This window comes from Scyliorhinus torazame, chromosome 3 (genome assembly GCF_047496885.1).
Source record: "Scyliorhinus torazame isolate Kashiwa2021f chromosome 3, sScyTor2.1, whole genome shotgun sequence".
Classification (NCBI taxonomy): domain Eukaryota; kingdom Metazoa; phylum Chordata; class Chondrichthyes; order Carcharhiniformes; family Scyliorhinidae; genus Scyliorhinus; species Scyliorhinus torazame.
Window position 1 is genome coordinate 237789405 of NC_092709.1, and position 262614 is coordinate 238052018.

At 48.5% G+C, this 262614-nt stretch overlaps 2 protein-coding genes across 2 annotated transcripts; one reads left to right on the forward strand and one right to left on the reverse strand.

The window, feature by feature from the left end:
- The first annotated feature begins 76513 nt into the window (after positions 1 to 76513).
- Positions 76514 to 223889, forward strand: LOC140409414 (cell division cycle protein 20 homolog). Its single transcript, XM_072497853.1, has 13 exons — positions 76514 to 76737; positions 77315 to 77386; positions 126276 to 126765; positions 127769 to 127902; positions 137187 to 137268; positions 144144 to 144266; positions 149110 to 149297; positions 160745 to 160839; positions 169474 to 169705; positions 178220 to 178345; positions 205046 to 205163; positions 218379 to 218545; positions 221956 to 223889. The coding sequence occupies exons 1-12, from the start codon at positions 76675 to 76677 to the stop codon at positions 218513 to 218515; spliced, it is 1860 nt and encodes a 619-aa protein (XP_072353954.1). The 5' UTR covers positions 76514 to 76674; the 3' UTR covers positions 218516 to 218545; positions 221956 to 223889.
- Positions 90330 to 115608, reverse strand: LOC140409011 (probable glutathione peroxidase 8-B). Its single transcript, XM_072497039.1, has 3 exons — positions 115324 to 115608; positions 114719 to 114980; positions 90330 to 98909 (listed from the first exon to the last, which is right to left on the reverse strand). The coding sequence occupies exons 1-3, from the start codon at positions 115525 to 115527 to the stop codon at positions 98746 to 98748; spliced, it is 630 nt and encodes a 209-aa protein (XP_072353140.1). The 5' UTR covers positions 115528 to 115608; the 3' UTR covers positions 90330 to 98745.
- Positions 223890 to 262614: the final 38725 nt, after the last annotated feature.

Genomic DNA, 262614 nt, shown 5'->3' on the forward strand with positions numbered 1-262614 from the left:
AGGCTTCATCATAGGTCGGCACGTACTGGATAAGCAGAAAAACGTTGGAGCTCAGCCGCGAGTAGAGGATCTGGATCTTCTGAGCTTCCAGAATTGGGTCTGGTGCTAGTCAATGTTCAAAGTCCTTTTTGATGTTGCTTGATTATGGATCCAGCTGCAAGCGATCCGGCTTGATGCGGAGGTCCATCTTCTGAAAACTTTAGTGTAATAAATTGATGCACGATCAATTGCACAAAGACGAGAGCTGAATAAAACTGAGGCTTTATTACACTAAGATGTGTGGCCTCCTACAGCAGCTGGCGAAATGGCTGCTGTATGGGGAGCACACATACTTATACTCCGCCTACTGGGCGGAGCCAGCAGGCAGGGACTACCCCTGTACCTGTAGTACAGGGCCTTACCACACATCTCCTAATATATACAACAGTGGTGATTACCACAAACCGGCGAGTATCTCTCCAGAAACACAGCCGGATTTTCAGACCAGATCTTCTGGCATTTCGTGCACAGAAAATCTGTGGGTGCGGTTTATGCCGTCACTCTGTCGGAGCAGGGCCTGATACAGTCAGCATGGCCGGCTCCACAGAAATCTGTGTGCCATCTTTAAAGGGTGTCCCTGTCAGCATTGAAAATTAACTTCTCCCCCCACCCCTTCCCACCACCACAGATATATTTGGGCACTCCTCCTCCCTCTCGTGCATCAGCCCTCTGCCCCCGACACACATAACGGCACTCCCCCCTCCCCATGGGGCTCCCCAGAGGCCCGCAACTGGCCCTTCCCCAGCACAGGTTGGCATTGTCAGACGGATGGCACGGTAGCACAGTGGTTAGCACTTTTGCTTCACAGCGCCAGGGTTCCAGGTTCAATTCCTGGCTTGGGTCACTGTCTATGGGGATTCTGAACATTCTCCCTGTGTCTGTGTGGGCTTCCTCTGGGTGCTCCGGTTTCCTCCCACAAGTCCTGAAAGACGTGCTGTGAGGTAATGTGGACATTCTGAATTCTCCCTCTTGTGTACCTGAACAGGCGCCGGAATGTGGCAACTAGAGGCTTTTCACAGTAACTTCATTGCAGTGTTAATATAAGCCTACTTGTGACAGTAAAGGTTATTATTATTAGACTGATTCCCGTTCTTATATAGCTGTTGTAAACCTCGCCGATGTGACGTCTTGTCAGTGAAGTATGAATATTCAGTGAGGGGGATCATGTGGCTGGGAAGCCTTTTAATTCGATGGAAATTTATTAAAGTGGATGGAAATGATGTTCCCACCTTTTCCGGGCAGGAACCTCATTACATCACCGACGAGAGGTGGGGAAAATCAGGAAGCGAGATCTCGCCGGTGAGGATCTCATTTCCCGACTCTCCTGAGATTTGGTACCGACATCGCTGTTTGCATTGGCGGTAAATGTGGGTGCAGAATCCCCCCATGATTTTTACTTTTGTTGTGGTTCTCTTCCACCTTTTTTCTTTTTTCTTATCTCTGGCATGTCAATAACCAGACAGCACTAACTCTTCACTGAGGAAGATCAGGATTTCCTTCTCAACCCTGAATACATATTCTTCTTTTTAAGATTATAAAAAACGTTATTGCCACAGCTTAGTTTGAATTGAATTTGTTTGCAACCATTTAAATATGTAAATCCAAATATTTGACAATGGTGATGACTCAGTTATCTATTAAATATTTCATGTAAATAAATTCAATGGCACAGAATGCATTACAGTTAAACATTAACCAGAGGTACTGAATACATATTCTGATTGCCGTTTTCACATCTTCATTATGTCTCTCAGCCTTTTCTACCAGTTGCTTTTGGCTGTGTGTATCTTCTCTCCAGGCTTCACTATCCCTACTCTTATCCGCTTGCTGACTCTCGAGGTACTGTTACAAAACACACAATTATTAAAATTGCTTTTTGAACCCTTCTCTATCCCTTTTCCGACATTCCTGTTCCACCTCCAGTTCTTTTAGTTGTCTACTCACTTCCTCTTCTCAGTCACTTGCCTTTGCCTTAAACTTCCCAATTTCGTCTCTTTACTTACTTTTAGGGGCAACCTCATGTCACGTTTCTCCTCATGAAGAGCATCTCTGGAGGCTGGACATCAAGGTAAGTGGGGCGGCTTGACTGGGGCCAGTCAGGCAGGTACTGGTGAGAAGAGGTGGGGGGGGGGGGGGATAGAGAACCAATAGATGTGGTGTACTCGGATTTTCAGAAGGCTTTAGATAAGATCCCACACAGGAGGATAGGCAACAAAAAAATTTTATTGGGGTATTTCGAGTTTATATAATAATAACAATAACAACAACATGAGCATAGTATATAAGATATTTCCATCCCTGACACACTCCTCACACCCCCAACATAGAAACAATAGCCTAAACCCCACTCCCCCCCTAGATTTCTGCCTCTGCTGACATTTAATTTTCCCCGAAAAAGTCGACAAACGGCTGCCACTCCGGGCGAACCCGAATATTGACCCTCTTAGGGCGAACTTTATTTTCTCAAGACTGAGAAACCCAGCCATGTCGCTAACCCAGGTCTCTGATTTTGGGGGTGTTGAGTCCTTCCACATGAACAGTGTCCGTCTCCTGGCTATCAGGGAGGCAAAGGCCAAAACGTCAGCCACTCTCGCCCCCTGGACTCCCAGCTCTTCCGACACTCCAAAGATCGCTACCTCTGGACTCGGCACCACCCTTGTTTTAAGTACTGTGCACATGACATCAGTGAAACCTTGCCAAAATCCTCTAAGCTTTGGGCATGCCCAAAACATGTGGACATGATTTGTTGGCCCTCCCGCGCACCTCGCACACCTGTCCTCTATCCCAAAAAACTTGCTCATCCGGGCCACTGTCATGTGTGCCCAGTGGACTACCTTAAATTGTATCAGGCTGAGCCTGGCACATGATGAGGATGTGTTAACCCTGCCTAAGGCATCCGCCCACAAACCCGCCTCTATCTCTCCCCCTAGCTCATCTTCCCACTTGCCCTTTAGCTCCTTTATCTGAGTTTCCTCCGACTCCATAAGCTCTTTGTAGATATCCAATACCTTCCACTCTCTCACTCCCGTTCTGGAAACTACCCTGTCCTGTATCCCCGGGGGTGGCAGGAGCGGGAAGGGCGGAACCTGCCTTCTCAAAAAACTCTGTACCTGCAGATACCTAAAACCATTTCCTGCTGGCAGTTCAAATTTCTCCTCCAAATCATTCGAACAGGGGAAGCTCCCATCTATAAATAAATCTCCCATCCTCTTGATCCCTGCTCTCTGCCATCTCTGAAACCCTTCATCCAACCTTCCCAGTACGAAGCAATGATTATTGTAAATCGGGGCCCAGATCGATGCTCCCTACACCTCGGCCTCCAACGCAGTTAGATAGTCCCTGTACTCGGACATCTTTTCCTCCACATTCTGGATCGCCTGCCCGTGGGCTTCTAGCCCCTGTTCCACCCGATCAAGCGATGCCTTGATCGGGTCTAGCGTATCCTTCTTTAGCCGGGCAAAGCATTCCTCGAAGAACTTCACCAGCTGTACCGTTGACCGCTGTGCCACCGCATCAGGATCCTGCGCCCCCGCCATGCTTTCCTGTGCTGCCGGATCTGCACCCTTCTTTGCTCGACTATGTCTCCTTGTAAGGCCACTTCAAGTCCATTGCTCCATATACTGGTGGGGAATTTCTCCCCACTATCTCACTCTCCACGGATTATTTCAGTAAAATTCCCACAAAATCGGGAGGAAAGGTCCAAAAGCTCCGTCACAAGCAGGAGCTGCCAAATGTGCGACCTCCTACACCATGGCCGCCACCGGACGTCCTCGTTAGGCAACAAAATTAGAGCACACGGAACTAGGGGGTGCTGATATTGACTGACAATTGGCTGACAGACAGAAAAACGAGACAAGTGTTGACGCCGGCGTCAAAACCGGCGCGAGCGACGGTGGCGTCAATGGGCCTCCAGGCCCAGTCATTCTCCCCTTCCTCAGGGGCTAGAACGGCGCCGGAGTGCTGTGTGCTGCTCCGGCGCCGAAAGCTGGCCCTACACGGACGGTGTGGGTCACGCATGCGCACCACGGCCGTCTCCGCGCCGGCCCCCGGGCAACATGGAGCCCTACAGGGGCTCGGCGCGGAGGAACATAGGCCGCCCCGGAATGAGCGCGCCCGCCAATCGGTAGCCCTCGATTGCGGGCCTGGCCACCGTGGAGGCCGCCCCTGGAGTCGGATCCCCCCGCCTCCCCACCAGGATGGCCTCGTAGCCAGAAAGCTGAGGTCCCACCGGGTGGGACCACATCTAAACCATGTGGCGGGGCTCGGCGGAACTCGGCGGGCACTCAGCCCGTCGAGCGCGGTGAATCGCCATGGGGGCTGCTTTCAACGGCCCCTGACCGGCGCCACTGCGACCGCGTGGGTGCAATTGCCGCCAATCCGACCCGGCACGGGCTCGGAGAATCCCGGCCCAGGATTTTATGGCTCTGTCACGGTATGTCTCCCACTGGCAGATGTGGTGGGCCATTAAAATTAACACCCATACAGGGCTATACGAGTATACCCAGTTGCCGTTCGGATTTCCTCAGCCTGCGCGGTTTTCCGGCGGGCCATGGAACATTTTACTTGGTTTGCCAATGGTGGCCGTATACTACGACGTCCTAATTACAGGCACCTCCGGAAAAGAACATATGGAGAATCTCGCCTAAGTCCTCAAGAGGTTTGAACAGGCCAGCGTCCACCTCCGAAGGGAGAAATGCATTTTTCATGCCCCTGAGGTCAGTTATTTGGGTTACGGGGTGGACAGTCGGGGCCTCCACCTAATGGGCAATCCAACAGGCCCCCATCCCTCGTGACCCGACGGAGCTCTCCTCCTTTCTCGGATTGGTCAACAACTACGGAAAATTTATACTCAGAATGGCCACGTTTCTCAACCCGCTCCACCAGCTCTTAAAGAAAGGGCAGTGATGGGACTGGGGCCCCTCGCACCAGGGGGCCTTCCAGGAAGTCAAGCGGCACCTTTTGTCAAACAAACTATTGACACACTTCAACCCATCAAAGTCGGTGCTCCTCACATGTCTTACGGCGTTGGAGCGGTCCTGGTGAACTGAATGCCCAACAGCTCACAGCAGCAAATAGCCTTTGCTTCCCGCACACTCGTCGATGCCGAGAGAAATTATGCACATGTTGAGAAGGAAGGTTGGCCCGTCGTATTTGGGGTCCAGAAGTTCCATCAGTACATTTATGAAATGAAATGAAAATCGCTTATTGTCACAAGTAGGCTTCAAATGAAGTTCCTGTGAAAAGCCCCTATGGCCATGCCTTCACGATTTATATGGAACACAAGCCCTGCTGGGATTATTTAAAGAGGACAGAGTGATCCCACTGATCGCATCTGCCCTATGGAAGTTCCATCAGTACGTTTATGGCCGCGTCTTCACGATTTATACAGAGCACAAGCCCCTGCTGGGATTATTTAAAGAGGACAGGGTGATCCCGCCAATCTCATCTGACCGGGTCCAACAGTGGGCTTTGCTACCAGCCGCCTACTAATACACCCTGGAGCACCACACGGACACAAAAATATCACGCGCCAATGCGTTGAGCCACCTGCCCCACTCCACGAAACTGCCAGCGCCCGCTTCGGCCACGGAGGTTATCGCCACCCTCCACTTCAAGGACACCTGGAGTGGGCCTAGACAGACCCGCAATTGTTACGGGTCCAGCACATGGTTCAATACGGGGCCCAGCAGAGAGCACTGTTGGATGATCTGAAGGCCTACACTACGAAACTACCATAGCTGAGTGTAGAAGACGGCATCCTTTTGTGGGGGACACTGGTGGTCATTGCCGAGGAGGGTTGCACGTCCTTGGTGAAGGACCTCTACAATAGGCACCCAGGGAGGGTGAAAATGAAGATGCTGGCTTGCAACTGTGTTTGGTGACCCGGGATGAACTCAGAGATTTGCGAGTGGCCCAACACTGCAGCCCTTGCCAAGAGCACCAGAAGGCCCCACCGACAGCCCCAATGTACCCATGGGAATGGCTGGGGAAACCATGGTCCTGCGTCCATGTGGACTTTTCCGGCCCATTCCAGGGGGGTCATGTTTCTTATTCTAGTAGATGCCCATTCCAAATGGCTCGAGGTCCACTGGGTACAAACCACGAGTACATGGACGACTGTAGACAGGCTACAACTTTTTTTAGCATACACGGAATACCCGAAGTCCTGGTGACCGATAATGGGACAGCACGTTGATGCAACAGTCAAGAAAGTCCAACAACATCTCTACTTCCTATGGAAGCTAAAGAAATTCGGCATGTCTGCATCGACTCTCACCAACTTCTACAGATGTGCCATAGAGAGCATCCTATCTAGCTTGGTATGGCAACTGCTCGGCTCATGATTGCAAGAAACTGCAGAGTGTGATGAACTCAGCCCAACCCATCACACAAGCTTGCCATCCTCCCATTGATTCTGTCTACACCTCCCTCTGCCTCAGGAAGGCAGACAGAATTGTCAGAGACCCCACACGCCCAGGCTTTGCCCTCTTCCAGACCCTTCCATCAGGCAAAAGATACAGAAGTCTGAAGACCCGCACATCCAGACACAGGAATAGCTTCTTCCCCACGGCTACTAGACTCCTCAACGACTCTGCCTTGGACTGATCTGTTCCCTGTAAGAACACTATTCATGACGCCCTATGCTGCTCTTGTTTGGCCTTGTTCCACACTGTAACCAATCGCTATTTGTTGACGTACCATTTGTCAATGTACTCCGGCGATTATTCTTTTGTCTACTGTGTACGTTCCCTTGCCCGCAAAAAAATACTTTCCGCTGTACTTCGGTACATGTGACAATAAATATCAATCAATAATTCGAGGGCGGCACGTGGCACAGTGGTTAGCACTGCAGCCTACGGCGCTGAGGACCCAGATTCGAATTCCGGCTCTGGGTCACTGTCCGTGTGGAGTTTGCACATTCTCCCCGTGTTTGCATGGATTTCACCCCCACAACCCAAACAATGTGCAGGTTGGGTGGATTGGCCACACTAAATTGCCCCTTAATTGGCAAAACTAATAACTGCGTACTCTAAATTTAAAAAATAATCAATCAATCAATCAAGCAGTGAAGAAGATGACCACCGCATCTTAAGAGACATGGCTGGCTTGCTTTCACAGAATCAGTCATAGTGCCAAAATCATGGCAGATGCCTGGCGCACGACAGAATCCATGCTCCTGTGCCTCGCCAGTGGTGTCAATGTATTCTCCTCCGCAGGTACAGTAAATGCCGTCTGCATATCATTAGCGGGCCTGACCCGGAATTCTCCGGGCCTGTACAATGCTCCGCCTCCGCCGGGGGGGGGGGGGGGGGAATACTGACGGGGAGTTTCACTTGTGGTTTTAAAAATCTGGATTGATGAATCGCTGTGGTTGATGAAGGAGAGAGAGGAGTTAAGAAATGCAGAGGCGCCACCATGGGCTGCTGACCCGGGGGGTTGAAATCTGCCAGGTCGGGAGGCGGGCAACGGGGACTGATCAGGGAATGGGCCGCGGGGTCGGGGTGACCAGGCACGGACTGCCATTGCTGCGGCCTGCAAGGCAGTCATCTGGCTGCGCATCCCACTGACCGCCCACCATGGCCAGTGCCTATGCAGAATGACATCAGCTATATGGGTGCCCCAGCCCGCGACCCCCGCACCCCAGGCCCCCACAATATATCAAATTCAATGTGGACCAAGCCCACCAAGATGTCCGGTCAGTGAGGTGTGCCGTCATCGCCGAGATAGCCAATGTCCAAGGGGTGATCAATGCAATGCATGTTGCCCTATGAGTATCCAATGAGTTGTGGTTCCCCATGACAGGCCAGTCTTCACAAACTGAAAGGGGTTCCACTCGATGAACATGCAGCTCGTTTGTGACCATGTGATGCACATCATGCATGTCTGCAGCTGATACCTGGGGGCAATGTGCATGACGCCTCCATCCTGGCACACGCGACGGTTACTGACCTCTTCGTGGCGCACCGCCGGGTGAGGGGTTGGCTCTTGGGTGACAGCTGTTATCCACTGTGGACGTGGCTGATGACGCCTAGCCAGAGGGCACAGACTGCCGTGGAGACCTGCTACAATGACGCCCATGCTGCGACCAAGGGCCGTGATCGAGCTGCCAGTATAGCGCGAGGAGAGTCTCCCACATCGTGGTGGCCTGTTGCGTCCTCCACAACATCGCACAGCAGAGGGGGACATGCTGGAGGAGGAGGATGAATGGCAGCCCCCTATCTTTTCATAGAATCATAGAATTTACAGTGCAGAAAGCGGCCATTCAGCCCATCAGGTCTGCAACTGCCCTTGGAAAGAGCACCCTACTTAAGCCCATGCCTCCACCCTTTCCATATAACCAAGTAACCCCACCTACCCTTTTGCACACTAAGGGGCAATTTACCATGGCCAATCCACCTAACCTGCACATCTGGGCTTACTGGTACTGATGTTGCCCTTAACTACAATAAAACTTGATGTGTTCCATACAGTTCACCACAGTATTATTAAAACAAAATCCCTCTCATAAGTTGGCAGAATGGATATTTTATAGAGACTTTATAAAGCAGTTTTGCAAAGAAATATTCAACAAGTACGGTAACTTGATTTCTGTAACTTCTGTAATAAAATGTTGTGACATGTGAAACATGCTGTTGGGCATTGCTTTTCTGAACTCACATGTTAGAATCAAAACCTCAATCATGTGCACACTTACATCTTCCTTTGTTGTTCAATGTTTTGCATGTTTTTGTGGTATTAAGTACAAGCTGATTTGATAACTTGTAAACTGTTATTTTACATGTAGCTTTTCAAGCAAACATTCAGCATTATTACCGGCTTGTAATTGATAAGCACTTATCAGTTATCTTAAGTAGCACATAAAGGTGAATCAAAATGTTATGTTTACAGTTCAAGTTATTAGCCTAGCAGTGGACAAAATTGATCAAATAAAATTTCAGTTGATATAAGACGATTATATCTTTATATTGGGCATAATTTCCCCTAAAATATGCAGTTTTGCAGCAGGCAGGAAAAGGCGGTGTTGAAGCCATCGGCCCAACAGCGACTTTCTCCTCCATATTGTTTGGCATTTTGAACAAAACACAGCAAGGGGCTGGTCCCACCATATCACGCTGGCAGGGGGCTCTGACTGAGCCCATTTATAAAGGCTGCCCTGATACAAAAATCTCAAAATAGAACACCACCCCATGTCTCTAAACACTGCGTCCGGGCAGTGCCAGGGGGCAGTGCAAAGGGGCCAATGCCCAGGCAAGCCCACCACCCCAAGCAATGCACTCACCTGAGCTCCTCTGGCGGGTTCTGCGCGCTAGGTGCACTCGTAAAGGTTTGATAATCAGAGGCTGATTTATTTGATTGGGAATCCTGACATTGAATGCCAGGATATCCGTTATGTCACTCGCAGGAGGGTGGGTGGTGGTGACAATCGCATCCTGCCTTTATGTTGGTGTGAAATGTGATTGTGCCTCTCGTGGATTTTTCATTCCTGTTGCCAATCCCACCTGACGGAAACAGGAATGGAAGGTCCTCCCATTATCTTGGAAGCACCCATGTTTAAGAATTGTTCAGAAATAAACTTTAATAAGAAGTAAGGATATTAACCTTTCATATGCCCTAACTTTTCATTTTTTATTAGTGTTAGTCAAATCTATTTCTGTAAGTTGATTTCTACCTTCTTAATTTTCGCCTAATTCCTCATACTTTGCAGCATACACTTGAAACTTTTGCAATTTCTGTGGGTGGAATTTTCCCCTGCTCGTTCAGAGTGTCAGGTTCTGACTGAAACCCAGTGCCTAGCTGTCCAGCTGCACAGCTGGGTTTTTAGTCCAGATCTTAAGACTCGTTGTGCTGGTCAGAGAGACACAGTCTGAGTGAGTGAGACACAGACAGAGTGAGAATTTGAAACTTGGTAATTTGGTGCAGTGAGGTAACCAGGAAAGGTAAGTGATGAATCTAATTCTGTTGTTTTTCAGTTAAAAGTGCAGTGTAGATTAGTGTCTGATTGGCTGAAGCTGCCCCCACCCTAATTGCTGAGAGGCAGTTATCTGGCAGTCACCTGAGGCCTGTTTAGGGGCACAAAGGTACACATTGTATTCTTCTCTTTGAAGTTTAAGTAGTGTGAGTCATCCTAAACTCTGTATAAAAGACAGACAGAAAGCGCACTAAGTAAGCGTTGCGCTGGTCAAAGAGACACATCCTGAGTGAGTGAGACACAGACAGAGTGAGAATTTGAAACTTGGTAATTTGGTGCAGTGAGGTAACCAGGAAAGGTAAGTGATGAATCTAATTCTGTTGTTTTTCAGTTAAAAGTACAGTGTAGATTAGTGTCTGATTGGCTGAAGCTGCCCCCACCCTAATTGCTGAGAGGCAGTTATCTGGCAGTCACCTGAGGCCTGTTTAGGGGCACAAAGGTACACATTGTATTCTTCTCTTTGAAGTTTAAGTAGTGTGAGTCATCCTAAACTCTGTATAAAAGACAGACAGAAAGCGCACTAAGTAAGCGTTGTGCTGGTCAAAGAGACACAGCCTGAGTGAGTGAGACACAGACAGAGTGAGAATTTGAAACTTGGTAATTTGGTGCAGTGAGGTTATTCGGTGAAGAGTGGGAGAAGGTGCATTTTCCCTACTGTTTTGTTCTCTCTCTTTCTTCTGGCCTGTAACTTTTAATCTGCAGGGAGAGAACCTGAGAACATCTGAGACCCTCAGAAGGTAAGTAAGTGATTTTTACTCATTTTTACTTTTATTACCGTTTCAAATTGTGTGTGTGAGGTGGGGGAAACTGAAGTGACATCACAGAAAAGCTGTGACCTGAGTGGCTGGTTGGGAATCTATACTAAATTTAAAAAATTAAGCATTGGTAACTAATTAAACATAATTACTTAATTATAATTTAGAGGGGTATCTAAGCCAGAGATCGGAGAGTGCTATATTTTCTCTCACATTTATAGTAGAAATCTAGTGCTAGGAAACACATAGTTAACAGTAACATTTTAAAATTTAAAAAAAACCTTAAACTTTAATTTACTAATTAATTGACACAATGTCAGTTAGAGTGGTGCAGTGCTCTGACTGTGAGATGTGGCAGGTCCGGGAGGCTTCCAGCATCCCGGATGGCTTCATCTGCAGAAAGTGCACCCAACTGGAGCGCCTCACAGACCGCATGGTTCGGTTGGAGCAGCAATTGGATGCACTTAGGAGCATGCAGGTGGCGGAAAGCATCATAGGTAGCAGTTATATAAATGTGGTCACACCCAAGGTGCAGGCAGAGAAATGGGTGAACACCAGAAAGGGCAGGCAGTCAGTGCAGGAATCCCCTGTGGATGTCCCTCTCTCAAACAGGTATACTTCTTTAGATACTGTCGGGGGAGATAGCCTATCAGGGGAAAATAGCAGCAGCCAGAGCAGTGGCACCACGGCTGGCTCTGATGTTCAGAAGGGAGGGTCAAAGCACAGAAGAGCAATAGTAATAGGGGACTCTATAGTCAGGGGCACAGATAGGTGCTTCTGTGGATGTGAAAGAGACTCCAGGATGGTATGTTGCCTTCCTGGTGCCAGGGTCCAGGATGTCTCCGAACGGGTAGAGGGCATCCTGAAGGGGGAGGGCAAACAGGCAGAGGTTGTTGTACATATTGGCACTAACGACATAGGCAGGAAGGGGCATGAGGTCCTGCAGCAGGAGTTCAGGGAGCTAGGCAGAAAGTTAAAAGCCAGGACCTCTAGGGTTGTAATCTCGGGATTACTTCCTGTGCCACGTGCCAGTGAGGCTAGAAATAGGAAGATAGAGCAGCTAAACGCGTGGCTAAACAGCTGGTGTAGGAGGGAGGGTTTCCGTTACCTGGACCACTGCGAGCTCTTCCGGGGCAGGTGTGATCTATATAAGAAGGACGGGCTGCATCTAAACTGGAGAGGCATAAATATCCAGGCCGCGAGGTTTGCTAGTGTCACACGGGAGGGTTTAAACTAGTATGGCAGGGGGGTGGGCACGGGATCAATAGGTCAGAAGGTGAGAGCATTGAGGGAGAACTAGGGAATAGGGACAGTGTGGCTCTGTGAGGCAGAGCAGACAGGGAGAAGTTGCTGAACACAGCGGGTCTGGTGGCCTGAAGTGCATATGTTTTAATGCAAGAAGTATTACGGGTAAGGCAGATGAACTTAGAGCTTGGATTAGTACTTGGATCTATGATGTTGTTGCCATTACAGAGACCTGGTTGGGGGAAGGGCAGGATTAGCAGCTAAACGTTCCAGGATTTAGATGTTTCAGGCTGGATAGAGGGGAATGTAAAAGGGGTGGCGGAGTTGCGCTACTGGTTAGGGAGGATATAACTGTACTACGGGAGGACACCTCAGAGGGCAGTGAGGCTATATGGGTAGAGATCAGGAATAAGAAGGGTGCAGTCACAATGTTGGGGGTTTACTACAGGCCTCCCAATAGCCAGCGGGAGATAGAGGAGCAGATAGGTAGACAGATTTTGGAAAAGAGTAAAAACAACAGGGTTGTTGTAGTGGGAGACTTCAACTTCCCCAATATTGACTGGGACTCACTTAGTGCCAGGGGCTTAGACGGGGCAGAGTTTGTAAGGAGCATCCAGGAGGGCTTCTTAAAACAATATGTAGACAGTCCAACTAGGGCAGGAGCGGTACTGGACCTGGTATTGGGGAATGAGCCCGGCCAGGTGGTAGAAGTTTCAGTAGGGGAGCATTTCGGGAACAGTGACCACAATTCAGTAAGTTTTAAAGTGCTGGTGGACAAGGATAAGAGTGGTCCTAGGGTGAATGTGCTAAATTGGGGGAAGGCTAATTATAACAATATTAGGCGGGAATTGAAGAACCTAGATTGGGGGCGGATGTTTGAGGGCAAATCAACATCTGACATGTGGGAGGCTTTCAAGTGTCAGTTGAAAGGAATTCAGGACCAGCATGTTCCTGTGAGGAAGAAGGATAAATACGGCAATTTTCGGGAACCTTGGATAATGAGAGATATTGTCGGCCTCGTCAAAAAGAAAAAGGAGGCATTTGACAGGGCTAAAAGGCTGGGAACAGACGAAGCCTGTGTGGAATATAAGGAAAGTAGGAAGGAACTTAAGCAAGGAGTCAGGAGGGCTAGAAGGGGTCACGAAAAGTCACTGGCAAATAGGGTTAAGGAAAATCCCAAGGCTTTTTACACGTACATAAAAAGCAAGAGGGTAGCCAGGGAAAGGGTTGGCCCACTGAAGGATAGGCAAGGGAATCTATGTGTGGAGCCAGAGGAAATGGGCGAGGTACTAAATGAATACTTTGCATCAGTATTCACCAAAGAGAAGGAATTAGTAGGTGTAGAGTCTGGAGAAGGGTGTGTAGATAGCCTGGGTCACATTGAGATCCAAAAAGACGAGATGTTGGGCATCTTAAAAAATATTAAGGTAGATAAATCCCCAGGGCCTGATGGGATCTACCCCAGAATACTGAATGAGGCTGGAGAGGAAATTGCTGAGGCCTTGACAGAAATCTTTGGATCCTCACTGTCTTCAGGTGATGTCCCGGAGGACTGGAGAATAGCCAATGTTGTTCCTCTGTTTAAGATGGGTAGCAAGGATAATCCAGGGAACTACAGGCCGGTGAGCCTTACTTCAGTGGCAGGGAAATTACTGGAGAGAATTCTTCGAGACAGGATCTACTCCCATTTGGAAGCAAATGGACGTATTAGTGAGAGGCAACATGGTTTTGTGAAGGGGAGGTCGTGTCTCACTAACTTGATAGAGTTTTTCGAGGAGGTCACTAAGATGATTGATGCAGGTAGGGCAGTGGATGTTGTCTATATGGATTTCAGCAAGGCCTTTGACAAGGTCCCTCATGGTAGACTAGTACAAAAGGTGAAGTCACACGGGATCAGGGGTGAGTTGGCAAGGTGGATACAGAACTGGCTAGGTCATAGTAGGCAGAGAGTAGCAATGGAAGGATGCTTTTCTAATTGGAGGGCTGTGACCAGTGGTGTTCCGCAGGGATCAGTGCTGGGACCTTTGCTGTTTGTAGTATATATAAATGATTTGGAGGAAAATGTAACTGGTCTGATTAGTAAGTTTGCAGACGACACAAAGGTTAGTGGAATTGCGGATCGCGATGAGGACTGTCAGAGGATACAGCAGGATTTAGATTGTTTGGAGACTTGGGCGGAGAGATGGCAGATGGAGTTTAATCCGGGCAAATGTGAGGTAATGCATTTTGGAAGGTCTAATGCAGGTAGGGGATCTAGGTGTACAGGTCCACAGGTCACTGAAAGGGGCAACACAGGTGGAGAAGGTAGTCAAGAAGGCATACGGCATGCTTGCCTTCATTGGCCGGGGCATTGAGTATAAGAGGCAGCATGGTAGCATTGTGGATAGCACAATTGCTTCACAGCTCCATGGTCCCAGGTTCGATTCCGGCTTGGGTCACTGTCTGTGCGGAGTCTGCACGTCCTCCCCGTGTGTGCGTGGGTTTCCTCCGGGTGCTCCGGTTTCCTCCCACAGTCCAAAGATGTGCAGGTTAGGTGGATTGGCCATGATCAATTGCCCTTAGTGTTGGGTGGGGTTACTAGGTGTTGGGTGGGGTTACTGGGTTATGGGGATAGGGTGGAGGTGTGGGCTTGGGTAGGGTGCTCTTTCCAAGAGTCGGTGCAGACTTGATGGGCCGAATGGCCTCCTTCTGCACTGTATATTCTATGATGAATCTATGATAAGAATTGGCAAGACATGTTGCAGCTGTATAGAACCTTAGTTAGGCCACACTTGGAGTATAGTGTTCAATTCTGGTCGCCACACTACCAGAAGGATGTGGAGGCTTTAGAGAGGGTGCAGAAGAGATTTACCAGAATGTTGCCTGGTATGGAAGGCATGAGCTATGAGGAGCGGTTGAATAAACTTGGTTTGTTCTCACTGGAACGACGGAGGTTGAGGGGCGACCTGATAGAGGTCTACAAAATTATGAGGGGCATAGACAGAGTGGATAGTCAGAGGCTTTTCCCCGGGGTAGAGGGGTCAATTACTAGGGGGCATAGGTTTAAGGTGAGAGGGGCAAGGTTTAGAGGAGATGTACGAGGCAAGTTTTTTTACACAGAGGGTAGTGGGTGCCTGGAACTCGCTACCGGAGGAGGTGGTGGAAGCAGGGACGAAAGTGATATTTAAGGGGCATCTTGACAAATACATGAATAGGATGGGAATAGAGGGATACGGACCCAGGAAGTGTAGAAGATTGTAGTTTAGTCGGGCAGCATGGTCGGCACGGGCTTGGAGGGCCGAAGGGCCTGTTCCTGTGCTGTACATTTCTTTGTTCTTTGTTCAATAATCCACCACTGTATCAGTACCATGCTTTGTCTTTGTATTTGAATCTATGCTATGCTGTTGCCCTTGTGGGCTCCACCTATGGGCAATTGTATGGCATTATCCATAGGGGAACATGTTGGGGCATGTATGGGCTCCGCCCATGGCTCCTCCCCTTGAGGGGGGTATAAAGAGCAGTCGACCTGTAGGCGGCGCACAGTATTGTTTCAGTCGCAGGCAGGCACTGTTCTAAGTTGATTAAAGCCACGGTTTACTTTTACTCTTGTCTCGAGTGAATTGATGGTCACATCAATTTAATCAACTCAAACGCAACTATAGAATTGGCCCTCAAACCTGAGGCCGTTACGGCCACTCAGCATATGGAACTCGCCATCCGAGACGTCTATGTGGCGGGAGTCCGTTCTAATTATGTGAGACAATCCCTACTTGAAAAGGGACCTGGATGAGACTGTAAAGTTAGCCTCCTCTCTGGAAGTAGCGTTCCAGAGCCTTACCGCGTTCCCGGCTGATCACGCGACCTCCTCGTGGACCCCCGACCACAGACTACCCCAGGCCTGTGCCATGCGGCTGCCCGCCCATCATGGGGGGGCTACCCTGCTATTTCTGCGGCCAGTCCCAACACCCCCGGCAGCACTGCCCGGCCCGCAACACGAACTGCAGCAGCTGCGGGAGAAAAGGACATTTTGTTAAAGTCTGCCTGGCCAGGTCTAAGAACTCTAACTCACAGGCCCTATCCTCAGACACACAGGCCCGCTGACCCCGCAGTGTGGCAGCCTGTCAGCCGACTCCACCACCCTCATCAGCCTCATGCTATCAGTGGGAGCAGCCATCTTCCAGTCCTCACGGCGCGTGCGACTCATGGGGGCCGTCATCTTGAATGCCATCTTCCTCGCCGCCTGCCACTCTCGACCAACGGGGGCGCCATCTTGGCCACCATCTGCTATGCCGCTCGACGCGTACAAACAAGATCGGCAGCCATTGCGGAGCCGCCCCAGCACCTCCGACCACGCCGGCTACACGCAACTCAGCGCGGTCACCCTGGACCAGTCGTGACCCAAGCACCTCCGGAGCTCCATGATGGACGTCCGGGTTAATGGGTACGAGACACCTTGCCTCTTCGACTCTGGGAGCACAGAGAGCTTCATTCACCCGGACATGGTAAGACGCTGCTCGCTCCCAATTTTCCCGGAGCACCAAACCATCTCCTTCGCCTCTGGGTCGCACTCGGTGCAAATCCAAGGGTGCACTACCGCAACCCGAGCAATACAGGGCGCCGAGTACGCAAACTTTAAATTATATGTGCTCCCAGACCTCTGCGCTCCTCTCCTATTGGGACTCGATTTCCAATGCAACCTCAGGAGCCTAACCCTGAGGTTCGGGGGGCCCCTGCCCCCACTCACCATATGCAGCCTCCCGAGCCTAAAAGTCAACCCTCCCTCACTCTTCACAAACCTCACCGCCGACTGCAAACCAGCCGCCACCAGAAGCAGGCGGAATAGCATACAGGACAGGACTTTTATTAGTCCGAGGTCCAACGTATCTTGCGGGAGGGAGTCATCGTGGCCAGCAATAGCTCCTGGAGAGCTCAGGTGGTGGTCGTCAAGACCGGGGAAAAGTTCCGGATGGTGGTTGATTACAGCCAAACCGTAAACCGGTACACGCAACTCGATGCGAACCCCCTTCCCCGGATTGTAGACATGGTAAACCAGATCGCACACTACCGGGTGTTCTCCACGGTGGATCTGAAGTCTGCATACCACCAGCTCCCAATCCGCCTGGAGGACCGCCACTACACGGCTTTTGAGGCAGATGGCCGCCTTTTCCACTTCCTCCGGGTCCCCTTTGGCGTTGCGAACGGGAATTCAGTGTTCCAAAGAACAATGGACCGAATGGTGGACCAGCACGGGCTGCGGGCCAGATTTCCGTACTTGGACAATGTCACCATCTGCGGCCATGATCAGCAGGACCACAACGCCAACCTCCACCGATTTCTCCAAACCGCCCAAACCCTCAATCTCACCTACAACAAGGAGAAATGAGTTTTCTGCACGACCAGACTAGCCATCCTCGGCTACGTCGTGGAGAACGGGGTCCTAAGGCCCGACCCTGACCGTATGCGCCCCCTCCTGCAACTCCCTCTCCCTCGCTGCCCCAAGGCCCTGAAGAGGTGCCTCTGTTTCTTCTCATATTATGCCCAGTGGGACCCCAACTATGCAGACAAAGCCCGCCCACTAATCACGGCACCATCTTTCCACTGGCAGCCAAGGCCCGCCAGGCCTTCAGCTGCATCAAGGCGGACATCGCCAAAGACGCGATGCACGTGGTGGACGAGTCCGTCCCCTTCCAGGTGGAGAGCGATGCATCAGAGGTTGCTCTCGCCGCTACCCTCAATCAAGCAGGCAGACCGGTGGCGTTTTTTTCGTGCACCCTCACCACCTCTGAAATTCGACACTCTTCGGTTGAAAAAGAAGCCCAAGCCATCGTGGAAGCCGTACAGCACTGGAGGCACTACCTCGCTGGTAGGAGGTTTACCCTCGTCACCGACCAACGATCGGTAGCCTTCATGTTCGACAATACGCAGCGGGACAAAATCAAGAACGATATGATCTTGAGGTGGAGGATCGAAGTCTCCACCTATAACTACGATATAGTATATCGTCCTGGGAAGCTCAACGAGCCCCCAGTCCCGCGGCACATGAGCCAGCGCGCAAGATGACCGACTACGGGCTATCCACGATGACCTCTGCCACCCGGGGGTCACCCGGCTTATCCACTATACCAAGGTCCACAACCTGCCCTCCTCCACCGAGGAGGTCAGAGCCATGACCAGGGACTGCCAGATCTGTGCGGAGTGTAAGCTGCACTTCTATCGACCAGATAAGGCCCACCTGGTAAAGGCACCCCGGCCCTTTGAGCGCCCCAATATCGATTTCAAAGGCCCCTCCCCTCCAATAACCGCAATACATATTTCCTCAATATTATTGATGAGTTCTCCCGCTTCCCCTTTGCAATTCTTTGCCCCGATATAACCACGTCCATCGCCATTAAAGCCCTACATAGTTTCTTCACCCTGTTTGGTTTCCCCAATTATGTCCACAGTGACCGGGGCTCGTCGTTCATGAGCGACGAACTGCGTCAGTACCTGCTCAGTAAGGGCATTGCCTCGAGCAGGACCACCAGTTATAACCCCAGGGGAAACGGTGGAGAGGGAGAACGCGACGGTCTGGAAGACCGTCCTACTGACCCTGCGGTCCAGGAATCTCTCACTTTCTCACTGGCAGGTGGTCCTCCCCGATGCACTCCACTCTATTAGGTCCCTACTTTGCATGGCCACAAACGAGACCCCTCATGACCGCCTATTTGTTTTCCCCAGGAGGTCCACCTCAGGGGCCTCGCTTCTGTCCTGGCTGAAAACACCGGGGCCAGTCCTACTCAGAAAACACGTCAGGAGCCATAAGGCCAATCCTCTGGTAGAGAGGGTCCAGCTCCTACACTCAAACCCCCAGTATGCTTATATTGAACACCCCGATGGCCGACAAGATACGGTCTCCCTCCGGGACCTGGCGCCTGCCGGTTCCACCACCACCCCCACTACCACCACCACCGCCCCTCCACCATATCCCGCCCAACCTACCATGATCAGCGCCCCTGCCCCTTTATGGCTCTCGCCCGCCATTCCCCCTTCACCGGTCCACAGGAGTGAAGCTCCAGAAGAGACGCTTCTGAAGTCCACGTCTGTACCCGCATCGGCGCCCCCACTACCGATGCCAGCACGGATGAGCTCCACACCCGGGCCAGCACCGACGCCAGAGCTTCGGCGATCACAGCGCACAATCCGTGCGCTGGACCGGCTGAACTTATGAACCCGTCACCCCCGCCGGACTTCATTTTTTTACCAGGGAGTGAATGTGGTGAATGTATTATACCAAGAATCCACCATTGTATCAGTACCATTCTTTGCCTTTGTATTTGCATCTATGCTATGCTGTTGCCCTTGTAGGCTCCACCTATGGGCCATTGTATGGCATCATCCATAGGGGAACATGTTGGGACACATGGCTCCTCCCCTTTAGGGGGGTATAAAGAGCAGTCGACCTGTAGGCGGCACACAGTATTGTGTCAGTCGCAGGCAGGCACCGTTCTAAGTTGATTAAAGCCACGATTTACTTTTACTCTTATCTCGGGTGAATTGATGGTTGCATCAACTCTCTGAAAAATGAATTCGGGAGCATGGTTTACACCGTCACTGTGGTAGTGGGCGGGGCTTGATAGAGGCAGCGATGCTGGCACCAGTGATCGAGAAGGATAGCTCGACCAGCACTTAAAATAAACTAGCATCCCCTCCCCAGACATGGGTGATCCCCCCCCCCACACACACACAAGCATATAGGTCACAGATATAGGTTGAGCGGCGGTAGATTTAGAACAGAGATGAGGAGGAAGTACTTCTCACAGAGGGTGGTGAATTTGTGGAACTCGCTGCCCCATTGTGCAGCAGAATTGGAGTCATTAAATGGTTTCAAGAAGGAGATTGGCGTATTTCTGACAAAAGATGGGTTGAAGGGATACGAGGAGCAGGTGGTGAGGTGGAGTTGAGACCAGGAAGAGATCAGCCATGATCTGATTGAATGGGGGAGCAGGCTCGAAGGGCTGAATTGTCTGATTCAGCTCATAATTCCTATGTTCCTATGTTCCTAAGCATCGGGCCTCTCCTCCCCACCACCATCTGCATCGGGCCTCTCATCACCCCACCCCCACCACAAACATCAGTGTTGGGGGCTCCTCCCCCCAACAAACAAAACGCAAACCTTGCCCTCAACGGGGCTGTCCAGAGGGTTTGCCTGGCACTGCCAGGTTGGCACTACCAACCTGGAAGTGTCAACCTGTGCCGGGGAAGGCCAGGGTCAATGCCAGGGCTCTGCTGATTCTTGTTTTTCAGACCCTGTTGTAAACCTCACCAACGTGACGTCACGAGGTACGAATATTCAGTGAGGGGGATCATGTTGCATAAAATGTATTTAAATGAGGTTCCCGTCCTTTCTTGGTGTGAACCTCATTACTTCACCAGTGAGGAGTGTGAAAAATTGGGAAATGTGATCTTGCCAGTGAGAATCATGTTTTCTGATTCTCATGGGATTTTCGCCCACATCACTGTTCTCACTGATGGCAAATGTGGGCTGAAAATCGCCCCCTGTCTGTTTTTCAAATTTACTCCACTTTGTAAGGAATTATTTCACCTCTGCTTAGTGCTTCACCGTTTATCTCTTCCTGTGCATTTTTATGATTTGCAGAAAGAGGGCAGGGTCTACCTGGTCGCTCTTTGTGCCCGAAAGGCGACTTGGCTGGTGGATTCCGTGTGATCCCTCTTCCGCGATGTACCCGGCTCGCCACACCTTGCGAGATCTAACACAATCTCGTGAGACATCGCGATCTGAATCCCGCCCATTGACAGCTAGTCTCACTCTAATATGTGCTCCTTGATCTACCCGAGGCATTTGGATCTAACCCCTTTGCCTCGGAGACCTCGGGCGAGTGCTGTTAAATTCTGGTCCCCACAAACGGGGACCTGACGGAATGGTACTTGTGGGGATTGGAGGCCCCCAGGTGGTTGCCTTCTAGGCATTGTGGCACCCAGGCACTGTTGGTGCCATCCAGGCACCTTGGCACTGCCAGCCTGACACCCTGGCAGTGCCACCTGGGTGTGACCTGTGAGCCCAGGGAAATACCCGGCTAAACGTGCTCATCATGGGACTCTGTTCCAATTTGGTTATATCGCTCCTAGTAGCTGCAGTTCCACATTTCCAGTCAGACAGTACTTTGAGTGGAATTTTCCCATCTGGGACTCAGTCCCGTGGCTGGAGCAAGGACAGGGAGTGTTTCCTGCTGTGGAGGCTGATGGTGGCAGGATGGGTTTGATGGCATACCTCCTGCCATCATATCTGTGTGCCATATTTAAAAGGCCTCCTGACCCCTGTTGAAGATGGACCTCCTGAAGAAAGATGATGGAACGTACTGAAGCTGGAAGATCCACTGATGGCGGATTACTCCCGCCAGTGGGGACATGGGAGAATTATGTCCCTTGTTTTTGATACAAGAACAAAATACTGCGGATGTTGGAAATCTGAAGTAACAACAAAAATGCTGGCAATATTGCAGGTCTGGCAGCATCTCTGGAGAAAGAAACTTTTCAGATCAATTACCCTTCAACAGAACTCAAATCGTTCTGAAAGGCAGTGAAGGGGAAAAGTTTCTGAAGTTTAGGAAAATTTTCTTGTTCAGTATGTTTCAAGCTCCCTGAGGAAAGAGGATTGCTGGATCTCATTCTGAAGAATGAAATGGATGGAGTGGATCAAGTGCTAGGAGGGGAAAACATAGGAAACAGTGATCATAGTACCACAAGATTTAGAATTAGCTATGGAAAAGGACATGGAGCAATCCAGAGAAAAATACTTAATTTCAGTGATTGAAAATGGATCTGTCTCAGGTAATTTTAGAATCATAGGTTGGCAGGTGAAATTATGGGCTTCCTCATCTCCCCACCCCTCCGAATTGAAGAATAGAAAATAATTTTAAAAGCTAAGGGACTGCTGTTATCTAGAAGAATAGAAAATACAGAGGTACAAATTATGGCTGGGATTGAAGGCATAGGTGATGGCCCTGCTCTTTGGCTGGAAAGTTGGGAGTGAACCTGCCTCCATTGGCCGGGAAGTTACATCTCTATTTTATTTATGCTATTGTTCTAAAAAACATCTGGTGCACTAATGTCCATTAGGGATGAAAATCAGCCACTCTTACCTGGTGTTCAAGATGGCTGCCAGCCTCTAATTGGCTGGCAGCTCTCGGCATGAAGTCTTGATCTTGTCAAAGGCCCATTGGTGACCTTTCAACTGCCTGATTGGCTTGCAATTCCGGCTTGGCTGGTCATTCCTGGAGGAGGCAATATGGGTCTCTTGATAGTTCTGTAGCGTGGCTGACCCCCTGCTGCCTCCATAAAATTTTCCCCATTTGGTCAGATAACCAAAAGTTTGGTCAGAAAGATGCTTTAAGAATTGTCTTAAAAGATGAAAGAGAGGTAGAGAAGCAGAGGTGTGTAGGGAGGAAATTCCTGGAATTCCCTAGGCAACTGAAGGCTTGGCCACCAATGGTGGAGCAATTATAATTTGAAATGTGCAAGAGGCCTTCCAGGCGTTCAAGGCTAAGTTGGGTTGGACAACACTCTAACAGTTGGCAAAAGCCTGATATTTTTGGATGCATGGGGTAAATGGGCACTTGAGATGTGCTTGTAACGGGGCAGCATGTGGCGCAGTGGTTAGCACTGGGACTGCGGCGCTGAGGACCCGGGTTTGAATCCCGGCCCTGGGTCATTGTCCATATGGAGTTTGCACATTCTCCCCATGTCTGCGTGGGTTTGTAGCGACTAGGGGCTGTTCACAGTAACTTAATTTGAAGCCTACTTGTGACAATAAGCAATTTTCATTTCATGTGCAGGGTAGGTGGATTGGCCATGCTAAAGTGCCCTTTAATTGGAAAAAAAATAATTGGGTGCTCTAAATTTATTTTTAAAAAGAGATGTGGTTGTAACAATGTTTGTGCCTGCCTATCCTATGAAATTTAAGTGTTATATCACTGAGTCTGCAGGGTCAGCTCTGGAAGATGCCAACAGATATGAGACTGGTGTAACAGCCAGAATTGCATCCCAGAAATTTCTGGCATGAAAGGTTCTCAGACCACCATAAACAACAGACCCTCGTCACTGGCGGTCATCTTAACTTTATCAGCCCAGCAGGAAATTAGTAGGATTGGGTCAGTTGCTGGTTTTACACCCTGTCTGATATTACTCTCTATTGAATCTCGTGGAGATGTACAACATGCAGCCTATCTGATTCCTTCAAATTCCCACAGAGCATGTTATTTAGATAGAATTTACAGTGCAGAAGGAGGCCATTCGGCCCATCGAGTCTGCACTGGAAAGATCACCCTACCTAAGCCCACACTTCCACTCTATCCCTGTAACCCCATCTCGCCTTTTTTTTTGGACACTAAGGGCAATTTAGCATGGCCAATCCACCTAACCTGCACATCTTTGGACTGTGGGAGGAAACCGGAGCACCCGGAAGAAACCCACACAGAGACAGAGAGAACGTGCAGACTCCCCACAGACAGTGCGCCAAGCCGGGAATTGAACCTGGGACTCTGGAGCTGTGAAGCAACTGTGCTACCGTACCGCCAACTACGTAAAAATAACATCAGTTGTTTCACCCTCCTTCCATTCTGGATTGACTTTTGAAACTTGGGTTGGGCTCAAAATCCGGAGAGAGTCGAAAAACTTGATTCTCTCCAGTGTGTTTGGTTTTTGGAGTGTTCACCCCCCTTGCCTGTGGGGTAATGCGAAATACGCTCGCGAGCCCGGTAAGCTCATTTTAATACATTAGTGTGTCATTAGTGAGCAATCTCTCCAGGCCTTCACCCCTCACGGAACATTCACTGGGCACCGGTGGGACATCATGCCGACGCCATTTACAACAGGTCTACAAAAATGAAAACCTATTGGCTTCACCTCTGAGGGGAATATTGGAGATAAGCAATCAGGTAGCCAGGATTCCCCAGGCTCTTCATTGCTCAGGGTGCACCAGAAAAGGCACGGGGTACAGAGGTAAGTTCAGCTCAGGGCCATTCTTGGGGGGGGGGGGGTGCATCTGGAGGCTGGCATGCAGCCATTGCTTCCTATGTCCTCCTTACTGGGCTTGTGGCCAAAACACCGCTGAGGAAGTGGCAGTCCTTACTGGGAGCTAGAAAGTGGGTGGCAGGACATAGATGTTGCGAGTCAGCACTGGGGTGACTGTGAGTTAACTGGGCGGGTGGTGTCCCATGAGAAGACAGACGGTAAGGACAGAGTGTGTGCCTCATGAATGGCTTGCATCCCTGCATCATAAGTAATGAAGGCCCTGTCACTTGGCGAGACACAACTGAACTATGTATATAATCCCACTCACAGGTACATCTCTGTGTACCAACGGGTTGAGCTCTATTGAATATCAATGGCACTTGGCTCCCTGGAAAATGTGTGTATAGCTGTGAAATGGAAGAATGAGGGTGTCTGAGAGATGTGTGTTTGCCACGCTCATTGCAGGCTTTACTCTAATCAGCTGTGCCTCATTTGTCACAAGAGGCATTCAATTCATTGGAATGCAATTTAGCCTTCATTGGCAACTTGATATGCAAAGTTAAAGACAACTGTTACTGATTTGGGTCCCAACACCTTCCATACCCTGCTCCAACCTTGGCACAGGAGGGGCAGGAATGAATGTCGGGGGTGGGGTGGCAAGAATAAATGGTGGGGGGGCGGGAATGAATGTCGGGTTGGGCGGGGAAGGGAGAGGCGCAGCCTCCAAGACCTCCATTATCATTGTGTGCTGCGGGGCCAATGCATTGTAGTGCTAGTCAGGGCGCCCTTTAAAGATGGTGCCCTGGTCTGTGCGGAGCTAGTTCCTGGCTCGCTCCACCAGAACCAGACTGGTGGTGTTAGCCATGTCCACTTACTTTGTTTTGGCAAAGGGCTCAAGATTCAGTGAGAGAACTGGGGAGTTTCACACCAATATTCTGTGAGAGCCTTTCACTTTGCCAAATTCTGGTAAGACTCCCATTGGCTTTCTCTTTGCTATGTTCTTTGTTGTAGCCACAAAAAGAAAGAATCAGAGGTGGCACACATCGAGTTTGTATAACATTGTGCAAAAAGTTTATTTACAGGATGCTGCTCAAACAGGGTACAATGGTGATATCCACAAAAGCCCGCAAAATCCGCTCTGCATTATTGCATAACACATGACATTGCACCAGCCAATGGTGTTACTCTGATCTATCTCTTTGATCAAGGATTTTGTCATATGACTTAATATCTCCATGTGACTGGGTGCCATACTTTGTTTTATAATGCTCCTGTGAAGGCCCTTGGGATGTCTCAGGAAGTGCTAAATGAATATAAATTGTTGCTGGAAAAAGATTGGAATTTCCGTTGCACACAATTTTGCAGCAATTTACATGAATGAATTTGAAAATTATGCGCAGTGCCCAAATTTCTAATACAAACTTCCATTGAACAATGTTCCCTCAGGTGTGTTTGCAATCAATAAGTTATCCCTTATAGGATATACAAAACATTTCTTTCCCACTTTTCCCTCCTCTTCCCCATTGGCCGGTCACTTGCTGAGGTAGGTTTCATGGATGCTGATAAAATACTTGGTTCTGAAACCAAGAGTCATCCTTCATGGCTGGGTTTAGTGTGTCACATGTTTGTGAGGGACTTAATCTGAATTATTGAGCTGAATTTTAACTTCCAGACCCACTTGCAGCCGTGGAGGTTCGCAGTGTGTTTGATTGTCAACAAATATATTTGCATCTGGCTTCCGAGTTTCCTGACCAATGAGAATGAGCAGACGTGATGATAGCCCAGTCAGTCAATTTCAACTCCAATATTTGAAAGGACCCCACTGGTCAGAATTGAAGCACTACAGAAGTGTCATGACAAAGCCAAAACCTTCATGGGTGGAGGCTCAATGTGGAAAAGCAGAGTTATGATTCTATGGCACATCTCTGACCATCATTTGGAGAGATGGTAGCATAGTGGTAATGTTATTAGACTAGTAATTAAGAGGCCCAGGCCATTGCTCTGGCGCTGTGGGTTCAAATCCCACCACAACAGCTGGTGGAATTTAAATTCAATTAATAAAATAATGGTGAGCATGAAACTATCATCGGTTGTCATAAAAACCTATCTGATTCACTAGCGCTCTTAGGGAAGGAAATCTGTCATCTTTACGGGGTATGGTCGACATGTGACTCCAGACTCACAGCAATGTGCTTGACTCTTAAGTGCCGTCTGAAATGGCCGAGCAAGCCACTACGTTCACCAGGAATTAGGAATGGGCAACAAATGCTGGCCTTGTCAGTGACGCCTACATCTGATGAAAGAATAAGAAACAAAATGTTATGGGCTGTAATGGCTCTCAGGGATTTTCTGTTCCCTATGGGTGAGAGGAAGTAGGCAGCTACAGAGAGCAATCAGGTATGGTTGGATGTGGTCGAGGAGTTCAGCAGCATGAGTGTTGTGCCTCGCTTCTGGATACAGTGCTGTAAGACGTTCAATGACCTGATCAGGGCAGGTAAGGTGAATGGGGCATGGGGCATTCAAGTACAAATTTCATCACTCTGCCTTCCCCAGCCTTCTCCTGCATATCATTCCTCATACAAATGAACCTTGCAGGCACACCCAGCCCTCTATGTTGAGGTACCTCATCACATCGCTATCTGCTCAACTACCACTGATATTAAGTCCCACTCAGACTTCACGGTGATCCTCCACAAATATTATCCTTTCACCTCCTTAACATATCCCATTTCTTATGCTGAAGGGTCTCATCTTTCTCTCCTTGCAGTACACTAGGGAGTTGCAGAGCACTGGGGAGGGAAGGGGTAGCCCTTCAGTCAGCATCACCTCAACAGCAGTTAAGTAGGAGCTGCTGCAGATAAGCCAGATCTTGACTGGTCAGTGCCAACCTCTGGAGATGTGGAGTCTCCCAGCTACATGATGGCAGAATTAAATATCGCACAGCCACATGGTGCTCAACAATCACTTGGCTGGACGTGAAATCAGCAGCCACTGAAACATGATGATCTGCACAATGATAACTTGGAACCTTCTCATCTTGTCAAATTCATCTCTTTCTAATTCAGGTCCTGCAGCATCTTCCAGGAGGTGCTGCTGGAGAAGGAGAAAGATTTTGCAGAGGATATCACTCAGTCTGAGGTTGAGCATCACAAGTCTGATTCACACCTTCCACCGGCTCAGATACACACCTTGGTTTAGCCTCCAAGACTTGTAGCTGGGCCGGCACATGATGAAGCACACATGAGCAGCAGGTGTTGGAGTCAGGGACTGCAGTATAGGTCCCTGTTGGAGGGTGGAAGACATTGATGTAATGGGATGTCTTTTGGTTGATATATACTCTGGGTAATCTGAGGGTACCCTGATTGCCATATGCGCGCATTTTATGATTTCAGCTAGTGCAGCAAATCTGAGGGCTCTCTCATTTTGAATGTCTTCATCAGTGGTCCATGTAAGTGGCAGCCCTGTCAAACATGGCATCTGTCACCTGGAAGAGGTATTTGTGGACAGCAAGTTGTGAGATTGGACAAATGTCTCTAGGAGATCCCTGGAAGGAGCTAGAGATGGGAAAATTAAAAGCTGTGAGGATCTTGACCGCCACTGACAATTGATGCACTCCTGGCCCACTTGGCAGGAGGTCTTCTTCCAGAAGGCTGAAATGGTCAGCAACCTCCTGCCTCAGGAGTTCAGTCATGAAGCTTGGATAAGTCTGGTATTGGAGGAATCACCTCCTGTGAACTGGAGTCTGTCTCATTCTCTCTGACCTGTGGAATGGCAGGTGGTCAAAGAGAAGAATATTGCAGCCCCTGCTGGTTCTGCTCCTGTTGACATTGTTGCTGCTGAACCGCTTGTTCCTCATAAGAGGTAAAAGGTAGAGTTGCATAAACTGCTCGCGTGCTGCTGTGGAGGCTAACAGCTAAGAAGCATAAATTAAAGGAAAAAACCTTCAAGGTAGCAGAAAGAACCTCCAAAGTATTGGAAATCACTTTTAAATCAGTGAAAGCATAATTTTGAGCAAAAGCCTTTCACTGAAGTAAGGAAGAGGCTGCCAGAACTCGGCATTTGAAGGCTTGCTTGCCCATTGATTCCCTTGTCTTGTTTTACCATATGAAATTCAGGAAGCCCAGGGAACACAGAGTTAAAACCAGAATATGAAATTTGAAATGCAGCTAATGAGCATTTAACATATATAAGGCTCGACCTGCCTGTCCCATGGGCTTTCCTGCGCGCTTAGGTTACACTCAGGTGAAAGGGGGATGGGGGAGAGGGGTGGGATTCAGAGTGTTCCAGCTGGCTTCCTGGCATGCTGAAAATTTCTGTTTTTTATCATGTTGTGACAACCCACCCACCTTGCCAGGTCAGAATTCCCACTATTGTTTTCCCTTTTTTTATATGCAGTTTGCATTCAGCAAGAGTGAGGGACATTAGTGTTGGAAAATTGAAACATTTGAGCACTCAGTGACAGCAATAATCACTCCCATGTCAGATTTAATATAGTTTGCTGACTCCCTAAATCAGCTCTGTAATTTTGTGTTTTTAATGCTGCCCACCATGTGACTCTTCTAAATAAGATTGTCAATTATGTGCTGATTAATGTTAAACAGTTTTCCAGTGGCTAGAACTGCCGACAGAGTGCATAGACTGCACTGGACTATACAGCGCTACCTTTTAACAATATTTCCCAGAACTAGATAAAGATATTTTGCTGGGTCAGGAGTTATGGAAAGGATATCTTTCTTGGGCAGCCCCTCAGGGTCGAGGATGACTTACTGGATTTCATCGTCGATGTCTGCTCGCGCTGAGAGTTGGTTCCCGAGGTATGGAAAATGATCCACATTGTCCAGGGACTCGCCATGGATCTTGATAGTCGGGGGGCAGTTTTCTGTGGCAGGAGTGAATATTTAGTCTGAGGCCCATTCTCTCATATGCCTCAGTGAATGCGTCGGTAGCTCGGCCTCTGAATGTGCGCTCACACAGGCAGCGTCTGCGTACAGCAGCTCGATGACAGAGGTTGGGGTCGTCTTGGTTCTGGTCTGGAGGCTTCTGAGATCAGTTTCCCGCTTGTCTGGTAGGTAGTCCCACTCCAATGGGGAGCTTCAGAGTGGCAGGGTGGAGTGTTGTTGCGAGCAAGATGGAGAAGAGCATTGGTGCGATAACACAGCCATGTTTTACCCCATTTTGCACATGTATTGGGTCTGCTGTGGTCCCATTAGTGAGGATTACAGCTTGCATGCCATCGTGTGTTAAGTAATGAGTTAAGAGACATTTGAATTAGTTGTCTCATTTATGTTAAGTATCCAATAATTGACACAGATATGTAAAGAGGCTTCAGGTGGCCTTTGTGTAAGGTGATGTGATGATAGAGTTTTGTGCAGAGTCTGTTAAAGTGAAATAAAGGTGTTTGTGAAAAGGAGCAGAACCGTTGACTCTTTAAACAACAGCAGCTAAACGATGTAGCCATCTGGGATGGCCATGTCCCGATTACAAAATGGACATTTGCAAAGAATGCAGGGAAAAGTGGACAATACTAAGAAACGAGCAGGTACAAGGTCTGTCTGTTGATTAGAACCTTAAGCTCTCAGACAGGACAGAAACTGCTAAGCAATCTACATACTAATGAGCCATCTTCGGGGACAAAAGGAAAACATTTAGATATGCAATGTTAAGGCGGACACCCCGGCGCCAGAAGAGACTAAAACAAAGCAGACCAACAGTCACCTGGGACACGCCCAGCAATCAGAGAACCACCCCTCTATTGGAGGAAGATCGATACGACTGATTAGGAAAGACCCAATTAATTGAGGCCAAGTTCAAGACCTGCCCAAAAGCGCTCAAAGCCCTTTTTAGTATAAAAGGTATTCTCCAAGGGAGAATCTTTCTTCTTTGGCTTTGGCTCTCAGCGAAGAGAGAGACCAGCCTAGCAGCTGCATCAGACCAAGTAAGTTCCAAGTCAACACACGCTACGAGATTGACGCTCCTAGTTGCTACCCTGTAAACAGCTCAACCCAGTAGCCTCAGAACCGAGCAACGGCCATTATTCCTCTGACTGAGTGGGCACCCGAAGCTAAGTATAGGCCTTAGTAATAGTGGTAGTTTAGCTTGTAGAGTTTATGCATGAGTAGATTTGACTGTGTGTAAATAAATGAGCGTTGCTTTTGAACTTACTAACTGCCGTATCGAGTCATTGATCAGTATTCGGTTCTGAACCTTGTGGCGGTGTCGAAAGATACCTGCCGACTCTTGAGCAAACGTAATTAAACAGAGCTAAATTAAGAAACACAGCCAAAGTCAGCAACAACGATCGTGGAGCAGGTGGACAATGGTGATGAATTTCTGCGGCCAGACAAATTTGAGAAAGATGTTTTTCTTATGTGACAAGAGTTGAAGGCTTTTGTGAGGTTGAAGAAGGCCATGTACAGAGGTTGATGCTGCTCTCTGCACTTTTCTTGGATTTGCCGCGCACTGAAGATCATGTCCATTGAGCCTCCTGATGTGCGGAAGTTGCACTGCGACTCAGGGAGGAGCTCTTCAGCCACTGGGAGGAGGCAGTTGAGGAGCATTTTCATGATGAGGGAAGGGAAATCTCTCTGTAAGTTCCACAGTCTGACCTGTCTCCTTTCTTGAAGATAGTCACGATTAAATAGTCTCTCAGATCAGCCGGCATGCTCGCTTCCTATCTGGCAAGGTTGATGAGGTTGTTGGTTCTTGTCAAGAGTGCCTCTCCACTGCATTTTAATACTTCTGCTGGTTAGCACTGCTGCCTCACGGCGTTGAGGACCCAGCTTCGATCCCGGCTCTGGGTCACTGTCCGTGTGGAGTTTACACATTCTCCCCGTGTTTGCATGGGTTTCACCCCCACAACCCAATGATGTGCAGGCTTGGTGGATTGGCCACGCTAAATTGCCCCTTAATTGGAAGAAAACATAATTGGGCCCACAAGCAATGCTGAACAGGAATGTTTCCTTCTAGTATCCCGAGCTAACCTTCCATCTTTGTGATCAGTTTGCCACCTGCAATCGAACTCACTCTCCAACCACAGTTCCTCATTCTCATAACCACTGTAATCAGACCACTCCCATAATATTACTGAATCCCCTGCGCTCATCCTGTCTCTAACAGCTCACTCTCACCTCACTCCCATCTTATGATCACTTTGCACCCACCCCTCCTTGTGAGCTCTACTCCACCTATTGCTGAACTGCAGCCTCGGCTGGAGCATTCCCCACTGTACAGGGTTCCAAACCTGTCAGTCAGACTGCCTTCTAGAGAGAGTTCCTGATTAAAAATCATTCCAGTGTTCAGTGAAACCTGGACTTCTGGCCAGTGTAAGCATTGGGAAACATTTTATCACATGATCTTTCACTTGCTTTAGTCTGGTGTACTAAACTATAGCATTCTGCTGTAACAGGACCTAATGCAGTTTGGTACTTACAGTCACATGTCATCAACAAATAGGAACAGAAAATTAGAGGCACAGATATTAAATTTACCAGGCACTGTAGATAAGGAAATTATCACTGATGTGGAATAACACCATGACAATCACCAATTCAGGTAGAGTAGCGATGTGATAGATATGTGATCAGAGATAGAAAATTGCCTTATTGTAATTGTTTGAAGCAGATGCTTTATCTGCTCAATTAAGGTATGCCTTTCCTTAATACCAACTGGCCTTCTTGATCCTTTAGATATATGGGGAGCGATTCAGCGGACTTCAGTTAAAGTCCGCTGAAAGGTGCATTTAGTGGGGTTTCGCGGCATCTAAAGCACCGACAAAGACCCTGCTATTTAACGGCACTTTGCTGTGTTTTTGGCCTCAGCGAGGAACTCCCATTGAGTACACTCTTTTATGTCATCAGCTGAGCTCGCCAGTGCAAGAAGTCTACTTGTATTTTTAAAAACAGCCCCGATCTTTTGACCCCCCAAAATGCCCTACTTTGGCCTCAGGACACCCTTCCACTTCACCCATCTTACCTCTTCTGGGGTCCTAGAGCCCTCCCCTCACCCCACCTGTTATGGTCAAGGTGCCCTAGGGCCCCACCCCTGGCATGGACAGGCTGGCACCTGGACATCTTGGCACTGCCAACCTGGCACTCTGGCAATGCCCCTGCCAGTGCCACCCAGGCAGTTCCAGAGTTCTAGGCTGGTAGTACCATGGTGCCCACATGCCAGGAGGAGTACCAGGGTACCACCCTGCTCTGTCCCTGACCCGGGGTCTCCAATGGCCTGAGAGACCCCCTCTGGTGCCATTACAACATGTCTAAATTTGTGTAGACCAGTACTAAATGGTGCCTTGGCGAGGTCTCCCACGAGCGTCCGGTGAATCCTGGGCCCTGGATGATTCCGGTGAATACATATTTAAATGAGCCTAATGGCAAGATTCCGTTGAATCGCGAACGGTTTTGAGTGTCATGAATCTCGCGAGAGGCCGCTCATGAGATTCAATGGCCCATTCCAACACCATGTTGGGAGCGACGAGGCCCCGAGATGGATCATCTACTTGACACTTCTGGCTGAAGATTGTAGCAAATGCTTCAGCCTTACAGAACTATAGAAAAGTTATGATGCACAAAGAGGCCATTCAGACTATAATGTCTGTGCTGGCCAAAAAGTGAGAGAAAAAAACTAGCAGCTCATTTTATTCCCATTTACTAGCACCTGGTCCATAGCTTTGCAGGTTACAACACTTCGGATACAGATCCAGGTACCTTTCAAATAAGTTGAGCATTTCAGCCTCAACCACCAACTTAAGCAATGAATTCCAGATGCCACCAGCCTCTGGGTGAAAGGTTTTCTTCATGTCTCCTCTAATCCTTATACCAATCACCTTAAATCTATGCCCCTTGGTAATTGACCGTTCCGCTAGGGGAAACAAATCTTTCATGTCTACACTGTCCAGGCCCCTCATAATTTTGTACACCTCAATTAGGTCACCCCTTAGCCTGCTTTGTTCTAAGGAAAATAACCCAGGCTATCCAATCTCTCCTCATGGCTGCAATTTTCAAGCCCTGGCAACATTCTTGTAAATCTCCTCTGCACTCTCTACAGAGCAATTATGTCCTTCCTGGTATGTGGTGACCAGAACTGCACACACAACTCCAGCTGTGGCCTAATAAGTGTTTTATATAGTTTCATCATTTGGTTACATTGTCACCGTATATGGGTAGCATGATCCTTGGTCCCAGCTATGCCATGTGCAGGCACCTCAGAGGGCTGGCTGGATGGGTCACAGAAGCTGTTTTCAGGATATCTTCATAAATGTATGTAAACCACTTGTTATGGATCTGAATGTCCACTTTTCAGGGGTAGGCACACCTGTCTGTATTAATTAGGACCTGCAGAGCCCTTACAATGATGTCTGTAAGCTCTTGGAAACTGGCTTGCCGTCACTCTTTCCAAATTATCACTCAAAACCTGAAAGAAAGCTTCCTGTTTGGATCTGCATTGGCAGTTCTTGAGGCCTCTCTGTCTTGGGGGAGGCAGGTATTCATGACGCTTGTCGCAAGTAATTCACCGACTGAATTCCCGAACCTTTTCTGCCATCCATAAGACACAAGTTGGGAGTGTTATGAAATACTCCTCACTTGCCTAAATGGATGCAGTCCACGGAACACCTAAGGAGCTTAACACCATATAGGACAAAGCAGCCCACTTCATTGGCACCACATTCACAACTTTAAACATTCACTCCTTCCACTGCTGGTGCACCACTGCTACAGTGTGAATCATCTACAATACAAGATGCACAACAGCAACTTGCCAAGACTTGTTCATCAGCAACTCCCAAACCTACAACCTCTATCACCAAGGTCAATGGCATGGGATTGCCACCACCCACAGGTTCCCCTCCAAGTAACACATTAACTTGACTTGGAACTTTATCATTATTCCTTCATTGTACCTGAGTAAATATCACTGTTGTAACATGGGAAACATGGTACCAATTTGTGGACATCATGGTTCCACAACCAGCAGTGAGTTAATTACTCGATAATTGATGTTGATCGTGGCACAAACATTGGCCAGGATACTGGAGAGAGCACCCCCGCTCTTCTTTGTGTCGTTCAGTGAGATCTTTCAGTGAGATGCCTGGGATAGGGGTTATCTTATGAGGAAAGGTTGGACAGGTTGGCCCTGTATACATTGGAGTTTAGAAGTTTGAGAGGTGATCCTATGGAAACATATAAGATCCTGAAGGGAATTGACAGGTTGGATGCTGAAAGGATGTTTCCCCTTGTGAGAGAGATTAGAACTAGGGGACAGGGTTTATAAATAAAGGGTGTCCCATTTAAAACAGAGATGAAGGATTTTATTCTTTCAGAGGATCATGAATTTATGCAATTCTCTTTCCCAGAGGATGGTGGAGGTAGGGTAATTGAATATTTTTAAGGTAGAGGTAGATAGATTCTTGACTAACAAAGGAGTCAAAGGTTATTGCGGGGGGTAGGTGTGATGTGGAGTTGAGGCTACAATCAGATCAGCCATGATCTTGTTGAATGGCAGAGCAGTCTTGAGGGGCTGAATAGCCTACTCCTGCTCCTAATTCATATGTTCATATTTTTTATGCCCATCAGAGGGGTAGATGGTGCCTTGGTATAACATCTCAAAGACAGTACTGGCAGTGCTGGGCTTCCTTAGTGCTGTACTGGAGCGTGTGCTCGGCTTATGTGCTCAAGTCTCTGGAATGCACACCTTTCTGACTCAGAGGCATCACTGCTGGTACTGAGGTTGACATTGAGATGCTATACGTTGAGCCCTGGCAGTTTCTGACTCCTGCCAGCATTTGCCAGATAGGTGCAGTGCATCCATTTCCTGATGTAGAAAAAGCATTAACCCCTGAAATGTTGGGAAGATTTATTGAAAACTTGTGTTTTTTCAATTAAACAGATTTATTAAATGAAGGGTGGTTTATTTCACCCAATCTGCCTGGAAGAAACCATGGCCTTTCCACTAGGTGGAAGTAGGCCTGCAGAAAGAAAAGGCCCTTCAGGTATGTCTTAAACTTTCTCCTATTCAGGTTTTAGCTCCACATCCCTCCTGCAAGATCCTCCCCAAACCAAATCCCCACCACTCGCCTCGAAGTAGGCAGGTGGCCCTCTCACTTGCTCTTCACCTACCATCAGCCACTCATCTCTCTTCACATTTGTTTCTGGATGGGAGGTGCACAAGTGCCATTTAAGTAAGGCCCAGTGATTAAAATCCATCTCTCTCTGCTGCTCCCGGCCATACAAGAAATTAACTTGGTGCAATAGGTTTCTCACCAGAAGTCCAACTCAATTGAAATCCAGCATTGTCTTTGTCCACCTATCAAGTAGCATTAAAATATAGATTTCACTGCCCTCTGCTGGGTAAGTTTGTATTTATTTAGAGAGATGCTCAAAGGTGCAACAGAATTTTGGGATCTGTGCAGTTTGTTTGGGTGGAGTCATCCAGCTTGTGCACATTGAAAAATGAAAAAAAATGTTATAAAATCTGTTGATTTTGAAAATGATAACAGCACAACCACTCATGAATCCAGTAGGACAGTCAAAAGGACTTTTTTATACAGAGAGTGGTTAGAATGCCCAACATTACCACAAAGAGTAGTTGAGTGAGGTGATTAGTATAGAACCATTTAAAGGAAAGCTAGATAAACACACGCAGGAGAAAAGAATAGGAGGATTGTAACGAATGTTGGACTTTACAAGATGCACATGTTTTCATATGACTCTTTTAACTTAAGGTGAAATGGAATTTTCTGGATAGGGGCTGGTAGTTATACTAAATTTCTGCCCAGACACAGACCAATGTGATCTGGTTGTCTGGAAAAGAAACCCAAAATAAAAGCCTTTGAAAATCAAGTGACAATTTTACTCAGAAAAGGGCCTGCTCCTAGTCAGAGTCACGGGCCAGGATTTATGGCTCCTTCTGTCTGGCAGGATATTACTGTCCAGCCAAAGTAAACAACAATTTAAATAGTCCGCCACATCCACCGGGGGGGGGGGGGGGGGGGGAGGGAGAGACAAGCCAGGGTGGGACTGTAAAACCCTGGCCATGGAGTCTGAGGGGTAGATGTAGATAGAAAGAGAGAGAGAAAGGCAATGAAGCGGTTGTGAAGAGCAAGGAAAAAAGGTTAGGTGGATTGGCCATGATAAATTGCCCTTAGTGTCCAAGATTGCCCTTGGTGTTGGGTGGGGTTGCTGGGTTATGGGGATGGGGTGGCGGTGTTGACCTTGGGTAGGGTGTTCTTTCCAGGAGCCGGTGCAGACTCGATGGGCCGCGTGGCCTCCTTCTGCACTGTGAAATTTTTTTTTTAATCTACGTTTTGTGTTAGCAGCAAATTCAGTATGCTTATGAGAGCTGATTCTCCAGTTGAAAAGAAGAAGGACTGATGGGAGTTTTGGAGATTTAAACAACAAAGAGTTGCCAAGGTAGGCCTTACTGGTGGAAGTTAGTTCTGGAATATTCAGACTGAATGGAACAATTTACGAAGGACACTGGAGGATTTTATCTGGCATGGAGGGAGAGTGAGCCTGTTGGGAAAGGTTGGAACTGGATCTTGTAATGCAGTACGCAGTATTCCAGATGTTGTCTCACCAATGTGCTGTATAACTGAAGCATAACTCCCTACTTTTGTATTCAATTCCCCTCGCAGAAAACAATAAAAATGTCTATTAGCTTTCCTAATAACTTGCTGCACCTTCTTACTAACCTTTTGTGATTCATGCACAAGGACTCCAAGATCCCTCTGCATTTCAAAGCTCTGAAACATCTCATCCTTGAGAGAATATGCTTATTTTTCATTCTTTCTGCCAAAATGAACAACTTCGTAATTGCCAGATTTATGGCCACTCACTTAGCCTATCTATCCCCCTTTGTAGCCACATTACTCTTCACTTAAGTTCCTACCCTACCTTTGTACCCGCAGCAAATTCAGCAACTTTGGTCCCTTCTTCCAAGTCATGTATATTGTAAAGAGTTGAATCCAGCATTAACCCCATCACATGTGACCCATTACATTTTGCCAACCAGAAAATGATCAATTTATGTCTATTCCCTGTTTCCTGTTAGCTAGCCAATCTTCGATCCATGTCAATATGTTACCCCCTACACCATAAGCTTTAATTTTTCAGAATAACTTTTGATGTGATACCTTATGAAATTTTTTCTGTAACGCTAAGTACAGTATATCCACCAGTTTCCCTTTATCTACAGTGCATGTTACCTCTTCAAAGAATTCCAGTAAATAGATTAAACATGATTTCCCTCTCACAAAACAATATTTACTCTGCCTGATTATCTTCAATTTACTTAAGTGTCCTGCTATGAGATCTTTAATAATAGCTTCTAACATTTTCCCCATGAAAGGTGTTAAGTTAACTGGCCTGTAGCTTCCTGGTTTCTGTCTCCCTCTTTTTTTGAACAAAGAAGTTACACCATTTTCCAATCTAATGGAATGTGAGTTTTGGAAAATTAAAGCCAACTATCTCAGTAGCCACTTCTTTTCAAACTTTAGGATGGAGTCCATTAGGACCAGGAAATTTGTCAGTCCACAGCTTCAACAATTTGCTCGGTACCACTTCCATGGTGATAATAATTTTCTTGAGTTCCTCCCTCTCCTCCATTCCCTAACTTGCAGCTATTTCTGGGAAGTTACTTGATCCTCTATCGTGAAGACCTATGTAAAATAACTGTTCAATTAATTTGCCATCTCCTCAGTTTCCATTATTAATTCCCCAGACTCACTTTCTGTAGGACCAATGCTCACTTTGTTAAGTCTCTTCTTTTAAAAATGTCTGTAAAAACTCTTACTATCTGATTCTTTATTTCCAGCTAACTTTCTTTCATACTCTAAAATTTCTCTTATTTCCTTATTAATCTTTCAGTCACTCTTTCCTCTTTTTTATATTCTGTCCAATCTCTGACCTGCTACCCATCCTTGCACAATATATGCTTTAAATTTAGATCTTCTACTATCTTTAATTCTTTTAGCTAACCACAAATGGTGGGTCCTCCCCTTGCAATTTTTAATTGTCATTGGAAAGTATCTATTTTCTGTATTCTGAATATCCCTTTAAATTTCTGCCATTGCCAGTCGGGGAAGGTGGCAGGGCCGGATGGGTTTCCGGTGGAATATTATAAAAAATTCAAGGATAAGCTGGCATCCCTGATGGTGTGGATGTTTGAAGAGACGATAGGGAAGGGGGTGCTGCTACAAACTTTGGGGCAGGCATCGATTTCCCTGTTGCTAAAAAAAGATAAGGATCCAACGGAGTGTGGGTCGTATAGGCCAATATCACTTCTGAATGTGGACGCAAAAGTATTGGCAAAGGTACTAGCGGGTAGGCTGGAGGGGTGCCTCCCAAAGGTGATAGGTGAAGATCAGACGGGGTTCATGAGAGGGAGGCAGCTCTTTTCAAACGTTAGAAGGGTATTGAACATCATTATGGCACCGGCAGAGGGGAAGGAAACAGAGGTGGTTGTGGCATTGGACGCTGAGAAGGCGTTTGATCGGGTAGAATGGGAATACTTGATGGCAGTTCTGGAGCGGTTTGGGATTGGACCAAGATTTGTGAACTGGGTAAAGCTACTATATAAGGAGCCGAGGGTGAGTGTCCGCACAAACAACATCAGCTCAAGATACTTTTCTCTCCACTGTGGGACTAGGTAGGGATGTCTTATGTCCGCCCTGCTGTTTGCACTTGCGATTGAGCCGTTGGCCATCGCATTAAGAAGCTCAGGGGTATGGAAAAGAATAGTGCAGGGGGGGGCGGGGGGGTTAGAGCATAGGATGTCCTTATATGCCGATGACTTGCTGTTATACGTGTCGGAACCGAGTGTGTCGATAGGGGGAATATTGGAGCTGCTTCGAGTGTTTGAGTCTTTCTTGGGGTACAAACTAAATCTAGACAAGAGTGAGTATTTTGTGGTGTCTCGGCCGGGGGTGGGGGCAGGGGTAGGGGGGCTGCCATTCCATGGGGCAGGGACTCACTTTAGGTACCTGGGGGTGCAGGTTGCCCAGGAGTGGGGGGGGCTTCGCAGGTACAATATTTCTATTTTGGTGGGGAAAATGAAAGTTGATCTGGCAAGGTGGGATGGTCTCCCTCTGTCACTGGCGGGTCGGGTACAGGTGGTTAAAATCAACGTGTTGCTGCGATTTCTGTTTATTTTTCAATGCCTGCCGATTTTCCTGCCAAAGGCTTTTTTCAGAGAGATTGAGGGAAGGATTACGTCGTTCATATGGGGCGGGAAGCTGGCCAGAGTTAGAAAGGTGCTGCTACAAGGGGGAAGGCAGGCAGGGGGTTTGGGTCTTCCGAACCTGATGTATTACGACTGGGCGGCGAATGTGGAGAAGGTGCAGAGCTGGGTCAGAGGGGTTGATTCCCAGTGGGTCAGAATGGAGGAAAGTTTGTGCAGGGGGTCGGGACTGAAAGCACTAGCAACAGCGCCGCACCCGATAGCCCCGGGGAAATACTTAGGGAGTCCGGTAATAATAGCTTCATTGAGAATTTGGAGGCAGTTTCGCCAACACTTCGGGTTGGAGGCAGGATCAAGGGAAATGTCGATTCAGGGGAACCACAGATTTGAGGCAAGGAGGTGGGATGGAAATTTTCGGAAATGGGAGGAGAAGGGGATTAAGACACTAAAAGATTTGCTTCTTAGGGGTCGGTTTGCAGGATTGAAGGAGCTGGAAGCGAAGTATGGGCTGGAGCAGGGGGAAATGTTTAGATACATGCAGGTTCGAGATTTTGCCAGAAAGGCGATACAGAGCTTCCCGGTGGAGCCGGCCTCCACATTGCTGGAGGTGCTGACGACAGGGGTACTAGAGAAGGAAGTAGTGTCAGCGGTTTATGGAGCTATTTTGGGAGAGGAGAAGGCACCACTGGAAAGGATCAAAGCAAAGTGAGAGGAAGAGTTGGGAGAGGATATGGAGGAGGGGTTTTGGTGTGAGGTGCTCCGGAGAGTGAGTGCCTCCACCTCGTGCACGAGGTTGGGGCTGATACAGCTGAAGGTGGTACACAGAGCACACCTCACGAGGGCGAGATGAGCCGATTCTTTGAGGGAGTGGAAGATGTGTGTGAACGTTGCGGGGGGGGAGCCCGCTAATCACATTCATATGTTTTGGTCCTGTCCAAAGCTAGAGGATTACTGGAAGAAGGGGCGGGATTCTCCGATATCAGAGTGATGTCCGCTGACCGGCGCCAAAAACGGCGCGAATCAGTCCGGCATCGCGCCGCCCCAAAGGTGCGGAAGTCTCCGCATCTTGAGGGGCCGAGCCCTCACCTTGAGTGGCTAGGCCGCGCCGGACTGATTTCCGCCCCGCCAGCTGGCGGGAAAGGCCTTTGGTGCCCCGCCAGCTGGCGGGGAAACAACTTTGCCGGGCGGCGCATGCGCGGGTGCGTCAGCGGCCACTCACGGCATCCCCGATCATGCGCAGTGGAGGGGGTCTCTTCCGCCTCCGCCATGGTGGAGACCATGGCGAAGGCGGAAGGAAAAGAGTGCCCCCACGGCACAGGCCCACCCGCGGATCGGTGGGCCCCGATCGTGGGCCAGGCCACCGTGGGGACACCCCCCGGGGCCAGATCGCCCTGCCCCCCCCCCAGGACCCCGGAGCCCGCCCGTGCCACCGTGTCCCACCGTCCCAAAGGTGGTTCAATCTACGCCGGCTGGCGTGGGTTGACAGCGGCGGGACTTCGGCCCATCGCGGACCGGAGAATCACCGGGGGATTCCCGCCGACCGGCGCGACGCGATTCCCGCCCCCGCCGAATCTCCGGTGGTGGAGAATTCCCGACACAGCGGGGGGGTCGGAGAATCACGCCCGAGGTTTTTAAGGTAATTTCTAAAGTGGTGCACATGAAACTGGACCCGGGCCCCCGGGAGGCCATATTCGGGGTGTCGGACCAGCTAGGGTTGGAAACAGGTGTGGAGGCAGATGTTGTAGCCTTCGCCTCGTTGATCGCCTGAAGACGGATCCTGATAGGTTGGAGAGCAACCTCTCCACCCAGTGCCCTGGCGTGGAGGGGGGACCTGTTGGAATTCTTGACTTTTGAGAAGGTTAAGTTTGAACTGAGAGGGAGAATGGAGGGGTTCTACAATTCATGGGCATTATTCATTATGCATTTTCAAGAACTGGATAACATCGAACATTAGTTGGGGTGTGTGGGTGGGAAGGTTGGGGGGACGGGGGCTTTGTGTGTTAATGGCGACTATGGGTGATCCTTAATTCCTTTTTGTCATTTGTTTATGTGAACATGCGGGCTAATGTTTGGGGTTTGGTAGGAGGATGGGATTGTTGTGATTGATATGGGGATTGACATATTTGTTCCTGATTATTGTATATTGTTCGTGGGTGTAAATTTGGGGGAAAATGTGAAAAAGGAGAATAAAAATATTAGAAAAAAAATTAAAATTCTGCCATTACATCTCTATTAATCCATCCCTTAACCTAATTTGTCAGTTCACTTCAGCTAGCTCTACATTCATGTCATCATAATTGCTCTTATTTAATTGGTCTTTAAAATGTGCAGGGGCATGGGGAAAAGGCTGGGGAATGGCACTAAGTCATGAAGCTCATTTGGAGTGCTAGTACAGACACAATGAGCCAAATGGCCTCCTAACAATTCTATGATTCAAATTTAAAATACTAGTCTGGGACCCATTCTTCTCTCCCTCAAACTCAATGTAAAATTCAATCATATTATGATCGCTGCTACCTAGGGGTACCTTCACTATGAGGTCATTAATTAATCCTATCTCATTGCATAATATCACAGTATATCACTAGTATAGCCTGTTCTCTGGCTCCAGAATATGCTCTAATTTGGTCATTTTTGTACTGTAAATATGATAAATATTATGCTATCTTCAAAAAGTGGACATTGTGGTAAAGGCCAACAAGGAAAAGCAAATCTTTGTATGAAATAAGTGCTTCATCAGGTGAGCGATGAAGGAGCTATGCTCCTAAAGCTAGTGATTCCAAATAAACCTGTTGGACTTGAACTTGGTGTTGCAAGACTTCTTATTTTGTGTTCTATGTAAAGGTGACAGATTGGGAATGGTGGACCCCAATGCTGTTTGGTGGCAAAGTATTTCTGAAAATTCTGGGTCCATGATCGGCAAAGAAACAAAATCTAAAGTACTAGTTTAGTTATGTGCCTACATGCCAGCGCATGACTGTTCCTTTATGGCACTGTATTTGTCAACTATAGTGCCGTTTTCTGTTTTAAAAATGCCCTTGGCTAACGTTTTGGTTGCTGTGCAGAACTACAATTATGAAATGAAAATCGCTTATTGTCAGAAGTAGGCTTCAAATGAAGTTACGGTGAAAAGCCCCTGGGTGAAATTCTCCGGAAACGGCGCGATGTCCGCCGACTGGTGCGCAAAACGGCACAAATCAGACGGGCATCGCGCCGCCCCAAAGGTGCGGAATGCTCCACATCTTTGGGGGCCGAGCCCCAACATTGAGGGGATAGGCCCGCGCCGGACGAATTTCCGCCCCGCCAGCTGGCGGAAAAGGCCTTTGGTGCCCCGCCAGCTGGCGCGGAAATGACATCTCCGGGACGGCGCATGCGCGGGAGCGTCAGTGGCCGCTGACAGCTTCCCACGCATGCGCAGTGGAGGGAGTCTCTTCTGCCTCCGCCATGGTGGAGACCGTGGCGGAGGCGGAAGGGAAAGAGTGCCCCCACGGCACAGGCCCGCCCGCGGATCGGTGGGCCCCGATCGCGGGCCAGGACCCCGGAGCCCGCCCGCGCCGCCTTGTCCCGCCGGTAAGGTAGGTGGTTTAATTTACGCCGGCGGGACAGGCATTTTAGCGGCGGGACTTTGGCCCATCCGGGCCGGAGAATCGAGCAGGGGGGGGGGCCCGCCAACCGGCACGGCGCGATTCCCGCTCCTGCCGAATCTCTGGTGCCGGAGACTTCGGCAACCGGCGGGGGCGGGATTCACGCCAGCCCCCGGCGATTCTCCGACCCGGCGGGGGGGTCGGAGAATCTCGCCCCCTAGTCGCCACATTCAGGGAGGCTGGTACGGGAATTGAACCGTACTGCTGGCCTACCTTGGTCTGCTTTCAAAGCCAGCGATTTAGCCCTGTGCTATACCAGCCCCTTATACCCACAACTGTCGAAATACAATGAACAATGCAACTGAAGTATTAAGATTAAAATAGCTCAGTTCCCCGTTTCTGACAAGGAAATTGTCCAGAATTAAATTCCCCTGAAAAAAAATCTTGCTGGAGTAATTCACTGGTAGATTGATCATCACGAACACCTATAAAGTATGTGTTGTGGTTTACCCGTCCATGTTGTTGCGACACCTCTGACCAGTGTAAATCAACTGTTTACCTCAGCTGCCCGCACCCAAGTTAACCGAATTGCAAACACTATGCGATTGTTAGGCAAATTTACAACGGGTGTTTTTCTTTCCACTTTGTTGTGTCTTTTCTCTCTCTCTGGTCGGCATGCCTGTTGCTAGGTGGAGTCCTGACGGTTTGGAGTGGTGCTGTGATAGCGCCAAACAGGCGGGAATGGCGCTCAATTGGCTGCTCGCTTTCCCGGTCCCGGGGGCGCATTGGGCGCGGGGGAGCCCGCCTGTCGCCAGGGGAAACGCCCGCCTCAGCGGCAGCCCGCCCCATCCACAGAGAGGCTGCAGCAAGAGGAGAAAAGGCAAGGAGGCTGAGAGTCTCCGGCCCGGAGAAACACACACACAAAAAAAGGAGGAGGAAACTAAATACTGGATTGACAGAATAAAACCTGATTCAATGGATGGAATTCCTTCCCGAACGTTGTCGTGTCTGGCTTCTCGGTCACTGGTGACACTTTAATATAAAGGTAGACAATCTCAAACAAACAACTGAACAAAATATACAAGGTGGCGATGTTCTTCCAAGTATAACTGCTCGCCTGGATGTACAGGGTCAAATTCAGTGTTTAATACATGTACCCGAAATAATTGCATCACTGTGAACATCTGTTTACATTCATGAGATCCCAGACAGCATTGCAAGTATCCCTTCGAAGTAAAACGCACTCATTTATTGACATAAATTTGTCTTTTTTTAAGAGTGCACATTTGCATTAAAGAATTTTATCCGCAGGGTTGTTTCCTCCCGACTCAACCATCTTGTACTTGAATAGTTACTGGTTAAATTTAGAACGAAAACATGTAAAATATAAAATGTGTAATGCATTCCGTTTTGAAGTTCAATTCAACTTCATATGAAGTTGAGTTTTATTTTTGTTATAGCGGTACAGAATTCAGTATGGAAACGGGTTCCGTGACTTCAGAGACCCGGCTAAATAAATACAGCGGGTGCCAGATAGAAGAGAAAAAAAGTGGAGTTTGCGGTACAGATTGGAAGTTGTCACAAAATTTAGACCAAATAAGAAGAGCGCCTTCTACTTTGTAGCACACTGTTTCACAATGAAGAGCAGAGTGACACATGAGAAGGTTAGGGATTGAGTGGTTTTGTTTTGGGTGTGTAATACAATCCATTGGATGACATTTGAGAACAAATGTCCTATTAGAAATCCGGTATCAATGGGTGCTGCAGAATTCTACAATGTTCATGTAAAATTCTCTCAGAAACAGGGCACAGCCTGAAACGGTTCCTTCGATTGCAGTGTCATTTTATGCTTTGAAAGTTTAATTCATATTGCAAAATTTTATCAAAGCAAATACATTTATAAAATTGCTTTATAAAACAAAAAATAAATCGGACGAGCACCTTCACTGCAGAGCAGACCGGGGTGCCATTTCCATGTACCTTTTAGTGGACTGATACTTGGAAGAAAGTTGGAAATGATGTTCCTGTATGAGCTTGTCACTTGGCAGTAGAGGTCTCAGTGATGGGAAGTGCTTTCAAAGTGAGCATGATGAGCTGCTGTATCCTGAAGCTAGCGCACATTGCAGGCACAGTGCATTGTCGGTGGAGGAGATGTTGAGTCTAAAGGCACGGGAACTATTCTGGAAAATGTCAGAATTCGAGAGTGCTGTGTACAGTTTAGGCTATTAATACTATTACAATTCCCTGAAAGTATGAGCAGGGGTAGAAAAAGCCATAGAAATGTGTTGTATAAATTGAGTTGTTGAATTCAAGACTAAAGAAGTAATGGTTAGATGCCATACAAAAAATGAATTTCTTTGTGCAACACTGCACTTATAGTATAACTGAAGAATTATATGAAAGAACATGTGGCCCATCTTACATGTCCCAGAAGTGACATATATCAATAAACAGGACAGAAAGAACATGTACACACATTGTGCCTGTTCCAGCTGAACAATATCAGTGACAGCCATTTGCTAACTCATAGAATTAGATTATCATAGAATTTACAGTGCAGAAGGAGGCCATTCGGCCCATCGAGTCTGCACCGGCTCTTGGAAAGAGCACCCTACCCAAGGTCAACACTGCCACCCCGTTCCCATAACCCAGTAACCCCACCCAACACTAAGGGCAATTTTGGACACTAAGGGCAATTTATCATGGCCAATCCACCTAACCTGCACATCTTTGGACTGTGGGAGGAAACCGGAGCACCCGGAGGAAACCCACGCACACACGGGGAGGATGTGCAGACTCCGCACAGACAGTGACCCAAGCTGGAATCGAACCTGGGACCCTGGAGCTGGGAAGCAATTGTGCTATCCACAAGGCTACCGTGCTGCCCCAGAAACTCATTCCTCAGGGCAATACATTGACTAATCAGGGTCAAGCTCACTGGTTTAAACTTCGAACAATGCTTGGTACTTAACCGTCAGTCACCTTCAACAGGTGTATTCTACACGGCAAAACTGTTACCAATCAGAGTCCACTTGCCAACCAATCAGCACACTATTCTCATACACTGTAAATTGTTATTTTCCCCCTATAAAATAAATTTAGAGTACCAAATTATTTTTTTCCCATTAAGGGGCAATTTAGTGTGGCCAATCCACCTGTCCTGCATATCTTCGGGTTGGCATGGGGAGAATGTGCAAACTTCACACGGACAGTGACCCAGGGCTGGGATCGAATCCGGGTCCTCGGCGCCGTGAGGCAGGGGTGCTAGCCACTGCACCACCATGCCGCCCTATTACTTTCCCCTTATAATGGTATTCTTGCAAAGTGCCCTGATGAGTGTAAGATGAAAAGTATTGGCATGTCTTTGTTTCAGCAATACTCAAGTTCTATACTACCGAATGACCATTTAAAAGGAGAGACTTGTTGTACTGGAACCATATCTCCTGGAACAGAAGAGGCAATTTGTTAGAGGTTTTGTAAAATTGTGCAGAATTTTGACAGTGTGTAAACAAAGTTGATTTCCTCTGGGGAGTCAATGATGAGGAGTTACAATTTTAAATCATTGCTAAGAGAATGGGGAGAGAGAGGTTAGGAGGTAGTACTTTACACAGAAAGTTGGATTTCTGGGCCAACTAAGTAGTCCGCTCCCACCTGTCACCACCTCTCCATAGAATCCCCACAGTGCAAAAGGAGGCCATTCAGCCTGTTGAGTCATCATCAACTCTCTGAAAGAACACCCTACCTAGGCCACTCCCCCATCCTATCACCGTAACCTCATCTATCCTGGACACTTAAGGGGCAATTTTATCATGGCCAATCCACCTAACCTGCACATCTTTGGAGTCTCCTGTCCTAAGTAGGTCCCATTGCAAGAAAGTGTGGGCTTGGGATCTCCATTTAGTTCTGACCTCAGCATTCTAAAGGTCATGGGAAATTATATCTCCATTTTGTTTTTAAGAGAAAATTTGATTTAAGATGAAGAGTATTAAAAACAATAGGGAGAGAATGGCACAATAGAATCAGTTTGATTTATTTCCAACAGATAAATGGACAAATAACCTACTGTGAAATAAATCTCTATGGTTCCATCCTGTGGCAGGGGTATGGAGGGTGCATATTGCTATGTTGCTGGTCAGGGTCAGCAGTGGCTGTACAAAACGTTTTGGTTTTTTAAGTTTCTACAGATGATTTTGCCTGACTTCCAGCTGATTAGTCATTTCAAGAACTGGTACAAATGGGCAGAGCATGTGTTGTAAATGTTCAGCCCATGTATTCCTGAAAATTGCAATTGGGCTTGTACCTCTGGCTTGGGACCCACAGTTAAGAAGTCTCCTGCCAGAAGCAGGCAGTCGGGCTGCCTACCTGTCCATTTACAAGCCCTCCTGATAATTGTTTGGGGTCCCATACTCCCATCTTGACCATCAACTAACTGTCTGCTTTTCAGGCAAGCGCTCAAGATATCTTAGATCATTCTATTGTACCCAAAAAGCATTTAAATTGTCTGTGGCTATTGGCAGTCAGTGTCCTGAATCTGGCTCCAGCTTGCCATTGCGACAATCACCAGGCAGGAATGTTCCCTTCCAGTCGGGGAACACTTCAGCAGTCAAGGGCATTCAGCCTCTGATCTCCGGGTAAGCGTTCTCCAAGGCGGCCTTCAGGACGCGCGACAACGCAGAATCGCCGAGCAGAAACTTATAGCCAAGTTCTGCACACACGAGTGCGGCCTCAACTGGGACCGTGGATTCATGTCGCATTACATTCATCCCCCACCATCTGGCCTGGGCTTGCAAAATCCTACCAACTGTCCTGGCTTGACACAATTCACACCTCTTTAACCTGGGGTTACCCCTATCTCTGGATCTGTAAACACTTAATTAACTGCAAATGCTCGCATTCTAAGCATTGTCTTGCATCTTTGAATTTGTCTATATATATGTTTCTGGAACATACCTGTTCATTCACCTGAGGAAGGAGCAGTGCTCCGAAAGCTAGTGTTTGAAACAAACCTGTTGGACTTTTACCTGGTGTTGTAAGACTTCTTTTTTTTTTAAACATTTATTGTTAGAGAAAATATTTTAAATCAATGAAGAAGAAAATCAGATGAAATGTAAAACAGATTGCCAGTTCACAATCAACTGTTTTTCAGCAGAAATAAAAGGTAAATTGCTCCTAATGTGTCGGTGAGATGAAAATGAAGGGGCTTCTTCATAAAGAGGATCCCCTTCAGGTGTTGTGTAGCACTGCCACTGTGCTAGATTTTGAACAAATCTGCCAACTCAAGACTGGGCAACCATGTGGGCCATCAATAGCAGCAGAATTAAGCCTCATGCCCTATCATTACCATCAAGTCTGACGATCAACCCTGGTTCAATGAAAAGTGCAGAAGGGCATGCCAGGAGCAACTCCAGTCATATTTAAAAATGAGGTGTCAAACTGGTGATTCTACAACACAGGACTACTTGCATGCTAAACAGCATAAATAGCATGCTACAGACAGAGCTAAATGATTCTACAATCAAAGGAACAGATCTAAGCCCTGCACTCATTACACATTCAATCGTGACAATTAAACAACTCACTGGAGGACAAGGCTTCACAAATATTCACATTTTTAATGATGAGTGAGCCCAGTGCATCAGTGCAAAAGATAAGGCTGAAGCATTTGCAACAATCTTCAGCCAGAAGTGTTGAATGAATGATCCATCACGATCTCCTCAGAGGTTCCCAGCATAACAGATGCCAGCTGTCAGCCAATTCGATTCACTCCATATTATATCAAGAAATGACTGAAGACATTGGATACTGCAATGGTTAGGTGACCTGACAATATTCTGACAACAATACTGAATACCTGTGATCCAGAACTTGCCACACCCTGAGCCAAGTTGCTCCAGTACAGCTACTGACAGTTTTCCGGCAATGTGGAACATTGCCCAGGTATGTCCTACACATAAAAGCAGGACAAAGCCAATGCGGCCAACTAACATCCCATCAGTCTACTCGCAACCATCAGTAACGTGCTGGAAGGAGTCATCAACAGTGCTATCAAGCGGTGCTTGTTTAGGAATAATCTGCGCACTGACTTTCAATTTAGGTCCTGTCAGGGTCACTGATCTCCTGACCACACTACAGCCTTGGTTCAAACGTGGACAAATGACTTGAACTCCAGAGTTACAGAGTCACACAGCACAGCAACAGGCCCTTTGGCCCACCATGTCTATGCTGACCATCAAACCTATACTAATCCAATTTACCAGCACTTGGTCCATAGCCTACTATGCTTTGGCAAATTAAGTGATCGTGTTGCAAGAGTACCAGCCTCCACCACCTTCTCAGGCAGCATGTTCCATATTTCCACTCCCTCTGAGTGAAAAAATGTTTCCACAGGTCCCCACTAAACCACCTATTCCTCACTTATACATATGCCCTCTGGTCTTAGACAACTCTGCCATGGGGAAAAGATTCTAACGATCTACCTTATCTATGCCTCTCATAATTTTGTATACCTATATCAGAACGCTCCTCAGTCTCCACTTCCCCAGGGAAAACAAACCCAGCCTACCCAGTCTCTCCTCATAGCTGAAACTTTCCATCACAGGCAATATCCTGGTGAATCTCCTCTGCACCCGTCCAGTGCAGTTATGTCCTTCTGATGGTGTGGTGACCAGAACTGCACACAATATTCCATCAGTGGCTAAACCAATGTTTTATAAACTTCCTGCTCCTAGTTCCTATGCCCCGGCTAATGAAGGCAAGCATTCCATATGCCTTCTTCACCACCCCGTCTACCTGTGCTGCAACCTTCAGGAATCCATGGACTTGTACAGCAAGATCCCTTTGTACCTCAATAATCCCCAGGACCTGCCATTCATTTTGTATATCCCATCCTATTAGACCTCCCAAAATGCATCACCTCACACTTATCAGGATTAAGTTCCATCTGCCATTGCTCTGCCCAATTTACCAGCTGATGAATATCAGTCTGTAGCCTTCCCCAATATCAACAACGCCACCAATTTTTGTGCCATCTGTAAACTTGCTAATTATATCTTCTACATTCATATCCAGAGGTGAGGTGAGAATGACTGTCCTTGATATCAAGGCAGCATTTGACCAAGTATCACATCAAGGAACCCTAGAAAACTGACGTTATACCTAGCACAAAGGAAGATGATTGTGGTAGTTGCAGGTCAATTATCTCAGCCCCAGTTTAGCACTTCAGTATTTCCTCAGGGTGGTGTCCTAGGCCCAACCATCTTTAGTTGCTTCATCAATGACTTTAGTTCCACCATGAGCTCAGAAATGGGGATGTTCGCTGATGATTGCACAATATGCAGCACTATTACCGACTCCTCATAGACTGAGGTAGTTCACGTCCAATTGCAGCAGGAGCTGGACAATATCAAGGCTTGGGTTGACAAGTTGCAAATAACATTCCCGCCACACAAGGGTCAGGTAATAATCATCTCCAACTAGAGAGAATCTAACCATTGCTCCTTGAAATTCAATGATATTACCATCAGTGGTTAACACTGTTGCTTCACAGCTCCAGGGTCCAAGGTTCGATTGCCGGTTTGGGTCACTGTCTGTACGGAGTCTGCACGGTCTCCCCGTCTCTGTGTAGGTTTCCTCCGGGTGCTCCGGTTTCCTCCCACAAGTCCCGAAAGACGTGCTTGTTCGGTGAATTGGACATCCTGAATTCTCCCTCTGTGTATCCGAGCAGGCGTGGAGTGTGGCGACTCGAGGATTTTCAGAGTAACTTCATTGCAGTATTAATGTAAACCTACTTGTGACAATAATAAAGATGATGATGATGAAACACTGTGACTACAAGAGCAGGGTTAGAGGCTACGAATCCTGTGGCAAGTAATTCACCTCCTGACTCCTCAGAGCCTATCCACGCTCTCCAAGGCACAATTTAGAGGTGTGATGGAATGCTGTCCCCTTGCCTGGATGAGTGCAACTCTAACAACACGCAAAAAGCTTTACAGCACATAGGATAAAGAAGCCAACTTAATTGGTACCCCTTTCACAACCATTCACACCCTCCACACTGACGTACAGAGGCAGCAGTGTGTAGACACATGGGAACACCAGCACGTGGGAGTTCCCCTCCAAGCCATCCACCATCTAGACTTGAAAATATAACGGTATTTGTTTATTGTTGGGTCAAAATCCTGAAGCTCCCTCCATAAAAGCACTGTGGGTATACCTAGATGGACTGCAGTGGTTCAAGAGAGCAACTCACCACCACCTTCTCAATGGCAATTTGTTTTTTAAATTTTTTAATTAATTAATTTTTTTCGTTAGCGTTGCCGCCACCACCGGGCTGGTGGTATACTTTGTCGGCGAGAGCGGCAGCGGTGCCGTCACCAACGCCCCCAGGCTCGTTCCTTTACAGGACGCCATCTCCATCCTCTTCCATGCCGCCCCCTCTCCCTCCATAACCCACTTGCGGATCATCGCCACATTTGCTGCCCAGTAGTAGCTCCCCAGGTTTGGCAGCGCCAACCCTCCTCGGTCCCTACTGCGTTCCAGGAACCCTCTCCTTACTCTCGGGGTCTTATTCGCCCACACAAACCCCAAAGTACTCCTGCCTCCTCTCTTAAAAAAGGCCTTAGTGATCACGATGGGAAGGCACTGAAACACAAACAGAAACCTCGGAAGGACCACCATTTTGACCGACTGCACTCTACCTGCCAACGAGAGCGGTAACATGTCCCATCTTTTGAAATCCTCCTCCATTTGCTCCACCAACCTCGTCAGATTCAGTTTATGTAGGGTCCCCCAACTCCTGGCTATCTGGATCCCCAGATACCGAAAGCTCCCCTCCGCCCTCTTCAGCGGTAGGTCCCCTATCTCTCTTTCTTGGTCCCCCGCCTGTAATACAAAGAGCTCACTCTTTCCTACATTGAGCTTATAGCCCGAAAACTCCCCAAACTCCCTTAGAGTCTGCATGACCTCCACCATCCCCTCCATTGGATCCGCCACATACAGCAACAGGTCATCCGCATATAGCGACACCCGATGCTCTTCTCCCCCTCGGACCACCCCCCTCCATTTATTAGACTCCCTCAATGACATGGCCAATGGTTCGATCGCCAATGCGAACAACAGGGGGGACAGGGGGCACCCCTGCCTCGTCCCTCGGTACAGTTGAAAGTACTCCGACCTCCGCCGGTTCATCACTACACTCGCCATCGGGGCTCTGTAAAGGAGCTTAACCCAATTGATAAACCCTACCCCGAACCCAAACCTACGCAGCACCTCCCAGAGGTACTCCCACTCTACTCGGTCAAAGGCCTTCTCCGCGTCCATAGCTGCCACTATCTCCGCCTCTCCCTCCTCCGATAGCATCATTAACACGTTTAAGAGCCGCCGCACATTGGTGTTTAGTTGCCTGCCCTTTACAAATCCCATCTGGTCCTCGTGGATTACCCCCGGGACACAGTCCTCGATCCTCGTGGCCAGCACTTTTGCCAGCAACTTTGCATCCACATTGAGGAGCGAGATCGGCCTGTACGATCCACATTGCAGTGGGTCCTTGTCCCGCTTTAGGATCAAAGAAATTGTCGCTTCCGACATTGTCGGGGACAGGGTCCCCTCCTCTCTTACCTCATTAAAGGTCCTCACCAGTAGCGGGGCCAACAGGTCTGCGTACTTCCTGTAGAACTCCACCGGGAATCCGTCCGGTCCCGGGGCCTTCCCCGCCTGCATGCTCCCCAAACCCTTGCTCAGCTCCTCCAACCCAATTGGTGCCCCCAAACCAGCCACCTCTTGCTCCTCCACCCTCGGCAATCTCAGCTGATCTAGGAATCGTCTCATCCCCTCTTCCCCCGCTGGGGGCTGGGATCTGTACAGCTCTTCATAAAAGGCCTTGAATACCTCGTTTATTTTCGTCACACTCCGAACCGTGGCTCCCCTTCCATCTTTGACTCCCCCTATTTCCCTCGTTGCCATCCTCTTACGGAGCTGGTGTGCCAGCATCCGACTAGCCTTTTCCCCATACTCGTAGGTCGCCCCCTGTGCTTTCCTCCACTGTGCCTCCGCCTTCCCTGTGGTCAACAGGTCAAACACCGTCTGGAGCCGTCGTCTTTCCCCAAGTAATCTTTCCTCCGGGGCCTCTGCGTATCTCCTGTCCACTCTCAAAATCTCCCCCACTAACCTCTCCCTTTCCATACCCTCTGTCTTCTCCCTATGAGCCCTAATGGAAATTAGCTCTTCCCTGGAAATTAGCTCAACGCCTCCCATACCACCCCCACCCGCACCTCCCCGTTGTCGTTGGCCTCCAAGTACCTTTCGATACACCCCCTCACCTTCCCACACACCACCTCGTCCGCCAGCAGTCCCACATCCAGCTCCAGTTCCACCCAGTGCGGGGCATGGTCCGAAACGGCTATAGCCGAATACTCCGTCCCCTCCACCCTCGGGATGAGCGCCCTACCCAGAGCAAAGAAATCTATCCGGGAGTAGGCTTTGTGTACATGGGAGAATAAAGAAAATTCCCTGGCCTGTGGCCTTGCAAACCGCCATGGGTCCATTCCTCCCATCTGATCCATAAACCCCCTAAGTACCTTGGCTGCCGCCGGCCTCGTTCCAGTCCTTGATTTGGAGCGGTCCAGTGCTGGAGCCAACACTGTATTGAAGTCCCCTCCTATTATCAGGCCTCCTATCTCCAGGTCCGGAATGCGCCTCAACATGCGCTTCATGAATCCTGCATCATCCCAGTTCGGGGCGTATACGTTTACCAACACCACCCACGTCCCTTGCAGCCTACCGCTCACCATTACATATCGCCCTCCATTGTCCGCTACAATAGTCTTGGCCTCAAATGACACCCGCTTTCCCACCAATATTGCCACCCCTCTATTCTTCGCGTCCAGTCCTGAGTGGAATACCTGTCCTACCCATCCCTTTCTTAACCTGACCTGGTCCGCCACCTTCAGATGTGTCTCTTGGAGCATGGCCACGTCTGCCTTCAGTCCCTTTAAATGCGCGAACACTCGAGCCCTCTTCACCGGCCCATTGAGGCCCCTTACATTCCACGTTATCAGCCGGATTGGAGAGGCTCTCACCCCCCCCCACGCCCCGCCGACTAGCCATCTCCTTTTCTGGGCCAGTCCCATGTCCACGCCTCCCTCACCGTCTAGTCCCCCACCTCTTCTGTGTCCCATTCCCTTTCGGCCAGTGCAGCAGCAACCCTTCTCCCCCCCCCCCTTCCCCCCCACCCCTCCCCCCCGCTAGAACCCTGTCTACCTTTTTTGCTCCCCCCATGTCACTCCCGTAAGTCAGCTGACGCCTGCTGACCCCGGCTTCCCCTGCCGTCCCATTGACCTCCCCGTGAGGGAGTCTTCCAATCCATATGCATTCCTTCGTTCCCCTTCCCGCCTTTCTTCCCGCGCGCGGGAAAAAACCCCGCGCCTTCCAAAGCCCGCTCCGCCCCCTCTGGCGCAGCTCCTGTCGCGGCCTTGTCTCTCTCCCCCAGCCCATGTAACATTTCCTGCGCGTGATTGACCACCTATATACAACAACCATCACACATCAAACCCCAAAACATCCCCCCCACCCTCACAAACCCTCAGTTAGAGTCCAACTTTTCGGCTTGTACAAAGGTCCACGCCTCTTCAGGCGTTTCGAAGTAATAGTGTTGGCCCTTGTATGTGACCCACAGTCGCGCTGGCTGCAGCATTCCGAATTTCACTTCTTTCCGGTACAACGCCGCTTTGGCCCGGTTGAAACCCGCTCTCCGCTTTGCAACCTCTGTGCTCCAGTCCGGGTATATTCGGATCTCTGCATTGTCCCACTTACTGCTCCGCTCCTTCTTGGCCCATCTCAGGACCCACTCTCTGTCCGTGAACCGGTGGAACCTCACCACCATCGCCCTTGGCGGCTCATTTGCCTGGGGCTTCTTCGCCAGCACCCGATGTGCCCCGTCCAACTCCAGCGGTCTCGAAGGGGCCTTCGTGCCCATCATCGCCTCGAGCATCATGCTCGCGTATGTCCCGGCATCAGCCCCCTCCACTCCCTCAGGGAGACCCAGGATTCGCAGATTCTTTCTCCTCGACCTGTTCTCCAGGTCTTCGAGTCTTCCCGCCCACCTCTTGTGTAGCGCCTCGTTCTGCTCCACTCTCACCACCAGGCCCACGAGCTCATCCTCGTTCTGACTGACTCTTTTCTGTACCTCCTGGATCTTAGCTTCGTGGGCCTTCTGCGTGATCCCGAGTCCTTCAATTGCCGAAAGCATAGGCACCAACATCTCTTTGCACATCTCCTCGCGCTGCTCCTCGAAGCAGTGCTTGATGAACTCCTGCAGCTCCCCTTTGTCCCTGGCTGCCGCCATTTTGTTTTCTTTCCCTCGCTTCTCCCGTTGCTCCAGTGCCACTCCTTTGGCCGTTACACTTATGGTCCGTTTCATAGAAGTTGGCAGTGTTTGCTTCACCAGTCTGTCCCAAAAAGTCTATGGAAACTCCTGAAAAAGGTCTGAGAGTCAGTTACAGACGGGAGCTGCCGAATGCGCGACCTACTCCTCCATGGCTGCCACCAGAAGCCTCGTCCCTGCTTCTTCAATGGCCTTGGTAGATCTTTTCACAGTTGTTCCCTCTGCTGCTAGAATTCACCTTTGATAGAGTCAAGCCAGATTGCAGCTTTAAGCTTGCCCTTCCCCCGCCTGCATGCTGGAAGAGGCTCGGTTTATCCTGCAGTTAAAGCCAAATCTTTTACTGTTTCTGCCGGGTCTGGTATCCAAAAGACGCAACATTCCTGGGGGACACTGTCAGGGGAATGCTGCAGTCTTCTTCCCACACCGGGAAATGTCAAACAAATGTCGTGGGGGCCCTGTAAAAGAGCCCAAAAGTCCGTTCCAAGCGGGAGCTGCCGAATATGTGACCTAGCTCTGTATAGCCGCACCTGCAAGTCCTCAATGGCAATTTGGAATGGGCAACAAAGGATGGCCTAGCGAGCGACACCCTAATTGCACGAGTGAATGAAAAAAGTGGTGATTTGAAGTTAGAAACCATTGCTACACAATGGTTGAGGAATGGTAGCTATTCACACTTGCTTGTGGTAAGCTGGTTTCTCTGCAGCACTCTTTGTTAAGTATCAAACTCAGGGACATTCAGTCAGGGTATTGAAGGGGGGAATGTGATGGTACAGTAGTTTTGAGTTACTGTTCAAGCCCAGACAATGGGTTTGTAAATTCCACATGTGAGTTTGCATTTTGTATGCCTTTTCAGAGAAATGACCCATGGTTATTTGCAATTTAAGAACTTTCCAGAAGAATGTTCAGGCATGAGTTAATTTGTCTGTGCAGAAAACACAGAAGGTCACCTGACCTTTGGTGGCCATCTTTGATGTACATTGTCCACTTTTTTAAGTCAATTTTTGGACAGTCAACACTAAATAGAGCCTGTATCCTGAAAGTTATGAATATAATTGTGGTAGTCACCACTGTTTGTATAATACTTGTATTATACAAGGTAATACGGTTAGGCTCCTGTACTACAGGTATGGGGGAAGATCTTGCCTGCTGACCCCGGCTTCCCCTGCCGTCCCATTGACCTCCCCGTGAGGGAGTCTCCCAATCCATATGCATTCCTTCGTTCCCCTTCCCGCCTTTCTTCCCGCGCGCGGGAAAAAACCCCGCGCCTTCCAAAGCCCGCTCCGCCCCCTCTGGCGCAGCTCCTGTCGCGGCCTTGTCTCTCTCCCCCAGCCCATGTAACATTTCCTGCGCGTGATTGACCACCTATATACAACAACCATCACACATCAAACCCCAAAACATCCCCCCCACCCTCACAAACCCTCAGTTAGAGTCCAACTTTTCGGCTTGTACAAAGGTCTACGCCTCTTCAGGCGTTTCGAAGTAATAGTGTTGGCCCTTGTATGTGACCCACAGTCGCGCTGGCTGCAGCATTCCGAATTTCACTTCTTTCCGGTACAACGCCGCTTTGGCCCGGTTGAAACCCGCTCTCCGCTTTGCAACCTCTGTGCTCCAGTCCGGGTATATTCGGATCTCTGCATTGTCCCACTTACTGCTCCGCTCCTTCTTGGCCCATCTCAGGACCCACTCTCTGTCCGTGAACCGGTGGAACCTCACCACCATCGCCCTTGGCGGCTCATTTGCCTGGGGCTTCTTCGCCAGCACCCGATGTGCCCCGTCCAACTCCAGCGGTCTCGAAGGGGCCTTCGTGCCCATCATCGCCTCGAGCATCATGCTCGCGTATGTCCCGGCATCAGCCCCCTCCACTCCCTCAGGGAGACCCAGGATTCGCAGATTCTTTCTCCTCGACCTGTTCTCCAGGTCTTCGAGTCTTCCCGCCCACCTCTTGTGTAGCGCCTCGTTCTGCTCCACTCTCACCACCAGGCCCACGAGCTCATCCTCGTTCTGACTGACTCTTTTCTGTACCTCCTGGATCTTAGCTTCGTGGGCCTTCTGCGTGATCCCAAGTCCTTCAATTGCCGAAAGCATAGGCACCAACATCTCTTTGCACATCTCCTCGCGCTGCTCCTCGAAGCAGTGCTTGATGAACTCCTGCAGCTCCCCTTTGTCCCTGGCTGCCGCCATTTTGTTTTCTTTCCCTCGCTTCTCCCGTTGCTCCAGTGCCACTCCTTTGGCCGTTACACTTATGGTCCGTTTCATAGAAGTTGGCAGTGTTTGCTTCACCAGTCTGTCCCAAAAAGTCTATGGAAACTCCTGAAAAAGGTCTGAGAGTCAGTTACAGACGGGAGCTGCCGAATGCGCGACCTACTCCTCCATGGCCGCCACCAGAAGCCTCGTCCCTGCTTCTTCAATGGCCTTGGTAGATCTTTTCACAGTTGTTCCCTCTGCTGCTAGAATTCACCTTTGATAGAGTCAAGCCAGATTGCAGCTTTAAGCTTGCCCTTCCCCCGCCTGCATGCTGGAAGAGGCTCGGTTTATCCTGCAGTTAAAGCCAAATCTTTTACTGTTTCTGCCGGGTCTGGTATCCAAAAGACACAACATTCCTGGGGGACACTGTCAGGGGAATGCTGCAGTCTTCTTCCCACACCGGGAAATGTCAAACAAATGTCGTGGGGGCCCTGTAAAAGAGCCCAAAAGTCCGTTCCAAGCGGGAGCTGCCGAATATGTGACCTAGCTCTGTATAGCCGCACCTGCAAGTCCTCAATGGCAATTTGGAATGGGCAACAAAGGATGGCCTAGCGAGCGACACCCTAATTGCACGAGTGAATGAAAAAAGTGGTGATTTGAAGTTAGAAACCATTGCTACACAATGGTTGAGGAATGGTAGCTATTCACACTTGCTTGTGGTAAGCTGGTTTCTCTGCAGCACTCTTTGTTAAGTATCAAACTCAGGGACATTCAGTCAGGGTATTGAAGGGGGGAATGTGATGGTACAGTAGTTTTGAGTTACTGTTCAAGCCCAGACAATGGGTTTGTAAATTCCACATGTGAGTTTGCATTTTGAATGCCTTTTCAGAGAAATGACCCATGGTTATTTGCAATTTAAGAACTTTCCAGAAGAATGTTCAGGCATGAGTTAATTTGTCTGTGCAGAAAACACAGAAGGTCACCTGACCTTTGGTGGCCATCTTTGATGTACATTGTCCACTTTTTTAAGTCAATTTTTGGACAGTCAACACTAAATAGAGCCTGTATCCTGAAAGTTATGAATATAATTGTGGTAGTCACCACTGTTTGTATAATACTTGTATTATACAAGGTAATACGGTTAGGCTCCTGTACTACAGGTATGGGGGAAGATCTTGCCTGCTGGCTCCGCCCAGTAGGTGGAGTATAAATGTGTGTGCACACCGAGCTGCCCCCATTTCTGGTAGCAGCTGCAGGAGGCAACACATCTCTGCTTAATAAAGCCTTGATTACTCTCTACTCTCAGTCTCGTTGTAATTGATAGTGCATCAATAATATTCTTATTGGGCATGAACTGTCATGAATATAGAGCATGATTTAACCTGAAAAAAAATCTATGTCCTGTTTTGGGCATGTTTATTTAGCACTTTGGGCATGTTTAGCACTTTGCCAGTATTTCTTGGGTCATCAGCTCGCCAGCAGGAAAGGCTCCTCACAGATCAGGATGCCATTTGGTCTGGCTACCTCGATCTTTCCCCCCACCTCCCCCATTTTTTAAAAAAATAAACATTTTATTGAGGTATTTTTGGTATTTCAACAACAACAAAATAAACAATGTACATGAATCTATAAACATAGTGCAAAAGACGTCTCCCTCCCTTACAGGTCCCACCTTTATTAACTCCCTACTCTAAACTATCTAAACCCCCCCCCCTTCTGCTGACGATTAATTTTCCGCAAAGAAGTCAATGAACGGTTGCTACCTCCGGGTGAACCCTAACATTGATCCTCTCAAGGTGAACTTGATTTTCTCCAACAGAGAAAACTAGCCATGTCCGATAGCCATGTCTCCGACTTCGGGGGCTTTGAGTCTCTCCAAGCGAATGGTATCCGTCTCCGGGCTAATAGGGAAGCAAAGGCCAGAACGTCTGCCTCTTTCTGCTCCTGGATTCCTGGATCTTCTGACACCCCGAAAATCGCCACCTTTGGTCTCGGTGCCACCCTTGTTTTTAACATCGTGGACATGACAACTGCAAACCCCTGCCAAAATCCCCTCAGCTTCGGACATGCCCAAAACATGTGGACATGGTTCGCTGGTCCTCCCACACACTTTTCACACTTGTCTTCTACCCCAAAGAATCTGCTCATCCAGGCCACTGTCATGTGAGCCCGATAAATGACCTTGAATTGTATCAGGCTGAGCCTGGCACATGTTGTGGACGTGTTGACTCTATTCAACGTGTCCGCCCATAGACCATCCTCTATCTCTCCTCCCTGGTCCTCCACCCACTTGCGCTTCAGCTCCTCGGTCTGCATCTCCTCTGACCCCATAAGTTCCTTATAAATGTCAGAGACGCTCCCCTCTCTCACCCACCCTCTGGAAACTACCCTGTCCTGAATCCCCCTTGGTGGTAGGAACGGGAAGGTTGACACCTGTCTATGTAGGAAGTCCCGCACCTGCATATACCTGAATTTGTTTCCCCTCGCCAACCCAAACTTCTCCTCAAGCGCCCTCATACTCAGAAAGCTCCCCTCTATAACAATATCCCCCATCCTCTCAATCCCTGCTCTCTGCCAAACCCGGAACCCCCATCCTTATTTCCCGGGGCAAACCGGTGATTATTACAGATTGGGGACCAGACCGATGCTCCATCTGCTCCCACATGTCTCCTCCATTGCCCCCAGACTCTCAGGGCCATGGGGCTGGTGGAGTACTGTGCCAGCGGGAACGGCAGAGGCGCCGTTACCAATGCCCCTAAACTGGTGCCCTTGCATGAAGCCGCCTCCATACACTCCCATGCCGACCTTCCCTCCACCACCCACTTACCTCCCCCATTTTCAATCTCCCCCCCAACCTCAGGGAGGCACTCAGGAACAGCCCCTCATCCCCCCTCCACTGGTAAGGCCCCCGGGACCAATCGCTGGTAGTTCCAACCTGGGCACTGGCACCCTGACAGTGCCCCTGCCAGTGCTACCCAGGCACCCTGACACTGCCGTGCTGCCAGGATGGTAGTGCTAAGGTGTCCAGGTGCTCAAGGGAGTGCCAGGGTGCCACCTCACCCTGTCCCCGACCACCCGGAGGTCTCTGATGGCCTCGGAGACCCTTCCCCCGGTGCCATTACGACTGGTCCATATTTGTGGAAACTTGTGCTAAGCTGTGCCCAAGCACAGCCTCTCAGGTGCGGTTGTTAAGTCCCAGGCACTGGGAGATTCCCGAGAACGGATATTTAAATAAGCCATATGCTGACCTGGATCACGCCCAGTGAGGGTAAGATCCAGGTCACGATGTCTTGCGAGACTCCGTTATCTGGCGAGATGTTTCAAGCATCACAAATCTTGTGGGAGGCCTATCACAAGAATCAACAGCCTCGTCCCGACACCAAGTTGGGTGTGATGAGGCTATTAAATCGTGCCCACAGAATGGGAAGCAGACCATAAATATTTGCAATAACATTTTTAAGTCAATGTGCTGTGGGTGGAGTAAAGGAAGATACAACAGAATGGTATTCATTCACACTATTGTTATAGTATCAGCAGTCCGTGTATTATTTAAAAAGATAACTTTCTGAACTGGTTAAGTGTTTTATTGTTTCAGGAAAACGTAAAACACCTATAACCTTGATTCTCATATTGTCCATGTAACCTTTCCTTTCAATGTTATTCTCAATTGTTCCATTCAATTTTGTATTGCATGTTTCACATTTAAATGACTAAAACTGATGTCTGCTATTGTGTTTGACAATCTTTAAAAATGCTAGTATTGTAAGTAAGAAACACCTGTTGGACGAGAAATAAAATAGTTAATTGGCATGTGAATTAGACAATGCAATTACTAAGTCTTCGGGTCGTACTGGATATGGTACCATATGGCAGTGGCATCTGCTGTATCAAATAAGGGAAGCACCAGCAGGTTCTATAATTCACTCTTCCAACCTTTACCTTAAGTTGTTTGGTTTTCTATTTAATTATCAACAGTTTCAACTGAAATAACAAAAATTGAACTTGTATAATCGAAAGGTTTATTAATTGTAGAATATGAAGAAAGGTTAATTCAGTAGGCTATATTGACTCCATTGAAGATGTAGATGATTTTAATTGTGTTATTTGCATTGGATATGTTCCCCCTGCCCCTCCAGTGTATAAGTCTGAAGATGACATTGACACTTAACAGCCTGTTTACATTGGCTATCAAATCCATAATTTTACTGTGTGGAGATGCGTTATTTTACAAATAAAATCAGCATTCATACCATTAAAAAAAAATTCAAATTTTTTAAACAGTATTAGTTACTCGTCAATAAATATAGTACTTCATTCGAATAGTGAACGGGAATTGTAAACGTGGCAGATTGGAGACACGGGGTAGAAATTCGTGATGATCTGCTATTGGATGTATAACTGATGCCATGATTCCACTCCCTGCTTGAACTATAAAGCTCAATACCAGCCCAAAATTGAGTCTTGGCCACATTTTAATAATAGTTGCCTCTGGAATTACAATGTATGTTGATGGATTTACCATATGGCCTGATCCAATTTGGACCACTTGCCTCACTGACAGCATCCTTAAAGTTCAAGGTAGCATATAGAATGTGCAGGGGTGAAACTAAAATGAGAAATAGGAAAGGAAAGAGAGGGCATGAAAATGTATCCGCAAGTAAAGTCAAGGAAACCCAAAAGCAAAACATCTACTTTCCTGTATGAAACACTGGGCACAATTCTCCGGAAATATTTCTAACTGTGGTAGCGAGCAGATGGAAATTGCCACAAGCTTCCACCCGGTGCTCAGCCCAGCTAGGCCGGCGGCGTAATTCAATGTTAATTGACTCGCCAGCTGATTCGCCAGGACTGCGCCTGCCTGCCAACTCTTCCCCCCCCCCTCCTCCTCCCACCGCTAACAAGGTCGAGCAGCACATAAGCTGCAGTTGCTCAACCAACCCCAGCCAGCTCGCAACAATGGCGCCGAGGACACCTGCCCCAAGATTCGGGGACGCTGACCGAGGGAGGCTGCTGGATGCCATGGAGGCCAGGAGGGATGTCCTGTTCCCCTGAAGTTAAAGTCACACTGAACAACTACCCTGCTTTTTTCATACCTTTTCAGTATCTGCCGACACAATTGCTCCTCTGTCTCCTGCGGGCTGTTGGGAGGTCTATAGTACACTGCCAACATTGTGATTTCACCCTTCTTATTCCTGAGCTCCACCCATAATGCCTCACTACAAGATCCCTCCAATGTGTCCTCCCTCAACACAGCTGTGATCTGCTTCCTTCATGATTTTAATTATTTTTGGAGATTTAGAACAAATCTTTTATATCTCTTAAATGCCATCTTTCTTTCCCTTTCTGTACATATTTGACATTGAATACACTAACTTACACTTCCTGGTTAGAGTGCTAGTCTCAGTGAGGATTCTTCAGGCTGCATGGGAAGAGAATCAGGCCATCGCCTGCTCTGTTCACAGAGGCCCAGGTGACCTGAGGAGGACGCCATCTGTTTTTGATTTTTTAAAGTCAATTCTCCTTGCCCATAGGAAGTCTGTAAGCAAATCTAAGGCAATGGACAGCTGACAAAATCAAGGCTAATATTTAAAGCAGGAAAACAACTCAGGCTGGAATATTCCAGCTCCTCCCTGCGGTGGGTATTTCTGTGGTTGAGGTGGCTCATTATTGGCTGCTGGTGGGGCCTTCCATTCCTGCTGAAGTCTACGATGTTTTACGTGGCTTGCCTGTCCTGCCACCGTGGACCTCGTAGTGGAGGTCAATGTCAGCAGGACCAGAAGACCCTGTCAGCGGGATAGGTCCAGGTAAAATCATGCCTTCAGCTTCTCAATGAGATGCTGGCAAATTTACTCTTACGTCAGTGCAAAGCAATCACCCAGTGTGAACCAGATCCGTGCACTCACAGCTATAGATTAATAGCTAGGAGTAAGTAGAAGTAAATTTGTGGAAGAGCCTGATTTCCATGCAGAGGGCAGATAACGATTCTCATTTCTTTAGCCCATTTACTGAACAGTCCACACAGTTACAGACATTTACCTATTGTCTCCATCCTTCTTTGTCAAACCCCTTGGAAAAGAGGATGGAATGCCGGAAAGGAGGATCGAATGCCAGAAAGATGGAGTGAATGCTGGCGTGATTTTTGCTCACCTCTCCAAACAAAGCTAACTTTTGATTGTGCTTCAGTTCCGGTTGAATGAAAGGGCGGCACAGTGGATAGCACTGCGGCCTCACAGCTCCAGGGACCCAGTTTTGATTCTGGCCTTGGGTCACTGTCTTTGTGGAGTTTGCACGTTCTCCTCGTGTCTGCGTGTTTCCTCCGGGTGCTCCAGTTTCCTCCCACAGTCCAAAGATGTGCAGTTTAGGTGGATTGGCCATGCTAGAATTGCCCCTTAGTGTCCAAAGATGTGCAGGTTAGTGGATTGGCCATGCCCAAATTGCCCCATAGTGTCCATAGGTGTGCAGGTTGGGTGGGGTTATGAGATGGGGCAGGGCAGTGGGCCTGGAAGGGGGTTCTTGGGGGGGGGGGGGGTCGATGCCGATCCCTCCTTCTATACTGAGGGGATTCTATAATTCAGGTTTGTGCCAAATGTTCCAGCCCAAACATCCAGTCCTCAAAATTTTCACCTCGAATATAGGACATGATTGAGGAATGGTAGATGTCAACTTTCCCCATGTAAAAGAGTCAAATAGGGTCACAAGCTCGGAGAGCTGTTTCACTTTCCAACAAGTTTGCTGTTTGAAAGAATATGAGTGAAGCTTTTCAGCCAATTCCAGGCTGATTCCTCCCTAGCGAGCCTATCAGCAGCAAATGCAGGGAGGAATCAGGTTGTGATTGGCTGAATAGCTTCACTGCATTTTTAAAACAGTGGAGCAGTCAATCAGTCAGTCGTGACTGGGCTAAAAAGCCCGGCATGTTGTTTTAATTTGACTCTCAGAGACCTTGTATTCTTTTGCTGACATCTCGCGGTCAGGTTCCGGAGTAGAATATTCTGTTTGGTTCCAAGAAATAACAGGAAGGAATGTTTTGAATCTCATTCATTTAGGGACTGCCCTCACCCGTTGTTTGGGGGCCCCATGCCATGGCACAGTGTGTTCCATTGTAAATCCACTCCTGATTCTGAGTGACAGTTTAGTGTATTTGATGTCATCAACATGTATTTTTGTAACACTTTTGACGAGGTCCCACATGGCAGACTTCCAGAAAAGTAAGATCCCAAAGGATCCAAAAGAAGGTGGCAAAATGATCTCAACGGCAGGTGGAAAGGGTAATGGATGACGGGTGTTTTGTCACTGGAAGGCTGATTCCACCTTTTTGTGACATATATATATGGATATATATATATGATGATTCAGACTTAAATATAAGGGACATGATTGAACAGTATTGCCACTGGATGAGTAATTCAGAGATCCATGGTGATGCTCTGGGGACCTGGGTTCAAATCCTGCCAAGACAGATGTTGGGATTTGAATTTCTGTGTTTCTATGTTTGGATGAACCCAGAATGTAAGGGGCTGGAGAAGGGGGAGGTGGGGGAAGAAGAACGGGAGGATTTGATAACAGAGGCTGTCAGGAATGCTGTAAAGCTGCAATTATTATCAATCTGGGGTTTACCGTTGACCAGAAGCTTAAATGGACCAGCCACAGAAATACAGTGGCTACAAGAGTAGGTCAGAAGTTGAGAATTCTGAGGAGAGCAATTCACCTCTTGTCTCCCAAAACCTGTCCACCATCTACAAGGCATAAGTCAAGAATATGATGGAATACTCTCCACTTGCCTGGATGAGTGCATCTCCAACAACACTCAAGAAGCTCAACACTGTCAAAGACAAAGCAGCCCTCTTGATTGACACTCCGTACACCACCTTAAATATTAATTACCTCCATCATTGACACACAGTGCCAGCCGTGTGTACCAAGTACGAGATGCACTGCAGCAACTCACCAAGGTTCTTTCAACAGCACATTCCAAATGTAAGCAATTTTTTCTCCTTCGTATTCATCCAATGCACTTTTGAAAGCTGCTATTGAACCTTTTTCCACCATCCTTCCAGGCAAGGGATTCCAAATCCTAAATATTCATTGCATATGCAGATGTTTTCTCATGTTGCCTCTGGTTCTTTGCCAGTCACATGAGGAGGAAACGTGACTGAGGTCTTTGTAATTTTCATACATATGGAGAAGGTGGTTCCAGCAAAATACTTCTGCTGGGAGTACGATTCATTACTTATAGGATAAAGTTACTAGTATTAAAGCTTTATTTGAACATAAAGCTTCCTAATCCTAAGGGCATTAGGAAATGGCTTTGGAATTGTAGAACAGATTCCTAGTCAGGGTGGTGGAAAGGTTATAAAAGACTAGGTGAACCTTTGTTTACAAAGTGGCATTAGTTCCAGAATCAAGAGAAGGAAATTGAGGGGCTGTTAGAAAGGGTAGGCCAGATGAACAATACACTTTTCTGGCCTAAATCATTACTGTGCTATAAATATCCAATTACATATATGTTTTATCTTTAGTTTACTTAACAATATAGCATAGATAATTACAATTTTCTATATAACCAAAGCGATACATCCTTGGTTGATGAGGGAGATGGAGGGTACAATGAAACAAAGAAAGAGGCCAGATATTTTTGCAAATGTGGTGCCCCACGCCCCGGATGAAAAATCAGGTGGAAGCCTTCCTCTGCAGGACCACAAAGCCCTGACCTGATTGTATAGCTGATTGGCTATTATTTGGGCCAGGTCACGTCTTCTGCCCCCATCTGGGAGAAGGAACTACCTCTGATAGCTGCCAGCCCATCAATTGGCCAGCAGCTCACCTGACCCAACAGTGCCACCAGAAGAAGAAGCCAGTGCGGGGATAATCCCCATGTGGATTGTCATTGAAGGTCGGACACTGAGATACACTGGGATAGCTGTGCTAGGACCAGTCAGGCAAGTGGGCTGGGGGCCGTGGTTGTTTGCTCAGGCCTAGGGGAACAATAAGTGGGGGTGGCAATCCCAATTGGAGAGGCCTCTGTTGGATGCAGGTTGCCTGAACAGAAGGGAGCTCCCAAACCCACTGCCAGGTTGTCAGTGCCTATTTGACAGCCTTGCCACATGGCATGGAGTCCCAGCCATGGGTAGAATACCAGTGATGGAGGGAGGAGGCCCTTATATAGCCATTAATTGGTCACTACTGGCTTTAATTTGGCTCAAGGTAAGCAGGCCACCTGTCATTTCCCCAGTCACTGGTAAAGTTCTAGTGGAAGCAGGCAGGCAATGGGCACAGCTTTCCATTATATGCCACCTAATTTTACCCCTCTTGCCCCTGCCCCCTCCATCCCCTCTTGCATGCTCGTTGGCACCAGAAAGTGTATGATGCATGTAAATGAATCCTTCAAGTGAGAACCAGGCCAAACACAATAAACTGGGAGGGGAATTTAAGACCGGCAAAATGAGAGCATGAGAATACAATGGTGATCAACCCAATGGGAACACCCAAATCATCTGGTGGCAATAAAGTAGTGAGCAAGAACTAAGAGTGGGGCCTATTAGAGACAAAAGTGATATGTAACAGGCCAGAACAGTTAATTAGTGCTTTATATCAGTGTTTACTAAAGAAGTGGATGCTGACAAAACATTGGTAGAAGCATAGATGGAAGAGGGGTGAAAATTGATGGGAAAGATGTACTGTAAAGGCTGGCTATGCGAAGAGTGGATAAGTTACCTGATCCTGATGGCATATTTCAGGTTGCTCAAGGAAGTGAGGGTGGAGATATGGAACCGCTTTCCATAATCTCCCTTTTGTACATGGGAAGTGCCAGAGGACTGCACCAAAGAAAATCTATTCAGGAAAGGATATAAGAACATTCCAAGTAACTACAGATGGGTCAATCTAACATCAGTGATGGATAGATTTTACAGACAATAATCAGGGAAAAAAACAACTGGCACTCAGAGAGGTTTGAACGAATAAAAGGCAGATTGTGCTTGACTAATTGTGTTTTCTGATTAAGTAATAGAGAAGGTTGATGAAGGGAAAGCAATAAATATTGTCCGCATGGATTTTAGGAAGATGTTTCATAAGCAGCCACCGGCTGGATAGCAAATAGGAGGGTCAGCTTGGATGAGAAATTGGGTTAAGAACAGAAAACAGCAAGTGGTGGTAAATTGCTGGTTTTTTGGCTGGAGAATGGTAGATAGTGTTGCTCCCCAAGGTTCAAACTATTTTATATATGGGACTTGAATCTTGGAATACAGACTAAAATTTCTAAATTGTATTTGATATCAAGCTTGGAGGTGTGACAGTGAGGCATTGACTTGAACAGGACATGGATTGGCCAGCAGAATAGGCAGACAAATAGCAGATGGACTTTATTGACAATATGTATGGTGATGCATTTTGGTAGAAGAGAGAAACAATAATAATATATAGACTTAATTGCCAAAGAGTTTGTATGGACAGAGGGCCCTGGGTGTTCATGTGCACAGATCTTTGAAAATGGCTCAACATATTGAGAGTAGTTAGCAAAACATATAGGATTATGGGAGGTACTTGAGATGAAAGCAGGAAATTTGTGTTGATCCTGCATAAAGTTCTGGTTAGGCCACAACTAGAGCATTGTATCCAGTTTTGGTCACCACACTTTAGGAAAGATGTCAAGATCCTTGAGCAGGAGCAGAAAAGATTCACCATAACACTTCCAGGGATGAGGGATTTTAGCTACAAGGTTAGGTTGGATGAGCTGGTGCGGTCCTCCTTGGAGCAGAAGAGATTGACAGGAAATTTGATAGAGGTGTACATGGTTATAAGAGGTTTGGATGAGGTAGACACAGAATAGTTGTTCCCGTTGTTCGCTGATGGTACAAGGACCAGGGACACAAGATTTAAGTTTAGACTTGTTTAAAATGTTGCACTGTTGCCTGCATGGATTAAAGGATACATAAATTGAAATGACATGCATGAAATCTAGATCAATGCAGATTGAAATGAATAACTGAAACCAATGCGACTGAATATAGTCAATGAAACCGGTATATTTCCTTCTTAATACATTTCCATTTTCTGCAACTTTGAGCAACTTCAAGATGACGGGCGGCATGGTGACACTGGTTAGCACTGCTGCCTCACAGCACCAGGGACCACCCGGTTTCAGTTCTGACCTTGAGTGGCTGTGTGGGGTTTGTACGTTCTCCCTGTGTCTGCATGGGTGTCCTCCGGGTGCTCCGGTTTCCAAAGATATGCAGGTTAAGGGGATTGGCCATGCTAAATTGCCCCTTAGTGTCCAAAGGTTAGGTGGGGTTACGGGGATAGGGCAAAGGAGTGGGCCTAGGTAGTGTGTTCTATCAGAGGGTTGGTACAGACACAATGGGTCTAATGGCCTCCTTCTGCACTGTGGGGATTCCATAATTTTTCCAAAAGCACAATTTTGCAGCTTTTTTTGACAGAAATAGTAATTATTATACACCTTTGATTTTTGTTTGTCACCTGAGTATGTGATGTTCGAAATCCAACATCATGTTGAAGCTTCCAAGCAAGCCATTGATTACACTGTAAATCTGAAATGAAAACAGAAAATGCTGGAAATACTCAACAGGCGGGCAGCACGGTGTCACAGTGGTTAGCACAGTTGCTTCACAGCTCCAGGGTGTCAGGTTCAATTCCCGGCTTGGGTCATTGTCTGGGCGGAGTCTGCACGTTCTCCCCGTGTGTGCGTGGGTTTCCTCCGGGTGCTCCGGTTTCCTCCTACAGTCCAAAGATGTGCAGGTTAGGTGGGTTGGCCATGATAAATTGCCCTTAGTGTCCAAAAAGGTTAGGTGGGGTTACTGGGTTACGGGGATAGGGTGGGGGCGTGGGATTGAGTAGGGTGCTCTTTCCAAGAGCCGGTGCAGACTCAATGGGCCGAATGGCCTCCTTCTGCACTGTAAATTCTATGATTCTAAGGCCAACAATGTGATAATGACCAGATAATTCACCATCAGTGGTTTTGTTTGAAAGGTGAGGCAGCATCTGTGGAGGGAGAAATGTTTCAAACCTGAAATGGTGACTCTGTTTCTCTTCCCACGATTGCTGCCTCACCCACTGAGTAATTCCAGCATTTTCTGTTTCTATTTCAAGTAATTGATGAATCTGTTTCCATTGCAGATAGAATTTCGATTTGTTGAAATTCAAAAACTCCATATAAATTTATCAAAATTCTTTGGCTGATCAGCTAACCTGACTACTTTGCATTGAGTTTTGGAATTAATGCAAAATAAAAACAGTAACGTTTTAAACACTGAGGGCGGCACGGTGGCGCAGCGCTTAGCACTGTTGCCTCATGGCACCGAGGACCCAGGCTCGATCCAGACCCCGGGTCACTGTGTGGAGTTTGCACATTCTCCCTGTGTCCACATGCATCTCACCCCCACAACCCAAAGATGTCCAGGGTAGGTGGATTGGCCATTTAAACTGCCCCTTAATTGGAAAGAAAATTGTGTACTTTATAAATTTATTTTAAAAATGATTTAAACACTGAACCTTGGTGCACCCAGATAATATTTCACCCCACCCACTAATAACTTTTATTTTTTTTTTAATTTAGAATACCCAATTCATTTTTTCCAATTAAGAGGCAATTTAGCATGGCCAATCTAACTACCCTGCACATCTTTGGGTTGTGTGGGTGAGACCCAAGCAAACACGGGGAGAATGTGCAAACCCCAGATGGACAGTGACCCAGAGCCGGGATCGAACCTGGAACCTCAGTGCCATGAGGCAGCAATGCTAACCACTGCACCACTGTGTTGCCTACTAATAACTTTCATGAGTACTCATTAAAAAAAAAAATTGGGGATGATTTCTTATCCATTCCTTGGGATTACCCTGAAACAGGTTTTAATTCTTTGAAAAAGGCGTTGAATTCTGTGTTTTAGCAGCGTTGTTGATTTAAAACTTGGACCTGAACAAACAAGATAATGAAGTTCATGCCTGGTGTTAAAGACCTTATGTTAAGATTAACTACGGGAGAGAATCTGGCTTTCCAACTGGGGAAAGAGGCATTGGAAGTATATAACACAGAGATATACAGGATAGTTAAGGGAGTGGGTAGGGTAGATCCGATTTGAAAATCAGCTGTGAGCATGGGACAAGGAAAAGCAAGTTGCAATGAAAATCAATTTGGAGTTGGAATCAAGAAATTCTTCTTTGTGCAATCACAGTGACCAAGGTATGAAATTGATTTCCAGATGGAGTAATAGAGATTACTAACCGGATCGGGGGGGGGGGGGATCTTTTAACAAAGAGATGCCGGATTGGGAAGAATTCAGGCTCTTCAGAGACATTACCTATGGCAATACCTGCTCGCATTCAAAGCATTGTCTTGTATCTTTGACTTTGCCTATGTCTCTGTTTCTGGAACCTTCATTCACCTGAGGAAGGAGCAGTGCTCCGAAAGCTAGTGATTCGAAATAAATCTGTTGGACTTTAAAGTGGTGTTGTAAGACTTCTTACAGTGCTCACCCCAGTCCAACGCCAGCGTCTCCACATCATGTATACCTTTCGTGGTATTTTTAAACTACCCTGCGAACTAAGGGCTCTTAGCTGACAGCTAGAAATACTGCAGTGCCACCAAGCGAGTTACCTGTCAGAGTGCAGGGTTGGGCGGAATGGCAGTTACAGGTTAAAAATAATCTAAGTGACATTCCATGATAACGTTTAGTTATTGTTCAGTTGTGCATTGTAATCGACAATCTGCAGCTGACGGTTTCTTAAACTGTTATTTCATTCCGAGAAAAAAAAGTCCCGCTAGAGTAATATCTGATACCATCAGATCATTGACGATTACCCAATTCTTAATGACCGGGAACAAGTGAACAAAAAAAAGGAACTTAAAATTCGTTTTATTTTAATGTTATATGAGGTCGATTACTTTGCACTGAGTGACAGTTTAAGTAAATAATCCAACCGGCTGTTTATAAATATGAGAAATGCCAATAAAAAGATTTTAAAAACAAATAATCCAACCGGTATTTCAAACAGCCAGGTCTCCAATTTGTTATTGGATATTATGACTGCTGTATCCTGGCGAAGAGGTACCGAGACACAGCAAACATTTGCTAATATTTTACTTTGATTCGCTCTTTGATTCTTGCTTTTCATTCGCTGTCTTGTCGGGATAAACAATTCCACTCGCCATGTATTTATTTACACATCGTTGGATTTAATTCCCTTCAATCAGGTTGACCGGGTCATGTGTGTTTCTTTGTATCCCCAGGACTCTCAGTTTGAATGGTACATTTAGACCACGTTCTGCCTAGTCCAGTGCGATCACCTCGCACCAGCTGCATGTAAAACAATATATAAACTTTATCCGGCAAGGGAACAATAAAATGAAAATGTTATTAATACATACACGCCTCCAATTCACAGAACACATTTCATATTTAACCCTTTTAATTGCTGACAAATTTTAAAAGACAATGGCAGTTGTCCAAATGGAGTTATCATGGGGTGGGTGGGGGGGAATAGTGATTCTTAGCGCGCAGCAATACCAGAACATCAATAAAGAATAACTGGTTGGAAAAGGAGCAAATAAGGAAAGCTGCCGATAGGACAGGCAAATATGACCATCAGGTCGCCTGGTAACTTTTTGCAGATCCTCGAGTGTCGGAGGAACCCGAGAGGGGATCAAGTGCAACGGTATAAACGATCAACAAGTTTGCCAAAAGAATGCAACGGAATTGCTAAAATAGAAATGCAATAAATGAATATTATTTATGAAGCTAAATAGTACAGAAAGCACATACTTTACACCTACAGCATCATGAAGTTGATATCCATTTAGTGCGGGACAGTAGCACTCAGAAAACAGGTGGGTGTACTTGTTAACCTGCGTTTTTTTTCAAAGGGCAGACAACCTTAAATGTTAAATAAGACACAAATACACTTGACTCATTGACCATCGATAGGAGGGCCCAGTGAATATGAAGACTGAAAAATGCCATAATTTTTATCAGCAAATGGAATATCTCATTTTGATGTATTCATTCATTGGATGTTGATGTCACTACCAAGGCCAGCATTTATTGACTATCCCTAATGGTCTTTGAGAAGTTGGTGGTGAACAGCCTTCTTCAAATGCTGCTGTCCATTTGGTGAAGGTACTCCTAGTGTACTGTTGGGTAGGAGGTTCCACCACATCACAGTGATTATACAATCCAGTGAATCTCTACAGTGGAGAAGGAGGCCATTCAGCCCATTGAGTCTGTACCGACCCTCCAAAAGAGCACCCTTCCCACTCTCCCCATAATCCCATCTAACCACATCTTTGGACACTAAGGGTCAATTTTAGCATGTCCGATCCACCTAACCTGCACATCTTTGGACTGTGGCAGGAAACCGGAGCACCTGGAGGAAACCCACGCAGACACAGGGAGAACATGCAAACTCAATACAGATAGTCACCCAAGGACAGAATTGAACCAGGGTCTCTGGCATTGAGAGGTAGCAGTGCTTGCCACTGTGATGGTGAAGGAATGGCAATATAATTCCGAGTTAGTGTGTGATTTGGAGGGAAACGTGTAGGTGATGATGTTCTCATGTGTCTGTTGCTCTTGTTCTTCTATGCAGTTACATTTGCCAGTTTGGGAAATTCTGTGGAGCAACCTTTCACAAATTGCCATAGTGCATCCTATAGAAGGCACACACATCACCCATAGTGGTGGATGGGGTGTGAATCAAATGGGCTACTTTGCCTTGGATGGTGTTGAACATCTTGCACTGCAGTCATCCAGGCAAGTGAAGAGTATTCCATTGCATGAAATCTTCCAAGGACTTGTGCCTTATAGATGGTAGAATGACTTTAAGGATTCAGGAAGTGATCCACTGGTAACCCAGCCCCCGATGTGTGCTTGTATAGCCACAATTTTAACAAACCTAAGGGACATGACAAACTGAATAGATTGAGTGGTCATCCATATTTCTGTATTCATATTAGAAACACCTTGTAACATAGAAGGTCTGTACTAACACTTTGTAAGAATTGTCCAATTAGCCCCAAACCCATTCTTTCCCATTGTAACCCAGCAAATGAGTTCTCTTCAATTCTGGCAAATGTAACTGCATAGAAGAACTTCTTTTGCAAGTTCCTATGGAAATCTGACTCCAATATCCTTGCAAGTGTTCCAAACCATAACAATTTTCTCCAAAATATATGTGTTCCACTAGTCCTGGCCTCTTGAGCATTCCTGACTTTAATTTTGTGGTGGCCCTGCCTTCAGCTGCCAAAGTCCTAAGCTCTGTATTTCCCTCCAAACAACTTTCCACCCCTCTATCTTTCATTCCTCCTTTAGGACACCATTTGACTAAGCATTTGTCGATCTGCTATAATATCTCTTTATGTGACTGGGTGTCATACTTTATTTTATCATTTCCCCCATAAAGTGCCTTGGGACATGTTATTGTTAAAGGTAACATATAAACACAGATGGTTGTTGTAAATCTACATTGAATGTTATTGATGACTTTAATGTCCTTTCCACAAGGAGTTCTCAACATTGCACACAATATTCTAAAGGATGCCTGCACAGCAGTTTTCCTTGAGAATGAGACAAATACACAATTTAGCTCTTTCGGAAGATGGAAAAGAGAAAATAAAGTTGTGGAAGTTGCATGTGAAGAGGGCATAAGGAGACTACAAAGGAACCTGGGTAGATTAAATGAGGGGCCAAGATGAGATCTTTGAGGGAAAATGTGAAATAATTCACTTTGGCAGGAAGAATAAAAAAGAAACTTATTATTTAAATGGTGAGAGATTGCAGTGCTCTGAGGGGATCTGGGTGTCCAAGTATATGCATCACAAAAGGCCAGTATGCACATTTAAGTAAATGAGACGTGAGAAAAAAACTTTTTCACAGAGCGAGTGGTTCAGGTCTGGAATGCACTGTCTGAAAGTGGAGTGGAGGCAGGTTTAATCAAAACATTCAAGAGGGCATTAGGCGACTATTTAAATGGAAACAATGTACAGGGGTATGGGGAAAAGGCAGAAGAATGGCACGAATCATGATGGTCATTTGAAGAGCCGATGCAGACACAATGGACCAAATGGCCTCCTTTGGCACCGTAACAATTCTGTGATTCTGTTAGGTACAACACGTAATTACGAAAGCAAATAGAATGTTATTGTTTATTGTGAGCAGAATTGATTCCAAAAGTTATGCTCAAGTTGTATCGGGCACTGGCGGGACCATGGTATTGTTACAGCACAGAAGGAGGCCATGCAGACCATCGTGTCTGCACCCGCTCTCCAAATGAGCATAACTTGGTGCCATTCTCCTGCCTTTTCCCTGTACCCCTGCACATTGTTTCTATTCAAATAATCATCTAATGCCCTCTTGAATATTTTGATTAAACCTGCCTCCACCACAGCTTCTTCCTCAGTCTAGATGTACTTTGGATGTGGAGAGGATCCCACTTATGGGAGAATCTAGGACTAGGGGCTCACTGTTTGAAAATAAGGGTCGTTCATTTAAGATTGAGAAGATATTTTGTTTCTTAGAGAGTCATGAGACTCTGGGACTGTTCCACAAAAGGCAGTGGAGGCAGAATGTTTGATAGATAGACTCTTGATTAACAAGGGGGTGAAAGGTCATCAGGGGTAGGCAGGAATGTGGGGTTGAGGTCACAATCAGATAAGCCATGATCTTATTGAATGGTGGAGCAGGCTCGAAGGGCCGAATGGCCTCCTCTTTCTCCTGATTGTCATGTTCCCTTGAGTCGCGGTCCTTGGTGGCATAAGATTCACAAAACTATAAAATGGCTCTTTTCTTGTGCACGTTTCCCGCTTTTAATTCGGAGTTCTAGAATTTGCATATTTTATTGTCTTTTTCAATATTTTAATGCAAAGCGTTCAAAGGCAATCACTGGGAGTATTCGGCTGGCTCAGAAATCGGACTGTTAAGAATTAATCATAGTTAACGAAACTTATCTCGGTGAGTAAAGAATAGAATAATCGAAACAAAGGAGGATTCTATGTTTTCTTCAGCAAAGAGCTAAAAGCTACTGCAAGCAATTCAGCTTTGGGAGGTAAGAAACAGTACACAATCAAGCGTGTGTCTCTTGCTCCAATCAGTTCCCGCTGTGGTCACTCACTGCGGTGTTGGTCTCTGATGAACTAACAAAACTCTGGCGCCCCTGGAACTCGATTTCGCGCTCATCCTCATTTAATTTCACGAATTAGACCAGAGCAACTATTATTATTTATCTAAAATGTCAGCGATCTTACAATCCAAAGCTGTCAATTAAAACCACGATGCAGCAAGATGAAGGTGCGTGAAATGGGAAGCAACATTGACTCGCAGGATTTTAAGTTAATAGAACTTAAATATGTTGCTCGTGTTCGGTGAATTCACATTGCTCACAGATTGAATTCATTACATGAAAAAATAACACAATTGCTCTCCTTAATGTCCATCTCTCATGTTCTGTTTTAAACGTGCTCAATGAATACTTTGAAGCTACGCTCAATCCATAATGCTCTAAATTATTACTTGCACTCACATTTCCACCCCTGAATAAAGTTATTTCTTCCTCAGCCCAAATTCCTCGTTGTCAGCAACGCACTTCGAAGTTTTACATCTATCAGTTAAACTATGGCTGGTGTGCTAAGAGAAGTGTTCAAACGATTGATGAATGAATGCAGCTTCTTCCTCAGTCTAGATGTACGATAGTAACAGTTTTATTCTGTTTGTGCGAGGGAGATTATCCAACTGAATCTATTGTATGATTTTTAAGATTCAAAAGTTTGCATAACTATTTTGAACCCCACTCATCAGTATTTAAACAATCACCTTCTTTATTCGGGACATTGATGGGAGTTAATCAATCTTACATTGCTGTATGTTTAAATTGCCTGATGCTTATTGTCCTCCCATTCCGCCCCTCTTCCCGCCTTAAGCTGCCCTGTGTTCCCGTAAATTCTTTCTGTTTCCAAGCCCCGCCATTCTTGTGTTGTGAGTGGCGGGCCGGTGCCGGCCTGCTTTCCACAGCCAATGCCGGGGCTTTCGCTGAGGGAATCCCTTCGCCCGACGTCACGGCCCCGGGGGCGTTCCCCACTTTCCACCTATTAGGGGAGAGGCTGGGTATTTCCCGCTTGCCTCGGCGCTCAAAAAAACTTTAAAAACAAAAGCGGAGAGGCAGAGATTCAGAGGAAGCAGCAGGTCCAGGGCTCAGTGCAGACAAGTACAATCAGTCAGTGGAAGTAGCGCACTTGTTTCAACTGGAAAGATAAGACAGTGGAAAGGGGACATTTTTTGAGATAGGAGCAAGGAGAGCGTTTCTTCGAATCTATTTTAGTGTCGCTTAACCCTAGTTAACCGTTCCCGTCGGAGAATGGAGTGGGCATTAGAGAGATGCTTTCCCCATAAAACCAAGACAGGAGAGGAGATGCAATGGGTAAGTGTCACTTGGGAAATGCAATGGGTAAGTGTCACTTAGCTTTAATCGTATTCAGTGGGCGCATGATACTGACTGAGGAATTCTTATCTCGGAGTTGGAGCTGGATGTGAGGATGAAAAGCGGACAAGCGATCGTAATTTAAAACGCAAAGTAGATATCCAAGAACAGGCTACAGTAAATCGGGCAATGTTTATTTATTTATGTAGACTTGCACGTTCACTTACAGGGATAAGAACAAATTGCTGCGGATGTTGGAATCTGAAACAAAAACAGAAAACACTGGACAATCGCAGCAGGCCTGACAGCATCTGTGTAGAGAAGGGCTCCCTTCTTCTCCACTGATGCTGTCAGACTTTCTACGATTGTCAAGTGTTTTCTGTTCACGTACATTTCCAGCTTGGAGTGAAAAATCTTATTTATTGCAGTATGTGAGTAAAAAACCCTCGCTTAGAACTACAGGAATAAACAAATTATTGGATGAGAAAAAAAAGCGTTGTTCATTTTAAGCTCGAAGCTGCGCAAAGTACAGTAAAAATCAGATTTTTGTTTAAATTATCACCATTTTATTTTATAGGAGAAAATAATGAAGAAACTTGCCAATGAAACTAAGTGGAGTTCACAGCAATATGTACACCGACTGTTTAAGGTACCTTTTTAGAATGCCAAACATCTTATCCATATCTTCAGAACTAGGGTTTAAAATGATTGCTAATCAAGTTCAGACACAAAAACACATTCAGAACACAGATATTGATATAGATAATCAATTGCTCTATCAGCTTGTATGGATTGAATCACATAATAATCCTTCAACAACAACATGAAAACTTGCATTTATAAAGCAATTAGTAATTTAATTAGTAAAATATCACAAGGCGCTTCACAGGTGCATTGTCAAGCAACAGGTGACAGTCACATAGGTAACCAAAATTTGGGGAAAAGCTAGATTTTAACAGCATGGATTTTACACTATGAGTGAAGCTGGACTATTTTCTAATTGACTAAGGGGAGAGAGATAAAGAGGCTGAAGAACTGAATTCCAAATCTCAGGGCCCAGCTACCTGAAGGCATAGCCTCCATTTGTGGAGCTATTAACATTTAGGATGCGGAAGTGGCCAGAACTGGGAATATCTCAGAGATCTTACAGAGTTTTCAGGCTGGAGGAGTTTACAGAGATAGAGAGGGGTGAAACCATGGGGGGAGTTGAAAATAAGGACGATAATTTTAAAATTGTGGGAATGGGAGATAATGTAAATTGGTGAGCATGGGGTGATGGGTGAACAGAACTTGGTGTGAGTTAGAATACAGGCAGCACAACCTAGATGGGTTGAAGTTTACAGAAAGTGGAAGGTGGATATTCTCATGCAGCAACTACATGGAGCTCCAAGGCCATTCATACTTTTATTAGACCTACCATTAAAAGGTCAAATGAAACAAATACTGAATTAAATTGCCTTTGCCAACTCTGCAGTTATATATATTATGGATGCGTGCAAATGATTGATGGTGGCACTCTCAGTTTGGCACTTATATGAGTTAGAAACGATTACAGCATTACACAAAGTGCAATCTTCAGAGTGTGAAAGATTTGCCTTGTCATTATTCCCTGGTACACATCATCGACTGCTTATTAAAAGCCAGCATTAACCAACAGCTGAAAAATAGAACATTGCATGTATTGTGTAACATTTTTAATGTAGAGTGGCCAAAAATGTACAATTGGTGAAGCACTTAACCCACTTTGAAAGAAGAACAAGACATATTGCGTCAGATTTATAATGAAAGGAAGGGAAGGCAAGAAAGATGTGGCGGTTAGGCAGTGTACTGCTAGCTGGCTGTTGTGTCTGACAGGTCAGCAGCTGCTAGCTACACTCCACACTGCTGCATCTGAGAGCACTTCATCATCAGCGGTCTTCAAAGGCATACTGACTGCTGCACCTTTGTACTTAAGATGCAATTAGGTAGATTATTAGTCAGACTTTAGATAGCACTTTGACTACAATACAATTCAAATACATTTTGTCTCAGTGGCTTTCTGACTTCAGTTCAGTATGGTAGAATTTATGAAATTGGGTCACCTGGACTTGATTTTCTGGCACTAATGTAACACTAAACTAGTTTCCAAGATACTTACATAAAGTCAAATAAATGAATTATGGTGCCAAAGCTTTATAGGTCGAAGCAATGCTGAGTTCAGGATTGGAACCGGCAATAAATGAGCTTTGTAACCAGGGATTCAAGCAAATTCAGTTTCAGTGAATTTAACCCTATCGCACTGAGCAATGCCAATTAAGAGCAATGGAACACTTTGTGGTACCTGATCAGAACTGGGGTCAGGGGTAGGGGGAAGGAGGTAGGTATGGGTTAGATATTAGACAATGCTTTTTCTGCATTCAATGTTCCTTAAAGAAAATTTCAGTGGAACATCTATTGTTTCTAACCAGCTGTGACCTTTCTAAACTAAGTTCCCATTTCCATATTCTGAGTTGAATTGAGACTGCTCAGGTTTAGTACTGTTATATTGTACTTTTGCACTATCATATTTTTGCACTAATTAAATGCCACAAATGTAGTATGAATAGATAAATGTATACTGGAGCAATGGTAGTGAGACTGCTTCTCTCAGGTTATTTCACTATCAGCACGCTGTGCATTTTCCCATTTTAGTCAGTCAGAGACCAGTATCCCAATGCATAACTTTAATACAGAGCTAACCCCAGAGTGTGTAAGCAGTGGACATGCGCATTTGTATTTGCATTTCTGTGAAAATAGGCATAAGATTGCAGCTTTTGGCACAGTACAAAAATAATAGCAGAAATGTAATTGTAGTCAATGGGAGAAGGCTACCATAACTCTTGAACAGGATTCAAATTGGGTACGGCATATGAAAGGGCCCTGCTATAACCCACTGCACCAAACTAACATCCAGTTTCAAATACACTCTCCAATTAGAACCTAACATTTTGGCTGAAGCCTCATTCACTAACATAAAAATGAGACATTAATAAAGGTATGGCAAGTGAGTTCCATGTTTATTATTTTGTATTACTGCTTAATAAGAAAGGCAGAACAAAATACAAGAGAAATTAATAATTACTTGTGGGCAGTTTTACACTGTGAAACTAATCCATGGGCGGAACTATCAATTCGGAACCTGAATCGTACCATTAGGATGAAATGTGGGTCAGGAACCCGGAAATACCAACAATGGGATCCCGAGGGAGATATTGGAGGAGGCGGCCAATTAAGAGTCTGCCTCCGAAAGCTTTGTCCAATTAAGGAGAGTGGGCGGGCTCCACAGCATGAAGGGCCAGCCTGAGCACCCAAATCTCTGTTTGGCCATCAGCTCCATTTGAAGATGTGGGAGCTGCTGCTAAGGGACCGAGAGGGTGTTTCACGGTGGTGCCGCCTTCTGAAGACAGTTCAGTGTTGAAAAACAAAATGTGCTCACAGCTACCAGATCTGTTCGTGGAGGAGGGAGTCCTCTTGAGGAAGACCTGGGGTGGCATAGAACATAGAACATACAGTGCAGAGGGAGGCCATTTGGCCCATTAAGTCTGCACCGACCCACTTAAGCCCTCACTTCCAACCTATCCCCGTAACCCAATAACTCCTAACCTTTTTGGTTACTAAGGGCAGTTTATCATGGCCAATCCAGCTAACCAGCAGTAACCCGTTGGCAATCATAGTTGTGAGTTGGGGGTGTGGGAAGGTATGAGGAGGCTGCCTCCATACATCCAGAGGTTTTTGCATCGGTCGGGTGAATTTCCAGATTGTATGTTTGAAGAGTCTTTTTAGTTGACCTGATTGGCTAGCTGTCACTGGTGGGTAGTAGCCATCACAACCCAAAGTAACTTGGCTCAAAATAGGCTGAAGTGGGGTGTAGGCCAACAAAATGGCCACTAGCATGAAATTGTAGGCACTGATACCTCCACTGTGCTATGAAAATCCAGCTCAATGTTTCAAAACCTCAATTTGTAATATTATCAATGACTTTAGAACCACATCTGAAACAGTTCAGCTCTAAATTTGTTCAAACAAACAGATTTTCATCGATGGAGTTAAGGCCAGGGAGTGGCATGAGGTGAATTGCTCCTGCAGAGAGTCAGTTCGGACACAATGGGCTGAATGACTACCTTCTATGCTGTAACCATTCTGGAATCCAATTGCATCCTAAAATTACCTTGGGAACAAGAAAACCAACAGTTTTATGTTTTTTCAAACTGAATTTTACAATCCTTTCCCAAGTTCTCTCTCCTGAATCCATGCTTATCTTCTTTCGAAGGTTTTGTCCAACTAATGGGTATCTCCACAGATCCCATCAAAATCCAACTTCAGTCATCGAACCAAAACCTGAATTGTGAGACGTGGTCATCTATGATCATATTTTCTTCCCTCAAATGTGGCAGTACTATTAACTGTACACCCAAGGCAACGCTATACAAACACTTATTGTGATTATCTATAATAGATTGTAATAACAATGTAACCCAACACATAGATTTCATTTTATTTTTAACCATTGAAAATCAATTGAAACACATTTGCATCAATCAAATTGGGAAGCATTAACATTAAGAGACAACATATGAGGCCTGAATGCTTGCAAGTGTGTTGTTCTGATCTCCTGTCATTAACTTCTGGGGAGATGTTTGGAATCCCTAGCGAGCTGGTATCAATGGCCAGTTGTAACATTTACATCTTCTCCATAAAACAGAGGGATGGAGAATGGATGTGGGGCCAATCTCCTATGGCACAATGGAAGGGGGTCAGGAGAACCCTTGCAAAATTACAGGGCCAGGTATTTTAAGACAATGTAATGTGAAGTGGGTTGAACCATAGAACTTGACAGCACATTTCAGCCCATAATGTTGGACGTCAGTGAACTAGATCCCAGAATGGATTCACCATTACAATATATCTTCTTGATGTAGAGGGCAGTAAACATGTAGAATAACCTACAGAAGGGAGACACTGGATGTGGAGGATATTACAAATTTTGGAAAAATGATGGCTACATTTTTGACAGACGAAACTATTAAGGGTAAAATAAAATTAGCAGTCTATGATATTTGGAGCTGGCCGGTGGATGGAAGTTATTGATTTTGGGCCTGCATAAAGGAGAAAAAAGATTTGCATTTATATCGCACTTTTCATGGCTACTGGATGTCTCAAAGCACCTTACAGTCAATGAAGTGCATTTAAAGTGTAGTCACTATTGTAATGTAGTAAATATAGTCTTATGTTCCTGAGACATTTGGAATATGTTTGGGGATTACATTACATGTGTCCAGTGATGTGTCATCGATAACTTGGTTGATTGCCAAACAGGATGAGAAGGGATTTTTCAAGAGTTTTCCCTGAAATTTGCCACAACATTTGTATTTTTTGCCTCCTCATATAGTTTGCAATACTTGTGGCTGGGTCAGTTTTTTAATATATTTGTAAATAGTACTTGGGTTAATGGTGCTGATATTTTTGTGAAATCTTTAATGTATATACTTTCAGAGATCATTTCCATGGTCTAATAGTACATGATATATGCACCTACATATCTGGATTGGGAGCTGTTCTACTGATCTACTTTCCTGCCATCAACATAAATAAAGTGTAATAATCTTGTCCAACACTGGCGTTTATCCTATTTGGAGGAATACCAAAAATATTTTTGAGACAAGTCACTGAAATAAAGCATCTTTAAGCCAGAATGTTAATCCTTGAAGTGCTTGAGGCAGGCAGGCAGTGTACAGTTAGCTGGCTGCATATTGTTTAGATAGCAGCCGCTAAGTACCCTGTCACCTGCCCCATGGTCCTTGCTTCTGTTGTTTCCAAACAGGGAAAGAATACACAAGAGCTAATGGTGTTTTTGTGCATGGTGGTAAGGCAGTGTAACGTTAGCTGGTTGTATCTATCTATAACACCGGTTAACTTACTGCTGCCCTCCTACCGTGCATGCTTACTCTACCATCATCCGTGGAGGCGCCTACATTTGAAAATTCGTATCAGTGAACATGTTAGCATGAAATCCTATTATTGACCACTTTAATAACATGTTCTGCATTTATTTTAAATTGATCAGTAATTAGAATAATATTTAAGGGAGTAACGATTAAACTGTTCATTACTAATATTGCAACGGAACTCAGTGAGACTTTGGAGTCAAGTCTGTTATTGATGGCAGATTAGTAATTAAGACCAAAGAGAATTGTTCAGTAGTTTAGTAAAGATTTTCAGTCAGCAGTTTTATTACTGTTTTAAAATGATTTTTTCTGGTCTTTTATTCATTGTTTTTTGTATAAAGTGCCTTTGCCTCTCGTCAGCTGGATGCCTGACAGTAGACATCTGCCACTGACAGATATCCAGCTAAAGAGCAAATTACTTTCACAATAACATTTGTGTATTGGGGCTTTATTGAGAACAATGAATGAGGAACAAATAGGTGTATGTGTGTTGATTAGGCAGTGTAATGTTAGCTGGCTGCAACTCAAGAATCAGCAGCTGCATGCACCACCACATCAGCTCATGTCCTCACAACTGAACAATTCTACTTATACAGCACCTTTAGCAATGCAAAATGGCCTGAACTGTTTCACGAGCTGCTGTTGCATTGCTCCATGAGGCTCAATGAATAGGATAAGCCATGTTTCTACATTTAACCAGCAACTGTAAACTGGCTGCATTACGGGGCCCAATATCCTTTACGCAAGACCATAGGCCATAAGACATAGGCGCAGAATTAGGACATTCAGCCCATTGGGTCTGCTCCGCCATTCAATCATGGTTGATATGCTTCTCATCCCCATTCTCCTGCCTTCTCCCCATAACCGCTGATCCCTTTTTAATCAAAAAACTATCTATCTCTGTCTTTACAAGGAAGGCTGACCATTACAATTCCCCAGTGTGCATGTGTGTAGATGTGGTGTAGTGGATGGTAAATCAAGACAGCACTACAAAGATAATAACAAAGCTTGCTTTTGCATGATGATTTCACGACAAAACACACGTAGCCAGTCGCAATTAAAATGGTCAAGTGAATACCTGTTCTTCCTGTCGCTGCCTTAAAACAATTTAGCATTGATGTGAATTCTGGGTGCTGGAGAGACCTGTGCTACAGGAGTCAGCAATAGAGATCACAGAATCCCAAAGTACAGAAGAGGTCCGTCGGCCATCGAGTCCGCACCGACAATTGAAAGGTTCTGACCTGCCCACCTAATCCCACTTATCAGCACTTGGCCCACAGCCTTGAATGCTATGGCATGCCAAGTACTCATCCAGGTACTTTTTAAAAGGATGTGAGGCATCCCACCTCCATCACCCTCCCAGGCAGTGCATTCCAGACCGCCGTCACTCTCTGGGTAAAAAAGGTTTTCCTCAAAACCCCCCTAAACCTCCCACCCCTCACTTTGAACTTGTGTCCCCTCACAACTGAGCTTTCAACTAAGGGGAACAGCTGCACCTCATCCACTCTGTCCATGCCCCTCATTATCTTGTACATCTCAATCAGGCCACCCCTCTAATTAGTTGGGCAGTAGAGCTGCATGGGGACACAGTGGTTAGCACTGCTGCCTCACAGCACCAGGGACCTCGGTTCAATTCCGGTCTTAGGTGAGTCTGTGTGGAGCACTTTCTCCCTGTGACTGCGTGGATTTCCTCCGGGCGCTCCGGTTTCCTCCCACAGTCCAAAGATGTGTAGACTAGGTGGATTGGCCATGAGAAAGAATTTGCACTTTAGTGTCCAGGGATGTACAGGTTAGGGGATGGGAATGGGCCTAGATAAGTTACTTTTTCAGAGGGTCGGTGCAGACCTCTGAATGTCCTCCTTTTGCACTGTAGAGATTCAATAAGCAGAGATAGAAGAGTGTGTAGTAGATCAAAATTGGATAGGATATGTAAGAACATTTGGAAATAGCAGGAGTAGACCATTTGGCCCTGAAAGCCTGCTCTGCTCTCCTACAAGATCATAGCTGATCTTCTACCAAAGCTCCACATTCCAACAGTATCCCTAATTCCCTTTAGTATCCCAAATCTATTGACTTCTTGGATATATTCAATGGCTGTGTATTCACACCTCTCTCACATGGAGAATTCCAAAGATTCACAACCCTTTAGTGAGGACATTTCTCTTAATCTCAGTCCTAAATGGCCAACCGCTTCTTCTGAGAATGTGGCTCCATGTTCTAGATATCACAGAGAGGGGAAACATTTTCTCAGCATCCATCCTGTCAAACACCTTAAAATGTTTTACATTTTTTCATGAGATCACCTATTTCTTCTAAATTCCAGGGAATACGCAGATGATACAAAGTTGGGTGGAGGGTTTGCTGTAAGGAGGATGCAGAGATGCTTCAGTAGGATTTGAACAGGTTGAGTGAGTGGGCATATGCATGGCAGATGCAGTATAATGTGGATAAATGTGAAGTTATTCGCTTCGGTAGCAAAAATAGGAAGGCAGATTATTATTTGAATGGATGTAAATTGAATGAATAGATGCTCAGCGAGATCATGGTGTCCTGGAGTATGGTGCTAGCACAGTGGTTAGCACCGTTGCTTCACAGTGCCAGGGACCTGGGTTGGGTCACTGTCTGTGTGGAGACTGCACGTTCTCCCCGTGTCTGCGTGAGTTTCCTCCGGCTGCTCCGGTTTCCTCCCAAAAGTCCTGAAAGACGTGCTTGTTAGATGAATTGGACATTCTGAATTCTCCCTCAGTGTACCCGAACAGGCGCCATAGTGTGGCGACTCGGGTATTTTCACAGTAACTTCATTGCAGTGTTAATGTGAGCGTACATGTGACACTAATAAAGATTATTATTATTACTGGGCGTCAGTCGCTGAAAGTAAGCACGCAGGTATAGCAGGCAGTAAAGAAGGCAGATGGGGCAGCATGGTGTCGCAGTGCTTAGCACTGAGATTGCGGTGCTGAGGACCCGGGTTTGAATCCCGGACCTGGGTCATTGTCCGTGTGGAGTTTGCACATTCCCCCCGTGTCTACGTGGGTTTCACTCCACAATCCAAAAGATGTGCAGGTTAGGTGGATTGGCAATGCTAAATTGCCCCTTAATTAAAAAAAAGTAAATAAGTCAGATGGTATGCTGGCCTTCATAGTGAGATGATTTGAGTATAGGAATAGAGATGTTTTCCTGCAATTGTATTGTTTTAAAAAAAAAACATATTTTATTACAAACATGTATCAAAGCAGGTTACAGCAAATAAACACCCCGGGAAACATACTTCCCAACAATCAACTATACAGTCTGTACAGATTATTCCCCTTTTCCCCCCCCCGCTCCCCATCACCCACACCCCCACTCCCCCTGTGATGAATAGCTCCTCAAACATGGTCACAAACACCCCCCACCTTTTCTCAAATTCCCCTGCTGAGCCCCTTAATTCATCCTTTATCTTCTTTAACCGCAGGAAGTCGTACAGGCCACCCAACCATGCTGCTACCCCCAATGGCGATGCCGACCGCCACGCCAACAAAATTCGCCGCTGTGCAATCAGAGAGGCGAAGGCCACGACATCGGCCTTCCTCCTCTCCATGAGCTCCGGCTTCTCTGAAACCCCAAATATCGCCACCAAAGGGTTCGGGTCCACCTCCTCCTCCACAATCCTGGCTAAGACCACGAACACTCCCTTCCAGAATCTTCACAACCCCAAAACATGTGCGCATGATTCGTTGGACCCCGCCCACACCTCTCACACTCATCTACTACCCCGAAAGAAGCCACTCATTCTCACCCAGGTCATATACACCCTGTGCACCACCTTAAACTGTATCATGCTCATCCTTGCACAAGAGGAGGTCCCGTTTACCCTTCGCAGTGCCTCACTCCATACTCCCGAATTGATCTCCATTCCCAACTCTGCTTCACATTTCTCCTTGATCTTCACCACCCCCTCACCTCCGTGCTCCCCCAGCTACTTATGTATATCCCAAATTTTCCCCTCCCTTTCCACATCCGGAAGCAGCAGTCGCTCCAGCAGGGTGTATCCCGGCAACCTAGGGAACCCCCTCCAGACCTTTCGTGCAAAGTCCCTAACCTGCAGATACCTGAACTCACTACCCCTCGGCAGCTCTACCCTCTCCGTTAGCTCCTCCAGACTGGCGAACCCTTCCTCCAAATACAAATTCCTCACCTTGACCAGCCCCACTTCCCTCCACCTCCTGTGTACACTATTCCCCCCACCCCCCCACCCCGGCTCAAACCCATGATTCTCGCACAGCGGCATTAGCACTGACATCCCTTCCACCCTTCCACCCTAAAATGCCTCCTCAGCTGATTCAATACCTTCATCGTGGACTGCACCACTGGGATCCCTGAATACCTACTCGGAGCCATTGGCAATGCTGCCATCACCCTGGCCCTGTATAGGGCATTGGTGAGGCCACACCTGGAGTAGTGTGCGTAGTTTTGGTGTCCTTATCTGAGGAAGAATCATAGAATTTACAGTGCAGAAAGAGGCAATTCGGCCCATCAAGTCTGCACCGGCCCTTGGAAAGAGCACCCCACTTAAGACCACCCCATCCCTGTAACCCAGAAGAGGTTGAATAAACTTGGTTTGTTCTCACTGGAACGAAGGAGGTTGAGGGGCGACCTGATAGAGGTCTACAAAATTATGAGCGGCATAGACAGAATGGACAGTCAGAGACTTTTTCCCAGGGTAGAGGGGTCAATTACTAGGGGGCATAGGTTTAAGGTGCGAGGGGCAAGGTTTAGAGGAGATGTACGAGGCAAGTTTTTTACACAGGGGGTAGTGGGTGCCTGGAACTCGCTGCCGGAGGAGGTGGTGGAAACAGGGATGATAGTGATGTTTAAGGGGCAGCTTGACAAATACATGAATAGGATGGGAATAGAGGGATACGGACCCAAGAAGTGTAGAAGATTTTAGTTTAGACGTACAGCATGGTCGGCGTAGGCTTGGAGGGCCGAAGGGCCTGTTCCTGTGCTGTACTTTTCTTTGTTCTTTGTTCTAACCCCACCTAACCTATTTTCTTTGGACACTAAGGACAATTTATCATGTTCAATCCTCCTAACCTGCATATCTTTGGATGTTTTTGCTATGGAGGGAATGTAGCAAAGGTTTATCAGGCTGATTCCTGGGATGACGGGACTGTCATCTGAGAAGAGACTAAGTCAGTTAGGATATTCATTGGAGTTTAGAAGAGTGCGAGGGGATCTCATATCAAACATACAAAATTCTAACAGGATTAGACAGGGTAGGTTCTGAAAGAATGTTTCCAATGGTGGGGGAGTCCAGAACTAGTGGGTCATAGTTTGAGGATAAGGGGTAACCCTGTTAGAACTGAGGTGAGGAGACATTTCTTCACTCAAAGAATGGTAAATCTGTGGACTTCGCTACCATAGAAAGTAGTTGAGGTAAAAACGTTGTGTAATTACAAGAAGGAATTAGATATAACTCTTGAACTAAAGGGATCAAGGGATATGGGGGGATGGCAGGATCAGAGCATTGAACTTGATGATCAGACATGATCATAATGAATGGCCGAGCAGGCTCGAAGGGCCGAATGGCCTCTCCCTGCTTCTATTTTCTATGTTTCTAATATAGACCTAGGGCGACATTCTCCGACCCCCCCCGGGTCGGAGAATCGCCGGGGGCTGGCATGAATCCCGCCCCCGCTGGTTGCCGAAGTCTCCGGCACCAGAGATTCGGCGGGGGCGGGAATCGGGCCGCGACGGTTGGCGGGCCCCCCCGCTCGCTTCTCCGGCCCAGATGGGCCGAAGTCCCGCCGATAAATTGCCTGTCCCGCCGGCGTAAATTAAATCACCTACCTTACCGGCGGGACAAGGCGGCGTGGGCGGCCTCCGGGGTCCTGGGGAAGGCGCGGGGTGATCTGGCCCCGGGGGGTGCCCCCACCGTGGCCTGGCCCGTGATCGTGGCCCACCGATCCGCGGGCGGGCCTGTGCCGTGGGGGGCACTCTTTCCCTTCCGCCTCCGCCACAGTCTCCACCATGGCGGAGGCAGAAGAGACTCCCTCCACTGCGCATGCATGGGAAACTGTCAGCGGCCGCTGACGCTCCCACGCATGCGCCGCCCGGAGATGTCATTTCCGCGCCAGCTGGCGGGGCAACAAAGGCCGTTGCCGCCAGCTGGCGGGGTGGAAATTCCTCCGGCGTCGGCCTAGCCCCTCAATGTTGGGGCTCGGCCCCCAAAGATGCGGAGCATTCCGCACCTTTGGGGCGGCGCGATGCCCGTCTGATTGGGGCGGCGCGATGCCCGTCTGATTGGCGCCGTTTTGGGCGCCAGTCGGCGGACATCGCGCCGTTTCGGGAGAATTTTGCCCCCTGTTAGTGTGCTCAATGTCTCCTTATAACACAATCCCTCATCCCAGGAACTAATGAACCTTTGTACTCCCTCTAAGGCAAATATGTCCTTCCTTGGATAAAGAGACAAAAAACTACATATAGTCCTGATTTGTGGCCTCACCAATGTGCTATATAAGTGATGTTGGAAAATGTAAATACCAGAATAAGAAAGTTGTTTAAGAAATTTGGAGATTCTGAGCAGGAAAAGAAATGGGCAATAGAGGTGATAAAATGGATTTTTATTTAATTAAACTGAAGGCCAGTGAGGAAGATATCAGAAAAGTTGAGTCTAGATGAATCATAGTTGTAGATAAGAGTTTCGATGACAGTAGGATTGAGAAGGGGGAGAAGGTCGGTGATGTCTGAGGTAGAAGTAGGCTTTGACAATAGTCGAGGTGGAGATAAAAGCTCAGATAAAGGTTGAACATGGCACTGCAGATGCATACTATTAGGCTGTGTTTAAGTGACATTGGTGAGGAGTATGACCCTGGACTAGGGCACAAGTTTCAGCTGGAAAGGATGACTTTAGTCTTCATAGGAATTAGGAGCAGATGTAGGCAATTCAGCCTTTTGAGCTGCTCCGACATTCAATCATGGCTGATCTCTTCCTGGTCTCAATTCCACCTCACCTGTTGCCCATATCCCTTTAACCCATTTTTAAAATCAGAAATATATATCTATCTCCTTCTTGAAACCATTTACTGACTCAGATTCTATCCCACTATGGGACAGCGAGTTCCACAAATTCACCACTCTCTGCGAGTAGTTCCTCCTCATCTCAGTTTTAAATATACCGCCTCTCAATCTATATCCATGCCCTCTCATTCTAGATTGCGCCTGTCAAGAAGCAAGAACCTCTGGCTTACAGACACCTTGATATTGGACATGCAATTTGATTTGGATTGAGTCATGTGTACCGAGGTACAGTGAAAAGTATTGTTCGGCGTACAGTCCAGATTGTTCCATACATGAAAAAAATAGGACATATGATAAATACACAAAGTAAATACATAGATAACACTGCAACAGTTACAGGATCAATTTTCTTCATGGATATTAGAACATAATATGCTCCAATCATGGCGTCTCTGTGGTGGTTGACCCGTTAAGGGCAACACAGCAAATTAAGGGTCACACAGGCCATGTGATCCTTACTCTGCTGTGTTGCCCTTAAAGGGACAATCACCACAATCTCCAACCAAGTGTATTGTAAATGTGGAATTAAAGCTCATATTAATGCTAATACTCAAAACACAACAAATATTCAAAATAATGTGTTTATTGATTTTTGAAGATATTTTATGCAAAGCTCAAGGATTGGAGTCATATTGCGATACACACAAATATACAACTTCGCCAAACAGAATCCTTCACAGAGGGTTGCCATAGAGAGAAATTTCTTTAGATCAAATATTTGACCTTTTATTTCATGGTCCTTGTTCCATTTTTATATAATCACAGTTAATACATGGAGTACTGAAATGTTGATCATATTTGTTGTCATTGAACAGAAGCAGTGAAAGTTTCTGAACACAGAGTACACGTACAGGTCTCACCAGAAATAAGCTTTTCATATTTAAAAAAAACTTGTTAATTAATCTTGCAAATTCAACATAACCACAGTAATTCATCTGAAATTCAAAAATACACAGAAAGGTCATACCCATATCCATCAACTTACCCATCCCAACATCCTGGTGCTCTGGGCTCTTTTGCTCCCATCAAAGTTCACAGTTCGAACCCTGAATGCATCCTTCTCAGTTAAGCAGGATACAATATACCTATCCTCATCTCTGTAATCTAGGGTCAATGTTAATAATGCATGTGCGTAGCGATGTCGTTTGGCATGTTCTTGTACTTAAAATTTGGGGTGTTCTTGTGTTTGTTTTTGCCTGTTTGAAAGTTTTAAAGTTAAAGCCAAAGTCATAGTTAAAGGTTAAGTTATTGGGTGCTGGGGGGCGGTATGGGTTCTTTTTGCTATTTTTCTGGTAATGTGGGGAGGGGGATGGGTGGTCGCGCCCACCTCATTACACAGTTTGAATTGCACTAGTGTGGGGGGCAAGCTTTGTTCTTTGTTTGTTTTCTGTTTCGGTCCCAGAGCGATTGCTCGAACAGGGCTGTTCTGGGGAAGTGGTGTTGATGGGGGGGGGGGGACAATTGGTGGGAGACATGGTGGCGCTGGAGTTGAGAGTCACCAGGCTAGCTGCTTTGAGATAGTCAATGGGAGTGAGGTGGGGGGTGTGTATACAGCCAGTATGGCAGGGGTTAGGTTACAGGGGGTTGTTGCTGGGGGGTGGGGGGGGGGGGGAAGATGATCTGCTGACGAGGGAGGGAACTGAACCAGGTAAGACGGAAGAGGTCGGGGGTGGGAGCTGCCAAGAGGCGGACCAGGGGAGGCGCGGCACATGGGCAGGGGGTGGGCCCAAGGGGGATTGATCGGCGAGGGGGGGGGGGGTGTGGTGCAGGGTGCCCTCCAACCAGGCTGATCACCTGGAATGTTTGAGGGTTAAACGGGCCGGTCAAGAGGGCACGTGTGTTCACGCACCTATGGGCTCTGAAGGCGGATGTAATGTTGCTTCAGGAGACACATTTGAAAGTGGCGGACCAGATTAGATTACGGAAGGGCTGGGTTAGCCAGGTCTTCCATTCGGGGCTTGACGCTAAGATCAGAGGGGTCGCGATCATGATTAACAAACTGGTTCAATTTGAGGCGGACAGCACATTTGCTGATGGGGGTGGTAGATTTCTCATGGTCCGGGGTGAGCTTGAGGGGGTGAGGGTGGTCCTAGTGAATGTTTACGCTCCAAACTGGGATGATGTAGATTTCATCAAAAGGCTGCTGGGGAAAATCCCCGACTTGGATTCGCATAAGCTGATTATGGGTGGGGACTTTAATACAGTCCTTGATCCCGACCTGGATCGGTCGTGCTCCAGGCAGGGTCCTGGCAATGGCAAGGAAACTGAGGGGGTTCATGGAATGAATGGGGGGGTAGACCCCTGGAGAATCAGTCAGCCGACGGGGAAGGAGTTCTTGTTCTATTCACATGTTCACAAGGTTTATTCTCGCATTGACTTCTTTATTATGAGTAGGGGTGAGGAATACAGCATACTCGGCGCTCACTGTCTCGGACCATGCTCCACATTGGGTCGACCTGCAGGTCTGCAAAGGAAGTTACCAGCGCCCACAATGGAGGTTAGAGGTGGGATTGTTGGTAGATGAGGGGTGTGTGAGAGAGTGGGGAAAGGCATGCAGAGCTACCTGCAGGTCAACGATACGGGGGAAGTCTCAGCAGCGGTGCTCTGGGAGACGCTAAAGGCGGTGGTGAGAGGGGAACTGATCTCAAAAGCCGAGCCCATAGGGACAGAACGGACAGTGCGGAGATGGACAGACTGGTTCAGGAGATGATACAGATGGACAAGAAATATGCGGAGTCCCCGAGGGCAGAGCTACTTAGGGAACAACGGAGACTGCAGGCGGAGCTGGGGGCGCTACCCACTGGGAAGGCCATAGAGCAGCTCAGAAAGGCAAGGGACGCGGTGTATGAGTATGGGGAGAAAGCCAGCAGAATGCTTGCACAGCAACTTAGGAATAGGGACGGCAGTGGACCCGGCAGGATTGAATAGGGTATTCAGGGACTTTTACAGCAAGCTGTATACCTCGGAACCCCTCACAGGGACGGAGGGGATGAGGCGCTTCTTAGATGGGCTGATCTTCCCAAAGAACAAAGAAATGTACAGCACAGGAACAGGCCCTTCGGCCCTCCAAGCCCGTGCCGACCATGCTGCCCGACTAAACTACAATCTTCTACACTTCCTGGGTCCGTATCCCTCTATTCCCATCCTATTCATGTATTTGTCAAGATGCCCCTTAAATGTCACTATCGTCCCTGCTTCCACCACCTCCTCATGTAGCGAGTTCCAGGCACCCACTACCCTCTGCGTAAAAAACTTGCCTCGTACATCTACTCTAAACCTTGCCCCTCTCACCTTAAACCTATGCCCCCTAGTAATTGACTCCTCTACCCTGGGGAAAAGCCTCTGACTATCCACTCTGTCTATGCCCCTCATCATTTTGTATACCTCTATCAGGTCTCCCCTCAACCTCCTTCGTTCCAGTGAGAACAAACCGAGTTTATTCAACCGCTCCTCATAACTAATGCCCTCCATACCAGGCAACATTCTGGTAAATCTCTTCTGCACCCTCTCTAAAGCCTCCACATCCTTCTGGTAGTGTGGCAACCAGAATTGAACACTATACTCCAAGTGTGGCCTAACTAAGGTTCTATACAGCTGCAACATGACTTGCCAATTCTTATGCTCAATGCCCCGGCCAATGAAGGTGGGCAGGGGGATGGTAGAGGGGCTGGGGGCCCCGATTAGGGCTGAAGAAGTAATGGGGGGCCTGAAGGCCATGCACTCGGGTAAAGCCCCGGGGCCGGACGGGTATCCAGTGGAGTTCTACAAAACGTTCTCAGGGATAGTGGGGCCGATGCTGGTTAGGGTGTTTAACGAGGCGAGGGACAATGGGGTGGTACCCCCGACGATGTCGCAAGCCACCATCTCGCTGATACTAAAATGGGATAAAGATCCGGAAGCCTGTGGGTCCTATAGGCCAATCTCCTTGATTAATGTTGACGCTAAACTAGTGGCCAAGATCCTGGCGCCCAGAATCGAAGACTGTGTACCGGACATGATTGTGGAGGACCAAATGGGATTTGTAAAGGGCAGGCAGTTGGTAGCCAACCTAAGAAGGCTACTCAATGTGATTATGATGCCCCCGGAGGGCAGAGAGGTGGAGGTAGTGGTGGCAATGGATGCCGAAAAGGCTTTTGACCCGGGTGGAGTGGGACTATTTATGGGAGGTGCTGGGACAGTTTGGGTTTGTGGACTGGGTTAGACTGCTATATCAGGCCCCGGAGGCTAGTGTAAGGACGAACAGGACGACAGCTGAGTATTTTCGACTATACCGTGGGACAAGACAGGGATGCCAACTCTCTCCATTGCTGTTTGCGTTGGCCATAGAACCGCTGGCAATTGCTCTGAGAGCGGCAAGGGGATGGAAGGGAATGGTCGGGGGGGGTAGAACACAGGGTCTCGCTCTACGCGGATGACCTGCTTTTGTATGTGTCGGATCCAGTGGCAGGGATGGATGGGATTATGGAAATCCTAGGGGAATTTGGCCGGTTTTCGGGGTACAAGTTGAACATGGCAAAGAGCGAGATATTTGTGGTGCAGGTGAGTGGTCAGGAGAATAGGCTGAGGGAACTACCGTTTAGGCTGGTTGGGGAAAGTTTTAGGTATCTAGGGATACAAGTGGCGCGGGACTGGGGCAGGTGCATAAGTTGAACTTGTCCAGGCTGGTGGAGCAAATGAGGAGCGAGTTTCGGAGATGGGATGCGCTGTCACTAGCGGGGAGAGTACAGACGGTGAAGATGATGATCCTCCCGAGATTCCTGTTTATTTTTCAGTGTCTCCCTATTTTTATTCCGCGGTCATTCTTTAAAAGGATCAATAAAATCATCCTGGGATTTGTTTGGGTGGGGAGGTCCCCGCGGGTAAAGAGGGGGATGCTGGAACGGAACCGTAGTGAGGGGGGACTGGCGTTGCCGAATCTCAGCAACTACTACTGGGCGGCTAACATAGCCATGATAAGGAAATGGATGGTGGGTACGGAGTCGGTTTGAGGCTGCTTCGTGCAGGGGCACCTTCTTAGCAGCCCTGGCCATGGCTCCTCTGCCGCTCCCGCCGGCCAGGTACTCCACCAGCCCTATAGTGGTGGCGGCTGTGCGGATTTGGGGCCAATGGAGGAAGCATGCGGGGGAAGTGGGAGCGTCGGTCTAGTCCCCAATATGTGACAACCACCGATTTGTCCCGGGGAAGATGGATGGCGGGTTTCGAGCGTGGCAGAGGTGGGAAGGATGGGCGACTTGTTCCTGGAAGGGAGCTTCGCGAGCATGAGGGCACTGGAGGAGAAGTTCGGGCTGGCAAGGGGAAATGACTTTCGGTACTTGCAGGTGCGGGATTTCGTACGCTTCCACCAAGGGGAATCCAGGGGGGAATCCAGGACAGGATAGTTTTCAGGGGAGAGGTAGGAGAGGGGAGAGTCTTGGATATTTATAAGGAGCTTATGGGAGCGGAGGACACAGGGACCGAGGAACTGAAACTCAAATGGGAGGAGGAACTTGGTGGGGAGTTGGAGGGAGGCGTATGGGCAGACGCTCTGAGGAGGGTAAATGCAACCGCAACATGTGCCAGGCGCGGCCTGATTCAGTTCAAGGTAGTTCACCGGGTCCACATGACGGTGGCTCGGATGAGCAAATTCTTTGGTCTGGAGGACAAGTGTGCTAGATGTGCGGGAAGACCAGTGAACCATGTCCACATGTTCTGGGCGTGTCCAAAACTCAGGGGGTACTGGCAGGGATTTGTGGACGTCATGTCCCGGGTACTGAAAACAAGGGTGGTGATGAGTCCAGAGGTGCCGATTTTTTGGGTGTCGGAGGACCCGGGAGTCCAGGAGGGTATAGAGGCCGACGTTGTGGCCTTAGCTTCTCTGGTAGCCCTGCGCCGAATACTGTTGGCCTGGAGGGACTCAAAGCCCCCAAAGACCGAAGTATGGCTGTCGGACATGGCAAGTTTTCTCGGCTTGGAAAAAATCAAGTTCGCCTTACGAGGATCACTATCGCGGTTCACCCGGAGGTGGCAACCATTCATTGACTTCTTCACGGGGAACTAATCGTCAGCGAGAGGGTGGGGGGGGGGGTAGAATAGTGTAGAGTAGGGGGGAAAAATAGGCGGGTCTATTTGCGAGAGAGGAACTGTTATTTGCACTATGTTTTTGTAATTGATTTTTGCACACTAATGTATATTGTTACTGTTCACAATGCCAAAAATACCTCAATAAAATTGTTTGTTAAAAAAAAATAATGCATGTGCGTGTGTAGCAGATCAATGGCAAGCACATAACTGATGACTTCAAGCTCAATGTCTACCAATGCTGAATCCAACCACACTGTAGTTATTCTATTTGCAGCTTTCCTTTCAGTGGCAGCCCTGACCAGCCTTCTGCTTGCACTCTTCTATTGTTTTGCTCCAGAAGAGTGTATTTAAGAGAGAAACACAGAGATAGAAAGAAACGGATGCAGAAAAATAACAGCGACACAGTGTAGATTAGAAGAAAGGATGATACATGTGCCTGTCCAGACACAATGGGCCAAAGGGCCTCCCTCTGCTCTGTACATTTCTGTGACGTAAGGGATATTTTAAGTGAAAGAGGAAAGAATAGCACAGACATAGAGATAATAGTGCAGTTCCTGGGAGGAAGGGGCCGTAATGGTGATGGGTGAGTCTTCCTAAAACTCTTGTCATCTCAAGATGGATACAAGTAGTGTGTTGGTCTTTCCCCAATCCTCCCAAATAGTGACAGTCCAGTAAACTCAAAATACTTTATTAGCTACATTGTGAGCCTGGGGATGCAGTTGTTCATTTTTCTTGTTGAGATTTCTGCCTAAAGGCAGGCCTTTGGTGATTATTTGCCACAGCATGGTACCAGGGGCTGGTTTAGCACAGTGGGCTAAGACAGCTGACTTGTAATGCAGAACAAGACCAGCAGCGCGGGTTCAATTCCATTCAATTCCCATTCCAGCCTCCCCGAACAGGCGCCGGAATGTGGTGACTAGGGGCTTTTCACAGTAACTTCACTGAAGTCTACTTGTGACAATAAGCTATTATTATTATTATGGCAAAGTGCAGTGATTTTTTTACTTTGGGCAGGGTGAGGAGGCAGGCTTCGGGTCGACCTCAGCCAGAATGAGGATCAGACCCTGTGCTCTTGGCGTTAATCTGATCCACATGCTAGCCTTCTACCCAACTGAGCTAACCAGCCTCCCAGTCATATCAAATCTGATAGAATAATCAGCTTCAACTAGAGTCATGAAAAAGATCCTTCGACCACATGATATGAAGCACATACTAGAAATAATTCTGTTTCTTTGATACGGGTAAATCACTCATCCAAATTGAATTGTTACAATCTCACACATTAGGTCCTTCAATGATAAAGGTGAGCTATGTAAACATTTAATGAACGTCATCAGGACACTAGGAATGTGTGTTAATCTTTTCACACTCTTGCCGAGCTGCTATTTTATCCAATATACAACACAACTTAATTATTTATTGAGGGATGACATAGGAACGGAAAAAGGACAACACAAACGTTGTAATGAAAAAAGTGGTCTCATTTGAGACAGTGTCATAACACAAGGAGTGCATTACGAAGATTTATTTTACTGAATCGAAGTATCCCTAACCTGCATCTATTCATTTAAGTGCTGAAGGGAACGTACCAGAAGTTTAAAAAACAATAATTTAGAGTATTCAATTTTTTTTCCAATTAAGGGGCAATTTAGTGCGACCAATCCACCTACCCAGCACATCTTTGGGTTGTGGGGGTGAGACTTACGCAGATACAGGGAGAATGTGCAAATTCCACGCGGACAATGACCCGGGGCCGGGATCGAACCCGGGTCCACAGCGCCGTGAGGCAGCAGTGCTAACCACTGCACCACCGTGTCGCCCAGGAACATACCGGAAGTTGAAGATTTTCTTTCGGTACACTGTCAGTCCTAGGCCTAGTGATAAAAATAATTGGATCACTCATAGGAATGTGTAAAAATATGATACTAAACGCGCACTTGACCAGTACAGTGCAAACATATGAGTGAATTAGATTGTTCAAATTAAAACTATGAAGATACAATCTGCAAATGAATGTTGCAGTGGTATGAACATGAATAGAAACCTAGTGATCCATGTATTGTACAGGTGTGATGATGAAATGTATAAAAATAGTGAACAACTGGTGTATCTAGATATTTAAAGGGAATTGTCACCCAAAAAGATGACTTTCCTACTGCTTTGTCAAGTTTGCAAATAATGAGGCATGTTCTGATGCATCGATGACCATATTATTAACCAATGTATGCTATTAACTAATTCCCCCCCGAAATGTATGTAATCATACCCAATTGGCTGCGCAGCCCTGTCTTCTGGAGCAGATAGCACAGCTGCTTCACTGCAATGATTTTCATTAGCCAACATGGTTACTTGTAATCTGGGTTTTGTGACATTAATTTGTACGTTGCAGGATCTGAGCCAATGTACATGACATTCTAATGTCCCATTAAACAAAAGGCATACAATGTGTTTACAAATGAGACCTGAAATTGCACACTGCACTGCACATCAGTTGGAATTGGAAACGGTACTCTGATCATTCTTAGTGGTTATCTTATTTTACACCCATAAACAATTTAAATTGACTTTAGGATTACCACAGCCCGTGACAATGACCTGCAATGCTGGAATGGTATCTATTAAAAGTATTATCAGACCTTCAGCAAAGCAGGTCATGTAAACTTCAATGGGTTTCTGCTCACTGTAAAAAGATGACTTACTTCCATCGTAACAAAAGTACGTATAAATATTTGGAAGTAACTGAATAATTTTTGATTTAAATATCCAATATGAAATCCCAGAATATCTTCATGTATTTGGACATTTCAGATCTCAGTGACGTTCACTGCCAAGTTAAACTGCTACAGGATCTGTGAGCTTTAAGGCTGATGACTCTTTTTGAAATTGAAAGCAAGAGGTAGCTGTCAGACACAGCTGTTCTGTTTCAAAATTCATCTCTTCTTTTCAAAATGATGTTTGCCACTAATTCTGACACTTCTTGCTTGATGGCTGCCATGGGATCTTCAGTTCGCCAGACCTTTATCACCTGTCCCTTTGGGTTAACCAGATATTTCCAGAAGTTCCATCGAGGTTCCATCTTTGTAGTATCTAAAAGTTTTTTTAAAAAAAAGAGAGGATGCATAAATAATTAGTTTTTTGTGGTTAAGAAGGTATAGACCAGGAGGCAAATGTCTGAGGTCAACTTACAGTTGACTAAACCTGTAAAAGCGACAGACTAGCAAGGGAACAAGAGTGATTAATACAGGGGCTATTGCATCTTGCAGTTTTTATAAATGAACTGAAGAAGGAGATAGAACTAAAGCTAAGTTTGGGCAGCACGGTAGCACAGTGGTTAGCACAGTTGCTTCACAGCACCAGGGTCACTGTCTGTGCGCAGTCTGCACATTCTCCCCGTGTCTGCGTGTGTTTCCTCCGGGTGCTCCGGTTTCCTCCCACAGTCCAAAGATGTGCAGATTAGGTGGATTGTCTATGCTAAATTGCCCTTAGTGTCCAAAAAGGTCGGGTCAGGTGGGGATAAAGGGATAGGGTGGAGGTGTGGGCTTAGGTAGGGTGCTTTTTCCAAGTGCCGGTGCAGACTCGATGGGCCGAATGGCCTCCTTCTGCGCTGTAAATTCTATGATTCTATGATTTAGGGATAGAACAAAGAATAAAGAAATGTACAGCACATAAACAGGCCCTTCGGCCCTCCAAGCCTGTGCCGACCATGCTGCCCGTCTAAACTAAACTCTTCTACACTTCTTGGGTCCGTATCCCTCTATTCCCATCCTATTCATGTATTTGTCAAGATGCCCCTTAAATGTCACTATCGTCCCTGCTTCCACCACCTCCTCCGGCAGCGAGTTCCAGGCACCCACTACCCTGTGTAAAAAACGTGCCTCGTACATCTCCTCTAAACCTTGCCCCTCGAACCTTAAACCTATGCCACCTAGTAATTGACCCCTCTACCCTGGGAAAAAGCCTCTGACTATCCACTCTGTCTACGCCCCTCATAATTTTGTAGATCTCTATCAGGTCGCCCCTCAACTTCTGTCGTTCCAGTGAGAAAAAAAAGAGTTTATTCAACCGCTCCTCATAGCTGATGATACTAAAACTATGAGGAAGGAGTTTTATTTACACAGTTGGACAAGCAGAACAAATGTAGAGAGATCTGTGTAGGTTGGAAATTGGTTTCTGAGTGCATAGGGCACACCATAAGACCATAAGATATAGGAGCAGAATTAGGCACTCGGCCCATCGAGCCTGCTCCACCAATCATGGCTGATATTTTTCTCATCCACATTCTCCGATCTTCTCCCCATAACCTCTTATTAATCAAGAACCTATCTAGCTCTGTCTTCAAGATACTCAGTGAATTGGCCTCCACAGCCTTCTGCGGCAAATAGTTGCACAGATTCATCTCCCTCTGGCTGAAGAAATCCCTCCTCATCTCTATTTTAAAGGATTGTTCCTTTAGTCTGAGATTGTGTCCTCTGGTTTTAGTTTCTCCTGCAAGTGGAAACATCCTCTCCACGTCCACTCGATCCAGGCCTCGCAGTATCCTTCAAGTTTCAATTACATCCCCCCACATCCTTCTAAACTCCAACGACTACAGACCCAGAGCCCTCAACCGTTCCTCATACAACAAGCTCTTCATTCCAGGGATCATTCTTGTGAACCTCCTCTGGACCCTTTCCAAGGCCAGCACACCCTTCCTTGGATATCGGGCCCAAAACTGCTGACAATACTCCAAATGAGGTCTGACCAGAGTCTTATATAGCTTCAGAGGTACATCCCTGGTCTTGTATTCTAGCCCTCTCGACATGATTGCTAACATTGTATTTGCCTTCCAAAACAAGCTGAGGGGCTGGTTTAGCACAGTGAGCTAAACAGCTGGCTTGTAATGCAGAACAAGGCCAGCAGCGTGGGTTCAATTCCTTTACCGGCCTCCCTGAACAGGCGCCGGAATGTGGCGACTAGGGGCTTTTCACGGTAACTTTATTGAAGCCTACTTGTGACAATAAGCAATTATTATATTATTATTAACTGCCGACTGAACCTGCACGTTAATCTTAAGAGAATCTTGAACAAGAACTCCCTTGACACACACAAGGTAATGAGACTATGGAAGGGAAATAAACAGTACGAATATAAAAGAAATGGCCCTAGGCTACAAAACATCACAGAACAGCAGAGGATGTCGGCATTTGTGGAGAGCTCATGGAAACAGTAGTGTGTCAGTTGTATGATCTAGTGTAACCAGAGGAATTGGACATAAATTCAATTTGAAGAAGTACTGTTTACACTTTTGAGTGCTGTAGTATGGTAAGATTATCCAGGCACTGAGGCTGTGCAGCAAAAGACAACAAAGCTGACACCCAGCTTGAGCAACAGGCTGGATTTTAGGTGGCCTTGCCAGGTGTGTCTTCAGTCGTGGAGCACATAAATTGGCTAGCTCACTACCTTCCTGCTCACCCCCGAGCTTTCCCCATAATATGGCAGATGGATGGGTGCCGAAATTGGCAGCCTGCCTGTCATAGATAAATAAATAATTAAGGTTCATTTAGGTTTGTAATTAAGCTTATTAATCTGAATAATACACTGCCTATATGGAGGTGGGCCAGCCATTAAAGCCTACATAAAGAAAGATGGAAGGAATAGGGAGGGGGGGGGGGTCACCATATTAGGCTGGTGCACTGTGTGTATCGGGGCTCCACCCCAACACCCTCTTCCTTCTCCCTCGTCCCTGACCTAAAACCCCAACTTACCTTCTTGGACAACCACATTCCTCCTCGGCCTTCTCCCTCCAGTTCTGGCAGTGCCCTACTGATTTCCGGTGCTACCGAGAGTGCTGGAGCTGATGATCATTCTGATTTCCAAGGGTGCGATCGAATGGCTATGTTGCACCTGAAAGGCAGTGTGCCATGGCGCAACATGGCTGATAGACGCCGGGAGACCCAGCTCCCGGGATCTACCTGGCTCGCAGTGCCCCGCGGGTTCTAATCACTTTTTGGTAAATCTGCATATTGGGACAAGACAGCTAGTCTCACTCTAATACACAGTTTCCTGAAGTACCTGAGGAATTGGGATCTATCCCCTTTGCCACAGAGAACTCCGGTGAACGTCGTTCAGTACTTGTCTCCACAAATGGGGACCAAACAAACGGCACTCAAGGGGGTCTCCCAGGGGATTGGAGGCCCACAGGTGCTTGCCCTCTGGACAGGGTGGCACCCAGGCACCCTGGCGGTGCCAGGCTGGCACTGCCAAGGTGCCCAGGTGGCACTGCCATCAAACTGGGGTGCTGCCAGGGGTACTGCAAGGGTACTAAGATGACACTGCTGAGGTGCCAAACTGCCATTTTCACATGACAGTGATCAGGTTGGGGTTGCAGGCGGGGACCCCCTCTTAGGAGTTGGGTGGGGGGGTGGCAGGTAGGGTCTGGGGTTGTGCCGTGGGCTCTGGAGATTGAGATGCCATTTAAAAATGTAGTCCCGATCTCCCGATGAGTTTGTCAGTGCAGAAAACGGGACAAGGCCGCACAATCCTTGCTCAGGCCCCCTAACTAACCTGGGGCGCATTAAATAGCGGGGTGTTTCTCAGCGCTTCGAGCGCCGTGAAACAGGCGGCTAAACGCGGTGGATATGGGACTTTGTTTCCATTTAGTTAAGTCATGCCCCAAGACTATTCCACATAGGAATAATTCATTTTATGCCTGCACGTTTGCTGCTATGTGTTTAACTACAGAAAAAGTAATACCATTGTGATACAGCGCATGATCTAGCGGCTCTACTCGGCGAGGGTGCAAGTCCCATTATGGCCTCTAAATCCTGTGAGAGAGTCTAAATGGGGTTTGCACAGGCCAGACCTCAGTATGAGATCTTCCACGCCCTCCGCCGATCAGAGTGGGGGGTGAATCTGATTTCCATTATTTTAAATATGTTTTAACATAATTAGTGTCTGCCATAGTGTCTGCTCATATGATGTAAATTCCCACTCTGGCGGTGTGACATCATTCCGGAACAAATCATTACTGGTTTTCAAAAGTGAAAACCAGTCATGATGACCACATCAGGAGCACGGTGATGCCTCAAGGCCCCAAGGGTTGAGGAACAAGGCTGTCAGCATTGTTCCATTCACCTCCTTCCACAATGTTTATAAACATCATGCTTCGATTGACAGTTCCTGGACCCATTAAACAGTTAAGTGCTATCTGTTAGCTGACGACTTCAAAGTCAGTCAAACTTGAAGGGAGAAGAATGGAAAGCACTTAACTCTTTTTAATATGGTCTAGCAACGATCGATCAAAGCTTCATGTTTATAACTATTGGGAAGGATGGTGCAGTGGTTAGCATTGCTGCCTCATGGCGCCGAGGTCCCAGGTTCGATCCCGGCTCTGGGTCACTGTCCGTGTGGAGTTTGCATATTCTCCACGTGTTTGCATGGGTTTCGCCCCCACAACCCAAAGATGTGCAGGCTAGGTGGATTGGCCACGCTAAATTGCCCCTTAATTGGAAAAAAGGAATTGGTTACTCTAAATTTATTTTAAAATAAATAAATATCGGGAAGGAGATGAATGGAACAACACTGACAGCTGAGTGAGTGTGGAAGCTGTCAAGCACAGTCTAGTAAAATCAATATCAAAGATATATGAATGAACGGCTTGCAGATCAAAGATCTGATGGGGTTTAAACACAGCTGACTGGTTTTCACTTTCCAGGAATTGACAGGTGCTGCTTCCTCTGTCCGAGTCAGCAGATGTATTGCCAAGTTGAGTTTTAAAACCCCTGTCTCTATCTGGACTGCTCTCTAGCTTCCAGACAGGGGGTCTCCCCTCTGGGAAGGCTTCCAGACAGAAGTCTCTTTTCTGGGGGTCTTTTTATTTAGGGGGTATCTGTGGGGGGTCTCTTTATTTAGGGGGTCACTAGTGACGAGGAGGGGTCGGTTCACTGTTCAAAATGGCATCCCGAAAGTGGGATTCCATAGGCAATCCGTTTTTCCATTTGTTTCTGGGGTCTGGGTGTCACTGGTTGGTCCAGCATTTATTCCATCCAATTTTCTTGCTGCATCTAGTGGTGAATTAAGGCAGACTTCCATCACCAGGGATTTAACGCTTGAAGGTCACCACTCCACATCAAGCATGGCTGATGAGGTGTCTCTCCCGCTCTTACCGCCAGCCATTGTAAGGATTTTGCAAGTTCACACACAAAACCTGTCTGACCATGATACGAACCCCTCTTCTTGGCCATCAAGTCCTGGGGTGGGACTCGAACCCCGAGCTTCTGCACGGATGTTACCTGCTGTGCCACAAGACCAGCATTTATTTATCACCCCTAACTGCACTTGGGAAGGTAGTGGTGAGCTGCCTACTTGAACCACAGCAGTTCATTTCACTATATTTCTGACATACAAATTTACAAATGAGCAGGCAATGAATTTAAATTGTGACAGGAACTTGAGCATAGGAGTAAATCCATAGAATCTCTATAGCACCGAAGGAGGCCATTTGGCCCATCAAGTCTGCTCCGACCTTCTGAAGCTGCACCCTACCTAGGCCACTCGCTGGAACCCCTGCACATCTTTGGACACTGAGGAGCAATTTATCATGGCCAATCCACCCAACCTGTACATCTTTTGGACTGTGGGAGGAAACCGGAGCACCCGGAGGAAACCCATGCAGACATGTGGAGAACGCGCAAACTCCACACAGTCACCCATGGCGGAAATTGAACCTGGGTCCCTGACGCTGTGAGGCAGCAGTGCAAAGCACTGTGCCACCGTGCCGCCCATACATAATACACAGAGTTAATTTATACTACATTATTGTCACTGAGATGGTTTGCTTTTGGTGATGATAAAGTTGCCAAATGAAGTCAGAAGGAAGGTGTGAGCCCCCCTCAAGGATCTGGATTTGAAACTGTGTGGAATATAACACCAGGCCCATATCAAACTCGGTATAAATTTGGTTAGTGGATCATTTGACCATCCTGGTTAGTTCATAAATCTATCTCAAATGTATTTAAATGGTGAGATCTTGTGGATGTTGCCATCTATGCTCCTTGCAGAATTTGGAGCTTGTTGTAGGATGCCTCATCTTCTGGGTATCCAACTCAGGAAATTATGTGGGTGCTGCTCATAATTTTCTATTCATTACAATCAATCATAGAATAATGCAGACTTCCGGTGGCGGCTATGAAGGAGTATGTCACACATTTGGTGGCTCCCGCTCGGGTTGGACTTTTGGACCTTTCCCCCCCGATTTTTTACCGAACTTGATTTGAAAAATTGATGACAGAGGCAATTGTGAACTGAATTACCACATCGGTGCATTGAGAGGAGGACTAGAAGTGCTCGCAAAGGCAGAAACAGAAGGACAGAGAAGGCTTGGGCTGAAGCTGCCGGTACCGGGAGGAAGTATGGCAGAGGACCGGAACTCTGGCTTGTCGACCCAGCGGTCAACAGAGCTGTTGATGCAATTTACCCAGGAGGGCTTCGCCAAGCAGAAGCAGGACTGCTTGGACCCGATTAAACAGGCAATTTCGCGGCTGGATTGGATGCCCAAGATCGGGCGATCCAGAAAGTAGAGAAGGCGCTGGCTGATGAGGAGGAACATCAAACAGCGATGGAGTTGGAGGTGGGGATGCTAAGAGACCAGCAGAAAAGGCTCTTGGAGAAGGTGGAGGACCTAGAGAACAGGTCCCGTTGGCAGAGCTTGAGGATCCTTGGGTTCCTGGAGGGATCCGAAGGAGCGGACGCTGGGGCATACATAGCGGCCATGTTCGAGAAGCTGCTGGGGGATGGGGCATTCCCCCAACCCTTGGAGGTGGACAGGGCTCACAGAGCGCTTGTGAGGAAGCCGTGACTGGGAGATCTCCCGAGGGCAATGGTGGTGAGATTCCACAGATATCTGGATAAGGAGCGCGTTTTACAGTGGGCCAAGCAGACATGGAGCTGCAAATGGGAAAATGGGAGTATCCTGCGGATCTGTCAAGACCTGAGTGCGGAGGTGGCCAGGAGAAGAGCGACATTTAACCAGATCAGGTCGACCCTTTTCAAGAAAAAGGTGAAGTTCGGGCTGTTGTATCCAGCCCACACACACGAGGAGCAACATTTCTATTTCGAGTCGCCTGAGGAAGCGCTGGACTTCGTGAAAAGGAAAGGACTGGTGTTGGACTGAGAGCTTTGAATTTTGCTGTAGTGTTCATGTTTTTCAAAAAAGTTTCTTGTTTCTTGCTTTTTCGGGAGTTATTTGTTATGCCTGCTGTATGGATCTGGGGCCAGCTGCAGAGCTGAGTGAGGTAAAGTTTGCATTTGCACTGTTGGGGGATGGAGGTGTGTTTGTTCAGATGCTGGATCTTTTGCTTGATCCTTTTTTTTAAGCCACCAAGCTAGCTGGGCGGGCTAGCTTACGGAAGCGTAGTGGGGGGTGAGCAGATGTTAGGCTTATCAAAGGGGTTGATTTATTTTGTGCTGTTACTAGGGGGGGGGGGGGGGGCGGTGGAAATGTTCTGCTGACAAGGGAGGGACTTTTGCTGAGGGACAGTGAGGAGGTCGGGGGCGGAGGCTGCCTGGGGGCGGGCCGGTGGGGGTGCGGGCTGTCGTCTGGCCCAAGAGAGGGGATGGATGATCGGCGAAGGGGGGGGGGGGGAGGGGTGATGAGCACCCCCAACTAGACTGATCACCTGGAATGTAAGAGGGTTAAATGGGCCGGTCAAGAGGGCATGCGTGTTCGCGCATTTGAGAGGACTGAAGGCGGACGTGGTAATGCTGCAGGAGATGCACCTTAGAGTAGCTGACCAGATTAGATTAAGGAAAGGTTGGGTTGGACAGGTTTTTCACTCAGGACTGGACTCGAAGACTAGGGGGGTCGCGATCCTGATCAACAAGCAAGTGGTGTTTGAGGCGGGAAGAATAGTTTCGGATGGGGGAGGCCGGTACATTATGGTCAGTGGGAAACTGGAGGGGGTGCAGGTGGTACTAGTAAATGTATACGCGCCAAACTGGGACGATGTGGAGTTTATAAAGAGGATGCTGGGGAACATACCGGATCTGGATTTGCATAAACTGGTCAAGGGAGAGGACTTCAATACAGTTATTGACCCTGGTTTAGACCGGTCAAGCTCAAAAACGGGCAGGGTGCCAGCAATGGCTAAGGAGCTAAAAGGGTTCATGGAGCAGATAGGTGGTGGGGGGGGGGGGGGGGGGGGACACGACCCATGGAGTTTTGGGCAGCCGAGAGTAAAGGAGTTCTCCTTCTCCTCACACGTGCATAAAGTGTACTCCCGGATCGATTTCTTTATTCTGAGCAGGGCTCTACTGATGGGGGTAGTGGTCACGGGGTACTCGGCGATCACAATCTCAGACCATGCCCTGCACTGGGTTGACCTACAGGTTAGTAAAGACAGTAATCAGCGCCCGCACTGGAGTTTAGACGTGGAGCTTTTAGCAGACGAGGAGGTGTGCGGGCCTTTGAAGAAGTGTATTCAGAACTACCTGGAGGTCAATGACAGGGGGGAAATTTCGGCAGCGGTGGTCTGGGAGGCATTGAAGGCGGTGGTTAGAGGGGAGCTGATCTCGATACGGGCCCACAGGGAGAAGGTAGACAGGACAGAGACAGACCGACTGGTAACGGAGATACTACAGGTCGATAGGAGGTATGCGGAGACCCCAAAGGGAGACGTTTAAGGGAACGGCGGAGGCTACAGGCGGAGTTTGACTTGTTAACCACAGGGAGGGCGGTGGAGCAGCTGAGAAAGGCGAGGGGTGTGATTTATGAGCATGGAGATAAGGCCAGCAGAATGCTTGCACAGCAGCTTAGAAAGAGGGAGGCAGCCAGGGAGATAGGGAAAGTAAAGGATGGAGACGGGAACCTGGTGGGAGACTCAGCAGGGGTGAATAAGGCATTCAAGGAGTTTTATAGTAGGCTGTGTGGGTCAGAACCCTCACCGGGGCCAGAGGGGATGAGGTACTTCCTAGGGGGACTGAATTTCCCGAACGTGGACGGGGAGCTGGTAGAAGGGCTGGGGGCCCCGATCAGGATCGAAGAGATAACGGAGCGCTGAAGGCAATGCAGGCGGGTAAAGCCCCGGGGCCGGAGGGTACCCAGTGGAGTTTTATAAAAAGTTCGCTGGGATATTGGGGCAGCTGTTGATGAGAACATTCAATGAGGCAAGGGAGAGAGGGGTGCTTCCCCCGATGATGTCACAGGCCACAATCCCGCTGATTCTGAAGCGGGATAAGGATCCGGAGCTGTGTGGGTTCTACAGGCCAATATCCCTATTGAATGTGGACACCAACTGTTGGCCAAAATTTTGTCCTCTAGGATTGAAGACTGTGTTCCGGACGTGATTGGGGTGGACCAGAAGGGGTTCGCTAAGGCAGTTGTTGTTCAATGTAAGAAGGTTGCTAAATGCCCCCAGAAGGTAGGGAGGTGGTGGTAGTGATCGCAATGGATGCAGAAAAAGCTTTTGATCGAGTAGAATGGGAATATCTGTGGGAGGTACTGGGACAGTTCGGATTTGGGCGGGGCTTTATTGACTGGGTCATCTTGCTGTATCAGGCTCCTGTGGCCAGCGTACGGACAAATAGGACAACATCGGACTATTTTAGGCTGCATCGGGGGATGAGACAGGGGTGCCCCCACTCCCCACTGTTGTTTGCGCTAGCTATAGAGCTGCTGGCAATTGCGCTGAGAGCCTCAAGGGGCTGGAAGGGGTTGGTCTGGTGGAGAGTGGAACACAGAGTCTCACTTTACGCAGACGACCTGCTCCTGTATGTATCGGACCCGGTGGAGGGGATGGAAGAAATCATTAGGATTCTGGGGGAATTTGGCTGGTTTTCGGGGTACAAACTAAATCTGGGGAAAAGTGAGATGTTTGCGATCCAGGCAAGGGGACAGGAAAGACGACTGGGGGAACTGCCGTTTCGAGTGGTAGGGGGTAGTTTTAGGTATCTAGGCATCCAAATGGCGCGGGAATGGGAACGGTTGCACAAATCTAATCTGGCACGATTAGTGGACCAAATGAAGGACGATTTTCAGAGGTGGGATGCGCTCCCGTTGTCACTACCTGGAGGGTCCAGACTGTCCTTCCGAGATTCCTGTTTGTGTTCCAGTGTCTCCCCATCTTTATTCCGCGGACCTTTTTTAAATGGGTTAACAAAGTTATCACTGGCTTTGTATGGGCGGGCAAGACCCCGCGAGTAAAAAAGGGGATGATTGAGCGGAGTCGGGGAGAGGGCGGGCTGGCGCTGCCAAACTTCAGTAACTATTACTGGGCGGAGAATATAGCCATGATCAGGAAGTGGGTGGTGGGAGGAGGGTCGGCATGGGAGCGTATGGAGGTGGCCTCATGTAAGGGCACCAGTTTGGGGGCGTTGATAACGGCGCCTCTGCCGTTCCTGCCGGCATGGTACTCCACCAGCGCCGTGGTGGTGGCAGCCCTGAGAGTCTGGGAGCAATGGAGGAAGCATGTGGGAGCGGAGGGAGCATCAGTCTGGACCCCAATCTGTAATAACTACCAGTTTGCACCGGGAAAGATGGACGGGAGGTTTCGGAGATGGCAGAGGGCAGGAATTGAGAGGGTGGGAGATATGTTTCTAGAGGGGAGCTTTCCTAGCTTGAGGAGAAATTTGGATTGGTGAGGGGAAACAAATTTAGGTACCTGCAGGTGCGGGATTTCCTACGTAGGCAGGTCTCAACCTTCCCGCTCCTACCACCAAGGGAGATTCAGGATAGGGTAGACTCAGAGTGTGGGTGGGAGAAGGGAAGGTCTCTGACATCTAAAAGGAACTCATGGGGTCAGAGGACATGCAGAATGAGGAGCTGAAGCGCAAGTGGGAGGAGGAGTTAGGAGGAGAGATAGAGGATGGTCTCTGGGCGGAGGCGTTGAGTAGAGTCAACACGTCCACAACATGCGCCAGGCTCAGCCTGGTCATTCACCGGGCTCACATGACAGTGGCCCGGATGAGCAGGTTCTTTGGTGAAGATAGCTGTGCAAGGTGTGCAGGGGGGGCCCAGCGAACATTGTCCACATATTTTGGACATGCCCAAAGTTCAGGGGATTCTGTCAGGGGTTTGCAGCCGTCATGTCCACGGTGTTAAAAATAAGTGCGGCACCGAGTCCGGAGGTGGCGATTTTCGGGGTGTCGGAAGATCCGGTTATCCAGGAGGAGAAAGAGGCAGACATTCTGGTCTTTGCTTCCCTGGTGGCCCGGAGACGATGTTGAAAGCCCCTGAAGTCGGAGACCTGGCTATCTGACATGGCTAGCTTTCTCTGTTTGGAGAAAATCAAGTTCGCCTTGAAAGGGTCACTGTTAGGGTTCGCCCGGAGGTGGCAACCGTTCGTTGACTTCTTTGCAGAAAATTAAACGTCAGCAGGAGGAGGGGGGGGGGTTAGTTTAGTTTAGAGTAGGGGGTTAATAAAGGTGGGACCTGTAAGGGAGGAAGCAGGCTTTTTGCACTATGTTTATAGACTTATGTATGTTGTTTATTTTGTAAAACCAAAAAGACCCCAATAAAATATTTATTAAAATGAAATCTTAGAATGATGCAGTGCAAGGAGGCAATTTGACTGATTGTGCCTGTGCCAGTTCCTCAGTACAGATATCCATTAAGTCTCACTCCCCTACTCTTTCCTCATTATCCTGTAACATACTTCCCTTCCTGTACTGCTCCTATTCCCTTTTGAATATTAGTATTGAATTTGCTTCCATCGCCCTTTCAGACACTGTCTTCTGGATCACAACAACGTACTGTTTAAAATATGCTTCCTCGGTTCATTTGACAGTCATCTTATGTTGCGCTACTTGTTACTGACCCTTCTTCCTCAGGAACAGTTGTTCCTTATTTACTCTATAAAAACAATTATTTTGTTTGATAATGCTCCTGTGAAGTATCTTTGGATGTTTGACTAACTTAAGGGCACTGCATAAATGCAAATTGTTGTTGTAATTAAAAGCATATACTATTCCCATTAGAAAGTAGGAAGGCATGTCTATGGGGGGGGGGGGGGGGTAATTCAGAGTCAATTAAAGTGTCATTCCACGATCATATCAATGCTCAAATTGGACCAATGGTAAGTGTTACTGTCTAACAAGATGTTATTACATTTAGCAGTAACTAAATAAGATTCAATATTTTCAGGAGTTATACATTGCATCAGCCTTGAAACCTCCGCTTAGTATACATTATTTATTATTTGCGATTTCTTGTCTACAGTTGATGTGCAAAAGGGCAATAGAGAGAACACCTTTAAGTGTACAGCCGGAAGCAGAAACATCTTAGTGTGAGTCATTGTAGATTTCAGGCAGGTAAATTGGCCTGTAAGTTTAGCTCAGTTGATTTCATCCATGGACTATGTCCCTGCATATTTTAATTTGCATTTCATGGAGATAACATTGCAATTTAGAATAAAAATAGTTACATAATGACATCAGCGAAACCACCTACTGTCACATTAGCTTATTTTCCAGCAGAGATTTTTTTTTAGCTTTTTAATGACCTATCTGAGAGATGGCATAGACAGAGAAGGGTTTGTTGGAAATGATTGTATATTTTGTTTATACCGGAGTTGGGTCAGGTCACTTGGGAATAGAAATCGTGTATTATGGCCAACCCATACTTATCTTCTATGCTAATCTAGTTTTATAATATTCAGGTTGTCCAAGAATTACAGTGCCACACGAAGGAGCTTTTTAACAACTTAATTCTTGTTCTGGAATCAAATAATGTTGATGTGTGAATAACAGGAACATTTTAATCATGGGGAAATCTAGCTATCCTCTAGATGCATCTTATATGTGTCTTTCCAACCACATTAACCAGTAAAAATATCAAGCTGACAAAAAAAAGGTTTGATCTATGTAGTTGTAACTACACAGAAAAATCAAAATTCAATGTTCAATTTATTTCAACAGCTGCATTGTCCACCCTGATCTTTCATTTGATAGGGTGTGATTTTGCACCGTGGTATTTGGTAGTTGACAGCTATTCCAGTATATAATTTATCATACAGAAGTGTTAATAAGTCACGCAAATTAAAATTAAACCATGGTATCTTCTGATTAATTTTATCAGATTACATTTAAAATATTAAAGTAAAATAATACAGTCAGCCATGTTTTTGCATAAATATCAAATGTGCTCGCTCCAATTCCTCATTCTACTGTTTTATGAGGAGGTAACGCATTTAAAATAAATTGGCAAAGAAAAATGACAGTAACTTGCATTTATATAGCATCTTTGGTTCAGTAAAGCATCCCAAGGTGTTATATCATGCAACTTTGACACTGAGCTACATAATAAGTAATTGCAACAAGTGGCCAATAACTTGGTCAAAGAGGTAGATTTTAAGGAGGAGTGAGAGGTACAGAGGTGGACAAGTTGAGGGAATGAATTTCAGAGCAAAGGCAGAGCTGCCAATGGTGGTCTTTAACAATTCACCTTAAACATGGAAAAACATCCCAACAAGCTTCATTTAAAAAAATTAATTCATGGGATGTGAGCATCGCTGGCACAGCCAGCATTTATTGCCCATCCCTAACTACCTTTGAGAAGGTAGTGGTGAGCCAGCTTCTTGAACCACTGCAGTCCATGTGGTGTAGATACACCAACAGTGCTGTTCGGGAGGGAGTTCCAGGATTTTGACCCAGCAACAACGAGGAACGGTGATATATTTCCAAGTTAGGATGGTGAGTGACTTGGAGGGGAACTTCCAAGCAGCAGTGTTCCCATGTATCAGCTGCCCTTCTAGATGATAGTGGTTGTGGAGTTGGTAAGTTCTGCTCAAGGAGCTTGATGAGTTTCTGCAGTTCATCTTGTAGTTAGTAATGAATGTTTGTGGATGGGGTGCCAATCATGTGGGCTGATTTGTCCTGGATGGTGTTGAGCATTTTGAGTGTTGTTGGACCTGCACTCATCCCAGGCAAGTGGAGAGTATTCCATCACACTCCTGACTTGTGCCTGGTAGGTGGTGGACAGGCTTTGGGGAGTCAGGAGGTGAGTTACTTGCTGCAGGATTCCCAACCTCTGACCTGCTCCTGGAGGCACAGTATTTATATGACTAGTGCAGTTCAGTTTCCGGTTAATGGTAACCTCCAGAATGTTGATAGTGGGAGTTTCAGTGATGGTAATGCCACTGATTGTCAAAGGGTGATGGATGATGAAAACAGACACCATGCCAAAGAAAAGATTTGGCACTGAAGATGCAGTACTGGGTGTCATCAATATGGATGTACCCCATGTCTGTCAATCACATCCCCAAAGTGAGGCATCTAGATAAGCAAGAGAAAGGGCCCTCAGATCGTATTTGATTATTTCCTGTGGTAACAGTGTGAAGATGGGATTTGAAACCCATCCCTGACTCTGATTTGATGGTAAGACTGGACTAAGTGACAGTGGCCACTTGCACCTGAATCTCAGAGGAGGTGATGGAGGAGGACGGTTTTGTTGATGGTATTAAAGGCTGGGGAGAGACCAAGGAGCCATAGTGCACCTTGGTCACAATTACAGAGGATACCAATTACCACCTAAGTTAGGGCTCTTTTGATGTTTGTGAGGCATGGACACCTGATTGGTTAGATTCGAGTAAGGAGGGATGGACAAAGATTGATGAGACAACAACATATTCAAGGATCTAGCATTGGAAAAATATTTAGGAATGAGATGCTAGTTCGTGAAAAAAGGGGGACCTGAGCTTATTGAAAAGGAGTGAACAGCAATTTTGAAATAGGGAGGCAATGCCTAAGAAGAGGGAACCAATTACTTTATCAGTCAGGATGGTACGTTGGGTGCAAGGAGCAGGAGCTAAGTCTCATTGATGAGAAGAAAAATAGAGGAACATAGCAACCAAAGTAGGCCTATCGAGTCTATCCATGACCTAATGCCATCTACCCATATTCCTTAATACTTCTGGTGAACAAAATCTCTCACCTCTGGTTTAAAATGAATGATTGTGCTAGCATAAATTATCATTTGTCGCACCGAGTTCGAAATTTCTATAATCTTTTTTATGTAAAAGTGATTCCTGACAGCACTACCAAAAGACTTGGGATCTAACTTTTAAACTATGTCACTAGTCCTCAACTCTCCAGCCAGCGGAAATTGTTTCCCTCTCTACCTTATCAGTTCTCTTTAATGTCATGAAAAGATGGATTAAATTAAGGGAGACAATGGCATAGTGGTGTTCCTGTCCTTGTAATCTAGAGGCCCAGATTAATGGTCCAAGGACATGGGTTCAAATCCCACTAGGGCAGCTGGTGGCATTAAAATTCACTTCATAAATCTGGAATATAAAACTAGCCTCAGTAATGGTGACCATGAAATAGCCATTAATTGCTGCCAAATCCCATCTGGTTCATTAATCCCTTTTAGGGAACGAAATCTGCCATCCTTACCCTGGCTGACCTACATGTGACTCCACACCGACAGCAGTGTGGATCTTAGCTGCCTTCTAAAATGGCCCAACAAGCCACTCAGTTCAAGGGCAATTAGGGGTGGGCAACAAATGCCGGCTTGCCAGCGATCCCCACATCCCATGAAAGAATAACAGGGAAAAAGACAATTTAACAACTAAATTCTAATGGGTGGCACAGTGGTTAGCACTGCTGTCCCACAGCGCCAGAGACCCGGGTTCAGTTCTGGCCTTGGGCGACTGTGTGGTGTTTGCACATTCTCCCCATGTCTGGCGGGTTTTCTCCCACAGTCCAAAGATGGTTAGGCTGTGCTAATTTGCCCCTTGGTGTCCAAAGGTGTGTAGGGTGGCTGGGGTTATGGAGACATGGTAGGGTGCTCTTTCAGTCGGTGCAACCTCTACACTGAGAGGATTCTATGGATTCTAAGGGGATGATTGTTTTGTTTCAAACTCTTCTGTCAACATGAAGGTGGGACTACAAGGCATGTTTTAATCAAGCCGAAGTTGCCTTACCGATGAGATAGCGAAATGCAGGCTCACTCTCGTTGCCCAACACTTTGATCTTGCCGAAAACAGGAAAAGTGACTCCATGACTGGTTTTGGAGAAGCTGTCGATGTGGGAGTTGGTGGCGGGCTCCGATTTTCCGAACTGGTTGCAGGGGAATGCCAGTACGTTGAAGTGCATGGGCCCGAGCTCTCTCTGCATCTCCTGCAGGGCCCGGTAGTTCTTCTCTGTGTGCTCGCACTTACTCGCCACGTTTACAACTAGAGAAGCCTGCAGGGGACGGAGCACAGAGCGAACAACATCACTCACTCACTCTTCATGCACAAACCGACCTCAACTGCAAGAGCTGCTGACAAATGCAAGACAATCGACCTTGAAGAAGAACGGGGATCATTTTCACCCAGTACAAAAGACAAATCATCAAAGTAATGGGTGTGACTGGAAAGAAAATGCAGACGTTAATCTACTTTCTTCAATACAATCACCCACACTAAACAGAAAATAACAGCAAACGCCGATAGGTTTACACACCGCACTATAGAAAAATAAGCGACTCGTGTAGAAACCGGTTGATAAACCGCGAAGAAGCCAACAAGCTTCTGATGCAACTCACTTTGCCTCTGTATTTTTCCAGGGAGACGGGCTTCCCTTTGGAACTCAGGACTTGGAAAGAGTAGAAGTCTTTGTGTTTGGGTTTGAAGAGTTTGAGTTGCAGGACGCCGAGCGCGGCCAGGCAGAGCAACATACACGCGAAGACAGCAAAGATTCGGCCTTTCGGCGTCCAGGATTTCTGCAGGAAAGCGGGCACAGACTCCATTGTGCAGGGGAAAGAGAGAGGAGCGGATTCGGGAGGACTGTCAGCGAAACGGTCCGAGGGAGGGGAGGGGATTGGGAGAGGGGAGGGGAGGGGACAACACACTTGGCAAATTGGGGTATTCAGCTCCTTTCTGCATCAGTTCCTGCCCTGCCTCCAGCACCGCAGACCCTTCCTTTAAAGTTCCCGCAGGATTTGGGGGAAAGATAAGTGAAATCTAAATCCAGGCTGAGACTTTGCACAATTCATCAAAAGAGAATCGAATGCAGTCAGAACTGTGACCTTTTATCTTTAGTCCATGTTGGACATTTTCCCACTTCATTTACGGTGGCACCAGGTAGCTGAATCCCCAGCATCAATATCCTGGGGGCGACCCAGACATTGAAGTGTACCAGCCATATAAATATGGAAATTCTCACCTGGCAATAACTCACCTACTGACTCCCCAAAGTCTGTCCACATATCTACAAGGCACAATTAAATCACAACTGTAAGGAGATATTCCTTGTCCAGTTAAGTGCAGCTCCAACAGCACACAAGAAGCTTGACACCACCCATTTCAAAACAATCCACTCCATTGCCAATCCATCCACCATCTTAGTTCATAAATTCATAAGATATAGGAACAGAATTAGGCCACTTGGCCCATCGAGTCTATTCTGCCATTCAATCGTGGCTGATCTCATACTGGCCTTAACTCCACCATCCTGCCTGTTCTCCATAACCTTTCAACCCATTACCAATTAAAAATCTGACTAACTCCTCAAATTTACTCACTGTTCCAGCATTCACCGCACTCTGGGATAGCAAGTTCCACAGATTCACAACCTTTTTGGAGAAGAAGTTTCTGTTTTAAAGTTGCTACCTCTTATCTCAAGACTATGACCTCTCTAGAATGCCCCATCCGCTCCATGTCTACTTTATCTATACATTTTATCATCTTGTATATCTCAATTTGATCTCCCTCATTCTTCTAAACTCTAGAGACTCTAGAGTGTTGGGAACACAACTATTCACGTTACACATTACTGATCTGGAAGAAGGAGTTGAGGGCACTGTTGCTAAGTTTGCAGATGATACAAATATATGTAGAGGGACAAGTTGAGGATGCAGATATGTTGCAGAAGGACCTGGACAAGCTAGGAGAGCGGGCAAAGAAATGGCAGATGGAATACAAAGTGGAAAAGTGTGAGGTTGTGCACTTTGGTAGGAAGAATATTTATAGACTATTTTCTAATTGGGAAAAGGATTTGTAAATCAGAAGCACAAAGAGACTTAGGAATCCTAGTTCAGGATTCTCTTACGGTTAACATGTAGGTTCAGTTGGCAGTTAGGAAGGCAAATACAATGTTAGCATTCATGTCGAGAGGGCTAGAATACAAGAGCAGGGGTGCACTGTTGAGGTTATATAAGGCTCTGGTCAGACCCCATTTGGAATATTGTGAGCCGTTTTGGGCCCCGTATCTAAGGAAGGATATGCTGGCCTTGGAAAGAGTCCAGAGGAGGTTCACAAGAATGGTCCCTAGAATGAAGCACTTGTCATATGAGGAGTGGTTGAGGACTCTGGGTCTGTACTTGTTTGAGTTTAGAAGGATGAGGGGGGATCTCATTGAAACTTACAGAATACTGAGAGGCCTAGATAGAGTGAACGTGGAGAGGATGTTTCCACTACTAGGAAAAACTGGAACCAGAGGGTACAGCCTCAGACCTTTAAAACAGAGATAAGGAGGAATTTCTTCAGCCAGAGGGTGTTGAATCTGTGCAACCCTTGCTGCAGGAGGCTGTGGAGGCCAAGTCACTGAGTGTCTTTAAGGCAGCGATAGATAGGTTCTTGATTAATAAGGGGATCAAGTGGTATGGGGAGAAAGCAGGAGAATGGGGATGAAAAACATATCAGCCATGATTGAATGGCGGAGTAGATTCAATGGGCCGAGTGCCTAATTCTGCTTCAATGACTTATGGTCTTATGGCAATAAATGCTGAACTAGCCAGCGATGCCCACATCCCATGAATGAATGAAAAAACATTTTTTCTCCATTTAATTCATTCTATTCAAAGTCTTGGAAGTTTGGTATTATCAGCTTAAGTGATTTTGGATTCTTGTTCACTCCTTCAGTACATAATCTCCATTTGCTCCTGATTTACAGAGAGCGGTACTTACATTTCTGATAGCCCGTCCCCATTTGCACTCAGCTGTAGGGTTATTCACCTTCACAAAATCACCGGTGAACTCTGTCAGATTTAGAATAGTTTCTGTACACTTCCTTTCCTTCAATAGATATAGCTATTTGAACTCAGACTGAGCAGGCTATTTTGCAATATTGTTTGCTCAGCTCCCCACCTTCTGGTAGACTGCAGCAATGGCTTTTTTAAGGAAAAGAGTTAGTCAGGGTGCAGTTTAAGACTGTTAAGTAATGTTAGGCATTGCCCAGTTGCAATCAATGAGGCATGGAAATCAGCCTTCTCAACTTTTCCTACTGGTAAAGTACCTGTTGCAATTCCGTGACCGCATAATTATGTAATTAGTTGAAATAATGGCAGATTAAGTAAATCTGTTCTTTTTCGTCAGCAAATGGCGGTCTTCAGTTATGGCATATGGCGTTGTATTGGATAAATATCAAAAGTATTTCCACCACTTGATGCCTCCTTGAGTATTGAAGCAGATGCACTACCTTCATTCAGGTTATTAGAAATCCATTGGGTTGTTTCAAATTTTTTTTAAAAATTAAATATTTTTATTAGGGTATTTGTAATTTTTATAGTAATAACAATAACAGTGACATAAACATGGTACAATAAACATTTCCACCCCCATCACAATCTTCACACAGCCCAACCATGAGACAAGTCTGGCTCCCCCTTTGGCATTCTGATTCTGCCAACATTTTAATTTTCCCCGAGAAAGTTGGCGAACGGCTGCCACCTCCGGGTGAACCCTAACATTGACCCTCTTAAGGCAAACTTTATTTTCTCAAGACTGAGAAACCCAGCCATGTCACTAACCCAGGTCTCTACACTCGGGGGCTTCAAGTCCCTCCACATTAATAAGATCCATCTCCGGGCTGCCAGGGAGGCAAAGGCCAAGACATCGGCTTCTTTCGCCCCCTGAACTCCCGGCTCTTCTGGCACTCCAAAGATCGCCACCTCTGGACTCGGCATCGCCCGTGTTTTGAGTACCGTTAACATCACCCCAACGAAACCCTACCAAAACCCTCTAAACCGCGGGCATGCCCAAAACACGTGGACATGATTTGCTGGGCTTCCCGCACACCTCGCACACCTGTCCTCTACCCCCAAAAACTTGCTCATCCGGGCCACCATCATGTGTGCCCAGTGGACTACCTTGAACTGTATCAGGCTAAGCCTGGCACATGATGAGGATGTATTAACTCTGCTTAGGGCATCTGCCCACAAACCCACCTCTATCTCTCCCCCTAGCTCGTCTTCCCACTTGCCCTTACGCTTCTCAACCGGAGTTTCCTCTGATTCCAAAAGATCCTGGTAGATATCTGATACCTTCCCCTCTCCCACCCATGTACTGGAGACTACTCTGTCCTGTATGCCCCGTGGCGGCAGCAACGGGAAGGCCGGAACCTGCCTTCTCAAGAAGTCTCGTACCTGCAAATACCTAAATCCATTCCCTGCTGGCAATTCAAATTTATCCTCCAAGGCTTTCAAGCTGGGGAAGCTCCCGTCCATGAATAGATCCCCCATCCTCCTAATTCATGCCCTTTGCCATCTCCGGAACCCACCATCCAGTCTACCCAGTGTGGTAGTCACCACTAACTATATTAGATGTAGTACGGTAAGGCTCCTGTACTAGAGGTACATGGGTAAATCCCTGCCTGCTGGCTCCGCCCAGTAGGCGGCGTATAAATGTGTGTGCACACCGGAGCTGCTCCCATTCTGGCAGCAGCTACAGGAGGCCACACATCTTTGCTCAATAAAGCCTTGATTATTCACTACTCTCGTCTTTGTAGTAATTGATAGTACAAACTGATGATGATTATAAATCAGGGTCCTAACTGATGCTCTCTCCACTCTCTTATAACTCCTCCACTGCGCCCACATTCTCAGAGCCACCACCACTACCGAACATGTGGAGTATCGGGCCGGCAGGATCGGAAGAGGTGCCGTTATCTGTGCTCCCAAACTTTACATCTCTCCGCCTCCATTCGCTCCCACACTGACCCCCTCCACTACCCACTTCCTAATCATGGCTATATTTGCCGCCCAGTAGTAATTACAAAAGTTCGGCAGCGCCAACCCAACCTCCCCCCGACTGTGTTCCAGCAACACTTTCTTCACTCGCAGAGTTTTACCTGCCCATACAAAGCCCAAAATAACCTTATTTACCCATTTAAAAAAGGCCCTCGGGATGAAGCTGGGGAGGCACTGATAGACAAACAGAAATCTGGGGAGAACCGTCATTTTCACAGTCTGTACCCTCCCTGCCAGTGATAGCGGGAGCATGTCCCATATCTTAAAGTCCTCTTTCATTTGTTCTACGAGCAGGGATAGGTTTAACTTGTGCAGTGCCTCCCATCCCCGAGCAACCTGGATTCCCAGATATTGGAAGCTCCTTGCTACCATTCTAAGCGGCAGCTCTCCCAGCCTCTTCTCCTGTCCTCTCGCCTGTATCACAAACATCTCACTTTTCCCCACGTTCCATTTATACCATGAAAAATTACCAAATTCCCCTAGGATCCGCATAACTTCCCTCATCCCCTCCAACGGGTCTGAAATATACAAGAGCAGGTCACCTGCGTAAAGCGAGACACGGTGCTCCATCCCCCCGAACCAGCCTCTTCCAGTTCCTGGAGACTCTTAACGCCATGGCCAATGGCTCTATGGCCAGAGCAAACAGTAGCGGGGAGAGAGGACACCCTTCTCTCGTCCCTCGGTGTATTTTAAAACACCCGACCTCAACCCGTTCGTATGCACACTCGCTACTGGTGCCTGAAAGAGCACCGTACCCAGTCAATGAAGCCTTCACCAAACCCAAACCTTCCCAGCACCTCCAACAGGTAATCCCACTCCACCCGATCAAAAGTCTTTACCGCATCCATCGCGACCACCACTTCCATCTCCTCTACTTCTGAGGGCATCATAATAACATTTAGAAGACTTCGAACATTGACCTTGAGTTGCCTGCCCTTTATAAATCCTGTCTTCCCCTATCACCCCAGGACACAATCCTCTATCCTTGTGGCTGGTATCTTAGCCAACAGTTTGGCATCCACATTCAGTGAAGAAATTGGCCTGTATGACCTGCATTGCTCCGGATCCTTCTCCCGTTTCAGGATCAATGAAATTGAGGCCTGCAACATTGTTGGGGGGAGGACTCCCTTCCCTCTTGCTTCATTAAATGTCCTCACCAGCAGTGGGCTCAATATCTCCGAAAACTTCTTATAGAATTCCACCGGGTAGCCGTCAGGCCCCGGGGCCTTGCCCAACTGCATGTCCTCCAGCCCCTCCATTATTTCCTCAATTTCAATTGGGGCTCCCAGCCCTTCCACCAGATCCTCATCCACCCTCGGGAACCTTAACTGACCCCAAAACGGCCTCATCCCTCCACCCCAGCTGGGGTTCCGACTGATATAATTTGCTGTAAAAGTCCTTAAACACCTCATTCACCCCCACTGGGTCCAGAACTGTGATCCCACCTCTACTCTTTACTCTCCCTATCTCCCTGGCCACCTCCCTTTTTCTGAGCTGGTGTGTTAACATTCTGCTTGCCTTTCCTCCATAACCATAGATCGCCTGTCTTGCCTTCCTCAGCTGTTCCACCGCCTTCCCTGTAGTCAACAGCCCAAACTCCACCTGTAACCTCCGCCGCTCCTTCAGTAGCCCTGCATCTGAGGCCTCCGGGTATCTCCTGTCCACCTGGAGTATCTCCTCCACTAATCTATCCCTCTCAGCCCGTTCCACCATTTCTCTGTGGGCCCGTATCGTGATTATTTCTCTCTGACCACTGCCTTCAAAGCTTCCCAAACCGTTGCTGCAGAGACCTCCCCCGTATCATTTGTTTCCAGGTAGTTCTGGATGGATTTGTTCACCCGCCCACAGACGGCTTCATCTGGTAACAACCCCACACCCAGCCTCCACAGCGGGCGTTGTCCTCTCTCCAAGCTAACCCGTAGATCCACCCAATGAGGGGCATGATCCGACTCTGCGATTGCCGTGTACTCAGTATCCACCACCCCCCGCTGTTAGAACCCTGCTCAGAACAAAAAAGTCGATACGAGAGTACACCTTGTGAACATGTGAGAAAAAAGAAAACTCCTTCGCCCGTGGCCGTGCAAAGCTCCACGAGTCTACTCCCCCCATCTGTTCCATAAACCCCTTCAATTCCTTTGCTGCGGCTGGCACCCTCCTGTCCTTGACTTTGACCGGTCCAATTCCGGATCAATGACTGTGTTAAAATCTCCCCCATGATCAAGTTATATATGATCAAGTCTGGGATCTTACCTAACACCCGCCTCATAAATTCCACATCGTCTCAATTCAGAGCATATACGTTCACGAGTACCACCTGCACCTCCTCCAGCTTCCCACTCATCATTATGTACCTACCCCCCGTGTCTGACACAATTCTCCCTGCCTCGAATGCCACTCGTTTATTAATCAAAATCGCTACCCCCCCTGGTCTTTGAGTCCAGCCCTGAGTGGAATACTTGGCCAACCCACCCCTTTCTCAATCTAGTCTGGTCTATAGCCTTTAGGTGTGTCTCTTGTAACATTGCCACGTCCGCCTTCAGCCCCCTCAAATGCACGAACACGCGAGCCCTCTTGACCGGCTCGTTCAGCCCTCTAACGTTCCATGTAATCAGCCTATTCGAGGGACATCCTGCCACCCCACCTGCCGACTAGCCATCACCCTTTTTAGGCCAGCCTCCAGCTCACGTCCCCAGCCTCCTCGAGCCCCCCCTCGGGCATCCTCCGTCTCCGACCTCCCATTTGCCTCCCCTGTCGGCAAAGCAGCCCCCCCCCCTCCTCCCTGGTAACAGCACCAGAAACCCAACCTCCCATATCGAGCTCAAGCTTATCACCTGCTCACCCCGCCCCCCCCCCCCTCCCCACTGTGCTTCCGTGAGTGAGCTGACCTAGCTAACCTGACAGCTCCCACCCATGGCACCAAACAGACTGTCTCCCCATTGTTCTCTCACTTCTCCCCCCCACTCGAACATACATATTCAAAGCATCACATTCCCCAGTACACAAACAGCAGAAAGAACAGTGGAAAAACAACCACAGAAAAAACAACCACAGAAACCCCCCTCCTCCACCCAGCTCCCAGTAAGACAAAGTTAACTTTCGCTACCAAAACAGCCTCTTATTGCAGACAACGCTACTTATTCAAACCAGCACAAAAGTGATTGTCAGCAAATCGCCATTGCGATTCTGTGACTTTAGTTCACATCCAGGGCGTCATTCTCCGACCCCCCACCGGGTTGGCGAATCGCCGGGGGCTGCCGTGAATCCCGCCCCCGCCTGTTGCCAAAGTCTCCGGTACCGGATATTCGGCGGGGGCGGGAATCGGGCCACGCCGGTTGGCGGGCCCCCCGCTGGATTCTACGGCCCGGATGGGCCGAAGTCCCGCCGATAAATTGCCTGTCCCGCCGGCGTGGATTAAATCACCTTTTGAACAGCGGGACAAGGTGGCGTGGGCGGGCTCCGGAGCCCTGGGGGGGGGGGGGGCGCGGGGTGATCTGGCCCCGGGGGGGTGCCCCTACGGTGGCCTTGCCCGCGATCGGGGCCCACCGATCCGCGGGCGGGCCTGTGCCGTGGGGGCACTCTTTCCCTTCCGCCTCCGCCACGGTCTCCATCATGGCGGAGGCGGAAGAGACTCCCTCCACTGCGCATGCGTGGGAAACTGTCAGCGGCCGCTGACGCTCCCGCGCATGCGCCGCCCGGGGATGTCCTTTCCGCGCCAGCTGGCGGGGCAACAAAGGCCGTTTCCGCCAGCTGGCGGGGCGGAAATTCCTCCGGCGTCGGCCTTGCCTCTCAATGTTGGGGCTCGGCCCCCAAAGATGCGGAGCATTCCACACCTTTGGGGCGGCGCGATGTCCGTCTGATTGGCGCTGTTTTGGGCGCCAGTCGGCGGACATCGCGCCGTTTCGGGAGAATTTCGCCCCCAGTCTTTTTTCCCTCATGAAAGACATTGCATCGTCTGGTGTTTCGAAGTAAAATTCCTGGTCCTCATATGTGATCCACAGATGCGCTGGGTACAACATCCCGAACTTCACCCTCTTCTTAAAGAGTGCCGATTTTGCCCGATTAAACCCGGCTCGCCTCTTGGCCAAATCCGCGCCCAGGTCTTGATAAATGCGCAGCTCATAATTCTCCCACGTGCTGCTCCATTCTTTTTTGGCTCACCACAGAACATGTTCCTTGTCCAGGAATTGGTGCATACGTACCACCATCGTCCTCGGCGGCACGTTCGCTCGGGGCTTCTTCGCGAGGGCTCTGTGTGCTCTATCCACTTCCAGGGGCCGAGGAAACACCTCAGCCCCCATCAACTTCTCCAGCGTGTTCGTCACATAGGCTCTCGCATCCGATCCCTCGCTGCCCTCAGGGAGGCCAACGATTCTCAGGTTCTGCCTCCTGGAACTGTTCTCCAAGTCGTCCAGCTTCTCCTGCATTCTTTTCTGGCGGTCATTCATCATCTCCACCTTGGTCTCCAGCAAGGTTAAGTATTCCTCATGCTCGGACACCTTTTTCTCCACCTCCTGAATCGCAAGTCCGCGGATTTCTTGATTCTGCACAACCTGATCAATCGAAGCCTTGATCAGGTCCAGTGTGTCCTTCTTAAGCTTGGTGAAGCAATCTTCAAAAACCTTCACCAGCTGCTCCGTTGACCACTGTGCCGTCTCCCCGCGGCCCTGCTTCTCGGCTATGCTTTCCCGCGTTGCCAGATCTGCCCCCGTCTTTCTTGTAGAACATTGTCTTCTTACACGGCCACTTCTGGTCCAATTCTCCATACACTGGAGGGGGATTTCTCCTCACTGTCTCACTCTCCACCGATTCATCCAATAAAATCCAGAAAAAACCCAGAGAAAAAGGTCCAAAAGTCTGTCACAGGCAGGAGCTATCAAATGTGCGACCTATTCCTCCATGGCCGCCACCGGACATTTGTCTCACTTTATTTTACACAATGTCTGTATAGGATTTGTTGTGAGCTGTAGGGATCTTTGTCACCCCTAGGAGCAATTAAAATAAACCTTTGTGCTGGAATGCTTAAGGGAACAAAAGATGGGAGGAATTTTGACTTTGGATGGTAATGTAAAATGGGAATGTAAGATCAAATCAGCTGCTGGTTATGCATCTTTCCTGATTTCCATTCTAAGGAAATTCTATAAAAATTAAAATTGAGAGAACTATGTAACAGATGAATGAATCAATATCGACCATTTCACACCGTCACACAAAGTCAGAATTACTCCTTGTTGGGGACTTGCCATGGTTATAGCTTGCATTTGCTGAGCGGTTAGACAGAGTGAGTATATCTCTGTTTGGTTACTGCTTGTGCTGCTTCACAGGTATGTGGTTCTGATGCTTATCTCAGTAATTTGGATAAATCTTTTACTCTGTGTAAGATAACATTTTTGTATGGCAAGCAGGAGCAGGCTTGAAGAGGCTCTGGGACATATTTTAATCTGTGATCTTCTTTGCAAGGTTGAGGCAGGAGGAGCAGGAGTTTCCAAGGGAACCTTAAGCCATCCATTTCCTACCCTTTCATCCCCACTGGCAGTGATCATCCTGAACCTCCACCACCCAAATCCTTCCTTCCCCTTTGCCCCTACCACCTCCACTCCCTCCCGCACTAACCTTGCTTATTATCTCGGGTCACTCATCATGCCCTGCAGACACGTGATATCCCACACCCATGTACTACCCTCTATGTTGACCCTGCCAGTTTTACAATAATAATAATAGCTTATTGTCACAAGTAGGCTTCAATAAAGTCACTGTGAAAAGCCCCTAGTCGCCACATTCCTGCACCTGTTCAGGGAGGCCGGTATGGGAATTGAACTTGTACTACTGGCGTTGTTCTGCATTGCATGCCAGCTATTTAGCCCACTGTGCTAAACCAGCCCCTAACAGGGAAGGAAGATTAAAATGGTACTTGGGAATTAAAGTTGGACAGGCCTCAAGCTCCAGGAAAGTCCTGCTCATGTGATTCCCGTTCCAGGTGTACTAGAGAAGGACTGAAATTACATTGTACTGGGGCAGTACGAGGGTACTCCCAGGCTCGACTCATTGGCCCTTGGGGGTGTACTTACCTGTGCGCCTCCGGTGGGATCTGCTCACCAGGTGCATGTCATGGGAGACCTTTTGGACAATCTAATGGGGGGGGGGGGGGGGGGTCACTATCAGGCATAAAGGCCTGATAATTACATGTAAATGCAATCAAATCATCATTGGTGGGGTGGGGGAGAATGTGGAAACAATCAGAATAGGAGATCTTGCTGGTGTAAATTGCATTTGGGACTCCCGCTCCTGCCTCCAATTCTGCTTCCTGAAAATGGGAGCAGAAAATCCCCCCCATACACTTTGTTCCAGTACCTTTAATGTTATACCCATCAGGATCTATGGTTCTGTTAGAGATCACAATGTGCACCACTCCTGTCTTTCTGCAACTCGCAAAATGTTTCATAAACTTTCTCTTAAAATTATAATTTTCCATGTTAATCGGAACTGTCCACACTCCCTTTTGACACTCTTTCTCTCTCTCTACTGATTTACAGGTAGCAGAAAGAGGAAAGCTGACGACTTCTTTATTCGAAACCAATACAACATGGAACGGGATGAAATGGGAGCTGCCAAGTCCAGTCGCCAGTAGCAGTCCTATTGTTACAAAGTGGCAAAAGTTAAGCAGGAGAGAATGCAATCATGCAGCTGCATCAAATGGAGTTCCAGTAGTGACTGTAATAGAGGCGGAAGGCAGAACTAGGACTGAGGCTTTAACAAGTGCAGCAACTACGGCTAAAGCAGTGGCAGCAACAGAGAGACCAGCAAGAGATGGGTGTGGGGCTAAAGTAGAAGTAGTGATAATGATACAGTCAGGAGCTGAGGGTGGGAGTGGCGGGGCAGGAGCAGGGAATAAAACTGACTCAGTGACTGTTGCTAGAACACTAAATGGAGCAGAGCCTGGGTCCGAGGAAGCCAAACTGAATCACCCTCCTAACAGGAAAGTGGACTTTCAGCCAGCATGTCCAGGGCATTGTGAGGCTCCAGGTATGCATCTGGTAATATTTTAACAAAATAATATATCTTTCAAAAGAAATGTAAAACAGCAAGAAAACTGAACACATTTTTGTGTGTTGAGGAAGGGATTGTTTCCTAATTTATCCATGTTTATGTTTTAATTTGAATAAAAACTAATCTGGCATATATTTCCTCTCTGTCAAAGCAGATGCATCATATGAATTCCCAGGGCAATTTCTTCTCCACGGATGACCGCCTGAGTATTTCCAGCAATTTTGTTTTTATTTCAGATTTCCAGCATTCGCAGTATGTTGCTTTTATGTTGCTTAAATGTAGCTGAAGCTTGAGGAAGGAGCACTTGTCCCCAGCTTGCAATTACCTGCAACTTTATGAATGGGGTGGAAACTCAATGGCTTCAGGTTTCATCCCATTTTTGACCCTATCAGCCCCACCAGAATGACCTCTGAATCAAACAAAATTAAATTGCCCAACTTGTCCCCAACATGCCAGGAGTGACTTGGCTAATTTCAGATAGGTAATGATAGGGTTGCCATCATTGTTCACAGTAAGAAGTCTTACAACACCAGGTTAAAGTCCAACAGGTTTGTTTCGATGTCACTAGCTTTCGGAGCGCTGCATTCACCTGAGGAAGGAGCAGCGCTCCGAAAGCTAGTGACATTGAAACAAACCTGTTGGGCTTGAACCTGGTGTTGTAAGACTTCTTACTCATCATTGTCCACAACATTGGTGTGCTCCTGTGCTATTTGCTATCCAACACTGACCCCTACTGGCAGTTTAGATGTCTTTAAAAAAATGTACCATTCACTGCACTGCCCTGCCCTCACGAGTTAACTTTTTTTTCACGATTGTACAAAAAGATAACTGTGCAGAATAGCCATGGACATGGATTGTGATTTTTAAAACTAATTTGTTCAAAGTAAACCAGATATTATCTCCCTGTCTTAGTATGCAACTGTTTCCACAACTATGCTTGTTATGTATTTTAGTTTTTTATTGTTGATCAAAATGACAGAGACTGCAAACAGGAAGAGAGTATCTGCAGCAACCTTTACTGATTACTGCCTCCCTGATAATAAGCAACCAAACCGAAGCATTGCCAACCACTTACTAAACACTCAGAAAGAAAGCTACATTTTAACAAAGCAGGTAGGCAACAGAAGTGTGCCTTACAAAGTAACATGACCATATTGATGATGTGACTTAGCAAATATCTTCCTCCTTTGCTTTAATTTGGGCAGCATGTTTTAAGAACTGCATAATCGATCATAAAACTGATTAAAGGCTGTATTAAAGATTATTTTCATTTTGAAATACGTTTTATGGCGTTGCAATCCAGATGTAGCGCTTTGAATGGCAGGGCTGAGGTCAGCTTACTCGATTTGCTTTTTTCTGCTTAGCATTTTCATTTGCAAATTGAAAACCAGACCATAAACAGCAGCTACTTAGAGTTGTTTAAATCAGGTCTTCAAAAAACTACACTTAAAAACAAATACAACATTGGCAGCACGGTGGCGCAATGGATTAGCCCTGCTGCCTCACGGCGCCGAGGTCCCAGGTTCGATCCCGGCTCTGGGTCACTGTTCGTGTGGAGTTTTCACATTCTCCCTGTGTTTGCGTGGGTTTCGCCCCCACAACCCAAAGATGTGCAGGCTAGGTGGATTGGCCAAGCTAAATTGCCCCTTAATTTGAAAAAATGAATTGGGTACTCTAAATTTATTTTTAAAAATACAACAGAGCCTGGGGCTCAAGTCTGAACATTACTATTCCCTTCATTAAGCTGATCATTGCTACCTCCCTCACTCCCCATATAAGCCATGGGACATCAGTTTTCATTAGTGTTCAAAATTCGATTTGGGAATTTAAACTTTTACACGCCCAATAAAGTTTAAATAACTAGATTGATACGCTTGTTAAAGTGGCAGGGGAATTTGATGCATTCACACCAGGTACCAGAATGATGCTTATGTTGCTAAATAAAAGCATAACATATACAAAGAGATCATGGAAGCATATAAGAGATTTTGTTACAAAGAGATTAAGAAATGGACTAAACTGTAAGCGGATTTAATATGGGCAAATTTGAGGTCATCCTTTTTGGACTTGCGAAAGATAAATCCGAGTATTTTCTAAATGGTGAAAAGCTGGAGGTTTGGATTTTAACAAGACTAGGAGAACCAGGCACAGAGACCATTGAAATGTCATGAACAGGTATGGGAAATAATCAAAAAGGCTTTTGCAACTTGAGGGCCAAAATTCAAATGGGTAGAAATTATGCGAGCTAAACAAAGCCCTGGTTATATCACACTTAGAGCACAGTGATCATCAGTCCTGGGCATCGCACCTTATATATTTTTAAAATATAAATTTAAATTACCCAATTCATTTTTTCTCCAATTAAGGGGCAATTTAGTGTGGCCAAACCACCTACCCTGCACATCTTTGGGTTGCGGGGGCAAAACCCATGCAAACACGGGGAGAATGTGCATACTCCACACAGGCAGTGACCCAGAGCCAGGATCAAACCTGGGACCTTGGCGCCATGAGGCAGCCATGCTAACCACTGCACTGTGCTGCCGCCTTATATTGACCTGGGTGCAATGTAGAGTTACTAGGATGATACTTGGCTTCCAAGGGTTAAATTACGAGAAGAGATTATACAAACCCAAGTTGTATTCCCTGGAATTTAGAAGGCTAAGGATTATTTGATTAAAGATTTCAATATTAAGGGGAATATGTAGAGGGGATTGGGAGAATCTAAGATTTAGGGGACATAGTCTGACAACTAGAACCTGGGGCGAAATTCTCCGTTATCGGTGCAAAGTCCGCCGATCGGCGCAAAAAACGGCGCAAATCCGACTTGCGACGCGTCGGAAAAATGGGTCGAAGGTCTCCGGCCCGAAATGGGCTAGCAGCGACGTAACGGGATCCGCGCTTGCGCAGTGGTTCACACCGTGCAGCGTCATACGCGCCGCACGGCGACACGGCTCATAAGGCCGCGCTGCTCCCCCCACCCGACTGGAACACCCGACCGGAACACCCGACTGGATGGCTGGCCGCCGCTCAGCCCCGAGGTTCGAGTCACGGGATGTGGAGGCGCTCCTGGACGCAGTGGAGCAGAGGAGAGACGCCCTGTATCCCGGGCACGGCCGCAGAGTTGCCCCACGCCACAGCCGGCGTCTGTGGAGGGAAGTGGCAGAGGCCGTCACCGCTGTGGCCCTGACACCACGGACAGGCACCCAGTGCCACAAGAAGGTGAACGACCTCGTCAGAGCAGGCAGGGTGAGCCTCCTCCATATCTCCCCCTCCCCCATATCCCCCCTCCCCCATATCCCCCTTCCCCCATATCCCCCCTCCCCCATATCCCCCCTCCCCCATATGCCCCCCTCCCCATATCCCCCTCCCCATATCCCCCTCCCCCATATCCCCCTCCCCATATCCCCCCTACCCATATCCCCCCTCCCCCATATCCCCCCTCCCCCATATCCCCCTCCCCCATATCCCCCCTCCCCATATCCCCCCAACCCCATATCCCCCCTACCCCATATCCCCCTCCCAATAGCCCCCCTCCCACATATTCCACCCTCCCCCATATCCCCCCTCCCCATATCCCCCCTCCCCCATATCCCCATATCCCCCCTCCCCCATATCCCCCTCCCCATATCCCCCTCCCCATATCCCCCCTCCCCATATCCCCCTCCCCCATATCCCCCCTCCCCCATATCCCCCCTCCCCCATATCCCCGCCTCCCCCATATCCCCCCTCCCCCATATCCCCCTCCCCCATAACCCCCCACCCCCATATCCCCCCTCCCCCATATCCCCCATATCCCCAAGTGAATCCAGCCCTAACCTTAACCTCTGCAATGCACGCGCAACCCATGGCGTGCATTCATATACCTGCCTATCAGTGTTGCCTTTTACCCCTGCCACCACCCCCCCCCCCCACCCCCACAGGAGAAGCGCGCACACAACAATAGGGAGCATGTGAGGACTGGAGGAGGCCTCGCTGATGAGAGGCCACTGACCGAACACGAGGAAAGGGCCCTGGAACTGGCTGGCGGACCTGAGGACCGGGAGGTTGCTGATGCAGAGGTCGGGGGTGTACTAGCAAGTGAGCCACCGACAGCCCGATCCCATATCTGTGAGAGGATATCTCCTCCCCTATATCCCTCTCCCCCATATCACCTGATCACTGCCTGCGTTTCTAACCATGCATGCTTCATTGTGTATCGCAGGACCAAATGTCCAGGCACCCATCCCCGCAGATGCAGACCGCCCGCAGGATGCCCCTCCGAGGCCACGGGAGACAGAGAGACCCGGACCCTCCAGCATGCGACGCCCGCAGGATGCCCCTCGGAGGCCACGGGAGACAGAGAGACCCAGACCCTCCAGCATGCGACGCCTGCAGGATGCCCCTCGGAGGACACGGGAGACAGAGAGACCCGGACCCTCCAGCATGCGACGCCCGCAGGATGCCCCTCGGAGGCTACGGGAGACAGAGAGACCTGGACCCTCCAGCATGCGACGCCCGCAGGATGCCCCTCGCACACCACGGGAGACGGAGAGACCTGGAGCAACAGGGAGATGACACCCCCGTCACGTGCGGGAGCGACCACCCAGCGACGAGGGGGGCAGCCACAGGCCCCTGTCACATCCGAGCCAGGACACCACTACCCAGGACACCACTACCCAGGACACCATTATCCAGGACACCCCTACCCGGGACAGCACTACCCAGGACACCCCTACCCGGGACAGCACTACCCAGGACACCACTACCCAGGACACCACTACCCAGGACACCACGACCCAGGACACCACTACCCGGGACAGCACTGCCCAGGACACCCCTACCCGGGACAGCACTACCCAGGAAGACGAAATACCGGACAGTGACTCAGAGTGGATGGGTGGAGACGAACCCCCACCCCAAAGTGCCATGGACTCAGAGTGGGACGAAGAGCACGACACAACGCCACTGCTGTCACCAACACCCTCCACCATCGCAGAAACACTCACCTCGGTTGGGCACTTTAGTGATGAGGCGTCTGGTACACTCACTGGTGCGCACAACACAGCCGTCCCGGTACAGCAAGTGGAGGTAGGAGCAGCAGAGGGGCCGGGCGGTCGGAGGGCAGCCCAGTCCAAGCGAACATCTGCCGCCCAGATGGATCCCGGGTTCCAGGAGTTTCCACACCCACACATAGATCCGATGCAACCGCCGACCCGGAGACGAGCGAAGAGGGTGACGGCCGGCTTGCGGCGGCTGCAGTCGCAGGTGGAGGAGTCCACCCGCGTCCAGGAGCTGGAACTGGTGCCGGTCATGCGTGCCACCCAGGCCGACACCGCACGGGTGGCGTCCGCGGTGGAGGCAATGGGTGCGACGGTGTCAGACATGGGGAACGGTTTACGAGGCCTGGGGCTTTCCGTGCAGGCGGCGTCTGTGGCCCAGGACATGGATGCCCTCTCACAGGAGGCCATGAGCCAGTGCCAGCGCCAGATGGCAGAGGCGCTCAACACCATAGCCCTGTCTCAGCAGGCCATGGCCCAGTCTCTGCAGGCCATCGCTGAGGGCATCGGCGCCAGTGGCCATGTGCGAGCCGGCGTCGCACTGTCACAGACAGGGCACCACGAGGGAGGAGGAGGTGGTGTGGTCCGTCCCGGCTCCCCCTGTAGAGGAGGTCCCGGTACACCGCGACACCTCGGACTCCCCCCCTTCCGTCCCAGGTGCATTGGGTGGGCAACGGGCAGGGCAGGCTGGCAGCTCGCCATCCCAGTCGCCCGGGCCGCAGCCTGGCCCATCTAGGCCAGGACCCCCCAGGAAACGGTCGCCAAAGGGATCCAGTGTCAGAGGGCAGGAATCACAGGAGTCCACCTCCAGTTCTGCTGTACCGTCTGGGGAACCACGTAGACGTAGTCAAAGGGCCCGTAAGGCCAAACAATTAGACACTGAGTAAGTTGGCATGGGTGCAGGGCACAGATGAGTTTTAGGGGCTAGGGCACGTGCATGAACCCGTTTGGTTATTAAAGTCAATGTTACACCTACAGAAGCTGCCTTTGTGCTCTGTCCAAAGCGTGCGGGGGTGTCATGTACGTTGAGCGCAAGTGTGTGTGTGAGGGGTGGTCTTACCTCAGCCCCAGGTGAGTCTGCCCCCTTCCCCCTGGGCCGCCATCAACATCCCCCCCGGGCAGAGGACGGGACCGTGCGCTGCAGTGTCACAGCCGCATGCAGGGATGGTCCGGGTGGATGGTGGTACTGTGGCCATGGGTCAGACATAGTCCAACGATGTGGAGCCAGGAGCTCACCGCAGGGCGGGTTGTCATCATCCTTCATGGCCTGTAATAGACACGCGTCCACCCGCAACGGTGTGAGCCCGGCCCGTTGTGCCGCAGGTGGATCGGCAATGGGGGGGGGGTGGTGTGCATGCGGGTGGGGTGGGTGGGGTTGGGGAGGGGGGTGAGGGTGCTGGGTGGGTGGATGGGTGGGGGGGTGTGGGTGGTCGGCTGTTGCCATGGTGTGCGGTCTGTGGCCATACTACCCGATTCCCACGCCCATCGAGTCAGTGAAGCGGGCGTCTATCAGTCTGTCCCGTGCCCGCTGGGCCAGCCGGTAACGGTGGACAGCCACCCGCCTGTGTCTACCCCGTCTGCCCTGACCATTACCCCCATTCCCCTCATCTGGGGAGGACTGCGCCTCTTCCTGTTGCTCCTCCACTCCGTCTCCTCTGCCTGCAGCACATCGCCCCTCTGCTGGGCTATGTTGTGCAGGACGCAGCACACCACAATGATGCGGCCGACCCTATCTGACCGATACTGGAGGGCGCCCCCAGAGAGGTCCAGGCACCTGAAACGCTTCTTCAGCACGCCAAAGCACCTCTCTATCACTCCCCTTGTCGCTACATGGGCATCATTGTAGTGGTTCTCCGCCTCATTGCGTGGCCTCCGTATAGGCGTCATCAGCCATGATCGCAATGGGTAGCCCCTGTCGCCCAGTAACCAGCCCCTCAGCCGGGGATGGCGTCCCTCGTACATGCTGGGGATGGATGACCGCGACAACACGTATGAGTCGTGTACACTGCCTGGGTAACGGGCGCAGACTTGCAGGATCATCATGCGGTGGTCGCAGACCACCTGTACGTTCATCGAATAGGCCAATTCCTATTGGTGAACACGGCCCTGTTATCTGCAGGTGGCCGCACGGCGACGTGCATCCCATCAATCGCGCCCTGGACCATGGGGAACCCGGCCACGGCAGAGAAGCCCACGGCCCGGGCATCTTGGCTGGCCCGGTCCACAGGGAAGCGGATGTAGCGGTGCGCCATGGCATATAAGGCATCAGTCACTGCCCGGATGCACCGATGCACCGATGTCTGCGATATGCTGGACAGGTCTCCACTCGGTGCCTGGAATGACCCCGTTGCATAAAAGTTCAGGGCCACCGTAACCTTGACGGACACGGGGAGAGGGTGTCCCCCGCCAGTGCCACGCGGTGATAGGTGTGACAGCAGGTGGCAGATGTGTGCCACGGTTTCCCGCCTCATCCGGAGTCTCCTCCATGTGTGCCACGGTTTCCCGCCTCATCCGGAGTCTCCTCCTGCATTCCCGGTCCGTGAGGTCCTGGTATGACTGCTGGGGCCGGTACACACGGGGCGCCCTCGGGTGCCTCCGTTGCCGTGGGGCCGCGACGTCCTCCTCCCCCTCCTCGTCCTGTCGGTCAGGTGTCCCTCCAGCCTGGGCAGCTGCCGCCTGCCCCTCTGTGGCAGCCTGCGCTGCCTCTCTGGCACGCTCCTCCTCCTCCTCCTCCTCCTCCTCCTCCTCATCCAGGGCAACATAGACATTAGCGGCTGCCGCCACGGCGGCCAACATCGCTGGATGATCGGAAAAGGTAACGGCCTGGTGGGGGTGGGGAGGAGGGTGGGGGTGGGGAGGAGGGTGGGGGGGGAGGGGGGGTGGGGGACGACGACGACATGTCATCATTGCCCATATCCCCTCCTTCCCCCCCAGCCAGGTGGCATGGACCGCATGGGTCCAACTGTTGGAGGCTGGCACCTGGCCAGGTGGACCAACTCACTTGCCCTCGCACCCCCCTCCCCGGCACGGACCCGCCATCCCCCTCCCCGGCATGGTCCCTCCCATCCTCCTCCCCGGCACGGACCCCCCCATCCCCCTCCCCGGCACGGACCCCAACCTCCTCCCCGGCATGGACCCCCCATCCCCCTCCCCGGCACGGACCCCCCCAACCTCCTCCCCGACACGGACCCCCTCCCCATCCCCCTCCCCGGCACGGACCCCCCCCCATCGCCCTCCCCGGCATGGACCCCCCATCCCCCTCCCCGGCACGGACCCGCCATCCCCCTCCCCGGCACGGACCACCCCCCATCCCCCTCCCTGGCACGGACCCCCCCCATCCCCCTCCCCGGCACGGACCCCCCATCCCCCTCCCCGGCACGGACCCCCCATCCCCCTCCCCGGCACGGACCCCCATCCCCCTCCCCGGCACGGACCCCCCATACCCCTCCCCGGCACGGACCCCCCCATCCCCCTCCCTGGCACGGACCCCCCCATCCCCCTCCCCGGCACGGACCCCAACCTTCTCCCCGGCACGGACCCCCCTCCCGGCACTCCCCCGGAGCCCAGCCCACTCTAACCACCCCCCCCCCCCCCCCCCCACCGCACACACACACACACAACCCGAGACACACCTCTCCTCACGCATTCAGACTGCGGCCACGCCATCGCCTGCCCAGAGCCAACCACCCAGGCCGTCACTCACCTCCACGCTGGTCGGCATGAACCTGGAGCACAGGTTCACGCCGATGAAAAGGAGGTTTGATTTACGTCGACGTGAACGGTATCACGTCGACGGGACTTCGGCCCATCCGGAAGGGAGAATATCGGCAGGCCCAAAATGGGCTGCCTTGCGCAGACCCGTGCCATTCTCCGACGTCAGCGGCGCCATTAACGCCCCGCCGACTTTTCTCCCTTCGGAGACTTCGGCAACCAGCGGGGGCGGGATTCACGGCGGCCAACGGCCATTCTCCGACCCACTGGGGGGTCGGAGAATGACGCCCCTGGTCTTTTAGGAATGAAATTAGGAAACACATCGACACATAAAGGGTGGTAAAGTTTGGAGTTCTCGGCTGCAAATAGTAAGTGATGATTGATTAATTGTTAATTTTAAATCTGAGATTGAGAGATTTTTGGCAACCAGAGAGTTACGGAATATAGGGAAAAGCCATAGATCAGCCGTGATCCCACTCAACAGGTTTGAGTCTAAATGCTCCACTTCCTATGTTGCCTGTGTCCAGCAATTGAGAGGCATTTGTGTATGTATTCCAACCATATATTGGGCGGCAAGGTGGCACAGTAGTTAGCACTGTTGCATCACAGTGCCAGGGACCCAGGTTCAATTCCGGCCTCTGGTGACTGTCTGTGTGGAGTTTGCACTTTCTCCACGTGTCTGCTTGAGTTTTCTCCGTGTGCTCTGGCTTCCTCCCACATTCCAAAGATCTATAGGTTAGGCGGATTGGCCATGCTAAATTGCCCCCTAATCTCTAGGAATGTGCAGTTTAAGTTATGGAGATAGGGGGAAGTGGGTATGGGTAGAGTGCATACTCGAAGGGCCGGTGCAGGCCAAATGGGCCGAATGGCCTCCTTCAACACTGTAGAGATTGTATGGTATGTTACTGAAACTAGTTCTGACGCAAGATTAAAATGTTGGGCTGGATTGTCATTCCAGAGCTCTGAATCTGACACCAAACTGAATTCCAGATCAGCAACTCACTTTGGCCACCTCCAGGAGCCTGTCTAATTAGGGGTGAAAGATGGGTTCTAAGGCCAGAAAGCCAATAGGAGGCCTTGCAGTATGTGTAGATTTGTGGTCCCATGTGAGAGGTCGGAGTTCTCGCTGTATGTAAGTGCAGACATAAGCACACAAAGAAGCCACAACTGCCAAGCTGTTAGCTTGGAGGAGCAATCCTTCCAAAGGCTGGCCGGCGGCTGTAGCTGTGGTCCTGTGGTATTGAGGCCGTGGGGGGGGACTTGACTATAATGACGGAGCATTGGCCTTCTGGTCAGGTACTAGGAGGCTGCTTCCATCACTCAGCCAAATTCTTGCCTCTGTTTGTGGGGGGGGGCATTGTTGACTGGAAATAGGCCTTTAAAGATGCCGAATTGGCTTCCATCCCCAAATCGGCATGTTCAAAAATGGCTTGGAAGATGGAACATACCAGTAAACCGGCATTCCAACCGATGGGAAATTGTGGGCCCATCGCCTCCCGCCCTTCCTTCGTGGCCATTTGCAAGTCTGACCCAGAAGCACTGTTTTTCTCTGCACATATACTGCCAGGCCTGCTGAATATTTCTAGTACTTACTGTTTTTATTCTTGAAACTAATGTTCATCATTATTTTAAAAATATATTTCTAAATAGAAACAGCAGAGAGTGATGTCTTGCATCTCGAAAAAGTCCAGAAATTTGACCAACAATGGAAAATGTAGAGAAATTTGTGAAGGTAAACTAATTTACCATTATTTATCTGGTTATTTCCAACATACTTAGTTTATGCTTTAAAATGAAGAACTATTCTTGTTTTTAAAAATTAATTTGCAGGATGCAGGCATTCAGCAACATGAGTTTGATTCCCCGTGTTGTTGGGGAACTTAAATGAAAGAAATCTGGAATAAAAGCTAATATAGTGACCATTGTAACTGCTAGATTGTTGTAAAAATGCTTCTGCTTCACCCATATCCTTCGAGGAAGAAAATCTCCTGTCCTTAACCAGTCTTGACTCCAGACCCACAGCAATGTGGGCATTGCTGGCAAAGCCAGCATTTGTTGTCATCCCTAATTCTTGAATACCAAGAGTGGCTTGTTGAACCATTTAAGAGGACAGTTAAGAGTCAACCACATTGCTGCGGATCTGGAGTCACATGTAGGCCAGACCAAGTCAGGATGGCAGATTTCCTCCCATAAAGGGCATTAGTGAAGCAGATGGATTTTTATGACAATCGATAGTTTCATGGTCATCATTACTGAGACTAGCTTTCAATTCCAGATTTACTAATTTAATTTTAATCTCACCATGGTAAGATTTGAACCCAGGGCATTAGTCTAGGCCTCTGGGTTACCACTACACCATCATCTTTCTATATGTTTTTCTTTCACAGGATGTGGGTGTCACTTTTATTGTCTGTTCTTAATTGCCCTTGAGAAGATGGTGGTGAGCTGCCTTCTTTTAAAAAAAATCAATTTAGAATACCCAATTCACTTTTTCCAATTAAGGGGCAATTTAGCATGGCCAATTCACCTACGCTGCACATCTTTGGGTTGTGGGGGCGAAACCCACGCAAACAAGGGGAGAATGTGCAAACTCCACACGGACAGTGACCCAGAGCCGGGATCGAACCTGGGACCTCGGCGCCGTGAGGTAATCCACTGCGCCACCATGCTGCCCTTGTGAGCTGCCTTCTTGAAGTGCTGCAGTCCATGCGGTGTAGCTACACTCACTGTACTATTAGGAAAGAAGTTCCAGAATTTTGACCTGGCAACAGTGAAGGAATGGTGATATAATTCCAAGTCAGGATGGTGTGTAGCTTTGAAGGGGAACTTTCAGGTGATGGTGTTCTCATGCATCTGCTGCCTTTGTCCTTCTAGATGGTAGAGGTTGTGGGCTTGGAGGGTGCTGTGAAGGAGCCTTGATGAGTTGCTGCAATGCATCTTATACATGATATACACTGCTTCATTGTGCATTGGTGGTGGAGAGAGTTGATGTTGGAAGGGATGGATGGGTGTCAATCAAGGTGGCTGCTTTGTCCTCAATGGTGTGTTGATCTTATTGAGTGTTGTTGCCTCATCCTCATCCAGGCAAGTGGAAAGTATTACATCACACTCCTGACTTGTGCCTTGTAGATGGTGGATAGGTTTTGGGGAATCAGGAAGTGAGTTACTTGCTGTTCTGTTCTTGTAGAGGCAATAGCATTGTGGTATTGTCACTGGACTAGTGATCCAGAGATACAATCAGATGATCTGGGGATCCGGGTTCGAACCCACCATGACAGCTGATGGAATTTAAACTCAATAAAATATCTGGAATTGAAAGTCTAATTATGACCATGAAACTATTGTTGATTGTCGTAAAAACCTATTTGGTTCATTAATGTCCTTTAGAGAAGGAAATCTACCATTCATACCTGGTCTGGCCGACATGTGACTCCAGACCCACAGCAATTGCCCTCAATTAGGGTTGGCACAGTCTGCGACGCGCACGTCCCATGAATGAATAAAATAAATATGTTATTTATTTGGCTAGTCCAATTCAGGTTCTGGTTAATGGCAACCCCAGGATGTTGCGGATTCAGCGATGATAATGCAATCTACAGAGTGCTATGTGAATGAATTTTCTTTCTTTCATTTATTCCCTGTCAACCAACCTTCTATCCATGGTACTATATTTCTTGTACCATAGGCCTGACATTTTGTATCAAGCCTCTTGTGAGAAATGCCATTGAATGTCTTCTGAACATCCATTTGCGCTACCTTTACTGCATTGCCTTCAGCTATCCACTTCTTCAAGTAACCCCTACATTTCTAACTGCTTATTAGTTTGATGTTGGATACTAGATTCAAAAATGTTTTCCAATTAAGGGGCAATTTAGTGTGGCCAATCCACCTACCCTGCACATCCTTGGGTTGTGGGGGTGAGACCCACGCAGACACGGGGAGGATGCGCAAACTCCACACGGATAGTGACCCAGGGCTATGATCAAACCTGGGTCCTTGGTGCCGTGAGGCAGCAGTGTTAACCACTGTGCCATCATGCCACCCTAGATTCTAAAAACCAACAGCTGCATTAAGCTTGCTTATCCATAGTGTCATGAGAATGTCGCTTTAAGAAATGTTTGACTGCTCATATTACTGCAGTGATGTCAGGAGCTGAGCTCTGGCTCTGCTTTTTTAGTTTCACTTTGCGAAAAGCTTGGGTGTGTCTGTGTTTTTTTTGTTTCGTTTTCAGTGTTGGAGCTGAAGCCAGACAAAGCAGGTGTACTGTTGTTCTCTCTGCCATGAAAAGACTATCTCTTGATCATTTGGTGAATTCAGAATTATAAATGTTTTCAGTAGTGAATGTAAACCTGATGTACTTCTGTTAAAAGGTGTTTCTTTTGTCTTCTGGATGTTGCTTGGGGAGCTATTAAAGATTACTTAGTGCTGTATACTTTGGGGGTTGTATTTGAATTAATGGTTGCTAAGATGTTCACTGTATGTTTTAAAAATGTTAACTTGAGTTCATAGAATAAACGTTGTTTTGCTTTAAAAAATACTTTTCCATTTCTGCTGTACGACACCTGTAGAGTGGGCCGTGTGCTCCCCATACCATAATCTATTAAAAGTTGTGGGTCAGGTGAATTCCATGATACACTTTGGGGTTCTCTAAACCCTGGCCCATAACAATAGTTAGCTGGTTTATCATTGTGTCCCTCGTTGAATAAGGATGCAAATCAACTGTTTTCTGGTCACATGATATAACTTGCTTATTTAATGAGGAATGCAGAATTGTGACTAAAGTCACTGCTGTTATGTCTGACTTCTTGCAACAGACTTATTCCATCGTGGCCTGGGCTCTGCTAATTGTTTCAGAGCTAATTGCTCTTCCACAATTAACTCTAACAATTGTTCCATGATCTATTCTCGCACACTGATAATTGCATTTCTTTCAAGATTTGGAAAAACAATGGCCGGAATTCTCTGACTGTTGGGATTCTGTTCCCACCAGCAGTGGAGCCTTGCCTGTGGGTTTCCTGGCAGCTTGGGATGGCTTCAATCGGAAATGCCATTGACAAGCGGCGGGAGCAGAGAATCCGGCCGCCATCGAACGGAGCACTGCATGGCTGGGAGACTGGAGAATCCAGCCCAGTGTAATTTATTTAATATCGTTGCATTGCCTTCATCCTCCCCAATTAAATTCCTCCCTTTATCACTGAATTGTCCTATCCCATAACTAACCTATCACCTTTGATATATTCATAGGAGTCATTGCTGTTCATGGCCCCCTTCGCTGCACAAATTGGCTGCTGCATTTTCTGCAATACAAGTAACTCCATTTCAAAAGTATCGGAACTTAATGGCCTTAATCTTTTCAGATGGCTGGGTCTCACTTCCCGTGATCTGAAGAATCAATGGGGAACACATCCCCGCTGACTCCCGAGTTTCCTGCAGCCATTTCCCGCTTGAATGAGTACTACTGTGCTCCTCACTCAGAAGGAAGGTCCACCTTAGAGAGCTGACGGCCAATCTGATTGGCTAGCATCTCTCCAGTGCCTGCAGCGACAAGAGCTGTAATGGACTGAAGAGGAAGTGCATGAGGACACCGGAGACTAAATCTGGGCACCGGAAGCCAAGGTACATTCAAGGGGTCGGAGGGCAGGGAAGACCTGGGAGGGCACGAAGGAGAGGACCGGGGGAGAGGTTGGGGTTGGGTGAGGCTGGTGAAGGGAGGGAGCTCTGCAAGTCATAGGACCTTAAGTGGTGGGGGGCGCCCAACTTCAGAAGGTGGTCTCCCACACAATATTAAAGTCTGTTGATTCCCGTCCTTCCCCCACACAAGGTCATTCCTCCGACCAGCCTAAAAGTAGAGGCTGAGTGGGAAATGGCCATTAAATGACCAATAATGGGAACAAAGGTGGGCTCTCTGTGCCTTGTGGTATCAGGCAATCCCCTTTATAAACCGGAAGGTGCTTTACTCCTTCAATGTGCAGCTGGTTTGTGACCACCAGTTGCGATTCATGCATATGAGTGCCTGTTATTCAGGAAGCGTGCGTGATAGTTACATCCTCGGTCAATCGCTGATGCTTGGCATTTTCGTCGGTCACCCCAGTCTGCAGGGATGGAACATAGAGGTCAAAAGGATTATCCCTTCAGTTCTTGGCTGATGTCGCCAGTGCGGAGGCCAGAGACTGCAGAAGAGGCCAGGTACAATGATAGTCACCATGCCACCTGATCTGTAATCGGGCGGTGCATCAGCCTTCTAAAGATGCGGTTCGGTTGCCTCGCCAGGTCCATTGTGTCTCTCCAGTATAGCCCTCAGAGGGTCTCCTGCATTGTTGTAGTCTGCTGTGCGCTGCACAACCTGGCTCTGCAGCGGGGTGATGACCTTCCTGAGGAGCGGCACATGAAGGCAAAAGTCGAGGAAGAAGCCACTGAGGATCTGGGGGATGGAGGCCAGGTGGGGGAAAGTGTGTGCATGGGCAGGAGGCCTCCTGCTTTATGGAGTAGGAGCAGCTTGTCCGTCAGTGCCACCCCAACCTCCTCCCTCCCACGACATCGTGACCTCTCTGCATCCAGGGGATGTTGGCAGCCGAGAACTTAACCTTCTGGTCCTGCTGCTGTAAGTGGGATTTCCCATTGAATCTGCGGCAGGGGTGGGCCATTGGTGGCACCAGAAGATCCTGGAAGATCTTGCCCATGTAATGTTTTCAGAAAATTCTGCCGTTTAATACTATTAAGTGTTGCCTTTCAGTATTATCTGATCATCCTAAAGTTGTTCTTTGCTTGTTGTGAATTTTCCTAATTAACACTTTATGCTCCTTTTAATGATTGGTGCAGCATGGGAGTGGCGTGGGGGGGGGGGGGGGGGTGCTGTTCACAGTAGTTGAGAGGTGTGGAGTGGAAAAAAGTAGCAGCAGCACGAAAATAACCTCTCTGTAATCTTCTGCCTGAGCTGTAAGACTATTTGTCAAGGTGCACTGTTTCCTCTTACAGCCTGTAGAGAATTTGTGTGATTTGTTTCAACCTTGTGGGTTTCTCTTCTCTGAGCTGTAGCTACTTCCTGAGGCCAAGTGGCTCTGTTGACCACAGGATTAAAAACCTGTATAAGTATGTTTCCCACAAGAAAGACTTGAATAAATTATTTTTAGAATTGCATGCAAAATTGCAGAAGATTGCAAGATAAACTTTATCAGATAAATAGTCAGGGGATTTAGTAAGGGGAGGTCGTGCCTGACAAACCTGTTAGAGTTCTTTGAAGAGATAACAAATAGGTTAGACCAAGGAGAGCCAATGGATGTTATCTATCTTGACCTCCAAAAGGCCTTTGATAAGGTGCCTCACGGGAGACTGCTGAGTAAAATAAGGGCCCATGGTATTCGAGGCAAGGTACTAACATGGATTGACGACTGGCTGTCAGGCAGAAGGCAGAGAGTTGGGATAAAAGGTTCTTTTTCGGAATGGCAACCGGTGACGAGTGGTGTCCCGCAGGGTTCAGTGTTGGGGCCACAGCTGTTCTCTTTATATATTAACGATCTAGATGACGGGACTGGGGGCATTCTGGCTAAGTTTGCCGATGATACAAAGATAGGTGGAGGGGCAGGTAGTATTGAGGAGGTGGGGAGGCTGCAGAAAGATTTAGACAGTTTAGGAGAGTGGTCCAAGAAATGGCTGATGAAATTCACCGTGGGCAAGTGCGAGGTCTTGCACTTTGGAAAAAAGAATAGAGGCATGGACTATTTTCTAAACGGTGGCAAAATTCATAATGCTGAAGTGCAAAGGGACTTGGGAGTCCTAGTCCAGGATTCTCTAAAAGTAAACTTGCAGGTTGAGTCCGTAATTAAGAAAGCAAATGCAATGTTGTCATTTATCTCAAGAGGCTTGGAATATAAAAGCAGGGATATACTTCTGAAGATTTATAAAGCACTAGTTAGGCCCCATTTAGAATACTGTGAGCAATTTTGGGCCTCACACCTCAGGCAGGACATACTGGCACTCCAGCGGAGATTCACACGGATGATCCCAGGAATGGTAGGCCTAACATACGATGAACACCTGAGGATCCTGGGATTATATTCATTGGAGTTTAGGAGGTTGAGGGGAGATCTAATAGAAACTTACAAGATAATGAATGACGGTGGAGGCCGGGACGTTGAGTGTCTTTAAGACAGAAATTGATAAATTATTGATTTCTCGAGGAATTAAGGGCTATGGAGAGAGAGCGGGTAAATGGAGTTGAAATCAGCCATGATTGAATGGTGGAGTGGACTCGATGGGCCGAATGGCCTTACTTCCGCTCCTATGTCTTATGGTCTTTAGTGACCAAGATGCTTCATTTCAATTTCTCTAAATCCATTTCCTCTGGCTGTTTAACTATTTAAAGAGCTAATACACTTGGCTAAGCCAATTATAGAGTAAATGTTCACAAGTTTCAGAAATTATTTAAAGTTTTCAAATTTAAACATAAATCTTTAATTTTACATGTAAGGTAAAACATTTCCAATGAATTTTACTGTGATGCATTTATTTACTAATTATTGGTCAGTATTTATGATTACATTGAAGCCCTGACAAGAAAGGAATTGAAGGACCTAGCAATAATGTTGAAGTTCCTGTTCTTTGTCTCAGAATACAAGAACAACCTGGGTGACGCTTTTCTTCATGGTCAATGTGATGGCACAAAAAGCAAACGATGTATACCTCTAACCCCTATGAAAGTCTTAGATGCTCCAGGTCTGAAGGATGATTACTGTAAGTATTCTTATAATAATCTTTTTATAATAATCTTTTTTTTGTCACAAGAAGGCTTATTAACACTGCAATGAAGTTACTGTGAAAAGACCCTAGTCGTCACATTCAGGCACCTGTTCGGGTACACAAAGGGAGAATTCAGAATGTCCAAATTACCTAATAGCACGTCCTAATGGATTGTGGGAGGAAACCGGAGCACCCGGAGGAAACCCACGCAGACACGGGGAGAACATGCAGACTCCGCACAGACAGTGACCCAAGCCGGGAATCGAACCTGGTGCTGTGACGCCATAGAGCTAACCACTATGCAACTGTGCTGCCCACATTTCTGCACTTTACAAATATTTTTACTTGCCCTGTGTTTAAAACAAATGCTATTATGTTAGAAACCGTGGCCAGAATTCTCCGGCCTTTGGGATTCTCTGTTCCCACTGGCAGCGCTCCCCCGCCTGGGGATTTCCCAGAGGCGTGGGATGTCTTCAATGGGAAATCCCATTGACAAGTGGCGGGAGTAGAGAATCCCACCGGCAGCAAATGGCATGCCCCCAAGAAGCAAGTGGCTGGAGGACTGGAGAATCAGCCCTAATATTTTTGAGATTGGCTTTTGTATATCCCAAGCCTCATTCTTACCGGTTTTAGGATTAAATTGGAAGTAGCCAATAACTAAGTTATTCTATCTGGGGTTGGTTAATTTTCTTTCTAGAAGCGTACATATGTTTGAGAAACCAGATCTACTGGAGTTTAACTGATATGAAAAGTACTGTGAGCAGTGTCACATCCAATGGCAATATTAACCTGAATTAATATTGGGAAAGATTAATGAGAATGCAATAATAATTTTATTGAGGAACTTGCAGATAGGCACCAATATTTTCACAAATTAATAACTAACTATTGTTGTGCTGTATCAAGACTACAAATGGGTCCTGTGGAAATTTAAGTTTCCTAGGGATAAGGAGTTTTCTTTCTTTTCCCACGTCCGTAGGATTTAATCCCAGATTGACTTCTCCGTGGTGGGCAGGTCTCTTCCCTTGGGGGTGAGGGTACTTGCCGATTATTTCTGGGATCATTCTCTGTATTATTGTGGACTTGATGTTGGAGCCGGGCTGCTCTCAGCGACCCCAGTGGAGATTGGCATTGCTTGCAGAGAAGGGATTTTTTGATCATGTACCCTCAGCCATTGGGGAGTATGTTGAGGAATGAGACGGGTTCACCTTCTATGCTCTGGGAAGCCCTGAAGGTGGTTATTGTGGGGAGATAATCACTTATAAGGCACATAGGGATAAATCCGGGAAGGTGAGAGGCAGAGGCTGGTGGACACCAATCCCGAGGTGGACCGCCAATACTCGATCGCCTCGACACCGCAGCTATTGGCGAATAGAAAAAAATTGCAAACGGAATTTGAGTTGTTGTTGACGGGTAAGGCGGTCGAGGGAGACTGACCATGAGTATGGGTAGAAGGCCAGTCATCTATTGGCTCACCAGCTGAGGCGGCAGATTGCTTCCCGGGAAATAGTGCAGGGCAGGGTCTCGGGTGATGGGTTGGTTTTTGCCCCAGAGAAGGTTAATGAGATGTTTGGGGCCTTCTGCTATGAGTTGTATGAGTCTGAGCCCCTGGAGGAGGGTGCATCAATGAAGCAATTTTTGGATGGGTTGCCGAGTTGGAGATGCCGATAGGGCTGGAAGAGATTGAGCTGTATTAGGTCAATGCAGACGGGTAAAGCACCTGGTCCGGATGGCTTTCCCAATGAATTTTACAGTTAGTTGCTGGTCAGTTGGTCCCACTGTTTCTGGATATGTTTAATGACTCCATGTCCCCGTGGGATGTTGGCTCAGGCATCGATCTCCTTGAACCTGAAGAATGATAAGGATCCCATGGAATGTGGGTCATATCTGCCTATTTGGTTGTTAAACGCTGATGCTAAGTTGTTGGCTAAGGTATTGGCAATGCGATTGGAGCCCTACCCACCTGGGGTGATCTCGGAGGAACAAACTGGATTTGTTAAGGGCCGGCAATTGTTGGCCAATATAAGGAGCTTGTTAAATGTTGTGTTTTCGCCCTCCTTAGGTCCCAAGCAAGAGGTGATTATTTTGATGCACGCAGAGAAGGTGTTTGATAGGGTTGAGTGGGGGTATGTGAGAATGGTACGAAGCATTTAAAAAGGAATTTAGAGTACCCAATTCATTTTTTTCCAATTAAGGGGCAATTTAGCATGGCCAATCCACCTAACCTGCGCATCTTTGGGTTGTGGGGCGAGACCCAGGCAGACATGGGGAGAATGTGCAAGCTCCACACAGACAGTGACCCAGGGCCGAGATCGAACACAGGTCCTCAGCACCATGAGGCAGCAGTGCTAACCACTGCACCACCGTGCCGCCCTAGTAACAAGCTGATCTATCTGTCAATCCTCTTCCAGCAGTCACCTCCAAGGCTCACACGTGAATAAAGTTAGATCATGTACTTAGATGCAACTAATAATCATGGAACTGATGATATAGGTCTAACCTTCTACATTTTATTGGTGCAAAATAAGAGTAGTCCTGGCGTGGTTGCTGGAATTTGGGTTATAGCCTTTTACCTGCTCAAAAATTCTAATAGAATTAATTATTGGTCCCCACTGAACACGAGTGACACGGTAATAAGGGCAAATAGCTACCAACTCATTGATTCAGTCATTTGCACAAGAACTGCACCTAACTTAACTCAATCTTCTAGAAATGAAGACCGTTAGTTATTTGCAAAGCCTGTCAAACCGGGAAGTGGTTGAATTCACAAGCTTTGATGCACAAACTTTGGCTGAAATATCAACTTTGACCGAAGAGATTAGAAAAATATAACCTTGGCTGTGGATGTAAAAAGGATTCAGCAAACTTAATTTCAGACAGGGAAATCTTTTGTTATCCACCCTGCCATGGAAGCCTTACCATCGGTTCATTGTGTGCATTCTGCACATGTTGATTTTTTTCGGCAGGCTGCAGATCTGTAAGTGGCAAGTCTTGTGGCTAATTGTGTTCCTTGCGTGTGATATAATTGGGGATAGGTTTTTGAGGCCTAATTTTTGCTCAGAAAAGTGGCTTGCAAATTCTTAAGTAGTTTTTTGCCATCTTAGAGAGAGAATTAAAGCATTAAACTGTTGCCCGATCACAAAGGTTTTTGCTCAAGAACCACAAAGTTACAACTACCCTTGATGTCTTGGAGCATTACCCAATCTATTCTGTAAGGCACAATAGACTGCCTGTGCATTTTCTTTTTCTTTTAAAAGTTTAGAATACCCAATTAATATTTTCCAATTAAGGGGCAATTTAGCATGGCCAATCCACCTACCCTACACATATTTGGGTTGTGGGGGCAAAACCCACACAAACACGGGGAGAATGTGCAAACTCCACACGGACAGTGACCCATAGCTGGGATCAAACCTGCGACCTCAGCGTCATGCGGCAGCAGTGCTATCCACTGCGCCACCGTGCTGCCCCAAATGCCGTGCATTTTAAGACGGTAAGACATTTCAGTTCATAGTGTACTCTCAATCTGAGGCAGCAGGGTAGCGCAGTGGTTAGCACTGCTGCTTCACGGCACCGAGGTCCCAGGTTCGATCCCGGCTCTGGGTCACTGTCTGTCTGGAGTTTTGCACATTCTCCCTGTGATTGCGTGGGTTTTGCCCTACAACCCAAAGATATGCAGGGCAGGTGGACTGGCCATGCTAAATTGCTCCTAAAATTGGAAAAAATAAATTGGGTACTCCATAATTATTTCAAAAAGTGTATTCTCAATCTACTCAAACTACAGGCTGCAAGCGAGTTCTATCAGGAGTGCCCCGATGACAGTGCCAGGGAGGGTGGGGGGGAGAGGTGGTGGTGTGAGTGCTCCCCCCCTCACCCCCCCGATGCTTCCATGGTGAGGGGGTCGCCTTGCTGGCTGTATCAGGCCAGCCCCATCAGAGTGATGGCGTAAACCCAGTGCCAGGAAATCTGACCTGAAAACTCAGCTGTGTTCCTGGAGAGAATCATGCCGGTTTTCAGTCAGAGCCTGACCACACTGACATATTTTGGGGAAAAATCTGCCTTGTGAATTTCTTTATTTTTTGACTAACACGTTGACTGGCCAGGTAGCTGCCATATTAGAATGTCTGATTCTTGACCAGAAGATAAAAATTTGAATCCCATTTTCAACTGGCCTTCATTTAGCACAGGGCTAAATCGCTGGCTTTGAAAGCAGACAGAGGTAGGCTAGTAACACGGTTCAATTCCCGTACCAACCTCCCTGAACAGGTGCCGGAATGTGGCGACTAGGAGCTTTTCACAGTAACTTCATTTGAAGCCTACTTGTGACAATAAGCGATTTTCTTTTCATTTCATTTCATTTGGTGTTCCATGAAAGTTTGTCTCATCCAGTTTACCTCGAGAATAAAGGAAAATGGGACATGAAGGGAGCAGTTGGGAATTTTTAAAGGAAGTCTAATTAGTCAAAGAAGCTAATTGCTCTCGTCACCAGCTGTACCTCCATTTGAGGATAAAATCAACTCAGGGTTTTAGGTTTCTGCTATGGGTCTTCATGTGATTGAACAGGCCGATTCTCTCAGAGATCTTTGGACACATGGGACAGGCAGTCCCATAAGGTAGTGGCATCTGGAATGCAGGATCTGCTTCCTTTTCTTTCCTTTTCTGCTACTGCATTGCCTGATCATTGAGACATTATCACTCAAAGCATGATACAGCTTGATGGACAGGTTGTTGCCATTTTGAATGAGTGTTGCAAGCTCCTCCAAGTCATTTCATGCAACAAGGCATTGTATAAAATGTTGTTTTTTGCTGTAACACCATTCTGTATTCTATCTTTTAGATCTTAACTTGGTTGATTGGAATGCAGCAAATCTGGTAGCCATTGCTCTTTCCAATGCAGTGTATCTCTGGCATCCAGATAAGGGAATGCAGGAGACCATAAGTGTGGAATCAGGATACATCTCATCAGTTGCCTGGATTAAAGATAGAAACAACCTTGCAATTGGAACTAGCGCTGCTGATGTGCAGGTAAGAGGATATTAATTATTGTCTTTTGGCTTGATTTGAGAGACCAAATAGATTATAGAAACTATTCTTTGTTTAAAGCAAACTTTTTTCCCACTTTAATGTCACACACAATTAATTCTGGCTTGAAAAAATAAGCTAGAGATACAGTAATGATTGTGTGTAACATTGTAGATAGGCAATGTAACAATATGTAAGGTGACTGATAGAAATACAACTGCTGGCTTTTATGGAGGGGTTTGAAATTAGGCTCCATGCCTGGATCTTCAGGTGGGTTCCACTTCTGTCACACCAACAACCTGTTTGCAATAAAATGTCCCTTCTTTGCCACATTCTTCATTTGGCACTAACAAGCGTTGCTATTATAAAAGTGATAATAGAGGACATCCGGTGGCAGCTATGAAGGAGTAGGTCGCACATTTGGTGGCTCCCGCTCGGGTCGGAACTTTGGACCTTTTTCCCCGATTTCTTTGTCGGATCTCATTTGGAAAATTGATGTTGGATGCAACTGTGACGAAGAACCCTACATCAGTTCATGGAGAGGTGGACCAGGAGTGCTTGCAAAGGAAGAAATAGGCAGAGAAGGCTTGGTCTGAGGCTGCAGCGGGAGAAAGCATGGCGGACGACCAGAGTCCTGGCTCGACGACCCAGCGGTCAACGTAGCAGCTGATGCAGTTCATACAGGAGGGCTTTGCCAAGCAGAAACAGGAATGCTCGGACCCGATTAAGGAATCGATTGTGCGGCTGGAACTCAGACTGGATGCTCAAGACCAGGCGATCCAGTAAGTGGAGAAGGCACTGACGGAGCAGGAGGAACACTTATCTGCAGTGGAGTTGGAAGTGGGGATGTTGAGAGATGAACAGAAAAGGCTTCAGGGGAAGATGGAGGATCTAGAGAACAGGTCCTGCTGGCAGAACCTGAGAATCGTGGGTCTCCCAGAGGGATCCGAAGGAGCGGACGCAGGGGCATACATATCGGATATGTTCGAGATGTTACTGGGAGAGGGGATATTCACCCGACCCTTGGAGGTGGACAGGGCGCACAGAGTGCGAGCAAGGCAGCTGCGTGTAGGCGATCCCCCGAGAGCAATGATGGTGAGATTCCACAGGTACCTGGACAAGGAGTGTATCCTATGGTGGGCAAGGCAGACACGGAGCTGTAAATGGGAGGACGGCACCTTGCGTATATATCAGGATCTGAGCATGGACGTGGCCAGGAGAAGAGCAGGGTTCAACCAGATAAAATCGACCTTTTCAAGAAGAAGGTGGTTAAGTTTGGACTGCTGTATCCGGCCCGTCTTTGGGCCACTCACGAAGAGCAACATTCGACTTTGAGTCGCCCGAGGAAGCGATGGACTTCGCTACTTCGAGTCGCCCGAGGAAGTGATGAACTTTGCTAGAAGGAAAGGGCTGGTAGTGGATTGAGGTGTTTGGACTGAGCTTTGCTGCAGCATTCATGTTTTAAAAAGTTTTTGTTTTTGTACGTTATCTGTAATGCCTTCTGTATAGATTTGGGGCCTGCCGGTGAGCTGTGTGAGTTAAAGTTTGCATTTGCGCTGATGGGGGATGGAGGTGTGAATGTTAGATGTTGGATCTTCTTTTTGATTTTCTTTGTGTTTCTTTTGGGCAAGTGAGTTGGGATTGTTTTTGTTTGCATATGTGTGTCCGAGTGGGGGGGATGGAACAATAGGTGGGAAAATGTCTGGCGCCATGGGCGGAGCCACCAGGCACGTTAGCTCACAGAAGCGCAGTGGGGGGTGAGCAGATGTTATGCTAGTTGAAGTGGGCTGTTTGTATAGTGCTGTTACTGGGGGGTGGGGCTAGGGGGGGGAAATGTTCTGCTGACGGGGGAGGGACTTTTGCTGTGGGACAATAGGGAGGTCGGGGATGGAGGCTGCCTGTGGGCGGGCCTGTGGATGCGTGGGGCGCGGGCTGGAGACTGGCCCAAGAAGGGTAATGGCTGATCGGTAGGGGGGGGGCAGAAGCCCCCCAACCAGGCTGATCACATGGGATGTAAGAGGGCTAAATGGGCCGGTTGAAAGGGCACGCGTGTTCGCGCATTTGAGGGGACTAAAGGTGGACGTGGCAAAGTTGCAGGAGACACACCTCAGAGTAACTGACCAGGTCAGATTAAGGAAGGGATGGGTCGGGCAGGTTTTCCACTCGGGGCTGGACTCTAAGACTAGAGGGGTCGCGATCCTGATCAACAAGCGCGTGTCATTCGAGGCGGGAAGAAGAGTTGTGGATGTGGGGGGTCGGTACATCGTGGTCAGTGGGAAGCTGGAGGGGCTGCTGGTGGTACTCGTGAATGTGGATGCGCAAAATTGGGATGATGTGGAGTTCATAGGAGGATGTTGGAGAAGATCCCGGACCTGGATCTGCATAAGGAAAATGTAACTGGTCTGATTAGTAAGTTTGCAGACGACACAAAGGTTGGTGGAATTGCGGATAGCGATGAGGACTGTCAGAGGATACAGCAGGATTTAGATTGTTTGGGGACTTGGGCGGAGAGATGGCAGATGGCGTTTAATCCGGACAAATGTGAGGTAATGCATTTTGGAAGGTCTAATGCAGGCAGGGAATATACAGTGAGTGGTAGAACCCTCAAGAATATTGAAAGTCAAAGAAATCTAGGAGTACAGGTCCACAGGTCACTGAAAGGGGCAACACAGGTGGAGAAGGTAGTCAAGAAGGCCTTCATTGGCCGGGGCATTGAGTATAAGAATTGGCAAGTCATGTTGCAGCTGTATAGAACCTTAGTTAGGCCACACTTGGAGTATCGTGTTCAATTCTGGTCGCCACACTACCAGAATGATGTGGAGACTTTAGAGAGGGTGCAGAAGAGATTTACCAGAATGTTGCCTGGTATGGAGGGCATTAGCTATGAGGAGCGGTTGAAGAAACTCGGTTTGTTCTCACTAGAACGAAGGAGGTTGAGGGGCGACCTGATAGAGGTCTACAAAATTATGAGAGACATAGACAGAGTGGCTAGTCAGAGGCTTTTCCCCGGGGTAGAGGGGTCAATTACTAGGGGGCATTGGTTTCAGGTGAGAGGGGCAAGGTTTAGAGTAGATGTACGAGGCAAGTTTTTTACGCAGAGGGTAGTGGGTGCCTGGAACTCGCTACCGGAGGAGGTGGTGGAAGCAGGGACGATAGTGACATTTAAGGGGCATCTTGACAAATACATGAATAGGATGGGAATAGAGGGATACGGACCCAGGGAGTGTAGAAGATTGTAGTTTAGTCGGGCAGCATGGTCGGCATGAGCTTGGAGGGCCGAAGGGCCTGTTCCTGTGCTGTACATTTCTTTGTTCTTTGTTCTTTGTAAGCTGGTCATGGGGGGAAACTTCAACACAGTCATTAACCCAGGGCTAGACCGATCTAGCTCAAGGGCAGGCAGCATGCCAGCAATGGCAAAGGAGCTACAGGGATTTATGGAGCAGATGGGGTGGGTTGACCCATGGAGATTTGGGCGGCCGAGAATGAAGGAGTTTTCCTTCTACTCACACGTGCATAAAGTGTACTCCCGGATTGACTTTTTTTTATCCTGAATAGGGCTTTACTGATGGGGGTAGTGGACACTGAGTATTCAGCGATCACGATCTCGGATCATGCCCCGCACTGGGTTGACCTACAGGTGAGCAAGGAGGGTGGCCAACGCCCTCACTGGAGACTGGATGTGGGACTTTTAGCAGATGAGGAGGTGTGCGGGCGGCTGAGGAGATGTATCCAGAACTATCTGGAAGTCATCAACACGGGGGAAGTTTCAGCTGCAATGGTCTGGGAGGCGCTGAAGGTGGTTAGAGGGGAGCTGACCTCAATACGGGCCCACAGGGAGAAGGTAGACAGAGCAGAGACGGACCGACTGATAAGGGAAATACTCCAGGTCGACAGGAGTTATGCGGAGGCCTCAGAGGCAAGGTTTCTAAGGGAACAACGGAGGCTACAGGCGGTGTCTGGCTTGTTAACTATAGGGAAGGTGGTGGAGCAGCTGAAGAAGGCGAGGGGGGCGATTTATGAATATGGGGAGAAGGCCAATAGAATGCTTGCGCAGCAGTTTAGAAAGCGGGAGGCAGCCAGGGAGATTATGAAAGTAAGGGACACGGATGGGAACCTGGTCGGAGACTCAGCTGAGGTCAATAAGGCGTCTAAGGAATTCTACAGCAGGCTGTATGAGTCGGAACCTCCAGCTGGGCCGGAGGGTATTAGGCAATTCTTAGGGAGGCTGGGGTTCCCGAAGGTTGGTGAAGAGTTGGTAGAAGGGCTGGGGGCCCCGATTGGGTTGGAAAAGATAGCCGAAGGACTGAAAGCCATGCAGTCGGGTAAATCCCCGGGACAGGACGGGTACCCAGTGGAGTTTTACAAAACGTTCTCTGGGATACTGGGGTCACTGCTGACGAGGACATTTAATAGGGCAAGGGAGAGAGGGGGGTTTCCCCCGACGATGTCACAGGCCACTATCTCATTGATCCTGAAGCGGGATAAGGACCTGGAGATGCGGGTCCTACAGACCGATCTCCCTACTAAATGTAGACGCCAAACTGTTGGTTAAGATCTTGTCCTCAAGGATTGAAGACTGCGTTCCGGACGTGATTGGGGAGGACCAGACGTGATTTGTTATGAGGAGGCAGTTGGCGGCAAACGTAAGAAGGCTTCTGAATGTAATTATGATGCCCCCCAGAGAGTAGGGACGTGGAGGTAGTGGTCGCAATGGACGCAAAGAATGCATTTGATTGGGTGAAATGAGATTATCTGTGGGAGGTACTGGGGCGGTTTGGATTTGGAGGGGGCTTCATTGACTGGGTCAGGCTGCTGTATCAGGCGCCCGTGGCAAGTGTTCGGATGAACAGGTTGACATTGGGCTATTTTAGGCTGCACTGGGGGACGAGGCAGGGATGCCCCCTCTCCCCGCTGTTGTTCGCACTGGCCATAGAGCCGCTGGCAATTGTGTTGAGAGTCTCAAGGGGCTGGAAGGGGCTGGTCCGCGGGGGGTGGAATACAGAGTCTCGCTATACACAGATGACCTGCTCTTATATGTGTCGGACCCACTGGAAGGGGTGGAAGAAATTATGAGGATTCTGAGGGATTTTGGCTGATTTTCGGGTTATAAATTGAACAGGGGAAAAGTGAGATGTTCGCGATCCAGGCAAGGGGACAGGAGAGGCGACTGGGAGAGCTGCCGTTTAGAGTGGTGGGGGGAAGCTTCTGGTACCTTGTGGCGCAGGAATGGGAACGGCTACACAAGCTAAATCTGGCCCGACTAGTAGACCAAATGTAGAGGATTTCCGAAGGTGGGACGTGCTCCCGCTGTCACTGGCTGGGAGGGTACAGACAGTGAAAATGATGGTCCTCCCGAGATTCCTGTTTGTGTTTCAGTGTCTCCCCATCTTTATTCCATGGTCCTTTTTTAAATGGGTCAACAAGGTGATCTCTGGCTTTGTATGGGCGGGTAAGACCCGGTGAGTTAAAAAGGCGATGCTGGAGCGCAGCCTGGGGGGAGGGTAGGCTGGCGCTACCGAACTTTAGTAATTATTATTGGACGGCGAATATCGCCATGATTAGGAAGTGGGTGGTAGGACGGGAGGGGGGGGGGGGGGGCGCGATGTGGTAGTGAATAGAGGCGGCATCATGTAAGGGCACTAGTTTGGGGGCTTTGGTAACGGCACCTCTGCCGTTCCAGCCGGCATGCTACTTCACCAGCCCCGTGGTGGTTGCGGCCCTGAGAGTCTGGGGGCAATGGAGGAGACATGTCTGTTAAGTAATGGGTTAAGAGACATTGCAATTAGTTGTCTCATTTATGTTAAGTATCCATTAATTGACACTGCTATGTAAAGGGGCTTCAGGTGGCTTCTGTCAGGTGATGTGTAGTTAGAGTTTTGCGCAAAGTCTGTTGGAATGAAATAAATGTGTGTTGGTGAAAAAGGAACAGAACTTTAGACTCTTCATATCACAGCAACTAAAACATCTAACAATTGGTAGCAGAGGATGGTTGCTGTGTAAATGTGAAGTGTTGAAAGATACAACTTTTCCAGATCAAACCAAGGAGTGAGTGGGAAAAGAACAAAAAAAGGGATATATGGCTGAACCGAGGATAAAGATGGCTGGATATGACTATCCTACCTTATTTTCTGAAAGGGAATCGTACGACCAATGGAGAAGTGCAGTAGTTATGTGGACTAAGGTAAAGTCATTTCCGCGCCAGCTGGCGGGGCACCAATGGCCTTTTCCGCCAGCCGGCGGGGCGGAAATCAGTCCGGCGCAGGCCTAGCCCCTCAAGGTGAGGGCTCGGCCCCTCAAGATGCAGAGAATTCCGCAACCTTGGGGCGGCGCGATGCCGGACTGATTCGCGCCGTTTTTGGCGTATGAACAGAATACGCCACTTTTCAGGGGGTGGAGCATCGTGAAAGCGGGAATTCTCCGCCTCGTCACCTAACGCGATTTCGGAGTCAGGGATCGGAGAATCCAGCCCCCGGTCTTTTGCTGATTTTCAATGGATTTTAAGGAGAGACCAGGGGATGGATTCTTCGTCCGGCCATGCCATTTTTCTGCCTCGAACTGCCGGCGGGATTCTCCATTACGCCGGCCAGTCAATGGAGTTTCCCATTGTGGGGCAGCCCCACGCCGTTCGGAAACCCCCGGGTGCCGGCAAAACGGAGAATCACGCCAGTGGAGAATCTCGCCCCAGATAAATGAAGAGGTTTATTTGGGTAATAGGTGAGCAGTTGTCTGTTAAGAACCCCGCTAATGTTAAATGTGAGGGTATTCCAAAACCCAGAAGGGTAACTTGGAATGCTGGTTCTTAGTGGTGCATATTTTCAATTTGATATCCTGTGAGAAAAGATAAGCAAACCAGGGAGTAATAGTCCAGTCATTTTGTAGTCAATTCGTTAACTTAAAAAACACAAGACAAGAAGGACTATAATACAATTCAACAGTTCACTTAATTAAATTGTTGCAAGGGCAACACGGTAATGTTAGCACTGAGATGTGCAGGGTAGGTGGATTGGCCATGCTAAGTTGCCCCTTGATTGGAAAAAATAATAATTAGGTACTCTAAATTTATTTTAAAAAGCTCCACTGATGGCTATACACACACAGTATTACATGAAGTTCACAACTACCTACATTTACTGAACTCCTTTTCCCAAACAACATCCAATATTGTACAACTCTATTAACCAAAACCAGCAGATAATTACCACGCACAGGTTATTTGTCCATGTTTGGGAAACACGTCTTCAGTTTCAGCGAAGGTGTAATCCTCTTGGTTTGAACTTTCTGCTGATGGGTGTGGCTGTGATGGTGGTTGCCTCTACCGTGGCCATTTCTCCAGTTATTGAGCTACGGATATATAATTCTTTTCCTTTGATGTTACCCACCCTGTGGACCTGGCTTGTGAGCATATATGTGCCAATTCTCTTATCTCTCGACTTTGAACTTACCTCTTCCATACCCATGTTTTCCCTTAGTCATATAGGCAAACACTTGCTTTTCTCACTGGCATGCTAATTTGCATATAAATACACCCCTTCAGAAGCTGCCCTTACTATTTTATTTTGTCCCAATTTCAATTTTAAATTTCCCCCAATTCTTTACATGTCTTTGTTGAACACGGCAGAAAAGGGGATGGTGAATGGGAGCAGGGGAAGGCTCATGGAGCAAGGCAATTTATCATGGCCAATCCACCTAACCTGCACATCTTTGGACTGTGGAAGGAAACCGGAGCAACCGGAGGAAACCCACACACACACGGTGAGAACGTGCATACTCTGCACAGACAGTCACCCAAGTCGGGGATCGAACCTGGGACCCTGGAGCTGTGAAGCAACTGTGCTAACCACTGTGCTACTGTGCCGCCGGGAGTATTGTGTACAGTTTTGGTCTCCTTATTTGAAAAAGGATATAATTGTTTTAGAAGCGATTTAGAGAAGGTTCACTGGACTCAGTCCTGGGATGAAGAGGTTATCTTATGAAGAACGATTGAGCAGGTCTTATACCCATTGGAGTTTAGAAGAATGAGAGGTGATCTTATCGAAACAAATAGGATCCTGAGGGGACTTGACAGGGTGGATACCAGGAGGATGTTTCCTCTATGGAAGAACTCGGCGAAGCAGTTTACGAGTGAGAGGTTTCCCTTTTAAGATAGAAATGAGGAGAAATTGTTTCTCTCAAAGGATAATTAGTCAGAGAAATTCACTGCCCCAGAAAGATGTGAAGGTTGGGTCATTGAATTTATTCAAGGCTGAGTTCAATAGATTTTTGATAGATAAGGGAGTCAAGGGTTATGGGGAGAAGACAGGAAAATGGGGTTGAGATCGCAGCCATGACCTTTTTGAATGGTGGAGCAGTCTCAAAGAGCCGAATGTCCTACTTCTGCCAATACGTTCTATGTTACTAAGTTCTTGACCGATGCAGAGAGACAGGCCGCAAGGCTTTGGTGCCATTGCTCGGTTCTCACGGTTGCAGGGGTTAATTGACCAAACTCATGTGACCATTAAACCTTCCCTGAGAACAGCCAGCAACATACCTCAGTCGGAAGGGCTTTTACTCCCTTCACATACGGTAAGCACAGCGGTTAGCACTGTTGCTTCACAGCGCCAGGGTCCCAGGTTCGATTCCCGGCTTGGGTCACTGTCTGTGTGGTGTCTGCACGTTTTCCCAGTATCTGGGTGGGTTTCCTCCGGGTGCTCCAGTTTCCTCCCACAAATCCCGAAAGACGTGCTGTTAGGTAATTTGGACATTCTGAATTCTCCCTCTCTGTACCCGAACAGGCGCCGGAATGTGGCGACTAGAGGATTTTCACAGTAACTTCGTTGCAGTGTTAATGTAAACTGACTTGTGACAATAAAGATTATTATTATATATAGCTGGTCTGCGACCACACACTGTGGATTATGCAGGTTTGTGCTCATTTCCCAGGAAGGTCTCATGACTCCTATATCTTTTGCCACTCTCAGCTCATAGTGCTCTTTGAGGCCCCAGCCACATTGATTAGAGCAACCATAGAGCAGACCAATGGGTTGCTGAAAATGCACTTTTACTGCCCTGACGGGTCCGATGGAGCATTCCACAGAGGGTATCCCTGATTATTGTGGTGTGCTGTGCATTGCAAAACAAGGACAGGTATTATTACCTTGTGAAAATATGAATAAGCTGCACTCCAACTCAGATGAGGATGATGCTGAGGATCCTGAAAATGAGGACACGAATGTTGGGAGACTTTTTTCCAAGATGAGAGGACCATGGCGAGACCTGACAGTGATGGCTGAGATAACTTGGTTTTAACTTGTTTTGCTCAAATGTGAGGCATCTAACTGACCAGCTTTTCACCACCTGTAAACCATTGCCTGCTCGGGATGGACGTCCACCTGCAGGAGGAGCAAGCTTCAAACGTGTCCTCTGCCATTTAGAAGGGCAAGGGGAGCAGACCTTTGCGACCCACAATCCCCAGTGAAGGCTGTTCCTGAGGATAATTGCTGCGTACCTACTTGGACAGATGCCACACAAACTGTCATGACCTATACTTTAGATTCCTGGGCTATGAATGGTCATACAGCAGTATATTTGTATCAGTTGTGAATAACCTCAGCCCCTTTTCTTGACACTGCATATAAGGGAGGGCTACCAGTCTCTACATGTTCAAACATATCCCCTACAGTGTATATTACAAATCTTGCCAGACACAGGAATATCTATTAAAGACTGAATGCAAACACACAACTAAATTAAAATATAAAAGCAAATTACTGCGGATGCTGGAATCTGAAACCAAAACGAAAATGCTGGAAAATCTCAGCAGGTCTGGCAGCATCTGAAAGGTCAAAGGGTCATCTGGACTTGAAACACAACGAAATTGTTGCCTACACACAACTGAGAATAGCCTTCATCCCTTGCAGCCATAATTGATTGTCAACTGTGAGCCATGGCAGTATAAAATGCCCTCTGACTAAACAAGTGCCAATAAATGAGCAGGATTCACATATAAATCAAGTGAATCAAATATAATGTGATAAATTTACATGTGAATACAGTTACAGTGGTTGAACACCCTTGCCATCTTTGTGCCCTCATAAAACTTTACTATGTCTTGGTGTGATATCAGCAATTGAGGTGGAAATAGGCTGCTGAGTGCCACTGAAGGTTTTGGTGTCCGACCTGTGGAGGTCCAGGGCCCGAGAGTTTCAGCCTGTTGGAGGATTTATGCATGGGGCAGGGGCAACCTCCTCGGACTTGCCTACTGGGGGGCACTGGAGTTACTCAGCTCCTGACCTCATTACATCCTTGGTGCAAACATGGACGAAAGAACTGAATGCCAGAGGTTAGGTGAGACAGCATTTGACCGAGTATGGCATCAAGGAGCCATAGCTAGAGTCAATGGGAATCAGGGGGAAAACCCTTTGCTGGTTGGAGTCATACCTGGCACAAAGGAAGATGTGGTGGTTGGAGGTCAATCATCTCAGCTCCAGGCCAACACTGCAGGAGTTCCTCAGGGTAGTGCCAGGTAATGACCATCACCTACAAGAGAAAACCTAATCATCGACCCTTGACATTCAATGGCATTACCATTGCTGACTTCCCCACAATCAACATCCTGGAGGTTATCATTGATCAAAAACTGAACTGGACTAGCTTCTCACTCCTTTGTGATCTCCATCGAGGCCACGATGGCCAGACAAGGAGGGTAAATCTTTATCACTGGGGACGAGTACCTCCCGCTGTTTTTTTGACAGCCTGGAGAAGAATCTGCAGGAAGGCATCACTAAACCCTGGGGTTCACTGCACCTTCCTTCGCCTTCGACATTTCACAGAGTCAGGGGAGTGATTGGAGTTCCCAGGAGATGATGTACAATTATGTGTCTGTGAATGACAGGTAAAAGATTTAGAGTTGCAAAGAGAGAAAAAGGCTTGGCTTCCAGACAATATCCTTCCACATCTTTAACCTTTGCCTCCCAACTGGTATGCTCACTGCCTGCAGAGCCTGCATGCCTTTCCTGGGGCACTCATGTGGCCACCACCTGCCCTTTAAAATCAAAATTAAAAGTCCTTGAGCGATGGCTCTTGATACACAAAAGTCAGTGGTGCAATCTTCCACTTCTATCGTTAGGACCCACCTCTTGCTTGTGCGCAAATATTTATTTTTTACAAAACTGGTGAATCTTTATTCACACAACTAATGGATAGATAGTGGGTGTAAGCCTGCTAAGTTTGTTTCTACACTAGCTAACACATTATCTATATATATCACAGTTTTTAGCAAATGGACACTGGTACAGATATAGGAATGCTGACTGCATACATGGGACCATATTACAGTTATAGGCCACACCCTTTAGAAGAGGAATAAAAGAAGTGAAACAAATATATAATGGTCATTGTATATCTCGCATGCAAAAGTTCAGATCATGGTAAATTGAATACATTTTGTTCACAATCTTTGTTTTAAATTCAAGCTGTGGGATGTTGAGACTAAGAAGAAATTACGAAATATGCATAGCCATAGCTCAATGGTGGGTTCTCTGAGCTGGAATGACTACATTCTCAGCAGGTATGTCTTTTGTAACCTGGCTGCACAACTACCTTCTAAGCATATACGTACACACATTTCAAACATTTTAGCTTAATTTTACAAAGCACTTACATGCTTCTTAATCAGCTTTGAGATGACTATTAGAATTTTCTGGGTTTTTACTGCATGTGTAAGATTAAACACAGTTTTATTCAGATTCAAATAGTTACTGAGAGAGCCTCCTATTTGACAACTCCTGTAAAAAAAAAGTGGAAACCTATTCTTTTTTAAAAACCCAACATTCTTATAATGCTGATGCCCCTTTTTTGCCGCAAAATAGGTGCAAACACAGAAATCAAATGTAAACAAGTCTTTTCTAGCTATATCTCTGCATATATGAGGAATCAGAAATAAGCACACAGTCACAAATACTTTCATCAGCTACATGGCCCTCTCACATTAATCCCCGACCAAGCCATCCTCCCATGGCTCCTTAATATTTTATTTTGAATATTTTAATTGGCATTTTTAATTATACACAGTAAAACATTGTGTATGGTATTTACGGCTTATAGATTTCATACATTATATTTCATAGAATTTACAGTGCAGAAGGAAGCGATCCAGCCCAACGAGTCTGCACCGGCCCTTGGAAAGAGAACCTTACTTAAGCCCACAACCCCATATCCCCATAACCCAGTAATCCCACCTAACCTTTCTGGACACTCAGGGCAATTTAGCATGGCCAATCCACCTAACCTCCACATCTTTGGATTGTGGGAGGAAACCGGAGCACAGGAAGGAAACCCACGTAGACATAGGGAGAACGCATAGACTCCGCACAGACAGTGACCCAAGCCGGGAATCAAAACTGGAACCCTGGACCTGGGAAGCATCAGTGCTAACCACTGTGCTAGCTTGCCACCCACTTGTGCAGTTCTTATGTACATACAATCATTTTTGGTGTTTCCTCCCCCCCACTTCCCCTCTCCCTGCCCCCCCTCCCTGACTCCTCCTTGGCAAACCCCTCTTTCGTTCAGTATGTTCTGTGCCCGAACTTCTATTCTCCCCTTCCCACTGTCATAATATACACCAGTATATCGTGGTGCAGACACACACACACTGATGGACACACAGCAAGACCAATCAACACACACAACACCGCAGCCAATCACCAGTTAGAGCACACTCACTATTAAGACAGGGGGCATCAGAGTTCCCGCTCATTCGGGATGCAGCCTCTTAGAAGGACAGAGCTTACAGCTTACAGCACAGATCTTCACCATGTGCTGAGTGCATAGACTGGTTAGGACAGGCATAGGTCTTTATTTTAATCTAACATCGTGTTAACCCACAGTGAAAGTATGTTCAACAGTTTCTAACTTAATAAAATAGTGTTGCACTATTTTAAGTGTTGGTGGCCTGTATGTGTTTCACGGATCCAGAGCACCCAACACATCATGGTACCAGTAGTTGAGGGATGTTAGAACTTCTTAGACCTACCTGCAAGTGATCTGCCTTCCACCAGCATACAGCCGTCCTGCAAAATGGAGCCGCCGCCGCTCCGCATCATCGGTAACCTAGGGGCCAACTGGAAGATATTCAAACAACGCTTCCAGCTCTACCTTGAAGCCACAGACCGGGAAGCTGCCTCAGACACCAGGAAGATCGCTCTCTTCCTATCCACGGCCGGGGAACATGCCATCCACATTTTCAATTCTCTCACCTTTACTGATGATGAAGATAAATCAAAATTCAAGATGGTCCTCCTCAAGTTTGACACTCACTGCAACATCGAGGTGAATGAAAGTTTCGAGCACTATGTATTCCAACAGCGTTTGCAGGGTAAGGATGAGCCTTTCCAGTCCTTTCTCACCCACCTCCACATCCTTGCGCAGTCCTGTAATTACGGGCCCACCTCCGACTCCATGATACGCGACCAGATCGCTTTCGGTGTTCAGTCGGACCCCCTACGCCAGCAGCTCCTCAAGGTAAAGCAGCTGACCCGAGCGACTGCCATCGAGACCTGCGTGCTACACGAACATGCCACTAGTCGGTATTCCCACATCCAAGCGGCTGAAACGGCGCAGCAAAGTCCCCACGAGGCAGAACGGGTCCAAGCAATCGAGCAACTCCAGGGCCTCAGCCTGGATGAGGCGGCCATTTTGCGCCCTTTTCGCGGACTCCCGCGCTTGTGCACGCCGAATGAGGGAACGGCGACGTCGACGAACGTACAGCGCAGACGCGCACCACGTACGACTGCACCATGCATGCTCAGTGGCGCAGCGAACGTACTGACGCTACAACGTGCGGCAACTGTGGCTCCGCCCACTTAAAGCGACAATGCCCTGCCAAATCCCGACAATGCCTGAGATGTGGCAAACTTGGCCACTATGCTGCTTTATGCAGATCAGCTCAGCCTGCCAACTCATATCGCTTCATCCAGCCTCGCAGGAATGTCCGGGCCATTCAATCCACGGTCACTGAGTCCAATGCGGACCTACTACCCAATATTGACACCGAGGACCCGAAGGCGCCTTTTCCAGTCGGTATCGTTACAAAAAACAGGGTGTCCCCGAAGCAAAGAATCCAGCCTCTGTCGGTCATCGATCCAGACGATGAGTGGTGTGCCACCCTTACGGTCAACCGGTCCCAAATACGATTCTGCCTGGACACTGGTGCCTCCGCCAATCTCATTGTGCGGTCTGACCTCCAAAGCCTTTGTGTCAAACCAGCCATCCTCCCATCAGCCAGCCAGCTATTAGATTATAATGGCAATGCCATTGCTGCCAGCGGCTCATGCCAACTTGAAGTGACGCACAGGTCACGCAAAGCCACCCTTCCCTTTGAAATTGTGGGCTCCTCGAAAGCCTCCCTACTTGGCACGCAGGCATGCAAACTGTTGAACCTAGTTCAGAGAGTCCACACTCTCTCTCCTGCTGACGCGTCTGCCTTTCAGGACACCGACTTCAGGGCCCAGCTCAACGCCATTATCAACCAGTACCACGACGTCTTTGAGGGCATGGGCATGCTCCCGCACACCTGCAAGATTATATTAAAACCGAATGCTACGCCTGTGGTGCACGCACCTCGCAGGGTTCCAGCACCCCTTAAGGATCGCCTCAACCAGCAGCTGCAGGACCTCCAGAACCAAGGAGTGATTTCCAAAGTCACGGAACCGACCGACTGGGTCAGTTCCATGGTATGTGTAAAAAAGCCTTCCAGCGAATTGAGAATTTGCATTGATCCCAAGGATCTAAATCGCAATATCATGAGGGAGCATTTTCCAATTCCCAAGCACGAAGAGCTCACATGTGAGATGGCTCGCGCCAAGCTCTTCACCAAACTCAACGCCTCAATAGGATTCTGGCAAATCCAGCTCGATCAATCCAGCAGGGAACTTTGCACATTTAATACCCACTTTGGCAGATATTGTTACAACAGGATGCCGTTTGGGATCATCTCTGCATCAGAAGTGTTCCATAGGATTATGGAACAAATGATGGAAGGCATTGAAGGTGTTCACGTCTATGTCGATGACATAATCATTTGGTCCACCACCCCGCAGGAGCACGTTAGTCGCCTCCAGCGCGTATTCAAACGTATACATGAGCATGGCCTCCGCCTCAACAGGGCCAAATGCTCTTTTGGTCAGACGGAACTCAAGTTCCTCGGGGACCACATCTCCCAATTGGGTGTGCAGCCGGATGCGGACAAGGTAGCTGCCATCACAGCTATGAAAACACAGAGGACAAGAAGGCGGTCCTCCGATATCTGGGCATGGTCAATTATTTAGGGAAATTCATCCCTAACCTCGCCTCTCATACTACGGCTCTCAGGAACCTGGTCAGGAAGACGACAGACTTCCAATGGCTCACTGCCCATGAGCGTGAATGGAGAGAACTCAAAATAAAACTGACCACGGCCCCGGTCTTAACTTTCTTTGATCCGGCAAAGGAGACCAAAATTTCGACCGATACCAGTCAATCCGGCATTGGGGCAGTGCTCCTTCAACGTGATGAGGCCACATCATGGGCCCCCGTTGCATATGCGTCACGTGCGATGACCCCCACGGAGCAGCGCTACACGCAGATAGAAAAGGAGTGCCTGGGCCTTCTGACCGGTGTGGTTAAGTTTCACAATTATGTCTACGGACTTCCTCAATTTACCGTCAAGACCGATCATCGCCCGCTGGTCAATATAATACAGAAAGACTTAAACGACATGACGCCTCGCCTCCAGCGTATTCTTCTCAAGCTCCGCCGATACGACTTCCAGCTGGTATACACCCCAGGCAAAGACCTCATCATTGCTGACGCTCTCTCCAGGGCAGTCACCACTCAATGTGACCCAGTGGGATTTGTCTGCCCATGTGGCATTCACGGCCTCCAATCTACCTGCCTTGGATGAACGCCTTGTCCAAATTCGCCGCGAGAAGGCGGCTGACCCTTGCTACAGTGTGTCATGCGCCAACTAACGGATGGGTGGCTCAAGGACCAATGCCCTCAGTTCTATAATGTCAGAGATGATCTGGCGGTAGTAGACAGGGTTCTTCTAAAACTGGACCGCATTGTCATCCCGCATAGCATGCGCCACTTGTTCTGGAATAACTACACGAGGGCCACCTTGGTGTGGAAAAGTGCCGCCGACGGGCCCGAGAGGCAGTGTACTGGCCCGGCATCAATGAGGACATAGCCAACACAGTGCTCAACTGCCCCACTTGTCAGCGCTTCCAGCCGGCCCAACCACATGAGACCCTGCAGCCCCATGAGTTGGTCACGTCACCATGGACCAAGGTGGGCATCGACCTGTTCTACGCGCTGGGTAGAGACTATGTCTTGATCGTGGGCTACTTTTCGAATTACCCAGAGCTGATACGGTTGCACGACCTCACCTCGTCTGCAGTCATTCGTGCATGTAAGAAAACCTTTACTCGACACGGCATCCCGTTCACGGTTATGTCGGACAATGGCCCCTGCTTTGCCAGCCAGGAATGGTCCAACTTTGCCAGGCGGTACAATTTTGCCCATGTGACGTCCAATCCCCTGTACCCCCAATCCAATGGCAAAGCGGAGAAGGGAGTACATATCGTCAAACGGCTCCTATGCAAGGCTGCCGATGCTGGGTCCGATTTCTACCTTGCCTTGCTGGCATATCGCTCTGCCCCACTGTCCACTGGCCTGTCACCAGCCCAGTTACTGATGGGTGATACCCTGAGGACGATGTGCCGTACATCCATGCCCCAGACCTCGACCACGTTCCGGTCCTTCGCCGGATGCAGCTGTCTCGTGCACAGCACAAGGCGGCTCATGACTCCCGTGCAGCTGATCTCCCTGCTCTGGCTCCAGATGACAACGTCCGCATCCATCTTCCGGATGGTGGCTGATCTGCAACCGCTGTTGTCCTTTAGCAGCTGGCCCCCCGCTCGTTCCTGGTTCGTCTACCGGATGGCTCTATTCTGCGCCGCAATCGACGTGCCCTTCGTCTCGTTCCACGCTCGCCACGTGATCCTCCAGTGTCGCCTCGCCCTCTTGCTGACCCTGCCACGGACTATGCAGAGCTCCCTCTCACTCTGCATCCCCCTGACTTTGATGCAGTCCAGCCCGCTCCTGAACCGGCGGCTCTCGACCCACCCTTGAGGCGGTCAACCAGAATTCGTCGCCCACCTCAGAGACTAAATTTATGAACTTTGCGGACTTAAGGACTCTCTGAATTGTTTCGTTGATTTGTTTGATCGTTTCCCTGGTTTGTATATAGTGTTGATCTCGTTACTCTTGTTGCATACTGCTTCTCATGTAAATAGCTTAGTTCTCATGTACATAGTCCTGTAACTATGTCTTCGCACCCCACACGTAGTTAGGAACATTCTCACCATACATTATGTATTGCCACACACATACATTCTTTTATAAAAGGGGGGATGTCATAATATACATCAGTATATCATGGTGCAGACACACACACTGATGGACACACAGCAAGACCAATCAACACACACAACACCGCAGCCAATCACCGGTTAAAGCACACGCACTATAAAGATTTCCCGCTCATTCGGGATGCAGCGTCTTAGAAGGACAGAGCTTACAGCTTACAGCACAGATCTTCACCATGTGCTAAGTGCATGGACTGATTAGGACAGGCATAGATCTTTAGTTTAATCTAACATCTTGTTAACCCACAGTGAAAGTATGTTCAACAGTTTCTAACTTAATAAAATAGTTTTGCACTATTTTAAGTGTTGGTGGCCTGTATGTGTTCCACGGATCTAGAGCACCCAACACATCACCCCCCATCTTCCCTTTATGTTTTCTGTTGCAGGCTTTGTGGGTTTGAGGGGGAGGGCCTTCCCGCCTCCTTCCCCGCCCACGCTTCCCCCTGCATTTCCTCTGAGTTTCCTCCTCTCTTTCTCCCCCTTTTCCTTTGGAGTTGTGTATCGCTGTTTGTTTTCTCCCGTCTCTCGCTTTTTCCCTATTCGTTGTTGTCTTCGAACAGGTCTTGCTACAGGCTGATGCATAGCCCCTCGCTTTGTAGAAGCCCTCTTCTGACCCTTGGACAGTGTACTTGATCTTCTCCAAATGAAGAAATTCGCCAGGTCTGCCAGCCAGTCTTAGCTGGGGGTGGTGTTACTGATCACCAGCTGAGCAGAATCCTCCAGCGTGCGATTAGGGAAGCGAAAGTAGGGCGTTGGCCCTCTTCCCCATGTGTAGCACTGGCTGCTCCGATACCCCGAAGACTGCCACTCTCGGGCACGGCTCCACCCTCCCACAACTTGGACGTTGCCTCGAAGTAGACTGTCCAGAACCCTACAATTTTGGGACAAGCCCAGAACATGTGTGGTTGGCCGGGCCTCTCAGGCACCGTTCACATTTATCTTCCACCTCCAGGAAGAACTGGTTCATTCGGGTTCTGGCCAGGGGTGCTCTGTGCAGCACTTTGAACTGCATGAAATGGCGCCTTAATATGAACCTCTAAAAGTAGTATCCATTTTAGGAGCGGGTAATTTGGTAATTGAAATCTTCTCTTATTGAAAAGCACTTAAGTCTTACCTTTTGTCATTTTTAATGGGAAGAATGATACTGGAAAGCTGATTCTCATATCAGACACATGCACCCCTCTTTCTCTCTCACATATTCACCCACCCTCTCACACACTCACCGCCCTCTCACACATTCATCTCTCATTCAGACACACTCATCCTCTATTCACACACACTCATCCTCTCATATACAAACACACACACACTCATCCTCACTCACATACACTCATCCTCTAAAATGCACACTTACACTCACATCCTCCCGCACTCACACACACACACACTCATCTTCACTCACAAGCATTCACCCTCACACATTCGCACGCCCTCACACACACATACACCCTAACACACATGCACAGATACACACATCCTCTCATACATACACTCATCCTCTCACATACACGCACACACGTCCTCACACATACACACACACATCCCCACACACACTCATCCTTGCATGCACGTACACACATCCTCACACACATGCACAGATACACACACATTCTCTCATACATACACACATCCTCTCACATACACGCACACATATACGCACACAGACATCCTCACACAGACTCATCCTTACACGCATATACACACACCCTCACACACTCAGACTCATCCTTATACATGCACACATACACACGCATAGGGACGCAGCACACACACCTCTCTCTGAGGCCCAAGCCCAAGCTCCCTTGCTCCTTTCTCAAGACCCTGCTGCTGCCTCTAGGCCGCACTGCTTTTTCTTCTGCTGCTACTCGCCACCTCTTTTTGACACCAGTTTCCACCTTAGAATTCTTTCTCGCTGTTAGCTGCAGGCCTTTCTGCCCAGCAACAGCAAGGTGAAATAAATCAAATGGGTGAATCAGAGAAAACCTCTTGGGTCAGCCTATCAGCATCTAACTCTCCAATAGGCCTTGCTCTGATTGGCCTATTTCATTGCTGTAATTATTTTTGAAATTGGTCGGCTGCTCCTGTTTTCAGGTAGATATCTACAGTGGTGTGAATCCTCCAGCCTGCCAATTGAAAATCAATCCCCATCTATTAACCATTTACATTCTGTTACCTAAATCAGGGTAGATTATAATAATAATAATCTTTATTATGGTCACAAGTAGGCTTACATTAACACTGCAATAAAGTTACTGTGAAAATCCCCGAGTCGCCACATTCCGGCACCAGTTCAGGTACACTGAGGGAGAATTCAGAATGTCCAATTCACCTAACAAGCACGTCTTTTGGGACTTGTGGGAGAAAACCGGAGCATCCGGAGGAAACCCACACAGACACGGGGAGAACGTGCAGACTCCGCACAGACAGTGACCCAAGCCGGGAATCATTGAGCTCTCCATCAAGTGAATGTAGTATGTCAGAGAAAAGAGATAGTGAGTGCATTTAAGTCTGAATCTTAAAATTCGTCATTCCAACTCTGACTTTAAATTTAGAACTTGAAGGCTTTCTGTGATCTAATATAAACAAGATTAATTTCACTATTTACATTATGCATTTTGATTCGGAATCTGAAATAATTTTTGAGAAATTATTGGAAATGAAATACACATTTTGTTAATAACTGCTGAGGTTTTCTGATATAGGAATAAACATACTTGATATATATTTACTTTCTGCAGTGGATCCCGATTTGGGACTATTCACCACCATGATGTAAGGATTGCACAACACCACGTTGGAACACTCTGTGGTCACAACTCCCAAGTATGTAGCCTCAAATGGTCACCAGATGGCAGGCATCTTGCTAGTGGTGGCAATGATGGTCGACTGAATATCTGGCTCAATGATCCAGGAGCCAGCATTAACAACAAACCAGACATGACCATTAATAATCAACAGTCAGCTGTAAAGGTGAATATTACTTAACCGTGAACAATGTTGCAACACATGTTTTCTGTCTTATGCTTCCAATCACGTTAAAATCTTAATCAATATAGAATTTTCTGAAGTGGTTGATGTTGTGTTATGCTGCTTCGGATAATACAGGCTGCCACTTGATGCCGTCTTAACTAAAGGATGTTCCAGACTCTGAAATTAGTTCAACATGTTTATTGAACTATTAACACAGTTTTCAAAGGAGTTCGACTCTCTGCTAATCTAACTGTAGTAACTTAGTCTAACTGTACCAGCTTGCTCTAAGCCATGTGCTGGGGTGTGATGCTGCTGATCAACACTGTCTAACTCTCTAGATGTCTGTCTGTGGAAAGAGGCAGGGTGTGAGTGCCTCATCTCTTTTAGAGTGTTTATGTCATGCCCCCTTGTGGTGATGCCACCTCTGAGTGTCCTGACTGCCCATTGGTTGTGTCCTATTCTGAGTATTCATTGGTTGCATGTTTGCATATCATGACATCGTCCCCTTTTTTTTTTAGATGTATATACATGTGAATGTGTCTGTCTAATGTGACTGACTGAGGAATACAGAACAAACAAAACAAATGCTCATAAGTCCAGTCTCTGAGGCTTGCGTCTGATCCTCATCGACCGCTGGAGAGGTGGTGGAGGGATGACGGTGTCTTGACAGGCGAGTGGGGGGCACGACTGGTGGCCTCGTGGTTTGAGGTGTCTGGAGGTGGCAATTCGACATGTGGAAATGGAGGGGAAAGTGGTTGTGGGCAAGCAACTTTTCGCAGTGCCCTTCGATTCCTTCGCACAATGGAGCCATCAGCCATACGTATGACAGAGGATCTGGGCACGGCCTGTCAAACAACGACAGCCGGAGCAGACCACCCACCATCCGGTATCTTGATCCTGACTGTGCCCGCCGGGGATAGCACGTCCAGATCGGTGGCATGTGCGCCATAGCCCTGCTTCTGGCTGTCGCGAAGCTGCTGCATCTTCTGCAGCACCGGGAGTTTTTCAAGGTTGGGCAGGTGTATGGCTGGAAGCATTGTCCGCAGGTCCCTGTTCATCAGCAGTTGAGCTGGCGACATGCCAGTGAACAAGGGAGTCGCCCGGTACGCAAGTAGTGCAAGGTGTATGTCGGATGCGGAGTCCGAGGCCTTGCGGATGAGCTGCTTAACGATGTGCACCCCTTTTTCGACTTTGCCCTTGGACCGCGGATAGTGTGGACTGGAGGTGAAATTGTAGCTCTTGGCAAACGTGGACCACTCTCGACTGTGGAAGCACGGACCACTGTCGCTCATGACGGTGTTTGGGATGCCATGCCGTGAGAATGTCCCTTTACATACTTTGATGATGGTCCGTGATGTGAGGTCTGGCAGTTTCAGCACCTCAGGATAGTTCGAAAAGTAATCGGTGATTAAGATATAGTCGCGACCATTTGCGTGGAATAGGTCAATGCCAACCTTGGACTGCGCTGGTTGGAACCTCTGACAGGTTTCGCAGTTCAGGACCATGTCCGTGATGTCCTGGTTGAAGCCGGGCCAGTAGACAGCTTGCCGGGCCCAACGTCTGCACTTTTCTACGCCCAGGTGTGCCTCAGGAATCTGCCACAGCACCATGCTCTGGAGACGTAGCGGGATGACTATCCTGTCCAGCTTGAGCAGGATGCCATCGATCAGTGTCAGGCCGTCCTTGACGTTGTAGAATTGAGGGCATTGCCCTTTCTGCCAGCCATTGCTGAGGTTGTGGATGACTCGCTGCAACAAGGGGTCTTTGGCTGTCTCTTCTCGGATGAGAACGATCTTCTCATCTATTGCCGGGAGAGTGCTTGCACACAGTTGTACCTGCAATTCAATGTGCTGGATGATCTCCAGTGGTTCACTGGGTGAGCTGACGGAGCAGGACAATGCATCGGCGATGATGAGCTCCTTGCCAGGTGTGTACACCAAATTGAAATCATACCTCCGGAGTTTGAGCAGAATTCTCTGCAAATGAGGCGTCATGTTGTTCAGGTCCTTTTGGATGATGTGGACCAGAGGCCGATGATCCGTCTCAACAGTAAATGTTGGCAAGCTGTAGACATAATCATGAAATTTGAGGATGCTGGTGAGAAGAGCTAAACACTCCTCAATCTGCGCAAATCTGGTCTCAGAGGCTGTCATCGCCCGTGACGGGTATGCTACTGGTACCCAGGATGACATGTCGTCTCTTTCGCCCCAATGCCAACCTGACTCGCATCTGTGGATATCTTGGTCTCTCGGTCTGGGTCAAAGAATGCAAGGACGGGTGCAGTGGTGAGCTTGGCTTTCAGCTCCAGCCACTCTGTTCGGTGCTCCGCCTTCCACTTAAAGGCGGTTGATTTTTTCACCAGGTTGCGTAGGGCCGTGGTGTGTGTGGCCAAATTCGGGATGAACTTGCCAAGGAAATTGACCATTCCCGGGAAGCGCAGTACTGCCTTCTTGTCCTCGGGGACTTTCATTGCCTCGGTGGCTTTAATTTTGTCTGTGTCCGGGTGCACACCGTTTCTCGAAATCTGATCGCCCAGGAACGTCAGCGTGGATGTCCCAAAACAGCACTTGGACCTGTTTAGCTTGAGGCCATGTTCAATATGCGTCGGAATACTTTCTTGAGTCGCGACAAGTGTTCCTCTGGGGTTGTGGACCAGATTATGATATTGTCAATGTAGACACAAACCCCTTCTATTCCCTCCATCATCTGCTCCATGATGCGATGGAAAATCTCTGATGCCGAGATGATGCCAGATGGCATTCGGTTGTAGCAGAATCTGCCAAAAGGCGTTTTGAAGGTGCAGAGCCTTTTGCTGGATTCTTCAAGTTGGATTTGCCAAAATCCTTGGGATGCGTCCAATTTTGTGAAGAAGCGTGCGTGTGCCATCTCACTCGTGATTTCTTCCCTCTTCGGGATGGGGTAATATTCCCGCATAATGTTTTTGTTCAGATCCTTGGGGTCAATGCAGATGCGTAGGTCCCCCGAAGGCTTCTTTACGCACACCATCGAGCTGACCCAGTCGGTTGGTTTAATGACCTTGGAGATGATGCCTTTTTGTTGTAGACTCGTGAGCTCTGCCTTCAGGCGCTCTCTCCGTGGAGCAGGGACACAAAGTGGTACGTGGACTACTGGCTTGGCATCAGGCCGCAGTAGAATCTTGTACTCGTATGGCAGCGTGCCCATCCTGCTAAATACATCTGGGTACTGGGTTAGGATGCCGTCGATGCTGGCCTGAAGATCCGAATGGGACGGCGTTGTGGTGTAGACCCTTTGAATGAGGTTCAGTTGCTTGCAGGCATGCGCACCGAGCAGGGACGCCCTGTCTTGTTTAACAATCTCGAAGCGTAAGCTTGCTTGTGTGTGTCAGCTGGACACCTGCAGATGGCAGGACCCCAGTGCCTTGATTGCGTTTCCATTGTCGTCCAGGAGTTTGCAGGCAGCTGGAAGGATTGTGGGGGGCTTCTTGATACTCTTGAAGTCCACCTGTGAAATCAGGTTGGCGGAGACACCTGTGTCAGTTTGAACTGGATGGGGCAGTGGTTGACCTTCATCACTGCATGCCATTCGTCCTCGGAATCCACGGCCAGGATTGATGGACTCGCGATGTGTCCGGTGTGGCGTATTCACACTTCGTAATATTGCCCACTCGGTAAGTGTTGTCCAGGTATTCATCATCTGGATCCGTCGCACTGCCTGGATCAGAGTCATGCATTCAGTGTTTCACACTTCTGATGCGCCGCTGTTGGAATTGGGAGCGCTGACTCCTGACTGGTGGTGCAAATCTGCACAGGGCTGCATAGTGGTTTGGTTTCCCACAGTTTAAACAGCGTTTGCCTCTTGTAGGGCAGCTTTTTAAAAAATGGGCAGTGCCGCAGTTCGCACACGTCATGACGTCGGCGTCATGGCGCTCAGTGCGTCATTGCACATGCGCGGTGCGGTTCTTGGACGTCTGCATCTGCGCAGTGCGGTTTGGTACTTTGTTTTGTCCTGCTCTTCAGAAAAGTGAAAGGAGTTGAAGATCTCTATCGCATAGTCACCTGCAGTGGTGAGTAGAAGAACTATCTTCCGAGCATCGGTCGCGCCATTGAGGTCGGATGCTTCCACGTATAGTTGAAATTTCTACTTGAATTATTGCCAGTTGGCACTAAGATTGCCGGTGGTCCTGAGCTGATGAGGAGCCTGAATCTTGTCCATTGTGCCTGTATTCAGTAGCTGGTTGTCACGGATCTTGCTGAATTGAACTAAATAGATTGAACAGTCACGCCTGGTATCATGTTGTGTTATGCTGCTTCGGATAACGCAGGCTGCTACTTGATGCAGTCTTAACTAAAGGATGCTCCAGACTCTGAAATGAGTTCAACGTGTTTATTGAACTATTAACACAGTTCTCAAATGAGTTCGACTCTCTGCTAATCTAACTGTAGTAACTCAGTCTAACTGTACCAGCTTGCTCTAAGCCATGTGCTGGGGTGTATGCTCATTGGGAGCTGTCTCGGTAACTTGCACAGACTTCAAGAATCTGGGTCCTGGGGTTGCATATTATTCAGAAAGGTGCCTGGCTGACCCACTGGCTCCTTGAAAGCCACAGTCTATGGTACCCTAGGTGTGGAGAAACTCAACAATAGCCGCAAAGCCTCTGGCTAGCTCAGCTTGGCTGTCTTGGTCCATCTGGTAATGAATGAATGTGTGGACTCATCTGAACAGAGCATCAGTTATGAGCTTGTTGTAGCTATGGACAGCTGACGGAAACAATCCTCACAGATCCTCCACTGATCCCCAGAATGATCAGGACTACGTGGGGCAGCACGGTAGCATTGTGGATAGCACAATTGCTTCACGGCTCCAGGGTCCCAGGTTTGATTCCGGCTTGGGTCTCTGTCTATGTGAAGCCTGCACATCCTCTCCGTGTATGCGTGGGTTTCCTCCTGGTGCTCCGGTTTCCTCCCACAGTCCAAAGATGTGCGGGTTAGGTGGATTGGCCATGCTAAATTGCCCTTAGTGTCCAAGGTTGCCCTTAGTGTTGGGTGGGGTTACTGGGTTATGGGGATCGGGTCGAGGTGTTGACCTTGGGTAGGGTGCTCTTTCCAAGAGCCGGTGCAGACTCGATGGACCGAATGGCCTCCTTCTGCACTGTAATTCCTATGTAAATGTAAATAGACTCTATGTCTATGTACTGATGGAGGACTACAGTGACTTTCAGAGCCACTGGCATTGGGTGTTCACCCGCACAGTTGGAGGCAACCTCCAGCCAAATCATGCAACATAATGATCTCACAGTTTCCATAGAGAGGCAGAGCCTCCTGTGACGCTGGACTTTGGACATGTTGATGGTAGCTGGATTACAACCTGTGCAATTTGGCAGCAGGATCGTGGCATCTTCTGTGGGTCTGTCTTCCTTGCCCTCCCTGCTAGCCGTGCACCCCAGTACTTGCAGGCTTGATTCAACGGCCTTGTTGCGCCTGACTTGCCGTCGGGAAGAGGCCTCTCACGAGATTTGCAATGCTTGAAACGTCTTGTGAGATTTAACGGAGCCTTGCAAGAGGTCATGATCTGGATATTGCTCCCGCTGGACAAGATCCAGATATGCATATTTAAATGAGCCTAATGGATTTGCCGGATTATCCCGGTGCACAGGTTCACCGGCTGGGTCTGGGATTTTGCCAGGGTGCCATTTAGTACTGGTCCACACAAATGTGGGCCAGTCGTGACAGCAATGATGTTCTCTCTCTCAGCCAGTACCCTGAGTTTGTCCCACAGCACCCACAGTACTGTCCCTGCCCTTTTGGCCCCTTATTTATCTTCACAGACTGTACCCATCACACCCAAGACACCAGGTCCTTTGCACTGCACATTTCCATGCCCTAGCCCCACCCTCCATCCTCCCTTGGAGCTCTCTTGCACTGCACTCGCACCAGCCTGTGACCTCCCCCATAGCCTTCTACTAAATGGCCCAGCTGCAGCCTCTGTCCTCCTTTGGAACACTCTTTCACACATCTATGACCACCTTAATTTCAAGAATATTTGTGTGCCATGAATACTTATTATATTAAATGCACTGCACGTAGGAACCCACAAATTCACCACCCTCTGTGAGAAATAGTTCCTCCTTATCTCAGTTTTAAATCGAATGCCACTCAACCTCTCGTTCTGGATAATAATAATAGCTTATTGTCACAAGTAGGCTTCAATGAAGCTACTGTGAAAAGCCCCGAGTCACCACATTTTGGCGCCTGTTCGGGGAGGCCGGTATGGGAATTGAACCCACTCTGCTGGCATTGTTCTATATTACAAGTCAACGATTTAGCCGACTGTGCTAAACTAGCCCCTGTTGCTCCACAAAGGGGAATATTTAGTCTACGTTTACTTTATCAATTCCTCTTCGTACTTTACATACATCGATCAGACGCTGCACCAGTGCTTTGCATTGATGGTTCAGTGGGAGAATTCTTGCCTGCCACACCCGATACCCAGGTTCGATTCCTGGCCAATGCATTGCAGCTCTTACTGGGGCTGTTTAGCACAGGGCTAAATTGCTGGCTTTGAAAGCAGACCGAGGCAGGCCAGCAGCACGGTTCGAATTCCCGTAACAGCCTCCCTGAACAGGTGCCGGAATGTGGCGACGAGGGGCTTTTCACAGTAACTTCATTTGAAGCCCATTTGTGACAATGAGCGATTTTCATTCCATTCAGATACCCTCTCATTCTTCTAAACTTCAGCGAGTATAAGCCCAAACCTTTTGATCTCTCCTCAGTTGTCGACCCTTTCATCCCCGGAATCAATCTGGTGAACCTTCTCTGAACTGCCTCCAATGCCACTACATCCTTCCTCGAACAAGGAGACCAAAACTGGATACAATACTCCAGATGCGGTCTCACCAATACCCTGTACAATGGCAACAACACTTCTCTACTTTTATACTCCAGTCTTTTTGCAATAAATGCTAACATTCCATTTGTCTTTTTAATTACCTGTATACTGACTTTCTGTGATTCATGAACAAAGACACACAGATCCCTCTGCCCAAACGCATTTTGAATCTGCTTTCCATTTAGATAATAATTTGCCTTTCCATTTTATCGGCAAAATGGGTAACCTCACACTTATCCACATTAAAATCCATCTGCCAAATTTTCATTCATTACCCTAGCCTATCAATATCTGTCTGTAAACTCTTTGGGCATGATTCTCTGGCCTTTATGCACTCTCGCTCGAGCGAAGAGGCCGGTGAATAGCGGGAGAGGCCGAAAATGAGAACTGTGCCAGGCGCCGAACAGTTTGCGATGCAACTGGCCCGCACCCGTAGGCAAAATCGAATTATCACGACTTAAGCTCTATTTCTATACAATTAATGGGAGCGACCCCATATCCAATGGCCACCCGTCATAAAGTGGCTCCCAGCAAGTGCTCATGCTGGTGCTGATTAGTACTCCTTTTGAAAACGGTGAACCTAGCGGAAGGGCATCTGTGGGGAGCCGAGGAGGTGAGTAGCCATCTTTGCTCACAGGCAAAGAACATGGGGGCGCTTGGCTTGTGCCCACTGCTCAGTGGGAAGTGGGGGACCCTCGGCTGGGGGGTGTGGGGGCACCTTCTGCGGGGGTGGGCCAACATGCAGAGGGTGGGGGAGCTGGGGGAGGCACTGTGGGGGGGGGGGGGGCAACTGCACCAAACCCTAGATCTTGTGTACATGTTCCAGGGGCAACCCTAGCCCCTGTCCATCTGCCCCACCGACCACCCAAACCCCCACCAATTGCCGTGGCCTCTGGCCGTGCGGCTGAAGGCTATTGTTAATAGGGAATTGGTAATCGTGGTTAAGTGAGCACATCGCACAACCCAAGTGGATTCCCGTGGGTGGGCGGGCCATGTTGCATGTGGGAGTCATTGCCGTGCATCCCAATCACACCTCGTGCATGGACACTGTGCTTGAACACTACATGAGGCAACACCACACATGCAGTAGCCAACATCCGAACACCCAGGGGATGGGTCACAGCTCCAGGGACATTCCTGGACATGTCCAGGGTAGGTGAGTGTTATGGGGAGGAGGAATATCAGGAGAGATGGTCCAAGGGTTCGGAGATCAGGCTGCAATGTGGACGAAAACGACTGAGACGTGGCCTCATCAGAGGGGTGAAACTCAGGGAAGCTGGTGGTCACCATCCCCACTCCAAGGGATGGATCCAGGTTAGCACCCACTCCTCCTGCTCGGTGCCCATGGTGTCCTGAGGTTTACCTCGAGATGGAGGGGCAGCTGGTTCGAGCCCCGGCTGCCCGTGCGTCATCTGGCTCTGCCAGCCTTGACGGCTCCCCGATGTCTGCACCAAGGTGTCCTCGGTGACTGGGCCTGGCCAAGTTAGTCCATTGTGAAATGACATAGTTAAAATGGATCATTAATATAAAGATCATCGTTCTGATATTATAAATGTAGATATGTATCCATATTCAATTGCAGGTAAAGATAATGGTTGGACAAAAACATAACTCTTTTATTTAATAATCAAATTTCCTTTTCAATAGGCCATGAACTGGTGCTCTTGGCAATCTGGAATACTTGCTGTTGGAGGAGGAATGAAAGATGGCCATCTACGTATATGGGATACAAAGAGTGGGAGCTGTATTCAAGACGTGGATACAAAATCACAAGTGAGACAATATGATAATGTACAACAGGGCCAGAGCATTAATGCGTTTAACTTTGTGATCATGTTTTGCGATTAGGAGAATTTGAGGTATTGTTCATTGAATTTGCTCTGATATAAAATAGTGAGGACATAAGTCAGAGTTCTATTTATGGACAGCCAGGTGTCCGTGGCTCCTTAATACAGTTCCTCCAGAGCGTTTGCACTACATTCCAAGTTGGAAATGTTCTGGCCTCCTCTACCTTGTCTGGCTGCTTGGTACATTGAGTCCAGCTGTATCATTAAAGATTGACGAGTGCGCAGTGAGGTAGCCTGATCTTGAAGTGTGCAGACTGTACCCACTTTTTTTAAGGCTGCACTCTAATTTCTATGCATTCAAGTTTATTACACAAGATTTATGGCCATTGCTATCTAATTGAGCTGATGTCGGAAAGGACTTATATGAATGCCCCTCCTAATCAAATAGGTGTTGACCTCCTACATGTGGACATTTTCGCTGTATTTTCACACTTCGCCGGCCAGCATAAATGATACTTATGAGTCATGAGCCTTTTGAAAGTATTGGTCAGCTTTAATAGGTTTTGCGGTTTGTACATATGTGACTGTGCTTGTGCATTTAACGGTTGATCATGTGAACGAGAAACATCTTTAACTTTTTTCCACCTTACAAGTAGAGCCTATTACGTGTGCATATAAATGAACTGCTGATATTTTGTGACCACATAAAAGGTTGAATTGCAACACTTATTTAGAAATTTCTAGCTCCATGAATCATGAATCACAATTGTGTTGACAATATTAATATTACGATACTACTTTTTAAAACATACATTTAAAATACCCAATCCATTGTTATTCCCAATTAAGGGGCAATTTAGCGTGGCCAATCCACTTACCCCGCACATCTTTTTGGGTTGTGGGGGTGAGACCCACTCAGGCACGAGGAGAATGTGCAAACTCCACATGGATAGTGACCCGGGGCCAGGATCGAACTCGAGTCCTCAGCGCTGTGAGGCAGCAGTGCTAACCACTGCGCTGCCGTGCCGCCCCTGTTACGATCCTACTTGATGTTACTGTTGGCCAGTCAGGTCCCCGAGAGGAATCCGGCTTGACAGTTCATAACTTTCATTTTTTATTCAGAAACCTGGATGAACAGAGTTGCAAGACTGCCAATTAACTTTTAACAAAATGATATAACAAGAAAAGGTTAACTATAATACACTACTCTTTCACCCCTTCAGAGATATTTACAGATATCTTCACAGATGTTTACAGATTTGTAAGGATAACACAAGTTACAAACTATGTCTTATACTCTAATGTTCTCAGTAAGTACACGGTCCATTAAACCAATAAGTGAATGTGGTCATATACACATTTTGTAACCAAGTAACTGATACCACCCATCAAATCTTTCTCATCAAATCCCCCTAGATGCTTGTTGCACTGTGAGCCAACTGATGTCACTGGAACTCTGACTTCCACACAAGGGTTTCCAAACTCCACTCTCGAAGAACATGTTTGGAACCTTCTCCTAAACAATGCTTTCTCTTGGATGCCTTTACCAAGAATCCCCATCCAGGATTTCAACCTCTCCTTTCGGTATTCCTCTGCCCTGGAACATCATGTGCATTCAAGCTTCCACACAATCTCTCAGGTACCCAGCCATGCCAACAAAAAAACCACGTCTTCAAAGGGTGTATTGAGGTGCCATCAACCTTTATCACCCCAGATGCCTGGCTCTTCCTAGCTGCCATTTACAGGTCTGCACCTTCCAGTCTTGTTATTAACTGGGACCCTCTCTACGCCCTTTCTTTAACTTCAGTGAACAGTACCTTGTTCAGATTCCAGTTCTTTTTCCCTTTGACTTGTCTCCCAGGGACTTTTCTCTTCTCATTCCCTGGTTTCTGACTGTCCTTTAGCTCCTGGGTCTTACATTCTGTCTCTCTGTATTGACTCACCTGTACTGGCAGTTTCTGTAGAAAGCTTCTTGCTTCTGGATTGCCTAGCTCCAACTGAACTCAAATGTTTCTGCTTTCCAGTGTGGGCCTCTGGCTGCTAGGCAGCAGCTTAGTTTTTTTTTCAAGTTTACAGTTGATTTTACATAGTAAAACCTCAGAGTGTGAGTACAATAGGAACAGAGGCTACTATAGTAAAGGAACCAAGACAGTGGGTGTTCAGCCATGTTGAGTTCCGAGGGAGTATGACGAGGCTGGATGGTCTCTGCTTTAATGCCAGGAGTATTATAAGTAGGACTGATGGATTAAGGGCATGGCTTGGCAGGTGGAATTGTGATGTTGTTGCCATCACAGAAACATGGTTGAGGGAGGGGCAGGACTGACAGCTCAACATTCTGGGGTATAGGAACGTCAGACGAGACAGGGGACGGTACAAAAGAGGAGGTGGTGATGCATTATTAATTAAGGGGTCAGCTACTGCAGTAAGGAGGGACAGTGGGGTCATCAAACATGGCTTTGTGGGTAGAGTTTAGGAATAAAAAGGATGCAATCACTTTGCTGGGAGTGTATTATAGACCCCCAAACAGTCAGCGGGCAAAAGAGGAGCAGATATATAGACAAATCACCTTAAGTGTGTAAAAAATAATACTAATTGGATAATTATACTAGGGGATTTCAACTTCCCCAACATTAATTGAGATAGTTGTCGTGTAAAAGGTGCAGAGGGGGCTGATTTATTGAAATATATTCAGGAGAACTTTTCAATACGTAGAAAACCCAACAAGGGACGGTGCAGTGCTGGATCTAATTCTGGGGAACAAAGTCGGATGGTGTTTGAGGTGGCAGTGGGGGAGCATTTGAGTGACAGTGACCACAACACTGTACTCTTTAAGTTTGTTATGGAAAAGGAAAAAGATGGTCTGCAAAAAATGGTTTTGGATTGGGAGAAGGCAGATTTTATTAGAATAAGGCAGCATCTGGCCAAAGTAGACTGGGAACAGCTTCCTGTGGGAAAATCTACAGCAGAGCAGTGAAGGGGGGGGCATTCAAAATGGAAATGAGGAGAGTACAGACCCAACATGTCCCCTTTAGGGTGAAATATAGCAGCAACAAGTCTAGAGAACCCTGGATGTCTAGGAATATTCAGGACCAGATAAGAAAGAAAATAAAGACTTTCAGCAGGTACAGAGAGAGCAAATCAGCAGAGAGCTTTTAAAAAAAAAAAATCTCTTTATTGGCATTTCTCATATTTATAAACAGTTGTATATATACATTACATTTTTCTTGCCCGCGCTAATTTACTTTATTGTACAGAGAGGTTTATTTTGTCCTTCATTTAACTGACCCTATACGTTTCGCTGCCCTCTGGATCGGTCTACAGTTCCCCCCCTTGGCTTCAGTTGTGTTTTTCTTTTCTTTTCCGGGGAAGGCCCCCCCCCCCCTTTACCGGCGTTGCGCAGTCCTTTGGTTCCTCATCTATCTTGGTTTTTTATTCTTAGCTTACTCCTCATTGCTGGCCTCGAACAGGTTTTGGAACAGGCCGACAAACTGCCCCCAAGTATCCTCCGACCCTCGGATGGCGTACTTCTCCAGGGGAAGAAATTCCGAGAGGTCAGCGAACCAATCTGCAGCCATGGGTGGTGCTGCCGATCGGCAGCCGAGCAGGATACTCCGGCGTGCGATAGGGAAGCGAAATCAACAGAGACCTTAATGGAGTGTAGAAAGTGCATGTGTGTGTGTGGGGGGGGGGGGGGGGGGGGGATCTTAAGAAAGCAATTCGGAGAGCAAAGAGAGGTCATGAAAAAAACACTGGCAGGTGAGATTAGGGAGAATCCCAAGATAAGTATATTAAGGGACGAGGATAACCTGGGAAAAAGTAGGGCCCATTAGGGTCAAAGGGGGCAATCTGTGCATGGAGCTGGAAAAAATTGGTAGGGTATTAAATGAATATCTGTCTTCACTTAGGAGAAGGAGGATGTAGGTACAGAATTTGGGGAGGTCTGTGAGGTTCTAGAACCATTTGACATGGGGAGTGTGGAGGTATTGGTGGGTTTAAAAATAGACAAATGCCCAGGTCCGGATGAATTGTATCCCAGGTTGCTGTGGGAGGCAAGGGAGGAAATTAAAGGGGTCCGACACAAAATTTTCATTCCCCTCTGGCCACAGGGGAAACGCAGAAGATTAGAGGACAGCTAATGTGGCCCCGCTTTTCAAGAAGGGTGGTAAGGTTAAATCAGGGAATTACAGACCAGTGAGTCTCAGAGCAATGGTTAGGGAAACAATAGGAGCATATTCAGAAGGAGAAAATGAATCTCCACTTGGAGAGACAAGGTTTGATCAGAGATAGTCAGCATGGCTTTGTCAGAGGGAGGTCATGCTTAAGGAATTTGATTGAATTTTTCAAGGCGGTGATCGGGTGTGTAGATGAGGGTAGTGCAGTTGATGTAGTTTATATGCATTTAAGCAAAGCCTTTGACAAGGTCCCACATGGGAGACTGATAAAGAAGTTAAAAGCACATGGGATCCAGGGTGACTTGGCAAGTTGGATCCAAGCTGGCTTGCTGATAGGAGACATGGTGTTGGTGGAAGGTTGTTTGTGTGACTGGAGGCTAGATTCCAGTAGTGCGCCACAGGGATCAGTGCTGGGCCCCTTATTGTTTGTGATGTATATACATGATATAGATGAAAATGTTGGGGGCGTGATAAGTAAATTTGTGGATGACACGAAGATTGGCAGGGTGGCTAATAGTGAGGAAGTAGGTCTTAGGTTTCAGGAAGATATATATAGGTGGGTTAGTCAAATGGGCAGATCTGACCCATTTGCAATTTAACCCTGAAAAGTGCAAGGTGGTGCACTTTGGAAGGAGTAACATGACAAAGGAGTACTCAATAAATGGCAGGACAGTAGAAAGCTCTGAGGAGCAGAGGGATCTTGGGGTGCTTGTCCACAGATCCCAGAAAATGGCAGGACAGGTTAATCAAGCACTTGTGGCATAGATTTTAAGAGCAGTGAGGTTATAGAAACATAGAAAAAATAGGAGCAGGAGGACGCCATTCGGATATTCAAGCGCGCTCCACCATTCATTACGATCATGGCTGATCATCCAACTCAATAACCTAATCCTACTTTCCCCCATAGCTTTTGATCCCCTTCTCCCTAAGTGCTATGTCTAACTGCTTCTTGAAACCATATAATGTTTTCGACTCAACTACTTCCTGTGGTAACAAATTCCACAGGCTCACCACTCTCTCGGTGAAGAAATCTCTCCTTATCTCTGCACTAAATGGTCTATCTTGTATCCTCAGACTGTGACCCCCGATTCTGGACACCCCACCATCGGGAAATTCCTTCCTGCATCTACCCTGCCCAGTCCTGTTAGAATTTTATAGGTTTCTATGAGACCCCCCCTCATTCTTTTGAACTCCAGTGAATACAATCCTAACCAATTCAATCTCTTTTTTTCTTCACATACCTAAAGAAACTTTTACAGTCAGTTTTTATGTTCCCTGCTAGCTTACTTTCGTACTCTATTTTCCCCTTCTTAATCAATCCCTTGGTCCTTATTTGCTGAATTCTAAACAGCATCCAATCCTCAGACCTGTTATTTTTCTTGCCCAATTTATATGCTACTTCCTTGGATCAAATACTATCCCTAATTTTCCTTGTAAATAAAGAACAAAGAACAAAGAAATGTACAGCACAGGAACAGGCCCTTCGGCCCTCCAAGCCCGTGCCGACCATACTGCCCGACTAAACTACAATCTTCTACACTTCCTGGGTCCGTATCCTTCTATTCCCATCCTATTCATATATTTGTCAAGATGCCCCTTAAATGACCCTATCGTCCCTGCTTCCACTACCTCCTCCGGTAGCGAGTTCCAGGCACCCACTACCCTCTGCGTAAAAAACTTGCCTCGTACATCTACTCTAAACCTTGCCCCTCTCACCTTAAACCTATGCCCCCTAGTAATTGACCCCTCTACCCTGGGGAAAAGCCTCTGACTATCCACTCTGTCTATGCCCCTCATAATTTTGTATACCTCTATCAGGTCGCCCCTCAACCTCCTTCGTTCCAGTGAGAACAAACCGAGTTTATTCAATCGCTCCTCATAGCTTATGCCCTCCATACCAGGCAACATTCTGGTAAATCTCTTCTGCACCCTCTCTAAAGCCTCCACATCCTTCTGGTAGTGTGGCGACCAGAATTGAACACTATACTCCAAGTGTGGCCTAACTAAGGTTCTATACAGCTGCAACATGACTTGCCAATTCTTATACTCAATGCCCCGGCCAATGAAGGCAAGCATGCCGTATGCCTTCTTGACTACCTTCTCCACCTGTGTAGCCCCTTTCAGTGATCTGTGGACCTGTACTCCTAGATCTCTTTGACTTTCAATACTCTTGAGGGTTCTACCATTCACTGTATATTCCCTACCTGCATTAGCCCTTCCAAAATGCATTACCTCACATTTGTCCAGGTTAAACTCCATCTGCCATCTCTCCGCCCAAGTCTCCAGACAATCTAAATCCTGCTGTATCCTCAGACAGTCCTCATCGCTATCCGCAATTCCACCAACCTTTGTGTCGTCTGCAAACTTACTAATCAGACCAGTTACATTTTCCTCCAAATCATTTATATATACTACAAAGAGCAAAGGTCCCAGCACTGATCCCTGTGGAACACCACTGGTCACAGCCCTCCAATTAGAAAAGCATCCCTCCATTGCTACCCTCTGCCTTCTATGGCCTAGCCAGTTCTGTATCCACCTTGCCAGTTCACCCCTGATCCCGTGTGACTTCACCTTTTGTACTAGTCTACCATGAGGGACCTTGTCAAAGGCCTTACTGAAGTCCATATAGACAACATCTACTGCCCTACCTGCATCAATCATCTTAGTGACCTCCTCGAAAAACTCTATCAAGTTAGTGAGACACGACCTCCCCTTCACAAAACCGTGCTGCCTCTCACTAATACGTCCATTTGCTTCCAAATGGGAGTAGATCCTGTCTCGAAGAATTCTCTCCAGTAATTTCCCTACCACTGAAGTAAGGCTCACCGGCCTGTAGTTCCCGGGATTATCCCTGCCACCCTTCTTAAACAGAGGAACAACATTGGCTATTCTCCAGTCCTCCGGGACATCCCCTGAAGACAGCGAGGATCCAAAGATTTCTGTCAAGGCCTCAGCAATTTCCTCTCCAGCCTCCTTCAGTATTCTGGGGTAGATCCCATCCGGCCCTGGGGACTTATCTACCTTAATATTTTTTAAGACACCCAACACCTCGTCTTTTTGGATCACAATGTGACCCAGGCTATCTACACCCCCTTCTCCAGACTCAACATCTACCAATTCCTTCTCTTTGGTGAATACTGATGCAAAGTATTCATTTAGTACCTCGCCCATTTCCTCTGGCTCCACACATAGATTCCCTTGCCTATCCTTCAGTGGGCCAACCCTTTCCCTGGCTACCCTCTTGCTTTTTATGTAAGTGTAAAAAGCCTTGGGATTTTCCTTAACCCTATTTGCCAATGACTTTTCATGACCCCTTCTAGCCCTCCTGACTCCCTGCTTAAGTTCCTTCCTACTTTCCTTATATGCCACACAGGCTTCGTCTGTTCCCAGCCTTTTAGCCCTGACAAATGCCTCCTTTTTCTTTTTGACGAGGCCTACAATATCATTCGTCATCCAAGGTTCCCGAAAATTGCCGTATTTATCTTTCTTCCTCACAGGAACATGCCTGTCCTGTATTCCTATCAACTGACACTTGAAAGCCTCCCACATGTCAGATGTTGATTTGCCCTCAAACATCCGCCCCCAATCTATGTTCTTCAGTTCCCGCCTAATATTGTTATAATTAGCCTTCCCCCAATTTAGCACATTCATCCTCGGACCACTCTTATCCTTGTCCACCAGTACTTTAAAACTTACTGAATTGTGGTCACTGTTACCGAAATGCTCCCCTACTGAAACATCTACCACCTGGCCGGGCTCATTCCCCAATACCAGGTCCAGTACCGCCTCTTCCCTAGTTGGACTGTTTACATATTGTTTTAAGAAGCCCTCCTGGATGCTCCTTACAAACTCTGCCCCGTCTAAGCCCCTGGCACTAAGTGAGTCCCAGTCAATATTGGGGAAGTTGAAGTCTCCCATCACCACAACCCTGTTGTTTTTACTCTTTTCCAAAATCTGTCTACCTATCTGCTCCTCTATCTCCCGCTGGCTGTTGGGAGGCCTGTAGTAAACCCCCAACATTGTGACTGCACCCTTCTTATTCCTGATCTCATGGATTGACCACCTTTCCCGTTTTACTTTTGTGACCAACTTTCCTGTTTTACTTTTATGTTGGTCCAAATTTGATCCTATTTCCAGTTCACTCTAGCTTTGACAAAGAGTCATTCAGACTCAAAACGTTAACTCTGCTTTCTCTCCACTGATGCTGTCAGACCTGCTGAACTTGTCCAGTATTTTCTGTTTTTGTTTCAGATTCCAGCATCCGCAGTAATTTGCTTTTATCTAGATTATATTGGAGCTGTACAAAACTTTGGTTCAGCCACAGCTGGAATACGGTGTGCAGTACTGGTTGCCTTGCTATAGGAAGGATGTGATTGCACTAGAGAGGGTGCAGAGGAGATTCACCAGGATGTTGCCCGGGATGGAGCAGTTGAGCTATGAAGAGAGGCTGGATTGGCTCGAGTTGTTTCTTTAGAGCAGGAAGGCTGAGGAGGATGGTAGATGTGCATAAAGTATGGGGGGCATGGATATGGAAGTAGCTGTTCCCTTTATTTGAAGGGTCAATAATGAGAGGGCAATTCCTTCCGTGGTTGTATCTACGTTGTTCTTACCAATTCACTTTTTTCATTAGCAAACTCCTCTTTTGTATAAGAGAGTTGGTTTACCATGTTAATCAGGTTTTCTTTCAGTTGTTTGCTATATGCAATAGGCATCATTTTTGGCGACAGTAACTTTCAAGAATTCATTAGGATCAACATGATCGACCACCGGTTGGCAGCATGTAAGAGGGAGGACGCCCTTTTGGTAGCTCTAGCCGGGACTGGCATTTTTGCCCGTTTGTTTGGGTGATCTAGGTTCCCCCCGCGCCAAATTAATGGCCAAAGGAAGGGGAAAGAAACCAGGAAACCCGGACTAGCTATTCCTATGATGGATTCGGGAGCCTCGTGGAGCCCTCGGTAGCTAAGATGGCAATGACAGAGCTGCAATCATCAGCTGCCCCGATTACAATGGATATACTGTCAGATGTGCTGGCTAAGGAATTCAATATACAGTTTAATATACATTTCGGGAGGCAGTGGAAGTTGGTCCTGTAAGTTGATTGAAGAAGCATTGGGCTTGGTCCGGGTGGAGCTTGATAAAGGTATTGGGACAGTGAAAAACCAGGATGAGATTCTGGAAGGTGGGGGGACACTCACGAGGCACGATAAGCAGCTTGTGTTGTTAGAGGCCGAGATTGCAGTGGTGGCTGATGAAAATAAAAGGTTGAAGGTGAAAATCGGTCAAGGAGGCTTAACCTCCAAGTTGTGGGGTTGCCGGAGGGGATGAAGGGCCCGAATCCCATTGAATATCTAGCAAGGATGTTTTGGAAGATGGCGGGTGATATTGGTATCTGCCACTTTTGAGGAATTGATGATCCTCGTGTTGGGCAATGCTGTTGCCCTTTTCATTGTCCTGTTGAGAGATACGTTGCTAGCAGTGAACAATGCTGGCGAATGTGAGTGATGTGGGGGGTGGAGGGGAGAAGCTGCAGCCATAAACCCAGTTTGATCTGGTTTGGCGTTCTTAGTGTCAGGGTTGTGGAGGCGGGGTGGGGTTTGGGGGAACAGTGCTGAAGCAGTGGGTCTGTCTCCAGTTTGGGGATTTGGGGGTAAGAGAGGATGGAGGAAGGGGGAGGACTTAGCTGGCTAATGGTTGATCTAGAACATTCTTTGTGTTTTTCTGGGGGTGCGGTTGCCTGCCATCTTGGGAGGACATTTGACTGGTACCTTTTAAAGATGTATTCTTTTGACCATGACGGTGGAAATGGCTGATTCCGGAAGGAGAGGGAACCCCCCAATTCTGCTGGTGCCCTGGAATGTAAGGGGATTGGGTGGCCAGTGAAGCGGTCAAGAGGTTTTTCTCATCTCAAGAACTTAAACGCTGATGTGGTGTTTATGCAGGGGACCCATTTGCAGGCGAGGGATCAGATCAGACCAGACTCTAGAGGGGGTGTGTAGGGCATGTGTCCCACGAGGGCTTCGATGGTAGAGCCCGAGGTGCAGCAATTTTGATTAATAAGTGAGTGCCCCTTTTGACCACCTGAATCGTGGCAGACACCAATGGTAGGTGTGTGACAGTAAGTGGGACCTCGGCAGCCACTTTGGTAGTTATGGTAAATGTATATGCCCCTAACAGGGATGAGGTGGCATTTATTAAGGGTTTGCTGGTCTCTATCCCTGATTTGGATACACAGCGGTTGTCTTTGGGGGGGTGGGGGGGGGGGGGGGGGCACTTCAATTGTGTGCTGGAACCCAAATTAGATCGATCGAGGCCTAAATCTCTGGCTCTCCCAGGGATGGCAGAGGTGCTTTGGGCCTTCATGGAGCAGATGGAGGGAGTGGACCCGTGGAGAATCCTGCACCCACACGATGGGGAATTCTAAATTTTTTCACAAATGCTTGAGGTCTATCATGGACAGACTATTTTTTGTTGGGTAAAGTCCCTGCTCCCGGGGGTGAGAAAGGAGGAGTATTCAGCGATAGTAATCTCTAACCATCCTCCTCATTTTGTGGACCTTGAGCTGGGGACAGATCCCATCCATTGGGTACCATGGCGATTGGATGTGGTGCTACTGGCAGAGAGGGGGTTCTGTGAACCCATAGCCATGGCCATTGAAGAGTACGTTGGGTGATGAGGCCCCACTTGGTTCAGAGACGATTGGGTTGATCTGGAACGGTAAGGCTCCAGGCACTAATGGGTATCCCCTTGAGTTTTACAAAATATTTTCAGACAAGCTGGTGCCATTAACGGTAGATATGTTCAACGATGCTTTAGCTCAAGGTTCCCTGTCTGATGCACTTTCACAGGCCTCTACATCCTTCATCTTAAAGAAAGATAAAGACCCCACGGATTGTGGTTCTTACAGGCCCATTTTGTTGCTGAATGTGGGTGCCAAAGTATTGGCTAGGGTGCTGGCTTTGCGTTTAGAACCAAGAGTACTAGGTATAGTTGCAGATGACCAGACAGGATTTGTGAAGAGGTGGCAACTATCGGTGAATATATGGTGGGTTCTAATTGTTGTCCTCTCGCCCTCTCCGGCCTCTGAGCCAGAGGTGATTATATCCATGGATGCAGAGAAAGCATTCGACAGGGTGGAGTGGGAGTACATCATTGAGGTGCTTGGGAGGTTTGGATTTGGGCAGAAGTTCATTTCATGGGTGGCTTCTGTATAGGGCCCCCATGGGCCCTCATGGCTAGTGTTCTCACTAATGCGACAAGCTCAGGATACTTCCCTCTGAACGGGGTACAAGACAGGGTGCCCAGAGTCGCTGCTCCTTTTTGCGTTTAGAGGCCCCTATATTTAATAACCAAATGTTTGGATTCAACTTTTAAGGTATGGGAAGGGAAGGGGCTAGAATGCCTCACCGATCTGTTTACGGATGGGCAGTTCGTCAAATGGGAGGAGTTTTCAGCAAAATTCCAACAATCAGGGGCACACCTGTTCCGATACTTTCAATGGCGTGGCTTAGTTCGTGGGGCTTGACCTGATTTTCCCTTAGCATCGCAGCCCTTGCTGTTGGAGGGAATCTTATGGTTGGCGAGGATTGTGGGAGGGGGTGGGAGAGAATCTTTAATATCTATGAGCGAACAATCTCATCGGCATCTGCGCCACTTGATCGGGTGAAGGCAAAATGGGAGGAGGAGTTGGGACCCATCGCAGATGATGATGTGTGGAATGACGCCGTTTGTAGGGTAAATTCCACCTCCTCTTAAGCAGGGCTCAGCCTGATCCAACTCAAAGTGGTACACAAACTCATCTAACCAAAACTAGGATGAGCGGCATTTTTTGCTGAAGTGGAGGACAGGTGTAAGCCGTGATCTCGCCAATCATATCCACACGTTCTGGTCGTGTCAAAAGATGGTAAGCTTTTGGGTCTCCTTCTTTAGCACCATGTCAGCGGTTCTTAGCATCGATCTGGAGCCTTATCCATGGGTGGCCATTTTCGGGGTATCGGACCTGCCTAGCCTGAGGATGGGGGTGAAGGCGGATGCTCTTGTCTTTGCTTCGCTGATAATCCGAAGGCGGGTTCTGCTGGAATGGAGAGCGTCTGTTTCGTCTCGGCCTGGTTGGGTGACCTTATGGACTTTTTGTACGTGGTAAAGGTCAAGTTCACCATTAGGGGATCAGTGGAGGGATTCTACCTGAGGTGGCAGCCATTTATCTCATACTTCAAAGAGTTCATTACCATCAGCTGTTGGAGGGGGGGGGTGGGGGGCAGAGGTAAGGTTTGGTTTTGGAACTGGGGGTTACCACGTTTGAACCACTTTCAGAGTTGTGTCGTAGTTTAGACCGTGTGTGTTATCTATGAAACCTTTAATTAAATATTATTTACAAAAAAGGGGCTGGTTTAGCACACTGGGCTAAATAGCTGGCTTTTAAAGCAGACCAAGGCAGGCCAGCAGCACGGTTTAATTCCCGTACCAGCCTCCCCGAACAGGCGCCGGAATGTGGCAACTGGGGGCTTTTCACAGTAACTTAATTGAAGCCTACTTGTGACAATAAGCGATTTTCATTTTTTCAAAATATCAACATGATCAACTGTCTGCTGTAATATAGTTGTCGCACATTACTGTCTTCACTAGCCAAATCATTACCCAGAATAATTTCTATTCCTTCAGTGAATGATTTATGAATAATTCTCACCGTAACAATTCCATTGGCAAAATCACTTCCAAATTAATCTTACACAAAGAAACAGATGAATAAATTCCATTAATATCCCTTATTGATACCTTTTTCTTCATGAAACTATCTGGAGCACAAGTTGTATCACCAGCCACCATCAAGGAATTGACCTGCCCTAGTATCTCTCAAATTTTAATTTGTTTATTTATTTTGTTGGATGAGTAAGGGGACACTTCTCCCTTCGAAACAAAACATCCAGAACCTCTAATAGCCTGACTTTCTTCACCAGATAGCAAAGAATTTTCTGAACTATCTTGAATCATATCCCCCTTTCTCGTTGATTCTGAGGGAACACCTTTCACATGTACCACTGCTACAGTTTTAGCAACCATTTCCTTTTCTGGTGCTACCTTTCCTGCTACTGCAATTGGCCTGCCATTTAGTTTCCAGCAATCTGCCCATATATGTCCCACTTTGGTCTTCGAGTCTTACTTTCACCCTCAGCACTTAACCTTTTCCAATCTGAGGTGAAATTTCTTGACCATTCCCAACTGTTCCTTCTCTTCCATGGCTATTTGTTTTCCTTTCACCTTCCTATGCTTTATCCTTCTCAGGTTCATAGGAAGTTTGGGTTACGGACCAGTTCATATCATATGATCACCATCTCTGCTGCCTGTCTAGCCTCTGTTCAATAACATGACTCCCAACTACCGAAGGAAGTGCATCTTTAAATTCCTCCAAGAGAATTACTTCCCTAAGATCTTCGTATGTTGTCTCTACTTTTTTGCGGGTATCCAACAGTCAAAATTCCTTTGCTTTACCCTCTTGAATTCAATTTAGATCTGTCCAGGCTGTTTCCTTGCATTTCCTTTCTAAGCACACGAATACAGAGATACAAATTAAGCTTACCTAAACTTATAACTTACACACATTTTAAAATGCGGAGTCTGTTAGTGCAGGAAAAGGGATGAAGTGCGGTCTCGACAGGGCATTCTTCGCCGAGACCCCGAAATGAAGTTGAGTTCTGTTCGCAAGGGCGTCGTTCTCGTTGCTGTCAGCGCCAGGAAACACCCAGCTAAATGTGTTTGACATGGATTCGGTTCATTTCCATTAAATCGTAGAATTTACGTGCAGAAGGAGGCCATTCGGCCCATCGAGTCTGCACCGGCTCTTGGAAAGAGCACCCCACTTGAGCCCACGCCTCCACCCTATGCCCATAACCCAGTGACCCCAGCTAAACTTTTTGGACACTAAGGGCAATTTATCATGGCCAATCCACCTAACCTGCACGTCTTTGAACTGTGGAAGGAAACCGGAGCACCCGGAGGAAACCCACGCAGACACGGGGAGAACGTGCAGACTCCACACAGATAGCGATCCAAGCCGGGAATTGAACCTGGGACCCTAGAGTTGTGAAGTAACTGTGCTAACCACTGTGCTACCATGCTGCCCTAATTTCTTTTTTTTTAAATAAAATATTTCATTGAAAATTTTTGGTCAACCAACACAGTACATTGTGCATCCTTTACACAATATTATAACAACACAAATAACAATGACCTATTTTATAAACAGAAAATGAATAAATAATAAATAACAAAAATGAAAACTAACCCTAATTGGCAACTGCCTTATCACAAGTAAATATAATTTAACAGTCCAATATATAATTATCTGTAGCAACGACCTATACATATTATACAGTATATATTAACAACCCTGAGAGTCCTTCTGGTCCCCCCCCCCCCCCCCCCGCCCCCCCCCCCCCCCCCCCCCCCCCCCCCCATCCTTGGGCTGCTGCTGCTGCCTTCTTTTTACCATTCCATCTATCTTTCTGCGAGGTATTCGACGAACGGTTGCCACCGCCTGGTGAACCCTTGAGCCGACCCCCTTAGAACGAACTTAATCCGCTCTAGCTTTATAAACCCTGCCATGTCATTTATCCAGGTCTCCACCTCCGGGGGCTTGGCTTCTTTCCACATTAGCAATATCCTGCGCCGGGCTACTAGGGACGCAAAGGCCAAAACATCGGCCTCTCTCGCCTCCTGCACTCCCAGCTCTTGTGCAACCCCAAATATAGCCAACCCCCAGCTTGGTTCGACCCGGACCCCCACTACTTTTGAAAGCACCTTTGTCACCCCCATCCAAAATCCCTGTAGTGCCGGGCATGACCAAAACATATGGGTATGATTCGCTGGGCTTCTCGAGCACCTCGCACACCTATCCTCCACCCCAAAAAATTTACTGAGCCGTGCTCCAGTCATATGCGCCCTGTGTAATACCTTAAACTGAATCAGGCTTAGCCTGGCACACGAGGACGACGAGTTTACCCTGCTTAGGGCATCTGCCCACAGCCCCTCCTCGATCTCCTCCCCCAGCTCTTCTTCCCATTTCCCTTTTAGTTCATCTACCATAGTCTCACCTTCGTCCCTCATTTCCCTATATATATCTGACACCTTACCATCCCCCACCCATGTCTTTGAGATCACTCTGTCCTGCACCTCTTGTGTCGGGAGCTGCGGGAATTCCCTCACCTGTTGCCTCGCAAAAGCCCTCAGTTGCATATACCTGAATGCATTCCCTTGGGGCAACCCATATTTCTCGGTCAGCGCTCCAGACTCGCGAACTTCCCATCCACAAACAGATCTTTCAGTTGCGTTATTCCTGTTCTTTGCCACATTCCATATCCCCCATCCATTCCCCCCGAGGCAAACCTATGGTTGTTTCTTATCGGGGGACCCCCCCAAGGCTCCAGTCTTTCCCCTATGCCCTCTCCACTGTCCCCAAATCTTCAGTGTAGCCACCACCACCGGGCTTGTGGTGTAGTTCCTCGGTGAGAACGGCAATGGGGCTGTCACCATAGCCTGTAGGCTAGTCCCCCTACAGGACGCCCTCTCTAATCTCTTCCACGCCGCTCCCTCCTCCTCTCCCATCCACTTACTCACCATTGAAATATTAGCGGCTCAATAATACTCACTTAGGCTTGGTAGTGCCAGCCCCCCCCTATCCCTGCTACGCTGTAAGAATGCCTTCCTCACTCTCGGGGTCTTCCCGGCCCACACAAAACCCATGATGCTCTTTTCAATCCTTTTAAAAAAAGCCTTCGTGATCACCACCAGGAGGCACTGAAACACAAAGAGGAATCTCGGAGGACCACCATCTTAACCGCCTGCACCCTCCCTGCCAGTGACAGGGATACCATATCACATCTCTGAAATCCTCCTCCATTTGTTCCACCAACCGCGTTAAATTTAACCTATGCAATGTGCCCCAATTCTTGGCTATCTGGATCCCCAGGTAACGAAAGTCCCTTGTTACCTTCCTCAACGGTAGGTCCTCTATTTCTCTACTCTGCTCCCCTGGATGCACCACAAACAACTCACTTTTCCCCATGTTCAATTTATACCCTGAAAAATCCCCAAACTCCCCAAGTATCCGCATTATTTCTGGCATCCCCTCCGCCGGGTCTGCCACATATAGTAACAAATCGTCCGCATACAAAGATACCCGGTGTTCTTCTCCTCCTCTAAGTACTCCCCTCCACTTCTTGGAACCCCTCAACGCTATCGCCAGGAGCTCAATCGCCAGTGCAAACAATAATGGGGACAGAGGGCATCCCTGCCTTGTCCCTCTATGGAGCCGAAATATGCAGATCCCCGTCCATTCGTGACCACGCTCGCCATCGGGGCCCTATACAACAGCTGCACCCATCTAACATACCCCTCTCCAAAACCAAATCTCCTCAACACCTCCCACAAATAATCCCACTCCACTCTATCAAATGCTTTCTCGGCATCCATCGCCACTACTATCTCCGTTTCCCCCTCTGGTGGGGGCATCATCATTACCCCTAACAGCCTCCGTATATTCGTGTTCAGCTGTCTCCCCTTCACAAACCCAGTTTGGTCCTCGTGGACCACCCCCGGGACACATTCCTCTATTCTCATTGCCATTACCTTGGCCAGGATCTTGGCATCTACATTTAGGAGGGAAATAGGTCTATAGGACCCGCATTGTAGCGGGTCCTTTTCCTTCTTTAAGAGAAGCGATATCGTTGCTTCAGACATAGTCGGGGCAGTTGTCCCCTTTCCTTTGCCTCATTAAAGGTCCTCGTCAATACCGGGGCAAGCAAGTCCACATATTTTCTATAGAATTCGACTGGGAATCCATCCGGTCCCGGGGCCTTTCCCGCCTGCATGCTCCTAATTCCTTTCACCACTTCTTCTACCTCGATCTGTGCTCCCAGTCCCACCCTTTCCTGCTCTTCCACCTTGGGAAATTCCAGCCGATCCAAAAAGCCCATCATTCTCTCCCTCCCATCCGGGGGTTGAGCTTCATATAATTTTTTATAAAATGTCTTGAACACTCCATTCACTCTCTCCGCTCCCCGCTCCATCTCTCCTTCCTCATCCCTCACTCCCCCTATTTCCCTCGCTGCTCCCCTTTTCCTCAATTGGTGTGCCAGCAACCTGCTCGCCTTCTCCCCATATTCGTACTGTACACCCTGTGCCTTCCTCCATTGTGCCTCTGCAGTGCCCGTAGTCAGCAAGTCAAATTCTACATGTAGCCTTTGCCTTTCCCTGTACAGTCCCTCCTCCGGTGCTTCCGCATATTGTCTGTCCACCCTCAAAAGTTCTTGCAGCAACCGCTCCCGTTCCTTACTCTCCTGCTTCCCTTATTGTGCCCTTATTGATATCAGCTCCCCTCTAACCACCGCCTTCAGCGCCTCCCAGACCACTCCCACCTGGACCTCCCCATTATCATTGAGTTCCAAGTACTTTTCAATGCACCCCCTCACCCTTAGACACACCCCCTCATCTGCCATTAGTCCCATGTCCATTCTCCAGGGTGGGCGCCCTCCTGTTTCCTCCTCAGTCTACCCAGTGTGGAGCGTGATCCGAAATGGCTATAGCCGTATACTCCGTTCCCCTCACCTTCGGGATCAACGCCTTCCCAGCACAAAAAAGTCTATTCGCGAGTAGACTTTATGGACATAGGAGAAAAACGAGAACTCCTTACTCCTAGGTCTGCTAAATCTCCACGGGTCTACACCTCCCATCTGCTCCATAAAATCTTTAAGTACCTTGGCTGCTGCCGGCCTCCTTCCAGTCCTGGACTTCGACCTATCCAGCCCTGGTTCCAACACCGTATTAAAATCTCCCCCCATTATCAGCTTTCCCATCTCTCGGTCCGGAATGCGTCCTAGCATCCGCCTCATAAAATTGGCATCATCCCAGTTCGGGGCATATACATTTACCAAAACCACCGTCTCCCCCTGTAGTTTGCCACTCACCATCACGTATCTGCCCCCGTTATCCGCCACTATAGTCTTTGCCTCGAACATTACCCGCTTCCCCACTAATATAGCCACCCCCCTGTTTTTCGCATCTAGCCCCGAATGGAACACCTGCCCCACCCATCCTTTGCGTAGCCTAACCTGGTCTATCAGTTTCAGGTGCGTTTCCTGTAACATAACCACATCTGCCTTAAGTTTCTTAAGGTGTGCGAGTACCCGTGCCCTCTTTATCGGCCCGTTCAGCTCTCTCACGTTCCACGTGATCAGCCGGGTTGGGGGGCTTCCTACCCCCCCCCCCCCCCCCCCCTTGTCAATTAGCCATCCCCTTTTTCCAGCTCCTCACCCGGTTCCCACGCAGCTGTATCTCCCCCAGGCGGTGCCCCCCCCGCCCATCCCCTCCCATACCAGCTCCCCCCTCTCCCCAGCAGCAGCAACCCAGTAATTCCCCCCTTCCCACCCCCCCCGCTAGATCCCCCGCTAACTGCCCTAATTTCTAATACATATAACAGAAATATAAATGAATTAAACTATCTCTATTTCCTAACATTAATGAACTCCTGGAATATTTTCTGTCAAATTGTAGAATCATATAATATTCTAATATACGTTCCTTGGTGTGGAACTTAAAATGATCCCTTGCTAGCAATACAGACCCGACAGAGCTTCCAATTGCACATGAGACAGTTTTAAAGCTCTTGAGGCACTGCGATGTGGCATCTTCCCATTAGCCTCGACAGAATTATGTAAACTGTTGAAAAATCATCCAATGTCACAGTTGCTTTCTTGATTTACAGTGCTGCTCCTGATTTTCTGAATCATCCTGTTTGTTGAAGAGCTTTTTAAAATGTTGTTAAGAATGGGGATAACATTGGCAAAGCCACAGTTTATACGCCACCCTAGTTGCCCTGAGGTCATTCGGGCCTTCCCCTGCATTGCTTGACGTTGGGTTGTTACATTTGTGAGGCACATATGCATTTTGCAGTTTTTGAGAACAGCACAAGTTCACTGTAGTGAATTCATGTTTTTCCTGTGGTTTGGCTTCTTTTGATTCTGCGCCCTTTTGAAGAACTCCACCCACAAGAGCATTCCTGTTATCACCAGTTGTCCCCAGCTGCAAACAGTGTTAAATGCAGGATTTCATGAGGCCTGCCAATGGCTACATTGGATTTAGAAATGAAAAGGGATTTCTGCAGCACAAGGAGAAACAGGGACAGAATCATGGCAGACACCTCGGGCGAGATTCTCCGACCCCCCACCGGGGGGACGGGGACGGGGTGGGACCGGGGGGTGGGGGGGGCGGTGGGGGGGCTCCATGCCGGGAAGGAGGACGGGGGGGGGGTCCGTGCCGGGGAGGGGGACGGGGGGGGGTCCGTGCTGGGGAGGGGGGGTGCGAGGGCAAATGAGTTGGTCCACCTGGCCAGGTGCCAGCCTCCAACAGTCGGACCCATGCGGTCCATGCCACCTGGCTGGGGGGGGGAGGAGGGGGTATGGGCAATGATGGCATGTCGTCATTCCCCCCCCCCCCTGACTTTTATGCAACGGGGTCATTCCAGGCACTGAGTGGGGATCTGTCCGGCATATCGCAGACATCGGTGCACCGGTGCATCCGGGCAGTGACAGATGCCCTATATGCCATGGCGCACCGCTACATCCGCTTCGCTTTGGACCGGGCCAGCCAATATGCCCGAGCCGTGGGCTTCTCTGCCGTTGCCGGGTTCCCCATGGTCCAGGGCGCGATTGATGGGATGCACGTCGCCGTGCGGCCACCTGCAGATAACAGGGCTGTGTTCACCAATAGGAAGGGGACCTATTCGATAAACATACAGGTGGTCTGCGACCACCGCATGATGATCCTGCACGTCTGCGCCGTTACCCGGGCAGTGTACATGACTCATACGTGTTGTTGCGGTCATACATCCCCAGCATGTACGAGGGATGCCATCCCCGGCTGAGGGGCTGGTTGCTGGGCGACAGGGGCTACCCATTGCGATCGTGACTGATGACTCCTATACGGAGTCCACGCAATGAGGCGGAGAACCGCTACAATGATGCCCATGTAGCGACAAGGGGAGTGATAGAGAGGTGCTTTGGCGTGCTGAAGATGCGTTTCATGTGCCTGGACCTCTCTGGGGGTCCAGTATTGGTCAGATAGGGTCGGCCGCATCTTTGTGGTGTGCTGCGTCCTGCACAACATAGCCCAGCAGAGGGGCGATGTGCCGCAGGCAGAGGACGGCGGAGTGGAGGAGCAGCAGGAAGAGGCCCAGTCCTCCCCAGATGAGGGGGATGGGGGCAATGGTCAGGGCAGACGGGCTAGACACGGGCGGGTGGCTGTCCACCGTTACCGGCTGGGCCAGCGGGCACGGGACAGGCTGATAGACGCCCGCTTCACTGACTAGATGGGTGTGGGAATCGGGTCGTCTGGCCACAGACCGCACACCATGGCAACACCCGACCACCCACACCCCCCACCCATCCACCCAGCACCCTCACCCCCCTCACCAACCCCACCCACCCCACCCGCATGCACACCACCCCCCCATTGCCGATCCACCTGCAGCACAACGGCCGGGCTCACATATTTGCCGGTGGACGCGTGTCTATTGCAGGCCATGGAGGATGATGACAACCCGCCCTTCGATGAGCTCCTGGCTCTACATCGTTGGACTATGTCTGACCCATGGCCACAGTACCACCATCCACCCGGACCATCCCTGCATGCGGCTGTGACACTGCAGCGCACGGTCCCGTCCTCTGCCCTGGGGGATGTTGATGGTGGCCCAGGGGGAAGGGGGCAGACTCACTTGGGGCTGAGGTAAGACTACCCCTCACACACACACTTGCGCTCAATGTACATGACACCCCCGCACGCTTTGGACAGAGCACAAAGGCAGCTTCTGTAGGTGTAACATTGACTTTAATAACGAAAGGAGTTCATGCACGTGCCCTAGCCCCTAAAACTCATCTGTACCCTGCACCCGTGCCAACTTACTCAGTGTCTAATTGTTTGGCCTTACGGGCCGTTTGACTACGCCTAGGTGGTTCCCCAGACAGTACAACAGAACTGGAGGTGGACTCCTGTGATTCCTGCCCTCTGACACGGGATCTCTTTGGCGGCCGTTTCCTGGGGCGTCCTGGCCTAGACTGCGCCCCGGGCGACTGGGATGGCGAGCTGCCAGCCTGTCCTGCCCGTTGCCCACCCGATGCACCTGGGACGGAAGGGGGGGAGCCCGAGGTGTTGAGGTGTTCCGGGACCTCCCCTACAATGGGACCCGGAACAGGCCCCAGCGCCTCCTCCTCCCTCGGGGTGCCCGATGGCCCCCAGGCCTCTACATGGGCGGGGGACGCGAACGGACTGGCCATCCGACGCCCCCCCGACATCTGGAGCTGCCAGTCCTGGAGGCCATGCTGGTATCGACAGGGGTCTGCAGGTTTGCAGCCATGGAGCTCAGGGAGTTGGGAATCCCTGTCTGTGACTGTGCGACGCCGGCTAGCACATGGGCAATGGCGCCGAAGCCCTCAGCGATGGCCTGCTGAGACTGGGCCATGGCCTGCAGAGACTGTGCTATGGAGTTGAGCCCCTCTGCCATCTGCCGCTGGCTCATGGCCTCCTGTGAGAGGGCAGCCATGTCCTGGGCCACAGACGCCTCCTGCACGGAAAGCTCCAGGCCTCGCAAACCGATCCCCATGTCTGACACCGTCGCACCCATTGCCTCCACCGCGGACGCCACCCGTGCGGTGTCGGCCTGGGTGGCACGCATGACCGGCACCACTCCCAGCTCCTGGACGCGGGTGGACTCCTCCACCTGCGACTGCAGCCGCGGCAAGCCGGCCGTCACCCTCTTCGCTCGTCTCAGGTTCGGTGGTTGCATCGGATCTATGTGTGGGTGTGGAAACTCCTGGAACCCGGGATCCATCTGGGCGGCAGATGTTCGCTTGCGCCGGGCTGCCCTCCGACCGCCCGGCCTCTCTGCTGCTCCTACCTCCACCTGCTGTACCGGGACGGCTGTGTTGTGCGCACCAGTGAGTGTACCAGACGCCTCATCACTAAAGTGCCCAACCGAGGTGAGCGTCTCTGCGATGGTGGAGGGTGTTGGTGACAGCAGTGGCGTTGTGTCGTGCGCATCGTCCGACTCTGAGTCCATGGCACTTTGGGGTGGCAGTTCGTCTCCGCCCATCCAATCTGTGTCACTGTCCGGTATTTCAGTTTCCTGGGTAGGGGTGTCCTGGGTAGGGGTGTCCTGGGTTGTGGTTTCATGGCTCGGATGTGACGGGGGCCTGTGGCTGCCCCTCTCATCGCTGGGTGGCACACGCCTGCGTCGCCGCACCCGCATGAGACGGGGCACCGTCTGCCTGTTGCTCCAGGTCGCGTGCGGGTGTCGCATGCCAGAGGGTCCGGGTCTCACCGCCTCCAGTGGTCTCCGAGGGGCATCGTGCGGGCGTCGCATGCCAGAGGGTCCGGGTCTCTCTGTCTCCCGTGGTCTCCGAGGGGCATCGTGCGGGCGTCGCATGCCAGAAGGTCCGGGTCTCTCCATCTCCCGTGGTCTCTGAGGGGCATCATGCGGGCGGTCTTCACCTGCGGGGATGGGTGCCTCGACGTTTGCTCCTGCGATACACAATGAAGCATGCATGGTTAGACACGCAGGCAGTGATCAGGTGATATGGGGGAGGGGGGATATGGGGGAGGGGGGATATGGGGGAGGGGGGATATGGGGGAGGGGGGATATGGGGAGGGGGATATGGGGGAGGGGGATATGGGGGAGGGAGGATATGGGGGAGGGGAGATATGGGGGATATGGGGGAGGGGGGATATGGGGAGGGGGATATGGGGGAGGGGGATATGGGGGAGGGGGATATGGGGGAGGGGGATATGGGGAGGTGGGATATGGGGGAGGGGGGATATGGGGAGGGGGGATATGGGGAGGGGGATATGGGGAGGGGGGATATGGGGGAGGGGGGATATGGGGGCTATGGGAGGGGGATATGGAGGATATGGATATCGGGCAGGGGGGGGGTGGCTCATCCTGGCTGCCCTGACGAGGTCGTTCACCTTCTTGTGGCACTGGGTGCCTGTCCGTGGTGTCAGGGCCACAGCGGTGACGGCCTCTGCCACCTCCCTCTACAGACGCTGGCTGTGGCGTGGGGCAACTCTGCGGCCGTGCCCGGGATACAGGGTGTCCCTCCTCTGCTCCTCTGCGTCCAGGAGCGCCTCCACATCGCGTGACTCGAACCTCGGGGCTGAGCGGCCATCCAGTCGGGTCTTCTGGTCGGGTGGGGGGAGCAGCGCGTCTTTTGAGCCGTCACCCCGTGAGGCGTGCATGACGCCGCACGGCGTGAACCACGTGAGCCAGCGCGGATAGCGTCACGTCACTGCTAGCCCATTCCGGGCCGGAGACTTAGCGACGTTTGGGGCGGCGTGATGCAGGTGGGATTTGCGCCGTTTTTGGCCCCGGTCGGCGGACTTTGCGCCGATAATGGAGAATTTCGCCCCTGAAATCAAAGAATAACATTGTGTAATCACAGGCCCAACAACTTGGGCATTTTGGATAAGATCTGACTTCACTGTATCTATGATTGAACAAGCGGTGGCTGTGCTATTTCTTGAAGTGTCAACTTGAGCAACATCCATTGCATGGAAAGCCTGACTTTTTGGGTGGAATTCTCTCATGCCCCTGCTGGCGGATTCAATGGAAGGCGGGGTGGGTGTAAAATTCAGCAGGAGGCCCATAAATAGGAATCTTTCACAAGTACCCATGATGGAAGATCGAGAAACCTCCTGGTGGCCAGCGTGAAACTGGATTGTATTCCGCTAATAGGATGCAAATGAAGGCCCAACCGGAATTCCCCCCCCCAACGCCAGATTCTCCAAGATGCTGGGGGGAAAGCACACCAGATCAGAACACATATGGAACAACGTGGCAGGCAAATTTGGTACTTACCTGAAGAATACCTGGAGCTGCCTTCACAGTTCGACATGGAGGCTGCCAGTGACTCTCAATCCTGGATGGTGAAACACCACATCAGTGGGTGGAGGAGCATTTTTTCAGGTGGATCTTCCAACTTCAGTGTCATCGAGGAGGTCGTTCTTCTTTCCCCAGGAGGCCCATCTTTTTTTCAATGGTGGGCCAGTGATGCCAGGCGTCTTTACAATAGGGCACCCAGATATGACGGTGAGGTGAGTGCAGATAAACCTGCCGCACAGTGAATACAGTGCTAAACTCCAGTTGCATAATTAATGAGGTCATGGCCAGAAGATGTGGTGTGGCTTCCCATCAGCCTCCATAGAAGGAATCACTCCCCAACCCCTCCCCGCCATGGGACTTAGTCACTGATTTAGATTTAGATTCATTGTCACATGTATCGAGGTACAGTGAAAAGTGTGGTCAGTTGATAGTCCAGTCAGGTTGTACCATACATGAAAAACATAGTTGGGTGGGATTCTCTGAACCCGCGCCGGGTTGGGGAATCGCTGGGGGCGTGGGAAATTCCTGCCATGCCGCTCCGTCGGCGGGTCGTCGATTCTCCGGCGACCGGGGAATCGGCGGCAATCGCGCCTACGCGGTTGCTGCGGCGATGATCGGGGGCCGCGATTCTCCACGGGCGACAGGCCGAACTCCCGCCGAGCTCCGCCGTGTCCCGCCGGCGCGGTTCTAACCTGGTACCACCCGGCGGGAGTTCAGACCTGCGGCCGCTGTGGACGTCCTGGTGGGGTTGGGGGGGTGGGGTGGGGGGGGGGGAGATCTGACTACAGGGGAGCCTCCGCGGGGTCCAGTACGCCAAGCGTCTTTACAATATGGCACCCAGATATGATGGTGGGATGCGTGCAGACAAACCTGCCGCACACTGAATACACTGAATCCAGATCGGGGATGTCTGATCGGCGGGCAGCCGCGATCTGGAGGGGTCCCAGCTCCTTCCGCGCGGCCTACTGTAAAGTTCCCGACATGTTGCTCTGCGCCAGGGCGGAGATGGCAACCATGTGAATGCACCGGCATGGAGACGGCCGTCGCGCGCATGCGCGGACCCACTCCTGCCGTTGCGCGGACCCGCACCGGCTGACGCGCACATGTTCAGACCCGCGGCGGCCGTGCAGGGCCGCCTTTTGGCGCCGGAGCAGCGCGCAGCTCTCTGGCGCTGTGCTAGCCCCCTGAACAACGGTGAATTGCTGGGCCAGGAGTCCCGTTGATGCTGGCGTACACCACTCCGGTGTTTACACTGGGCGTCAACACTTGGCCGGGATTTCGGAAAATCCCTGCCCAGATATACGATAGACGATAGATACACAATGTGTGTCAATAGACATAAACATCAGGTGAAGCATACAGAATATCATGCTACAACAGTAGAGAAGATGCATGGAAAGATCAGTTCAGTCCATAAGAGGGTCATTCAGGAGTCTGGTGGCAGTGGGGAAGATGCTGTTTTTGAACTTGTTAAAGCGTGTTTTCAGACTTTTGTATCTCCTGCCCAATGGAAGAGATTAGAAGAGGGAACACTCCGAATGGGAGGGGTCTTTGATTATTTTGCCTGCTTTCCCGAGGCAGCAGGAGGTGTAGACAGAGTCGATGGATGGGAGGCAGGTTTGTGTGATGGACTGGGCTGTGTTCACGATTCTCTGAAGTTTCTTGTGGTCTTGGGCCAAGCAGTTGCCATAGCAGGCTGTGATGCAGTCAGATAGGATGCTTTCTCTGGTGCATCTGTAAAAACGGGTTAAGAGTCAACGTGGACATGCCGAATTTCCTTAGTTTCCTGAGGAAGTATAGGCGCTGTTGTGCTTTCTTGGTCGTAGCATCGAAGTGGGTGGGCTAAGACTCTTCAGATGGGAGAATTCCATCCGATGTAGCTAGTCATCACCACATTGATTTTGTATGCTGAAGGTTGATTTCAAGCCACTTCTGCAGCCCTAGGTCAGATGGTGAGTTGAGCAAATACTGATGTATCAATCACTTCAGCCCTTTGTTGGGGCAACAAGTTTGTCACTTGTTCAGAAGAAGGCAAGTTAAAGGCTCAGCACATCAATGAAATGACTGGTTTAGTTTACCAGATATATCAGGTTTGGAAAAAGAGCAAGGCTGGAACTCTCTGGCTGTTCATGCTGGTGGGATCTTCTTGTCCTGTAAGGGGTGCATTCAACGTGAAACCGTGCTAACAATGGCAGGACCAGAAGATCCTGCTGCCGGCTAATGGTGGGTCGCCTCCTGTTTTGCGTCGGTTGGCACAGTAAATCCCGCCCCAAGCATTTTCCCTGCAGTTTCTGTGTGCCTTTTGTCCAAGTAATGGATTGTTTTGAGGTTGATACAAAATGTTTTGAAAGGTTTTACAGGCAGCTTGAAGACTCCAGCGTCTATCGCAACAAAATCCCATTTCCATTTCTATCAGACTCTCCAGCAGAAACTACTTGAAATGACCCCTTGGCCTGAAAACTGACCTAGGTCAGTGATGCATCTCTGTTAGCTGAAAGTTCCAGAGTGACAGAAAGGTGAAGCATCCCGGCTGCCATATAAAATAGAAAATACTCAATGCTGATACCAATTGATTTTTTGTTTCTGGTTTCAGATTTGTTCATTGCTCTGGTTATCACAGTACAAGGAGTTAGTAACTGGCCATGGTTTCCCCAAGTATCAGGCTTCTGTCTGGAATTACCCATCTCTTATGAAGTCAGCCGACTTGAAAGGTACGACTTGCTCATCCTACAGATTGCATGAATGTATAAAAAAATCTGGAATCACACGGAAAGACTGTTTGTGCCTCTCAGTAGTATGTTGAGCGATGAACCGCGATTTTCCTAATTCTTTCTCATGACAATGTATCTTGCTACTTGGGGCTGGATTCTCTGGTCCCCCAGCTGCGTGTCGGCAGCCCGCCGTTCGCTGGTGGCAGGATTCTCCCTTCCTGCTGGTTGTCAATCGAATTTCCCATTGAAGCCACCCCACGCTGCTGGGAAACCCGCAGGCGATTGGGGGGGGGGGGCTGCTGCCAGCGGGAAAAGAGAATCCCAACAAATGGAGAATTCCGACCATCTGGGAAAATTATAAGCAGTTGTCCACCCATTGAAATCAAAGTAAGGAAGGAAACTGCATTAGAAGCAGTTCAGAGAAGGTTTACGAGAAGAATACCTGGAAGGGTGGGCTGGTTGTGTACTGGTTGAGGAACTGAACCTAACACCCTTTACATTTGTTCAACGAAAAGTCTTTTTAAAATCCATTTGGGGGATGTGGGCATCGCTGGCCAGGCCATCATTTATTGCCCCTCCCTAGTTGCACTTGAGAAGGTGGTGGCAAGCTGCCTTCTTGAACCGCTGCAGTTCCTGTGGTGCAGAAACATCCACTGTGCTCCATCCCTCTCACCACACTGTAATTCGGAATATTTACCACAGTACTGACAGTATTCAATCAGTCAGCACTCACTTTGAGCACTAATCACCACTGTCTATTATACCGAATTATACAGAAAGCTAGTTACGACCTGTGACAATGCTGCATATTTATTAAAATAATGGCCTGGATTTTACTCCTGAGGTGAGTGAGCCGAGTTGGGAAATTTTCTGTCTCACCGTAACCACCTAGGAGAAAAATACCCCGGGCAGTGGAATCCTCGCTCCTATCCTACACTTCCTCACCCATGCCCCATTCCCCAACTATGCCAATTTATGCCAACCCACTCCCACGCCTACCCCTAATGGCACCTCACGTCTTCAGTGCCCCAACAGCCCCTCATATCCCCCATGCCAACACATGTCTCTACCCACTCTCAATCGCCACTTATATCCTCCATGACCCCCACTCATCCCTGTGGCCCTTAATAGTCTCTACGCCAACTTAGTACCAACTCATGCGAACCCATTCCACCCACCCACCACAATTTGCCCCTACACTCTCCACGTGTCCACCATGGACAGACCTCAGGGGTAATGCTGAGATGACATAAAGTTCAAAATTCGATAGTTAGAGGGACAGATAGACGGTTCTGTGGCAGCGAAAGAGACTCACGGATGGTATGTTGCCTCTCGGGTGCCAGTGTAGGTGACATCTCGGACCGTGTTTTCAGAATCCTTAAAGGGGAGGGGGAGCAGTCACAAGTCGTGGTACTCATCGGTACCAGCGACATAGGTAAGAGAAGGGACGAGGATTTAAAACAGGAATTTAGGGAGCTAGGGTGGAAGCTGAGAGCCAGGACAAACCATGTTGTCATCTCTGGTTTGTTGCCGGTGCCACGTGCTGGTGAGGTGAGGAACAGGGGGAGAGTGCAGATAAACGCGTGGCTGCAGGGATGGTGTAGGAGGGAGGGTTTCAGATACGTGGATAATTGGAGCACATTATGGGGAAGGTGGAACGTGTACAGACAGGACGGTTTGCACCTGAACCAGAGGGGCACCAATATCCTGGAAGGGAAATTTGCTCCGGCTCTTCGGGGGGGTTTAAATTAATTTGTCAGGGGGCTGGGAAAAGGAGCTGTAGTCCAGAAGCCAGTGTTGAGAGTAGGGAGGTACTGAGGAGGGTATCAAGGTCGCAGAAGTGTACCGGCAGACAGAAAGGTAGGTTGAAGTGTGACTACTTCAATGCAAGGAGCATCCGGAATAAGGTAGGTGAACTTGGAGCGTGGATTTGTACTTGGGACTACGATGTCGTGGCCATTACGGAGACATGGTTAGAACAGGGACAGGAATGGTTGTTGGAAGTTCCGGGATATAGATGTTTCAGTAAGAGTAGGGAAGGTGGTAAAAGAGGTGGAGGAGTAGCATTGTTAATCAAGGATAGTTTAACGGCTGCAGAAAGGCAGTTTGAAGGGGATCTGCCTACTGAGGTAATATGGGCCGAAGTTAGAAATAGGAAAGGAGCGGTCACATTGTTAGGAGTTTTCTATTGGCCCCCAAATAGTAATAGAGATGTGGAGGAAGAAATGACAAAACAGATTATGGGTAGGTGTGGAGGTCTCAGGGTAGTTGTCATAGGTGACTTTAACTTTCCAAATATTGATTGGAACCTCTATAGGTCGCACAGTTCGGATGGGCAGTTTTTGTACAGAGTGTGCAGGAGGGTTTCCTGACACAATATGTGGATAGGCCGACAAGAGGGGGGGGCCACATTGGATTTGGTACTGGGTAATGAACCGGGCCAAGTGTTAGATTTGTTTGTGGGAGCGCACTTTGGAGATAGTGACCACAATTCGGTGTCTTTCACTATTGCAATGGAGAGGGATAGAGCCATACGGCAGGGCAAGGTTTATAATTGGGGGAGGGGTAATTATGATGCGATTTGGCAAGAATTAGGGAGCATAAGATGGGAACAGAAACTGTCAGGGAAAGGCACAAATGAAATGTGGAGCTTGTTCAAGGAACAAATACTGCGTGTCCTTGATAGGCATGTCCCTGTCAGGCAGGGAGGAAATGTCCATGTGAGGGAACTATGGTTCACAAAAGAGGTTGAATGTCTTGTTAAGAGGAAAAAGGAAGAGTATGTAAGGATGAGAAAACAAGTTTCAGTACCAGGTAGCAAGGAATGAGCTGAAAAAAGGGCTTAGGAGAGCTAGGAAATGGCATGAGAAATCCTTGGCGGGTCGGATCAAGGAAAACCCCAAGGCTTTTTACTCTTACGTGAGAAATAAAAGGATGACCAGGGTGAGGGTAGGGCCGGTCAAAGACAGTAGTGGGAACTTGTGCATGGAGTCAGAAGAAATAGGAGAGGCGTTGAATGAATACTTTTCTTCAGTGTTCACAAAGGAGAGGGGCCATGTTTTTGAGGATGAGAGTGTGAATCAGGCGGGTAGGCTGGAGGAGGTAGATGCTCTGAGGAAGGATGTATTAGCAATTTTGAAAAACCTGAGGTTCGACAAGTCCCCTGGGCCAGATGGGATATATCCAAGGATTCTTTGGGAGGCAAGGGCTTTGATATTTGGGTCCTCGCTGTCCACGGGGATAGTGCCAGATGACTGGAGAGTGGCAAATGTTATTCCTCTGTTCAAGAAAGGGAATAGGAATGACCCTGGTAATTATAGGCCAATTAGTCTTACTTCGGTGGTCGGTAAGATAATGGAAAAGGTCCTGAAGGATAAGATTTATGACCATTTGGAAAGATGCAGCTTAATCCGGGATAGTCAACATGGATTTGTGGAGGGTATGTCTTGCCTCACAAATTTGATTGAATTCTTTGAGGAGGTAACTAAGTATGTAGATGAAGGTAGAGCAGTTGATGTCGTATACATGGATTTTAGTAAGGCGTTTGATAAGGTTCCCCATGGTCAGCTCATGAAAAAAGTAAGGAGGTGTGGGATAGAGGGAAATATGGCCAATTGGATAAGTAACTGGCTATCACATAGAAGACAGAGGGTGGTGGTGGATGGAAAATTTTCAGACTGGAGACCAGTTACCAGCAGTGTACCCCAGGGATCAGTACTGGGTCCTCTGCTATTTGTGATTTTTATCAATGACTTGGAGGAGGGGGCTGAAGGGTGGGTCAGTAAATTTGCTGATGACACCAAGATTGGTGGAGTAGTGGATGAGGTGGAGGGCTACTGCAGGCTGCAAAGAGACATTGATAGGATGCAGAGCTGGGCTGAAAAATGGCAGATGGAGTTTAACCCTGATAAGTGCGAGGTGATTCATTTTGGTAGAAAATATTTGAATGCGGATTACAGTGTTAACGGCAGGGTTCTGAGGAATGTGGAGGAACAGAGAGATCTTGGGGTTCATGTCCACAGATCTCTGAAGCTTGCCACTCAAGTGGATAGAGCCGTGAAGAAGGCTTATAGAGTGTTAGCGTTTATTAACATTGGGTTTAAGAGCCGCAGGGTTTTTTTTTATCTGCCACCTATCTGCCCCCTCCACCAACTTGTCTATGTCCTTTTGAAGTTTGCACTGTCCTCACAGTTTCAGATGCTTCCAAGTTTTATCTCATCTGCCGACTTTGAAATTATCCCCTGCACACCAAGGTCACTAATATAAATCAGGAAAAGCAAGGTTCCCAATACAAAACTCTGGGAACTCCAATACAAACCTTGCTCTAGCTCGAAAAATAGGGAACATTGACGTCAACCTCGATTATAAGCATACAGAAAATGGTACCAATTAAGAAAAGTTTTATTTTTATTTTGATACACCACACATGTTACATATGAGAACCAGAGGATGATAATTCAAGGTGATTGGCTAATGGAAACAGCAGCCAAGTGAGGAAAATCGTTTTTGCGCAGTGAGTAGTTTGGATCTGGAATGCACTGCCACTACAAACACACACACACACACACACACACACTTCCTCGTAAAGTGATCCCCGGGCGATAGTTTGATTTTAATCTAAATTTAATTAAACCGTGCAGACACCTTCCTTATCGATTGCAGTCTGTATAAAGTGTCCAGACATAATTAGGACTGCAAAGTATGTGGGGAGGATGAGGGGGGATATTTAGAGGGTGATTGAAAATATATATATATAATTTATACTTTCATTCTAAAATAAGAGGAGGGGGGCATTCAGATAGCTTGGAACAGTTAGATGTTCTTCCCAGTTTAGCACTGGAAAAGTTAAATGATGCAATTGGCCGCATTTAGCCCAGGCATTGGGACTGGAAGGTGTAAAAGACACAGAAGTCTACACACAACTCCAGAGTTGAAGGAGGTGGGACTGCATCGCGCTGTGACTGGAGTGCAGGACAATAAAACAGGGGGCTGCCAGCGGATTGAAATCGACTCAATCTAAGAGCCGCGGGGTTATGGTGCAACTATACATGACACTGGTGAGACCACATTTGGAATATTGTGTACAGTTCTGGTCGCCTCACTATAGGAAGGATGTGGAAGCTTTGGAAAGGGTGTAAAGGGTTCAGTAGGGGCTGTTTAGCACAGGGCTAAATCGCTGGCTTTGAAAGCAGATCAAGGCAGGCCAGCAGCACGGTTCAATTCCCGTACCAGCCTCCCCGAACAGGTGCCGGAATGTGGCGACTAGGGGCTTTTCACAGTAACTTCATTTGAAGCCTACTTGTGACAATAAGCGATTTTCATTTTTCAAGGAGATTTACCAGGATGCTGCCTGGTTTGCAGGATAGGTCTTATGAAGAAAGGTTGAGGGAGCTAGGACTTTTCTCTTTGAGCAGAGGAGGATGAGAGGCGACTTAATAGAGGTTTATAAGACAATGAGGGGGATAGATAGAGTGGAAGTTCAGAGACTATTTCCTCGGGTGGATGTCGCTGTTGCAAGGGGGCATAATTATAAGATTCAGGGTGGGAGATATAGGAGGGATGTCTGAGGTAAGTTCCTTACTCAGAGAGTGGTTAGGGTGTGGAATGGACTGCCTGCTGTGATAGTGGAGTCAGACACTTTAGGAACTTTCAAGCGGTTATTGGATAGACACATGGAGCACACCAGAATGACAGGGAGTGGGATAGCTTGATCTTGGTTTCGGACAATGCTCGGCACAACATCGAGGGCTGAAGGGCCTGTTCTGTGCTGTACTGTTCTATGTCTATGTTCTATGTACAGATTTCACTATATGAACATGCGCTCTAATAATAAAAGTACATTTAATACATTTAATATATGAAGCCTCTGTAAATGCGGGTCCATCAAGGTTTATTTGATGGTCTCCCAACGTAGTGGCGGGCCCTCCAAACATTTAAAAAACAGGATTTTTATTTCATTGCTGAGTGCGGCACAGTGACACAGTGGTTAGCACTGAATTTAAAAAACTGCTGCCTCAGTACCAGGGACCCGGGTTTAATTCCAGCCCTGGGTGACTGTCTGTGTGGAGTCTGCACATTCTTCCCCTGTCTGCATGGGTTTCCTCCGGGTGCTCCGGCTTCCTCCCACAGTCCAAAGATGTGCAGGTTAGGTGGGGTTACGGGTTTACAGGGATAGGGCGAGGGAGTGAGACTTCAGTCGGGTGCTCCTTAGAAGGTCGGTGCAGACCTGATGGTCTGAATGCACTGTAGGTATTCTATAGATAGGGCTGAAAACTGGGGGTGACACCGGCATGACCACTTGCAGGACTCACTGCTGTATTTTACGGGGGTCATGCAACTAATTAGTTGCTACCAGGGCCACAGGCAAAACCCCATGTTTCTGCCCAAGACCTCAACTCAAACATTATTTGGATGTAGTTGCTCTCTTTCAACTATCTTTAAACCTCAGCCCAATATCCCTCAGATATGACTGATACTTATAACTTCCCACACAATTGATCCTTCCGATAGGAGGAGTAGGCTGTGAATAGGGTAATTGTTCCTGGCGCTCCTTCATGATTTGAGTGCAAGACTCAGCTGTCTTGCCCTTTTTAATACAAAACTTTATCAAAAACATAATAATAATAACAATAATCTTTTATTGTCACAAGGGGCTGGTTTAGCACACTGTGCTAAATCGCTGACTTTTAAAGCAGACCAAGGCAGGCCAGCAGCACGGTTCAATTCCTGTACCAGCCTCCCTGAACAGGTGCTAGAATGTGGCGACTAGGGGCTTTTCACAGTAACTTCATTTGAAGCCTACTTGTGACAATGAGCGATTTTCATTTCATTTCAGTATGAAGTTTGATTTTCATTTCAGTATGAAGTTACTGCGCCACTGTCAGGTGGGGCTGGGTTGGTTGGGTGGGTTGGTTGGTTTGTATCAAGTCATTGATCGCCTTTTTCATGATGTGGGGGCTGGGGCTGTGTTGTTGCATTGCCTGTAAGTGCTGATTCTTCTGTGTGCATGTCTGAGGCCGAGTTGCCATCGGCCTGTCAGCTGTCATAGTGAATTGTGCCTCTTGATTGCATGGTCGTACGAGGGCCAGTGGAAGGACTGATGTGCTTTGCGTGCTTTCCTCTGAGGTGGATTCTCTGCCCTTGAAGTGGTCCACATGTTTCCATATGGTCTTCTCTTCGGTCCTGACCTTGTACGAAATGGACCCTGTTCTGTCCAACATAATCCAATGGGCGCTGTAATAATTTTCACGAGGCTCACGAGAATACCCTTTTGATCTCCCCATGGGACTCCTGGGATATGAGCTACCCTGCTACTCGGTGGAGGCTCACGCAGGTTGTGACTCATAAGGACCCAGCATAAGGCCGGCCCAGACAGCCGGCATGTTGGTTGCCCCAATGGAACTGCACTGTGTAAATAATTTGCTGCCATAGACAGACATTTTGTGACCTTAATTAAACAAATGTTCACCTTACCGTTCAGCTTCCTGGGTCTTAATAGGCGTCGTCCCCAAAATTACAGACATGCACAGCGTCTCACAGTTTAAAGCCTCTCCCAGGCGTCCGGTGGTCATAGTGCTTCTTTTGAAGGTCCTGCTTTGTCTCTACTTTCCCGCCTAGACTTGGAAATGTCAGACTCAGGTGGGTTCGGAGGTGTCGGTCCATTAATAGCTCCACTGGTGCTATCTCGGTTGTGACGTGAGGCATAGTCCGATAATGGAATAGGAACCTTGCCAATTTTGTATCAAGGGAGCCTGTATTCTGTTTCCGCATGCCTTGTATAAATTTGTGACCCGCCCGCTCCACAAAATCATTTGAGGTCGGGTGGTATGTAGCAGTCCAATTGTGCCTTACCCCGTTGTAATGCTTAAATGATTCAAACTCCTCACTAGTGAACGGCGTCCCGTTGTCTGTGGCCACTACCTCTGGTATCTCGTGGGGCTAAATGATTGGCCTAATTTCTTCATGATAGTCCTCAAGGTGGTGGTGGGCGTCTAGTGCACATCCAGCCAATTGGAGTGGGCGTCTCTCAAGACAAGCAACATGGAGCCAATGAACAGCCTGGCAAAGTAGGCGTGCAGAGGCAACCAGGGGCTCTCTGGCCATTCCCAGGGATGGAGCGAGGCCGACAGAGGGAGATTCTGGTGTTTCTGTCATACCGGGCACTATTTTACCACCATCAATTTCAGGTCACAAAACTGAGCTCCTCACTAGCAGCTTCATCTTTGAGGTTCCTGTGTGTCCACCATATAGTTTCTGTAGGAACGTCTCTCCACCTGGCCTTGGGACGATCACGTGAGCTCCTCATAGGTGGATACCATCCTCCAAACTGATCGCCTGCTTCTTCATGATGTGGGGCTGTAGTGCTGCTGGGTGGCATCCCTGTAACCTGCCAAACAGGATGATGTGGCGTAGTTTTGCCAAGTTGGATCCTTCTGGGTCCATGTGCCAATCTGCGCGGTCGTCATGGGAAGAGTGACCTTGAAGTTCAGGGTTGCTACAACCTCGTCCATTACTGGTGGAGATGAGGGGCTCACAGGTAGTGGGAGTAGACTGAGGGCGTCAGCGTTTGCTATCTATACACCCAGGAGATGCTCAAACGTGTACTCGTAAGCCGCTAATAACAAGGCCCAGCGCGGGATCCGGGCTGAGGCGATGGAGGGATCTCCCATACTCATATTTGGTTTTTTTTCAGCAGCACGTGAATGTGTGCCAACAAAGTGGTGAAGTTTAGGATAAGATTCTCCGAATGGCTCACGAGCTTCAAAAATGACCTTCGATCAGTCGTTTATTCTGGTGTTGGAGCTCCCTTTACGGCCTGGACCTGTTCTTCTACTGGGTGCAAACCAGCCTCGTCCATATGATATCCCAGGTACATGACTCTCTTTACCTGAAACACATATTTGCCTCTCTTCTGGTGGAGATCTGCTTGGGGGAACCACCTGTGGACCACTTCCATGTTGTCCAAGTGTTCTTTCTCGTGTGGCACCCAAAATGAGCACATCATCCAGGTTTATGGGCACTTTGGGAATTCTCTGGAGGAAGCCTTCCATTACCCTTTGGAATATTACACATGCGGATGAGACTCTGAATCTGAGCCAAGTATACATGTATGGACCCCTGCAGGTTTTGATGGTCACGTACTTCTGTGATGCTGTGTCTAGCTCTAGTTGAAGATATGTGTGACTCATGTCCAGTTTCGTGAACGAGTGGCCCCCCTGGCTAGCTTTGTGTACAGTTCCTCTGAATGCAGTACGGGATATCGGCCCAGGTGGGAGGCCCTGTTCACTGTCAATTTATAATCACAGCAGATGCGAACTGACTGATCCAGTTTCAACACCAGGGCTACCGGTGCTGCCCACTCTCCAAATCGGGCCGGGAGTATAATGTTCAAACTTTCCAAGAATCGTAATTCAGTTTCCATCTTCACAAGCAAGGAGTAGGGTCGTGCTCTGAGGTATTTGGGCTGGGCCTCCAATGTAAACTTTTGCCCTGGCCACTTCTATGTTTCCCAGGCCCAACAGGTTGGGCCCTGGCTCCTGAACCATTATTAGTGGAAGCCTAACTGCTGCCCGCAGATGACCAGGTTCACGGTGGTCTCTATGAAGTTCAACAGCTCCTGGTATATGTCGCCAGCCGAGCCTTGGTATCTTGCAAACCCAGGGGCAGGATGCCCATGCGAAGCCGGCGGAATGTTTGTTGGCCTGGGATGGAGATGGCAGCCCCCATGTCGATCTCCATTACCAGCAGGTAACCGTTGACTTGAAGTCTAATCCGAATCAGTGATGCAATTCAGCTGCATCAGGTCGTCCTCCTTGGGCTGGTCCACGTGCAAGGCCCTGGCTTGGACGACCTTGTCGTTATGCCAAGGGAGGCATGGCCTTTGTCGATTCTGGCAGCCTTGGTTGCCGCGCATCCTACAACCATAAGCATGGCAACGCCGCTGGTACTCCCCATCCTCCCATCGTCCTCCGTGGAGATGACACCGATCTGTGGTGGCCTTTGACCATTGAGTCCGGATGCGACGTTGTATATTTGGTTGCTGCTTTGGTGGCAATCTGGTCTGGCATTGCACTCCTGTGCCTGAGTCATCCAACACCAAGAATGCTGCAGTCAACGGAATCGTGGAACTCTCGAACCCCCTTCTCAGCATTTGTAAGTGACAGGGCTAGTTTCATGGCTCTTTTCAGGACCAATGTTGGTTCTGCCAACAACTTCCTCTGAGTTGCCAATTCGTTAATACCGCACACCAAACGGTCCCTTGAAATAGAATCATAGAATCCCTACAGTGCAGACTGAGTCCATTCGGCCCATTGTGTCTGCATCCACCCAGGCCCCACTTTCCCACCCCATCCTCATTACCCCACCCAACCCACACATCTTTGGACATTAAGGGTAATTTAGCCTGGCCAATCCATCTAATCTGCACATCTTTGGACTCTGAATGGAAACTGGAGCACCCGGAGGAAACCACGCAGAAACGGTGAGAACATACAAACTCCACACAAACAAGGCTGGAATTGAATCCGAGTCCCTGGCACGGTGAGGCCGCAGTGCTAACCACTGTGCCATCCCTAATCCTGGAGAGGATGAACCGAACTCGCAATGTTCTGCCAGCCTTCACAGTTGTGTCAGAAAGTCCGTCACTGACTATCCTAGAGTCTGTATAGCCGTGTTAAACCCATACCTTTACATTATCACGGACAGTTTTGGGTCTTAATGATTCGCCACAAACTCCACTAGTTTATTGAAGGACTATGGGTCCAGGGCTGCCAGGTAAGTAAAGCTCTTGATTATGCTGAATGTTGAGATCCCGCAGGCAATCACGAGGATTACCTTCTGTTGGTCCTCTCCATTCGTCCCTTTCTCCTTTTGTTGATGCTTTGTTGTGTAGTAGCTGTTGTCTTTGGCCATCAGCTCTGGTGGTCTCCCAGGTTCTTTAATTGGATTTCCTAATGGCCACGGTTTTGTCCTCGTGATGGTAATGTCCCAGTGTCCTGCTTTTGGAATCGACACATTTTGAGGATTATCCCCCATTGTATGGTTGAGGTTTGGCCTGCTTGTGGTATTAAAGCACATGAAGCTTTTTGCGGTTTTATATTTAATTAAAATCTAGTTGGAGGAGATTTTGATCTTACACCCACCAGCGGCAAAATGGCTTTGCAGTGAGAAGTGAATGGGCACTCGATCCCCACCCAACCACATCATCCCCTGTCTCCCAGCCAATCCCCAAAAGGCAAGTAAAATCCAGCCCTTTGTTTTTCAGTATTTCTTTTCCCTCTTTATCTCCCATCCTCCCCACCCTTGCCTTTCTTCCCTGACACCTTGGCTTGAATTCTTTGCTCCCAGGTCGGGAGTGCAGAGTTGGGACAATTCTTGGTTCCACAAATCTGACTGCCAAAAAAAGTACCCCAGAAGTTTGGAATTTCATTTTCTGGGAACGGGTGAAAATGGGAGCTGCGGTCGTCAGCCCTCGAAAGAGTCCGGAGGCTGCCGGGTGGAGAGGTGAGCAGGAAGAAAGGGTTGGCCATTTAAGACTGATACGAGGAAGAATTTCTTCACTCAAAGGTGGTGAATCTTTGGAATTCCTGATCTCAGACTGCTCTGAAAACTCAATCTTTAAGCATGTTAAAAACAAAAATCGATAGATTTCCAGAGACTAATGACATCAAGGGAAATGGAGATAATGGGGGAGAGTGGTGTTGAGGAAGATGATCAGTCATGATCCAATTGAATGACTCGATGGGCTGAATTGCCCATTCCTGCTCCTATGTTCCCTCACTAAGGCTCGCTTTTTAAATCCACCAGCTGCCATATGGTGGATTTGAACCCATGTCCCAAGAGCATTATACTTGACTCTCTAGATTACTAATCCAATGGCATTGACACTACACCACCACCTTCCTTTTTGGTTTGTTAAAGTAGAAAGGAGAAAAGAGTAGAGGGTCTGTGCCTGCCATGCAGACCCGTTTCCCCCTCTCTCCAGAATGAGGAGATCTATGTTTCATGTTTCAAGACAAGCAGAGGTTTGCAGTGTTTTCTCCTTGTCGGGCTTTATTGAACTGCTTTTCTTCTCTGTGTCTTCTCTGCAGCATTTTTGATCACCACTTCCTGACATCATTATTTGTGTTCACGGACTGCAGAGGTTCTCAGTATCTTCTCACTGTAGGTCTTTATTGAACTGCCTCAAGATGGCAGTCCACAGTGAGACTGCCTCATGGCAGAAGTCACCTGCCTATGGCAAACCAGATAGGATATATAATACTATTTTAAACCCCAAACAGCCTATTATATTTTGCGAGCACTTCCTGCTTTCATTGCAGACCACTGCATTAGTCTTTTCTTTTTGTTTGTATGGACCTCTTTGGTCTTTTTCAATTCCTAATTATTTGCAGTTTCTTTCCTTCCTTTAGTTTCTTGACATTGCCTTACATCTGACAGCATAGTTTGCAGGTCATTCTTCTTGTTAACGTTCTGTGTTTAGAAGGCACTTTGCTTCTCCCTTTTCAGTGTGTGTTTTGTTTTCAAGTTGTTTGCCTATCTTCTAGTTTTAACTTCTGATAAGAGTACAATCCTGAAATATTCACAGACTATTTTTGTGTATTTCCAGCACTTTCTGTTGTTACGCCACATGATCCTCCGGACTACCCGAGGACTTATATAACTAAATATAGAGGCAAATATAGGGCACGATCTAGCCAAATTGCAACAAAGCTTTTGTTGAGCGCATTTACCCTAGAAAGACCACGCTATCGAACGGGGTTCTGTTGCAATCCGGGTCCTTAGTGGGGAACGCCCCGCCGAGGCCACACTTAGTCCCATTTCCTGCACTGTCAGTGGAGGAAGAGGTCGGAGTGCCATTCTAAAATGGCACCTTGATCTATAGGCCCCCCATGCAATCCCAAACCCCTCCAACACACCGACACGAGGGTCATGGAGCCCTCTGCACCCCATGGTGGGCGGGGTCCTGTTAGATCTTGCGAAGCGTGTCGAGCTCCACGGGATTTACCGGCTGTGTTGCGCCCTGATTTGGGCGCGGCTGTTAGATTTCGCCAATATTATTTTAATTAGCATTTGGATGTCAATCAACAAAGGTCCATAAGTAGATGCCAGCACATCATGCTTACAGTCAAAGTGGTCCCCTCTTTTGTGATTTGAGATAATTTATAGAACTCACTCATGGAATTGCCTTTCATTCTCCATATGCTCTTTTTGCAGGTCACAGAGGGAGAGTACTGCATCTGGCACTGAGTCCTGATGGCAATATTATGTTTTCAGCAGCAGCTGATGAAACAGTTTGTTTATGGAGCTGTCTCACTGCCAGTGAGCAGACGCTGGATGCAAAAGGGATTTGAGGATTGACAATGTTGACTGTTGAAGTCAAGGTACTCATTCATGCAACAAACAAACCTTTTGAAATACTCGAATATTCATTACTATTCCAAAAATACATAGTTGGGAACTTTGATGTGAAATTTCTATCATTTTTCTATGAAAGAATATTTTTTAAAGGTGTAAAATGTGTAAATGTTGATGTTCCGGGAGACTTGATCATAGTTCTGCAAGGAATACAGGGGGTGGGATTCTCTGATCCTGAGGCTAAGTGTTGACGCCGTCATATACAACGTCGTCAACAGGTCCCCAGGAGCAGCCATTCCGAGCCCCTCAGGAGGCCAGCACGGCACTGGAGCGACCCACGCCGCTCCAGCTGCCGGTACTGGCGTCAAATGGGCGCCGCGGGTCTGCGCATGCGCGCTGTGACCAGTGCCACTGCGTGCATGCGCAGTGCGACTGGGGCGATTGCACGCATGCGTGGTGGCTTCCTTCTCCACGCCGGCCCCAACACAACATGGCGTAGGACTACAGGAGCCGGCGCGGAGCAAAAGAGGCCCCAAGCCCGAGAGGCTGGCCTGCCGATCGGTAGACCCCGTCGCGGGCCAGGCCATAGCGGAGGCCCACCCCCTGGAGTTGGACCCCTCCCCCCAACAGGCCGCCCCCGGATGGATGCACGCCGAGGTCCCACCGGGTAAGACCACACATGGATGGTGCCGGCGGGACTCGGATTTGTTTGCGGCCACTCGGCCCATCCCGAGCGGAGAAATGCTGGCCCCCGACTGGCGCCGCGCCAACCGCGCCGGCGCCAATGGCTCTGATTCTCCGCTCTCTGGAGAACCGGTGGACTGGCGTCGGGGCGGCGTCGCGGGATTCGCGCCCTGCCCGGCGATTCTCCGGCCCGGCGTGTGCTGAGAGAATCCCGCTCATGAAATTAGTGTGTGGATACAGAAAGCATTTGAGGCAAATGGCATGTTGGCCTTAATTGCGAAGGGAATGGAGTACAGGAATGAAGAAGTCTTACTATAACTGCGCATGGTTTTGGTGAGACCACGCCAGAAACACTGTGTGAAGGGTTCACTAAATAGGTCCATTGGATGAGGAGGTTATCCTATATGGGATGCTGGGTAAATTTGGTTTATATTGTCTGGAGTTAGAAAAATGAGAGGCGATCTCATTGAAACATACAAGATTTTGAAGGGGCTTGATAAGATAAATGCTGAGAGACTGTTTCTGCTGGGCAGGAAATTTGAAATATGGGGCACTGTCTCAGGACAAAGAAGAATACAGCACAGGAACAGGCCCTTCGGCCCTCCAAGCCTGTACCGGTACAAGGGACCAATCATTCATTTAGGGATGGGATCAGCAGAAATCACTTCACTCAAATTGTTGTGAATCTTTGGAATTCTCTACCCCAGAGGCTTGTGGATACTCTACCATTTTAAGGGTGGAATAGACAGCTTTTTGGGGCTGGATTTAATGGGAGGAGTGTATTGCTCATCCCATGTTAGAAATGTTGACCAACTGTAGGCTGCTGCACAGTTATAATAAGCTGCAGGAGGCCTTAACAAGCTCGGAATGGAACTTCTGCTCCTCAGTGGAAGAAAGTCCCGTTTTTGGGAGTTGGCAACCAATCTGATAGGATAGCAGCTGTGTAGTCCCAGCTGTGTCAGAAACAAATAGTGACCTCTGCTGGGACTACAAGGAAGTGCCTGGCAAGAAATGTCTGGCAAGAAATGTCATGGATGCTGGATTGAAGTGGGGCTTTTTCATTGGAAGGAATCAAGGACCCTGGGGAGGGGGAGAAGGGCTTGGGGGATCAGATTTTGGAGGCCAGTGGGGGGAGGCACAAAGAGGGCACTGTTGTGAGGGGGAGGGGGTGGGATTTACACAGAGAACCCCCAAAATAGGTACCGCTTCTTCCTTCCTGGCTTTTCACCAGAGTCGATGAAAAAGCGCTTGCCTACTCTCGTCCGCCTTTCAGTACCATCTATTTTATGGAAGTGGAATCAGATGGGCCGTTAAGCGCCTCAAAAAACTTAAGGGCAGGCAGGCCAGCGGGTGCCTTAAGCACCTATCATTATGGGGAAAATAATAATAATAATAATAATAAAAATTGCACTTAAACTTAAAGCTATATCTTTATTCCTACCACCCAAAAATACAAATACAATTTACTCCTTCTGGGATCCGTAACACAAACTGTATCTATGTAACAGCTTCAATATAACAAAATATCTTGCTGTTAATCACAAGAGTGATACCGATGCACATAAGAAGATATTACGCTAGATGACCAAATGCGTGGTCAAAGAGCTATTAAGGAATGTCTGAAAAAGGAAAGAGTTATACAGGGGCAAGAGGTGTAGAGAAGGAATTCCAGAATTCCAGAGTTTAGGCCATTGGCAGCTCAGCTTCTGGCCACCAAATGTAGTGCAGTTAAAAGCAGGGATGCTCCAGTGGCCGGAATTGAAGGAGCGCTAAGGCAGCAGATGATCAGAGGGCTGGAGGAGGTTACAGCGACTGGGAAGGTTGAAGGTGGATAAAGTGCTGACCATTATATCCAATATCTAATAAATAAAGACATTCCCTCCTCCTTCAGTAGGTTACCACAGGCTGGATTTATTGGCTGTTGGTGGCACAACCGCTTAAAAGCACCTGTGAATTGTGTGGTTGCACACACCCTCCTACCTGAGGGACACTGGCTGCTCCCAGCAGCTTCGATTTACTCTTTCATTCATTCAATCAGATGAAAGAAGCTCCCAAACCCTGAAAAGCATAATGTCTGCAAACACAACAAAAGCTTTTATGCAATCACTTTTGAATTGTTTATTTATTTCCTTTGGTGCTAGCATATGCTACTGACTTCTTAGATTTAACATTCTGCTTCTGCTAGGAACTAGGGAAGTCCCTGAGGCAGCAGGAACGAGGAATGCTTTGTGTGACGTCGAGCTGTGGTATTAAAAGGGCCTATTGGGATTGAACTGCTGCATGACTCCTAGCAGTTAAGCTCAGAGATATATCTGCTGTGCCTGGTAGTTGATTCTTCCTGCAGCACATTGACTGACGTGATCCCAATGTTTCCAAAAGCACTTCCTGCTCTGATAGCATCCTTTTTTAAAAAGTGGCCCAGTGAGCTCTGGATCCTCATGGTCTTCATTTGAAGGGTTTGAGTCATAGAGTCATAGATGTCTACAGCACAGAGAAGGCCCTTCGGCCCATTGATTCTGCTTTGCTGATGTAGAGAAACCGCTAGAATTTTATATTTTGGTGTTAAGCCACATACATTCCAATGTGGTGATGCCTCCTGTGTAGTTGTGAACTGGGCTTGAGTGATTAAATGTAGGGGTGATGTATTCCAACTCTACAACAAGCAAAGTGCTCCTCCTTGCCTGAAGCTCCAACTCCTTTATGTTTTGTGCATTACCTAATGTACCCGTGGGTCACTCTTTACTTCCCTCAGGTGAATGTAAATGGACAGGTATCTACAAGGAATGATGTGATTGATATCAGGTGCTGTGATGGGCCTGGCCTTGCAGGATGCACTGGAGCCTGGGCTATCTTCACTAGAGACATCCATAACAAGAATGAAGAAAATACAAGAATTGTCTAGCTTTATTGCTGCTTTAATTCAGAAATAAATAATCAGGCTTATTTTCTTCAATAATTAACATTAGAGAACCACATTAAAACGAAATAAATGCTTACATTTATATCGCACTTTTCACAATCTTCTGACATCTCAAAGTTTCTTGCAGCAAATTAGTAACTTTTTGAAGAGCCGTTCTTATTGTAATGTAGAAAATGGGAAACTGCTTTGTGTTCAATTAATTCTCAATAACAACCAAAAGAGCGTTTTTTTGTGATGTTGAATGAGGGATAAATGTTTATCTGGGACAGTCCTCCTATTATCCTTCAAAATAGTGCCCTGGCATCTTTTACATTCACCTGAGCAGAGGGACCTCAGTTTAACATCTTGACCAAAAGACAGCGCCTCCAGTACTTCCTCAGTTCTATAATGGAGCGTCAGCCTCCACATTTGTGCTCAGGCCTCGGAGTGGAACTTGAACCATGGACCTTATGATTCAGCAGCATGTGTGCAACTAACTAAGTCACGGCTGACACTCTGATGGAACACAGCTGGAAAATTGGATCATATGGACAGTAACGAAGCCCAGCCAATAAATAACAATAAAATTGCATTTTTGGTGTGTGATTCTCTGGGCGTAACTTACCCAGATGTATTTTCGGTCAAGTACTAAAGTGAAACATTGTCCCCAAAACATTGGAAGCTGCCTGCCGCAACACCTTCCAAACCCACGACTACTACCATCGAGAAGGGCAAGAGCAGCGGATACCTGGGAACACCACCACCTGGAGGTTCCCCTCCAAGTCACTCACCACCCTGACTTGGAAATATATCGCCGTTCCTTCACTGTCGCTGGGTCAAAATCCTGGAACTCCCTCCATAACAGCACTGTGGATGTACATACACCACATGGACTGCAGCGGTTCAAGAAAGCAGCTCATCACCATCTTCTCATGGACAATTGGGTATGGGCAACAAATGCTGGCCTAGCCAGCAAAACCCACAGCCCCTAAAAAAAATGAATAAATAAGAAATAAAATCCAACATCCCAGTAGACGTTCCAGTGTATACCAGTTGTAATTTCTGGCACTTCGCATGTCAATGTGTTCAGGGCTAAGGGACAGTCACCTCATTTAAATATGCTGGGTGGCCCCTGTGCCACTAATTGCACATCTCGAGCGCCCACCAGAATAGGGAGGATGAACAATGGGGCGGACAATGCCTGCTCCTGAGAGCTTTCTGGAGAAGCCCTTAAAATGAGTCTGGAAAATCTTCAAACAATTAAAAAAATCTTCCAGGATCTAATTTCTCTCGGCCTGGTTCCTTCGTCTGGCCCCTTAGACCAGTATGCCTGCATTCACATGGCTCACCAACCCACTGATGCCAGCAGGCTAGGGACGACTCCAGTCTCGGACTCTCTTCCTCTGGCATTGCCCCTGCTAACATCGGCCTCATTTATGGGTGGACCGAGACTCCGCCCGAAGGAAGACACCATAGAATGTTGATGCCGGTTGAGCCCTAGACTAATTCCGAACTTGACAGCTCGCTGGGTTTATAACCAGATGCACCAGATGACTGTGCATGTTAGTGTTTTTACTTTGTAAGATTATAAATAAAGACTGTGTGCGTACAACAATTATAAATTCTTAATTCAGCACAGAGATTTAAAACTGTTACTTTTTCCTATTGGGAAGCTGGTATAATCTAATATTTAATATTTATCAGACATGTGTTAATATCTATCAGATTAATGTTATTTATTTGCTTGTTTTTATTGTTCAATAAACATGTTTGATAGTTAAAGCTTCCAGCGATGTCTGTTTTTAGTGGTACCATCTGATTTTGTATTATAATTACATGCTCTGATATATTCTGTAGCTAAAGACAAGTTTTCTATTTACTGTGCAACATGCACGGCACAGAGTTCAAAGTCAATTAAGATTCTGCAGAAATTGTATCAAATGAGGTTTATCTGTGAAAACAGTCTACATACGGAAGCCAGAATCTTTTGAGTAAGAATTCAATAAAGGATCCCAACATTATATCAGCATCTAGAAAAAGATAGGTTTCCTCAAGAACCATGGTGACATTTTTCTTTCAGTAAAGTTGAAAGGGCTTCATGATATGGTTGACTGAGGAGTATTGCAGGAAAGACAAGGAAGAGTTGCAGGATGCCTGGCACTCACCATATTACTTTGCCATCTCCCATAACTTATTTTCTCGCAAGAGATGAGATGTTATAATCATCAATTTATGGGCTGTATTTTCATTCAAAAAATAATTTAAAAAATTTAGAAAGAAAGAATTTTGTTTCATTTTTATGACATGCTACTGTCACCAGGTAGAGACTATACAGGCTGTGATGGCAAGTGTACAGAAGAAGAAACTGCATGCCATGTGAGGCATTTGCAGAGGCAATGGCGTAAAAGATAATCTGGGACCATTACTGGGCCTTTATTTGGCACTGCCCAGGTAGAGGACAAGTGGAACTTGAGGAACAGCTCAAATTGTGGCTGTGGCCATCCAAGTCAGACCTGCCACCAGGAGGTAGGATAGAGCAGATGATTCTAGTTGGGTGCATCAAGGTCATGCATTGCCATCTTATCAAACTGATCAGGAGAGGAAAGGCTCTCCCTGGATGGAAAATCAGGCACAGGGAAAGTATTACCTGGAGCTTTTAAGTTCCTGAACTGCCGGAACTGCTTTGCCACCTTTTCCTGTTTTAATTCCTCCGACCTCCATTGCCCCAGCTATTCACATGCTCTCTGTGTGTCCTAAATGTTTTAAATGCCTTTTGTTATGGTGCTTTCCGTTGTTTCATGGCAATATCTTAACCATCTCTAGCTTTCCATTTAAGCGTTGGTAGGTCATTCTACTTCCCTCTTGTATTCTTCCTACACTTTGTTCTGTTCCTTTTAAATGTGTTCTTTTCCCCAGTTCTGTTGAAAAGTTCAATATTAATTTCCTGATAATTTCACAGATGCTCTCTGACCAGCTGAGTGCTTCCATCATATTCTGTATTTGTGTCAGATTGCTTAATGTCCTCAGGCCAATGGGATGGGTAATAAATACATGTCTTGCTGATGTCACCCAAATCCCAAGAACAAACAAACAAAACAAATTCCAGTATTTGCAGTTTTTTTCTGTGATTTCTGAATTGTTGGTTCCATTTTTAATTATGCAGCAATTTCAATTCTTTGACCAGCAACATAGTTGAATTGGCACATTTCCTGGAAATAATCAACGCCAGGAGACCATTGGTTTAGAGGAAACCGTCTAGGTTTTGGATTTATATGACGTAGTCTGACATATCACTGATGGTTGAGAAAATATGGCTCTTCAGCTATGGAATCATCATGTTACCCAGTCCCATATTGTCAATAGTTGTGAATCCTCTCAGGTTCTAATCTCTGGTTTAGTCCCAGTGCCACGTGCTAGTGAGTAGAGAAATAGGAGAATATCACAGATGAGTGAGTGGCTTAAGAGTTGGTCAGGAGGGAGGGTTTGAGATTCCTGGACCACTGGGACAGTTTCTGGGGAAGGGGGGACCTGTACAAGCGGGACGGTCTACATCTGAACCAAAGTGGGACAAATATCTCTGCTGGCGGGTTTGCGAGTGCTGTTGGAAGGAGTTTAAACTAATTCGGCTGGGGCAGCGGATGCAGACTGTTAGCAGAATAGGGAAAAGCAATTGAGTCAGAGGGAATACTAGTTTCAAGGGAGTAAGACAAGGCTGGATGGCCTCTACTTTAATGCCAGGAGTATTACAGGTAAAATGAATGAGTTAAGGGCGAGGATTGACATATGAAATTGTGATATAGTAGTATAACGGAGACATGGTTGAGGGAGGGGTTGGATTGGCAGCTCAACATCCCAGGATATAGAATCTTCATGCGTGATAGAAGAGGGGGTAAAGAGGAGGAGGCATTGCATTATTGGTTAAGGAGTCAGTTATTCCTGTAAGGAGAGATAATATCCTGCAGGGGACATCAAATTAAGTTTTGTGGGTAGAGCTTAGAACAGAAAAAGGGACAGCCACATTGCTAGGTGTTTATTATAATCCCCCAGATAGTCAGCAGGAAATTGAGGAGCAAATTCATAGAGGTGTGTAAAAATAATAATAGGATAATTAGGTGATTTCATCTTTCCCAACATTAATTGGGATAGTCACTGTGTTAAGAGCATAGATGGAGTGAAGCTCTTAAAATGTATACAGGTGAACCTTTTAACTCAATATGTAGAGGGTCCAACAAGGGACGGTTCAATGCTGGACCTAATTCTGGGGAATGAAGCCAGACAGGTTGGGGGAAGAGGGGATTTTAGCAAAATAAGGTAGGATCTGGCCACTGTAGACTGAAAAGAGTTACTTGTGGGAAATATACAGAAGAGCAGTGGGGGGGGGGGAGGGGGGGGGGCGGGTGTTCAAAAAGGAAATGGGGAGGGTACAGGCCCAACATGTTCCCTCTAGGGTAATAAGAGGAGTAACAAACCCAGAGAACCATGATTGACCAGAGATATTCAGGATACGATGGGAAGGAAAAGTGAGGCTTTTAGAAAGTGCAAGGGGAACAAATCAACAGAGGCATTAGTGGAGTACAGAAAGTGCAGGATGGAGCTTAGGAAAGCAATCAGGAGAGCAAAGAGGGAAATGAGAAAGCTCTGGCGAATAAAAGTAGGGTAAAGTAATGGGTGGAGCCAGATGACATTGGTAGGGTGTTGAACGAAAACTTCATATCTGTAGGATATGAAGAGAATGAGGAGGCAGATGTGGAACTCAGGGAGAGAGACTGTGACATTCTTGCGCAAATTGTCATAGGGGGTGACAAGTGGCGGAATTCTCCGACCCGGCGCCGGGTCGGAGAATCGGCGGTTCGGGGGGCGCGATTCATGCAACGCCAGTCTGCTGATTCTCCGGTGACCGGAGAATTGGCGACGGCGGGGTCGGCGCGGCGGCGGTTGGGGGCCGCTCGACTCAGCCCCCCTGCCGATTCTCCGTGCGCGATGGGCTGAGTGCCCACTGGGTTAGGCCGAGTCCCGCCGGCACCGTTCATGTGTGCTCCTACCCGCAGGGACCTCGGCATTCATGTTGCGGGGGGCGGCCTGGTGGATGGGAGGGGGGATTTGACCCTGGGGGGGCCTCCACGGTGGCCTGGCCTGCGATCGGGGCCTAACGATTGACGGGCGGGGTTATCCTGGTGGGGGCCTATGTTCCTCCGGGCCGGGTCCCTGTAGCTGTCCGCCATGTTGCGTCGGGGCCGGCGCGGAGAAGGCAACTAGCGCGCATGCGCAAACTCGCGGCGGCTGTAGCGCACATGCGCAGACCCGCGGTGCCCGTTCTGACGCCAGTGTCGGCAGCTGGAGCAGCGTGAGGCTCTCAGTGCTGTGCTGGCTCCCTGTGCGGCCTAGGATTGCTGCTCCTAGGGGCCTGTTGACGCCGTTGTAAAACGCAATGGCGTTTACGACGGTGCCAACACTTAGCCTCAGGATCAGAGAATCCTGCCCAAGGTATTGGAGGTGATGGCAGACTTAAAAGTGGACAAATCTCCAGGTCCGATTGAATTGTGTCTCAGGGTGCTGTGGGAAGCGAGGGAGGAGATTGCCGGGGCTGAGACCCAAATTTTTAATTCCTCTCTGGCCTCAGGGGAGGTGCCAGAGGACTGGAGAACAGCTAATGTGGTCCCACTATTTAAGAAAGGTTGTTGGGATAAGCCAGCAAACTACAGACCAGTGAGTCTCATGTCAGTGGTAGGGAAACTATTGGAGAACATTCTGAAAGAGTGAATCTATCTCCACTTGGAGGGGCAAGGTTTGATCAGGAATCGTCAGCATGACTTTGACAGAGGGAGGTCATGCCTAACAAATTTGATTGAATTTTTTGAGCATGTGACCAGGTGTGTAGATGAAGGTAGTGTGGTTGGTGTATTTCACATGGATTTCAGTAAAACCTTTGACAAGGTCCCACATGGGAGACTTATAAAGAAGGCAAATGCACAGGATGCAAGGTAACTTAATGGTGGATTCAAAATTGGCTTAGCTGTAGGAGACAAAGGATGATGATAGACGGCTGCTTTAGTGCCTGGAAGCCAGTGTTCAGTGCGTACCACAGGGATCAGTGCTGGGTCCGTTATTGTTTGTCATTTATATAAATGACACAGATGACTATGTGGGGGGCAGGAGCAGTAAGTTTGCAGATGACACAATTGGTTAGATGGTTAAACAGTGAGATTAAGTGTATTGGGTTACAGGAAGATATAGATGGGATGGTTTAATGGGCAGAAAAGAGGCAGATAGAATTTAACCCTGAAAAGTGTGAGGTGATACACTTTGGAAGGGTAATGTGACAAGGAAGTATTAAATGAATGGCCTAACACTGCAAAGTTCCGAGCTACAAAGAGACCTTGGCGTGTCTGAAGGCAGAGGGCAGGTTAAGAGGGTGGTGAAAAAGGCATATGGGACACTTGCCTTTGTCAATTGAGGCATAGATTACAAAAGCAGAGAGATCATGTTGGAGCTGTGTGGAACTTGTGAGATCACAGCTGGAGTACTGTGTACAATTCTGGTCGCCACATTATAGGAAGGGTGTGATTGTGCTGGAGAGGGTGCAGAGGCGATTCACCAGGATGTTGCCTGGGTTGGAACATTTAAGTTATGAAAAGAGGTTGGGTAGGCTAGTGTTGTTTTCACTGGTGCAGAGAAGATTGAGGGGCGACCCGATCGAGGTGTACAAGATTATGAGGGACATGGACAGGGTGGATAGGGAGCAGCTGTTCCCTTAGTTGAAGGGTCAGTTACGAGGGGACTTAAGTTCAAGGTGAGGGGTTTAGGAGGGATTTGAGGAAAATCCTTTTTACCCAGAGGGTGAAGACGGTCTGGAATGCACTGCCTGGGAAGGTGGTAGAGGCAGATTTCCTCACGTTCTTTAAGAAGTATCTGGATGAACACTTGGCACATCATAACATTCAAGACTGTGGGCCAAGTGCTGCCAAATGGGATTAGGTAGGCAGTTCAGATGTTTTTCATGCATCGGTGCAGACTCAATGGGCCAAAGGGCCTCTTCTGCACTGTATTACTCTGTGATTCTGTGTGGAGTGTATCTGGAAAACGTGAATTTCAGGCCACAGGCTGACAAAATGTAAATTCATTCTGTATCTAGTATCATTGATGAATAAGTGACTATGGTAAAGCATTGTTTCTTTGTTTAAGGAACCAACTAAACATTACCTCTATTAATTAACAACAACTATTATGCAGCATCTTTAACAAAACATCCCAGGCAGCTTCACAGAAATGTAATTTAACAAAAATTGGCGCCGGTATATAGTGAGTGACTAAAAGCCTGCTTAATCACAGTTGAAAAAATATTCCATAGGTAGTTCCATTTAATGGTATGTTTTTCCAATTAAGCAAGCAGCAGTTATTTAGTCATCCCAGAATACGTTTCAGTGCTTGAAGAGAAAAGTCAAACAGTTGAAATTTTAAATCGAACCTGATAAGTATCATAAATACAATGCATGTAAAAAAAAGATTAGTCATTCTTTTGGTTGGAAAACCTCATCAGCGTTGTTTGCAATGTTTCTCCCTCTATAAAATATCACTTGGTTAAATTGTCGTCCAACGTTAGGTAGCAAGTGGTTTTCAATGCTTTCTGTAGAAAAACGTATCAGTTATAAAGAAACCCAGCAAACCAACCATCCTGGGCTTTATGAGTCAATCTTGCAACAAATGTGGTAGAAGATACAACAACCCTCTTATCAACTTTTAATGAGGTTTTAAATTCTTCAGTACTTTTGTTCAGAGTTTTCAAACTTCATGTTCACATTTCCCACACAACAGTCTCTCCAAGCACAGATAAAGCCTATATATATACCTGTAAGTAGATATTAGAACCCTCAACATTATTCTACAGGGGACCAAGCGCTACGGGGGACCAATATAAATTGTTGTCTCCATTTTAATTACAAAAGCTAAATATGATTTATATATATATATTCAGTTCTAATTTTGATGTGTCATTTCTTAAAGTATAGATTCACCACCTCTAATATGCAGTCATAATGTCTGAAGGTTGAAATTTGAGTGAACCTTAATGTGGTCAAACAGTTAATCGGATACAAATTTGTTTTTAGTTGCAAAGTCTCATTATTCTAGCCACATTATTTACAGCAACAGCCATTTCGACTGCACAGATCAGTGATATGCATACCACACATGCTTATATTTACTCGACAAACACAATCCACATTTCAGCTTGAACACTGTCTGTATATTATTATCATTTCACAAGTAAAGGACCCTTTATTGAGGGAGAGACAGCCATTGTAAGGTCCTCCTGCTGCAATTAATGGATTAGACAACCTGTTGCCATGGCACCAGAGATTTATTTATTCATAGACACATAGAAGATAGTAGCAGGAGGAGGCCCTTTGGCCCTTCGAGCCTGCTCCGCCATTCATCATGATCATGGCTGATCATCCAACTCAATAGCCTAATCCTGCTTTCTCCCCATAGCCTTTGATCCCATTCTCCCCAATTGCTATATCTAGCTGCCTCTTGAATATATTCAATGTTTTAGCATCAACTACTTCCTGTGATAATGAATTCCACAGGCTCACCACTCTTTGGGTGAAGAAATGTCTCCTTATATGTGTCCAAAATGGTTTACCCTGAGTCCTCAGACTGTGACCCCTGGGGCGTCATTCTCCGACCCCCCGCCGGGTCGGAGAATGGCCGTTGGCCGCCGTGAATCCCGCCCCCGCCCCCGCCGAAGTCTCCGAAGGGAGAAAAGTCGGCGGGGCGTTAATGGCGCCGCTGCCGCGGAGAATGTCACGGGTCTGCGCAAGGCAGCCGATTTTCGGCCTGCCGATATTCTCCCTTCCGGATGGGCCGAAGTCCCGTCGACGTGATGACCGTTCACGTCGACGTCAATCAAACCTCCTTTTCATCGGCGTGACCCGGTGCTCCAGGCTCACGCCGACCAGCGAGGAGGTGAGTGACGGCCTGGGGGGTTGGCTCTGGGCAGGAAATGGCGTGGCCGCAGACTGATTGCCTGAGGAGAGGTGTGTCTCGGCTTGTGTGTGTGCGCGGCGGGGGGGGGGGGGGGTGGTTAGAGTAGGCTGGGCTCCGGGGGAGTGCCGGGAGGGGGTCCGTGCCGGGGTGGAGGTTGGGGGTTGTGGAGGGCGTCCGTGCCGGGGTGGAGGTTGGGGGTTGGGGAGGGGGTCCGTGCCGGGGTGGAGGTTGGGGGTTGGGGAGGGGGTCCGTGCCGAGGTGGAGGTTGGGGGTTGGGGAGGGGGTCCATGCCGGGGTGGAGGTTGGGGGTTGGGGAGGGGGTCCGTGCCGGGGTGGAGGTTGGGGGTTGGGGAGGGGGTCCGTGCCGGGGTGGAGGTTGGGGAGGGGGTCCGTGCCGGGGTGGTGGTTGGGGGTTGGGGAGGGGGTCCGTGCCGGGGTGGAGGTTGGGGAGGGGGTCCGTGCCGGGGTGGAGGTTGGGGGTTGGGGAGGGGGTCCGTGCCGGGGTGGAGGTTGGGGAGGGGGTCCGTGCTGGGGTGGAGGTTGGGGGTTGGGGAGGGGGTCCGTGCCGGGGTGGAGGTTGGGGGTTGGGGAGGGGGTCCGTGCCGGGGTGGAGGTTGGGGAGGGGGTCCGTGCTGGGGTGGAGGTTGGGTGTTGGGGAGGGGGTCCGTGCCGGGGTGGAGGTTGGGGAGGGGGTCCGTGCCGGGGTGGAGGTTGGGGGTTGGGGAGGGGGTCCGTGCCGGGGTGGAGGTTGGGGGTTGGGGAGGGGGTCCGTGCCGGGGTGGAGGTTGGGGGTTGGGGAGGGGGTCCGTGCCAGGGTGGAGGTTGGGGGTTGGGGAGGGGGTCCGTGCCGGGGTGGAGGTTGGGGAGGGGGTCCGTGCCGGGGTGGAGGTTGGGGAGGGGGTCCGTGCTGGGGTGGAGGTTGGGGGTTGGGGAGGGGGTCCGTGCCGGGGTGGAGGTTGGGGGTTGGGGAGGGGGTCCGTGCCGGGGTGGAGGTTGGGGAGGGGGTCCGTGCTGGGGTGGAGGTTGGGGGTTAGGGAGGGGGTCCGTGCCGGGGTGGAGGTTGGGGAGGGGGTCCGTGCCGGGGTGGAGGTTGGGGGTTGGGGAGGGGGTCCGTGCCGGGGTGGAGGTTGGGGAGGGGGTCCGTGCCGGGGTGGAGGTTGGGTGGGGGGGGGGTCCGTGCCGGGGTGGGTGATGGGAGGGCAAATGAGTTGGTCCACCTGGCCAGGTGCCAGCCTCCAACAGTTGGACCCATGCGGTCCATGCCACCTGGCTGGGGGGAGGAGGGGATATGGGCAATGATGACATGTCGTCGTTCCCCTCCCCCCCACCAGGTCGTCATGTTTTCAGATCATCCAGCGATGTTGGCCGCCGTGGTGGCAGCCGCTCATGTCTATGTTGCCCTGGATGAGGAGGAGGAGGAGGAGGAGGAGGAGCGTGCCAGAGAGGCGGCGCAGGCTGCCGCAGAGGGGCAGGCGGCAGCCGCCCAGGCTGGAGGGACACCTGACCGACAGGACGAGGAGGGGGAGGAGGACGTCGCGGCCCCACGGCAATGGAGGCACCCGAGGGCGCCCCGTGTGTACCGGCCCCGGCAGTCATACCAGGACCTCACGGACCGGGAATGCAGGAGGAGACTCCGGATGAGTCGGGAAACCGTGGCACACATCTGCCACCTGCTGGCACACCTGTCACCGCGTGGCACTGGCGGGGGACACCCTCTCCCCGTGTCCGTCAAGGTTACGGTGGCCCTGAACTTTTATGCAACGGGGTCATTCCAGGCACCGAGTGGGGACCTGTCCGGCATATCGCAGACATCGGTGCACCGGTGCATCCGGGCAGTGACAGATGCCCTTTATGCCATGGCGCACCGCTACATCCGCTTCCGTGGGCTTCTCTGCCATTGCCGGGTTCCCCATGGTCCAGGGCGCGATCGATGGGATGCACGTCGCCGTGCGGCCACCTGCAGATAACAGGGCCGTGTTCACTAATAGGAAGGGGACCTATTCGATGAACGTACAGGTGGTCTGCGACCACCGCATGATGATCCTGCACGTCTGCGCCCGTCACCCAGGCAGTGTACACGACTCATTCGTGTTGTCGCGGTCATCCATCCCCGGCATGTACGAGGGACGCCATCCCCGGCTGAGGGGCTGGTTGCTGGGCGACAGGGGCTACCCATTGCGATCGTGGCTGATGACGCCTATACGGAGGCCACGCAATGAGGCGGAGAACCGCTACAATGATGCCCATGTAGCGACAAGGGGAGTGATTGAGAGGTGCTTTGGCGTGCTGAAGATGCGTTTCAGGTGCCTGGACCTCTCTGGGGGCGCCCTCCAGTATCGGTCAGATAGGGTCGGCCGCATCATTGTGGTGTGCTGCGTCCTGCACAACATAGCCCAGCAGAGGGGCGATGTGCCGCAGGCAGAGGAGGGCGGAGTGGAGGAGCAGCAGGAAGAGGCCCAGTCCTCCCCAGATGAGGGGGATGGGGGCAATGGTCAGGGCAGACGGGGTAGACACAGACGGGTGGCTGTCCACCGTTACCGGCTGGCCCAGCGGGCACGGGACAGGCTGATAGCCGCCCGCTTCACTGACTAGATGGGCGTGGGAATCGGGTAGTATGGCCACAGACCGCACACCATGACAACAGCCGACCACCCACACCCCCCACCCATCCACCCACCCAGCACCCTCACCCCCCTCCCCAACCCCACACACCCCACCCGCATGCACACCACCCCCCCACTCCCAATTGCCGATCCACCGGCGGCACAACGGGCCGGGCTCACCCAGTTGCGGGTGGACGCGTGTCTATCGCAGGCCATGGAGAATGATGACAACCCGCCTCCGATGAGCTCCTGGCTCTACATCGTTGGACTATGTCTGACCCATGGCCACAGTACCACCATCCACCCGGACCATCCCTGCATGCGGCTGTGACACTGCAGCGCACGGTCCCGTCCTCTGCCCGGGGGATGTTGATGGCGGCCCAGGGGGAAGGGGGCAGACTCACCTGGGGCTGAGGTAAGACCACCCCTCACACACACACTTGCGCTCAACGTACATGACACCCCCGCACACATTGGACAGAGCACAAAGGCAGCTTCGGTAGGTGTAACATTGACTTTAATAACCAAAGGAGTTCATGCATGTGCCCTAGCGCCTAAAACTCATCTGTGCCCTGCACCCGTGCCAACTTACTCAGTGTCTAATTGTTTGGCCTTACGGGCCCTTTGACTACGTCTACGTGGTTCCCCAGACGGTACAGCAGAACTGGAGGTGGACTCCTGTGATTCCTGCCCTCTGACACTGGATCCCTTTGGCGGCCGTTTCCTGGGGCGTCCTGGCCTAGATGGGCCAGGCTGCGGCCCGGGCGACTGGGATGGCGAGCTGCCAGCCTGTCCTGCCCGTTGCCCACCCGATGCACCTGGGACGGAAGGGGGGGAGTCCGAGGTGTCGCGGTGTACCGGGACCTCCCCTACAGAGGGAGCCGGGACGGACCACACCACCTCCTCCTCCCTCGGGGTGCCCGATGGCCCCCAGGCCTCTACATGGGTGGGGGATGCGAACGGACTGGCCATCCGACGCGCCCCCGACATCTGGCGCTGCCAGTCCTGGAGGCCCGTGCTGGTATCGACAGGGGTCTGCAGGTTTGCAGCCATGGAGCCCAGGGGGTTGTCGAACCCTGTCTGCGACAGTGCGACGCCAGCTCGCACATGGCCACTGGCGCCGATGCCCTCAGCGATGGCCTGCTGAGACTGGGCCATGGCCTGCAGAGACTGGGCCATGGCCTGCAGAGACTGGGCTATGGCCTGCTGAGACTGGGCCATGGCCTGCTGAGACTGGGCTATGGCGTTGAGCGCCTCTGCCATCTGGCGCTGGCACTGGCTCATGGCCTCCTGTGAGAGGGCAGCCATTTCCTGGGCCACAGACGCCGCCTGCACGGAAGGCCCCAGGCCTCGCAAACCGTTCCCCATGTCTGACACCGTCGCACCCATTGCCTCCACCGCGGACGCCACCTGTGCGGTGTCAGCCTGGGTGGCACGCATGACCGGGACCACTCCCAGCTCCTGGACGCGGGTGGACTCCTCCACCTGCGACCGCAGCCGCCGCAAGCCACCCGTCACCCTATTCGCTCGTCTCCGTGTCGGTGGTTGCATCGGATCTATGTGTGGGTGTGGTAACTGCAGGAACCCGGGGTCCATCTGGGCGGCAGATGTTCGCTTGGCCTGGGCTGCCCTCCGACCGCCCGGTCCCTCTGCTGCTCCTACCTCCACCTGCTGTACCGGGACGGCTGTGTTGTGCGCACCAGTGAGTGTACCAGACGCCTCATCACTAAAGTGCCCAACCGTGGTGAGTGTTTCTGCGATGGTGGAGGGTGTTGGTGACAGCAGTGGCGTTGTGTCGTGCTCTTCGTCCCACTCTGAGTCCATGGCACTTTGGGGTGGGGGTTCGTCTCCACCCATCCACTCTGAGTCACTGTCCGGTATTTCGTCTTCCCGGGTAGGGGTGTCCTGGGTGGTGCTGTCCCGGGTAGTGCTGTCCCGGGTAGTGCTGTCCCGGGTAGTGCTGTCCCGGGTAGTGCTGTCACGGGTAGTGGTGTCCCGGGTAGGGGTGTCCTGGATAGTGGTGTCCTGGGTAGTGGTGTCCTGGATAGTGGTGTCCTGGATAGTGGTGTCCTGGGTAGTGGTGTCCTGGCTCGGATGTGACGGGGGCCTGTGGCTGCCCCCCTCATCGCTGGGTGGTCGCTCCCGCACGTGACGGGGGTGTCGTCTCCCTGTTGCTCCAGGTCTCTCCGTCTCCCGTGGTCTCCGAGGGGCATCCTGCGGGCGTCGCATGCTGGAGGGTTCGGGTCTCTCCGTCTCCCGTGGTCTCCGAGGCGCATCCTGCGGGCGTCGCATGCTGGAGGGTTCGGGTCTCTCCGTCTCCCGTGGTCTCCGAGGGGCATCCTGCGGGCGTCGCATGCTGGAGGGTTCGGGTCTCTCCGTCTCCCGTGGTCTCCGAGGGGCATCCTGCGGGCGTCGCATGCTGGAGGGTTCGGGTCTCTCCGTCTCCCGTGGTCTCCAAGGGGCATCCTGCGGGCGTTGCATGCTGGAGGGTGCGGGTCTCTCCGTCTCCCGTGGTCTCCGAGGGGCATCCTGCGGGCGGTCTGCATCTGCGGGGATGGGTGCCTGGACGTTTGGTCCTGCGATACACAATGAAGCATGCATGGTTAGACATCAGGCAGTGATCAGGTGATACGGGAGAGGGGGATATAGGGGAGGGGGGATATGGGGACGGGCTGTTGGTGGCTCACTTGCTCGTGGGGCCCCGACCTCTGCATCAGCAACCTCCCGGTCCTCAGGTCCGCCAGCCAGTTCCAGGGCCCTTTCCTCGTGTACGGTCAGTGGCCTCTCATCAGCGGGCCCTCCTCCAGTCCTCACATGCTCCCTATTGTTGTGTGCGCGCTTCTCCTGGGGGGGGGGGGGGTGGTGGCAGGGGTAAAAGGCAACAGTGTTAGGCAGGTATATGAATGCACGCCATCGGTTGCGCGTGCATTGCAGAGGTTAAGGTTAGGGCTGGATTCACTTGGGGATATGGGGGATATGGGGGAGGGGGGATATGGTGGATGGGGGAGGGGGGGATATGGGGATATGGGGGAGGGGGGATATGTGGGAGGGGGGATATGGGGGAGGGGGGGATATGGGGAATATGGGGGAGGGGGGATATGGGGGAGGGGGGATATGGGGGAGGGGGGAATATGGGGGATATGGGGGAGGGGGGATATGGGGGAGGGGGGGATATGGGGGAGGGGGGATATGTGGGAGGGGAGATATGGGGGAGGGGGGATATGGGGAATATGGGGGAGGGGGATATGGGGGATATGGGGGAGGGGGGATATGGGGAGGGGGGAATATGGGGGATATGGGGAGGGGGGATATGGGGGAGGGGGGATATGGGGGAGGGGTATATGGGGGATATGGGGGAGGGGGGATATGGGGGAGGGGGGATATGGGGGAGGGGGGGATATGGGGGAGGGGGGATATGGGGGATATGGGGCAGGGGGGATATGGGGGATATGGGGCAGGGGGGATATGGGGGATATGGGGGAGGGGGGATATGGGGGAGGGGGGAATATGGGGGATATGGGGGAGGGGGGATATGGGGGAATATGGGGGATATGGGGGAGGGGGGATATGGGGGAGGGGGGAATATGGGGGATATGGGGGAGGGGGGATATGGGGGATATGGGGGAGGGGGGATATGGGGGATATGGGGGATATGGGGGAGGGGGGAATGTGGGGGATATGGTGGAGGGGGGATATGGGGGAGGGGGGATATGGGGGATATGGGGGAGGGGGGATATGGGGGAGGGGGGATATGGGGGATATGGGGGAGGGGGGATATGGGGGAGGGGGGATTATGGGGGAGGGGGGAATATGGGGGATATGGGGGAGGGGGGATATGGGGGAGGGGGGATATGGGGGAGGGGGGGATATGGGGGAGGGGGGAATATGGGGGATATGGGGGAGGGGGGATATGGGGGATATGGGGAGGGGGGATATGGGGGAGGGGGGATATGGGGGATATGGGGGAGGGGGGATATGGGGGATATGGGGGAGGGGGGATATGGGGGAGGGGGGATATGGGGGAGGGGGGATATGGGAGAGGGGGGATATGGGAGAGGGGGGATATGGGAGAGGGGGGATATGGGAGAGGGGGGATATGGGAGAGGGGGGATATGGGAGATATGGGGGAGGGGGGATATGGGGGAGGGGGGGGGATATGGGGGACGCTCACCCTGCCTGCTCTGACGAGGTCGTTCACCTTCTTGTGGCACTGGGTGCCTGTCCGTGGTGTTAGGGCCACAGCGGTGACGGCCTCTGCCACCTCCCTCCACAGACGCCGGCTGTGGCGTGGGGCAACTCTGCGGCCGTGCCCGGGATACAGGGCGTCCCTCCTCTGCTCCACCGCATCCAGGAGCGCCTCCACATCGCGTGACTCGAACCTCGGGGCTGAGCGACGGCCAGCCATCAAGTCGGGTGTTGCGGTCGGCTGTTCCGGTCGGGTGGGGGGGAGCTGCGCGGCCTTATGAGCCGTCACGCCGTGCAGCGCGTATGACGCTGCACGGCGTGAACCACTGTGCAAGCGCGGATCCCGTTACGTCGCTGTTAGCCCATTTCGGGCCGCAGACTATCGGCCCATTTTTATGACGTGACGCAAGTGGGATTTGCGCCGTTTTTTGCGCCGATCGGCGGAGTTTCCGCCGATAACGGAGAATTTCGCCCCTGGTTCTTGACACACCCATCATTGGTAACATCTTCCCTGCATCTACCCTGTCTAGTCCCGTTAAAATTTTATAAGTCTCTATGAGATAGAACATAGAACATAGAACATTACAGCGCAGTACAGGCCCTTCGGTCCTCGATGTTGCGCCGACCTGTGAAACCACTCTAAAGCCCATCTACGCTATTCCTTTATCGTCCATATGTCTATCCAATGACCATTTGAATGCCCTTAGCGTTGGCGAGTCCACTACTGTTGCAGGCAGGGCATTCCACACCCTTACTAATCTCTGAGTAAACAACCTACCTCTGACATCTGTCCTATATCTATCTCCCCTCAATTTAAAGCTATGTCCCCTCGTGCTGGACATTACCATTGGAGGAAAAAGGCTCTCACTGTCCACCCTATCTAATCCTCTGATCATCTTGTATGCCTCAATTAAGTTATCTCTTAACCTTCTTTTCTCTGCCTTTCAATCACCAGAGGGCAGCACGGTAGCACAGTGGTTAGCACAACTGCTTCACAGCTCCAAGGTCGCAGGTTCGATTCCCAGCTTGGGTCACTGTCTGTGCGGAGCCTGCACGTTCTCCCCGTGTGTGCGTGGGTTTCCTCCGGGTGCTCCGGTTTCCTCCCACAGTCCAAAGATGTGCGGGTTAGGTGGATTGGCCATGCTAAATTACCCTTAGTGTCCAAAATTGCCCTTAGTCTTGGATGGGGTTACTGGGTTATGGGGATAGGGTGGAGGTGTGGACCTTGGGTAGGGTGCTCTTTCCAAGAGCCGGTGCAGACTCGATGGGCCGAATGGCCCCCTTCTGCACTGAAAATTCTATGTTCTAACGAAAACAGCCTCAAGTCCCTCAGCCTTCCCTCATAAGATCTTCCCTCCATACCAGGCAACATTCTGGTAAATCTCCTCTGCACTCTTTCCAATGCTTCCCCATCCTTCCTATAATGCGGCGACCAGAATTGCACGCAATTCTTCCAAATGCGGCCGCACCAGAGATTTGTACAGCTGCAACATGACCTCATGGCTCCGAAACTCAATCCCTCTACCAATAAAAGCTAACACACCGTACGCCTTCTTAACAATCCTCTCAACCTGGGTGGCATCTTTCAGGGATTTTTGTACATGGACACCGAGATCTCTCTGCTCATCCACACTACCAAGAATCTTATCATTAGACCAGTACTCTGTCTTCCTGTTATTCCTTTCAAAATGAATCACCTCACACTTTTCTGCATTAAACTCCATTTGCCACCTCTCAGCCCAGCTCTGCAGCTTATCTATGTCCCTCTGTAACTTGTAACATCCTTCCGCACTGTCCACAACTCCACCGACTTTAGTGCCATCTGTAAATGTATTCACCCATCCTTCTATGCCCTCCTCCAGGTCATTTATAAAAAGGACAAACAGCAGTGGCCCCAAAACAGATCCTTGTGGTACACCACTAGTAACTGGACTCCAGTCTGAACATTTCCCATCAACCACCACCCTTTGTCTTCTTCCAGCCAGCCAATTTCTGATCCAAACTGCTAAATCACCCTGAATCCCATGCCTCCGTATTTTCTGCAGTAGCCTACCGTGGGGAACCTTATCAAACGCTTTACTGAAATCCATCTCCACCACATCAACTGCTTTACCCTCATCCACCTGTTTGGTCACCTTCTCAAAGAACTCAATAAGATTTGTGAGGCACAACCTACACTTCACAAAACCGTGTTGACTATCTCTAATCAAATTATTCCTTTCCAGATGATTAGACATCCTATCTCTTATAAACCTTTCCAAGAGTTTGCCCACAACAGAAGTAAGGCTCACTGGTCTATAGTTACCTGGGTTGTCTCTACTCCCGTTCTTGAGCAAGGGGACAACATTTGCTATCATCCAGTCTTCTGGCACTATTCCTGTAGACAAAGATGACTTAAAGGTCAAAGCCAAAGGCTCAGCAATCTCCTCCCTATCTTCCCAGAGAATCCTAGGATAAATCCCATCCGGCCCAGGGGACTTATCTATTTTCACACTTTCCAGAATTGCTAACACGTCCTCATTACGGACCTCAAGCCCTTCTAGTGTAGTAGCCTGAATCTCAGCATTCTCCTCGACAACATTGTCTTTTTCCTGTGTGAATACTGAGGAAAAATATTCATTTAGCACCTCTCCTATCTCCTCGGACTCCAAGCACAACTTCCCACTACTGTCCTTGACTGGCCCTACTCTTACCCGAGTCATTCTTTTATTCCTGACATATCTATAGAAAGCTTTAGGGTTATCTTTGATCCTACCTGCCAAAGACTCATGTCCCCTCCTGGCTCTTCTTAGCTCTCTCTTTAGGTCCTTCCTAGCTAACTTGTAACTCTCGAGCGCCCTAACTGAACCTTCATGTCTCATCTTTACATAAGCCTCCTTCTTCCTCTTGACAAGTGTTTTGACTGCTTTAGTAAACCACGGTTCCCTCGCTCGACCACTTCCTCCCTGCCTGACAGGTACATACTTATCAAGGACACGCAGTAGCTGTTCCTTGAACAAGCTCCACATTTCCATTGTGCCCATCCCCTGCAGTTTTTCTCTCCATCCGATGCATCCTAAGTCTTGCCTCATCGCATCATAATTGCCTTTCCCCCAGATATAACTCTTGCCCTGCGGTATATACCTATCCCTTTCTATCACTAAAGTAAATGTAATCGAATTTTGGTCACTATCACCAAAGTGCTCACCTACCTCCAAATCTAACACCTGTCCTGGTTCATTACCCAGTACCAAATCCAATATGGCCTCGCCTCTCGTTGGTCTATCTACATCCTGTGTCAGGAAACCCTCCTGCATTGGACAAAAATGGACCCATCTAAAGTACTTGAACGATAGCGTTTCCAGTCAATATTTGGAAAGTTAAAGTCCCCCATAACAACTACCCTGTTGCTTTCGCTCCTATCCAGAATCATCTTTGCAATCCTTTCCTCTACATCTCTGGAACTTTTCGGAGGCCTATAGAAAACCCCTAACAGGGTGACCTCTCCTTTCCTGTTTCTAACCTCAGCCCATACTATCTCAGTAGACGAGTCCTCATCAAACGTCCTTTCTGCCACCGTAATACTGTCCTTGACTAACAATGCCACCCCTCCCCCTCTTTTACCACCTTCCCTGAGCTTACTGAAATATCTAAACCCCGGCACCTGCAACAACCATTCCTGTCCAGGCTCTATCCATGTCTCCGAAATGGCCACAACATCGAAGTCCCAGGTACCAACCCATGCCGCAAGTTCACCCACCTTATTGCCCCTCATTCTTCTGAACTCCAGCGAGAACAACCCCAACCTAGTCAATCTCGCCTTATATCACAGTCCCGCCATCCCTGGAATCATAGAACATAGAACATAGAAAATACAGCACAGAACAGGCCCTTCGGCCCACGATGTTGTGCCAAACCTTTGTCCTAGATTAATCATAGATTATCATTGAATCTACAGTGCAGAAGGAGGCCATTCGGCCCCCTGAGTCTGCACCAGCTCTTGGAAAGAGCACCCTACCCAAACTCAACACCTCCACCCAACACCAAGGGCAATTTGGACATTAAGGGCAATTTATCATTGGCCAATTCACCTAACCCGCACATCTTTGGACTGTGGGAGGAAACCGGAGCACTCGGAGGAAACCCACGCAGACATGGGGAGGACGTGCAGACTCCGCACAGACAATGACCCAAGCCGGAATCGAACCTGGGACCATGGACCTGTGAAGCAATTGTGCCATCCACAATGCTACCCTGCTGCCCTTAAGAACAAATAAATCTACACTATATCATTTTCCCGTAATCCATGTACCTATCCAACAGCTGCTTGAAGGTCACTAATGTTTCCGACTCAACTACTTCCACAGGCAGTGCATTCCATGCCCCCACTACTCTCTGGGTAAAGAACCTACCTCTGATATCCCTCCTATATCTTCCACCTTTCACCTTAAATTTATGTCCCCTTGTAATGGTGTGTTCCACCTGGGGAAAAAGTCTCTGACTGTCTACTCTTATCTATTCCCCTGATCATCTTATAAACCTCTATCAAGTCGCCCCTCATCCTTCTCCGCTCTAATGAGAAAAGGCCTAGCACCCTCAACCTTTCCTCGTAAGACCTACTCTCCATTCCAGGCAACATCCTGGTAAATCTTCTTTGCACCTTTTCCAGAGCTTCCACATCCTTCCTAAAATGAGGCGATCAGAACTGTACACAGTACTCCAAATGTGGCCTTACCAAAGTTTTGTACAGCTGCATCATCACCTCACGGCTCTTAAATTCAATCCCTCTGTTAATGAACGCGAGCACACCATAGGCCTTCTTCACAGCTCTATCCACTTGAGTGGCAACTTTCAAAGATGTATGAACATAGACCCCAAGGTCTCTCTGCTCCTCCACAATGCCAAGAACTCTAACGTTAACCCTGTATTCCGCATTCATATTTGTCCTTCCAAAATGGACAACCTCACACTTTTCAGGGTTAAACTCCATCTGCCACTTCTCAGCCCAGCTCTGCATCCTATCTATGTCTCTTTGCAGCCGACAACAGCCCTTCTTACTATCCACAACTCCACCAATCTTCGTATCATCTGCAAATTTACTGACCCACCCTTCAACTCCCTCATCCAAGTCATTAATGAAAATCACAAACAGCAGAGGACCCAGAACTGATCCCTGCGGTACACCACTGGTAACTGGGATCCAGGCTGAATATTTGCCATCCACCACCACTCTCTGACTTCTATCGGTTAGCCAGTTCGTTATCCAACTGGCCAAATTTCCCACTATCCCATGCCTCCTTACTTTGTGCAGAAGCCTACCATGGGGAACTTTATCAAATGCCTTACTAAAATCCATGTACACTACATCCACTGCTTTACCTTCATCCACATGCTTGGTCACCTCCTCAAAGAATTCAATAAGATTTGTAAGGCAAGACCTACCCCTCACAAATCCGTGCTGACTATCCCTAATCAAGCAGTGTCTTTCCAGATGCTCAGAAATCCTATCCTTCAGTACCCTTTCCATTACTTTGCCTACCACCGAAGTAAGACTAACTGGCCTGTAATTCCCAGGGTTATCCCTAGTTCCTTTTTTGAACAGGGGCACGACATTCGCCACTCTCCAATCCCCTGGTACCACCCCTGTTGACAGTGAGGACGAAAAGATAACTGCCAACGGCTCTGCAATTTCATCTCTTGCTTCCCATAGAATCCTTGGATATATCCCGTCAGGCCCGGGGGACTTGTCTATCCTCAAGTTTTTCAAAATGCCCAACACATCTTCCTTCCTAACAAGTATTTCCTCGAGCTTACTAATCTGTTTCACACTGTCCTCTCCAACAATATCGCCCCTCTCATTTGTAAATACAGAAGAAAAGTACTCATTCAAGACCTCGCCTAGCTCTTCAGACTCAATACACAATCTCCCGCTACTGTCCTTGATCGGACCTACCCTCGCTCTAGTCATTCTCATATTTCTCACATATGTGTAAAAGGCCTTGGGGTTTTTCTTGATCCTACCCGCCAAAGATTGTTCATGCGATCTCTTAGCTCTCCTAATCCCTTTCTTCAGTTCCCTCCTGGCTATCTTGTATCCCTCCAATGCCCTGTCTGAACCTTGTTTCCTCAGCCTTACATAAGTCACCTTTTTCCTCTTAACAAGACATTCAACCTCTCTTGTCAACCATGGTTCCCTCACTCGACCATCCCTTCCCTGCCTGACAGGGACATACATATCAAGGACACGTAGCACCTGTTCCTTGAACAAGTTCCACATTTCACTTGTGTCCTTCCCTGCCAGCCTATGTTCCCAACTTATGCACTTCAATTCTTGTCTGACAACATCGTATTTACCCTTCCCCCAATTGTAAACCTTGCCCTGTTGCACGTACCTATCCCTCTCCATTACTAAAGTGAAAGTCACAGAATTGTGGTCACTATCTCCAAAATGCTCCCCCACTAACAAATCTATTACTTGCCCTGGTTCATTACCCAGTACTAAATCCAATATTGCCCCTCCTCTGGTCGGACAATCTACATACTGTGTTAGAAAAGCTTCCTGGACACACTGCACAAACACCACCCCATCCAAACTATTTGATCTAAAGAGTTTCCACTCAATATTTGGGAAGTTAAAGTCGCCCATGACTACTACCCTATGACTTCTGCACTTTTCCAAAATCTGTTTCCCAATCTGTTCCTCCACACCTCTGCTACTATTGGGGGGCCTATAGAAAACTCCTAACAAGGTGACTGCTCCTTTCCTATTTCTGACTTCAACCCATACTACCTCAATAGGGTGATACTCCTCGAACTGCCTTTCTGCAGCTGTTATACTATCTCTAATTAATAATGCCACCCCCCCACCTCTTTTACCACCCTCCCTAATCTTATTGAAACATCTATAACCAGGGACCTCCAACAATCATTTCTGCCCCTCTTCTATCCAAGTTTCCGTGATGGCCACCACATCGTAGTCCCAAGTACCGATCCATGCCTTAAGTTCACCCACCTTATTCCTGATGCTTCTTGCGTTGAAGTATACACACTTCAACCCATCTCCGTGCCTGCAAATACTCTCCTTTGTCAGTGTTCCCTTCCCCACTGCCTCATTACATGCTTTGGCGTCCTGAATATCGGCTACCTTAGTTGCTGGACTACAAATCCGGTTCCCATTCCCCTGCCAAATTAGTTTAAACCCTCCCGAAGAGTACTAGCAAACCTCCCTCCCAGGATATTGGTGCCCCTCTGGTTCAGATGCAACCCGTCCTGCTTGTACAGGTCCCACCTTCCCCAGAATGCGCTCCAATTATCCAAATACCTGAAGCCCTCCCTCCTACACCATTCCTGCAGCCACGTGTTCAACTGCACTCTCTCCCTATTCCTAGCCTCGCTATCACGTGGCACCGGCAACAAACCAGAGATGACAACTCTGTCTGTCCTGGCTTTCAACTTCCAGCCTAACTCCCTAAACTTGTTTATTACCTCCACACCCCTTTTCCTACCTATGTCGTTGGTACCAATGTGCACCACGACTTCTGGCTGCTCCCCCTCCCCCTTAAGGATCCTGAAGACACGATCCGAGACATCCCTGGCCCTGGCACCCGGGAGGCAACATACCTTCCGGGTGTCTCGCTCGCGACCACAGAATCTCCTATCTATTCCCCTAACCATTGAATCTCCTACAACTATTGCTTTTCTATTCTCCCCCCTTCCCTTCTGAGCCCCAGAGCCAGACTCAGTGCCAGAGACCTGGCCGCTAGGGCCTTCCCCCGGTAGGTCATCCCCCCCAACAGCATCCAAAACGGTATACTTGTTTTGAAGGGGAACGGCCACGAGGGATCCCTTAGCTGTCTGCCTGTTTGTTTTTTTCCCCCTGACTGTAACCCAGCTATTCTTGTCCTGTACCTTGGGTGTGGTTACCTCCCTGTAACTCTTCTCAATCACCCCCTCTGCCTCCCGGATGATCCGAAGTTCATCCAGCTTCAGCTCCAGTTCCCTAACACAGTCTTTGAGGAGCTGAAGTTGGGTGCACTTCCCACAGGTATAGTCAGTGGGGACACCGGTGGTATCCCTCACCACCCACATCCTACAGGAGGAGCATGTAACTGGCCTAGCCTCCATCCCCTCTTACCTTACAGAATATAGCTGCTGTGTGGACTAACTAGATCTCCGCCCTCCGACTCTGCTCCCAGTCAGCTACGCTTCCTGTAAACTCCTGGCTCTCTTCGCACTCTTTGCGGAAATGTCGGAAACAAAATGAAAGGAGCACCTTACTCCCTCCTCACCTAACTCCCTCGGTCACCAAACTCTCACTATCGCACTCAAAAAGCACCAAATTCAGCACTCCCTCGGTCACCAAACTCTCACTATCGCACTCAAAAAGCACCAAATTCAGCACTCCCTCGGTCACCAAACTCTCACTATCGCACTCAAAAAGCACCAAATTCAGCACTCCCTCGGTCACCAAACTCTCACTATCGCACTCAAAAAGCACCAAATTCAGCACTCAGTGCAAACAAAGTCTGCACTGTAGGGGATCACTTTTATACTGTGAATCTAGCCTCTGAAAAACTGGCCTAATCCAATTAACTAATTAACAAGCTCCAGCTGCAAGTGCCTAGAAGTAGAAACCTGTTTAAAGCTGATTGAACATTCACCTTCTTCTAAACCAAACAGCAACTTTTAAGTTAATTAACTAAATAAAAGAAAGACTAAACTTTAGATTAAAATGAAGCCTTATACTCCCTCGGTCACCAAACTCTCACTATCGCACTCAAAAAGCACCAAATTCAGCACTCAGTGCAAAAACCTTCAGTCTGGTAAACCTTCGCTGCACTCCCTTGAGAGCAAGAACATCCTTCCTCAGAGAAGGAGACCAAAACTGCACACAATACTCCAGGTGTGGCTTCACCAAGGCCCTGTATAATTGCAGCAACACATTCTATACTCAAAACCTCTCGCAATGAAGGCCAACATACCATTAGCTTTCTTTACCGCCTGCTGCACCTGCATGTTTACCTTCAGCGACTGGTGCACAAGGACACCCAGGTCCCGCTGCTCACTCCCCTCTCCCAATTTACAACCATTCAGGTAGTAATCTGCCTTCCTGCTTTTGCTTTCAAAGTGAATAAGCTCACACTTACCCAAATTATACTCCATCTTCCATTGATTTGCTCACTCGCCCAACCTGTCCAGACCATACTGTAGGATCCCTGCATCCTCGTCACAATTAACCCTCCCAACTAATTTGGTATCATCTGCAAACTTTGAGATGTTACATTTTGTTCCCTCATCCAAATCATTAATATATATTGTGAATAGCTGGGGTCCCAGCACCGATCCCTGTGGAACCCCACTAGTTACTGCCTGCCATTTTGAAAAGGACCCATGAATCCCTATACTTTGTTTCCTCTCTGCCAACCAGTTTTCTATCCACCTAAACACATTTCCCCCAATCCAATGTGCTTTAATGTTGCACAATAATCTCTTATGCAGGAGTTTGTCAAACGTCTTCTGAAAGTCCAAATATACCACGTGGACTGGCTCCCCCTTGTCAACTGTACTGGTTACATCTTCAAAGAATTCCAACAGATTTGTCAAGCACGATTTTCCCATCATAAATCCATGCTGACTTTGACTGATCCTGCCACTGCTTTCTAAATGTTCCGCTATAAAGTCCTTGATAATGGATTCAAGAATTTTCCCCACTACTGATGTTAGGCTGACTGGTTTAAAATTCCCTGCTTTCTGTCTACTTCCCTTTTTGAATATTGGAGTGACGTGAGACACCCTCCAATCTGCAGGGACAGTTCCAGAGTCTATAGAATCCCGGAAGATGACCACCAATGCATCCACTATTTCCAGAGCCACCTCCTGAAGCACTCTGGGATGCAGATTCTCAGGCCCTGGGGATTTATCCGCCTTCAATCCCATCAATTTTCCCCGCACCATTTTTCTACCAATGTTGATCTCCCTCAGTTCTTCCCTCTCACTAAACCTTTCATTCTACAACATTTCTGGTATCTGATTTGTGTCCTCTTTTGTGAAGACAGAACCAAAGTATGTATTCAATTGCTCAGCCATTTCTTTGTCCCTTATTATACATTCCCCTGTTTCTGTTTATAGGGGGCCTACATTTCTCTTTACCAATCTCTTTCTCTTCACATATCTATAGAAACTCTTTGTGCCAGTCTTTATGTTCCCTACAAGCTTCCTTTCATACTGTACTTTCCCCTTCTTAATCAATCGCTTTGTCCTTCTTTGCTGAATTCTAAACTGCTCCCAATCCTCAGACCTATTATTTTTCTTGGCCAATCTGTATGCTTCTTCCTTGGATCTCTTACCCCTTTGCTTTTGTGCCAGAATGAACAGTTCTGGAATGAAAAATTGCTGTAGTTCCCCCATGCGTTCCACGAATGTTTGCCATTGTCTATCCACTGTCATCCCTTTAAGTAACTCTCCCCAATCTATCAAGGCCAACTCACACCTCATATCTTCATAGTTTCCTTTATTACGATTCAGCACCCTAGTCTCTGAATCGACTACTTCACTCTCCATCTTAATAAAAAATTCTATCATGTTATGGTTGCTCATCCCCAAGGGGTCTCGCACAGCCAGATTGGCAATGATTCCCTTCTCATTACACAGTACCCAGTCTAAGATGGCCTGCTCTCTAGTTGGTTCCTCCACATATTGGTCAGGAAAACCATCCCGTATACACTCCAGGAATTCCTCCTCTCCGATATTGTGGCTAATTTGATTTGCCCAATCTATGTGAAGATTAAAATCACTCATGATCGCCGATATTCCCTTATTAAATGCATCTCTAATTTTGTGTTTAATGCCATTCCCAACCTCACCACTGCATTTTGGTGGTCTATATATGACACCCACTAGTGTTTTTTGCCCCTTGGTATTTCTCAACTCTAACCATACAGATTCCACATTGTCAGAGCTAATATCCTTTCTCACGATTGTGTTAATTTCCTCTTTAACCAGCAGTCCCACGCCACCACCTTATCTTTTACGCCTGTCCTTCCTAAATACTGAAAACCCTGGGATATTCAGTTCTCATCCCTGGTCACCCTGCAGCCATATCTCTGCAATCCCAATGATATCAAACCCATTTATATCTATCTGTGCGATTGGTTCATCCACTTTATTGCAAATGCTCCGTGCATTAAGGCACAGAGCCTTTAAGTTTGTCTTTTTCACATCGTTTGTCTTGTTTCCAATATTTTTCTCTTTTGCCCTGTTTGAATTTTGCCCTTGGTTTCTCCACCTATCACTTTTCTTATTCACTTTTCTACCTTTTGTTTTTGTCCTTGCTCCCTCTTTCTCTGACTCCTTGCATAGGTTCCCATCCCCCTGGCAAATTAGTTTAAACCCTCCCCAACTGCTCTAACAAATAGCCCCCCTAGGACATCAGTTCCAGTCCTGCCCAGGTGTAACCCGTCCATTTTGTACAGGTCCCATCTCCCTCAGAACCTATCCCAATGCCCCAAAAATCTGAAACTCTATCCCTGACACCATCTCTTCAGCCACGTATTCATCCTATATATCCTGTCCATATCATTCATGAAATGTGGGCTTTTCTGGCTAGGTCAGCATTCAGTGTCCTAATTGCCTTTGAAGAGGTGATGTTGAGCTGCCTTCTTGAACCACTGCAGTCCATGTGGTGTAGGTACATCCACAGTGCTCTTAGGGAGAGAGTTCCAGGATTTTGACAAAGCAACAGTAAGATGTCAAAATGGTGAGTGGCTTGACGGGGAACTTGCAGGTGGTGATGTTCCCAGATATCTGCTGTCTCATCCTCCTAGCTAGTAGTGGGTTTGGAAGGTGTTGTCTAAGGAGCCTTGGAGATTTCTTGCAGTGCATCTTGTGTAGATGGTACACACTGCTGCTTCTGTGCGTCAGTGGTGGAGAAAGTGAACATTTGTGGAAGGAACGCCGATCAAATGGATTGCTTTGTCATGGATGGTGTCGAACCTCTTGTATTATTGGAGCTGCACTCATCCAGGCAAGTGGAGAATATTCCATCACACTTCTGACTTGTGCCTTGTCAATGGTGGACAAACTTTGGGGAACAGGAGGCATGTTATTCACTGCGGGATTCCTAGCCTCTGACCGGCCCTGGTAGCCACAGTATATATGTGTCTATTCCAGTCGAGCTTCTGGTCAATGGTAACCCCGAGGATGTTGATAGTGGGGGACTCAGCGATGGTAATGCCATTGACTGTCAAGAAGCAATGATTAGATTCTCTTTTGTTTGAAATGGTCATCGCCTGACAGTTGTGTGGCGCGAAGGTTACTTGACATTTGTCATATATGGATAATGCAATTGGCAGAATATGGCTAGTGCTGTCCCTTAGAAATCTGTGTTGGAGTTCTGTTTTTCCCTATATTTACCAAATACTTAGATGAAGTAATAGCAAGCTATATATTTGGTGGAAAGGCACTAAATTAGATGGCATTACTGTAGATGGGAGTTGAAAGTTACAAAACAACATTGATAGATTCAATCAGTGGGGTGACTGTGGAAGTTGAAGTTTAATTTGGAAAGGTGTAAGATCCCCTTAGGAAGTATTCTGATCTATCTTTCTTTGGTACCCCCATCCCGTCTCCAACACATCTTACCCACATCTTCTCTCCTATTAAAGTGGCTGGGATCTTTAAACTTGCTGGCTGATGGCAGTTAGTGCTGTAAAAAGGGGATGTGTCTTCACTTCCCCCGCGACTGCACAGAATGGAATCTAGGAGCAGCTGCGTTGCATATTTCCCAGCAGGCCCAACTCGGAGGCCTGGGAGGGAAATGTGCCGCTCCAGACTAGAATAAGTAAAAAAGAATGGAGTGACAATCTGTTGGTGATTCCCACTCCACGGAAGATTCAGCCTATTGTTTTTGGATTGAGTGGTGCAATGCAGATTCTCCAGAATATTACAGGCCTAAAACATTGAAGAGCTAAATGATGAGGACATGTTGCATAGACTAGACTTAGACTTGTGTTCCCTTGAGTACAGGATTAGGTAATCTAATCAAGGTATTTTAAGACCATTAAAGAATTTGCAAGAGTAGATGGAGAGAAAATACTTCCTCTGGTGGGGGATCCCAGACCAGGGGTCATGGTTTATTAGAGATAGGCCACCTTATGGAAATGAAATGAAATGAAATGAAAATCGCTTATTGTCACAAGTAGGCTTCAAATGAAGTTACTGTGAAAAGCCCCTAGTCGCCACATTCCGGCGCCTGTTCGGGGAGGCTGTTACGGGAATGTTATGATGTCAGGAAGCACTTCTTTACACAAAGGGCAATGGAAATCTGGAATTCTCTATTGCAAAAAGCTGGGGATGGGTGAACTGAACATTTTAAAACATCCCGTGTTTTCAAGTTTGGGGAGGAAGGAGATGACTTGTTGCTTGGAGAGACCTGGTGATATGATATGGAATATAATTTTATTTAATTAAAATTAATTTAATTTTAATTCTGAAATATGTGGGTTTTGCTAAGCTGTCTGAAAAGGTATTAGTAAATAGCATCAGGCCAGAACAAGTCCAGAGAAGTTTTAAGTGATGACATTTTGGTAAGTTTTCTTGGGGGCTGGGAGAAGCAGGAGTGCTTTCCCCATCCACTCAACACCTTGGCTTACCTTAGCAGGACCTGTTTTCATAAGTTCTCAGTGGAGTCACACTTTCATCCCAAATCTTGCCCCCGCTTGCTAGCTTTGATGTCATTCCCCTCAACTCTGGCTGAGAGACAGTTCAGGATTATTTAAACAAGGACTGTTAGGGAAAAGTGGTCTTGGCCGTGCTAAACATCCCAGGGATCTTCCTATAATAATGAATAAAAACAGAAAATGTTGGAACAACTTAGCAAGGATCTTCTCCCTGCCCTGTCTTATAATCAAGGGCTATTAGGAGATAAATTATGTATCTTAGCTGTGGCTAATGAGCAGCTGAATTTGTGATACGTGTCACTGACATATTACACAAGAGCCATGTTATTCATTTCCTTTATAATTTTACGTTCTGTGGTGCCACGATTCATAAGGATACACTGTAAGTTATGGCAACTCTTCATCCGTGTCAGTTGGGGCAACATTGCTATAGAAACGACAAGACATTTTAAAATAAGAAAGCTTTCCTGCAAAAAGCCTGCAACAAAATGGCTGGAAGCAGCCAGACAGAGAAATACACATCACAAAATCATTCCAGAGAAGAACAAAGGGGACAATGGGCCAGGGCAGGGCCAACAGAACAATTATGCCAGGAATGTGGACGGCTCAGAGTGAGCTGAGAAAGACAATGACTATGGAAATGAGTTTCTGCCCAAACCAGACAGAAACCTATTCCACGAATGGCAAACTAATTCAAACTGTCCCAGTATCTCCTAGGAGCCATTTGTGAGCAATCAGGCAAGCTCCGGAGACGTCATCAGCTATTGTGAAGAAACTGATCAGGTTAACTTCTTCCTCAGGGTGATTAGCACGCCTTTTGTCTTTGAAATCGATCAGTGGGAGGAGCCAGCCGGCTCCATTGAAACATGTGCGCTTAAAGATACAGGACACAGACAAGTGAGAGAGCGATCTTGGGTTTGTTACTCAGAAGTTCCGATTGAGAAGTTTTGCACAGATGTTTGGGCTGGAGGAGATTTGAGAACCAAGAAGAAGAAAATCTAAAACCTACGAAGTGACCACCACAAAGTAGAACTACGGGCCCCACAGGAGACAGACCATAACGAACTAGGACCCAAGAAGCCGGAGGGGAGCCTGAAGATTTTGTGTATTTTTAAACAGACCCATTCAGCTAGGAAGTAGTGAGTATATTTTGTCAGCTTACAGAACCCCCAATTAGGCTAGGCCTGTTGAAGAGGGGTGGTGACTTCCGGGTGCGGCGATGACCAGCTGAGTCGCACGTTTCGGCAGCTCCCGGTGGAACGGACTTTTGGGCTCTTAATAAGAGCCCCAACGGCAATTTTAACGGCTAAAAGTACTGTGCGGTGAACCAGAAGGGAATCCCCCCTGGATACGGATGAAAAAAGGAGAGGAAGGTGGTCGGATTGCGGTGGATCCTTTAGAGCAGCGGCAAGGAAGGCAAGCAAAAACCAAGATGGCGTCGGAAGGTGGCAGTTTAATATGGGGCCCTGAACAACACGAGTTTTTGAAACGCTGCGTGGAAGAACTCAAAAAGGAAATGAAGAAGGAACTGTTGGCCCCGATATTACAGGCGATCGAAGGGCTAAAGGAGGAGCAAAAGACCCAGGAGCGGGAGCTTCGGGTCGTGAAGGCAAAGGCTGCAGAGAATGAGGACGACATACAGGGCCTGGTGGTGAAGACGGAGATGCATGAGGCACACCATAAACGATGTGTGGAAAGGCTGGAGGCGCTGGAGAACAACGCGAGGAGGAACAACCTAAGGATTCTTGGTCTTCCTGAAGGTGCGGAGGGAGCGGACGTCGGGGCATATGTGAGCACGATGCTGCACTCGTTAATGGGAGCGGACCCCCCGGCGGGTCCGCTGGAGGTGGAGGGAGCATACCGAGTGATGGCGCGAGGACCGAGAGCAGGAGAAATTCCTAGAGCCATAGTGGTGAGATTCCTCCGTTTTAAGGATAGAGAGATGGTCCTTAGATGGGCAAAGAAAACCCGGAGCAGCAAGTGGGAGAACGCGGTGATCCGCGTATACTAAGACTGAAGTGCGGAGGTGGCGAGAAGGAGGGCGAGCTTTAATCGGGCCAAGGCGGTGCTTCACAAAAAGAAGATAAAATTCGGAATGCTGCAACCGGCAAGACTGTGGGTCACATATCAAGGGAGGCACCACTACTTTGAGACGGCGGATGAGGCGTGGACTTTTATCGTGGAAGAAAAATTGGAATGAGCGGGTTATTAAAAAAAGAACGTTTGAAACAAAGTGGTGGGGCGAGTATGGGGGGCGAAGAGGGGGGTAAAAAGGGGGGAAAGAGGAGTTTTATGTTATTAATCCTGCGATGTGGTAACTTTTCTTTCTTCCACAGGAGGTGGTGGGGGGAGGAAAGGAGGTGGAGGAGATGGGGCGTTGACCATTGGGGACGGGGCCAAGGGGGAAGCGCGGGCTCGGTTCCCGCGCTATGATAATCATGGCGGGAATAGGGAAGCAGGAAGGAGGGGGCGTCGCACGGTGCGAGCCGAGGTCACGGGGGGAAGCCGAGGTCGGCCAGAGTTTGCTGACTTCTGGGAGCAACATGGGGGGTGTAACTACGCTAGTGGGGGATCTAGCGGGGTGGGGGGGTGGGAAGGGGGAATTATTGGGCTGCTGCTGCTGGGGAGAGGGGGGAGCTGGCATGGGGTGGGATGGGCGGGGGGGCACCACCTGGGGGGGACACAGCTGCGTGGGAACCGGGCGAAGAGCTGGAAAAAGGTGATGGCTAATCGACAAGGGGGGGGTAAAAAGCCCCCCAACCCGGCTGATCACGTGGAACGTGAGAGGGCTGAACGGGCCGATAAAGAGAGCATGGGTACTCGCACACCTTAAGAAACTTAAGGCAGACGTGGTTATGTTACAGGAAACGCACTTGAAACTGATAGACCAGGTGAGACTACGCAAAGGTTGGGTGGGGCAGGTGTTCCATTCGGGGCTAGATGCGAAAAACAGGGGGGTGGCTATATGAGTGGGGAAGTGGGTAATGTTTGAGGCAAAGACTATAGTGGCGGATAGCGGGGGCAGATACGTGATGGTGAGTGGCAAACTACAGGGGGAGATGGTGGTTTTGGTAAACGTATATGCCCCGAACTGGGATGATGCCAATTTTATGAGGCGTATGCTAGGACGCATCCCGGACCTAGAGGTGGGAAAGTTGGTAATGGGGGGAGATTTCAATACGGTGTTGGAACCAGGGCTGGACAGGTCGAGGTCCAGGACTGGAAGGAGGCCGGCAGCAGCCAAGGTGCTTAAAGATTTTATGGAGCAGATGGGAGGAGTAGACCCGTGGAGATTCAGCAGACCTAGGAGTAAGGAGTTTTCGTTTTTCTCCTATGTCCACAAAGTCTATTCGCGAATAGACTTTTTTGTTTTGGGAAGGGCGTTGATCCCGAAGGTGAGGGGAACGGAGTATACGGCTATAGCCATTTCGGATCACGCTCCACATTGGGTGGACTTGGAGATAGGGGAGGAAACAGAAGGGCGCCCACCCTGGAGAATGGACATGGGACTAATGGCAGATGAGGGGGTGTGTCTAAGGGTGAGGGGGTGCATTGAAAAGTACTTGGAACTCAATGATAATGGGGAGGTCCAGGTGGGAGTGGTCTGGGAGGCGCTGAAGGCAGTGGTTAGAGGGGAGCTGATATCAATAAGGGCATATAAAGGAAAGCAGGAGAGTAGGGAACGGGAGCGGTTGCTGCAAGAACTTCTGAGGGTGGACAGGCAATATGCGGAGGCACCGGAGGAGGGACTGTACAGGGAAAGGCAAAGGCTACACATAGAATTTGACTTGCTGACAACGGGTACTGCAGAGGCACAGTGGAGGAAGGCACAGGGTGTACAGTACGAATGTGGGGAGAAGGCGAGCAGGTTGCTGGCCCACCAATTGAGGAAAAGGGGAGCAGCGAGGGAAATAGGGGGAGTGAGGGATGAGGAAGGAGAGGTGGAGCGGGGAGCGGAGAGAGTGAATGGAGTGTTCAAGGCATTTTATAAAAAATTATACGAAGCTCAACCCCCGGATGGGAGGGAGAGAACGATGGGCTTTCTGGACCGGCTGGAATTTCCCAAGGTGGAGGAGCAGGAAAGGGTGGGACTGGGAGCACAGATTGAAATAGAGGAAGTAGTGAAAGGAATTAGGAGCATGCAGGCGGGGAAGGCTCCGGGACCGGATGGATTCCCAGTTGAATTTTACAGGAAATAGGTGGACTTGCTTGCCCCGCTATTGATGAGTACCTTTAATGAGGCAAAGGAAAGGGGACAGCTGCCCCCGACTATGTCAGAGGCAACGATATCGCTTCTCCTAAAGAAGGAAAAGGACTCGCTGCAATGCGGGTCCTATAGACCTATTTCCCTCCTAAATGTAGACGCTAAGATTCTGGCCAAGGTAATGGCAATGAGGATAGAGGACTGTGTCCCGAGGGTGGTCCATGAGGACCAAACTGGGTTTGTGAAGGGGAGACAGCTGAATACGAATATACGGAGGCTGCTAGGGGTAATGATGATGCCCCCACCAGAGGGGGAAGCGGAGATAGTGGTGGCGATGGATGCCGAGAAAGCATTTGATAGAGTGGAGTGGGATTATCTGTGGGAGGTGCTGAGGAGATTTGGTTTTGGAGATGAGTATGTTGGATGGGTGCAGCTGTTGTATAGGGCCCCAGTGGCGAGTGTGGTCACGAATGGACGGGGATCTGCATACTTTCGGCTCCATAGAGGGACAAGGCAGGGATGCCCTCTGTCCCCATTATTGTTTGCACTGGCGATTGAGCCCCTGGCAATAGCATTGAGGGGTTCCAAGAAGTGGAGGGGAGTACTTAGAGGAGGAGAAGAACACCGGGTATCTCTATATGCGGATGATTTGTTGTTATATGTAGCGGACCCGGCGGAGGGGATGCCAGAGATAATGCGGACACTTCGGGAGTTTGGAGAATTCTCAGGATATAAACTGAACATGGGGAAAAGTGAGTTGTTTGTGGTGCATCCAGGGGAGCAGAGCAGAGAAATAGAGGACTTTCCGCTGAGGAAGGTAACAAGGGACTTTCGTTACTTGGGGATCCAGATAGCCAAGAATTGGGGTACATTGCATAGATTAAATTTAACGCGATTGGTGGAACAAATGGAGGAGGACTTCAAGAGATGGGACATGGTATCCCTGTCACTGGCAGGGAGGGTGCAGGCGGTTAAAATGGTAGTCCTCCCGAGATTCCTCTTTGTGTTTCAGTGCCTCCCGGTGGTGATCACGAAGGCTTTCTTCAAAAGGATCGAAAAGAGTATCATGAGTTTTGTGTGGGCCGGGAAGACCCCGAGAGTGAGGAAGGGATTCTTACAGCGTAGTAGGGATAGGGGGGGGCTGGCATTACCGAGCCTAAGTGAGTACTACTGGGCCGCCAATATCTCAATGGTGAGTAAGTGAATGGGAGAAGAGGAGGGAGCGGCGTGGAAGAGATTGGAGAGGGCGTCCTGTAGGGGAACTGGCCTACAAGCTATGGTAACGGCCCCATTGCCGTTCTCACCGAAGAAATACACCACAAGCCCGGTGGTGGTGGCGACTTTGAAAATTTGGGGACAGTGGAGATGGCATAGGGGAAAGACGGGAGCCTTGGTGGGGTCCCCGATAACAAATAACAATAGGTTTGCCCCGGGGAGAATGGATGGGGGATTTGGAATATGGCAAAGAGCAGGAGTAACGCAACTGAAAGATCTGTTTGTGGATGGGAAGTTCGCAAGTCTGGGAGCGCTGACCGAGAAATATGGGTTGCCCCAAGGGAATGCATTCCGGTATATGCAACTGAGGGCTTTTGCGAGGCAACAGGTGAGGGAATTCCCGCAGCTCCCGACGCATGAGGTGCAGGACAGAGTGATCTCAAAGACATGGGTGGGGGACGGTAAGGTGTCAGATATATATAGGGAAATGAGGGACGAGGGGGAGATTATGGTGGATGAGCTGAAAGGGAAATGGGAAGAAGAGCTGGGGGAGGAGATTGAGGAGGGGTTGTGGGCGGATGCCCTAAGTAGGGTAAACTCATCGTCCTTGTGTGCCAGGCTACGCCTGATTCAATTTAAGGTGTTACACAGGGCGCATATGACTGGAGCACGGCTCAGTAAATTTTTGGGGGTAGAGGATAGGTGTGCGAGATGCTCGAGAAGCCCAGCAAATCACACCCACATGTTCTGGTCATGTCCGGCACTACAGGGGTTCTGGATGGGGGTGACAAAGGTGCTTTCAAAAGTAGTGGGGGTCCAGGTCGAACCAAGCTGGGGGTTGGCTATATTTGGGGTTGCACAAGAGCCGGGAGTACAGGAGGCGAGAGAGGCCGATGTTTTGGCCTTTCCGTCCCTAGTAGCCCGGTGCAGGATACTGTTGATGTGGAAGGAAGCCAAGCCCCCGGGGGTGGAGACCTGGATAAATGACATGGCAGGGTTTATAAAGCTGGAACGGATTAAGCTCGTCCTAAGGGGATCGGCTCAAGGGTTCACCAGGCGGTGGCAACCGTTCGGCGAATACCTTACAGAAAGATAGAGGGAATGGAAAAGAAGAAGGTATCAGCAGCAGCCCGGGAGGTGGTGGGGGGGGGGGGGGGGGGGAACCAGAAGGACTCTCAGGGTTGTTAATATATATGTATAATATGTATAGGTCATTGCTATAAATAATTGTATATTGGACTGTTAAATCATATTTTTGGAGAGTGTTTATCTGAGACAAGGCAGTTGCCATTTAGTTTTAGTTTTCGTTTTTGTTATATATTATTTATTCTTTGTTTATAAAATATCTATACTGTTATATTATTGTGTAAAGGATACACAATGTACTGTGATGGTTGACCAAAAATTTTCAATAAAATATTTTTTAAAAAAAGAAGAGGGGTGTTAAGGGACGGTATATAATAACCTCTTGTAAAACATTGCTAAAACTGTTTAAAGTAAGGATTTTTTATTGTGCCGTTGGTCCTAGTTCTCATAGACATAATTGCAAGTGTGTGTGTGTGTAGATTTCAATTTGGGTTGTGGATTTCATAAACTAGACTTCCTTTTTCTTGAATAAATTACTTAATTTTAATTCACCTTGGTTGTGGTCTCACCTGTTCTCTTATCACTCGCCCTAGCCAAGTCACACTCAAGTGCCAGGACATAATTCCGCAGTCGAGAATCTTTGGGGGGTCTGGGCGCCTCGAAACGCTCACCCAGGAGGGACCAGTGGGTTAGGAATAAACAGGGATTCCTCCTCTCGCTTGTGAAGCAGCCCTAGCGAGGCACTTACAGGGTGGTAGTTTTCGCCACCAACAAGGGGGAGAGTCACACAGATGTAGGTGGCGGTCAGGATTGCTGGTGTGGCATAAGGACAGGGTCACCGGTCAGGTATAAACGGTGAGCCTTGCTCACTCTCCCTTGCGAAGCGGTCCCAGTGTGACGCTTCTGGGTCTTTGATTTCAAAGCCTGCAGGGGAGAGACACCCACAGCTATCTGTGACACCCAATTCCAGCCTATTGTGGGGTAAAAAGAACACCCTTCTGCAACACACAGAACATCAGAACATATATATGTTTGTAGCCACCTGGGTTGGCCACTTCCCGACTTAAAATGGAGAACCGCAAAGACTAAAGGAAAATTCAGCCAACACAGGCAAAATTGAGCAAGTGCAGAAATCATGCGTATTGAAACTTGCAAAAACCAGACAGCACGGAAACCAGCAGCCAACTGCATAGTAATGAGCGATTCCAAGGCACAATTGCAACACTTAAGGTGAATAAAGCCAAGCCAGACTCCTCGGCGCCAGCAGGAGCCAAGACAAAGGAAGGCCAACGGACATTTAGGGACTGCCGAGCGAACAGGGAACAACTCCAGTATTGGAGAAATCGATCCAAATGATCGGAACGCAGTCCAATCATTTGGAACCAGGTACGGGGACAACCGAAGGGCGGGAAGCCCCTGGTGACTATAAAGTAAAGCTCCCAAGTTCAAATTGTCCTTCTTGACAGGGTCACTCAGCAGCGAATCAACCCTTGAGAGTGAACTGCCCAAGCTGCCGCATCAACCAAGTAAGCCTCCAGTCAACGCTCGCTATGAGATAGGCGCTCCTAGCTACCTGTCCGTACCAGCTTTTGAATCCTGCAGACTCAGATCGAACAAAAGGCCATTTGTTCCCCTGACCTGGTGGGCCAATTCCGAAGCTAAGTATAGGCCTTTTAGTGATAGAGAATAGTCTAGAAAGTAGAGTTGATGCATGAGTACTGATTTACTGTGTATAATAAATGTGTTTTGATTTGAATCTTACTAATTGGTGTGTTGAGTTATTGATCAGTACTTGAACTTGAGCCTCGTGGCGGTATCATAAAGATACCTGGCGACTCTAGAGCAAAGGTTATAAAACAGAGCAAATTGATCCAACCAAAAATTAGCAACATGTTCGACTAGCACGATGATTTATTGTCAAACACGTGGAAGGATAACTAACAGAAATATATATATATATACAGACAATGTTATTTGGCAGCACGGTAGCATAGTGGTTAGCACAACTGCTTCACAGCTCCAGGGTCCCAGGTTCGATTCCCGGCTTGGGTCACTGTCTGTGCAGAGTCTGCACATTCTCCCCGTGTCTGCGTGGGTTTCCCCCGGGTGCTCCGGTTTCCTCCCACAGTCCAAAGATGTGCAGGTTAGATGGATTGGCCATGATAAATTGCCCTTAGTGGCCAAAATTGCCCTTAGTGTTGGGTGGGGTTACTGAGTTATGTGGATGGGGTGGGGTTGTGGGCTTGGGTAGGGTGCTCTTTCCAAGAGCCGGTGCAGACTCGATGGGCCAAATGGCCTCCTTCTGCACTGTAAATTCTATGATTCTATGATTCTACTCTCAGTGCGACTGTTCTGTTGTACGTCCTATTACCAACTGCCCAGTGTCCCAAGTCACGCGACCAAGGTCTGATACCACGAGTTGGTTGGAGGTCGCATTACTAACTATGTACAATATCATTCACCAATATATCACCACACCAAGATTATATCACACTACTGCCTATATCACCTTCTCCCCCTTCACCAGATCCATATTTTTCACTCTTTCCCACTGACTCCCCATTCCTCCAACCCCCATTTTCCAATCTCCCTCTGACCTTGACTCCCGATCCTGCCAATCTCTAAACTTCTGGGCCCCCTGATTCTTCCTGACGTTCTGCGGTGGTGGGGTGATGGTGGAAGCCATTGGAGGATGACATCAGTGAGCTGGATGCTTCCTGGTGGTGGCAGCTGATGAGGTCACAGAGTGAGTGGTTCACAGCTGTAATGAGAAATTGAAAGCACAAAGACCTGCGGAGCTGCTCGCTGCAATCCAGGAGACTCCCAGGATATCTGGGAGGATTGGCAACCCTAAAATAGCATGTACCGTGAAGGTGTTACACCTTTGTTGAAGCTGGGAGACTTGATAGACTGGGACCAGCCACAATATCTCACACAACTGAGAGTCTGACGTTTCTAAATCCCTGCAGGTTTAACAAAGAACTGTTAACCTCCAAAAATGGTAATTGCTGCTGGTGTTACAAGAGACAGCTTCAATTTGGCACGGTGGCACAGTGGTTAGCACTGCTGCCTCAAAGCACCTGGGACCCGGGTTCAATATGTCTGTGTGGTGTTTGTACGTTCTCCCTATGTCTGCGTGGGTTTCCTCTGGGTGCTCCGGTTTCATCCTACAGTCCAAAGGTGTTCAGGTTAAGTGGTTTGACCATGCTAAATTGCCCTTAGTGTCTAAAGATGTGCAGGGTACATGCATTGGGTGGGGTGTGGGCTGAGGTGGGATGCTCTTTTGGAGAGCTGGTGCAGACCTGGTTGGCCAAATTTCCTCCTTCTGCACTATAGGGCATGATTCAGCAAACAAAAGTTTTAAAATTGCTGTTTTATTTGGCCTCGGGGCTGCACTTAGAGAGATTTTCTGCTGGCAAGTGAGTCGGGTATCTCGTGATCGGCCCGGCACGGAGCCTGATTTTGGGGTTCCTGCATGATTCACCTTTTGCGTCCGGATATGCACCGGGCGCAAAGGGAGTCACTGAATCGCACCCATAGGGATTCTATAATTCAAAGTTTCAGTGGTTTACACAATAGTTTAATGGCTTGGGTGGGTGTGTGGGGAAGAGGGAGAGGGGACAATTGTGACACAGCAGTAATCCAGAGGCCCAGGCTAATATGCTCTGAGGAAAAGGGTTCCTATACCACCATGACAGCTGGTGGAATTTAAATTCAACTAATAATCTGGAAATTGTAAACTTGTACCGGAAACGGTAACCATGGAACCATTGTCAATTGCTGTAAAAACCTATCTGGTTCCCCTAATGTCCTTTATAGAAGGAAATATGTCATCCTTACCTGGTCTAGTGTGGCCTACATATGACTCCAGATCCACAACAGTGCAGTTGACTCTTAAAGGCTCTCTGAAGTGGCCTGGCAAGCCACTCAGTTCAAGGGCAATTAGGAATGGGCAACAAATGCTGGCCTTGTCAGCAACACCCACATCCCATAAAAGAATTGTGGCCAAACGGCCACTTAAGATGGTGTCCTGCATAGGATGCTGGGAGAATTGGCCAAGTTTAAGGACAAGTAGGGTGCAGCTCAAATAAACATTAATGAATAAACTGCAGCCCAGACTGCAATACACAGGAAAAAGGCCATCTCCAGGTCATCCCAGGAACAATAGAACTATCCTGTCAATCACACTTGTTTATCAGACACAGTGGCATCTAAACTCCTTATTTGGAAGGGCCTACATGCCCCCAACACTTGCAGGCATGGCCACAGAGTGACCACCACAAAATCAATGTGGCAGCTCCTGATTGGATTTGATCGATCAGGGTGATCGATCCCTGATCAATTGATTGGCAATGACCCAGAGACCACCCAAAAGGGCACGAAATCCAAGCAGGTTAAAAGGTGCTGCAGTACCTTAGAATCTCTCTGCAGCAGCAACAGAACAACGGTGACCTTCACCGGCCAACACGAGGAAGGCCATCACCCTACCAAGCAAAGGAAGACCAGAGCCAGGAAGAGACCAGACCTTCAGCACACAGATAAAGGCCAATATCTGTCTGGTACTTTCTAGTCACTCCGA

What these genes read in the sequence shown, in the direction of transcription:
- LOC140409414 (XM_072497853.1), top strand. Translation starts at nt 76,675, where the DNA reads ATGGAGTGGGCATTAGAGAGATGCTTTCCCCATAAAACCAAGACAGGA. An exon ending in GCTACATTTTAACAAAGCAG is followed by an intron (nt 127,903 to 137,186) that starts GTAGGCAACAGA and finishes ATTTCTAAATAG; the next exon opens with AAACAGCAGAGAGTGATGTC. An exon ending in CTAGCGCTGCTGATGTGCAG is followed by an intron (nt 149,298 to 160,744) that starts GTAAGAGGATAT and finishes TTTAAATTCAAG; the next exon opens with CTGTGGGATGTTGAGACTAA.
- LOC140409011 (XM_072497039.1), bottom strand. Translation starts at nt 115,527, where the DNA reads ATGGAGTCTGTGCCCGCTTTCCTGCAGAAATCCTGGACGCCGAAAGGC. An exon ending in TGGAAAAATACAGAGGCAAA is followed by an intron (nt 114,981 to 115,323) that starts GTGAGTTGCATC and finishes CGTCCCCTGCAG; the next exon opens with GCTTCTCTAGTTGTAAACGT. An exon ending in TGCATTTCGCTATCTCATCG is followed by an intron (nt 98,910 to 114,718) that starts GTAAGGCAACTT and finishes AAAAACTTTTAG; the next exon opens with ATACTACAAAGATGGAACCT.